This window comes from Eptesicus fuscus, chromosome 9, assembly GCF_027574615.1.
Source record: "Eptesicus fuscus isolate TK198812 chromosome 9, DD_ASM_mEF_20220401, whole genome shotgun sequence".
In the NCBI taxonomy this organism is placed as follows: domain Eukaryota; kingdom Metazoa; phylum Chordata; class Mammalia; order Chiroptera; family Vespertilionidae; genus Eptesicus; species Eptesicus fuscus.
The window spans coordinates 49,869,884-50,158,241 of NC_072481.1; the positions used below are offsets into that span (position 1 = coordinate 49,869,884).

At 39.2% G+C, this 288,358-nt stretch overlaps 5 protein-coding genes and 1 non-coding gene across 16 annotated transcripts in view; 4 read left to right on the plus strand and 2 right to left on the minus strand.

The window, feature by feature from the left end:
• Positions 1 to 36,546, plus strand: part of LRRC7 (leucine rich repeat containing 7) — a 478,750-nt gene extending 442,204 nt beyond the window's left edge. The window contains exons 25-27 of the mRNA XM_008139425.3: positions 3,538 to 3,630; positions 24,089 to 24,163; positions 36,309 to 36,546. Coding sequence (XP_008137647.3) covers positions 3,538 to 3,630; positions 24,089 to 24,163; positions 36,309 to 36,416 — 276 coding nt within the window. The 3' untranslated portion in view covers positions 36,417 to 36,546. The remainder of the gene's footprint in view (positions 1 to 3,537; positions 3,631 to 24,088; positions 24,164 to 36,308) is intronic.
• LOC114230814 (U6 spliceosomal RNA) lies at positions 16,217 to 16,323 on the plus strand. Its single transcript, XR_003616790.1, has one exon. It is a non-coding gene; the product is annotated as a U6 spliceosomal RNA (small nuclear RNA).
• A 22,174-nt stretch (positions 36,547 to 58,720) lies between the features above and the next one.
• On the minus strand, positions 58,721 to 116,883 carry LRRC40 (leucine rich repeat containing 40). The gene is made up of 15 exons (XM_008139426.3): positions 116,694 to 116,883; positions 112,516 to 112,697; positions 111,064 to 111,137; positions 108,478 to 108,607; positions 105,156 to 105,279; positions 97,891 to 98,033; positions 95,933 to 96,105; positions 93,124 to 93,211; positions 92,971 to 93,016; positions 81,276 to 81,384; positions 78,995 to 79,102; positions 74,115 to 74,225; positions 71,581 to 71,658; positions 62,871 to 63,056; positions 58,721 to 60,175 (listed from the first exon to the last, which is right to left on the minus strand). The coding sequence occupies exons 1-15, from the start codon at positions 116,842 to 116,844 to the stop codon at positions 60,070 to 60,072; spliced, it is 1,809 nt and encodes a 602-aa protein (XP_008137648.2). The 5' UTR covers positions 116,845 to 116,883; the 3' UTR covers positions 58,721 to 60,069.
• A 125-nt stretch (positions 116,884 to 117,008) lies between these two features.
• On the plus strand, positions 117,009 to 155,059 carry SRSF11 (serine and arginine rich splicing factor 11). 8 transcript variants are annotated; one of them, XM_054720960.1, is made up of 13 exons: positions 117,009 to 117,067; positions 128,556 to 128,772; positions 133,401 to 133,534; positions 137,319 to 137,428; positions 139,183 to 139,275; positions 141,321 to 141,370; positions 142,991 to 143,118; positions 144,728 to 144,809; positions 145,215 to 145,346; positions 149,579 to 149,668; positions 152,370 to 152,486; positions 153,421 to 153,580; positions 153,689 to 155,059. In XM_054720960.1, the coding sequence occupies exons 2-13, from the start codon at positions 128,573 to 128,575 to the stop codon at positions 153,881 to 153,883; spliced, it is 1,491 nt and encodes a 496-aa protein (XP_054576935.1). In that variant the 5' UTR covers positions 117,009 to 117,067; positions 128,556 to 128,572; the 3' UTR covers positions 153,884 to 155,059. The 8 variants fall into 8 exon arrangements, with proteins under 8 accessions (XP_054576935.1, XP_054576938.1, XP_054576934.1 ...); XM_054720963.1 differs by having other exon boundaries at positions 128,559 to 128,772; positions 153,686 to 155,059; XM_054720959.1 differs by having other exon boundaries at positions 117,011 to 117,067; positions 153,686 to 155,059.
• Positions 155,060 to 163,673: 8,614 nt separating this feature from the next.
• Positions 163,674 to 241,206, minus strand: ANKRD13C (ankyrin repeat domain 13C). Of its 2 annotated transcripts, XM_054720967.1 has the most exons (13): positions 240,416 to 241,205; positions 219,942 to 219,983; positions 208,800 to 208,904; positions 202,214 to 202,299; positions 201,011 to 201,056; positions 194,018 to 194,084; positions 189,566 to 189,710; positions 184,358 to 184,489; positions 180,113 to 180,274; positions 176,835 to 176,914; positions 175,820 to 175,918; positions 169,256 to 169,356; positions 163,674 to 165,809 (listed from the first exon to the last, which is right to left on the minus strand). In XM_054720967.1, exons 1-13 carry the CDS (start codon positions 240,864 to 240,866, stop codon positions 165,679 to 165,681), a joined length of 1,647 nt encoding a protein of 548 aa, XP_054576942.1. In that variant the 5' UTR covers positions 240,867 to 241,205; the 3' UTR covers positions 163,674 to 165,678. The 2 variants fall into 2 exon arrangements, with proteins under 2 accessions (XP_054576942.1, XP_054576943.1); XM_054720968.1 differs by lacking the exon at positions 175,820 to 175,918 and having other exon boundaries at positions 240,416 to 241,206.
• Positions 241,207 to 255,168: 13,962 nt separating this feature from the next.
• On the plus strand, positions 255,169 to 278,429 carry CTH (cystathionine gamma-lyase). 3 transcript variants are annotated; one of them, XM_054721251.1, is made up of 12 exons: positions 255,169 to 255,476; positions 258,282 to 258,363; positions 260,130 to 260,225; positions 260,690 to 260,799; positions 263,047 to 263,178; positions 267,348 to 267,405; positions 267,866 to 267,943; positions 269,060 to 269,212; positions 272,290 to 272,423; positions 273,983 to 274,035; positions 277,435 to 277,573; positions 277,850 to 278,429. In XM_054721251.1, the coding sequence occupies exons 1-12, from the start codon at positions 255,309 to 255,311 to the stop codon at positions 277,868 to 277,870; spliced, it is 1,224 nt and encodes a 407-aa protein (XP_054577226.1). In that variant the 5' UTR covers positions 255,169 to 255,308; the 3' UTR covers positions 277,871 to 278,429. The 3 variants fall into 3 exon arrangements, with proteins under 3 accessions (XP_054577226.1, XP_008137756.1, XP_054577227.1); XM_008139534.3 differs by having other exon boundaries at positions 272,302 to 272,423; XM_054721252.1 differs by lacking the exon at positions 258,282 to 258,363 and having other exon boundaries at positions 255,335 to 255,476.
• The last annotated feature ends 9,929 nt before the right edge of the window (positions 278,430 to 288,358 follow it).

A 288,358-nucleotide genomic window follows, 5' to 3' on the forward strand; every position in this document is an offset into this window, starting at 1 on the left:
CAATATACCCAAGGGTAGTCTAGCTTCAGATAAGAATTTATGGTTGTCACATTTATAAAATCACAGTGTCATCTTTATTATTTCTAATATTAAAAAATATATTGAGGCAGTTCTTCATCTACTTGGCACATGTGAAATTTATTTCCTTTAGATTTTTAGTGCCTTCTAGATTGACAATAATATAAAATGGATATAGTCACTACCTTGCAGGAGAAGGACTAGGAAGTATTCGCAACAATTTACTTTATAAATAAATATGTTGCATATGTTTCCTTTCAGGTTTTTTAGTGGCCTGGGGAAATATACCTTCTATATATTACATTGTGCAATATAAAATTTTTGTATCAGAAAGAAATAACCTAAATCTTAAATAATTTAATTAGAAATGCACAGAAATATGGGAAAACACAAAGATAATATATTTAAATCATGTAAGTTCCGTTCTTCTCATTTCTAATCTATATACTAGTAATAAAAGCTTAAGCGACCGTTATGGCGGAATGACCAGAACAACTGGTCGCTATGATGTGCACTGACCACCAGGGGGCAGATGCTCAATGCAAGAGCTGCCCCCTGGTGGTCAGTGCGCTCAGCCAGAAGCCAGGTTCCTGGCTGGCGAGCACAGCTGCCATGGCCGGAGCCTCTCCAGACTCCGTGGCAGCACTACTGAGAGGTGGCAGCAGGTGCAGCGGGCCAGAATGAGCGTGAGCGGCATGGCACCTGGCCCCTATTCGGGCTCCTCCCTGGCCACCTGCCACTTGGTGCACTGCTACATCCTCCAAGGGGTCCGGGACTGCAAGAGGGATGTCCGACTGCCGGCTAAGGCCTGATCCCAATGCCGTTCTCTGTAGAAGGCAGTCAGTCTGAACAACTCAGTGACTCAGGGAAGTGCAGGGAAACAGAGCCTGCCTCCGCACTTGACTCACCCACTCGATGGTGTCCACAGGACAGACCGTGATGGCCCAGCCCGTGCACGTGCAGCAGCTACTGAAGCTCAAGTGCATGCAGCTGCAGAAGGCCATCCAGCCACAAGCCGGCAGTCGGACATCCCCCGAGGTGTCCCGGACTACAAGAGGGCACAGGCCAGGCTGAGGGACCCGCCCCCCCCCCCGCCCCCCCACAAATTTCATGCACCAGGCCTGTAGTTAACCAATAACAACCCAAAAAGGACTACAAGGTAAACTGGTATATTGAATAAAGCTAAAATATTCCTTGGAGCTGCATCAAGTTATGATATGTTCATATTCACAGACTGTGAGCCTTATAAATACAAAACTGTTATAAACTGTATTTTCTATCACAGCATGATAACCAGTTTTAAGAAATCTAGCTCAATTCAAGGAAAAGTTGTAATTAAACATATCTTTAAAATAAAAATCTTGGAGAGTACTTCTGGCAATTGCAGTTTCTCATAATTTAGAAACTATTCATTACTGAATCTACCATAAAAGTTACATTAGCAGATAGTTTTTGCCTTTGTGTTGCAAGTGAACTGTGTAATACTTAAATGTTCTACTCATTATTATGAAATATGATAGTGAATTCAGAGTAGTTCCATTAAATGGCCAAGCCTAATTGACCTAGCTTCTAAAGACTCACAATATGCTGATTAAGTCAGGACTAAGGCTCAAATTTGTCTTGAACCATCTAAGAGTTAGCGATTAAAGATACCTCAAAAATAAAAATATAGAGAGCATCTGGGGCATTTGCATTTGCCCATAAGCAAATTAATAGGCTATGCAAGATTGCTGGGGAAAACATGAAGCTACTTAAGAAAGTAAACATTTCCAATCATCTTTAAGAAAGAGTTTTCTTAACAGTATGGAGTTTCCTCAAAAAGTTAAAAATGGAACTCCCATTTGACCCAGTAATCCCACTTCTAGGACTATATCCCAAGAAACCAGAAACACCAATCAGAAAGGACATATGCACCCCTATGTTCATAGCAGCACAATTTACCATAGCTAACATTTGGAAACAGCCTAGGTGCCCATCAGCAGATGAGTAGATTAAAAAACTGTGGTACATCTACACAATGGAATACTACACTGCTATAAAAAAGAAGGAACTTTTACCATTTGCAACAGCATGGATGGAACTGGAGCATTATGCTAAGCGAAATAAGCCAGTCAGAGAAAGATAAATATCACATGACCTCACTCATAATGATCAACATAAACTGATGAACAAAAATAGATCCAGAGACAAGGGGCAGGGGATGGGGGGAGGTAGAGATCAACCAAAGGACTTGTGTGCACGCATATTAGCATAACCAATGAACACAGACACTGGGGCGGTGGGGGCTTGCCCTCTGGGGTGGGAGTGGCTGGGGGGGTCAATCGGGGGGGAAAAGGAGACACATGTAATACTTTAAACAAACAAACAAACAAATAAATAAAGAAGTTTTCTTTCTTTACCCAACCAAAGTTTATGCTAACTCTGGGTTCTGTCTTTCAGTCATCTGGGGGCCCCCATCACATTACACATAGAAAACTAGCATTTTCACTACAGACCACACACACATCCCCAACCCACGATCAGCAAGAATTCCTAAGTTTGTTATACAGTAGTTTTTCTAGATCATTCCTGGTACTCATTTCCCTCCAATAGAATTCTTGATCTACATTCTTTGTATCAATTCTTATCGTGACTATCATTCTTACTATAGTCTTATCTCAAGGTGGACCTGCTCCCAACGCCATCATTTGCCCATAGCTCTATAAAGCACAAGGATCTTGTGTTTAACAGACCGTCATTGATGGTTTTGGATTGGGGAAGGTAATATAGCACAGAATACTAAACTATTAGCCCTCCAGTCCTAAATATTTCTTGACTATTCCTGTCACAAATTGTTTCTTCATATTCTTGACCTCTTTCTTTTTCAGTGTTCTCTTCCTCCAAGACCCCTAACTGCTTTGCCAGAAACTGCTGCTAAATCTAAAACTCTTTTTACTGAGTATTTCATTTTTCCTTTGTTTAACCCAAACTCAAGTTATGGCCAAAAGTTTTCCCCTTTCTCAAGCTAAAAGTCCCGCTGTTTCTAAACAAAGGAATTCTCTACCAAGGAGATGAATTGTACGACTCACCTAGGAAGTAGTAGCAACTTATTTAAAGAGCCATATTTTCCCCTAACTCTACATTTGCAAATTTTCTTTTACTTATTTATACATCCTTTCAAATTAGTTAGAATATGTGTGCATTTAAATTAGATAATTTAAATAATTCACAATCTTTTTGTTATAAGGCTTTTAACTTTTAAATCTGCTAATCAAAATTTAGTCTTGCACACAGTAATGAATAAATACTTACTAATATCTGCTTGCCAGGTAATTTCAAGCTAGTTTCATGTATAACTGATGCCTATAGAAGCACTAAATACTATTTTGTCAGAGTTGATACTGTCTTATGTGCCAAGTTAACATAAACTATCACTGAGAACTTAAGTGAAATGTGAATTTTTCCTACTGGGATGCAGTTATTTGAAGATATTTGGTTTTTATATGCATTTGATTACCTTTTTATATCTTTTTTACATAGTTTTGTGTGAGAATAGAAAAGAATCCTGGCCTTGGATTTAGCATCAGTGGTGGAATTAGCGGACAAGGAAATCCATTTAAACCTTCTGACAAGGTAAGAAGTGAATTTCTTATGGACAATTTTAATTAGAAAAACAGTCTTTTACTGCAGAAAAAAAAAAAAGGTTGGAACAAATGTTAAGATTTTTACTGTGCTTTAATAAGCTGGCTGACTATAAAGCCAATTAGAAACATTTTCAGTCCTGGGAAAAAGTATTCACTGCAGTGCTTGACAAATCCTAAGAATAAAAATAAATAAATTTAAGCATTCTCTTTGAAAGGAAACTTGTTTTGCCTTTTGTTTTGTTCACAATTGTATATATTTATAAAGAAAGTTATTCATGCAATTTCTAATAAGTTGTGTCCAAATGTTTATTTGTAGACCACTTATTTAGGAAGATGTTTTCTTGTAAGAACAGAATAATTAAATTATGATTCAATGCCAGGGCCAGTTGACTGACATCTCTTTAATTCATCATGTTTGTAAAGTATTTCACTAATAGAATCATAGAACTTTAAACCACAAAAAATAAAAATTCTGTGAGAAAATCAAAATTAGCCATGGCCGAGGAATCTGGTCCTCCTTTGGTGCTTACCCCTGTTTGTCAAACCATAGGTAAAGTTTGGCTACCACCCCCAATTATAACCTCAATCATTGCCTGAACATCTGACATGCAGCCCATGCTCACATCTGGCCTGTCTGATCCCATGGTGGACCACCTGACTTTTTATTTTAAAATGTTTATCCTAAGCCACATAACCTGTCCTGCTACCATCATCGTTTAATACTCTCAGCTTTGAATCAATTAGTAATTATAATTTGATGATAATTGAAACTATTTGCTTTTGACCTAATCAAATTTAATTGCATTAAGTGGCATGAGAAAACTTTAGGGTGATGAAGAAAGCCAGAAATTAGATATGAATACAACCTCCACAGCTCTCTATCTACTTATAAGTTGCAACCTAGTGCAGATCCTTTCTACTCACCATTAAAAAAAAAAAATAACCCACACATCAATTTCTGATCATAAGACCTGCTTCTGAAAAATCTCTGATGTCCTTACTCTGGAAGTTTCTGTAGCCTTAAACAGGGCCCTTAATCCCTTATTTTCCTCCACTTCTTCCCAATCTTGCTTCCTACCATTCTTTTTTAAATATTTTTTAACTGATTTCAGGGAGGAAGATGAGAGGAAGAGAGAGACAGAAACATCTATGATGAGAGAGAATCATTGATTGGCTGCCTCCTGCACGCCCCTCAATGGGGATCGAGTCTGCAACCCAGGCATATGCCCTGACCAGGAATCAAACCATCACCTCCTGGTTTATGGGTCAATGCTCAACTACTGAGCCACACTGGCCCAGCCCTACCATTCTTTCTGTCCTTCTTCCTTTCCTTTCTGGAGGGAAAAAAAGAGAGGGAGGAAGAGGTTGAACCAAAAGGAAGACACTATACACATTAGAATGGAAGAGACTGGAAGGAAATCCTCAGTGGCCATAAATGGGAGCTCCTTTGTTCAGCTGGTTGGAGCAGCTATTCTATATAATAAAAGGCTAATATGCAAACTGTCCCCTTGATGGGGAGTTTGACCGGGAGCTCAACCAGAGGGTGGGGTTAGCCGGCCAACTGCCCATGGCCCCTCCCCCAAGCTGTCCCCTGTAGTCCCTCCCCCTGGCCGGCCCCACCCCCAATCAGCCCCTCCCACCCCAATCAGGGGTGGGGCCTGCTGGCCAACTGTTTGGGGCCCCTCTCCCCAGCCAGCTCCACCTCCATTCGACCCTCCACACACCAATCAGAGGTGGGACTGGCCAGCCCGGCCTGATCAGCCCCAATCGGGGTGGGCTAGCCAGACCTTACCCATGCATGAATTCGTGCACTGGGCCTCTAGTCTATCCTATATAATAAAAGGATAATATGAAAATTGACCCTAATGGCGGAACAACCAAACAACCAGTCGCTATCATGCACACTGACCACCAGGGAGCAGATGCTCAACGCAGGAGCTGCCCCCTGGTGGTCAGTGCACTCCCACAAGTGGGAATGTTGCTCAGCCAGAAGCCAGGCTGACAGCTGCGAGCACAGCAGTAGTGGTGGGAGCCTCTCCCGCCTCCTCGGCAGCACTAAGGATGTCCCACAGAGAGCTGGCCTAAGCCATCAGTTGGTCATCCCCCAAGAGCTCCCAGGCTGCCAAAGAGATGTCTGACTGCCAGCTTAGGCCCGATCCCTCGGGGAGTGGGCCTAAGCCGGCAGGTGGACATCCCCCGAGGGGTTCTGGACTGTGAGAGGGTGCAGACCGGGCTGAGGGGACCCCCCCGCCCCCAGTGCATGAATTTTCATGCACTGGGCCTCTAGTATATATATATAAAAAAGCCTAAGCGACCAAACAACTGAATGACCAGTGGGCCAGTTGCTATGACGCACACTGACCACCAGGGGATAGATGCTCAACGCACAGGATTGGGCTCCCTCTTGTATGGATCGGGCCTGCAGAGTTCGGGCTCCCTCCTGTCTGGATTGGGCCTGCGGGGATCAGGCTCTCTCCTGTCTGGATTGGGCCTGCAGGATTGGGCCAAAACCAGCTATCCAACATCCCCTGGTCCTGGATTGTGAGAGGGCGCAGGCCAGGCCGAGGGATCCCACCGGTGCACAAATCCATGCACTGGGCCTCTAGTTTATGTATAAGAATGTGTATGAGGCAGCCCTATATATTTAGGGAAATATCAGTTATAAAAGTCTGTGCATGAGCATTTTTATTTTTAAATGCTGTTGAGGAAAACCATCCACTTGATAGATTTTAAATATTCATGGTTTAGTAGGACCACTTGTTTACTGAATTTTAACAAATTATTAATATACCTTAAAGGGGGTGGATAGGGTCTAGGAGAAAGAGGAAAAAAGGGAGAATGGGAGATATCTGTAATACTATCAACAATAAAAATATTTTTTAAAATATATACATCTTAAGATAAAAAATATGAAAGTTCAAAATTATTAGAAACATATGACAGTATTTTTAAAAGCCTCAAATAATTCTATCTTGCCGAAACCGGTTTGGCTCAGTGGATAGAGCGTCGGCCTGCGGACTCAAGGGTCCCGGGTTCGATTCCAGTCAAGGGCATGTACCTTGGTTGCGGGCACATCCCCAGTAGGGGGTGTGCAAGAGGCAGCTGATCGATGTTTCTCTCTCATCGATGTTTCTAACTCTCTATCCCTCTCTCTTCCTCTCTGTAAAAAAATCAATAAAATATATTTAAAAAAAAAAAAAAAAATTCTATCTTTCTCTTCTTAACCCCTCCTTCGATCTTTGGTTTTACATGTCCTCCATAAGTTCTTTCAATGAAAAGTTAATAACCTTATCATTCTGAAGATAGTTGAAATTCAAAAGACATGTTTTTCTCTTCCTTTCACACCAGCATAAACATCTTTTCACTACAGTATTAGAAGTCACAAGGTAATAAATATTTTTAAATTAAGGGTGAACAGATTGCTAAATTGTCAAGAGGTCTAAATGCTATTCCTTTTCTACTGTTACTTTCAACTGAAGGAGATAGTAGATGTGAGGCTTTCAAATAACCACCTGTAATTCTTCCACTCTGAGGAATCTGAACACTTTATAACTATTACTTTAATCTCTCATTTGTAACATTTTGATGGCTCTAGTGAGACAGAACTATTTCAATCATTTTATAATTTGCTCTTTTAGTTAAATGTAACAGATATAGAGTTGAATTGTATAATGTGTCCATTGAAATATTTTCCCTCAAAAGCACTTTGCTTTTCCTGATTACTCTCTAAAACACTTCACAGTCTGAAAAGTGAATCTCTATTATTTCAAAATTGGTAATTAAAAGTTCAAACCAATGAAGACTCTCAAAACTGCTCTTAATTTATTGACTACTGTGGTGTCATGCCAAACACATAGTAGATACTTACTTAAAAGTGTTCAGAGGATTGCCCTGGCCAGTGTGGTTCAGTTGGCTCAATTCCCCGTCAGGGCAAATACCTGGATTGAGGGTTTGATCCCCGGTCAAGGTGGAGGCAAATAATCAATGTCTCTCTCACACATTGATTTTTCTTTCTCTCCCTCTCCCTTACTCTCTCTCTCTCTAAAATTAGTAGAAACATTTAAAAAAAAAAAGAATGTACCAAGCAGTAAGAAAATGAACTTCAAAAATACCTCTCTGAAAAAAAAACTTTTTTTTTTCAGGAGTTGGCTATTTTACAACTGGGGATGAGAGAAGCAAATTAAACAGATGTTTAAATTCAACAGATACTACCTGGGTTGGAGGTGGATCCTTTGTAAGAAGTCCCAGTCATGCAAAAGCTTAAATTTAATATGAGCCATACTCCCTTCCAATAAACAAGTCATGGATTAGAAATATCCTCAGAAGCAATTATGTTATTTTACTTACTGTTCATGAATGTTTGAATGTTTTGTAATGCCACTCAAAATTCTAAGTATCCATGATATCTGAATTTCTTAGAGACATTAGGACTTTCTCTACTAATGTAGCCAAATAGATTTGTTCCATTTTCTACATTATGATGGATGGAAACCACTGTTTCAGCCAAATGCCAATGGTCATTGTGAGATAGCACACAAATGACTACCCGGCATACAGCCAAATAAGGAAAGCATGAAGTTGTCATCCCGAAAGGCGGGGAGTGTGGGACTACAGCAAACGTGAGCTGTGTTGTTCGGTCTGGCAGAAGTCCCAATTTATATTCTGTGGTAGCATTAAGATTCTTGCAGAAAAACCTTTGGGACATCCCAAAAGTTAACTGAGGCTTTAGGGAGAATTCAGGGTTAAGACTATACGGGCACTGTTTTGAGCCAGACTGAGAGCTTAGAACAGCATCTGATCTTGCAAACCTAACTTCTCTTAAAGAACTCAAAGTAGTACTAGTCAATTATTGTCTCCTCTGGTTAAATGGATGAAGCACAATTAGTCCTGTGGTTCATATCATTGTCAAAACAATGTTTAGTAGTTGAACAACCCAATTCAATCATCATGGAATTCATTATTTTGACTTGGAAAGAGAAAACTGATTAAAACTAGCCCTCCCTAATGCTTGCCTCTGCCCTCCCACTAAAGTGGATGGAAGCCATGGTCAGGTTCATTATTATGGAGAAGCATTGCTGTCGAGATAGCAAGCTACTAAAGAGTGGTGAAAGATTTTGATCCAACAAATATGATATTAGCAATAAAAGTAATAAAAATAATAATCTTTTATTAAGTGTCTACTGTATTAGGTTCTTCATATAAATGAAGTTATCTGATCTTCATAGCAACTTGTGTTAGTTGAGTGTTATTATTCCCCCTTTTTCTGAGGCCCAGAGGGGTTAATTAAGTTGTGCAAGATCATTTAGCTGATCTGTGGCAGACAAGATTTGAACCCAAATTGATCTGACTCCAAATCCTTTTGTCTTAATAAGCACTATGATGCAAATGCCACTTAACAGAAGAACCACATGACAAATTTACACCCTATTGAGTTGAGACTAACGTGATATCCTAATATTAAAAGTATTACAGAATCCTCTAATTAGTGGTAGTCTAGATATTTGCTTCAACAAGTCCTTGGAAGTCAGCATGTATTCTCTAGGTAATTGGAAGCATACTGTACACAGTGGATTGCTAAGGAATTATAAAACTTTTGGAATAAGGTATCATTACAGTGGTGATTATGCCAATGGAACAAATCACAATAATATTTGCTGTATTTAAATGTTCATAAAATAATAGTTCATGATTGCAAAATGCCAGTAACTTACCAATACAATTTTCATGTTGTATTGGTTAATTGGAAGCTGTTAGAAACAACATAAAGCAGCTCAAGACTCTGCAAATTAATAAATTTTTAATGAGGTATTCACATAGTTCTTCATTCAGGGACTGATAGCCCTCCTTGCCTCATTTGAGGAGGTAGGACTATGCTCCTAGAGTTTAGATATATTAAAGAAAACTCAAAGCCCCCCCCCCCGCCCCCCGCTTCCTCCATATACTCTAAATGTATAGCACTGAACAGTTCATGAACAGTTATCTAGTCATAGGATCAAAGTGAAAGCTATATTATGGATATCCTGAAACACTTGACAGCAGGAAATATATATACTTGGGCATTGGGGTCAAAGAATCACTTATTCTCCAGTGTGATCATAAACACTCATACCCAGAAGATGCTTAGAGAGCCAACCTGTACTTCCACTGATTTGGGCAATCTACATATAGATGCAGAAATAATAGAAGAAACAAATTCAGGCTCCTTTTTAGGTCTTAATTTGCCTATGGTACAAGTAAAATTCCAAGCCAAGGAAGAATCCTGGAGGCATGGCAAACATAAAATATAATCACCAATAAACCAGTAAGTAAATATTCTGGAATATCTTATTCAACATAACTTCTAAAAGAGTGAATCCAGATGCCAAAAAGGCCAGCAAAGGATTTAAGTCCCTGTTCTTTACATCCGACCCCTAAAAAAAAAATAGGATATTTTTCTGTGTCTCCAGAAATGCATATTTCATCAAATAAAATTATGTTATAATTTTACTAGAGGCCTGGTACACGGAATTCGTGCACAGGGGAGGTGGGGGTCCCTCAGCTCAGCCTGCATCCTCTCACAATCCGGGACCCCTCGGGGGATGTTGGGCCTAAACTGGCAGTCAGACATCCCTTTCAAAATCTGGAACGCTGCATGCACCAGTGACCATACTTTTCATACAGGTGAAAGGCAGCTACATTTTTTTGCCCTGATTATAAAAAGTAGTGCATACCATGACCCTTCTGAGGCAATAGTACCATTTTCCCTATCTTATGGGTGGAAAAACTGAAGCAGAGAGAAGTTAAGTAATTGGCTTTGTCACACAGTTATAAGTGTCAGAATCAGGGCTGAGCAAAAAATGTGCAAGCCAGAGTCCATGCATGTCATCACTGCATCATCCTGTTTTTTTCAGTGTTAGAGTAGCCTTGCCAGGTTTTACTTTTTAAATCTAAGAGACTATTCCCAATATAGGGTAGGGTCCCTAGGCCTGGCCAGCGATCAGGGCCATCTGTGGGGCAACTGGCAGATGGGGAAATTGGGGACCCCGCTGGCACCCACATTGACTGGTGTTCTGATGCCACCTGCTGGCTGACCCCTGCCCCCTGGTGGTCAGTGTGCATCATAGCAACTGGTTGTTCTGCCAATCATTCCGCTGTTCGGTCACTTTGCATTTTAGGGTTTTATTATATAGAATAATTATGTTAAGAAGAGAAGAAGGATTAGAAGTACAAAATCAAAGCATTTATTTGATACCTTTATTTGGGGATAGCAATGCCCAGAGGCATCCTTGGCAGTGGCAAGTTCGAAAATGCACAAGAATAATTTTCCAGGTTTGTTCAGACTCATGACATTGGATGAATCATAAACAAAAGGTTGCAAAAGATATTCTTATGAAAATAGACATACCATATGTCTATTTCCTGTCATGTATTCTCCATGGGTATAAAAATCAAGATTAGCAAACACTTTTATCTAGAACTCTACACATGATTTATATTTACTACATAAATATTAAACTCCATAAAACACATTTTCTTCATTTTGTGCCACTATTAGACAAATATGATTTATTTTATATATGTGTGTATATAGACATATATAAATTCATTTTATGATATGTTATACGTCTGCCCCATCCTTAATTCTACTTCAAGTGATTACATAATACAACGTAATTTGTAGAGCCTATTCTTTATACGAAAGTAACATTCAGGATCAAGGGATAAATATAATACTGTTTATATACTGCATTTTGGACTAAATTTAGGAAGGGACTGAAGTTGATGTTTTTTGATATGTAAAACTGAATTTTTTAAAATAAATATCAAGAAAAATAATTTTACAACACAATTGATTATTTCAGCTGCATCTTAATTGCATTGCAATTTGAGGTTCACAATACCACTTAGTTGTTTGAGGACAGTAAAAGTGAGATTTTTAAAAAATAAAAACTGTTTTTTTGCCTATTCTGTCTTTGCCTTATATGTTGAGAAAAAACATCCTGAGTCTTCTCTTCAGAAACATTGAGAGAAATGTAGTCTTCACAGTCTCCTCTTAATAGGATTCTTACAGGAAGCTTTTTTAAAAGTCATGGCAGTGGGCGTTAGCCCAGCAGTCACGAACCAGTGGTCCTCGGACCACTGGTGGTCCGTGAGGTCCAAAAGGTTGGTGACCACTGGTTTAAGGAAACCTTTGGAGCAGCAATTGCCAACCTGTAGTCCAATGACTACTGGTGGTCTGTGAGTTCTAAAAAGTTGGTGACCGCTGCTTTAACCAATTGGAAATGGTGGTGTCTAGACATTATAATATAAAGAAGACATGGATTTCAGCTTATGAAAGAATATAATAAAATACAACAACACAGTCGTGGTTCTTTAGGATAATATCACTGGGGCATTCATATGAAAAAATAAGGTGATTAAAAAATACCATTTTAAAAACCATTTACTGGGACATTTTCATTCAGCAATCTATATATATAAAAGCCTAAGCAACTGGCCAACCAGCCGATAGCTATGACACATACTAACCACCAGGGGGGCAGATGTTCAACACAGGAGCGGAAACCACAGGCATGGAAACATGGAACAGACTGATGAATCTCAGAGGGAAGTGGGGAGGGTGTGAAGAGATTAACCAAAGATCTTATATGCATACTAGAGTCCTGGTACATGGATTCATGAACCAGTGGGGTCCCTCGGCCTGCCCTGCGGGGATCAGGCCAAAACCGGCTCTCCAACATCCCCTGAGGGGTCCCAGATTGCAAAAGGGAACAGGCCAGGCCAAGGGACCCCACCAGTACATGAATCCGTGCACCGGGCCTCTAGTATATTTAGAAAATCACTATCATTGAAATTGCTATCACTTTGTGATAATTTGTAACAATTAGTAAAATATTTTTCAATAAAATTACAGCCCAAGACATAGCTCTCTATAATAGTTAATTGCTGGAGTTATATAATTATCTGTGTTCTGTTTGCTGTGTCAGCTTAGCCATTTAGCATGGAACAAAATAAGCAAAACAAGCAGACAGAAAATAGCATGTAGGGGGCTTGCAGGAGACAGCCCATCAATGATTCTCTCTCATCGTTGATGCTTCTCTCTCTCTTTCCCTCTCCCTTCCTCTCTGAAATCAATAAAAAATATATTTATTTAAAAAAAAGAAAAGAAGTAATAGCTGCTAGCTGTCTGCCTGTGGCAATAATTTTTAACTTTTTTAATTTACCCAGATAACATTTAAGATGTATCTCAACAATATATATGTAATAGCAATACCATCCACTTTTTTCCCATTCTGCCCCCAAAGTTGTTCTGTTAGGGGAGGGGGGAAATGCATTTTATCTCCTGACTCTGGCTTCCAAAAATCACTGGTAGGCAAGATATTTCTACTAGGCAAGATGATATACTGCAGAGCTTTACTTTTTATAGTTTGTATTTGTCTAAAGTTAGTTTCCCTAAATGGGGATTTTGTGTGTGAGTGTGTGCAAGTGGTTAACTGAAATGGCTGTCCATTGAAATCTCTAAGGGACTGAGGGAAGTAAGATAGGAGAGAGGAAGAAACTAAGCCAAGATGTAGGTTAAGTGGAAGCTTGATCATACAGGGTGCTCTTGAGCATGATGGTACTACAGCATCTTCTCACGTTTTGTACCCTGATATCAATCAGCCATTGGCTGCAAGCCACTCCCAGCCAGGAGGGTGCAACCTGCCAAGCATTTCCCAACAAGGAGACTCCAGGCTGAGGGTAATTTTCAAGAGAAGTGTCCGATGTGAGCTGTGGGCAGCACCTGCAAGATGAGAGCACCAGTCTGATAAAGGGAATCTGGCAGGTCACCAAAAGTGTCCGTAACAGTATTATCAAAACAATAGATTTTTTTCCATTTTTCAGACTAAATTACTTTAGTACCAGAGATTCTGATTTGCTTCTATCTATAAGAAGTACTGCCCTTGAGCCTGAGAGCTTTCAACAATGGCATGAAACAGAGGGATCACCAAAGCAAAGGATGCTTCAGTGAGACTATGTTAGAATTTTTTTTGTAATGAGACCCATTTAAATCTGCGTTTAGCCCTAGCTGGTTTGGCTCAGTGAATAGAGTGTCGGCCCTCAGACTGAAGGGTTCCAGTTTCGATTCTGGTCAAGGGCATGTACTTCAGTTTCAGGCTCAATCCCCAGCCCTGGTCGAGGCTTGTACAGGAGGCAACCAATCCATGTGTCTCTCTCACATCAATGTTTCTCTCTTTCTGTCTCTCCCCCACCATTCCACTCTCTCTAAAAACCAATGGGAAAATATCCTTGGGTGAGGATTTAATTAATAAATAAATAAATTGGCTTTTAAATCCTTGTAATTTTTCTGATTAAATTTTTTTCTTTAAAAAAAAAAAAAAAGACTGCTATATTCTATAGAGTACAAGTCTCTCTAAGAGATAGTAATCACTAACTGAACCAAATCCTTTGTTCTTTTTTAACTAAAGGAAATTATTTTAAAAACTAAAGGCCCGGTGCATGAAATTTGTGCACTCGGGGGGGGGGGGGGGCGTCCCTCAGCCCAGCCTGTACCCTCTCGCAGTCTGAGAGCCCTCAGGAGATGTCCAACTGCCAGCTTAGGCCCATTCCCCATAGGGAGTGGGCCTAAGTTGGCAGTCGGACATCCTTAGTGCAGCTGCAGAGGCAGGAGAGGCTCCCGCCACCTCCGCTGCACTCACCAGCCATGAGCCCGGCTTCTGGCTGAGCGGCACTTCCCCTGTGGGAACGCACTGACCACCAAGGGGCAGCTCCTGCATTGAGTGTCTGCCCCGTGGTCAGTGCATGTCATAGTGACCAGTCATTCACTGTCGGGCCGAAACCGGCTCCCCGACATCCCCCCAGGGATCCTAGATTGTGAGAGGGCACAGGCCAGGCTGAGGGACCCCACTGGTGCATGATCCGGGCTGGGGAGGGACGTGGGATGTTGGCCAGCTGGGGAGGGACCACAGGAGGGCCCCAGGGTGTGCCTGGTCTGTCTCGCTCAGTCCCGATTGGTCAGACCCCAGCAGCAAGCTAACCTACCTGTCGGACCATCTGCCCCCTGATGGTCAGTGCACATCATAACAACTGGTCAACTGTTGACTGCCTGCCCCCTGGTGGTCAGTGCACGTCATAGCGAGCAGTTGAGCAGCCTTAGCATATCATTAGCATATTATGCTTTGATTGGATGATCAGACACTTAGCATATTAGGCTTTAATTATATAGGACTAGAGGCCCGATGCATGAAATTCATGCATGGGAGGGTCCCTTCAGCCCAGCCTGCACCCTCTCCAATCTGGGACCCCTCTGGGGATGTCCCACTGCCGGTTTAGGCCAAATCCCAGGCCAGCAGTTGGATATCCCTCTCACAATCCTGGACCACTGACTCCTAATCACTCACCTGCCTGCCTGCCTGGTCGCCCCTAACTGCCCCCTCTCTGCTGGCCTGGTTGCTCCTAACTGCCCCCCTCCAGCCTGGTCACCCCTTACTGTTCCCCCTGCTGGCCTGGTCACCCCCAACTGCCCCTCTCTGCCAGCCTGGTTGCCCCTAACTGCCCCCCCTGCCAGCCTGGCCACTCCCAAATGACCCCCTGCTGGCCTGGTCACCCCAACTGTCCCACCTGCTGGGCTGGTCAACCCTCACGGCCCCCCCCCACTGGCCTGGTTGCCCCACGCAGTCTGCTGTTCAGTTGTTTAATCATCCCTCACTAACGCCCCTGCCAGCCTGGTCAACCCTCATGGCCCCCCCCACCGGCCTGGTCGCTCCACGCAGCCTGCTTGTTCAGTCATTTGGTCATCCCTCACTAACCCCCCTGCTGACCTGTCATAGGCAGCCATCTTGTGAGGGTTAATTTGTATATTACCTCTTTATTATATAAGATTAGACATTTATCAGAAGGAGCAGGGGAGTTTGGAGTGAACACCCTTCGATGAAAAAAACAAAAGCAACATAAAAACTGATAGGAGGAATCTAAGACAAGTAAAAAAGAAATCCAAGTAGCTGCAAAACACTTTTCTTGTGTCATTTTTCTCTTTTGGGTGTGTAAAGAAATCATGAGAACTCTTAAATTCTGTAAATTCAAACTTAAAACCCTCCCTGGTATCATTTGAATAAGTTGAGGAAGAGGCACAATCAGATGAGAATAGATTTCAAGGAAAGACTTGGACACCAAGTTTACCTGAAGGTCCTAGAACTATGCTGCGAAGTTACACTAGTAGATTACAATTTAAAATGAGTTATTGTTTTAAAAAAAAAGCATATACACACAAACACATATATATATAAAGATAAGGTTTATGCCTAGTGGTGTATAGGGTAGATAGTCAGATTATATGTATATAAAGATAAGTCCAAAGTTAGATTAAACAGTAAGTAAATAATAACTGTTTAGGATTATTGTATAAGGTACAATATGTTAGCCATTAAATAAAACCATATTAAATCTAAAATAATCTTAATTTGACTGAATATAGTTTACAACAAAACAAACTGAACTACTAGGCAAAATAGAGACAGACTCATAAATAGAGAGCAGACAGCTTGGGAGGGGGGAGGCTGGCAGGGTGGAGAGATTGAGCAAAAAAGCAAAAGAGAGTGCTCGCTTCGGCAGCACATATACTAAAATTGGAACGATACAGAGAAGATTAGCATGGCCCCTGCGTAAGGATGACACGCAAATTCGTGAAGTGTTCCATATTTAAAAAATAAAAAAATCAAAAGAGAGAACTCATGGACATGGACATGGACAACAGTGGGATGATTTCGGGGATGGAGGAGTAGGGGTGGAGGTGGTAGAGGGCATAGAGGGGATAAAGGTGATGGAAAAATTAAGTTAAATTAAAAAATTAAAAAAACTATTTTTCACTTTAAAACCTTATTTTAGCACAAGTGTCAAAAAAAGGTTTTACTGAATTTTTCAATTCATTATTTTTAAATGGTGCAAATAGTGTCAAAAAATTATACAATAGAAAGAGCTTTGAGGAAGCCTAAAGGGTGATAATCAAAAAGCTGATTACTGATACTATTTTAGGAATAGCTAGGGAGGAGAAGCCACCTACAGTTACCCACTCCTGTTTTTAATGGTTTCTACTATTTTAGGTTGTATGTGAAGTTGAGGAGGACAGTTATTAGGGGCTCTGACAGAATCAGAAAACTGTATAAAACTCAGCAATCCAAATATTCCCCACCCGTTGATGTCTCATATTAAACATAGGCTTTAAAGAATATTTCTTTTATTTTTTTCAAAGGCAAAAAATCTGGAAATACAGTTTGTGAAGAAGTGTGATCATTTACTTTTAAAAGATAATATAAAAATCAAATGAAAGAAACTTTTTTTAAAACTCAAGAATTTCACCAAGAAATAAACAGAAAGCAATAGACAGACATCCCAGAGATGGTTAACTGTTAGATCATAATTGGATTACTGGAGCTACTAATAAAACAAATTATAAAGTAACCAAAGTCAAACACAATTTTAACTTTTACCTTCAAATTCCCCTAAAGATAACAACCCATGATGATCAGCCTCAAACTACAAAAAAAAAAAAAAATCTATTACTCAAATTCTCATTTTAACAGGAATCTCAGATAAAGGGGAATAAATTGCTTACTTTTCTAATGCTTTTCACAAATCAAAAGAATAGTATCTTTAAAAAATAATTATCTTTTCCCTAGTAAATAAACCTTTGCAATGACCTAAAAGTATGGTGCAAGTCTAGAGAGCAAACAACATGTATTTCTTCTGTTAGGATTATCTGCATTATATTGCCACTAAGATATTTGTAATCACATAGTAATTTGTATGGGTTTTATTCTTCTTCTTATTGCTCCAATGCATTATTAATAAATATCTTATCAATGCAACCAAGTATTTTGATATTTACGTTACTTAAAAATGTGTGAGAATTTGGAATTCCTTTAAACATCTATGCATAAGATTTTTGTGAAATGTTTAGAGGACTTTGGTCAGCCTGAGAATTTTTATTTGCATCTCTATCTTTTGGGGCTCAAATTTGCTTGGTTTCTAAAGCAATTCTCCTTTGTGTTCATCTGTTATGAAGCTTACATTTCACTGTTTTGTCAGCTAAAGTTCAGTCATATGTCGAAGCAGCACATTCAGCTGCCAATGGCCCTATTTATTTCTCCCCATTTTCCTTCCTTCTTTCTCTCCCTCCCTCCCCTGCCCCAGTCTTTTAGTTTTTAATGGCCCTAGGACACATCTCTTCTGCATATAAATTCCTCAGTTTTTCCCGTGGCAAATTGTTCTAAGCCTACGATTTGACACTCAGCAATTAATCTTAAATTATTTTGTCATCACACTTTTGATCCATGGATCAGAAAACTATTAATAATACCTTTATCCTTGATGTGTAGAGTCTCCTAATAATCACAAGGACTAAGTAAATAGTCTTTTGTGTATATGTGGTGCTACTTGTATAAACCACAACATATTTTCATATTAACTTTACTTGATTCATGAAAAAAATATATTTTTTGCCACATTTTTGGCAAAAAAAGTTTCCCCTCAGAAACAACTGTGTCTGTGGTTTGTTATTTTCGTGAGTCAGTTTTTCTTCCAGAAACACTTGGAACTTTCATAATTATATGAAAGCATGAAAATACTATATAATATTTAACCAATGTGTTTTGAACAATAATTGTAATAGTATGCAATTTTTTACTCTGGTCAGTTGTTCAGTGGTTACAGCGTTGGCCACAGACTGAAGGGTCTTGGGTTCGATTTTGGACAAGGGCACTTACCTCGTTTGCAGGCTCTATCCCAGCCCTGGTCGGGGTGCATGCACGAGGCAACCAATGATGTGTCTCTCTCACATTGATGTTTCTCTATCTCTCCCCCTCCTTTCCACTCTTTCTAAAAATAAATGAAAAAAATATCCTCGGGTGAGGATTAACAACAACAAAAAACAAGGTATACCATTTTCACTTGAGATATGGCCTTCCTCGAAACCAATTTCTTAGCATCAGCTAAAGCCAAGATTTTTCAGAATTTTAAAGAAAAGCATATTTCATAAACTGCAGTTGCAGTTCCCTTAAGACAAGTTCTATTTTGGTATCTCCATTTACAGTAGCTGAGACTGTCACAGTCATTCACCTTCATCATTAAAAAGCCATATAAAGTTTCTCCTCTAAAGTTCGCATGTTAAATGTTGGCCTTGTAGACTCACTTTCTGAGCACTTGAAAGTTGACGTGCAGCGGTGTATAGGCTAGGAAACCAGTAAGACAAGGTCAGACCTTAACACCCTGAAAAACCTCTCACATGCACCCTTTTTCAAAATAACTTGTGAAAAGTAAAACTTTGTAAAACTGCATTGCCGGTACCTTTGGAAAAACCATTTATGACTTGCATGAAGACTAGCTTAAAAATGGGGAAGAAATATGACATGGCATTAGGTCATGCCTATTCGTAGCATTCAGCCAGCCCTCTCTAGATTAACTTTGGTTCCATGGGTCTCTGTCTGGCTCAAGCACAGCCAGATGTTGGTGTCTGAGGAGAGAGCACAGACTTCCAGACTGAGGAAGAACTGCAGCGCTGGTCCTGTTGCTCTGCTGTGAGATGCTGTGAGAGGGGGTGCTGAGGGAAAACCTAGAGTTGTCAAGCCACTGAGGAACCTGAGTGCTGGTCCTGAGGTACAAGACACTAGAAAAACACACTCTGTGATACCCTAGGCCGTGGTCAGCAAACTGCGGCTCGCGAGCCACATGCGGCTCTTTGGCCCCTTGAGTGTGGCTCTTCCACAAAATACCATGGCCTGGGCGAGTCTATTTTGAAGAAGTGGCGTTAGAAGAAGTTTAAGTTTAAAAAATTTGGCTCTCAAAAGAAATTTCAATCGTTGTACTGTTGATATTTGGCTCTGTTGACTAATGAGTTTGCCGACCACTGGCCTAGGGGCTTAATCACAAGGAACAACAACAGCCTATAATTATTGGAATCGAGAGTCTAAGCCATTAATTAGATTCTAGAAGCCATTACTAAAAAGAGCTGATGCTCCTGCCCTGGCCGGTGTGGCTCAGTTTGTTGAGCATCGTCCCATGCATCAAAATGTCCCCGGTAGATTCCCAGTCAGGGCACAGGCCCTGTTGCAGTCTGGATCCTCCTATGGGGAATCATGCAGAAGGCAGGTGGTCGATGTTGATGTTTCTCTCTCATCAATGTCTCTCTCTCTCTCTCTCTCTCTCTCTCTCTCTATCTCTCCCTCTCCCTCTCCCTTCTTCTCTCTCTAAAAATCAATAAAAACATATTTTTTTTTAAATGTGGTGGATTGAATTCCAGGTCAAAGCACATGCTCTGATTGCAGACTCAATTGCCAATAGGGGGCAGCAGGAGGAAGCCGATCAATGATTCTCTCTCATCACTGATGTTTCAATCTCTCTCTCCCTCTTCCTTCTTCTCTGAAATCAATAAAAATATTTTTTTTAAAAAAAAAAGAGAGAGAGCTGATGCTCCTGACTTGGAGCTACCAAAGGAGGTAGCCCTGAAAATTACCAGGAACCTGCAGAAAGCCCTCTAGTTGGAGTCACTACCCCTGAGAGTCAGCACTAGAAAATCAAGATGAGCTAGGAGAGGAGGAACTTATCGCCCTCTTCACACCCCCTTTCCTAAATAAGAGATGCAAATCCTCTCATCTGTTGTTAGTGCAAGGGGACAATAACAAACATTGGGCTTTCAATGTTCTCCAGCTTGAGAGCAAAGAGAAATTTCCTGGCAATAAACATGGTGTAGCTGGAGACTCATACACTCTCAATGTGGGCTTTGCTGGATAAAAGACCTTGGATTATAGTTCAAACTCCAGACTCCCAATATTATAATAATATTTATTGACCCTACCTTAAGTGCTAGCCACTGTTCTAAGTATTTCGTATATATTCAATCTAATGAGTGAGACATACCATTATTATACCCATTTTACTAATGGGGGGTACACAAAAGTTAATTAACTTGCCAAAGGTCACCTATTTATAAATGATGAACATAGACAGTCTGACTGCAGAGTTATGCTCTTATCTGCTTCTTATACTATGTGGCAGGAAGAAAAAAATCCCTACCCCCAAAGATGTCTCCCACTACAGCCACTATTAATGTTTAAGAGTCTACCTTTGCAGATATTTTCCCACACAAAAATACATATAAACATATTTCAGCCAGCATACAGGGTGGGGCAAAGATAGGTTTACAGTTGTTTGTATGGAAAACAACAAAGAATAAACTTTCATATACTCACAACTGTAAATCTCTTTTGCCCCACCCTGTAGTATCATCCCCCACATAGTGATTTACACTGCTTGTTTCACTGAGCATCTAGAACTTCATTTTTAATGACCACATATTATTCTATTATTTGGATTTATCATCACTTATTTCATCAATCCCCTGTTATTAGACATTTACGTGTGGTTTGTAACTTTATTGTTATAAATACTACTATGATGAACATATTATAAATGTATGTTGCATATTTGTCCAGTTATTTCCTCAAGGTAAGTTCTAGAAGTTGAATTAATAGATTTAAAGTTATGTAGTTTTCTAGGAGTTTTTATGCCAATCTGTAGTTTCATCTTAAACTAGAGGCCTGGTGCATGAAATACCTGCATGGGTGGGGTCCCTAGGCCTGGCCAGTGATCAGGGCTGATCAGGTTCCCCGCCTCCCTACCTCCTTCTTCCCTCACTGCCCGCATCCACCACCACCCACCCCCAGTTCCCCATCCCAGCCTGGAGGCCCAGCCCCAATCAGGTGATCAAGGCCTGCTGGCCAGGGGGAGGGACCAGGAGCTTGGCCAGCAGGCCCCATCGGCGATTGGGGCCTGTGGGCTGGGGGCAGCTCCTGCATTGAGTGACTGCACCCTGGTGTCAGTGCATGTCATAGTGACTGGTCATTCCATTGTAATGGTCACTTAGGCTTTTATATATATAGATATTAAGGAAAAGAGATTAAAATCAGAAAGATAAAAATCATTTGAAAGCCTTAAATGAGTACATTTCCTAAAGATCTGAAATCCTAAATGAAGACACATGTAGAAGTTTGTTAAATCATTTACATACACACATACTCAACTGCAATGGGTTTAAGTGAGAGTCATTAGGTTTATGGATCAGCAAATGAGATGATTTTCTAAATAATAGGCAAGGATATTAAAATATCATTTTCTATTTGATTAATAGTTCTTAAGAATTTAAAAAACAACAACAGTTATATTGAGGTCTAATTCACATGCCATAAAGTTCATTCTTTTGAAGTATACAATTAAGTGGTTTTTAGCATATTCAAAGAATTGTACAACCATTACTGCTATCTGTTTTCAGAACATTTTTATTACTCAACAAAAACTCTGTACACCTTGTCACTCCCAAGTCCCCTGCTCCCCAGCCCTTGGAAAACTCAAATCACCTTTCCTTTTCTATGCATCTGCCTATTCTTAACATTTCATATAAGTGGAATCATAATAAGTGGCCTTTAGTGACCAGCTTCTCTCACTTAGCATGTTTCTGAGATTTATCCATATTGCCAGAACATCCTTCCTTTCTACTGACAAATAATATTCCACTGAATAGGTGTATAGCAAGCATGTCAAATTCAAAGGCTAACTTGGGCCAAATAAACAAGGTTTAAGTTTATGTGGGCCGCAAAAAAAACAAAAGCTTCCATTTTCATAGAAACTTAGGTTTGTTTCAATAGAGACATGCTGAATACAAAGGGCTGAAATAAATGAGTAATTGTGTTAGCATAAAATATTAGAACATTTTAATAAAAAATTAATATTTTTCTTGAACATTAACTTACCAGACACTGAATAACTGCACAAATTAATAAGCATGATGCAAATAAACCTATTTTTCTTGTTCTTCAAAAGCGAAATATTTCCAGTTGCACACAACAAACAAGTCAGTCCAAGACTAACGATGTGGCAATTGGCTGCTAAAATATTCGCTGCCAGTATTAGTGGAGAGAAACAGTGCGCCTGCACATAAAACATGTAAGGCAAATGAATGCAACACGATTATAGTAATCAGTCATTAGCGAAGTTGTAGTTCATTATTAATAATTGTGTATAACAGGATATTGTGAAAATTAAGTTATGAAATTTTTATTAAAATGTTTCTTGCAACCGTTATATTGGCTGGGCCGCAAAAATATTCGCTGTGGTTCGCAAGTTTGACTTGCTTGATGTATACCTTTTGTTTGTCCATTCATCAGTTCATTCTTCAGAACTTGTCACTATCGTGCTTAAAATACTTCAGTAGCTCCCCACACTGATAAAGGTCCATCTTCATCTGGCTCCAATGTGCTTTGTAGCTTGATTCTCTCCCACGCTCCCAACCCCATGCACTGGCACCCTTCCACCATGCCAGTCATAATAGAACTATTTGCAGTTTCTTGAATGTAACAGGCACTTTATCCTTCGTGGTATCCCTGCAATCTGGAATACCCTTCCTCCCCTTATCCTTGTGGATGCATTTTATTTGTCCTCCATGATTCAGCTGCCAAGTATGTCCTCCTTTCAGAAGCCCCAACACACTAAGGATAAGTTAGGTGTAACGTCTTTGATAATTTATTGTACTTCTGTCACAACACTTGCACTGTTTTGTAATTGGTGGTTTTCTTGACTTTTCCTCCACTATATTGTGAGCTCACTGAAAGCAAAACTATATTCTGTACATCTCTATAATACTAGCAATCAGTCAAGGCCTAGCATGTGAATGTTTTTGTTTTATATATATGATCAAAAAATTTAATTTGATAACCCATGGACACAAACAATAGTGTGGTGAAGGCCTGAGGTGGGGGATGGGGGCAGGCTAGAAGGGGTAAAAGACGAGACATAATGTAATACTTTCAGCAATAAAGATTTTTTTAAATGTTAATTTGACTTTTTTATAAACTAAATTAATATAGAAGTTTTGTAACTATGTAAACATACACTTTATATTTTATATGCATGTTGAAGTTTTCTTATGTTTAATTTGTTCATATGTATTTTATATTTAATAATCTCAATAACATACAAAGTAACATTCATTAAGATAAGCCAGTACTTATATATAATAGTAGTAAGGTTTTTGAAGTGCACATTGAATTTACAATATATCAAATGTGAGACATTTCCAATGCAGAATAACTCAAGACAATTTTAGCTGTACAAAATATGGTTAGTACCATATTTCAAATGATTTGAGAAAGAAATTAAGAATGTGCAATGAAATTAATTTATAACTCAAAAGCACACTTTAAAAACAAAATGAACATCTTTTGTGCAAGTAAAGATGTTGTTTTTCCTAAAGTTGACTTGGGGAGTGGTGACTTACTTAAAATACTGCAATAATCTTTGAAGTTTACATGTATAAACTGTTTTTAATATTTTTTCACTGTATTTTATATGAATGAGAAGTTTTTTTAGTAGACCTAGTTCTTGATCATAGAATCCTAACCTCTGTTACTTCTGACTTATAGGGTATCTTTGTTACTAGGGTTCAGCCTGATGGACCAGCATCCAACCTGCTGCAGCCAGGCGATAAGATCCTTCAGGTAAGACAGACAAAAAGCAATGCATTAAAATGCCAACATTGAAACAAATATGTAACCCTGTTATTAAGTTTACTGTCTTGAATTACATGATTCAAGTCATTGAATTAAATGACTCCTTAGATTTCTTATTTTCCTTTATTGTTTTGGGTTGAGAGATAGGTCAGAAGCCAATTTAGTCTGATAGAATCCTATATCCAAGTACCCAACACCTGGTAGCTGTTCTGCACACTTTTGTTCCATGAATGATTTTGTTCAGTAATGTAAGAAAGTTGATACATAATCTCTGCATAGTTATCAATTTATATGTTAAGAGAAATGAAGTACCCAAATAGGATATGTATGTGACTTTAGATGAGGGAGATCTTCAGATGGTCCATACTTAATTTCTTAACAGTAAACTTACTGAGTCTGTGAAACATATGGTTACTATTTGAATCTGTGAAACACATGGTTTTATCTCTCTACTCTCCCTACTCAACTGGATGAGTAGGGAGAGTTGAGAGTGGCTGTATATAAGGTGACTTTTTAAAATTTATTGTGTGATGGAAAAAGATGCTCTAACTTAAAGCTCTGCATATCACAAAAGGGTCAGTCCAGTAAACACTTAAGTAAATGCTTGATATAACCTCATCCATTTTGCTTTATTTGCCCTTCTTCCCATATACAAGGTGCTTAATCATTTCCTACATCACATGGAAAGGCTCTTAAGTATCATCTATTTAAGATTCGGGCTTTTTACTTATGACCCCAGAAATTTTCTGCTATATAACTACATGGAATTATTTGACATTGCAGATATTTGACCATTTGGAACAATTATGAAATAGTTCAACATAATTTCCTGAAGACTTAGGGACACTGTAAAGACAGGTTATGTGCCGAAACCGGTTTGGCTCAGTGGATAGAGCATCGGCCTGCGGACTGAAGGATCCCAGGTTCGATTCCGGTCAAGGGCACGTACCTTGGTTGCGGGCACATCCCCTGTAGGAGGTATGCAGGAGGCAGCTGATCGATGTTTCTCTCTCATCGATGTTTCTAACTCTCTCTTCCTCTCTGTAAAAAATCAATAAAATATATTTTAAAATAAAAAGACAGGTTATGTGAGAAAGGAACCTTCTAGTCATACTGGCTTTGCAAACACAGTTGCAAAAATGCAAAGGCCCCACTCAACTCAGCTCTGAGGAATCTTCTGTCTTCTCGTTACTGACCTCTCTCAGAAGGCCCTACAAAAGGAAAACCCCTATATAACCCTGTGTGTGTGCAATTGCCTGGACATTTTATTCTCGGAAATACTTTTAACTATCAAGATTATGAAAAGTCAATTTTTCAAAAGTGAAATTTCTGTAAAGACTAAGGGCTGCTCCAACCTGCAGCAGTCTCGCGGCAGAGATGCCGTCCAGCAGGGCCAAGTTTATTCCAGGCAGGCGGAGGAGCAGACCAGAAGTTGGTCTTTTGAGCTGAAACATGGAAAGCAAAAAGATACATACAATATTCTAAAAATTTTCTTTACTGCTTTATCCTGAAAGTTCTATACTTTTGGGTCTCCTAACTAGACCATTAATCTTCAGCATTTTATATCATGTCCATGGGACTCGCATTCATTATGTGCAAAGTGAACTATGACTGAAATATCTGATGTCCCTCCAGCTCAAAAACTTAACTGTTTAATAATTTTATCACTTTCCATGAAAAATGGCCACGAATAAACTAACAACATAACTCTATAACACTCGGTGAACGCTGCTGTTTGTCTAGCAGAGGAAATGGCTAGTTTTCTTCTCTATTGAATCTCAGAGAAATAATTTTGAATCTTAGAGGCTAAAAAAAATGTTGGCTGGTGAACCTCAGATCTCTGACCAATTAGAGTAGCTTTCTTTTATTTTTAATTTTTTAATATATTTTTATTGAATTCAGAGAGAGGAGGGAAGAGGGAGTGACAAATAAAAACATCAATGATGAGAAAGAATCACTGATCGGCTGCCTCCTGCAAGCCCCTTATTGGGGATTGATCCCGCAACCCAGGCATGTGCCCTGACCAGGAATCCAACTGTGACTTCCTGGTTCATAGGTTGATGCTGAACCACTGAGCCACACCAGCCAGGCTAGAGTAGCTTTCAATAGCTTGAGACAAGTTGGGGAATTGCCTTCATCCATGACAAGTAGCAAAAGAAATAATTTTCTCTCCAAATTCAGAAAAAGAATATATACAAATGGAAATAAATATGTTATATTTACCTATAAATACAGATAGAGACAGAGCTAGATAGAGACACAGAGTCAGAGATAGAGTCAGAGATAGAGATAGAGATAGAGATAGAGACAGAGATAGAGATAGAGACAGAGATACTGCAGAAGGGAAATGAGAATTAAGTTAGTGTCTAGCTGTAGGGTTAGAATCCACTTTTATGGCTATAAAATTCTAGAAGAGCTATATGTGTGGACATGGAAGTTAAGTACTTCTAGTCCCTAAGCAGTATACAACCACAGCAAAGTGGTCAGAGGAATGCAGTCCTAAAGCAAGAAGTAGGAAGGAATTATTAGCCAAATCAGTTGAAAGCCAAAAATACTGCAGAAGACCTGCATCAGGATGTCTCTTCTCTTCACAAATGACTATCGAGGATGTAAGATTTTTATTTTTGCTATAGAACTCATTTGCATCTAGTACAATAAATTCAAATTCCATTCAGTCAAAGAAAAATGCACATAGACCTTAATTCAAATAAAGTACTACAGTTAGAGTTTCAGTCATACCAGTTGAAAAGCACAAGTGGCCAATTATACTTTCTGAAAGAAATAAGAATGACTAATTCTAAACTGAAATAAATGTCAAAATCAGCTGCTAAGAGGAAGAGTTATATTTTTTCTATTCATAATATTACTAGAGGCCCGATGCATGAAATTCATCCAGGTAGGAGCCCTCAGCATGGCCTGTTCCCTCTCACAATCTGGGACCCCTCGCTTGCTCCTTACCACCCACCTGCTCGCTCCTTTCCACTTGGCCTTAGCACTGCCACAGAGGCGGGAGAGGCTCCCACCACCGCCACTGTGCTCTCCAGCAGTGAGCCCAGCTTCTAGCTGAACAGCACTCCCACTGTGGGAGCACAATGACCACCAGGGGGCAGCTCCTGCATTGAGCATCTGCCCCCAGGTGGTCAGTGTGCATCATAGTGACCGGTTGTTCTGGTCATTCCGCCGTAATGGTTGCTCGGCTTTTATTATATAGATTGGCTCTTAGTTTAAAGAACACTGGAAAAGAATGGGTATATATCAGTGAGTTATCTGTCATTTACAAAATCGTAGAACATGTCCTCACGGGAGCAAATTTATTTACAAGCTTTAATGACAATGTACAACCTGGAAAATTAAGGTAAAAGAGGGGGGGGGGGAAAGCAATGAATGAGCCCCCTTAGTGAGTTTTGTCTAACCCGATAGCAAATAACAGAAGAGATATGAATAGCAAAATAGATAGACCTTTCCCAAATCTCCCCTAAACTCATTACTTATTAAATAGGAGTTATCTCTCTTTATATAACTCTTTTTACCCATTAATTTCTTCTTATTCTACTCTGATTTTATGAGAAAGTTACTTAAATTACATGAATATATGTGCCTTAAGGGACAGTGTTAGTTAAAACATTGTGGGTTAATAAAACATATTCACATGATTTTTCTGTCATTTTACTATTCATCTTCCCAGAATAGACCCTATAAGTAATGAGCATATTCAAATGACTTCCTGTGGTAAGTGAGTCATGTTGCTTTAAGACAGCATGGCAAAAGGAAAGAGCACTGTGCTAGGAGAGTTGACCCTTATAGCCTCACTTTCTGTGCAGTTGAATTATAGAAGAGTGAGAGAGAACAAGTGAAAGCACTTAGGTCATAAAAAATGTTATTAGGCCCAGCTGGCATGGCTCAGTGGTTGAGGGTCGATCTATGAACTAGGAGGTCATGGTCCAATTCCCAGTCAGGGCACGTGCCTAGGTTGTGGTATTGATCCCTAATGGGGGGGCATGCTGGAGGCACCGATCAATGATTCTCATCACTGATGTTTCTATCTCTCACTCACTCTCCCTTCCTCTCTGAAATCAATAAAAATATATATTTTTTAAATAAATAAATAAAAGTTCTCCTCCCAAAAGCTATAAAAAGTAAAGGGTGAGAAATTTTTGTTATGGTTAAAATGAAGTGTGACACCCTTAAAGAATAAACTTAAGATATTTGGGAATGTCACTAAAGCATTCCCCAACAAGGCCAAATAAGTTAACACTTTTCTATATTTGATCTTATTTGCTGGTTAAAAGTTAAAAATAACAGAAAGGTTGGGAGGCAAGTGTGTAAGGGGACCCTGGCATGTGGGGGTGAGGGGTGTGCAGGGATCATTTGACTCTTAGTGTTCAGAGAAATTATTGCCTATCCTATCTAATAAAAGAGTAATATGCAACTTGACCATCACTCCAACACAAGATGGCTGCCCCCATGTGGTCAAAGATGGCTGCCCCCATGTGGACACAAGATGGCTGCCACAAGATGGCCAGCAGGGGAGGGCAGTTTGGGAAGGACCAGGCCTGCAAGGGAGGGCAGTTGGCGGTGATCAGACCAGCAGGGGAGGGCAGTTGGGAGGAACCAGACCTGCAAGGGAGGGCAGTTGGGGGCGATCAAGTCTGCAGGGGAGGGCAGTTCGGGGTGACCAGGCTGGCAGAGGAGGGAAGTTGCGGGCCACCGGGCCTGCAGGGGAGGGAAGTTGGGGGGGGGACCAGGCCAGCAGGGGAGGGCAGTTAGAGTGACCAGGCCTTCAGGGGAGGGCAGTTAGGGGTGACCAAACCTTCAGGGGAGGGCAGTTAGGGGCAATCAGGCTGGCAGGGGAGCAGTCAGGCATCAATCAGGCTGGTAGGGGAGTGGTTAGGGGTGATCAGGCTGGCAGGCAGAAGCGGTTAGGGGCAATCAGGAAGGCAGGCAGGCGAGCAGTTGGAAGCCAGCAGTCCTGGATTGTGAGAGGGATGTCCGACTGACTGTTTAGGACCAATCCTACCGGGATCGGGCTTAAACAGGCAGTCGGACATCCCTCGAGGGGTTCCAGATTGTAGAGGGTGCAGGCTGGGCTGAAGGACACACACCCCCGTGCATGAATTTCATGCACCGGGCCTCTAGTAATGATATAATACATTTGAGGAGCAGGATTTTTTAAAAATACAGTTCCATTAGAAGACAACCAAAAATAAGTTTAAATAATGTATATGATTTTATATGCCAGAGTTTCACTGCATATCTTTATTATTTCATTTTATTCTAATCTATAAAGTTCAGCATGGATTACTTTTTTTAAAAATTGAGAAATATGGAACTTTTTGCAAATCAAAACAATAACATGGATATTAAGTAAAACATGAAAATCGATAAAAACAAATTAGGTTCATTAGGCTGGCTCTAACTTCCATAATTTGGCTGAAATTAAAATAATATTAATTAAATACCTATTTGATCTCATTTATATCATGCAACAAACCTGCAAGATATATATTGTTGGCAGAGGTTAAATAACTTATTTGAACTTCTTCAATTACAAATGCCTGATGCTACTGTAGCAAATTTTACTGATGGCATCATAGTCGTCACATTTTCTATTTATTTATTTATTTGGAAAATATACACTGAATGTCCACGTGAACAATGTAATGGGGGCTGTAACAAAGTCCCTGCCTCTACACAGCCTAGTCCAGAAGGTAGACAAGCCCAAAATTACACAGAGCAGAAAACGAAGGAGGAAGAGAGAGAAAGAGCTGACTATCAAACATTTAATGAAATGAACTCCTACTCTGTCTTCTTTTAAGACCTCACTTTTCACCAAAACAGACAGCAATCTGGCTACAAAGAGCCCTCTGAAAATGAGACGCTGATTTTTACAGTTATTCTTTTCTTGGCAGAAGTAAAAGGAATAAAGTGTAGCTCTTCAGAAAATGGCTTTGCAAACCAAGGTAGGGAATTCATTTCTTAGAGATGTTCAGTCAACACGTTTGATAAGAAGAAAGTAGATATTCTAAAATCAGAACAGATAACCAAGTAAATATCTTTATTTATTATCAGTTCTATATCTGCATTACTACATAAATAATTCGCAGTCTTCAGTTGAGTCTCTTCTAACTTGTCTTTTTTAGCCTGAATTCATAAAACATTCAAGCCACAGTACATGTGTGCACTTAAGACAGAAGAAAAATTCTTATCTGTGTTTTATTCTATGAAGATTTTTAATGCTACAGTAAAAGCCACTAAAGACTTCAAACTTTCTCATTTTTAAAAAGTGCACTATAAAAAGTGCAATATAAATTTTTCATGTGAACGCTCTAAGACTTTAAGTCCGGTAGTTCAGATATCTTATAGAAAGTAAAAAAATTTAATGACTTGCATAAAATCATTGTAGTATTGATTATGCAGTACACTCAGCCCTAAATATATCCTAATATTTAAGGAGAATATTCTAACAGATTAAAATTCTGAAGTGGGAATTAATTCCAGGTAGTTAATGTGAAACATAATTATCTAAGATTCCCACTGTTTCTGATAATGCCAGGCTGTCAGGATTTGACAACATGAAAGCTTGCCCTGATAGCTCTGTATTTTCAGTTGTTCCTCATCTCAAGAGCTTTAGGCATACGAAGTGCAAGTTTGTAATGCATTAATGTATATCTAACGTACAAAATACATGTGCACTGGCCCTTTAAATGTTTGTCCCTTGAGTGTGAGTTTAAATCAAACAAAAATCACATGTCCATGTGTCTAATCTAGTCTATGTATCTTTTTTGGATTCTAAAAAGAGTCATGCTGTTCTTATTGGATAACCTCACCAACGCTGTAGCCAAGCTTTCTCAGAGACTCATTTTTAAGTTTGGAACTTTGAATAATAAGGATACGGCAGAATTCCTAGGAGAGTTACAGCATCATCTGGACTCTGGAGAATATCTGCAGTATAAATAAAACTCCATAATTTATTCACTTAACAAAACATTTACCAGAAGGAAATCAAAGATAAATCCAGGAAGGACCAGGAGGATGCAATCCAGAAACAAGTGTGTTTTACAGGAAACTGGAGCTGTAATTGCAAAGTTCCACTTTTTGTTGGAATAATAAATATTATTTTCATTAACCCCTAATCTTTTCATGTCTAAATCATGGAAAAGAGTGATTAAAAAGGCATGTGTGGCACAGATGTCAAGTGGAATTAAAATAAGGAAAGACATCTTCTATAAATAACAAAGATCATAGTAAAATAATCCTTTACATTTTCAAACCAGCTAAAGCCAGAAACCCATTAATTACATGTTCTCAAAGGATAACATTCTCAGAATATATTTTCTTTCCTGGATTGTTTTCTTATTAAGTTCATCTTGACTTAATAAGCTATTCATTTCTTTCTCATTGTTCATTACTTGCAATTTCCTTAAAATTGCACACATTCTATTATACTCTATGGTAGACTGTGTTTACATAAAACATATATGTAGTTAAATGTGGCAATATATTTTAAAATTTTATTAATTTAGCATGTATTCCTCAACTCATTTTTTGCATTTATATATATATATATATATATATATATATTCAAAATATCAAATGGCCCTAGGCTGTTTGGCTCAGTGGATAGAGCATCAGCCTATGGACTGAAGGATCCTGTGTTCAATTCTGGTCAAGAGCATGTACCTCGGTTGCAGGTTCCTCCCTGGCCCAGGCCCTGGTTGAGGCTCGTGCAGGAAGCAACCAATCGATGTGTTTCTCTCACATCGATATTTCTCTCTGTCTTTTTCTCTCTTCCACTTTCTCTATAAATAAATGGAAAAATAGCCTCAAGTGAGGATTTTTAAAAATAATAATAAAAATATAAAATGCATAAATGTGAAATATATGCATTTTTTTCAAAGCATCATTGAACATATACTCTGCAGTTAATATTGCCTAGTACCAGCCTTTATTTCTTCAGCTCTTCTATTCACACACATGAAACAACAACAAAACCTTACTGGCTGAAATATTGTGATTCTTCTGGTCTCCATATTAATTGGAAAAGCCCTGTACAGATGCAGTGACATGATTATTTGATTCCCTGTGTGAACTGCTGGAGATGTAAGCCAGATAGCCATATTCACTTCAACAAACAATATAAATTCACTTTCTCTGAATGGAAAATGGTTCCCTGGAACTGAGATTATCTTCTTCCATTCAAACCCCTCTTCAAACTTCCTCTGTCATTGCCCGCCTTGGCCTGAGGCCTAACATAATGTTCCATAGCAAGAGATAGTGAATTCATATTAAAAAGGAATTTATTTAATGAACCTAATGCATTTGCTACAACCTCACAACACTCAGTGAAACAAATTGTGTCAAGAGGAAAGATCGTTGACCTCTGCGATGTAAGTTCCCACGAAGCCATTAGCTGTGTGAGCTTGGATCTTTCACGTAACCTCTCTGATCTTTACATTTTCCTCTTTTTAAAAAGTTAGGCTTAACTAAACAAAGAAACAAAAGTTCTTCCCCCTGGCATTTTGTCCTTCTGTTCTCAAGGTTTAATGAAAATCATATTTCTCAATTTCAGGAAAGGAATAGTGAAGTAACATTAATAGTAGAAGCTAACATTTATTGATTGAGCAGGTATAGGGTGTCCTGTGCATTTGACATATATTAATTCATTTGATATTTAATAACTTTCCAGAATGACACGCCTTCTGATCTCCCAGACTCCTTCTGTTATTTTGAAGCCATTCCCAGGCAGTCGCTAGTTGTGGTCTTTGAAGCCGGCCTCTTGAGGTTCACCAAAGCTCTGGTTTAGATCCAAAACATTTAGGGGGACTGGAATTACAGATAGAGTCCTAATGTTTGTTTGACTCGGTGATCTAATTTATCAGTCCGCTTATTTCTTCTGGGAAATCAGTTCTCTGCTTGTGTTTCCAATTCTCATTTGTACTTATATAGCATGAAAACTGAAAGCTGAGGCTTTAATTTTATATTAAAAGCTAAGTTATACAGAGGGCCTCCCTAGCCTTGACTCGGAAACTGAACTGTGGTTCTGAACGTCTTGAAGCCTGATTCACTGGAAACAGACCCGGATTCAAGGCCAGAGTTAGCCTGGCTATGTCTTTTCCCTGTTCTTTCCTCTGTGCTGCACAAAGTTAGGCTTAATTGGGGCCACTAGCAAGTACTTGATTCTCTAGGATTTCCTGCGATCTTATGAGCCCTCTACCATACTCCCCTTCAGGATGACTCTCCCCTGCTCTCCTCCTGCCTGCATTTCTTGGGAACCAGGTTTCCTGCTCCCTCCCCTCAGTGCCTTGGTCCCTCTACGAATCCCCATCCTTTAGGACCTGTGTCACCTTTCCCTCCCTCATTGCAGACGGACTTTCCAGGATGCCCAGGTCCACAGACAGCAAACACTAGCTTTCAGTTCTGCTCTACCTGTTCAAAGCTGCCTGCAGGCCATATCCTGCTCCCCTAGTCAGATTTCCCTTCACTCACATGCTCCCTTTAAACTTATTTTCTGATCAATCCCTCAGCCTTTCATGTGGGTAATACCAAGCTGCAATACAACCTTACCTCTTTGCTAATGCTGCCACTCTGACCTCCTTCCTGAATTCCAATCTCTTCTTTCTAAACAATGATCAACATTTCCATTGCATGCATCCCCCGCACCACAAACTCCATTGTCTTCCCAACTAAGCTTTGCTGTTCCACCAGGGTGTCCATTTTCTGTTAAGGCCATCACGATTTGATTCCTGTTTGTTTCTTATTCCTTTGTTTGATCAGCTGCCAAAATTTATAGATTCTACCCTAAAAGCTTTCTCTTTTTTAATCTATTTCCTCTCAAGTCTCCTGGCACTGCTCCAGCAGATATTCTACTTTTGAGAAAGAAGGCTCAAAAATGGCTCCAAAAACTCAATTAAGCTAGAGTAAAAACTGTGAGAATAAGAAATTCTGCATTTCTGTAGATTCTAATTTAGGACTAAATATTATTTCCACTATTATTTTTTAAATAAGTTCAATTAAACCTGATAGGAATCTAAATTACGGCCTTGCAACCACTGTAATTATGTTAGGAGGCTCTATAGTAATAATTTTAAGGAGAAAAATGTTCATTATTTTATCATAATCAATGAAATGTCAGTTCAAATTACTGAAAGCAATAGTAGTCTTATTATTTCAGTGATGTATTGAGAGAAATAATAATAAAAACCATGGGGTTGGAAGGTATTGGCAAGCAAACTGGTCTATGGACATAATCCCCACTCCAACTCTCACCTCTCTCCCTGGCTCTCTCATGCTCTCAGTCTCTCTATCCAGAAAGGTCTGTTTAAATGTTTTACATATTGGGCTTTCTCTCTTCCTTTGGAAGAAAAGATCTATGAGTTAACCTTACCTACACATTAGCTTATTTTTATGGTTGCTTCTTATGCTAAAGTTGTCTAAATTCATAGGTATTTTTATTTTTTAATTCTCACAAAAATGATTACGTACATGAATCAACTCTTCTCCCTGCATGGACTGTTGCAGAATTCACTTGAAATGGCCAACCATTCTGCCCATGGCTGAAGAAATTTGGGCTGTAGACACACACAAAAATTCTTCTCAGCTACTATTACCTGCCACAGAAACAGCCAGTGCCAACTCTGATAGCATTAAGTAAATGTTATTAAATAATATACAGAGAGAGAAAGAGAGAGATTCTTTAATTTAAAATAAATGTGTACATATTTTTCCATGAGTTTACGTTTTTGTTTCCCAGTATTTTCCTTGTTCAGAGATGTACTATGGTTTTTTAAAAAATCAATATTTTAGGGCCTTCTTTATCATGTCATTAACCAACCAATTTTAATGAACTAGTGATAAATTAAGCAGACAACTTTCACCTAAGTTATAAAGATTACACAGTATTCCTAGAGGTGTGCTGCTGTTTTAAATTCAAAAAACCCAAAGGTGTGAAATACCTTAAATGAGTGGTTATTTGAAATTAAATTAATCATATTTTAAGGAAGCATAAAAATGTAGAATCACAAATGCAATGGGTGCCCCAAATTAGTGTCAGTCAACTGAAAATTGGAAAAAAAAACAACCAATTAATGGCTTATTCCTTGCACTTTGCCAAGCAGCCAATCGGGCTGGCTCTTCCAGATCGGCTGAGTCTCAGACTGCAGGAGAACATTACATAGCTATCAGTCATTCAGTCTCCACGTTTCCGTAAGGTTGTCTCTTATTTTGGCCTTCATGACAGCAAAGCTTTATGGGATCCATTTCTCTCTCTATTAATAATAAAATTAATTCCAATCAAGAAAATCTGCAATTTAATGTAGAGGAAAACCAAAGACCCCTGAGCACTCACTACAGAGAAACACATCCATTTTGTGAAATAAATATCGAACAATAGCACGTTTGAATCCTGAAAATGTAACCTTAAGCCAGTTGTGCTTAAAATGAATTTTGATTGCATAGACTGAGGCTTCGTGACTAGAAGAATGGTGGGCATGTCCACGGTCACTAACGCCAGTGTGCCTTATTCCTAAGGGACAGATCTCTTAGCAATCTGGATGGGATTGAGAACCACTGTTGTAGAGCCTGGATATACCTGCATTTAACAATGGGGGGAGTAAAAATGATCTCTTTAATATAAAAATGTACCAGCTAAGAACTTTCAAGTGAGTCAAAATAAGGTTTGTCATGTTCTGCATGACTGAAATATTTGCCCATGCAGATGCGTTTGTATGAGTGATTTATAACAAGAAGGCAGCGGTCCTGTGGGCACTTCAGAACCATCTCAACTAAGTTCCTGAAAAAACAAAACAAATCAGAACAACAAAACTGAACTCGTGCCGTAGTTCAAGAATGTCTGTTCTTCACCGGTGCGTTTCTGCAATTGGCACGGTGGCTAAGACTATACTGGGCCGGTCCTAGGTAGAACATGCTAGGTACTTGAAAAACATTTGTTGAATTAATAGAACTGAAGCTGGGTGGAATTAATTAGTTGTTTCCACAATTGCAATTCTATTGTGAATTTTTAAACTGATAACTTTTGGTTGCTCAATACTCCCTTGACTCTTATGATTGGAAACTGTGATAAAGTGATAAACAACTATCTTGCATTGATTGCCCTGTTTTATTTGCATATTTACAGGCAAATGGACATAGTTTTGTACATATGGAACATGAAAAAGCTGTATTGCTACTGAAGAGTTTCCAGAACACAGTAGACCTAGTTATTCAACGTGAGCTTACTGTCTGAATATTTTTTATAAATAGTGAAGATAACGTCTAGCCAGACCTAATGTTCAAAAATAAATTTATACATAGAGACAAATTTTGCCAATTGCTGGACCAATGGCAAACATTAGTGCCAAATGTATAATACTATATGTTAGCACTGATCATCCTTACAAATGTTAACTATATAAATATGATGTTCATGTAGTTATGTATTAGTTTTAATTATCAGCCTCTGGCTGTGCATTGGTGCAGTTTTTTTTTTGTTGTTGTTGTTGGTTTGTTTATTTGTTTTTAACCAAATAAGTTTCTTCTCAAAGTGGATTTCATATGATTTCGGAAGCACGGAAGCACACACAAGCTCTTTACAAATTCTGCTCTCCATCAGAAACACTGCCTCAATGTTGTATCTGCCTTTATATAGAAAATACAAATATGAAGAATTGTAATTCCCATAAAATATTTCTAGCACAAGGTGTATGTTGGCATATACACAAAAAAAAGAATATAGAGCAAAACAATATTTTCATAAACTAAACATCTCGGATTGAGAAAGAAAATATATCTTAAAATAAGACTTTACTATATTGACTCTTTTTCAATAAAAATTACATGATAATGCCTTATGAAAGTAACTGTACATATGGTATAAAGTGTTTATATTTGGTTCCATATTCATTTGCTAAATTCTCATAAAACAGAGTGAAATATTTCATAAATTAGCCATTTATCTCTGGGACCTGAATAAAACTAGGACGAACTAATTTATTCGATGCCTTTAGCTAATTACAGAACTTGCAGAATTAAAACACAGACTAAAGGTCATTATAGGTAAATCTTTTCACCACAAATTTAAGCAGTGGATGATGGGTGGCAGGAAAGGTATTGCTTTATTTCTTTCAAGTTTATATTGATTATAAACTGTAGCCCTTGTGATTTCTTTACTTGTAAATGTGGAATTTATTTGTGTGTTGCTTTCTCTAATTTGCTACTTTTAAATACTTTGAAATGAGTTTTGGGGGTTGATAAAATTTATCATTAAGAAAGACTGCTGTTAGAAAGTTAATGTGGGAGATTTAAAAACTTTGGTATTTAAATATGAAACTTCAAATATAATTTCTCAGAGCAATAGTCTACCTGTAGTATTCATTTTGATGCCTGTTTTTGTGGGCAGAAATAGAGAATATACTTTTGTTTCAAAAAAGTTTCAAAGTATATAAAATCCTGAATTTTGTCTCACTGGAGAAAAAGAAAGCATAGTTCATATGGACTTAGTTATTTTTACATTAGAACTGTTTTCCTCAATAAAAAATAAATTCATTTTCTAATCCTTTAAACACATTTCTTTTATATATTTATCATTAATTTGATTAAAATATTAATTTGGAATTTTAGAATAATTTCCCAAAGTTGATTGTATGAATTCTCTCTCATATTTCCATATAACTCTTTTTAATATATATAATAAATTTACTTTACACACTAGTATTTCAAGTCCTCTATTAGGATTTTCACAGTAGTATCCCATATTGATGTCACTGAAGCTCTGAGAATAATATTTGTAAGTTAAATGTTTTATGGGGACATTGAAAATATTGTATTTTTGTAGGGTCTATTAAAATGAATGTCACTTATTAGAAGTATAATGGTATTTTTTGGCAGTAGAATTTGTCACTTAAAGGCAAATGATACTTCACTTTATAGATGATGCACTAATTTTGATGTTGCTTTATGTCAGGGTGACATTATACCATGATTTTATAGAGTTTGACATTTAACAAATGATTAAATGATTGACCTATTTAATATGTTTCCCAGAAGTAACTTTTAAATGCATTTTAATATACTTACAGTTTCTGATGAGAAATGTTTTTCAGAGCCTAATTTTCTTTGTCAAAAACTTGCACCAAGCCACCTTATCCAGCTGCTGTTAGAGGATAATCATCATTAATCAAGATAGAGGCCCTCACTGGCCTCAGGAGATCACTTAAAGAAAAAACAAACGCAAGGGTGTAGTTTGGTGGCAATGAAGCAGCTCAAACCATCCCGTCAGTTTTGTTGAATCTTTTATGGCAGAGGTGGGAGAAGAGCCAGACATAGGCCCTCCCAAGTCTTTTTCCCTAGGTCAGGTCTCCACACCAGCCCCAGGCTTCAGGAGGTGCTTCTAAGGCACAAAGCTGAGAGGACCACGATCCTAGCAAACCCTCTGCCCCTCCTGATGTGACCGCAGTGTCTTGGCTGATGCTCTGCAGTTCAGGAAGGAGGGAAAGAGGAGAGGGAGCCCAGACCAACTGGAAAAGAACTCCGATTCCAAAGCACCTCATGGTTAATTGCACTGCCGTGCTGCAGACCGAGAAAAGGCAGGTAATGATGAAAAGAGGCATCGTTTTAGGTCCGTGGTCGGCAAACTGCGGCTCGCGAGCCACATGCGGCTCTTAGGCCCCTTGAGTGTGGCTCTTCCACAAAATACCACGGCCTGGGCGAGTCTATTTTGAAGAAGTGACGTTAGAAGAAGTTTAAGTTTAAGAAATTTGGCTCTCAAAAGAAATTTCAATCTTGTACTGTTGATATTTGGCTCTGTTGACTAATGAGTTTGCCCACCACTGTTTAAGGTTGACTGAATAAAAAACCACTAAGCACTTAAGGGCAGGGGAGAGGGGGAGCTAATTGATTCCACAGGTGACCAAATAATACATTGATTTTTTTTCGTATTGGCTTTTTTCAGAATAACTGGTTTTGCTGCCTGAAATAAGAATCTGGTTTACGTTCATGAAAACCAAAACCAAATATATATATATAGTTAAAGATGTGCCTTTAAAAAAGGAAAAATCAGCAACAAGAAAGGGGTGGCATTGGTGATGGCTCCAAGAGACTCTACCTCTTGGTCTTTGATTTTTATTGGAATCTTCCTGCTGAGGAAGCTGTCTATATCTGATGGACCAATCTGTAAGACACAATGGAGGGGAATGAGAAAGATCAGAGGTGAGAAGAACAAGCACTGAGAATTATTAGTAGAAGTGCTGCAGATTTTGCAAGCCAAATAGGCGTTACTGGATGGTTTTTAAAACTATTCATATGGCTTCTAATACATTGTTGCAAAAGCTGTCTTGCCATAATTCGAACCTTCCAAACAACACATGTCCCCTAAACAAACATAATAATTTCAAAATGTAAGTGTGCTTTTGAGAAGGAATCATCAAATCTTTGCATCATGCTATTTTACTGCTAAAACCTAAAAAATATATGTGGCCCAGTTCATTAGAACTGTGATTGTGTAGCCATCAGACAATTCCGGTTGTTTCTGGGCCTGACCTGGGAGTACCACCGTGGACAGTAGTTTTAAAGAGGGGGTGACAAATCTTGTTTTCATTAAAAATAAAAATTATTTTTAATCTCGAAGATGATTACACACATATCACTAATATATTTGCTTATTTAAACTAGGTCTGAAATATCTTTTACCTGAAGAACTAAAAAGAGAATATTCAGAGGGAGAAAAAAAACACTAGAGAAATTAGATTGATTGATTGATTGATTGCTGCAAAAACTTTGTTTCATTTGGTCCAATGCATGGGAGAGAGCTTCAGGGTGGTTAAAAGAATGGCTAGTAGTTTCAGGGAGAGGTTCAGGCAAAAGCCAGACACCAGAGGGATGCAGAGGGACCCCTCAAAGGCCTCTGGGCTCCAAAGGCTCCTAGTCATGCTTGAGGATGAGCCTTTCGAAGAGATACTCGCCCAGCCCAGCCTGGGGGCCGGCAGCCTGTGGAGGTGAGTCAGGTGTCGCCCATCATATATATATATGTATGTATTTTATTGATTTCAGAGAGGAAAGGAGAGGGAGAGAGAGATAGAAACATCAATGATGAGAGAGTCATCCATCCGCTGCCTCCTGTACACTCCCTACTGGGGATCAGGCCCACAATCCAGGCATGTGCCCTGACTGGGAATCGAACCTGGGACCCTGCAGTCTGCAGGCCAATGCGCCATCCACTGAGCCAAACTGGCCAGGGCTTGCCCATCTTCTTCATGAGTTTCACCTCCTCATCCAGGAAGTGGTTCTCCCGGAAGTCACAGAGATTAAGGTCTGTGCGGGTGGAACCCAGGGCCTGCAGCTCCACAGGGGCCTGGTTCAGGTTCCTCTCCAAGGCCAGGGCGGCTTCATGGCGTCCTGAGTCCCATCCCACTCACCTTGGGGAGGCTCAGCACGTCCAGGAAGAGAATGTGGCCATGGCGGGCGTTTTGCATCTTTAAGAGATGCTCAGCGCCCTCGCACTTCTTCTCCCCCAACTCGCGGAAGAAGTGGCCCCCGCCCTCGAGAGCCACATCCTCAGGGTCGAAATAGAAGCCCAGAGAGAGGTAGGTGTGGGGGGCCCGCAGAGGCAGGTTGGCCAGCTGGGTGACCGCAGCCTCCACCTCGGTGGGATAATTCTGACAAGTTTGGGAGCTCATGGTTGTTCGGCAATGAGAGTTAAGGTGTGTTGGCTGGTCCTGGAGGTGGTTCTGAAGGTGGTGACTGGATAAGATGCAGGAGAGTGGCCGGAGGTTGGAAGAAGGGGTGTCCCTGGGTCTGTTCCATCCACTGTTGAAGCAAGAGACAGATCCGGGACCACCCAGGGCACTGTCAGAAATTAGATTTATATATTCAAATATTAAGTGAAAATTATCTGAATTGACCAAAATGATTAATGAGGGAAGCCAGAAAAACATTTTACTTCTAAAGATAAAATGTATTTAGTATCCCCACCACAATATAAAGCTTAAAAAGACATAGTGTTTGCCAACTCATCTTTCCATTGGCTGTTAATGCTGTCTTCAGTCAATCTCTGCCCTCATTGGCACACAGATCAAGATGTCTATTCCGATGAATACACTCTTATCCTGAGGTGACAGTACAGCATCACCAGATAAAAAAGCCAAGTTAGGATAGGACTACACCCTAAAGGTCTTTCTTTGGCATTTTGATTCAGAAAACCTGTTTCACGGATTCCTGATATACTGACCAAACAGCAGGTTTATTGAAACACTGGGTCAGTAAAAGTTATGCAGGTAATTAAATCCAATAAGTTAAGAAGATGGGTCCTTTACTAGCATCAAGAAAAACAGGGTTGAGGTTCCAACAGAGTTTCAATCGCAGAAATACCAGATCTCTCTGAGGCTCAATAAAATGTTCAAACACTGGGTTGGTGATGTGTTTGATGGTTCTAGTTATCTGATCATTCAAGAATTAGTGGGAAATCTTCATATTTGAGATCACGGGCATGTACTTTTCTCCTTTGCAATATAACTGCCTTTTATTAAGAAAAGCAACCTGCGTTGGCCCAGAATATTTCCCCAATCTCAGCAAGACCATCCCCCAAGTATACGTCATAGCAAGAAAACAGAGAGCGGGCGTGGGAAAATAGACAGGCACTATTGGAAGCATGTGGGTTCATGTTATAGGAGATCCTAGGTGTCAGCTCTCCTATGCATCTTTTGAGCTCCATTTGGTCTAAACTATTCAGGGAATGTATTTTCCAGAACACCCCACTATACAAAAGTAAGGCAGATGCAACCAAGTTCTCTAGTTATATGCTGAACCTTCTGGGGCATTTCTGCCTCTCGTGTGTAAAACTGACCTCTCTTCATTGCTGCTGGTGGGGCTGTAGGTCATCCCTCCAACTCCGGTGATGTTCCACAGGCCGAGAGTGGCTGCTTCTATCCTGCTGACACAGGATAAGAGGCCCCCTTAGAGTCCCACCTGTTCCGAGACCCATGAGTAACATCAGATGATGGTTCCACCTTCCAGTTTGGCAAAGACGTTCTTGGGTGATCCTGGAACCTGGAAGAGTACCATTAGCCAAGGCAGAGTGCGTGTCATGTCTCTGACAACAGCAAACAAAGCTTGTGCGCAAGGGTGAGGGCGGCAACGCCTTAACAGAACTTTGTTTCCACTTCCGGTTTTAAAATGTTGCCCTTTACCTTCCCAAAGACCTTCTCTTAGTCTCCTCCTGCCTGATTGGTATTGGGACAGGTTCCATTCTTGCTCCACTTGGACACTGTCTGCAACAGAATGGCTTGGGAAAACTTTCCTGGTTGAGGGTATACATTGCACAACTTCTGCTTTGGAGGATTCAGAGATTTCTGATAAATGAAGGGAAAAGTCCACTCTTTAAGATTTGGTTAAAAAAAAAATTAAAATCGAGGAATATTGAACCCCTAGGCTTTTAACTACATGAGAGCAGTTCTATGAGAATTAAGAGGGGAAATAATTCACTGGTTCCAACTTTAGAAGCATTCACTTCACCTGGTGTTTACCCAGTTGGATTCGGCTGTCGGGCAGTCAGCTCACGCTGTGAAAACCCAGTGGTCACTAACTGGGCTGCAAGGCGGGCACAGATGAGAAGGATCAGTTGCACCAGTACTTCTCCACATAATCCTGCCTGCAAAACACGTGTGGTGTTGGTTTGGTTTTGTTTGGGGATTTTTTTTTTTTTGGCCTGATTTTGTTAATAGAAGCACGTCAAACAGTGGAAGGTTCTAAAATTCGTGCAATGTTTATGTAGAAAGCACTGAAATCCTGCGACCCTAATGAGTCTGGGGTTGGAACCAATGTAAGCCTGACCCAAAGACAAAACCATGGATCAAATTTCCATAGGTGTGATTTTCAAACCTAGCATAATTTTTTCCTCTCCTAAAAATAACATTCCTTAAGCTAGCATCATTTTCAATGTATGTAGGAATGGGTATTAAGGGGAAAAAATTAAATGAATCAACCTATCTTTCTCTAGTTTTGAAAGTACATTTTTTTCTTAAAACTATCACTGTTGTATTATATGTAATTATATTATCTGTGCCGGCTTTTTCCTTCTTTACAATAACGTGATGAGTAAGCAGCCTACAGTCAGGCATCGCTATTCCTAGAGTAAAATATCTTAGTACAGAGACTTTTACTTTCATCAGCAACTGCATATTTCCTCCACAGGAAAGCAATTACCATAGCTGAGCCTCAGATGCATAAGGTATGTCATTCATAAATTCAAAACAGCTGGGGATATTTTATTGAAGAATATAACAAAAACATTAAATGTGAAGTTTATAAATATTTGTTGAGCATCAACTATATACCAGGCACTTCAAGGGATATTACATGGTCTCCTCTGCTCAGAATCTCATAATCAAGTAGAAAGATGAGAAAATTTCCAGATCAGAGATGGTACAAGACATGTGGTGAGTCCCTGTGTCCCAGGCCCCCACTCATGTGTTGCAAAAGGAAGCAGCCTCTTTAATCAAATCTCTTTTTGGGTAGAGCATGGGTGTTCCATTTGAAGGTACAGATAAGTCTCCCTACCGGGTCTTATGGCCTTTGGGAGGCCATTATGATTGTTTGCTGGGATTTGGGCAACATCTGGTAGGCTAGTGGATACTTTTACTGGGCGAGGTAAATAGCAGCCAGACTCCCTTGAATCTCTGGAAGAGAATTCTGTCAGTTTGTCTTAAAGAAAAGAGAATATAATGAAGATGTCCCTTGCCCTGGCCCAGCACCAGTCTTTATGCCCCTGACATGATGGGGAAAAGAGATAGAAATCAGCACTTTAAAAGGCCTGGGGTGCTTGACTGGAGGGATTCATCTATACTGAGGGTTCCTATAGGGTTTCTCCTGTGACCAAGGCCTCTTGTAGACTATCAGGGCAGATGGGAGTCCACAAGATCCAATATTAGAATGACGTACTCAGAGATGAAAGAGTTGAATAGTCATTGAGGCGGTTGCATTTCATGTTGATTTGCTTCGCTTCTTTCCGTGGGGTGAAGAACATTTTCACTGCATGCCGTTCAGCCCATCCCATGAAAATACTGTTGGCATGAGGTTGGTCTCACATATCCACATATCATTGACCTCTGTTTCGTCTTCCAAGGAAAGTTTGATCCTCTGAACATGGGAATTGCTTGGGTGTTGTTGTTTTTCCCTTCACTCTATGCACACTCTGTTTTAGAGACCTGGAAATCCTTACCTTCCCCTGAGTACGCCCTGTGCTTTTCAACCTCAGCCTCTGCCCATGCAGGTCCCCCACTGGAATGTCTTCCTTTCCCCCTTCCCACTATAAACTATCAAAACTATATGCAGCCTTCAGGGCCCAGCTTGAACATCACCGCCATGAAACTAAGAAAGAGAACTTTCTTCCAGTTAAGATTAAGGGACCTGTTAGGCTCTTTGTGCTGTTTCAGCTGTTGTGTTTCATTTCCCTTTAATGTGTCCTAAGGACCTTAACACTATCCAAAACATTTTAATAAGTGTCTTTCATTCATTTAATTGAAGCACATCGTATCTATCCTTCTGATTTGCTTGGGTTTTATTTCTCTTCTTAGAAGTCATGTGTCTATATGTCAGCAGAGAAAAGAACGTGTGAGGTTGAACTGACAGAGCCATGGTTTTGGTCTTGCCAGGGTCTTAGAGATAACCAGCCCTGCTCCCTCATTTTACCAGAGGCCCAAGGTCTAGACAGGTGAAGTGACTCTGGGAACTCGGGAAACACAAGTAGATGGTTCAATCTGGTTTGAGACTCATTTTTAATGTTCTTCTACTTGTACTTTGTGACTTAGTAGATTCCTTTACCCAGACTATTGTTTAAAATTTGGAGGTGTGGGGAACAGTAAAGGAGTAGGGATAGGGATAGGGATAGGGATAGGGATAGGGATAGGGATAGGGATAGGGATATGGATATGGATATGGATAGGGATAGGGAAAGGTAGTTGGGAAGAGGGAGTCCCCAACCCTATTTTAGCTCTAAAATGAATATAGCTGCTGCTTTGCGCTGCCTGTTCTAGAAAAATGAAAAATCTGAGCACAGGCCTTTGGCCATAGTTCAGCATGACAATGTTTACACATTGCATTTTGGCATCATTTCATGGACAGATTCCACCTCCTGCATCCCTAAAGTGAAACTGTCATATACTCCAGCCAAAATTCTCAGGCCACTGCAAAAGCTATAGAATTAAAATGATTATTTAGATAAACCACGGAAAATCTGGGTTATCTTGATAAAAACCACATGCCCCCTCCCAAACTTTTATAGAGGTCAGAATCTGGCCTGTTGATTTCCAAGTTGAAAGAACACTACTTATACTGCCATAAGCATTGGCTTCATTAAATACCTCCCTTGTAAGGGAGGGGGGAAAGGGAATCCTTGAAAAGAAAAAATGTCTAAGTGGGGAGAGCACTAGGTTGGTAAGCTCCTAATCTCAGTTCCTATATTACCACATAGGATCTTGATTTTCTTGCAGATAAAGCATTTCTTCCTTAGCATTCTCTCAAAAATATTTCCCATATTTTTCTATTCATGTTTCATAGCAAGTTGATTACAGAAATCAATGAAATATTCCCCAACAAATCCATTTTTCATATGCTATTTTGCTTATACCAATAATACAAATTACTTCATCTGCTTCTGTCTTTTAATGTCTTTGTATGAAGAGACTTTGTAATTTTGGCTTCTTTTCATGAAACTTCCATTATCATTTTCTTTTACAGTTATGGTGCCTATAGCTCTCCAGAGGCCTACACTTTGGTCCTATAGCCCAGTGTCTATATATTTATATGAGGAAAAGAATGTCAATGTCTGTTTGAACAGAAATGAAGTGAAAATGAAAAGTAAAATATTAATTGAAAGGGAAACATTATTTTAGTGTAGTAAAGGGGCAAAGTATTTTAGAATAGTAAGAGTACTTTTTTTCTTTTTTTTGTTGTTTTTAAGAGTACTTTTAATTTTTTTAAGAACTAGTGGCCCGGTGCACAGATTCGTGCACATTGAAAGGAAATTAGTTAGAAGGTGGCCGGTGGGGCAGGACTGGATGAGATAGACCAGACACGCCCTGGAGCCAACCTCCCACGGTCCCTCCCCAGCCGGCCACACCTGGGGCAGCACCATGCCTCCAAGGGCATCTGCAGTCACCACAGCTTGGCAGTAAACCAGATTTAGGGCCCACAGTGCCCCAGCAACAACATAACCCATGGCCAAAGGTGGAATAGCATGGCCCCGCAAGGAATCGGACTCCCTCCTCTCTGGTTCTGGGGTGCATCACCCAAAAACCACTGCTGTCAAGTCACTGCAGCTCGGCAGCTCCTGTGTTGAGTGTCTGCCCCCTGGTGGTCAGTGCGCATCATACCTACCGGCCGGTGGAATAGTCAGATGGTTGGATGGTTGCTTAGCCTTTTATATATAGAGATATTTTAGGATCATGAATAATAGACATGAGGACTGGAGGAAGGAGAGAAGGTAATAAGTAATTAATGGAGTAAGAATGAGAAAGCCATCAGAAAAGACATAAAAGACAGATAAAGTGGAACAGAGGGAAATCAGACTCTCCCTCTCCCTTCCTCTCTGAAATCAATAAAAAATATGTATTTTTTAAAAAACAGTATAGTGTGGATAAAAGTTCTGTGGGGAAATGAGAAAAATCATGGTTCTATCATAAGACCAAAAAGGACCTTGAGGAGATCTGATTCATCTGTCTACCTTCAGGGAAGAATTAATGCTATTTTTAAATACCTCCAGAGATGCTATCACTCCCCCTCACTAAAACATTCTTATAAAGCAACAAACCATATGTCTTATCCCAATAAGACCCTCTGTTTAAATTACTGGGTTCAAGTCGGACAAATACAGTCTTCTTGTAGATTTAGGAAGATGTCCGCAGTTAGGAAGAGGCGCCACTAGATGGCGACCTTATAGCTATATTTTATACCCGAGTCTTGGCAATTCTCTAGCTTGGTTGACCACACTCTGGACAGCCCATTTTTATACCTGTTGTACTAATGTAGCTGTTAAGAAATATATTAACACCCCTTTCCATATTCTAGTGAGAGAATTCATTTGAAGCAATGCTCTAAATTTGAACACTATAAGAAGAAATATTTAAGAGCTGTTAGCTTACTTTAAGCAGGTTTTTTTTTTTAATCTCAGAGAGTGAGAGAGATAAACATCAATGATGAGAGAGATTTTTTATTTTGTTTTTTTAATATATTTTTATTGACTTCAGAGAGGGAGAGATAGGTAGAAATATCAGTGATGAGAGAATCATTGATCGGCTGCCTCCTGCATGCCCCACATCAGGGATGGAGCCCGCAGGCAGGCATGTGCCCTGACGAGGAATCAAACTGTGACCTTCCAGTTCATAGGTCGATGCTCAACCACTGAGCCACACCGGCCTGGCAGCAGTTTCTATACTTTGTTTATTAAACCTCTCAGGTTGTGTATCAACCACTCCCAGAACTCAATCATAGAAAGAATCTGCTCTCTCTCTAAGCCTCAGGTGAATATGTGCTTTAAAGTTTGTTGTTCCTAATTGTTCAGTTTAATTATTACACCTGCCAATTTAATAGTTCTCCAACATTCTTGTGCTTTCCAAATATTTTGGGCCTATCTGCCACTGTTTTAACTAAGCTTCCTTCACATATGTTCATTCCAAAATAAGATATTTGCTTCAACTTATTTAAAATATATATTTTAAACGAGCTCTCCAAAATTTAAACATCAGGAATTAAAGTTTGCTTAGCAAAGCCTTCCTAATATTCTAAAACTAGTCCAATCTGAAAATGTCTGTATAGCTTTATTTCTAGGTGAGATCTGGCAGTAACTAGGCATCCAGTATAAACTACTAATTTTTCATTTTATATATGTGTACAAGAAAGTACCACAATATTATAATCAGATTTTACCTTATTATAAAGTACAGAGGAATGTACTTCAAAATACAGTCTGTGCCATAAAGTGATCATCAGATCCAAGGGGCAGTTTGCAGCCCCTTCTCAGTAAGAACGCCTGGGCGTGGGAGGCACAGAGAGAGCCTCTGGCAGCTTTGGTGACGTGGCCTCAAGCTGTTTTGATTCTTAGATATTTGGAACTTCCGGGCCACTAATAACTGGGTTATTCATTTAAAAGCCGAACGTTTCTGTTTACTTCTTCTAAGCTAATTATATCCTCACCCTCACGGCTTCCTTCAGCCAGCACCCTTGTTTGGGCCTCGCCTTTGCAGATTCCATCAAAGCCCTACTTATCTGAAGGTTTCTGGTGCTTCTCTGCCAACCCCTTAATCTGTTTTTCTTCCAACCCCCAGCAAAAGCAGAGAGAACAAGGCGTTCTTTCCCCAAGTCTTTGCGAAACTATTGAAATCCTCTGGCCTTTTCCTCCAGAGGAAACAGTTTCCTTCAGGCCACCTGATCCCCAGCCACTAGCACGGTGTGGGCTTTCTTAGTTCAACCTTCTTTGGTGGTTGTTTTCTAACGTCTTTATGACCTCAAACTGGCGATGTTAGTGCACAGTCTTGGGTTTGCCTAACAAGTGCACTTCCTCTCTTTTCAGGGGAGGTAAATGTCTCCTGAACAACAACAAAAAAAAATTAATTTATTGTTAAAAGTATTTCAGATGTTTCCCTTTTACTCCCCCATTGACACCCTCCACCCTGCACCCACCCCTCCCAGGCCTTCACCACACTATTGTCTGTGTCCATGGGTTACGCATATAAATTCCCCAGTTAATCTCTCCTCACCCACTCACACCCCCACCTTCCCGCTGAGATTCCAGGCTGTTCCATGCTTCTGTGTCTCTGGATCTATTTTGTTCGTTTAGAGTCCACATATGAGATCATGTGATACTTACCTTTCTGTGGCCGGCTTATGTCACTGAGCAGAATGAACAAGTCGAAACTGTATGCAATGTGGCCACACGTTTTAAAGCGGGTGCAGCAGGGGTCCACCGCCCTTCCGTTCTTTTGAACACGGCTCTTGGCTCTTTCATTTGCCTGGTTTCCTGTTTCATCTTTTTTTGCATCCCTTCTCAAACTTCCATTAGCTTTTCGTCATAGGCTTCGCTGTAGAATCTGGAACTAAGCATTAGAAGGGAAATTAGGAAGAATTTGTACTGATACTGATTTTAAAAAACTGGCTTGAAAGCTATTTATAGACTCCCATTGTGTTTTTGTTTTGTTGCTGCTGGTGGCATCTCTAGGTTTTCGGTATCAACTATTACCTAAAGTATTTTTTAAATTTTTTTGTAATAGAGAGAATGTTAATTTTGTGTTCCTGGGAGCAATCTATAGGACAGTACTTCCTGCCCAGCCGCTAGCATAGGCCCCTAAGTGCTGAGCTATTGATTCCCTAAGAGCACGGGGGCTTGTGGCTTATTGCTTTCACTTGGGGCCGGAAGAGGCCTTGTCTGTTTTACCCACCCGTACCCCATTATGCAGAACAAATATGATCATTTTCTCCCTGTGCCATAATGCAAAGAGGTTGGGAAGCTCTGCTTTTAGGTACAACGAAGGAAGATCACCAACGTTGGGTGGGAGAGTGGGGCCCTCAGCAGCTGAGGGAAGAGAAGCAAGTAGTGAGAAACTGTTACTTAAAATGCCTGGAGCTCTTTGAAGCACTCTGCACTCCTCCCCACTCCCACCAGGATGCTGAGTGTGCACCTGTCACCTCCCTGCAGAGTAGGAAGTGAGTGACAGTCGTACTCGAGACTCCACTTACTTTCCTTGGTGCCCGTTAGCCAGAATGCACCTGGAAAAGAAGAGGTAGTAGGTACTGGGCGTGTATGATCTCCAAATTTGATTTTTCCTCTACATTATCATTATACAAACTGTTCCTGACTTAAAATACTTGTCTTTCCTTGTCTTCCTTTTGTTTGTTTTAAACTATCCATCTTTGGTAACCAGTCCTTGAACATAACTCTTCAGCCATACTGTGGTGTCGTTCAACTTAACAATAAGTGTTTTGAACTTGTTAGAATCACAGTCTCATTAAGATCAAACAGATTCTCTAGCAAGTCATCATTCTGATGTTCATTTTATTTTTTTGCTTGTGATACATAGTTTATAAAACCATGAATGTTGCTATCAAGATCTATATTTATGACCATTTCCTAGAGAAATTCTAACTCAATGCTCTCTCTCTCTCTCTCTCTCTCTCTCTCTCTCTCTCTCTCTCTCTCTCTCTCTCACACACACACACACACACACACACACACACACACAATTGGGAACTTGTTTTTTATGTTTCACATATTTACCAAAAATAATCATTAGTAATGTGGCCTAGAGACATAAATCTTCATAAACTACTCAATGGTAAGGGACAATGTCTTCTTTTCTTTTTAAAAATATATTGTTGTTGATTTCAGAGAGAGGAAGGGAGAGGGAAAGTGAGATAGAAACAATGATGAGAGAAAATCATTGGCCAGCTTCCTCCTCTATGCCCCCCAACCGGGGATGGAGCCTGCAACCCAGGCGTGTGCCCTGACCGGGAATGGAACCATGACCTCCTGGTTCATAGGCTGACCCTCAACCATTGAGCCATGCCAGCTGAGCTTTTCTTTTCTTTTTTCTTAACTTTCCATAATATCTCCAGCATGTTCACCTACACCTCCCACAACGATACATACTCATAGAGTATTCATTGTTGTAAGTTTGGATAGACCCAACTATCCAAAGAGGTATTTAAGTAATTCTCTCCTAAGTCTTCCTCTGCATCATCCTAAGATTTGCCTTCTAGACATCTATGTGTTTATTCTTAAAAACACATATATCAGTGACTAGAACAATTCATTTCTTTTTCTTGCTGTACATGCTATTTAATCAACAAATGTTAATGAACAAAGGATTTTGAGGGCCGTTAGAAATATAAATATAAAAAGCCATGGTCCCTCCCCTTAAGAAACACAGTCTCATAGCGGGATAGACATATAAGAAGTCTAATAAATGCTACTGTGCAGGGACAAAATAGGAGGGAAGAATAGAGAACAGAACCGTATTACTTTCTCTCCGTCTAATAAAACGGCAAGTGCTTCCTTTCAGCTTTATTGTTTTATGATGTGGATGAGGAATCTTTTCTATTCCCTCAGGAAGGTAGGCTCCCATTTCTCTTATGTGTTCTTTTCTAGAAAGTCTCAGGTGACAGTGAGAATGTAAATAACTGCAGTCTCATCTTGAATGAACCATATCAGGGAGCCGTAGTCACTTCGTTAGTTAAGTTCTCAGTTTCCACTGAAATTGGACTTTGTCCTTCCAAGCGGTCGCCTCTTCAGAGTCAAAGTCAGAGGGGTAGCAGGAGTCAAGGGCAACTCCTCCCTCCCGGAGGGAGGGCCCTGAGACTGGATGACAAAGGTTACTCTTCCCCTTGAACACAGTTTCTCTTAAAATCTCCGCTTTAAAACAATTCGTATTTGTTTTAAACATCTAAGAAAAATGTGCATGGTTCTGGTGGGTTTGCATGTTCTAAATACTCATCATGCACATACATGCAAGGAAAAGGTGGCACTCTTTCCTGTTAGCAAACACCCCACCATTCGGGGGATGCTTCGTGTTTTAAGAACAGAATAGGACCCATTAGAATTTAGTAAGAAGTGCAACTTGAACAGCACCTATGACCAAATTTCCTAGGAAGTGAAAAACGAAAGAGTGCCCAGAACATAGACAAGTCTCAGCCGTGTCAGATGGACAGCTGGAATAGCATGTGATCCAGCCCCCAGACCCCCTCGAAGGGCCTCCAACGCTGAGGATTTGAGCTGCCCTGGCAATGGAGCTAAGCACTGAGAACTGGCAGCCATCTAAATTCCCACAAGTTACTCTGACGGAAGAGTCTCCTCAGAGATAACATTGGCAAAAGGAATGGCAGATAGGTTTTTATAGTGAACAAATCCAGGGATTGTGTTTGCTCTTAGAGGTTAAAATTGAGGATTTCCTAAATAGTGGATTCAAAATTATATGAGTTCAACCGTGGTCTGGAAAATTGGCTGCCATTTGGTGAGGAAGTGGTGGGTTGTACCTTGGAGCAATTGTGTCTTCGTGCATCAACTTCGAAAGTGTGTTTATTAAAACTATATGTAGCAGATTGTGTAGCATGCTTACACTTGAACAAGAGATTGTGCTTCTTAAATACTTAATCACAGGGCTCCTGACCTTAAAGTACTACTCTGGTCATATTGCTGGAGATAAAGAGTGAAAAACACCCACTATCTATGTACAGTTGTTCAATGGCCAACATTAAAAAGCCATCTTTTTCCCCCCCACAATTAAATTGAACTATTTGCTTATTTAACACATCATCTTAATCCAGAAATATAAGCCATGGAGTGTGATGCCCTTGTTTTCTTGTTTTGGGTGTGTGTGTTTTTTTAATTTTAAAAAATTGCATATACTTAAAGTATACATAGACATAGTAAAATGATTATTATAGTCAAGCTAGTTAATGTCTCATCTCACAGGTTTGCCGTGTGTGTGTGTGTGTGTGTGTGTGTGTGTGTGTGTGTGTGTGTTGAGAGCATCTGAAATCTATCCTTTTGGCAAATTTCCAGTGTTCAATACAATATTATTAACCAGTCATCACGCTGTCCATTCGATCTGCAGACTTATTCATCAGATGCCCATGAGATAGACACAATCGTTTTACAGATAAGTCAGCTTTTTTTTTTTTCTTTCAAATACTTGTGGTTGAAAGCAATGCATGTCCTAATATTGGCAAGATTGGTTCTTTTGCAGACTAATTGGTTCTTTTATCATACTCACCTGTATGATAAACTAAAGAAAACTATGAACAAATATGTAAAAGTCAGTAACCATTTAAGGAACATATAGCAGGGAATCATTTATACAACCTCAAAGAAAATAAGGAGAAAAGGTCAAGTTGGTTAAAAAATTTGGAGTCGAATTTAAATTCTCAAGACGTTATGTGCTTTATTACAACATGTTTTTATCTTCTTGTCTGAAGAATGAGCAGATGTGGTAAAACTATTAAATACAGTAGTGTCAGGTGGCCTTTCAGCCTGGAGGAGCTCAAGCGTGTCCAATGAATGATTTACCAGTGAGAGAACCAGTACCAAGTCACAGAAATCTTCATTTAATCCGGACCAGGCAGTCCTCCACGCCTCTGCTGCCTGATTTTAGAGACCATATCAGAAATGAACAAAGGAACTCTCTTACTTATCATGTCAACTCCAAAGGTAGAGCGGTTTGTGAAGACCCTCTTAGAGTCTATTTGCCTGTCTCAGAAAGAGATCTGCTTACCTGTTAAGAGTAACGCCGTGCTTTGTGTAGCTTTCAAGACTAGTCCTGCATCAGGTTATTCTCATGCTTCCTACCTGCAAAAACCTGCCCTAGAAGTCTCAAATTCTGAAATTCACTGGAATACTGATGAAGAAATTATTTTAGCATAAGCAAAATCACTGTACTCAGATCTGTTTATCAAGTTTGCCTTCAAACTCTGCAAGTGGGAGAAAATTCAGACTTTATTGGATTTTAGGACTCTGTAAGCTCTCTTGGGAAAACAGAAATTCATGGGCTTTGGGCATTTCAAGAACTTATTGTTGAGATGGTCAAAGGAATTCTGACAAATAGAACAGCCAGTCATTAGTGAGCTAGAAATGAGCATGTGTGGTGAAACCTGTGTCCAGTGGACCTAGCACTGCACAAAGGGCAAGTCTTATTTAGACCATTTATAGTTAGATGTATCCTAAAGACAACTCTCTAACAATGGCTTGCCTCCTACTTCCTGGGTGCTGTTGTTTCCAGTCTTTAATTTCTGTGTGTGGGGAGGGTGGGGAGGGTGAAAAGGGTATCACTACTACTTGAAAATTAGATCAAAGGAAGGGTCGAAGCAGGTCATCTACAGTGTGACCTTCCCTTATCTCCTCAGGGCAATTGCATTTCAATGTGGACCAAAGGCTGAAGTCATAGGAATGAGGCATTAATCATAGGATCTCAGAAAACAGCTTTTGGGGAAGCTTAGGGGACAGGACAGATGTGGTCTCCCCTGAGCCTCTGAACGTACAATGCGTAACGTAGGTCGACTTTCTCAGACTGGGCTGAAACCAAGCCCTTGTTATAGATTGTCCTGGAATCCTGGAGTCTGGTTTGTTAGAATGACAGAGGGGTGTCCACAGGGAGGACTTGTATCAGGTGAAGTGGGATTATTTCCTTAATGAAAAACTAAATTCTAGGTCACTGCAATAGCTGCCTTGTTGGGGCAGGGGATGGCTGCAGATTTAGAAGTGGTATTTTTTGTTTTAATACTTAGGAAGATGTTTTAAGCAATAATAGATTAGATGTGCAATACTTTTGTCAAGTAGTGTGTGCTGGCCCTGGAAGGGTGAGAATTACAGCAGGCTTCGGTCTATCAAGGGAAGATGGATATGCCTTTCAAAGGGCACCTTTGGACCGCATGGCGAATTTACCCTTTGAACTGGTGTTCAGCCTTCCCAGGAATGGAACTGGATTTTATAGAGTTCCCCTTATCCAACCTACTGCATGCTTACTGCTTCCTCTCTGTATCCCTCACATCTCAGCTGCCAGGACCAGCGACCGGCAAGTCATTTTATTCATTGTCATTTGTCTGGTCACATGAGGAACGTCCTGTTCTTTAAATCCCAAATGTTCAAATTGCCGTGTAGAAACCAACTCCCTATCAATTTTCTCCACATTTAATCCTCAGCTTCTTGTCATATTTTCATTTTTCTGCATTGGTTCCCATGGTAACTAGTCTGTTGGCAGAGAAAGTGTGACTCTGCTTTTAGCCTTCTGCACATTACAGAATCCTTCTCGTGATCCTCAGGCAAGTGTCATTACAAAAAGGCAAAAGAGACTAGTTCACTAGGCTAATGCCTTTAATCTCTCACCCTACCGAGTGCATTTACCACCGTATCCCCAAACCAGCCCCACTGACCCAAAAGACAGCATTCAAAGATACTGTCCGGAATCCCTATTGGTACAACTATTCACTTACAAATGCAAGGATTGAATCTTTTGGTTCAGGATTCCTCTTCCAGGTATCAGTGACTTAATTGACATAAATGCATAATCAATGCAATGTCCCAGCTGACAATGGCCAGTTGGGGGCAGTGTGGAGCAACTCACACTCATTTTCCTATAAACTACTCCCAGATTGCATCTGGGATGGATGCAGCCCAGGGAATAAGTATGTCCTGAATCGAGCCTTAAAGTGTCCAATGATAACACAGTGGGGACAAATAAACAGATTTCCTCCTACTGAGTAGTTAAGTGGCACATGAGGGGAAGCCAAGGAGTCATCACAGAGAACTCAGCTACTGAGATGAGGAAGAGCTAACAAAGATGTAGAGGAGTAGAAAGGACATTGTAACTGGTGGTTGGATGTGATCAAGGGTGCTTCATTCAGTTGAGAGAATTCAGGGTTCAAGTATGGAAAAGGTCAGAAACCTACTGAAAGCTGAGGAAATTGTGCATAGAGAAAAGGGATTTTTTTTTTTTAAGAGATAACTATCTGCAGAAAGGGAGCCTACACATAAGAGAATAGCTTCATGCAGACTTTGGCCCAACTCTGTCTACAATATAATTTTCCAAGTAATGTTTTCCTTCAAAATATATATTTTGTTTTGAATTTTAGAGTTCTATTTTGGTTTGGAATTGTTATATGCCTAGCAACCCCAAATCTCCTATGTCCTCAATATTTAGAAAAAAGTAAAAACTGTTCATCGGAAATTAAACAGTTCTCATATTTAAATATGCTTTTATTTTTTGGAAAAGTTAATGAATTCAAGGGAATGAACATAGATGTTAGAAATTAAAATGGGGATATCAGTTATAGTTAAGAAAATTATCAAATGTAAATTATTCCTTTTTTGTTAGGTCTTATAAAATATGATACTTAAGCACATTGAAGTTTTAGTTAGCTAATTATATTGTACAAAGATATTTTTGGCCCTTTAAATGTTATTTTCCTACATTAAGAGATTTCTTATATTAAAAACTTTTTATTGTGACTCAGGTTTTGTGTCTCTGCAGAGACACACGTACATAGGTGTTTTTCTTTGTGCATTTGTTTTGCACAGGTAGTGAGGTTAAATAATGCCCAAGTATTCAGGTCAAGTAATCTTTATGATAGCTAAATTAAGGAAAGCATTTGATGGACAAAAGAAATCACATTATATTTCTTTGTATCTTTCCATCCCTCTTCCCCTTCCCAGCACTCTACTAAAGAACCTCTCTTAGTCAGGAAATCTTACGTAATTTTTTGAAAGTCTATAGGAAAACCAAGATGAAACTCTCAGGCAGATAGAACACAAAGCAGTTCTCATATTTGTTGGGATGGTAATTTATTTTCACAATGTGGTGCTGAAATAAATTTTATTTTCAATATTTGTAGAGTCTTTCCACTCAGAGGAGCCTTATTGGTCTTGAATGTGGAAAAGGCACCCGTTCAGGGCTGTAATGAATGTCGTATGCTAAGTTTTACTCTAGGAAATTTGGTTTTAGCTTTGATGACACCTAGTGTCAATGGAATGCAATAAATGTTTTAATACTGCTTTATAATGTTTGGGCATTTTCCTTTAACATCCTCAACTACATTTTTCTCCTGGAAAAGCCTTATTATTTTCTGTTTGGAATGAAGAGAAAAATAATTGATAGATAAACCAGATATTTTTGTCCCAAGAGCTAATCAAGTTTCTCTTTGTACTCAGTGTACAGAAGAGACTAAAGGAAGCTTAACATGGCATTGTCTTCATATGAAGAATAAATTTTTTCCTACTTGAAATTCAGAGGCAAATTTATTCAATTCTATTTGTAAATTTCAAAGACCATCTCAAATAACCTTGCAAAAGTAGTTTGCAAGTACTTTAATTTTTCCCATTTTATAGCCATGCAATGGTACCCCTCCCCACCCCCCCCCACCCCCAGTTGTATAACAGTAAACCATAATATGAACTATGGTCTCTTTCTATTCAGAGAAGAAATATTAACAGCAGCAATTCTAAACAAAGATAGTGATAGGTTTTTAATTCAAAGAATTGTAAGTAAAAGGGTTTTAGGGTGTCTGAATTTGTTTATGTAGCCGTGAAAAATATTCTTTCATTCCTAAACTATTTGATAATTGATTACTTTTGACCTTAGTTATTTTGGGGGCATAATCTTTTTATTACTATATAAGTAAGTATTAATTCCACCTCCTTATAGTAGTATTTTTCCATATGCTAAACACATGTACACACACAAATTTTCATTTGAGGTCATATAATTCGGGTAGTGAAATATTTCACTCTTCTGTAAGTTTAAGAAAAATTCCTACACAGTGATGCAACATTAGGCCAGTACTTCAGCAAAATTAAGACAATCTCTAGACTCATATTCTTTTTGACAACTGACTTCACTACCATATGTGCAGTGCAACAGTGACATCTTAAGGCCAAGTAACTGGAGATCCTTTAGCCAGAGAAAGACCTTGAATTGGGATTTGTTTTCACAGAAATTCCATTGTATTATCAAGTAGTTTTCAAGTTTATAATTTTCAGTTGATAGATCTTTATAAGTGCTTCTTTATTTATGACTTCTTTTGCAGTCTTTGTGAACATTTTAACATGCACTAGTAAATACTAACATTTTACATAAACATATTGTATATTAATGCATGCATTTCACTGCATAGTTTATTGACATTCCCCTTGTAAAGCTTTTATGGAAGAAACAAGCCACAGCAGTATAGCAAAAGAGGCTTAATCTTTATAAATTGGGGCCTTTTCTGTCTCTTTGCTAGCCTAGGTGGCTGTATACAAATTCGAGTGGGAGGGGGCAGGAAACACCTCTTAACATTTAAGGTTTTTTACATGGGTGAACTCTAGCCAATTCAAAACTAATTGCTTACTTTAATAAAAAACTTTACCATTTTATAAAAAAATAAATCACAACATGTTTATTTGAAATGGCTGTATTGTAATTAATATTTTGAGATAATTGTGATTTTGAGCTTAAATTATATATAAAAATTGTCATTTTTGTATGTGTTAAAAGAACTACAGTACCACAATTAACAGTACTTTTTAGTTGAACTACAGATTGATGTAAATAAAACTGAATGAAGACATTTACTACTTTATTAACATAGACTGTGAATGTACTTAATGGGGTTTTTTTTTTTTTGCAGTGTGAGACCATAACAACCTTGAAAACTGCTTTCATTTTATGTGCAAATAAGTCCTATGAATCTATATTTTAAATTTACTGAATCAGTGAAATTACCTGGTCAGTTAATTTGCAAATGCAAGCTGTATTCTGCAGTTTTATTTTATGTATTGACACTAATCGGCAAAGGTGTACAATGTGATTAGAATGCATTTTGAAGATGCTTTCTGTACAGATAAAATTACAGGGACTAAAATAATGCTGTGCAGTGTATAGCAGAGCCATTTTTCGGCTTTGGTGTACTCAACTTTTTCAGTATTTAAAAAGTGTTTTGAATAACATAAAAGTCTCCTTATTGTATAAATAATAAAATGTCACCTTATTGTAAAGTGTCTTTTGTTTAATGTCAAAGCAGATTTTTCTTATTCAACCAAAGTTATAGTATGAAAAAAGCATGTTTATTTTAAACCAAAAACACAAACATTGTAATTAACATTTGAAAATGTAACTTTTATTATGAACATGTACTATTTATCTTTAGTAGCAACTGACTTTTTCATATAAGCATGCCTTGATCATACAAAAGCTATCTATCTATCTACCTACTTACCTACCTACCTATCTATCCACCCATCTATCTATGTAAGTTAATATACATTCTATTGATTGACTATTTAATGGAATCATATGGTAAGTTTTATAATGACTGATCAGCCTAGCCTACTTCTGATATTTCTGATGTAAATAAAAATGTTTATATTTGATATTTATTAAATGAAGTTCACCTATAACAACTTCCCTTTTAGAAAATTACTGCCTGATTACAAGTTTAATCTTATGAAGATTACAAGCAAATTTTAAAATTAAGGCCCTGGGAAAAAAATATACAAGTCTGGATTAGAACGCACCAACAGAATAGATGTATACAAATACTTGATTAGTAAGTATTTAAACAAAGCACATTTCAAGATTTCTATGCAGTATACATTATTGGTAATGTCCTGTTTCTAATATCTATAGAATAAAATAAGGTCTTCTATATTAAAAAAAAGAAAAAGTACTTTTAAACTGCTAACACTCTGAAGGAAAAATATGCAGATCCAATCTCTTTAAATTTCTTGCATCTAGAAGTACCAGATAATTTTATGGAAGCTTAATACTAAAACATCATTTTAAAAAACCTTGTCAACTTTTAAATTCAAAATGGTGAGAGTAATTATAACAACACTTACTATTTTCTCCAACTATAACTATATATCTTGTGTAGCATTTCTGTGACATGATTTCCTAAAACATGGGGAAAAGGCTAAAGACATTTCAACTAGATTAAAACAAAAACAATACAGTGCATGTTAATGTAAAACTTATATTAAGACCAACCACATCACAAAAGTCCTATCAGTAATGAAGTCTTATTTTTAAATGTCAAAGAACAACATTGAATAAAATTCAAGTCAATTTTATATTAAACGAAAGAAACTGGATGGTCATACTCAAGTCAATTGGTCACATGATATGTAACAAAAACAGAAATGGGGGAAAAACCAACTTCTACAAAAACACTTTGTCATTATAAAAATATTAAACTTCATTAAATAAAAATTCACTTTTGAAGAAACTGTTTTCTGTTATAATGGGATGAAAATGAGTAGGATAAATCTTATGCAAAACACCCAGAACACTGTTCTCACCGTTACAAATGTACACAACACCTTAGAAAAACATTCGTTATCAATGTAAGAATTCTAAGAATTAGCATGACCAAGATTATAAAACAACTCCAATTTATGTAGGAATTCGGTCTCTCAAATATTCCAGAATAGCGGCTGTTCCTTTCATTAATATGGCTGCTCGCGGAACACGGAATGGATTTCCATCTAGTAGTAATGTTCTAAGCAAAAGAGAGAAATAAGAACTTTAACACTGTCCATTTGGGAAGCTTTTCTTCTAATTTCATTTATAATATTATAAATAAGATTTGTGTAGTTTTTTTTTATTTGTCTCTTTCAAATCTAACCATTTAAACAGTTGGAATTATAACTACAACAATAACCAAGACAACATTAACATTACTTACGTGAAAGGTACTCTGCTAAGTAATTTAAATTCACTGACTCACTCAGTTATCTTAACCTATAATGTAGGCCCCATTAATATTCCTCTTTTAGAGATAAGGAAATACAAGTTCAGGGAGGTAAGAAAGACTTGTCCAAGATCCTACAGCTATTATAGAGAGGAGTTGTCATCCGAACCATCATTTAATCCATCCTTTTCTCAATCTTATAATGACCACATACTAAAAGGTTTAATTATACAGGGTATATTTACAGTTGTGAGTACGTGAAACACATTTTATTCCTGTATTATTATTATTAACTAGTGGCCTGTTGCAGGAAGATTCCTGCAATAGGGCTTCCTGCTGCAGTCGCTGCCCCACCTGCTTTCCTCCCTTCTCCCCCGCCCCCCTGCTTTCCTTCCCTCTCCCCCCCGCCCCGCCTGTTTTCCTCCCTTCTCCCCGCCCTCCCTGCTTCCCTTCCTTCTCCGTCACCCCGCTTGCTCGCTTCTCCGCAGTTTCGCTCCCTTCTGCAGGCTTGGCTTCTTTCTACACTGTCTTGATATGCAAATTAACCGCCATATTGGGATAATTTGCATACTCGCCCTGATTGGCTGGTGGGCGTGGCTTGGGCGTAGCAAAGGTGCTGTCAATTTGCATATTACTCTTTTATTAGGTAGGATTATTGCATTACTTTCCCTATAAACAACTTTAAAACTACTTTTGCTCCACCCTGTATTCACACAAGTATAGAATGAGCATACAAGTACTCTGTCTAAAACATAACCAAAATATCCCCCTCCGCCCTGGGAAACATTGACACGTCTGCCCTCTCCCCCGCTTGATCAGATACACACATAAAAATCTATTTACATGTTCTTAAATGAGGTTCCAATTTAAGATTTAATGGCTTGTTAATTGGATTCTTTAATAATTAATGAAATACCTTAACTTATGAGATAAAGAAACTTTTATATTAATTTTCAATAACTTGAGTGTTTGTGTAAACAAAAGTCAAAGGAATCACACCACACTATATACACAAGATCTAAATTAAATCTTCAAATACTTCTATGTGCCTTGGGAATTCTTTTAAAGACTGACTTTCTTAATTTATAGAAAAATAAGTTAATTACAGCCAATCCTCAGTATTTGCTAATTTGCCTACTCACTAAAACTTATTTGCAACCCAAAAATCAATGCAGCTGACACTCTGAAAGCCATTTTTTGACACACATAGAACAGCAAAAAATTTGAGATATTGGATGGGCACGTTCTCCGCTGAAGTTGAGCATGTGACACTGCCTTCTTCTTTCAGCTCTCATTCTGTAAACAAGTGTCCTATCCCTGGTCTATTTCATGTGGCATCTTTTTTCATTTTTGTCCTTATTCACTGTTTAAAGTGGCCTGCAAGTGTAGTGCTAAAGTACTCTCTAGTTTTCTTAAAAGAAGGCTGCCATGTGCCTTAGAGAAAAAATACATATTAAGTAAGCTTTATTCAGGCAGGTATTATAGAGCTGTTTGGACATAGTTCAATGTTAATAAATTAACAATATTAAATAAGGTGTCTTAATACAAACACATTAAAAAAGGGGTAATGTACTGATTGAAAATGTCATGACCAGAGGCTCAAAAGAACCTACCTCTTGTACTTCCCCAAGGAGTAACAGTTCAGGATTCGCTAATTTGGTATTTACAGAGACTTTATAGAATACAACTACTACAGGAAGGAGAATCAACTGTACGTGCCTCCTATAATGCACTAATAAGGGCTACCAGAGCAGATGCCAGCGCTGCCCGAGCAAAGTAAAATATGTCAAACCATCATGTGCAGTTTTCAATAATTATATTACTTCTGACACATACTGCTTCACTACTTAGCTTTCTGTTGACATCTCCAACTCCCTGTATAGTCACTTAACAAGCATTATTGGGTGCTTTCTATGTTCCAGGCACTGGAACAACTCTTTTCTAAAGGAGGACAAAGAAATGGTATAAATGAGTCTAAACAAAGCAGGATAGAAAATTAGAGAAGTGACTAATTCTGCCTGGAGAATAAGGAAGGTTTTAAAATATGATATTTAGGTCGATTATTGATAAAAGCAGGGTAAAAGCATTGAAGACTAAGGTGACAGCGAACACAGAGAGTGAGGAAGACCATTTGAAATAAATGGTGATAATCTGTACTCAGATTTTGAAAAACCCCATATGCACAGCTAAATTTACTCCCCTGACATTTTACACATTCGTTTCAGGTTATACTGAGTGATGAGAAAAGTATCACTAGAAACAATCAATTACTTTATCTACACATATATAATACCACATAAACAAAGCTTAAAAATAAATTTGGTAAAATCTGGAAAACAGAATTGGGATTCTGGGTTTGCTGCCTATTATTTTTAACAGGACATTACAATTTTATTTCAACTTCCCTGGTAGAGTACTGTAACAGAACAAACAAACAAAAAACCCGGACACTTCAACAAAGCAATCAAATAAATGGAAAATCTTAGTAGAATGAAGTAGTTACCTTAAGTTCACACAATTACCGAGCTCTGGTGGAATTTGTAGGAGGTCATTATTTTGAAGGTCCAATGTGACCAGATTCTCCATTATCTTCAATTTTTCAGGGTTCACAGATCCAACCTGATTATTACTAATTAAAATTGTTTCAAGTGTGGAGATGCGATACAGAACTTCAGGTAGTATTTTGAACCTATTTAAAGATAAACAGCACACCTAAATATATTGGAATCAGAGGCAAAATCATTCCTTCAAACAACGATCTTAAGTTTCATATCTTGAGATAAAGTTTTCTTTAGTGTAAGTTATTTATATTTGGTTCAAGTCCTATGTTCGAATTTACCCAGAAAATAAAGAAAATGAACTAATTTTGGAAACCTTGAAATATATGTTAAGTGGAGAGATTTGGAACAGTTTCTTTTATTGTATAAAATCCAACAAAAGTTTAGAGTAAACTCTCCAATGTTTTCCTCTTCACATTCAGGAGACAAGGAAATCTTCCTGAGATTCTTTACATAAAATGTCTCTGTGTAGGTATTCTTCCTTAGTTCACTTTTATTATGAAACAGAATCACTGCCAATATTAAGTAAGAATTTAAGGTTCCTATTTTGCTTTGACTGAAGTTTCAAAAATGAGTGCATTTTTGGTTCTTGAAAAGATGACAAACTAGCATAGGCTGTCAGCTTCCTCTTCCAAAGCAAGGCTGAAGATGCCACAAAAGAGTTAAGAAAACTAATGGCTCTCAGAACAATTAATACAAAATCCTCGAATGTCTCTTGGAGGACAGAGGCTAGGATAGTGTGAGGCAAACTGCATCTCATAAAATGGACTAGAAAAGATAAGGATGGGCTGTAGAACTTTACCGCTGTGGCCTTTCACTTCCCTCCATTGCCCTTCCTTTGCTGCCTCGATATAAAAAAAATGCAATAGTAAAGGGTAAACTCAAGGCAGCTCTGTATTTCCAGAGGACTAGGAGTCAATACCTAAGAGTACAGACCAACCAAACTACCTCCAAGTAGTCCCTCCTCTTCTTCTTTCCCACCAACCCATGAAAAGGCATGGCTCACATGCAAAAAGACAAGTTGTACCCTTACCTCTCATCATATACAAAAATTAACTCTAAATGGATTAAAGACCTAAATGTAAGGGCTAAGACTATAAAATTCTAAAGAAAACAGGGATTAAGTTTTTATGACCTTAGATTTGACAATGGATTCTTAGATATAACACCAAAAGCACAAACAACAAAAGGTAAATAAACGACCTCACCAAAATTAAAACTTTTGTGCTTCAAAGGACACCATCAGGAAAATGAAAAAATAACCCACAAAATAGAAGAAAATATTGTAAGTCATATATCCAATAAGGGATTTGTATCTAAAATATATAAAGAACACTTACAACTCAATAATAAAAAGAAAACCCAACTGACAATTGGAGAAAAGATCTGAATAGGCAGGTCTATAAAGAATATATACAGCCCTAGCCGGCGTGGCTCAGTGGATAGAGCATCGGCCTGCGGACTGAAGGGTCCCGGGTTCGATTCCGGCCAGGGGCACATGCCTGGGTTACGGGCTCGGTCCCCAGTGGGGGGCGTGCAGGAGGCAGCTGATCGATGATTCTCTCTCATCATTGATGTTTCTATCTCTCTCTCTCCTTCTCCCTTCCTCTCTGAAATCAATAAAGAAATATGTTAAAAAAAAAAGAATATATACAAACTAGAGGCCCGGTGCACGAATTCATGCACCAATGGGGTCCGTTGGCCTGGCCTGTGGGATCAAGCCAAAACCGGCTCTCCGACATCCCCCAAGGGGTCCTGGATTATGAGAGGGCGCAGGGCAGGCCAAGGGACCCCACTGGTGCATGATTGGGACTGGGGAGGGACACGGGAGATTAGCCAGCCGGGTAAGGACCGCAGGAGGGCTCCAAGGTGTGTCTGGCCCGTCTCGCTCAGTCCTGATCAGCCGGACCCCAGCAGCAAGTTAACCTACCGGTCGGAGCGTATACCCCCTGGTGGTCAGTGCAAGTCATAGCGACTGGTCGACCGGTCAACTGTCTGCCTCCTGGTGGTCAGTGCATGTCATAGCAATCAGTTGAGTGGCCTTAGCATATCATTAGCATATTACGCTTTGATTGGTTAAACAGATGACTGGACAACCGGACACTTAGCATATTAGGCTTTTATTATATAGGATAATCGATAAGGACATGAAAAGATGATTGGCATCATTAGAAATCATAGAAATGTGAATCAAAACTTCAATAAGATACCACTTTAGCCCAGCCAATGTAGCTCAGTGGTTGAGCATTGAGCTATGAACCAGAAGGTCACAGTTCAATTCTGGGTCTGGGCACATGCTTGGATTTCAGGCTTGATCCCCAGTGGGGGGTGTGTAGGAAGCAGCTGATTAAGATTCTCTCTCATCATTGATGCTTCTATCTCTCTGTCCCTTTCCCTTTCTCTCTGAAATCAATAAATATATTTTTAAAAAAGTCAAATAATATTAGATAGCTAAAATAAAAAAAATCAAATAAGAATTGGTAGAGATGGGGAGAAATCAGAGGATGTGGAGAAATCATACATTGCTGGTGGGACTGTAAATGGTGCTGCCACCTTGGAAGAGTCTGGCAGTTCCTCCAACAGTTAAGCACAGAGTTACAATATAACCCAGCAATTCTACTCCCAAGTATATACGCAAGAGAAGTGAAAAGATATGTCCATTCAAAAGCTTGTTCATAGATGTCTACAGCATCATTAACAATAAGAACCAAAAAGTTGAAAACAATGCAAATATCCATCAACTGATGGGTAAATAAAATGTGGTACATCCATATAAAAAATGTTACTCTACAATAAAAATAAATGAATTACCAATGCATGCTACAATTTGAATGAATCTTGAAGACATTATGCTATGGGAAACAAAGCAGTCACAGAAGACCACATATAGTTCTATTTATATAAAATGTCTGGAATAGACAAATCTAAACACAGAAAGTAGATTAATTGTTGCTTAGTACTGAGAAGGGGCACAAGGGGATATAAGAGGGTGGCAGCTAAAGTGTACAAGAGTTTCTTCTTAAGGCAATAAAAATATTGGTTGTAATGATGGTGTCCATATCTGTGAATATACTATAAATCAATAATTGCACACTTTAAAGGGAAAAAAAATGGCATGGCTCAACTGTTAACACAGAAGTTAGGGTTAACTTATGCCACTTCGCCAAAGACATTACTTGACAATGCAACAGATAACAGACAATTCAAGAGAGAAATGATAATTCAATTCACAAATAAAAATTAAGAGATCTGAGAAGTGCATACATTTTATCCTACCTAATAAAAGAGTAATATGCAAATTGACCCTAACTCCGCTATACCCACAAGCCATGCCCACCAGCCACGCCCACCAGCCAATCAGGATCAAATATGCAAATAAACCCAACCAAGATGGCTACAGCCACAGAGAGCAGGAGGGAGGCTTGGGTTTCCCCAGTAACAAAGGAAGCCAAGCTTTCCTCCTGCCGTTGCCGGACTAAGCCTCCACTCAAGGCTACAAAGTTTCAATTATAGAAGGTAAACAAATCCAAATAGAAATGGAGGCAGCCACTGAGCTGGAAAGAGCAGGAGGCAAGGGTTGCCCCCGGCAATGGAGGAAGCAAAGCTTCTGCAGCCCTGGCTGGCCTAGGCCTCCGCTCAAGGCTACAAAGTTTCAATTATAGAAGATACACAAACCCCAAAAGAAATGGCTGCCAGTCACGGAGCGAGCAGCAGGCTTGGCTCTGCTCCAGGCAACAAAGTTTCAATTGTAGAAGGTAAATAAATTCCAGATACCAGGGCCTCCGCTTGGGTTGCCAGGGGGCATGGCTGGCCTGCAAACCACCACAGGCCCTTCATCCAGGCCGCCCCACACCCCAAGGGAACCCCCACCCTGATCTGCGACACCCTTCAGGGCAAACCAGCTGGCACCCACCCATGCACCAGGCCTCTATCCTATCTAATAAAAGAGTAATATGCAGACTGACAATCACTCCAACACACAAGATGGCTGCCCCCATGTGGCCAAAGATCCTGCCCCCATGTGGACACAAGATGGCTGGCACAAGATGGCCAGCAGGGGAGGGACCAGGCCTGCAAGGGAGGGCAGTTGGGGGCAATCAAGCCTGCAGGTGAGGGCAGTTAGGGGCGACCAGGCCAGCAGAGGAGGGAAGTTGGGGGTGACTGGGCCTGCAGGGAAGGGCAGTTGGGTGGGACCCAGGCCTGCAGGGGAGAGCAGTTGGGGGGGACCAGGCCTGCAGGAGAGGCCAGTTAGGGGTGACCAGGCCTTCAGGGGAGGGCAGTTAGGGGCAAACACGCTGGCAGGGGAGCAGTTAGGCATCAATCAGGCTGGCAGAGGAGTGGTTAAGGGGGTGATCAGGCTGGCAGGCAGAAGCAGTTAGGGACAATCAGGAAGGCAAGCAGGCGAGCAGTTGGAAGCCAGCAGTCCTGGATTGTGAGAGGGATGTCCAACTGCCCGTTTAGGCCCGATCCCAGCAGGATCGGGCCCAAACGGGCAGTCAGACATCCCTTGACGGGTCCCAGATTGGAGAGGTTGCAGGCTGGCCTGAGGGACACCCCCCCCCTCGTGCACGAATTTTGTGCACTGGGCCTCTAGTTTTAAAATAATGACAACAGTAGTATAACTTACCCATGAGAAAGCAAAAATAATGGAGCAGACAGAATAAAAATTTAAACAGGCAGAATTTTAACATCACTATGTCAATGAAGAAGAATAATAGTATGAAACTTATATACTTAATAGAGGCCTGGTGCACGAATTTGTGCATAGGTGGGGTCTGGCCGGCCCGCCCCAATAGGGGTGGATCAGGCTGGGCCAGCTGGGGGGAGGGGACGCATCCCCTATAGGGGGGAGTCGGGGGGCAGATCAGGGGCGGGGCTGGCCGGAGGTAGGGGCTGCAGACAGTTGGCGGGCTGGCCCCACCCCATGGTCGAACTCCTGGTGGAAGGGACAATTTGCATATTAGCCTTTTATTATATAAGATTATCAGGATTGAATGAATATATTTGAAGACCTTCAGATAGTAGCTGAAATATAGTAAATGTTAGCTATTAATATTTAAATTAAATTGTTACCAAAATTAACTTTCATCATAGAAAGCAATATGATGTTGTTAAGAGCCCAACTTCTGAAGTCAAACCACCTGGTTTCATATGCCAGCTCTATCAATTACTATCTCTGTGAATGTTAGGTGAGTTAGCCCCTAATCCTCATTTTTTTTTTTAAAAAAAAGAATTACATGTGTCCTTATCCCCACATTGGCCCTCCTCACCCCCCAACTAATGCCCTCACCCCTCTGGTGTCTGTGTCCATTGGTTAGGCTTATATGCATGCATACAAGTCCTTTGGTTGATCTCTTCCCCTTTCCCCCACCTTCCCCTACCTTCCCTCTGAGGTTTGACAAACTGAACGATGCTTCTCTGTCTCTGGATCTGTTTTTGTTCATCAGTTTATGTTGTTCATTGTATTCCACAAATGAGTGAGATCATGTGATATTTATCTTTCTGTGACTGGCTTATTCTGCTTAGCATAATGCTCTCCAGTTCCATCCATGCTGATGCAAATGGTGAGAATTTCTTCTTTTTTACCGCAGTGTAGTATTCCATTGTGTAGATGTACCACAGTTTTTTAATCCACTCATCTGCTGATGGGCATTTAGGCTGTTTCCAAATCTTAGCTATGGTGAATTATGCTGCTATGAACATAGGGGTGCATATATCCTTTCTGATTGGTGTTTCTAGTTTCTTGGGATATATTCCTAGGCCTGGGATCACTGAGTCAAATGGGAGTTCCATTTTTAGTTTTTTGAGGAAAGTCCATACTGTTTTTCACAGTGGCTGCACATCTGCATTCCCACCAGCAGTGCACGAGGGTTACCTTTTCTCCGCATCCTCACCAGCACTTGTCATTTGTTGATTTGATGATAGCCATTCTGACAGGTGTGAGATGGTACCACATTGTCATTCTGATTTGCATCTCTTGGATGATTAGTGACTTTGAGCATGTTTTCATATGTCTCTTAGCCTTATGTCCTCTTTTGAAAAGTATCTATTTAGATCTGTTGCCCATTTTTTGATTGGGTTGTTTATCTTCCTTTTGTTAAGTTGTATGAGTTCCCTGTAAATGCTGGAGATTAAACCCTTACCAGTGATAACATTGGCAAATATGTTCTCCCACGCAGTGGGCTTTCTTGTTGTTTTGTTGAGGGTCTATTTTGCTGTACAGAAGCTTTTTATTTTGATGTGGTCCCATTTGTTTATTTTCTCTTTAGTTTCCATTGCCCTAGGAGCTGTATCAGTGGAGATATTACTTTGGCATATGTCTGAGATTTTGCTGCCTGTGGAGTCCTCTAATATTTTTATGTTTTCCCGTCTTATGTTTAAGTCCTTTATCCATTTTGAGTTTATTTTTGTGTATGGTGTAAGTTGGTGGTCTAGTTTCATTTTTTTTGCATGTATCTGTCCAATTTTCTCAACACCATTTACTGAAAAGACCATCTTAAATCCATTGTATGTTCTTGTCTCCTTTGTCAAATATTAATTGAGCATAGTGGTTTGGGTCGATTTCTGGGTTCTCTATTCTATTCCATTGATCTATATGTCTGTTCATGTGCCAGTATTAGGCAGTTTTGAGAACAGTGTTTTTGTAATATAGCTTGATATCTGGTATTGAGATCCTACCTACTTTGTTCTTCTTTCTCAGGATTGCTGAGCTATTTGGGGTCTTTTTTTATTCCAGATGAATTTTTGGAGAGTTCATTCTAGGTCTGTGAAATATGCCATTGGTATTTTATTGGGGAGTGTATTGAATCTACACTCCAGATTGCTTTGGGTAGTATGGACATTTTAATGATGTTGATTCTACCAATCCATGAACACGGTATGTTCTTCCATCTGTTTATGTCTTCTTCTATCTCTTTTTTCAGTGTTCTGTAGTTTTCCAAGTACAGGTCTTTTACCTCCTTAGTTAAGTTTATTCCTAGGTATCTTAATTTTTTTGGTGCGATGGTAAATGGGATTGCTTTTTTAGTCTCTCTTTCTGTAAGTTCACTACTGATGTATAAAAATGCCATAGATTTCTTGGCGTTAATTTTGTATCCTGCTACATTGCCGAATTCATTTATTAAGTCTAATAATTTTTGATGGAGTCTTTAGGGTTTTCTATGTACAGTATCATGTCATTTGCAAATAATGACAGTTTTACATCTTCTTTTTAATTTGGATACCTTTCATTTCTTCTTCTTGTCTAATTGCCATGGCTAGCACTTCCAGAACTATGTTGAACAGGAGTGGTGAAAGTGGGCATCCCTGTCTCGTTCCTGTTCTTAGGTGAAATGGTTTTAGTTTTTGCCCACTGAGTATGATGTTGGCTGTGGGTTTGTCATATAAGGCTTTTATTATGTTGAGGTATGATCTCTCTATTCCCATATATCCTCAATTTTTTAAATGCACATAATAACAGAACCTACCACGTCAGCCTTTTGTGAGAATTAAAAGAGAATTACACGTAAAAATATTTAGTCCAGTGTCAGAAGATAATAAGCTCCCAATAAGTATTAGCTATCCTATATAATAAAAGCTTAATATGCTAAGTGTCCGGTCGTCCGGTCATCCATTCAGCCAATCAAAGTGTAATACTGCTCACTATGACGTGTACTGACCACCAGAAGCAGTCGACTGGTCGACCAGTCACTATGATGTGCACTGACCACCAGGGGGCAGATAGTTGACTGGTTGACCAGTCGCTATGACGTGCAATGACCACCAGGGGGCAGACGCTCTGACCAAGTAGGTTAGCTTGCTGCTGGGGTCCGGCTGATCAGGACTGAGCAAGATGGGCTAAACACATCCTGGAGCCCTCCCACGGTCCCTCCCCAGCTGGCCAACCTCCCGTGCCCCTCCCCTGCCCCGATCGTGCACCGGTGGGGTCCCTTGGCCTGGCCTGCACTCTCTCGCAATCCGGGACCCCTCAGGGGATGTCAGAGAGTTGGTTTCAGCCCAATCCTGTAGGCCAGGCCGAGGGACCCTTCTGTTGCACAAATTCATGCACTGTGCCTCTAGTTCTTAATAATTAGCAGTAGTTTTAAAGAATTAAATCTAATTTTCATTCGGGATAAAAAGCTCTTGAAGAGTTTTTACTGCTTACATGCCCAACTTCATTTGTTACCTCCACTCCTTTAGCTCCATACATTATGGTCAGAGCCATATTAAACTGCTTGAAGTGCCCCAAACACAGCATGTTCTCATATCTGTGTGCCTTCGCACATGCTACTTGCTCTACCTGGGGTACCTTACCCCTGTGTATCTGGCAAATGTCTGCCTATTTTTTCCTAAATCTCAGTTTCAATGCTACTCCTTTATCTTCAGGTAATCTCAGGAAACACCTTTGTCTGTGCACAATGCTTCCATTATAGCAATTATAATTATTAAAATGATTAAAAGGAACAAAAATCTACTACATATCAGTGGTGAAAATTCTAAGAAAGCAACAACACTTTAAATTCTAAGTAGAACTAAGTGAAAATAAACCTGGATATTTAAATGAAGTAAAAATATAGGGCCTTTTTTGTTTGCTCTTTTAGTTGTATTCTCTGATTAAACCTACAAATTTTCCATAGAATAATCGTTAGTCACATATTTGTCTGTTCTGTCTCTTACCTATTAAAGGAAAGATTGATTGTCTGTAGTCTTATCAACGATTCCATTTCTTCAGGCAAAGAATTTAAAAAATTGTTTCTAAATTAGGAAGAAAAAGATGATTTACAAAACAATTTTGTTCAGCTTCAATTTATAATTAAAGTATTGATCACACACAAAAAATACACAGCTCTGCTTATCAATGTTCGATCTGATCTGCTTAAGACTGAGTCCTGAGAATGCTAAATCAGTGGCTACCTCAAGTATTTGATTACTGATTTGATTACAACTTCTAATACCAATATGCATCCCATTAATAATATAATCAACTCTTTAACAATTGATTTAACAGGACAAACACTGTTAACTAACCCCTTATCTCCTTCAAACTGAGTTCAGCAATACTTCTCCGGATCAGGGCCCTTTAGATCATGCCTGTAAATACCACATTCTTTGATACTACAGATATTTGATTGGTGTTAATACACAGATATCTTGCATACAGACATGAAATTCTACTGAAAATTTTTTTTAATATTATATTAAAAAATTGACACAGGAAATTAGAGAGATTCTACAAATTTAGAAATGTGGAACTTTCTACTACATAGGTATTATACAAGTCCATTTCTACTCTAAGTTTAGAATTTTAAATTGCACAGTGCATTTTTTTTTTTTTTTTTTTTAGATCTTATGATGAACCATGGCAGAAAACAGAATCTCATTTACTGCTGGAAGGATCTGGAAACAATGTTAGATGGAAGGTTAACAAAAAGGTAGGATTATAGCCGAAACCGGTTTGGCTCAGTGGATAGAGCGTCAGCCTGCGGACTCAAGGGTCCCAGGTTCGATTCCGGTCAAGGGCATGTACCTTGGTTGCGGGCACATCCCCAGTAGGGGGTGTGCAAGAGGCAGCTGATCGATGTTTCTCTCTCATCGATGTTTCTAACTCACTATCCCTCTCTCTTCCTCTCTCTGTAAAAAATCAATAAAATATATTTAAAAAAAAAAAAGGTAGGATTATAGAGGTTATATACCTAAAATAGAAAATATCTGTGAAAAAATTATATCCAACCTGATGGCTACATATTGCAATTGAATAATTTCCTCTAAATTATTTCTTTACATTCAGAAGTCAAGCGTAATAGTTACAGTTCAACCTATGTTTTTTTTCTTTCCTCCAGTTATTGTCTTTATTAAGTTGTAATGAATATAACCTACTGCTCATTTCTATCCTTTTCCCAGAAAGTCTTATACCTACTGATATTAGACATAAAAGCATATTTTAGTCACTTAATTAGAAACCTCCGGATATGGTTACAGAAAAAGGCATTCATACATACACACACCACTGAAGAATGGACAAAAAGAAATAAATACAACAGCAATGTGGACATGAATTCACCCTCTTTACTCTGTTAATACTGAACTAAGATATGATTTACACTGTTTTGCAAATGCTGCCACCTGAAAATAGAAACTAATCTACATTTAGTAGGAGCAGAGTAAAGTAGATTTGCTTTCATCCCATAAGTAAAAAACAGATATAACTTAATTTATTGTTATTTGACTAATGTTTGAGCAGAACAAGAAGAGCTAGATTTAAACTAAAAAACACTCCTAGTAACAATATATGAGCAGTAGGAAGCCTAGGTAGTAGACATATAGTTTTAAAGCTCATGCAAATAAATGGTTATCTAACCCAGAGACATATATTATTACCTTCAGAGAACTGTGATACTTCTGATCCTGTCATGTCAACTTTGAACATAATTAAATTAAACTTCCTACTACATCTGCAGAACCTTAGTTTCTTTTCTTTTCGTTGCCACTGGAAATTATTCAATTGCAATAGTGTTCCTTTTCATTATTTCTGGCATGTATGTGTAATATAATATTTTGGAACCAAATAGTTTCTTTTTAAGAGAAGCCATGCTAGCCCTAGCTGGTTTGGTTCAGTGGATACAGCATCAGCCTGCAGACTAAAGGGTCCCCAGTTCGATTCCAGTCAAGGGCACATGCCCAGGTTGTGGGTTGATCCCTAGTAGAGGGCGTGCAGGAAGCAGATGGTCAATGATTCTCTCTCATCACTGATGTGTCTATCTCTCTCTTCTTTTCTCTTCCTCTGTGAAATCAATAAAAATACATTTTTTTAAAAAGAGAGAGAAAGAGAGAGAGAAGCCATGCCAGCTACCTGGTATGCCAGTATAGGAGTGACAGTTTAATGTTATTTACTTCCAGAAAAGAAACCATGTGAAGCAAACACTTTCCACATGTTATTTGTAATTTTGCACACATAAAAAAATGTGTTAATATTTTCCAATATCTAAAATAATTTTGTCATGTAACCTAACTTGTAAATTGCCTACCAATGACAGATAACTGATTAAAATATTTCCTAAATGCTATATTTTAGAGTTATCCTAAAATATTATTAATAAACTAAAGACCAATTTCCAGACTTACTTAGGAAAATATGAGGGACAGGGCAAAAGTTAGGCAAAACTCAAAGACAAGTTATAATGGAAAAAGCGAAGAATAGTATCAATACATACCTGAGATCTAAAAAACTCAATTTCTGAAGCATACATAATTCCAAAGATATAAAGGAAAGCTTATTAAAACCGAGATTGACATCAGAAACCATTTCCTTCAGTTCTATAATCCTGAAACAAAAATAATTTTTAAATGTTAGCACTCAAACTATAAGAAGACCATAGAGGGGAAAAAAAAATCCTGTATTATTTCTGCTAATTAAGCTGTAAATTTTACTTTCCTCACAAAAATTTTAATCAGCTTGCATGTGTAACTGATAAAAATCGTTTTTAAAAACAGCCTTAATATTATCTGTCCCGGAATTTCTACTTATCCTTAAATGTACGATGAAGTTTAACAGACCCTTTATTTTATATTTAAACCAATTATGGACAAAGAAAAAAAGTCAAATCTAGGCAATTTGGTAATGATTTTAATCCATAAAATAAATAGTTAGCCACATATTCTATAACACAGTTTTCTTTTTAGAGTGCATTATATAACACCATCTGGGTACCTCAAAATGTTTTTTAAGTATTATATGTCCACATTTTATAAGTATAGTATAGTATTTGTTATCCTATCTTTACATTTAATCATGACTGCAAGAAAAGTTAATTCCTAGGTTTGATAAGTGTCACTACTAAGCAACTTAAGTCAAAGACTTAAAAAGGAAGAACTGAACATTTCTAAGTAAACCTAATCAAGCTAAGTAGTTTAAAAGTATGCTATTAATCTATATATATAAAAGTCTAAGCAAATGTCCTACTGTCCGACCAGCCAGTAGCTATGATGCGCACTGACTACCAGGGGGCAGACGCTCAATGCAGAAGCAGAAACCACAGGCATGGAAACATGGAACAGACTGATGACTCTCAGAGGGAAGCGGAGAGGGGGGAAGAGGGGAAGAGATTAACCAAGATTTTTATATGCATACTAGAGGCCTGGTGCACGGATTGGTGCATCGGTGGGGTCCCTCAACCTGGCCTGTGGGGGTCGGGCTAAACCCGGCTCTCTGACATCCCCTGAGGAGTCCCGGATTGCGAGAGGGCATAGGCCAGGTCCATTGGTGCATAAATCTGTGCACTTGGGCCTCTAGTTTAACTATAAAAACATGAAATGCTATATATGGTTAGCCAAGAAATGAATTAAACTATTGACTATAAATCATTTTTGTCTATATTAGCAAGAAAAAAAGAATATCAAATACTGTGCTAAAGAAGATACAATGAAAGATACAATGAGTTTGGATATTTATAGATAGCCATACTCTTTGATTTAATAAGTCATCTAGAAATCTGGCCCAAAGAAATATTTTATTTATTGCTATAATCTTTATAATATATAAATTTTTCTATATTTAATCTCTATTGTTGAAAATATAACATATATCCCCTTTTCCCTCCCCAATGACCCCCTCTACCCTGCACCTACCCACCCCCATGAGGACTAATGCACTATATTCTGTGTCCATGGGTTATGCATATATGCATATAAACTTTCGTTAATATCCTCATGCCGCCCCTGGATATATGAAAATATAACATATATCCCCTTTTCCTTCCCTCAATGACCCCCTCTACCCTGCACCTACCCACCCCCATGAGGACTAATGCACTATATTCTGTGTCCATGGGTTATGTATATATGCATATAAACTTTCGTTAATATCCTCATGCCGCCCCTTCCACTCCCCACTTTCCCTCTGATATTTGTCAGTTCATTCCATGCTTCCATGTCTATGGATCTATGTTGTTCTTAATCCTCACCCAAAGGTATTTTTCCATTGACTTTTAAAGAAAGTGGAAGGGAGGGGGAGAGACAGAGAGAAACACTGATAGATTGGCTGCCTCCTGCATGTGCTCCAACCCAGGTTGGGATCGAGATTGAAACCCAGGTACATGCCCTTGAATGGAACTGAACCCGCACCTTCAGTCCTCGGGCTAAGCGAGGTTCTATCCACTGAGCCAAAATGGCTAGGACTCTGCATTTATTTTTATTTTATTTTTTTAATGTATTTTTATTGATTTCAGAGAGGAAGGGAAAGGTAGAGAGAGATAGAAATATCAATGATGAGAGAGAATCATTTACTGGCTGCTTCCTACACGACCCCTACTGGACTGGAATCGAACCTGGGACCTTTCAGTCGCAGGCCAATGCTCTATCCGCTGAGCCAAACTGGCTAGGGCTGGATCTATTTTTAAAGTACTGTTTACAACATAGTGAATTATTTAGAAAAAATAAATCAGTCAAGATACAAATTGTAATCTATAATAATAAAAACGTAATATGCTAATTAGACCAGATGTCCTTCTGGACGTCCTTCCAGACTACCTTCCGGAAGAAGCCGCAGTGGCGGGGTCCAAGGCAGAGGCGGCCGCCACGGCAGGCAGGGGCCGAGGCAGAGGCCCCTGGCCGCTGTGGCAGGGGGCGGGGGCCCGAGGCCGCCACTGTGGCAGTGGGGGCCAAGCCACTTGCACAAATTTCGTGTATTGGGCCCCTCGTATAATTATAAATGGGGAATAGCTTGAAATAAAATATGCCAGTTAATAAATCAGTGATGGAACTATTAGCAATCTCTCCCTTCATTTAGTATAAAATTTTATGAATAAATATTATTTTTACAATCAGATAATAATATGGTGAAAACTGTAACATGTGAAATAAAAATTTAAGAAAGAGAGAAAGTGGTTCAGAAACTCTCTGCAGCAAGGTATGTCTTCACTGTATTTCTTCTTTGGCCTTCTAAACAGTGAAAATTATCTTACCTAATAAAAGAGAAACATGCAAATTAACCATCACTCTGCTACACCCACAGCCAATCAGAGTGAGTATGCAAATTAACCCAACAAAGATGGAGGTTAATTTGCATATGCAGGCGCAGAGAGGGCCGGGAGGGGCGATGCCTCCTATGAGGGGAAGGGGGGCAGAGGGAACTACTGGAGCCGTGCTCCACACAGAAGCAAGGACTTGCCAGCTCCTGGGCGGCTAGGAGTGAAGCCAGGGGAAGAAAGACCTATTTTTGCACAAATATCGTGCAACGGGCCTCTAGTGATAAAATAACTGTGGTAACAGAATAACATTGTTTTGCATAACCAGATTGTGAGATAAAATAAGGAAATAAGCAATAAGGTAAAGTCTTTTAACTCCTTTCATCATTTTCCCCAATTAGCTTGTTTGAACCAGGATCCCCAAGACAATCTTATCCTATCTGACAGCAAATATCAATGCTTAACTACTCTATCAAATATCTTCTGAGCCCTTAAAGTAAGAGAGAATGAGGAAATGAACTAAATCTCCCTTTGCAGTGGAAACTCTTAGTTATCATCTTTCAAGATTTACAATCCCAAACTATGCTCTGTAAAGTAAGTTATAGTTTGTTGGACTTTTTAAAAATTTTAAAAATAGAAAATAATTTTTTTTTGCAATCAGATGCAAGTCATTCTATTTTCCAAATACATAACTTTTTCTTCTTTTTTAAAAAGTTCTTAAGTACTTGCTACATGCTAGGCACTGGCTAAATGCTTTATGTGGATTATGCCATTTGATTCTTATAAATAGCTATTAATGTCTATATATATAAAAGCCTAATATGTGCCCCAACCGGTTTGGCTCAATGGATAGAGTGTCGGCCTGCGGACTCAAGGGTCCCAGGTTCGATTCAAGGGCATGTACCTTGGTTGCAGGCACATACCCAGTAGGGAGTGTGCAGGAGGCAGCTGATGTTTCTCTCTCATCGATGTTTCTAACTCTCTATCCCTCTCCCTTCCTCTCTGTAAAAAAAAAAAAAAAAAAAAAAAAATCAATAAAAAATATTTTTTAAAAAGCCTAATATGCTAAGTGTCTGACTGTTCGACCAGTTGCTATGATACGCACTGACCACCAGGGGGCAGACGCTCTGACCGGTAGGTTCGCTTGCTGCTAAGGTCCGGCCGATCAGGACTGGGCGAGATGGGCTAGACATGCCCTGGAGCCCTCTGAGGTCCCCCCCAACCCCTATCATGCACCAATGGGGTCCCTCAGCCTGGTCTATGCCCTCTCGCAATCCTGGACCCCTCGGGAGATGTCGGAGAGCCGGTTTTGGCCCAATCCCCGCAGGCCAGGCTGAGGGACCCGTGGTGCATGAATCCGCGCACCAGGCCTCTAGTAGGTAATAATAAATTATTATCTCTACTTCACAGGTGAGAAAACTACCAGTAAGAGCAGCTAGTTAACCTGTCCAAAGCCACACAGCTGGTAGATCTGGGATATAGATATAAGCAATCAACTATATTGTCCCAGTTCTTTAACATTGCCCAATCCTGCCTCCCATACTGTTGTCTTAATTGCAAAGTTATCTGTCACCTTTCTTTGGGTATACAGTTAATTGCAAGAGAACATTCATTTGTAAAAGTTCAACGTTAAACTAATTTTTTCTCAAAACCTAAAATTCTGCTATAATTTACATCAAAAATGATGTTTTAAACAAAATATAATGAGAAAGACTTCTAATATTTGGAAGTAAGGAATCCTTTTCTGGGAGAAAAATATTAACAGGATTCAGTCGATTTTATTTTTGCTATCAGTGGAAAAATTCAGTGGATTGGCAATCCACTAATATAAAGCCCCAAATGAAAATTCCTATTAATCTACATGAACCTGGCTTTGGATAGTCTCTTAAAACTTCCTCATGTATTTTTCATTATGTGGGAAAAAGTAATTTAATACTTTTAATAATTCTGATATCTAGTCTCCAAGTTTAAAAAGTAAAAAAAGAAACAAAGTTTTAGGGAAAAATCTACATATATACACCTCTCATAACAAACAGTAAAAGTATCTCAGGAAAAAATATTTTTGCAACAAAGATGAAACAAAGAATGAGTAAAAACTTAATAGAAATGGCATCATGAACAGTTCTTACCTTTTTGGAATTTCACATAGCTGATTCTTACTGAAGTTAATAGAAGTGATAATATTGCTTTTTACTGCATCAAACACTTCATCAGGAATCAAGGTTGTTTGTTTATCACTAAATGAAAAATGTTTAACTTTGAGAAGTCCAGAAAAAATATGATTATTACTTTTCACTTTTAAAGAACTTTGAAGATTTTATAAGACAATTTTTTAAGGTAGTTGATAATTTAGTTCTGTAAAGAATGCCACAAAAACCTGCCAACCCACAAAATGTTAACTGTCAGGAATTCAGACAACATACTGTGTCATAACACAATGTACCTTCTGAGCATTCATATACTCAATGTTAATAAAAATAGAGATATATCTTCAGAGTCTAATGTCTAGAAGTCATACAGTAAATAGCTAGTAATTCAGTAAATGGATTCCTCTACCTCAGAGTAGAACTAAATCTGTAATTTTAAAAACTGTTTTTGCCCCTTTTTAAAAATCCCTTAATACAGGCTGTCAACTTTCTTTAGGTATATATTTAACTGCAAGATAAGAGTCATTCTTAAATGTTCAATATTGTACTAAACCAGTGTTCTCATAACCTAAACCGATTTATCTCTCCTTTAGCATGTGACAAGGTAGACAGGGTAGTGGCCTTAGAATAAACAATTCCTGGTTCTACCATTAAGGAGCTTTATCATTCACCTTCCCTAAACCTCAGTTTTTTTAAATTAGAATATAAAGAGTTATTAATTGTTATTTATGCCAGATCTTTTACAAATGTAAATATAAATTTCCTTTCCAATAAAATTAAATTTTTCAGTAAGATTTTTAATAAAATGTAAGTTTAATCTTAAATGAAACTATAGACTGCTGACATTTAACCATTTGTTGATGTTATAATTAGCCATTATCTTTATGTTCTTCTTTTACAATTTTTAATGCTTAATACATCATCCACTTAAAAGCATCCTCGATAGCATATCCACTGAATGACTGTATGTACAAGAAAGCAATATAATGTGTACAGTATGGGAGAACTGTGTAAGAAAGTTATTGTAATACAGATAGGAAAAAAGACAGCCTAAATTTCATACATATTATGCCTTCTACTTTTTCTGCTAAGGGCCCCATTTTCTGCTGGGCAGATGTAGCATTTTTATCTTTTCAATCAGCAATGCTCAAGTCATCAGAAACTGATTTATTGTAATCAAACTTTGAAGATTCATGCTATTTTTAAAAATTTAGTTGAAGGCATTTATAACTTAAAATTGGGAATTAATTTATATCTTAAATGGTATACTCTTCCAATTAAAGTCTCTGAGGAAAACAAATTACAATAAATTCAGAATCTGAGTAATCTAAGATGTGTAGTCGTAAGTGTTGTATTTATTATGCTTTTGTGATATGTGTGTCTTTAAAAAGTAGGAGTGATTATCTCAAATAAAACTGTATTACTATTACTGTATAGATGTATTTTGGAGGATACTGACTACTGAGAAGGTGGTTCCTATTGACACATTGAGGAAAAGAGGCAAGATATTGAAGCTGGCTGTGTAGATGAATTGGTGTAATTCTGTATTTTCATTACGTTACCGAGCCAATCATTGCAAGAGCTTTGATAGTATTGGTTATTTTTATCATTGTTGCTTCAGTACTGATAGAACATTTGACAACCACTCCCAAACTTTGCATAAGTTATCTTCATTCTCCAATTGAATGCACTTCCATATATACAAAAAATTTTAAGCTTTGTCTCAGTTTACATACCAACATTGTAACTGTTTCAGATTGAATATATGTGCTACCAGAGCACATTGTTACTATGACATTATTTTACTCTCATTCAGATATATTAACACAATACAACCTCTCAAGCTTTGCCTGCTTGGGGTGTTCATTAACTAAATTACATTTATTTCTAATTTACCAACATAAACACACCTCCCTCCCCCTCTCCCCTACCTTATACCAGTATAAAAATCCTCTCTAGATGCTGGAGTCAGAAAATTTTATTACTAACCAATACTGTCACCCTTTTATTTTTCATAATACCAAAAGGTTCTTTATTATAAACATTTTACTATCAATAACCATTGATTCATCTCTAGCATAATACATATAAACCACCTAAGAAAAGGGCATTTAAGTTTATTGAACTTTTAATATGCTTCTATCTCATCACTGCTTTTACAATTGCTATTATTCTAAGTCAAGCATACTAATGCAGTTTTTCAAAAGATTTATTTCTGAAAATTTCCTATGTTTTGTTACGTTTAAAAAAATGAATTACATACCTATAGTCTAATATTTTTAATGTGATGATGGCATGTACATTGACTCTTGATTCACTTGGTAGTGTCATGGCAGTCTCAATAACAGAGTCACTTTGGCTAGGTCCATCATCTGGGAGAGGAAATGTTATATGAAATCAATATATACAGTATAAAGTCATTTTTGAAAATTAAGAAAATACATAAAATTATATATATGATTTCTTTATGTAATTGGTGAGAATATCTTAGTCGTATGCTTTATCTCCAATAACTCAAATCTGAGTTTGAATTTAATATTTAATTAATAGAAAATAAAGTTACTATAATATGGCTTCAAAATCTATTAATAAATCTACCGTAAGAAAACTCAAAAGTAGGAAAGAACCTTTAAGAATAACTAAGATGGCCCTAACCGGTTTGGCTCAGTGGATAGAGTGTCAGCCTGCGGACTATAAGGTCCCAGGTTCGATTCCAGTCAAGGGCATGTACCTTGGTTGCGGGCACATCCCCAGTAGGAGGTGTGCAGGAGGCAGCTGATAGATGTTTCTCTCTCATCAATGTTTCTAACTCTCTATCCTTCTCCCTTCCTCTCTGTAAAAAAATAAAAAAAAAATCAATAATATATATATATTTTTTAAAAAGAATAACTAAAATGTCTCAGAAGAATCTTTCCTCTTAAGCAAAATAATATAGTCCATTAGAAGAAATATATTAAAAACAACAGCAAAAAAAAATTATTTCCCACAAATGTCTACCAATCTTTTCATTTTAGAATACAATGAAGCTGATTATCCTCAATCATTTAAAATCTGGCAATTTGTCTAATCCAGGAAACTTTTAATCTATTACTTACATTAAGATTTTTTTTAGCAAATGTAAGACTATTTTCTTGCTTTCTTCTTTTTTTTTAAAAAATTGATTTAAGAGAAGGAGGGAGAGGGAGAGATAGAAACATCAATGATGAGAGAGTATCATTGATCAGCTGCCTCCTGCACACCCTACACTGGGGATCAAGCCTGCAACCCAGGCATGTGACCTGACTGGGAATTGAACCATGACCTCCTGGTTCACAGGTTGATGCTCAACTACTGAGCTGGGCTATTTTCAATAAATATTTCCTAACATGTCTGTGTACTCACACATTCACATACAAATCACCCCTCTCACTAATCTCCAGAGACATTTAACACTGCCTTGGCAATATTTCCAAAACTGATCTACAAATTCGGTGCAATCCTCTAACAGAATCCCAGCTGAGTTCTTTGTAGAAATTAAGTTGATTGTAAAATTCGTATGGAATTGCAAGAAACCCAGAAGAACCAAAACAAGCCTGAGAAAAAGAATAAAGTAGGAGGACTTACATTTCCTGATTACAAAACTTACTACAAAGCAATGGTAATCAAGACAGTGTGGTCCTGGCACAGAACAGACATGGAGATCAGTGGAATAAAAATGAGAGGCCAGAATGCACCCTACATTTACGGTCAACTAATTTTCAACAAGGAAGGAAAGATCTTATTGAAAAGAATAGCCTTTCCAACAAATGATACAGGGAAACTGGATAGCCACATGCAAAAAAAAAAAAAAAAAAAGAAAAGAAAGAAAAGAAAAAGAAATTGAACCCATGTCACACCACATTTTAAAAATTATTCAATATAGATCAAAGACATAAATGTAAGAGCATTCCCTGTGGAGCCACCCACCTTGTGCTCTGGTAGAGGAAGGCTAGAGTGGACTGGAGCTGTGTGAGCAAAACCCAGGATTGGAGACTCGGGGGTTAGAGCTCAGAAGGCAGATACCCCCAGATTCCTGTGCTGAGTCATTTCCTGGTGCATCTTTCCCACACAGACATTTGCCTTGCCTGGGGGGAAGACAGTTGACCCTCCCTATTGGAAAACACCTTGCCCTGAGGCCACTTAAGAGATTAAAAATAACAATTAGCCTCCAGGCAGAAGCAACTGCCCCACCCTGCTGACAAAAATTCTCGTCACACCCTATGATGACTGCCTGGGACCATTCAAGTCAGAATCTGTAGGCAAAGGCAGTCTCTGGAGGCTTTGAGTCTTTGCCTGATCTAACTAGCCATAAAGCGTTTGACACTGTCCTGCACTAAAGATTGAGAGGCGTAGAGGATATACCTAATACATAGTCACAAACTCAGACAGACAGCCAAAATAAGGATATAAAGAAAAATCCCCAAATGAAAGAACAAGAGAATTCTTCAGAAGAAGAGATGAATGAAGCATAAATGTAAGAGCAAAATTACAAAACTTAGAAGAAAATATAGTGGCAAATCTTAATAAAATAAGATTCTGCAAAGGATTTTTAAATATGAAACCAAAAGCATAAGCAAATAAAGAGAAAACAGATAAAATAACTTCATCAAAATTCAAAAAGACTTTTGTGTTTCGAAGGACATCAAGAAAATGAAAAGACAACACATACAGAGCTAGAAAATATTTGCAAATCAGATATCTGACAAGATACTTATAACCAGACTAGAGGCCCAGTGCACAGGTTCGTGCACTGGTGGGACCCCTCAGTCTGGCCTGCACCCTCTCACAATCCGGGACCCCTTGGGGGATGTAGTAGTGTGCGAAGCGGCAGATGGCTAGGGAGGAGCCCGAGCCCGGACTGGGCGCCATGCTGCTCCTGCTCATCCTGGCCCCACTGCGCCTGCTGCCGCTGCCACATGGTAGCACTGCTGTGGAGGCAGGAGAGGCTCACACTGCCACAGCTGCACTTACCAGCTGTGAGCCTGGTGTCTGCCGCTCCTCAGTCAGCTGAGTGGCGCTCTCACTGTGGGAGCATACTGACCACCAGGGGGCAGCTCTTGGGTTGAGCATCTGCCCCCTTGGTGGTCAGTGAGCATCATAGTTATTGGTCAACTGGTCATTCAGTCACTTAGGCTTTTATATATATGGATTATATAAAAAACTAATACAATTTAATAATAAAAAGATAAATAATCTAATTAAAAACTGGGCTAAGGATCTGAATAGATGTTTCTCCAAAAATGTATAATGGCCAATAAGTACATGAAAAGGTACTCAAATCATTAGTAATCAGGGAAATGCAAATCAAATCTACAGTGAGATACTTCACACCCACTAGGATGTCTAGAATCTGAAAGTCAGAAAAAAAAGTGTGTTGGTGATGATGTGGAAGAATCAAAACCCTCATACAATGTTGATGAGAATAAAAAATGGTGTGACTTTTTTGTAAAATAGTTTGGCAGTTCTTCAAATGACTAAACATAAAGTTACCATATGACCCTGAAATTCTACCTGGATATAAACACAAGAGAAATGAAAACATATGTTTACAATAAAACTTCTAAATATGTAAATTTAAAAGAATAGAAGTCATACAATATCTGCTTTTAGATATTTAAACTAGAAATCTGTAGCACAAAGACAACTGGAAAATTCCAAATTATGTGGAGATTAAACAACACATTTCTAAATAACACATGGTTCAAAGAAGAAATCTAAAGAGAAATTTTTAAATATTTGAACGACTTGAAAATGAAAATACAACTTAACAAAATTTGTTGGATGAAGTGAAAGGAGTGGTTAGAGGTAAATTTACAGCACTGAATGCATATACTAGAAAATATAGATCCAAAATCAATAATCTAAATTTCCACCTTAGGAAATTAAAAAAAGAGCAAATTAAATCCAAAATAAAGATAGACTAAGAATTCAAGCAGAAATTTTAAAAATTGAAAACAGAAAATCAATAGAGAAAAATCAATGAAAACAAAAGCTGGTTCTTTGAAAGGATCAATAAAATTGATATGCCTCTAAGCCAGACTAACTAAGAAAGGAAGAGACAGGACACTAATTACTAATATCAGAAATGAAAGATGGGACATCACTACAGATCTTATGGACATGAAATGAATAATCCCACCTAATAAAAAGGTAATATGCAAATTGACCATACCATCGACACGCCCACAAGCCAATCAGAGCAAGTATGCAAATTAACCCAACCAAGATGGCTACAGCCACAGAGAGCAAGGTTTCCCAGGTAACAGAGCAAGCCAAGCTTTCCTCGAGCTGTTGCAGGCCTAAGCCTCCACTCAAGCTACAAAGTTTCAATTATAGAAGGTAAACAAATTCAAACAGAAATGGCGGCAGAATGGAGCTTGAGAGAGTAAGCCAGGGTTGCCAACGGCAACAGGGGAAGCAAAGCTTTCTGCACACCCTGGCTGGGCCCAGCCTCCACTTAAGGCTACAAAATTTCAATTATAGAAGGTGAATTAACTGCCACAGAAATGGTTGCCAGCCTCGGAGGGAGCAGCAGGCTTGGCTCCGCTCCAGGCTACGAAGTTTCAATTGTAGAAGGAAAATAAATTCCAGATACCAGGGCCTCCGCTTGGGTTGCCAGGGGGCATGTCTGGCCTGCAAACCACCACAGGCCCCTCGCTCAGGCCGCCCCACACCCCAAGAGAACCCCCATCCTGATCCGGGACACCCTTCAGGGCAAACCAGCTGGCCCCCCACCTGTGGACCAGGCCTCTATCCTATCTAATAAAAGAGTAATATGCAGATTGACTATCACTCCAACACACAATGTCTGCCCCCATGTGGTCAAAGATCCTGCCCCCATGTGGACACAAGATGGTCACTACAAGATGGCCAGCAGGAGAAGGCAGTTGGGAGGCACCCGGCCTGCAAGGGAGGGCAGTTGAGAGGGACCAGGCCTGCAAGGGAGGGCAGTTGAGAGGGATCAGGCTTGCAAGGGAGGGCAGTTGGAGGTGATCAACCCTGCAGGAGAGGGCAGTTAGGGGTGACCAGGCCGGCAGAGGAGGGAAGTTGGGGGCAAACAGGCTGGCAGGGGAGCAGTTAAGCATCAACCAGGCTGGCAGCGGAGTGGTTAGGGGGTGATCAGGCTGGCAGGCAGAAGCGGTTAGGGGCAATCAGGAAGGCAGGCAGGCAAGCAGTTGGGAGCCAGCAGTCCTGGATTGTGAGAGGGATGTCCGACTACCCGTTTAGTCGGACACCCCTCCAGGGGTCCCAGATTGGAGAGGGTACAGGCTGGGCTGAGGGACAATCCCCCTCTGTGCATGAATTTTGTGCACCGGGCTTCTAGTAAAGGAATAATAAGAACAACTCTATACCCACAAATTTGATAATCTGGATAAAATAGACCAATACCTTAAAAGATACAGTCTGCTAAACTCACACAGAAAGATACAGAAAACCCAAAGGCCATATCTAGTAAAGAAACTGAATCAATAATAATCTTCCAAAACAGAAAGCACCAGGTCTAGATAGGTTCAGTGGTAAATTCTATCAAACATTTAAGGAAGAAATTATACCAATTCCAGAGGATAGAAGCAGAGGGAATACTTCATAACTCATTTTATGAGGCCATCATTACCCTAATAACTGACAAAGATATTATACGAAAACTAGAAAGCAATATCTCCCATAAACATACATGCAAAAAGTCATCAACACAATACTAGTGTGGCTGCTAAAAAATATTAATATTTTTCCTCCCACTTTCTAAGTTCTTCTAGTTGGACCAAAAATCAAATTATCACACAGAGTAATAGCAGAAAATCAAAGTTTTAATACATGCTCATGGGGAAATCACATAGGCATGAAAATTCAAAAGACAGTAAAGGTAACATTGTATATATAAGACATTTTGGACAAAGAAGAAAAGTGGAGTCTAACAGAGTCTTAGATTTCAAAAGTGAGAATGGGTGATTTACAGGAGCTAAGGGAGAACACAGAACATAGAAGGAAAATTTTTGCTAGACAACTCAGAAACAATGGGACACAGGATGTATTTAGCAAACACACTTGGAGTCTTCCTAACTAATGCTAGCGTAAAGCTTCTTAAGGTGATTAAGCCAGGCTCTCTTTCTAAAGCAGGTTTCTTTGAATCTCTTGGGCAGGAAAGGGAAGAGAGTCAAAGCCTACTCTGAGTCTTGTTTCTGAAAATCAATATTCCAAAAAGGCAACTTCAGGATGGCAAAACGTTGGTTCCCTTCACTAGCAAATCAAATCTAAAAAAGCATTTAAAAAATTATACACCACAACCAAGTGGAATTTGATGCAGGTATGCAAGGCTAGTTCAAGGTTCAAAAATCAATTAATGTAATCCTTCACATAAGCAGGCTAAAAAATAAAAATGACATGACCATACTGTTATTGTCATAATTAGCTAGTTATGAATACTAATAATAGGAAGAGAGCAAAGGTGAGGCAAGACATTATAAGCATGGTCATCTAGGCAGCTTCACCAGGAAGCCATGGGTCCATTCTCTGCAGAACACTGGAGGAAGAGATCCAACAAAGGGGGAGAAGGATGCATGTATAGTGAAGTCGGGGTGACGTAGGGAAGCTACTTGCCTATCAGTCTAGCCTGGGAAACAATGGATTGGTTAGGGGCATGGACCTAAATGCAAGCTCGTGAAAATTTGGGACTACATAATTCCCAAAGAGTTCCCACTCTCTTGTTCTGCTCTTGTGCTCTGACATTCTTGCTCCGTGACCTGCACTCACCCTGTGTGCTTGCCTGTTCTCTCTCTATAGCCATGTGGCCTTAGAAGCCACATGGCCCATGGCATGTGGACTACACACACAATGGAGTACAGCTGGGAACACAAGCTAAGCTGGCCAGATGCTGGACTGGACTGTGCTTTGATATGGAGCAGAGACTGTGAGCAGTGGCCTTAATTCCAGCCCCGTTGAAGACAAGATTGGACTTTTTTCATGGCAAGACAGAAGGAAATGATACATTGGGAACCCAGGAGCTTAATTCCATGGAAATAAAGATCACTCATCCTCCCTGCGAGTCTCAGGAAATTCCTTTCCTTGTGACATCCCAAGAACTCCACTTCCACCAGTAACAGATGGGGACACAGATGGCACCCCACCGATAACAATAGCAACAGATGCATAAAAAAACATTTGACAAAATCCAACACTCATTCATGATTTTTACAAAAACAACACACTCAGCAAACTAGGAATAGAGGATGAAGGGGACCAAAGTCTTGCCACCTTGAAGCTTCCTTTTAGAATGTTGATTTTAAGCTGTTTTGCTCCTGCTTTCCTGCATTCGCCCACACACAATGGACTAATGGACTATAGCTAGCTTGATGTTATACTAGGCCCAGGTGCAACACAGAATAGAAACTCTGGATTTTGACTCTGCTTCTAACTTTACTGAAACCCCAGCTATACTTTTCTATGACTGGACTAAGGGAAATGGGATGTGACAAATCCAGGGATGTGATTCCATGAAACTAAAGCTTTCTACCATTAAAAAAAGAAACAAAAGACTCAGGGGGGATAAAACCTTTGACCCCTTTCTTGCCCAAGAGATTCAGATAAAAAAAAAAAAACCTGCTTCAGGAAGGAAATCTTATGATGTTTGCCTTAGCCCAATTTGAAATAAGTATGGTAAATAGAAAGGCTTCAGGTAGGGGTCTGAAAACTAGATACCCCGTGTCACACTGTTTCTGAGTTGCATAGCAAGGATTTACCTGCCATGTGTTCTACTCTTCCTCGACTACCTATAAATCACGCACCTTCATTTCTGAAATCTAATATCTTGTTCCTTCCCTTTTCTCCTTTATCTAAAATGTCTTATGTACCCAATATTATCTCACTGTTTATGGAATTTTCATATTTATGTGAGTTCCCCATACACATGTACTAAAATTTTATTTTCTCCTGTTAATCCTGTCTCTAAATTTATTAGCCCAGCTAGAAAAAGTTAGAAGGAAGAAAAGTATTACTTTTTTAGTTTCCACAAGAGGAACTTTCTCAACTTGATAAAAACTATGTACAAAAACCCTACAGGGTAACATCAAACTTAAGGTGAAAATCTCAAAGCTATCCCCTTACAATTAGGTACAAGGCATGGATATCCCCTCTCACCACTCCTTTTCAACACTGTACTGTCCCTGCTAAAGCAATCATGCAAGAAAAGGAAATAAAGTTATAGAGACTGGGAAGGAAGACATAAAACTGTCTTTGTTCACAGATGACACAATCATGTAGGTAGAAGACATGAAAGAATTGGAAAAAACCCTCCTGAACCTAAGTAAGTGATTACAGAAGGTTAAGGATACCTGGTTAATATGGAAAAGTAAATTGCTTTTCTCTATATCTATATTAACAATGAACAAGTAGAATTTGAAATTAAAAACACAATGTGATTTACATTAGCCTCTGTCAAAATAAAATACTTTTGTATAAATCTAACAAAATATGTACAAGAACAAACTGAGGAAAACTACAAAACGCTGATAAATGAAATCAAAGAAGAATAAGAGATATCCCATGTTCATAGATTGAAGACCAAATATTGTCAAGATCAATTCTTCCCTACTTGATCTATAGATTCACACAATTACAATAAAAATCTTAGCAAGTTATTTTGCCAATACGGACAAACTGATCCTAAAGTTTATATGGAAAGGCAAAAGACCAGAATAGCCAACAATCTATTGAAGGAGAAGAAAAAGTTGAAGGACTGACACTATCCAACTTTGAGACTTATTATAAAGCTACTGTAATAGAGACAAAAGAACAGGAGAGCCCATATGTAGAATTCTATTAATATAGTCAACTGATGTTTGACAAATGAGCAAAGGCAATATAATGTAGCAAAGGTCATGTTTTCCTCATATAGTACCAAATCAACAAGGCATCTACAAGCAAAAAAATACTGCTTTATTCATAACTGCCAAAACTTGGAATCAAACAAGATATCCTTCAGCAAATTAATAGATAAACTGAGGATATCCAGACAATGAAATATTATTTAGCATTAAGAAGAAATGAGCAATCAAGGTATAAAACATATATTGAGAATGCTTAAATGCATAGCACTAAGTGAAAGAGGCCAATTTAAAAGATTACAAACTGTATGATTCCAATTATATGACATTTTGGAAAGGGAAAAACTATGGAGACAAGAAAAAGATCAGTTGTTGCCAGGGATGGAGAGGCAGATCATAGAGAATTTTTACAGAAGTGAAAATATTTTATACCAGAGGCCTGGTGCATGAAAATTTGTGCACTCGGGGGTGTCCTTCAGCTCAGCCTGCACCCTCTCACAGTTTGGAAGCCCTTGGGGGGTGTCCGACTGACACCTTAAGCTGCAGTTGGACATCCTTAGTGCTGCCACAGAGGTGGGAGAGGCTCCCGCCACTGCCGCTGCGCTCGCCAGCCTTCAGCCCAGCTTATGGCTGAGCAGCACTCCCTCTGTGGAAACGCACTGACCACCAGGGGGCAGCTCCACTGCTGTCGCTGGTCAACACTGCCCCCTGATCGCGGTCTCCTCTGCCCACTGGCACCCGCCTTGGCTGGCCTGGCGCCACCCGCTCACTGGCCCCGCCCCCTGCCCACCTATCATTCCATTTGGTTGATTTGCATATTAGGCTTTTATTAAGTAGGATGATATTACAATGATGGTACACCAGCAAGAGTGAACCATAAGATAACTATGGACTTGGGGTGATTATGATGTATCAATTTAGGTTCATCCTTGGTTAAAAAAAGTAAATTTCTTTTAAAGTACCATTCAGGTAAGAGATATTGATAAGGGGGGAGACTATGCATATGGGGGTCAAAGGATATATGGGATATTTCTGTACCTTTCTCTCAATTTTGTTGTAAACCTTAAACTATTCTTTTTTTTAAATATATATTCCATTGACCTTTCCACAGAGAGGAAGGGAGAGGGACAGAGAGCCAGAAACATCTATGAGAGAGAAACATCGATCAGCTGCCTCCTGCACACCCCCCACTGGGGACGTGCCCGCAACCAAGGTACATGCCCTTGACCGGAATCAAACCTGGGACCACTCGGTCCACAGGCCGATAATCTATCCACTGAGCCAAACCAGCCAGGGCCTTAAACTATTCTTTAAAAAAATTAAGTCTTAAGCCAGCCGGTGTGTCTCAGTGTTTGAGCATTGACCTATGAACCAGGAGGTCACGGTTAGATTCCAGGTTAGAGCACATGCCCGGGTTGCGGACTTAATCCCCAGTAGGGGGCGTGCAGGAGGCAGTCGACTAATGATTCTCTCTCATCATTGATGTTTCTATCTCTCTCTCCCTCTCCCTTCTTCTCTGAAATCAATAAAAAAAAAATATATTAAAAAAATTAAGTCTTAAAAAAAATTCTGATTATTCTGAAATGACTTGGTTCATATCAGAATAAATAAATTTTTCTGGAAGAGAAAGCATAACTGGAGAAGAAAGGAAACTCTTTGGCAGGAAATAAGTCTTAGAATATGATTTTAATAATTTGTTTAAAGGGCAAGGCAGAAAATGGAATATACTGAAGTATACGATTATTTATATAACATATACTCACTAGCCATATGGTGCTAGGCTAAGTTGTGCAGAGTTTTGAGCTAAATTAACAGCTGCTATATTTAGCCAATAAGTTTTGGAGTGGTTTAGTGGTATCTGCAGCAATATACTCATACAACTGATGTTTTTGTTTAAATCTTAATGCTCTAATGTATGCCACAATGACATACACTAAATAAAAATTTGGAATATATCACAATTTTAGTGAAGCATTAAGAATTAAATTTATAGTATCATTTTCTCCTTTGTTCGTGCTAAATAAACATACCCTGAAAAATGTGTTTTGTATTTATTTGTTGTCAGAACTTAGCTAAGGCAAAAGATATTCAAATACTTGCTAATATAGTTCCTAGTCAATATACCCATATATATTATTATATATTATATATTAGAGGCCCAGTGCACGAAATTCATGCACGGGGGGTTTGAGGGGGTTTGTGTCCCTCAGCCCCGCCTGCACCCTCTCGTAATCCAGGACCACTCAGGTAGGCCTAGCCAGTGATAAGGGCCTATCGGGGCTTTCCTTCCCCTGGCTGCCAGCAGCTGGCCCAGCCCCCGCCGCTGCCACTGCTTGCCATTTGTGCAGCGCTGCCTTCCCCTCTCCCGCCACAGGTCGCCTCCCTCTGCTGGTGACAGGTGTGGGGTGCAATCACTTGCTTGGCCTGGGACTCCCACTGCGGGGCGATCAATCGCCACACAGAGGGAGGTCCCGCCCTCCCACTGCAGTGCTGCCAGTTGGGTAGCCTGGGCGTCCCTCTTTGGGGCAATTGATCGTTGAGCCCCCCATCAATTGACCCACAGAGGGTGGTCTGGGCCTCCCTCTGAGGGGCGATAATAGGGAAATGGGTCCCCTGACCAATCGCATTGCACCCGCCTTGGCTGGCCTGGCGCCAGTATGTGTCATAGTGTGGTCGTCTGGAAGGTCATCCGGATGGTTGGTCTTGCTGTTCGGTCATTCGGTCAATTTGCATATTATGCTTTTATTGTTATAGATTATACCATGTATATAAAACCCATACATTATACTACATAAATAAGCATTCATATGAATATGTGTATATAGATAGATAGATATAGATAAAACCCATATATTATACGATAGAAGTTTTTGCTTTGTTACATTTTCTAATTGGCACACTGTAACACACAAATCAACAGATTAAAGACAGAACATTATTATTGCAGATTTAAGGATATTTTTATAACTTCAACATACTTATGGCCTATATGGATTGATTATTGCAACCACACCTGGCAGTAACCATTCCCTCTAATTATTTATACCCCAAATACTGTACTATTAGTACTTTACTACATTTCATATCATCCTTCTAATACAGAAGAAAATTGAAAAGTACCTTTAATCTTGCTTCGTAGATATTTTAAGACTTCTTGGGTTCCTTTCTGAAAAGGTGGAAAGGCACATATTCACTAAGACATCTTAAAAGTTTTATACATCAACACATATGTATAAATTTCAAATTTAAAAACTGATTTCCAAATATGCTTACATTTATAATTTCTCTTCGAATGGTTCTCATAGGATTTCCTTCTAGTGCTAAGAATTTCAAATGAAGTTTTCCCAATGAATAGGGCAAACTACAAAAGATTAAACTGATTTCAGTGAAAACATTAAGGGTAAGAATAATTCAACCAAATAGTTGATTATAAAACTAACAATATATAAGTAAGTGTCAAAGAAAACCCAAGTAATATAGACCTAGAATATTTCCCTTTGAGGTAGCTGTACACGTAAAAGAAAAAACAGACTTGTTTGAAATTATCATATTGTGATTGCTAAAAAAGAAATGTGAGCTATAAAACATTCACTAAATTGTATCCAGTGCTAAAAGTAAATGGTCAAAATATGAATTTGACTGAATCAGTGATTCAAAATAGTTATCCTCACTGATACTAAATATTTTGATTCTGCCCTTAAAGCAAATAAATTTCTTTTTAAATAGAAAAAGACAAAAAGAAAAAAATTAATTTTAATAGCCCAATTCATATTTTCACTCAATAAGAAAAGTCATTTTTATCTTTGTCACACAAAAAGATAACCTGTTGAGATTGGATATCCAATCTCAAAACTAAGCAACTACAATTAAATAAATAGGCATTGGTGTAGGATATCAAGATTATTGCCCTTAAAGAATTCTCAGGGGAAAAGATACATATGCACTTAACCAAAATATTATAAATTGAAATTATCTTATGTTGGTGGTGAGCATTTAAATTAGTACAACCACTCTGAAAAGCAGAGTCTTACACTTACCATACAACTAAGCAATCCCACTCCTACAGATTTACCCAGGAGAAATGAAAATAATGTCCTTACAGAGACTTTTACATGAATGTTCACAATAGCCAATACACTGAAAATAATTCAAATGCCCATCAACTAACTAGTGAAGAGAAGAATAAATTGTGGTATAGCTATATAATGGATTAACACTCCATTATAATGAATATGAACTGCTGATACACACAATCACATGAATGAATCACAAAAGCCATACATTGCTCTCTCTCTCTCTCAATATCCAGAGCTCTGGAAAAAAGAGGAACATATATATCATAAATATTTCTACCAACCACTTTATTTATTTAATATTATGTATCATAGTTTTTGTTTTAAATATTTGCTTTCCATTGCTTTTTTGCAGTAGCCAAAATAAAACTGCCATGAGGAAAAACTTACATATCAATATCTATGAGGCAAGAGATTATTTAATTCACTAGTTGTACAGTAAGCACTTTAAGGGATATCTAGGCCACTTATTAATTCTGTCATAAGTAGAAGTGAAAAGTGTTGCTTTCCAAACATTCAAATCTATGGCCAATGTACATATGGCTGTATGTACACTGTGAAAACAACTTTGATTTTTTGAAACACTCATTAAAATATACACAGAGAAGAAAATCTGCCTTGCCTAACCTTTCACCTTCTATAAGCAGCAAAACTTGTTTTTGACATCCAAACACAAAACCTCAGACATCTAACTGGTATATGATTCCAGGTAAGTCTGAGTCATATTTTTGTATCTGTAGAAATAATTCTATCTCTAAATACAATAGGGGCAAAAGTAGGTTTACAGATGTTCAAATGGAAAATAATGCAGTAATTATTAAATAATAATACAAGAATAAACTATGTTTCATGTACTCACAACTAACTATAACCATATTATAGATTTATAACATTTTATGATTCTTTGCTCACTACCCCCCTCCTCCCCATCTCCAACACATGATGTCAATAGAGTGAACTGGAAATCTACAAAGCTGTCAATACAGTGAATTGGATAGAGTAGAAAGTGCTCCTTAATGCTAAACATTATTAGATTGATCTAATAGAGTTTACTTAGATTTCCCACCTACAAAACCACTCTTATCCAAAGTATCTTACCCATTATCACCAATTTATTTTCTAATAAGTTACAATAAATTTGGTTCTTTTCTTAAATCTTTCAATAGCTCTCCACCTCTTAACTAATGAAAACTGACACTTCACAGGTATTTCATGAACCTCTTCCACATGGCCTCGACTTATCTCTTAAGTCCTAAATTCTCATAATCTGCCTACTTGCATCCTATTCACCAGTTCAATTTGACTCTTTACTGTTCTCTGAATACATCCCTATAATTTTCTGAACTTTCCAAGCTTTGTTTATATAGTTTCCTCCAGCCAAGTGATTCATTCTACCAGCTTACATGTGCACTTGAAAATCGTGATCATCCTTTAAAGGTCACATGGTGGGACTAGAATAAAGCAAGACCATGAAAGTGAGTACATTCTTAAATTTGTGCTCTAGTCTAGACAATTAACTTGCTTCACCCTAGTCCCAGTCCTAAAGATCATCTAAAAATATTACTACTTCCACAAAGTCTACCCTGATACCTCTCAATAACTTGTAATTCCTATAGCTCCTTCAAGCCCCCAAGCACTTTATATCTCTCCCATGGCTTTACAGTCATTTAACAAGTTCAACAAATATTTACTAGGCATCTGCTATATATCCAGACACTGATCTAGAAGTTAGAGCAGTGAACAAAACAGATAAAAATGCAGCCTTCTGAGAGTTTACATTCTAGTAGGTCAGAGTAGCTTGTAGATGAATCTCATTCTATTAGCATATTAAGCTTGCTGTAAAGGACAAAATCTAATTACTCTTTGTAGGTCTGTAGCTGATACCTGAACAGAAAATATTTATTTAATTTAGAAAAAAAATTTTTTATGTACTTTTTAAAAATATTTTAACTTATGAATTATAACCAAATACAAATATGATTTCTTATTCACTTGATATTTAAACTTACCTGCTAATATCATTGTTGCTTAGGTCAAGCCTTTCCAATGATTGTAGTAGTGTAATTTCATCTGGAACAGATTTTAACTTGTTATCCCGGAGGTCTAGCACAAGGATAGAATTCAGATGCTTAAGATGTTCTGCCCCTAACATTTCAATTTGGTTTTCACCTAAATGTAATTCCTACAAAACCAAAGATCAATCATGTATATTTCTGTAATCAATGTTATACTACATAATGAAAATAAAATTGAAATCTTAATTTCAAATCATTGAAAAGCACATAGAAAAATCGTAACTTCCTAACCAATGAAGTGCTTAAATTTTCAATTACATTTAAGCTATCTTACAGCTAAAGAAAAATGACAATAAGAAAATTTTCAAAATTCTTCTAGTAATTTACAAATAATTAAAGGTCTAACCTGGTACAAAGTTCAAAGTTTACAAAACCAAAGAGGAGAAATGATTTAATAGTTACATTTATAGAATAAAAATACAAATCCAAGAACTATATTGATGAAAGATTGAAGTTTTTTGTGTATTTTTTGAGGGGGAGAACGGGAAGGGAAGGAGGAGGGAAGGGGGAGGGTGGGGAGGGGAGAGGGAGCAACACCACATCAATTGGCTGCCTCCTGAACATGCCTCGACTTGGGCCAGGGAACATGGCCAGGGAATGCCCTGCAACGCAGGTACATGCCCTGGACTGGTAATTGAACCCGAGACCCTGTGGTACATGGACCAATGCTCCACCCACTGAAGAACAGTGGCCAGGGCAAAAGATTAAAGTTTTAAAACAAATCAGTATAAGTTAAAAAGTTATTTATCTTGTTATGTTTGTTATTCTACACTTTCAATGATAATTATTATATGATTTCTCATTAACAGTATCTTTTAACACTGTTAGCATCATGTATTAAGAGAATTATTTTTAACACTAATGCATAAAAAGTATACATAAAAGGAAGCAAAGCATGGCAAATTTAGAATATAATGTTAACCCTTTGCACTCGCTTGCTTTTTTCTAGATTCCTTTATTCTTTTTTTTTTTAAATATATTTTATTGATTTTTTACAGAGAGGAAGAGAGAGGGAGAGTTAGAAACATCGATGAGAGAGAAACATCGATCAGCTGCCTCTTGCACACCCCCTACTGGGGATGTGCCCGCAACCAAGGTACATACCCTTGACTGGAATCAAACCTGGGACTCTTGAGTCCACAGGCCGACGCTCTATCCACTGAGCCAAATCGGTTTCGGTTCGATTCCTTTATTCTAATGCTAACCGTGTCGAGTCACACTCGACATCCGAGTGCAAAAGGTTAATGCTAAATACTTATAAGCAAAAGTAATTAATTTTAGACAGATCTGATTATGATCAGCTAAACGTGAGAGGTGGCAACTTACAGAAAAAGGTACATATACTGGTATTCCAGTTCTCCTACAATATGGTCCCAACTTACCATGTTAGCCTCATCATCTACTACTTCTCCAAGTATAAACTAATCATCAGGTAAAATGAACAAATTTCTATTTTTAAGTTATTTCTTTTTAAAAATATATACATTACTAATACCATAAATGCATTTAGCCACATTAAAATTCCAAAAACTGCCGAAACCAGTTTGGCTCAGTGGATAGAGAGCGTCAGCCTGCGGACTGAAAGGTCCCAGGTTCGATTCCGGTCAAGGGCACGTACGTTGGTTGCGGGAGCATCCCCAGTGGGAGGCGTGCAGGAGGCAGCTGATCGATGTTTCTCTCTCTGTTTCTGACTCTCTGTCTCTCTCCGTTCCTCTCTGTGAAAAATCAATAAAATATATTAAAAAAAATTAAAATTCCAAAAACTATTAACATACGAAAACGTAGCACTTACAACTAACACATATTTCCAATGTAAAGCAAGATTAAAAATTTCATTTTCATAAATAACTTTTGAAAAATATATAGTTACACAATAATCAACTAAATAGTACCTTTAGTAATTTACATGAAGGAAATTCTGGTAAAAAACGTAATTTATTCCTCCGCAAATAAAGCAATTCTAGTGATTCCATGCCAGCCAATTCAGAAGGTATAGATTCCAACAGATTTGAATTACAATCCAAATGCTTTAATCCTGTAATACATATTTAGCAAAAAATTATTTTAATAGAGAAAAAATATTGGTCTATAATTTTATGTACATTCAAAAAATGTATATGGAATCATGAGAACTTATGTATCTGTGCTGTTGTATACTTTTATAATAATCAAGAATCCTAGAATGCCACTTAATTAAATAAACATGAACTAAGATTTTTTTCACTTAATTATAAGAGAATTGCTAATAAAATTAACCCTTTGCACTTGCTTGCTTTTCTTCTCGATTCCTTTATTCTAATGCTAACCGTGTCGAGTCACACTCGACATCCGAGTGCAAAAGGTTAATGTTTTATAATAGTCCATGTCATCATTACAACATTTTTAAAAACTTTGGTACTCTGTTAAAAGTACTCTAAAATGTTCACGGTGGGGCAAAAGTAGGTTTACAGTTGTTCCTATACAAAATAATACAATAATTCTATATAATAAAGAGGTAATATGAAAATTGACCATCACTCCAACACACAAGATGGCTGCCTCCATGTGGACACAAGATGGTAGCCACATGATGGCTGGCAGGGGAGGGCTGTTGTGGGCGATCAGGCCAGCAGGGGAGGGCAGTTGGGAGGTACCAGGCCTGAAAGGGAGGACAGTTTGGGGCAATCAGGCCTGCAGGGGAAGGCAGTTAGGGGTGCCTGGGCCAGCAGAGGAGGGCAGTTGGGGCAACCAGGCTTTCAGGGGAGAACAGTAGGGGGGGGACCCAGGCCTGCAGGGGAGGGCAGTTGGGGGGGGACCAGCCCTGCAGGGGAGGGCAGTTGGGGAGAACCAGGTCTGCAGGGGAGGACAGTTAGGGGCAACCAGGCCTGCAGGGGAGGGCAGTTGGGGCAACCAGGCCAGCAGGGGAGGGCAGTTAGGGGCGACCAGGCTGGAAAGGGAGGGCAGTTAGGGGCAATCGGGCCTGCAGGGGAGCAGTTAGGCATCAATCAGGCTGGCAGGGGAGTAGTTAGGGGGTGATCAGGCTGGAAGGCAAAAGCGGTTAGGGGCAATCAGGCAGGCAGGCAGGCAAGCAGTTGGGAGCCAGCAGACCTAGATTGTGAGAGGGATCCCAGATTGGAGAGGGTGCAGGCTCGGCGGAGGGACACACACCCCTGTGTACGAATTTCATGCACCGGACCTCTAGTAAATAATATAAGAATAAACTATTTTGCATACTCACAACTCTAAACCTCTTTTGCCCCATTCTGTTTAAATTATACATTATGAGATTATTTTCCTCCATAGTTATATATCTTTAAAAAGAAACAGCTTAAGATAGATATATAATGATGCATGCATACTATATGTATAAATGGATATCAGTAGCTTAGAAATATCAGTATTTAAAATAGGGAAATTGACTATCAAAAAGCCTTGGATTTTTATGTATTCCCTCTTATTCTTCTTCCATACATACTGCCTCTGTCTCTTTTCCATCCTTTCTTCTTCTATTTTTTTTTTTTTTAAGTACACGCTTTCTCTCACATCTTAGCTAACTAACACTCTTGAAAAGAATTTCTTACTTGCAACATCTCTCTTACCTCCTGGGTCTTTCTTTCTTAAAAAACAGAACAGAAAACAAAACTGAAAAAAGTAAAGGTTTTCTTTCACTTAAAACTCCAAAATGCAGTTTTCTCCCTAAGCCAGTGGTCGGCAAACCGCGGCTCGCGAGCCACATGTGGCTCTTTGGCCCCTTGATTGTGGCTCTTCCACAAAATACCACGTGTGGGCCTGCACGTACAATGCGATTGAAACTTCGTGGCCCATGCACAGAAGTTGGTTTTCGGCCTGGATGCGTCTATTTTGAAGAAGTGGCGTTAGAACACTCAAGGGGCCAAAGAGCCACATGTGGCTCGCGAGCCGCGGTTTGCCGACCACTGCCCTAATCCATAATACAGATTCTTCCACTTATAATAGCCACAATTTTCCATAATTCATTCTCAACCCTCTAGTTTGAATAAGCTATATACATTTTACAACATTTTTTCCTGTACTGTAAGCCTGTCAATCCTATCTAATAAAAGAGTAATATGCAAATTGACCATCACACAAGATGGCTGCCCCAAGATGGCCACCACAAGATGGCCAGGGGAGGGCAGTTGGGAGGGACCAGGCCTGCAAGGGAGGGCAGTTGGGGGCAATCAAGCCTGCAGGGGAGGGCAGTTGGGGTGACCAGGCAAGCAGAGGAGGGAAGTTGGGGGCAACCGGGACTGCAGGGGAGGGCAGTTGGGGGGGGGACCCAGGCCTGAAGGGGAGAGCAGTTGGGGCTGACCAGGCCTGCAGGGGAGGGCAGTTAGGGGTGACCAGGCCTGCACGGGAGGGCAGTTAGGGGCAATGAGGCTGGCAGGGGAGCCGTTAGGCATCAATCAGGTTGGCAGGGGAGTGGTTAGGGAGCGATCAGGCTGGCAGGCAGAAGCAGTTAGGGGCAATCAAGAAGGCAGGCAGGCGAGCAGTTGGGAGCCAGCAGTACAGGATTGTGAGAGGGACGTCCGACTGCCCATTTAGGCCTGATCCTAAACAGGCAGTCGGACATCCCTCGAGGGGTCCCAGATTGTAGAGGGTGCAGGCTGGGCTGAGGGACACACACCCCCGTGCACGAATTTCGTGCATTGGGCCTCTTGTTTTAAAATAATTCAAGACTGAGTTGTTACAATACCTTAGACTGCAGTCTTCTAGTGATTAAGAAGCTAATTGCTTTAAATAAATGTAATAGTACTACTTTCAACTAATCCTCCTATCTAATAAAGCAGGAATATGCTAATTGACCATCACCCACTCACTAAGATGGCGGCGCCCACAGCCAATAAGGAAGGAATATGCTAATCAACTGCCACACCCTCAAATATGGCGGCACCCACAGCCACAAGATGGTGGCGCCGAGTCCCCTCAACCCTCCAGCCACCCAGGGCTGGCCCAAAGGAGACCAAACGACTGAACAAGCAGGCTTTGCGGGGCAACCAGGCCGGCAGGGGGGTTAGTGAGGGATGATCAAACACCTGAACAAGCAGGCTGCATGGGGCGATCAGGCCAGCGGGGGGGGAGAGAGGCAGTTGGTGGCGACCTGGCCGGCAGCGGGGGGCAGTTATGGGGAATCAGGCTGGCAGGGGGGGCAGTTCGGGGCAATCAGGGAGGCAGGAAGGTGAGCGATTAGGAGCCAGCAGTCCAGGATTGTGAGAGGGATGTCTGACTGCCAGTCTAGACAGGCAGTCAGACATCTCCCAAGGGGTTCAGGATTGGAGAGGGTGCAGGCTGGGCTGAGGGGACGCCACCATGCATGAATTTCATGCACCGGGCCTCTAGTAATATAATAATACATTATTTAGCTAGAGCATTAAGAAAAATGTCACAATCTCATCCACCCCAAATCCAGTAACTTCTATAAACAAAAGTGTGTTTGAAAGTTAGAGCTGTAGTTTTCACAACTGCTTGCATCTTAAAAGCCCTGATTGAGAATACAAGCAGTATGTAGTTGAAAGAGTAGTGGGGATGATAGAGTAAAAGGACTCAATCCCTTGCTCTACAATTTACAATATAATTTGTAGTCTAGGTTTATGAATCTTTAAAATGTAAATGATATGCACATGCAGTAAATGGTAAAACTTTGTATGTAAAAGCATTTTGAGTTTTTTGAAAATCATATAAATGTTAGATATTGTTCTTAGGATCCAGCCATTAACCTTTTGCACTCAGATGTCGAGTGTGACTCGACACAGTTAGCATTAGAATAAAGGAATCAAGAAAAAAGCAATCGAGTGCAAAGGGTTAATAGTGAAATAACTACTAAATGTCCTAATAATGACAGCTTTAAAGTACTGCTGTTGTGACTGAAGTACAGAAAGCATCTGATCATTAATTATACAGTACTAGAGGCCCAATGCATGAAATTCGTGCAAGCTCATCCCTCGCAGCCACAGCAGCCTGCCTCGGCCTTCACAGCCCCGGCTTTGTCCGGAAGGTAGTCCGGAAGGTTGTCCGGAAGATCGTTCAGCTGTCTGGTCTAATTAGCATATTATGCTTTTATTATTATTAACTAGAGGCCCAGTGCACGAAATTAGTGCACGGGGGGAGGGGGGGTGTCCCTCAGACCAGCCTGCACCCTCTACAATCTGTGATCCCTCTCACAATCCAGAACTGCTGGCTCCCAGCCACTCCATGCCTACCTTCCTGATTGCCCCTAACCACTTCTGCCTGCCAGCCTGATCAACCCCTAAACACTCCCCTGCCAGCCTGATTGCCCCTAACTCCCCTCCCTTGCAGGCCTGGTCCCTCCCCTGCTGGCCTGATCGCCCACAACTGCCCTCCCTTGTAGGCCTGGTCCCTCCCAACTGCCCTCCCCTGCTGGCCATCTTGTGGCGGCCATCTTGTGTCCACATGGGGCAGCCATCTTGTGTGTTGGAGTGACAGTCAATTTGCATATTACTTTTATTAGATAGGATAGAGGCCTGGTGCACGGGTGGGGGCCGGCTGGTTTTCCCTGAAGGGTGTCCTGGATCAGGGTGGAGGTTCCCTTGGGACATGGGGCGGCCTGGGTGAGGGGCCTGTGGTGGTTTTCAGGATGGCCACACCCCCCGGCGACCCAAGCGGAGGCCCTGGTATCTGGGATTTATTTATCTTCTATAATTGAAATTTTGTAGCCTTGAGCAGAGGCCAGGGCAGGCCAGGGCTACGGGAAGCTTGGCTTCCTCCATCGCTGGGGGGCAACTCAAGCCTCCTGCTTTCTCCAGCTCCATGGCTGCTGCCATTTTTGTTGGCATTTATTTATCTTCTATAATTGAAACTTTGTAGCCTTGAGAAAAGGCCAGGGCCGGCCAGAGCAGGTGGGAAACCCAAACTTCCTGCTCGCTCTGTGGCCGCAACCATCTTGGTTGGTTTAATTTGCATACTCGCTCCAGATTGGCTGGTGGGCATGGCTTGTGGGCGTAGCGGAGGTACAGTCAATTTGTATGTTTTTCTTTTATTAGTGTAGATATTAGAAAAATTGCTGTACATTCATCTGTTACTGTATCTCAAGATATTTCCACTCAATTTACAAAAAAATGTTTCTTATATACTCACTGCAGATACCATATTTTATGTTTAACTCTACTTCCTAATACCTTTATTGGGAAATGGCAACGACAAGCAGTCTTAACTGATAGTATCACAAGTAAAGGCTCCCCTAAAATGTCAATTTGATTTATGCAGACTTAATTTATGAATTCCTATTATAAATGACAATTAACTATTAAAGTAAAATATACAATTTTACAAATTCACCTCCAAATGATCTGTAATCAACTATACAAAATCATTTTTTACTTCCTTTACAAAACAAGGGTTAAAAAACGAAGAAGGCTTACATATGATTAGCAGAATAGACTAGATAAGGTAAATAGTATACAGCTGATACACACTGTGGTCATCAACCAAGAAATAACAGTTTGCCTTTAAACAAAAAAAAGCTGTTTAATGATTTTGGACTCTAATTCAAGAATTCTATTATTAAGTATAGTTATTTAAAAGGTACTTAAAATGTACCTTAAGTATTTTTATCCCTTAATATTTATCTAATAAAAGAGAAACATGCAAATTGACCCTACCTCTGCTACACCAACAAGCCACGCCCACCAGCCAATCAGGAGCAAGTATGCAAATTAACCCAACAAATATGGCAGCGGCCATGGAGCTGGAGCCAGCCAGAGGCTTGGGTTGCCCCTGGCGATGGAGGAAGCCAAGCCTCCCGCCCTGGCCTCCCCTCAAGGCTACAAAGTTTCAATTATAGAAGATAAATAAATCCCAACAAAAATGGCGGCAACCATGGAGCTGGAGCTGAGCAGGAGGCTTGGGTTGCCCCTGGTGATGGAGGAAGCCAAGCTTCCTGCCCTGGCCTTCCCTGGCCTCCGCTCAAGGCTACAAAGTTTCAATTATAGAAGATAAATCCCAGATACCAGGGCCTCCACTTGGGTTGCCGGGGGGTGTGGCTGGCCTGCAAACTACCACAGGCCCCTCGCCCAGGCCTCCCCATGCTCCAAGGGAACCCCCACCTTGATCCAGGACACCCTTCAGGGCAAACCAGCCGGCCCCCACCCGTGTACCAGGCCTCTATACTATCTAATAAAAGAGTAATATGCAAATTGACCATTACTCCAACACACAAGATGGCTGCCCCCATGTGGTCAAAGATGGCTGCCCCCATGTGGACACAAGATGGCCGCCACAAGATGGCCAGCAGGGGAGGGCAGTTGTGACCAGGCCGGCAGAGGAGGGAAGTTGGGGGCGACTGGGCCTGCAGGGGAGGGAAGTTGGGGGGGAACCAGGCCTGCAGGGGAGAGCAGTTGGGGGGGACCAGGCCTGCTGGAGAGGGCAGTTAGGCATCAATCAGGCTGGCAGGGGAGCAGTTAGGCATCAATCAGGCTAGCAGGGGAGTGGTTGGGGGTGATCAGGCTGGCATGCAGAAGCGGTTAGGGGCAATCAGGAAGGCAGGCAGGCAAGCAGTTGGGAGCTAGCAGTCCAGGATTGTGAGAGGGATCCCGGATTGGAGAGGGTGCAGGCTGGGCTGAGGGACACACCCCTCCGTGCACGAATTTCATGCACCAGGCCTCTAGTTAGTTCTATAATACTTTCAATATGATGGCTCAGTGGAAAACTGTAATAGAAGCACTAAATTTTAACTTTTTTAAAAAAAAGGATTCATAATTTAGGCAAAACTAGACTATCTCTTGTCATTATTAATTTGAACCACAAGGAAGCCACAGCGATGACATAACCATATGTTATAGATAGGAACACCTATGAGAAGGGAATAACCTCTTAGTGAATATTGAATGAAAGAATGAAAATATAGCACAGCTCAAAACCTTAATCAATTACTCAAATATAAAATTTTATCACAATTTATCATCATATTTTCTTTTCCTTTTTTTTTTTTTTTTTGATATGCCAAAGTATCTTTTTGGTGTTGTTGAGGAAGTTAATATATAATAATGGCCTGGAGAAAATCTGACTAGTTGCTATTGTTTGCATTTACCACCATAAAATCTATTATTTTACTTTTCTGCAAGTATCTGTATTAAAATTTATTTTGATAAAAGTAAGTTTCACCAACTTCAAATATTATGTATTTTTTAAAACTGAGATTTACTTTTCATTCCACTTATTTCTGCTGGTAAATTCTTCAGTTGATTACTGGAAAGATTGAGTCGCACCAGACTGGATAGAGAAGAAAAACTAGCAGGAACAGTTTTAAGACAATTATTTGAAAGATCCTTTAAAAAGAGAAAGACAGAATGAATGAATGAACAATAAAAATAAATAAATTATCCCTAAAGGGTATTCCAGAATTATGCAAGGATTGAAACATTATTTAAATATATATATATAAATATATAAATGTATATATATATATATATACATATATATATATATATACATACATGCATATATATATATACACACACACACACACACATACACACATATATATATTTCTACTTTTTAACTCTCCTTCACTGACAGTTTCACAAATCATCATTCATTACCTCAATATTCTGTGGGCCCACTACATACCCAATAATGTAGCAGAGAGAAATCAGAATAAATTCTGACTTCAGAAACAGTTTATAAAAAGTAAGTCATGCTCTACTATGTATCCTATTTTCAATACAAAAAATCCACTTGTTTATCAAATATTATTGACTGCCTGTGATAAATAGGGCAAACTATGGGTAAACTGTAATACGAAATGAAATATAACTTTGTAAGAAAGAAATATTCTTGGGGGGAAAAAAGGAAACTAAAGCTGAAAATATGGCCATTTTAATTTTCGATGAAAAAATATTCCCTCTTGATATTCTGCTGACCTCACTAAGTCTGCTTTGACTAAGTCTAAAAATCCACTACACTACTACAGTATTCATTCATTCAAGCTTGCCTAATTAATCTTTATACCACAATGTTTCTTTTAGTCATTGTTTCTTTTTTACCTTTAAACAGTTACACAAGAACTTGCTTTTTGAAGCTCCCTTTAAAAGACAATGTTATAAAACAAATAATTCTTCTTATGATATTTGAATTCTGTGTAAGTACTCCATTAGCTATCACGAAACTGTTAGGTAGGGCCAATAGTAACAATGAATAGAAAAAAATAACTTAAAGGAAATGCTCTCTGAAGACTTTCAATTGGTCTAAAATTAAACAATTGTATTCTGTAACTTTAAATAAATCAAGAAGATACAAAAAGGTAAAAATGCTAGATCAGCATTTTTTAAAATACTGTTGTAAACAATAGAAAATAACATATCATCGTAATCTATAACATACAACATAATAATCTACAACTCCAATACTCTAAATTCTAAGAATTTACAGATTACTAATAAATAAATATTGTATAATATTAAAAGTTACTGACACTAAATGCAATGTAGTATTCTGGATTGGATCCTGGAACAGAAAGAAGAACATTAGTGGAAAAACTGGAAAAATCTTAATAAAAGATGTAGTTTAGTAGTAATGTTGTACCAATATTAATTTCTTACTTTTTACAAATGTCCTATGGTTATGTATTATGCTAACATTAAGGAAATCTGGGTGAAGGGAATACAGGAACTCTACTCTCTTTATATTTCTACTAGTGGCCCAGTGCACAGATTCATGCACATTGAAAGGAAATTAATTAGAAGAAAGATTCGTGCAGTAATTACGCTGCTGCAAAACATTACATGTCAAAATAGTATATATAGTATTATAAAATTAAAACACGCATGCGATTGGCATCAGCGAGAGCTTTATATGTATCGAGCATGCCCGAGTCAACGTTTATTTTTAAACCGCTAGTACACGTCTTATGTACCAGATAGTCGGTCGGATGGACGGTCTAACCTTTTATATATATAGATAAATCTAAAATTATTCCAAATCAAAAGCTTAAAATAAAAGTTCCTACTAAAGCAAATATATTAATTTTTCACAAATTCATTTTAAATAACTCAAATCAACAAATTACTAAAAATGTTAAACATTTAATTATTGTAGTTAATAATTAAATTAGATCTAAAATTTAACTAATGTCTAAATAGATATTTATACTGCCAATTCTTCAGTAAATATTTATCAAGTACCATTATACAAAGTTGGTTTTTACCTAAGAAATATTACCAGTGTAAATTATTACAGATGCTTATACTTTTAATGTTTTAATATATTGTTGCTCACATTATGATTTATTTGATACTGAATCCTTAACACAATTCTCACTGAAACATCCTTTCATTATGCTACCTGTAATCCAGGAACCTATTCAAAGAAATAACTGGAAATCGCTGTAGTTTATCAGGTTTTTTTTCTGCTATAGACTCTTAAAAAAAAATTCAATTGCTCCCTTTTTCCATTAAATTCCTAAGAAAATCCCTCCTTTGCCATTCACTTTATCTACCTAACTTTCCAAACCTTATTTCCAATCTAACAAGATTGACAGAGATACTGAAGGAATGGTTGAAGAGAGTGTGTATTTTGATTTCAAACACTAGAGATAATGGGATATATCAAGAAGGATGTTTTTACAGAAAAAGAAGTAATTTTCACTTAAGAAATAAACTTTGAGGCTAAAATGACATAAATTAGTTTTCCAAACATGTAAGAGGGAAAATATAATACTACATTACTATGTGGAGTAGAGATTATTAGAACATCTAATCTAATATAGCTAAAGTCTTTCTGATGGGATACCTTACAGTGGAATGTTATTCCTTCAGTGGTAAAGTGGGGGGGAAAATATACTTTGGAGTCAAACTGGCTTATATTAAAATCCTGAATTCCTTACTTATTAGTTGAATGACTTCCAATAAGTTGCTTCTTTTTATAAGCCTAGTTTCTTATCTATAGTAGGGGATAAAACTATCTACCTTGCCATATGTAAAGCACAAAACAAAGTGCCCATTGTTTCTATAATACTTAGTAATATGATTAAAATAATATTTCTATTGCTTTACAGTTTTCTCTTCTTATTAAGATGTGACAGAGATGTAATAAAAATTTTGCCAGATTATGTTGCCATTTTGAAAAATAGAGCAAAAAGGCAGGCCTTAAGGGATTACCTGGGTAATCAGAGGACAGGAAGGCTATAAGGTCTATAAAGGAGGAAGTGGAATGGGTATAGAAAAGGGAATTGGTATATGCTCTAATTTGTTAAGCTATAAAAGCCTCTGAATAACAAAGTGATTCTCATCACCCCTTTCCCAAATTCTATTCCTAAATTAAAACTAAGGAGATTTCATAAGAAAACAATTAAAACAAATTTACAATTACTAATTTAACGATCTAACCGAAATGCATACTTTCTGGTAACCTAATCATATAATCAGTTGCCCATTTCCTCATGATTTTAATCATACATAAAGATTCTCAGCCTAATGAAAAATGTGATCATTCCCAAATTATACAAAAATTGGAAAATCACAACTTACCAAATCTTCTAAATTGAACAGTTGTTCAAATCCCTCTGGTATAGAAGTTAGTTCATTATGCTGGAGATACAGGCCCTTCAGGTTTCTGAGATTTGTAATTTCTTCAGGGAGTATCTTCAGTTTGTTATGGCTATTAATAAAATAAATGCTGAATCATCAGCTGACAACTTATTAAATATTTATAAAGGTTTTTTTATGCTGACCAACTACATGGACTCATTAAAAACATGAAATATGTTTACTAATATTAAAGTTACCAAGCTTCATATCCTAAAATAATCAAATTGAGGGTTTCAATGGAAAACAACAAAGAAATAAAAGATTTTTAACCAAATAATTTGTGAACTTGATTGCTGCCTTATAATCAACTCTTAATTTTACATATAGTGTGAAAGGATACACTGGATTCTTACAATTTTATATTGCACCTGAGTTTCAGAATTTTTACAAAGATGTGCACACACACACTACAATGCAGCACATCTTATATGGGGGTTATGTTTTAAAGTTATCACCCAAGACAAAAATAGCTGTTTCTATCTGAGGACCTGGCATGTCCATTTGAATGTAATATAAAACTCCACTCTTCTTTGTACCTAGTTTTAACATTCAGCTCAGTCCTTCTATAGAGATATTTAGCTTACTGGTTTAAGAGAAGTCCCAAGTCACAGAGGATGACACACTCCCGGATAATTAAGAGATGTTGTTCCCAGATTTACCTCAACTATTCACTTGGGAATTCCACTCTCTTTTCATGCCACATACAATTATTCAACAGATAATGGAGAAACGTATAATAGGGTAACTAACAATAACCTTAAGTTATATTAAAATAGAACTAGTTGAAATAAAAATGCCAAAAGATGTGTTCTAAAATAAGAACCACTAAAAATTGTCAAAAACTGGTTACTACTGTTGGTTATATAATCAAAATCTTTATATATTTGATGGGGATCTAGTTGAGCAGAGTAATTCTAGCTATATACTTCCTCCATTTCTTTTAATCATTTATTTCCTCCATCCTAATGTTCATACTCGGAAGCTAAAAGTAAAGCCACATGCACTCTATTCTCCCTCACCTCTTCCTCTCAACCCAACCTAGTCTTGCTTTTGCAAGCCACACCCATGCCTTGACTTGTAAGGGGAAGTTCTAATATAGTTCTAAACAATTAGCACCTTTTTTGTGTACAGATAATTTTGTTGATTTATGGTGATTTTAAGGTTTTCACCAGATGAGGACTGTTGTTTGAGGTACTGTTTTTCCTCAAAACAGTTAATATAACTTCAGAAAACTGGCACTTGGCTATACTATGTTAGTCAGATCTGTAACAATATCTATTTTATAAATCATAGTTTGCAAACTATGTTTTGAATACTTATACCTTTTTGTTTTTTTCTCCTAAATGAAATCTTCCCTAATCCATTTTCTCCTAATATGTGTGTAGATATGTGTGTGTGTATATAAGGTAGTTGGTTATTCTTTCTTGAAAGTCTGGATGTGCAATGAAGAGCCTTGGCCGCCTGGCCCCCCAGACATCTATCAATGAGAACCAGAAGCATATCCACAAAACCCTAGGAGTCCCCAGAAAACATTAATAACCACTAATATCAAAACCATCAAATTTTTCATCATTAATAAAAGAACTGTTTTCAGTTTATTCCTATTGCTTAACACTTAGATATTTTTATATCAAAATAACTTAAAACTTCAGATATCAACAAAGAGGTTTTCTAAAATAACCACATAAAATTGTTTCATAAAACAAATTTTTTAATTCTCACCAGAAGATATGTTTTATTGATTTTTAGAGAAAGAAGAAAGGAGAGAGACAGAGAGAGAGGGAGAGAGAAACATCTATCGGTTGCCTCCCACAAGCCCCAGAAGGGATTGAACCCAAAACCTAGTAATGTGCCCTGACCAGGAATTGAACCCCCAACCTTTTTGGTGTACAGGATGACATGCCAAAAAACTGAGCCACCAAGCCAGGGCAAAACAAAAGTATTTTTTAAAAATCAACTGGCCTTGAATCTGTAAAACCAGAAAGTATGTAGACAATTCTAAAACAAAGAATAAAAATAACCTGAGAATTAAAACACATTCTTATTCTGCTTTAACCACTTTCTAAGGTAATAAAAAAAATACTTTAAAGTGTTAGAAAAAACATTTTTTAAATATATCTTTATTGATTTCAGAGAGGAAGGGAGAGGGAGAAACAGCAATAATGAGAATCACCAATTGGCTGCCTCCTGTACGCCTCCTACGGGGGATCGAGCCCAAAACCCAGGCATATGTCCTTGACCTGAATTGAACCTGGGACCATTCAGTCAGCAGGCCAACGTTCTATCCACTGAGCCAAGCTGGCTAGGGCTAGAAAAAACATTTTAAAGAATATCAGGTAGAGAGCGCTGGTGGCGGGGGGGGGGGGGGGGGAGGCAGAGAGGGGATTGAGCAAAAAAGAAAAGAAAGAGAGAGAACTCATGGACATGGACAACAGTGTAGTGATTGCATGGGGGTGTTGGAAGAGGGCATAGAGGATGGAAAAATAAAGTATAAGTATTCTTTTAAAAAATAAGTTTAAATTTTACCTGACATTAAGTTTCTGAAGATTTTCTAATTCTCTTATAGCAGAAGGAAGGGATGTCAGCTGATTGTCATGTATCTAAAAGTTATTAAGAGAGTCAATATCTTAATCTTATAATTAACCACATATTAGCTTTGTCATTGTACAAAATTCTTCAACAATAATCCCGTTCTTCTAATTCAATAGCATCGAGTTGAGTATTGGAAATTTGTTCTGTGTATAGAAGAGGAAAAGGAGTTTGAAATTGATCAAACTGCTGTTCAGATATCATGAAGTTACATCATCACTATTAAATATAACAATTAAAAATAAACTTCACCTGAGTGGAATTTCAATCTCAAATGAGAGATGGGAGGGTTAGAAACTAACAATAGTCCTCAGATGACAAGACTTATGTCAACATACATAAAATAAATGAGAAGTGGGTGAGGGACTTCTCTCATGGTTTCAAAGAATTGTATTGTTTTCAAGGTACCAGGAACCTAAGCCAATCCATTCATTTTACAAATAAAAAAACCCAAAAACTAGAAATCTGACTAGATCCAACTTTTCATGTATGAATTGGAAGATAGTCGATGTTCCTAAGTTAAGGACATCAGAAGTGTGTAGATTGTGAAATAAACTATTCACGCTTTATCACATGACATGGCAACTAGAGACTAAAACATAGTCCCTAAATAAACACACAAAAATTTAAGTTCAATAATTGAAGTCAATGTTGAAAGTTATATAAAAAAATTTAATCTTAAGTGCAGTTGATCCTTAAACAACATGGGTTTGAATTGTACGGTTTCACGTATACACAGATTTTTTTCAAGTACTGTAAATGTATTTTCTCTTCCTTATGATTTTCTTAATAACATTTTCTTTTCTCTGGCTTAATTTATATGGTATGTAATACATATAACGTGATCAACATATGTTAATCTACTGTTTACGTTATCGGTAAGGATTCTGGTCAACAGTAGGCTATTAGTAATTAAGGTTCTGGGGAGTCAAAAGTCATACATGGATTTTCAACTGTGCAGAGCCTGGAGTCCCTAATCCCTGCATTTTTCAAGAGTCAACTGTATTTGTTTTAATGTCCAGAATAATAATATTGAAAACTATAGCAATAGAAAAATATGAGTAGCAGCAACCACTTGTTAAATACCAATTCTGTTTGTAAAACAATGTTTACAATTAGGTAGTAGTATCAGTCCTAGTTTACAGATGTGGAAAATGAGACACAAAGAGGTAACTTTCCCAAGTTTACACAGCTATCAAGTGGCAGAGCCAAAATTTGAAGCGTGATGTTCTGACTCTACACTCCTAACCATTATGTTATGTCTAATGATAATTTGTTATTCTTCCTTGTGTTTTACCAAGTGAAATGGGTTTTCTGCTCATCAAAGCCTAAATTTAGAATTAAGAGTCTCTTTACCTAATGACCCATATTTATAATCAGTCAACTTACATCAAGAACAGTGAGTGCAGGTAGGAGTCGGAGGTCATCTGTGAGTGACTGAAGTTTATTGTTGGATATTATTAATTTGGTCAAATCAGTCTGTTCCCACCATCGCTCAGTAGCACTGAATGAAAGATTCTGATTAGCTTCCTCAGGGATATCCACATTTATTCTCCAGACACACTGAGGCACTATTTCCAACACAACCAGACCCAAAAAGAAGGACATAAAACAAGTAGTTAGATTCTAAGTGACATACTTTTATAACTGCTATTCAGTTTACCTACTGAAAAGCAATTGCTGAAACATTTAAATAAAAGAAAAAAATACTTCAAATAAGTCAAATAACAATGACTTGTAACTAGGTTAGAGTAAAAGTTGATTTTATTAAAAAACAATATGTGAGCCCTAACCAGTTTGGCTCAGTGGATAGAGTGTCGACCTGTGGACTGAAGGGTCCCAGGTTCGATTCCGGTCAAGGGCATGTACCTTGGTTGCGAGCACATCCCCAGTGGGGGGGGGGGTGTGCAGGAGGCAGCTGATTGATGTTTCTCTCTCATTGATGTTTCTAACTCTCTATCCTTCTCCCTTCCTTTCTGTAAAAGAATCAATAAAATGTATTCTTTTAAAAAACAGCAATATGATATGTATTTTACCTATTACACCTCACTTTTATCTTTATTCAACTATATTTACTATACATGCAATCTACATAGCACCTAATGGGGAGAAAGAAGGGATTCTACCATTAAGCTAACAGAGTAACAGAAGGCATGAAAATCAATATTTATAAGGTAATGTTATCAATTTCATAACAGAAGTGTGTATTAAGTCTGAGAAAGCATTGGTATTAACAATAATAGCTAAAAATAATAATAATAGATAAGATGTACAAATAACAGGCAATTTTCTAACATACTAACTCATTTAAACCTCATAACAACTCTGTGAGGTAGGTGCTAATACTCTTCTAGTTTCATAGATGAGAAAAATGGGACACAGAGATAATTAGAATTTACCCAGCATTATACAGCTAGTAAACACCAGAGATGGGATTTAAACCTTGGCAAAGCTATATAGTCTTGCCTCTCAGTGAGTTGGAAGGTATACCTGATTTTGGTAGCTGCTAATTTATCTGACATATTCAACAGAAATGATAACATATGTCCACACAAAGACTGGACTTGAAAGTTCATGGCAATTTTATTCATAATAGCCCCAAACTAGAAAAAACTCAAATGTCTTTCAATAAGTGAATGGATGATTACCTATCTAAAAAAGCCGAAGTGACTGGTTGACCGTTCGACCAGTAGCTATGATAGGCAGTGACCACCAGGGGGCAGACACTCAACGCAGGAGCTGCCCCCTGGTGGTCAGTGTGCTCCCACAGCGAGAGTGCCGCTCAGCTGACCAACGGGCGCCAGATGCTGGGCTCATGGCTGGCGAGCGCAGCTGTGGCGGCACGAGCCTCTCCTGCGGACACTCCCCCTGCACGCCCCTCCCCCATCCGGACCGGGACCGGGAACCACATCGGGCCTGACTGGGAGCAATCCTGTGGCCACTTATCAGTCATGGGCACGCCGGTATCACCCTAAGACAGGTGCACAGAGACCACAGTGGAGCGGCAGTGAGCTTACTGAGCAGTGGTGTAAGCACAGCAGGGCCAGAATGAGCAGGAGTGGCGCCCGGGCCCGGCTCAGGCTCCTCCCGGGCTGCCTGCCACTTTGCACAATACTACATCCCTCGGGGGATGTAGGACTGCTGGTTTCTTTAGCTGATCCCGGGAGGCCAGGCCAAGGGACCCCACCGGTGCACGATCAGTGCACAGATTTGTGCACCGGGCCTCTATTTTAAAAATAAAAAGGATGAGTCTCAAAAAACAAAATAAACAAAACAAAAAAAAAACAGTATACTAAGCAAAAGAAGCCTAAAACAAAAAATTCAGAAATGTAAAATTCCATTTAAATGAAATTCTGGAAGAGGCTAACCTCTATTTGTGTGGAGCACTGGGTTAGATTGACAGCAAAGGGGCATAAGAGAACTGTCAAGTGTTGGAAATGTTCTATAACTTGATTGTGGTAGTAGTTACACAATTATACATCTGCCAAAACTCATCGAACTATACACTTAAAATGGGTGCACACACTGTTTGTAAATTATACCCCAATAACATTAACTTGAAATAAAAAAAGATGCCAATTTTTAAAATCCAGATAATGTAATATATGAAAGTAACCTTATGCGTCTGTGTGTGTGTATTAAACAAATATCCACATATACGCGTGTGTATATATGAAGGAGAAAAAACTTGGAGTATAATAACAAAAATTTATTATTTAACAAATGCAATCCTATATAATCCTATAAAATAAAAGCCTAATATGCAAATTGTCCCCTTGGGTGGTCATTCGACGGGGAGACAGGGAGTTCAACCACTCGCTATGACGTGTGCTAACCACCAGAGGGCAGCGTGGAACATGGTGGGCATCAGCAACGCACTGCGACCTCTTGCTGGCTACCTGGGGGTGGGGGTGACGGGGACAGAGGTGCGGTGAGACGCGGGGTGTCCACCGAGCTCACTCTCACTCCCCCTGCTACCCTTCCACTGGACTCCAGGGCTCGCGTGCCGGGGAAGCCCCTGCGCTCAGGTGCCGGGTGCCCGCAAGGAGCCTACCCCACACCCACGCAGCCTTTTCTGGGTGAGCCGGGCCACAGCCACCGGGACTACAGGGGCCAGTTGGGCTCCCCACGGGTTCGCGCAGGAGCCGGTCTGCGAGGCTGTCTGGGAGAGAGCGCGCTGCCCGCCCAGCTTCCGTGTGGTACCGCTGGGCCCAGAGGCCCATGCTGTACCCCGGCCCATGGCGTCTGGCTGAGCTCACCACATCTCTGTGTGGGGACTCGGGTGCCACGACACAGAGGGGGACACACGGGGGCCCCGGGGGTCCAGAGGTCAGCTGGGACCTGCCCTTTCATGCCAGACGCTCGTGCTTCGATCATCGCCCAGGCCTAGGGACCGCACCAGTGCATGAATTTCGTGCACCAGGCCTCTGGTTCTTAATAAATAAATTTGAATAAAGCTCATGTTAAAGTGCTTATGTGACTATGAATTGTTCTAAGTGTCACTTTGCTTCCTGGGTACCTACCTAGTACAACATCTGGAAGAAACACAGAGAGTATACAATTAAATAAGTATGTGGCACTCCCCATTGCCTCTCTGACCTGGGACCTCTGAACAGAGTCTTACAGGAAGCAAAGGAGTGAGCCTGTCAGGTATAAAGGAAATATTTTCAAGCTTTGGGAAAACCAAGTGTATATGCATGTCGTTTTAAAATACTTATATTCCCATAGATTAAAAGCTTTGTCAGGTAGAGCAGAGATTTTATGTCATATACCCTTTCATTCATTCAGCAGGATTTCTTGGTCTACTCTACACATGCATGGCATACACAAAAAAGCAATCATTAGAAGGAAAATGTAAAGTTTTAATACCAGATAGCCTAAAACCTGACTATAATTAGAGGAAAACATTACGGGAAGGATGATATATTGTCTCACTCCCCACTTCCCACTACCTTCCAGATAGTCAGAAGAGCATCTGGCTATTTATTATTCACTCATGGTATCCAAATTTGTACTTGAGCTTTTATCAGGTTTCTCAGGATGGCCCCAAATTCACTCTGTATGGCATCTATCCTGACCCGCAACTTGGGAAATATGCTCATTACTCCTTGTATTTTAGGACTGCTGAGGTGCACAAAGGAAAGTGCCTTGTCAGGGAACAGTGGCATTCAGAAAGTTCACAAAGGAGCTGATAGTGTACAGAATTTTAGATCAAATTAAAATGAGGGAAATGAGGGCCAAAGAAACAAAGTATTTGCCCATCATTTGATAGCTAATTTAGTCACACATTAGGTTGTTGATCTCATAGACTGTGGGAATCCCGGAAGGCGCCCCGTTTAAATTTTGGCCCATTCCCATCAGGGTCCATTCCTGAAGAGAAAGTCGGAACCGAACCGGGCTGACCGAGCCAATGAGAGTGTGATGAGTAGTACCTCAATTAAAGCCAGGGGGGGTCCGGGCCAGAAGCGTGAGGCAAAGGTGGCCAAAGCCAAGCCAGAGGAAAGGGAGGTTGCCTGGAACAAGGGCTTTCTGACAGGACGCAGATCGGGTCGCACCCTGGACCTTACCTTCACTGAGGTTCCGCCCGGACAGGTTTAACTGGCCGCTCTTCCTCGCCGCCTTTAACAGCCCCTGGGGTACCGAGGCACCGCCGTCTCTCCTTTCAGCTCGGAAACCCGCTCGGGGATCCCGCTCCGCGACTCCTTTCAGGCGCGACATGTTTCAACCCCCCGAGTCCAGAAGCCGGGAGCCCTACGCGTGACGCTAAAAGGCGGCGCCGCCTTCGGCCCCGCCCTCCCGGGCGCGCGCGCTCCGTGCGCGGGGCCTTCGCTCTTCGGCGGCGCGGCCGAGATGACGTCACTGTCCGTGACTGGAGCTGGAGGACAGAGGAGCCCTTCCCGTTGCCGGTGCCAGCCTGGTCTCTTGGAAGTACTTCGCTCAAGTAAGTGTGTTTAAGCGGCTGAGGAAGGACTTGAGGAGTGATTGTGTGCAATATTACCGCGATGCCATCCTCCTCATCTGTGCCCCCGCCGTGGCCAGGGTGGCGGGAAAAAAATAACCTTTTCTGCTTCCTCCTTCTGGCCTGAACTGAACGTGGGCCTTGACTAAAACTTGAGACCTGGGCGCGGTCTGCAGCCTCGCTGGACCCTAGCCTGCGTTGGGCGCGCTGCTGGCGGTGGCGCCAGATCTCCGCCCGGCGTAGAAAATAAAGCTGATTTCTGTTCTTCCGGACTATACTCCGATTCCTAGGATTGGTGTACCTGGCCTGTCGTTGTATGGAGTTCATAGCCCAGCATAGGAAGTAGTGTGAGATGGAAGTGTTTGGCAACAGGGAAAAGAGTGGGGGGAAAGCTTAATAAATGTTTTCCAGGGAATCAAGTGGAGGCACAAGCTTTACTATAGCGAAAACAGCTTGGACTTTGGAAGCCCAGAGATACGAGTTCGAATCCCAGCTGCTTCTGTATCTTACAAGCGATGTGGCTTTAGGCAATTTACTTTACCTCTTTTAAAGCTCACTTTTTAAAACTTAATTTAGAAATAATAATTTGTATCTCGTTTGATTTTTAAAATAAGTGAAGCTATCGTTTTAAATATTGAGCGCTTAGTGAAGAAAGGGACTCCAATCCAGAATAGAAAGGGATTTTTTAAAAAATATTTTTATTGATTGCAGAGAGGAAGGGAGAGGGAGAGAGAGAGAGAAACATCAAAGATGAGAGAGAATCGATGGTCGGCGGCCGCCTGCACGCCGTCCCTAGGGATCGAGCCCGCCACCCGGGCATGTGCCCTGACCAGGAATCAAACCATGAGCTCCAGGTTCTTAATAGGTCGTCGCTCAGCCACGCCTGCCGGGCAAAGGACAATTTTGTTCAGTTAAGTCGGTTTTCCTGGAAAGTTAGTTTCTGTCTGAAATGTACAACTTTATTAATTAAACAAATAAGTAAGACCTTTAGACTTTTATTTTGCCTGAAGTGGTTTTGTTTTTAAAAGCATGTACCGGGAAATGTCCTCCTAAGCCCCCATCAGCTCGGCGGGAGATCGGTGGGATATTTGAAAGGTGGAATGACAAAATCTGCAGCACAAACAGTTTTGCCTGAGTCCTGGTTCTTGCTACTTCTCATATTCAGTTTTTAACTCCCTCTCGCTTTTTTCTTTTTAGTTCTGTAGAGTCCTGTACACTAACAGTGAACAGCAGAAAAGTACCAGTAGTTATACTACCAAGCAAGAGAAGAGTGGGTTTTGCCCATCCAATGTGGCACAGTGGTTTGAGTGTGGACCCATGAACTCAGGAGGTTGTGGGTTCAATTCAGGTCAGAGCACGTGCCCAGGTTGTGGGCTTGACCCCCAATAGGGGGCCTGCAGGAGTCAGGCTTGATGTCACTCTCATCATGGCTATTTTGCTCTCTCTTATACCTCTCTTTATAAAATAAATTTTTTTTAAATGGGTTTTAAAGCAAGAACCATAGCAGATTATGCAAGGTCACTAATGAGATCTCCCTTCCCTCCCGTTTGTCTTGACAATTTGATTATAGCCACATTATTAATATTAAGCCTTTACTAAGTGCCAGGTTCAGTGCTAATAATACCTCTTTTTGCTATCTCTTATTTAGTACAATGACCAATTTTGCAGATGAAGAAATTTATGCTAAAAGTGATTAAGAAATTGACCCAAGATCACAAGTTTCTATAAGTTCTGCAGCCTGGAATTTGAACCTACATCTCTTTCCTAAACCTTTCTTGTTAATCATTATTATTTGGCTAGTGGCTTTTATTTCATCATTTTCAACTTGCTTTTTAGTCTGGACCCATTTTAAGGAACCCTTCAAATATGTTTTAGGAGACATTTATTTATTAGAGAAAACCCTTTTTCTCTTTTGTAGGATTTAACCTACCTTTAAAGGATGAATTGCTCATGTATCAAATTTTACAATAGCCACCCCTCCCCCTACAATAAGTTCTTCAACATTGCTTTAAATAACATGCAAGGTATAATTTGTTCATTTATTGTGCTTCTACCTGAAGTTAAATATTTCATTATTGGTGTTTAATTTGCTCTGATCGGGGATTGAACCGCAACCTTGGCTTATCTGGATGACACTCTAACCAACTGAGCTACCCTGCCAGAGCACATTGTTGCATTTTGTTTAAGAGAAGCACAGCCTATTTAATGGAAAAGTACTTGTGAAAAATCCAAGTGACTTACATTTTTAGTAAACAACTATAGATACAAAGTGACATGTAAAAATTGTAGTAGTATGTATTCACAGTACCACTAGTATTGTATCTGTGAAGCAAGTGCAAATGGGTGAAAATTATTTCCTCGCGCAATTTGGAAAATTACATGTTCTATCAATTTAGGGAGAATGCATTGCAAATTTTTAAAAACTCAGCCCTTTTTCAACATGAACATATTTGTTGAAAAATATTCATAAGTTAAAGTACTTGTTTTTTTAAAAAAAACGGATTATTAAAATAATATGAGTATCTGCTTTACAGGGGCTGGAGACTCCTGCATAGCTACCTTTTGCAACAAAATTTGTCCAGCTATAACTTACTCATTTTTTTTAAAGTAATGGGAGGTTTCACTCTTCTAACTTATTTGCTAAATTAAAAAAAGAAAGTGAAGAAACCAAAAATATATTGAGCCTAAGAATTACATTGGCTGAAAAAAATGTTTTGTTTCATAAGGGAAAATAAGACTATTATCAAAGTAAGAGTAGCTTATCTCCGCCATTAAAATTTAATGACATTTTCAAACATGGCTGGGTTACTCTTATGAACATTACTACATTTGTTTTCCATTCAGCTCCATAACTGCCAACTTTTAAAAGTAGCAAAAAATGCTGTATTATTTCTTTGAAAGCTTATATATTTTGCATTTGTAATCATCGTTTCAAATGTGGCTTTGATTTGTATTTTGTTGCTATTGGAGTTGGTTGTGGCAATTTTTATTTTTTTATGGAGACAGTGCATTTTATTTTAGGTTATTCATTTGTGTATTTTTTGTTTCCAGTGCTTCTCTTTCTTGTTTTTGAGTCATAAAGTAGTGATCTTACTCTAGGAGGTTTAATATTTGATTCAAATGTTGAGTGATATAATTCTCTCTACTTCCAACACAAAAGAATTTTAGTCCACCAGCTTTAGGAAAATATTTCCACTTTCCTTTTATAAAAAGATTTTTACATGCTAGTGTTTTTCACATGAATAAAAGTGGAAGAACTACTTTAAAATATTTTTCTTTTAATTCTAATTACTTTCAGTTTTCTTTTTTTGTTTGTTTGTTTCTATTGAAAAAAAAACAAGCTAAAATCAGGGTGGTTGTGAAGCACTCTTATGTCATTAAATAAAAACATTATGGTATCATTTATTGTTTTTTCTCAAATCAGCTGAAAATGTTTCCCATTATTCCAGTGATTCTTACTCCTAAACTTAATAGCCGTTTTCTTGCTCATTTTTCAAGATTAATTTGTTCTGTGACCTAAAGTCTTAATTTTAATATTAATTATATAGGTTTTATGAGTTTGTTCGCTTTAAAATGGTAAAGTAATACAGAGAGAAAATTAGGGCACCAAACCCTAGAAGGTACTTCAGAGTAGCATTTTGTCTTTGTTTTAAACACATACAAACCCACTACCAAATAAATCTGTTTAAAAATTAGTTTAATTAAAATCCACTAAATTAGAATTTGACTTTATATCATCCCCTGCCAATAGCTTTGTGCTATTGGATTCAGCTTGCAACCTCATTTGCTCAGTACTTCTGAAAGAGTGCCATTGCCCCCCTGGAGTGGCTCAGTTGGTTGAGCATTGTCCCATGAACTGAAAGGTCACCATTGGATTCCTGGTCAGGGCACATGCCTGGATTTTGGGCTCAATCCCCAGTAAGGATTGTGCAGGAGGCAACGGATCATGTTTCTCTCTCACATCGACATTTCTCTCTCTTTCTCTCTCTCTCTCTCTCTCTCTCTCTCTCTCTCTCTCTCTCTCTCTCTCTCTCCTCTTCCTCCGTCCCTCCCTCTCTTCCTCCCTCCCCCCTCTTTTCCTCTAAAAAATAAATCAATAAAAACATTTTTTTTAAGTGACATAAATGATTATACAAGGCATGTATTGTTCTATATGAGGAAAGCTCCTCAACTGTCTTACGAAGACAAGCTATGGTCCCTGAGATTATTTTTAGTGTCAACTTAAGTTGATAAGGATGGGAAATGTGGATAATTTGATAGCTATTGATAATCACAATCAGATTTTTATTTAAAAAACTGATACTCAAATTTTGAGTTGGAATATTTATACTCACAAATACAACTGATATAAATTCCAGTTTAACCAATTTTTTCTACATCAATTTTTCTTAATCCTTTAAAATATCACAATTAAATTTGAAAGATACCGTCTTTGGCGTGTTGAAATACTAGTGAACATTTAAATACTTGGCCTACAATGCAAATCTGCGAACCCAGCAAATCTGTGAGCCCAGCTTTACTCTTCATATTTCAAAAGATATGTGTTTTGCACTCATCACCAAATTTATCTACAGTTAATATAGCTTTGACTTTTTTCATTTTAGAGATGCTAACCTTTTTGCTTTCCTTTTAACTTCTCATTTCCTAGGAAGTGACTTTTCCACTATCTCTTCCCTCCTTCAAAATAATTATTTGATCAATGTCTCCACATGCTTTAGACTTCAGTTGGAGCAAATTGTGGCTTGAAACTAACTTCATAGTTTCAAGTGACAAGGGTGGCAAAGAGAGGAAAGAAGCATTATAGCTTTTAGCATTCGTGCATGTCAGGAATTCATATTGTTTCATATACTTAGTAATATTTTCCTTTTTTTTTTTAATCTGTGCTTTTGGTTATTTCCTAGTCTATTGCTCTGACCCATGTCACAGTACTTTTATTTAAGACTAGAGGCCCAGTGGACGAAATTCATGCAGGGGGGCGGGGACAAGGGAGGGTCCCCTCAGCCCCGCCTGCACCTTCTCACAATCTGGTACCCCTCAGACATCTCTCTCACAATCTGGGACCGCTGGCCCCTAACCACTCGCCTGCCTGCCTCATCGCCCCTAATCACTCTGCCTGCCTCCCTCATCGCCCCAACTACTCTGCCTGCCTGCCTCATCGCCCCTAACCATTCTGCCTGCCTGCCTCATCGCCCCTAACCACTCTGCCTGCCTGCCTCATCGCCCCTAACCACTCTGCCTGCCTGCCTCATCACCCCTAACTGCTTACCTGCCTGTCTGATTGCCCCTAACTGTTCACCTGCCTGCCTGATCGCTCCTAACTGCCTCTGCCTCTACCCCCACTGCAGCGGCTTCATCCAGAAGGTCTTTCGACTGCCCGGTCTAATTAGCATATAATAATTTTATTAGTATAGATTAGTGAAACATATCTATAGTTGTGTCTTTTGAAAATAAGAATAATACTCTTGCTCTGAAAATGTAGAAAGTAATTGAATCCTTCCTAGAAAGAGTTTTCCATAAAACATTTGTGTTTTGTCATCCATCTATCTATGCATGCAACTAATTGGTAAAATGCTGCTTTAGGATCAAAATGAATATGAAAACTTGAAATCTGTTGGTGTCATGTTTCTGTTACAACAGTTTCTTGAAGGAGAGAGGGCATATAAGAATAGTGTATTTCATGTTCACTACCACTTAACAGTCTGCAAAGTATTTTCACAGTTGACAATAATTCACTAAGTAAGACAAAAGTATTATTGTTATTATTCATTCATTGAAAAGATGAGATAGTTGAACACATTTTCCTGTAATGGTACATACCATTTGTTGAGTGCCTGTGTGCTGGGCACTGTGGTAGGTGCTTCATATCCATAATATTTCAAATCTGGGAAACTTTATCATTTCGCACATAAGGGAATTGGAGCTCACATAGCTAATTATAGGCAGTAGTTATAGTAGCTGACAACATGCATAGGAGAGTGAAATGGGAGACTTATACTTTGTTACACTCACATAGATATGCACTATTTAACATTTTGCATTTATTACTTTATAATAAATTTTTACTATGCCACAAAAAGAAACCATGTTAAAATGTGGGATCTAAAATAAGAAACTTCTGTATATATGTTCACTCTTCTGATTCATATTTTTCATATGAATGATAAAGTAGCATTAGTCCAAGGTACTATCCTAAAGGAATGGTATAAAATGGAACCCAGTGGAGGTAACCTATCACTTGTAGAGTAGTTAATGTTTAGCTTTACTAATCATTTGCATTAGTAGTCTCACTTCAACCTCACAACAACCCAGTGAGGTAAGCATTATTTCAGAGAAGGAAATTGAACCATAAAGTAATGAACCAGAGGTCACAATTAACCTAATTGGTGATAGATTCCATCAGTCTATTCTCTGTATCTGTGAGTCTATTTCTGTGTTGTTGTGTTGTTTTTTTCAAGTTGTGTTTAGACCATGACTACGGTATGTTGTTGTATTTTAATCCTTTATCTAGAAGTGTTAACTATTCTTTGGGGTTTTTTTGTTTGTTTTTTAATATATATTTTTATTGATTTCAGAGAGGAAGGGCGAGGGAGAGATAGAAACACCAATGATGAGAGAGAATCATTGATTAGCTGCCTTCTGCAGGCCTCCTACTAGGGATTGAGCCCACAACCCCCAGGCATGTGCCCTTGACTGGAATAGAACCTGGAACCCTTTAGTCTACAGGCCAACACTGTATCCACTGAGCCAAACCACTAGGCAATTTCTGTTGGGGATTTTTTTGTTGTTCGTTTATATTGTTCTTTATGTTCCACATATAAGTGAAATCATATGGTATTTCTCTTTCTCTGACTGACTTATTTCATTTAGCATAATACCTTCTACATCAATCCATGCTGTTGCAAATGGTGATTTTGTTCTTTTTAATGTGTAGGCCTACATTCTTAATGACTTGTAGTGCCTTTATATGTTGCGAGGATTAACAGGCATTTTAAAAGCATTCAGTTAATATACATTCGCTTGTTACTGAGTTGAATATACTTTTGTTTTTTACCAGTTTTATAAGACTCTAGAAATAATTTTCTTTCATGAAGAGAAACTACATTTTATAGCATAAGGGGGAAAAGGAGTTCAAATGGTGCAAATGTTTAATTCCTTGGTTCGGAAAAAGTATTTAATGTTAAAATGCTTGAAATGTTAAAACACTTAAAGATACATATAACACTGGATTTTTTTTTTTTAAGATTTTTTTAAGATTGTGAAGCCTTTTGTCAATTGAGACTCCAAACGAATCTCACATAGCATAGAGTAATCAGTACCTGGAGTTTCCCCATCCAAATATTTCTGTTTACCCCATTCAGACAAAAAGTCAAATATCTGGCTCTAGTCAAATATCTGGCTCTAGTCAGTTTGGCTCAGTGGATAGCACTTCGGCCCACGGACTGAAGGGTCATGGGTTTGGTTCCAGTAAAGGGCCTGTACCTTGGTTGTAGGCTTGATCCCCAGCCCCCATCAGGGCACATGTGGGAGGCAACCAATCGATGTCTCTCTCTCTCATTGATGTTTCTCTCTTTCTCTCCCCATCTTCCAATCTCTCTAAAAATCAATGGAAAAATATCCTCTGATGAGGAATAACAACAACAAAAAAGCCAAATATCTGTACAAATAAATTGACTGATTTTCCAAGCATGAGCATTATAGCTGAGAATACTGTGCATATGGATATAGCAGTATCTTAATGCTCAAACTACTTTTTTTCTTTATGTTAATCATAAAAATAAAGCTTTGAAAAATGGGCACATACAGATTTTTGCCTATAATTTTAAAGTGCTCACAGACCCTGTGCTGTCAATTTTAAAATGTAGGTCTAGAATCCCTACTGTTATTAAGTTGAACAACTTCTTCTGGAAGGTTGTTACACTGTCCGGTCTAATTAGCATATTAGCTCTTTATTATATAGGATAACTGAATTATAGCACTGTGTAAGTTTATCGTGTACAGCATAAAGGTTTGACTTGAAATGATTAAATAAGTTTAGTTAACAGCCATCTCATATAGAAATAACGAAAAAGAGTTTTTTCATTGTGATGAGAACTCTTGGGATCTACTTTTTTAATAATTTTCATACATACCACACAGCAGTGTTAAGTAATGTCATCATGTTGTATACTATATCCCTAGTACTTATTTTATATCTGGAAGTTTGTACCTGTCAACTACCTTCTTCCACACTTTCTGGTAATTACTAATCCTATCTCTTTTTCTATGAGTTATTTTGTTTGTTTGTTTTAGATTCTATTGTGATGTCATGTAGTATTTGTCTTTCTTTGTCTGACATAATTCATTTAGCATAATGCCCCAAGGTCCATCCGTTTTTTTGCAAATGACAGGATTTACTTTTTTATTGCTGAATAATATTTGCGTGTGTGTGTGTGTGTGTGTGTGTGTGTGTGTACATTCATCCATGGACACTTGGCTGTTTCCATGTCTGAGCTATTATAAACAATGCTGCTGTGAACATGGGGTGCAGATATTTCTTCAAACATAGTGTTTCATTTCCTTTGGATATATTCCCAGAAGTGGGATTGTTGGGTTATATGGCAATTCTATTTTGAATTTTTTGAGGAGCCTGCATATTATTTCCCATAGTGTCTATACCAATTTACATTCCCACCAGTAGTACACAAGGGTTCCTCTTTCTCCACATCCTCACCAGCATATATCACGGGTCTTTTTGGTGCTAGCCATTCCAACAGGCATAAGGCAATACCTCATTGTGGTTTTGATTTGTATTTCCCTAAAGATTAGGGATGCTGGGGATCTTTATGTGTACCTATTGGCTATTCATATATCTTCTTTAGACAAATGTCTATTCAGATCCTTTGCCTGTTTTTAATTGGATTACTATATATTTTTTTCCTGTTAGATGACTTCCCTATATATTTTAGATATTAACTTCTTTTCAGATATATAGTTTTTGCAGATATCTTTTCCCATTCCATAGGTTGTCTTTTCATTTTGGTGATGGTTTCCTTTGCTGTGCAGAAGCTTTTTAGTTTGATGTAGTCCCATGTGTTTATTTTTATTTTATTGTTTGTGCTTTTGGTGTCCCATCAAAAAAATCATTGCCAAGTCCAATATCAAGGGGCTTTTTTCCTACGTTCTTTCTAGGAGTTTTATGGTTGCAGGTCTTTAATCCATTTTGAGTTACTTTTTGTGAGTAGTGTAATATAGGAGTCTAGTTTCATTCTTTCATATATGAGATCTTTTTAAAAAATATTTTTTTATTGATTTCAGAGAGGGAGAGAAACATCAATGATGAGAAAGAATCATTGATTGACTGCCATCCAACAGGTCTCCTACTGGGGATCGAGCCCACAAACCAGGCATGTGTCCTGACCTGGAATGGAACCATGACCAACTGATTCATAGTTTGACACTCAACCACTGAGGCATACCGGCTGGGCATGATACACAAATTATTTTTATCAAACTCTTAAGAATCCGTAGTTGGCAGTTAAATATGTCATTTTCAAAATGATAAATTACATTTTTATATTTAGAGATACACATTTGTGACTGACATAGATTTAGTTGTAATTTGTAATTTTGCTGAGGCTTACATTCACCAACCCATCCTGTTTTGTATAAGAGCTAGTAGAAATAACTTAGCTAGTAAGTAAACTAGGCCAGCTGGCTCTACATCAAATCTCAATAACTTTATGTTCTGATCTCTCACAAATTATACTCTTGACTGCATTATTTCATACAGGTATTTACTAATGGAAATATTCCATAAAGCCTCAGGTGTTAACCTTCAAAAATATTCAGGATCAGGTAAATTATTTAACAGCTAGGGGCCCAGTGCATGAATTCGTGCACCTTGAAAGGAACTGTGGGCTGCGAGGCTGCTGTGGGCACAGGGACAGGTCTCAGCCCATTCTCCGTGCCCTGCCCGACCCCTCCCTCCGCCGCGTGGGAGCAATGAATTTTCAGTAATCGCCAGAGGCTTGCCCCAATGACAGTGATGGGCACCCTGCCTTGGTCTGGTGCCCCACTCACTTGCTCCACCATCCCACCATACGCAGCGCCTGCCATGTTCTGCGCTCTGGCTCCTGCTGCCGATGCCCGCCATGTTCTGCACGTGCCTCCTGGTGGTCAGTGCACTTCATAGCAACTGGTTGTTTGGTTCCACCATTCGGTCTAGGATATAGACCTTTTATTATATAGGATTGTCATAGAATAAATGGCTCTTTAGTAAGGCATGTGTTCAACATATGTATTAGGTATTGACTGTGTGACAGACATTGTGCTAGGTTCTAAATTGACCCAGAAAATTCACAGCTTTGCTGGGGGGCAGAGCGGTGCATGTCAATATAACAAGGTAAAGGTATCCCTTGTTAAGCAGAGAAGAGGAAGGCCTAACTGCTTGCAGAAGTTGTGGCAGTGAGGGAAGAAAACCCTACGAAAGATGGCAGTTAGATAAAATGAGGGAGGTCATTAATAACTTGTATAAAGACACAAGTTATTTTAAGCATATGAAATATGCTTGCCCCTAACTGTTGAAATGAAATATTTTGTCAGGTTTGGGGAACTTCTAGTCATTAAATAACACTAGATGAAAGGAAAATAATTTAGATGTGGTTTAAAAATTATGCAAGGATCCTTTTATAGTCAAAAGCTTCAAAAATTATTAAACAAAAATATGCATGTAGAAGTTTTTTCTGTAGTTTTAAGATCTTATACTTAAATATATTTAGGTACAGCACAATGTGCTCTTAAATAGTCAACCTGGTGAAATAAAATTAGCTTATAAAGCACTAATAAGTGTAGCATTAAAATACATATTTTGAAGGTTTACTGACCAAGCAAATTATAACAATTTAATGTTACCAAGATGCAGAAAATTTTATATTGGTGGAAAGGAAAATCTTGGTAGGTAGGGTGGACATTTCATTAGTTAACTCCACAGATCTGTAGTTGAAATATCTGTATATAGAAATATCGTGGGCATTTTTTAACAAGAATAGTTACTAAAGTGTGCATATTTATTTTGCAGGGGGGGTGAATATTGCCTTTAAAAAATTCCACTTTTCTTTTTAAAAAAGGAGGGGGGAGCGGAACGAAAAGAGATGACGTCTTTCAGTAGACCACGGAGCCTCTCGCGACCTCCTGGCTGCGAGCGAGGCTTGCTGCGCCTGCGCGGGGCGGAGCCGACGGTGACGCCCGTGCGCCGCAGGGCATTGTGGGGAAGTGGGGCCCGAATTGAGGTGGTTAGAGGCGAGGCCGTTTGTTTTCTCGTGGGCTCGAACTCGCGCGCTCTTCCCTCCCCCCGGCGAGCGGTGGGGCGGAGAAACGGCGGCGAAGGCAGCAGCAGCGGCTGTAACAGTGGACACCCTCCCGTCTCCTCTCCGGCAAACGGTTCCTCTTTCCCTTCCCTCTCACTGTTTGTTGTGTGTTTGATGTGTTAAAGCAGGAGCGAGCAGCGCCATGAGCAACACTACCGTCGTCCCCAGCACTGCGGGCCCGGGCCCCAGCGGCGGGCCGGGTGGCGGAGGCGGCGGCGGCGGCGGCGGAGGCACCGAGGTAATCCAGGTGACTAATGTCTCCCCGAGCGCTAGCTCTGAGCAGATGCGGACCCTCTTCGGTTTCCTAGGCAAGATCGACGAACTGCGCCTCTTCCCGCCGGAGTGAGTATCGTCCACCATCACCGTTTTTGCTAACTCCTCCCAGCCCGGGCCTAACCACACCATTTCCTAGGCCTTGCCGATGCTCCGTGGGCCGGGTAGCTTTAGTTGAGCTGGCTTTGCATTACTTAGGAAAGAACCTGCATATTGGGCCTACTGCAGAAGCAGGGCCAGGGTTTGGGGGATTAGGAGTCACTGGCTCTTAATCTCAAACCCCCGCCCCCTTAAAATTGTGCCAACAGCGTCGTTCTTTGAGCAATTAATGCATGATAACTGCATTTTATGTGTTTTGGTTAATTTTTTTAAGTTGTTTCTTTGAGTTCTTTGGAAAGTAACAGAATTGCCCATTCCTGTATAAATTTATTATTGAACTTTGTAGGTGGTCGTTCACTTATTGCTAGGAATTGCTGTTCCGGGATTCTGGCCCACTGAATACATACAGAGTTAATCTATTAATACTCTTTCACAGCAGTAAATTCCGTGAACCTGAGTACATACTTTTAATGACAAAAAAATGGGTTATAGCTGAAAGCTAGAGTTTTCCTTTATTTAAATAACATATATAGTTATGTTTTACAGTTCTAAGTTTTTAATTTAGAGTGTGTGGCTTTTTTTTTAATCCTGTTGTCTCACATTATTTTTATTGCAAAAGTATTAGATGAGTGGATTGTAAAGAAAAGTAAAGAAGCTATGACGCTAGATATGATGTAATAATTATTAAACATTTGGAATAAAAGAGTCTGCACTCTTTCGGAAGGGTGAAAATTCAAATGTTACTTTCAGTATATTCTCCCATCCCACTTAGTTTTATGATTTCACTTAAGTTCTAAACAGGAAATAGGAATCTGCTGTTTTGTTGGATGTGATAAATCATTACTCTATGTACTCTGTACACCAAAATAATACAAGTTGACCATACTGTGGTATTTGTTAGGTGTTACCATATTTCATCACTTTCTATTTAAAATATTTTCAGGTCCTTAGTGTTTTCAAATTGTTGTATTTTTAATATTTAGGGGAATATACATGAGAGAGATTTTAGAATTATTTGCATGAAGTGTACAGTTCCAGGAACAGGTATTTGTAGTAATCTTGAGTAGAAACTCAATTTGCTTTGGTAATGAAGGACAAATAGCATTCATAATATGAACATACAGAAATAGATGTTTTCCTGTTACTCAGTTTTTCTCACAACATATTCCTCAAGTTGTTAGTAAAATTAATAAGCAGTAAATGGCAGAAAATGAGTGACACATTTGATTATGTTCAAAGTATTTGAGATACTGGATTTATTTACAAAATAATTATTTCCAGTCCCACAAGTTATTAAGAATTTTGTTAATAGTTGCTGACCTTGGTTTTATTTATTTTGAAGATGCTCTTTTTATGATTCATTTATTAAAAAGATGACAAAGGGAGGTGTAAGCAGCTTTCTGGTTTATCTTTTACCCATTCCATGGTCAGTATCTTAGATGGAGTCTCTTTGACTCCCTCATAATGTGTTCCCACATACAGACTGTTTTCTGAAAATGTACAGTTACAATGTAGTAAATGCTATATTATCTTAGTGGCTTCCCTAAATTGAATAGTACTTATGTAGTTGTCTACTTTTGTTGCTAATCTTACATCCCAATAGCTCATCTGACCTGCACAATTTGGAAATATTTGATAGACAATTTCTTTAAGCTTGCTACAGTTTTCAGTAGTTTCCTGGTGACGATGTGCTATGGAGTCTTAGTAGTAATCCAAAAGGGTTCATTATGTCAAAACTTTGCTCTTAGAATCTGCTTAATTGGCTCATATTACATAAAATTATGACTGTTATAAACACATTTGCACATGGTATGTGTGTTTTTGTTTATTTTTTAGGGTGTACATCCCCCTCCACCCAGAGGCATTCATATCTACCTGGAACTCTTTTCTCCTAGATATGACCATGACATGTTTATTGCCTTTTGTTGCTCAGATGCCACCTAATCTGTTTCCTGATCACCCTGTATAAAAATACAGCACACCTGCTTCGTCTTTATTCAATTTAACTGCTTTGCTTTTCTCTATGGCACCAATCATCAACAGGTTACATTTAATTCTCCCTCTTCTAGAATATGAGGCCATTGGTTGGGGTCATCAATAATTTGGGAGATTGGGAGTTGGCATGTTTTAAAGTACACATATGACTGAGCCTCTGCCTATTCGGGGAGAGAGGGGGGACCTTGGGATCTGAATCATGCCAAACATTTCAGTGGCAACCTCCCCAAGAAGGATTCTCCCTTTGTTTTATTCTTGAATCCATCTACTTCCTTGTTCTTTTAAGCCAAAAATTTCTGGCTTATAATTTCACCCAGTGATAAAATTGCCTATCTTCACAACAGATATTCTAACCCTCTCTTCACTATGATAGCCCTATAGCCATTGAAAGTATCTGTCATTGTTCCTCCCATTTATTCTCTTTTTTAAAAAAATGGTTACTATAATTCTAGTTCCTAAAATGCATGTTGGCAATTAAATAGCTCGTATGCTAGATGCTTTCTAATTTTATCTTACTCTGCTCTTATAAATCTAGAGGGGGAATGTACTTAGCCGTATTTCACAGATGAGTGAACTGTAATTCATATAGGTAGTTTTTTATACCCAAGCCACTCTACCAGTGATAAACCCTGTATTGAAACTTCAGTGTTGTGATTGTCCTTTATAACTTGATCATGATTTTTTTGGTTTAGCCTAGCAACTTGTGAGTGGAATCACTCTTTTACACATAGTAGGTATTCTTCATATGTTTGGTTTTAGTGGGATTTCATAATGGAAAATATAACTGGAATGTTGATAGGGCAATGATCCCAGCAAAGCATATATATGTCAAAAGTATGCAGTAACTAAAGGCTACTGTAACACTGTAGTTAACTTAAATTCATTATATAAGTATTTCAATGACCAAAAACAGATACTTTAATCATCATATAAGTAACTTACATGTTACTTTACCTTTAAAAAAAATTAAGGTAAACTAAGTTCTCTTCCTTATCTAACTATAGCATTTAAAGAGCTCTTTAATTTAATGGTTAAAAATACGGATATCAGAAAAGAAATACAAATTGCTATATATAGCTTTAGTACTAAAACTGCTGGAATTGTATTCTTTCTACTACTCTGGATGTAACATTATTAAATTTTCCACCAGTGGTCCTTCACATTAAAAAAAAACAGTATGTCTACATTAAAAAACATTGTAGCCTTTCAAAAACATTTAGCAGTAAGCTTCTATGACAAGGTGGCTTAAATTCTATGTGAATGGATATATTGTCAGCTTTGCTTTAAACTTAGATTAGAATCTATACTTAGTATCTAAGGGCAATGCCTTTCATAAACTTGCAAATTCTAACAGGTTTGAATTCTCGGGTTATACAGCTTTATGTTAGTCTTTGTTTTAAGTAATGAGTTTTTATTTTCACATTAGTGCACAAATTGGGGGGGGGCAGTCAGCAAATACTTATCTCTGCAATACCTATCTTAACCATATCTGATGTAAATGTTTTTGTGTACACTTGGAAATCTAGTTTATTAAGATTAACAATAAGCCTCATTCTAATATTCAAAGATACTACAGGATTTTCCTTTTCATTGAGTCTTAAAATGTAATTGGCTTACTATAATAAAGCAGAGGTTCTTTACCCTGGGTGCATATAAAAATTGTCAGAATTAAAATAAAGAAGGAGGAAACACTTAGTACTTCATAAGAAATTTAATTGCTGTGGAGTAGAGAGCCAGGGTATTTTTTTCTCCACAGAAGATTCTAATGTATGATCAGGATGATGTGATTACTGCTGCCTTAGGGCATTGGTTTTAAAATAACTTTTGGTTTGGGATTAGGGAGCAACTTCTGCCCATATTTAATCTTTCCCTTTCATAGAAAGTTTTGTGGCAGAAATTTGAACCACCCTATATTTAAAACAAAACAAAATCTGCACTCTTTAATTTATCTTACCTTATAGTCTGCCATAACTTGTACATTAGCACTTATTTTTGTTTTATCTAAGAAAGCAATTTGCTGAGGGGAGTGACTCCTTTGCTTATTGAACTTTCCCATACTAGGAAATACTAAAGGCTGGAGTACTGTCACTTAAAATTTTCTCTCTCTCTGATACTATAGATCAAAGAGGACAGGGCATTTTATTAAGTAGGCAGGAAAAGAAAACTCGATTGTCAAATAGATACACTTTCCACAATATTCTTTTGTTCATGAATTGGCAAATTCTGTATATTTTTTGCTCTGAAAAGTTTTCTAAGCCAAGACTACTTTCTACCTGTATTTAAAAATAACTGGTATTGGTATTATTTTACTTCAAGTGTTGACATTTTTGTGGTCTGCTCAACCTCTGACACTTGAGTTTCAAACTGTTTTTAACTTGGTAAACTATAAAGTTAAACAATGATTGCACACGTGCAATTTGCTCTACATGAGTTTAGTGGATAGTTCTTTATGTGGGATGTCATTTTTTTAAACTAATATATGTGCAATTACTAATATATACCTATTTTGCTTATAAAATGCAGGAGTGGGTTTATGACTCATACATAAATGTTTTAGTTGGTATTCTTTTCCTCTACTTTTATGCAATTTGTTTGTTTTTCAGTGATTCACCTTTGCCAGTCTCATCCCGTGTCTGCTTTGTTAAATTCCATGATCCAGACTCAGCAGTTGTGGCACAGCATCTGACAAACACTGTATTCGTTGACAGAGCATTGATAGTCGTACCATATGCAGAAGGTTTGTGCTTTGTTTACCTACCTATGTGGGCATCCAATGATGACCATCTACCTCAGTATAGTTTTAGAGTGAGTGTTAGTAGCATGTTAAAAATCTAAGCTATTAACAATTTGAAACCCTTGTTATACTGTGGTCCATATTTTTACTTAAGATTTTAATTCTAAAAATTAGAAATCGGATCTGTTTTTATAAGATATTTAACCATTCCATTATTTTAAAACATTTTTAAGTTCTTTAAAACCATGTCCCTAATTGTAATTCCTTAAGATCCATTTACTTAGTTAATGTAACATTGAGTTTTATGAAAAAGTCCTGAAGGTGAATGGTTCATTCCATGCACATTTACACAGGGACCTTCAAATAAATGCATGATGTTATTTCTGTTTTGAGTAAAGGACTGGGCTTTATTTTTTTAGTGCTTCCTCACTGACAACTTTACAAAAAGATCCCATATTGAATTCCAGTATACCAAGGGTTGCAATGATTTTGGTTTGTATGAATATTCAAGATTTTCTATAGCCTAGGTGCCAGATGGGCACTGGGTGTTTTGTTTTTATTGCCAGATTTTCTTGTTCATTCTTGCTATATTTTCTAGAATATCTCTAAATAATAAATTCTTCTCTCTGTTATTTGTGTGTGTGATTTTTGTAGTGGAGAAGGCAAATGCAAAACTCTTCCTGATGACTGAAAAACAGTGGGTCCTCTGCAGCTACAGGGGATTCTAGACATTAACTAAAGGCCAGCAAGCACTCAAGTCCCCCAAGTGTTTTCCTGGTGTAACCATTTGTTAACTACATTTTCTTTTCTTTTTACATTTTAGGCGGTTAAAGTAACTTGATAGAAATAATGAGCAGGGTTTTGGGATCTTAAAAAAGCCACTGTGACAAGACAGCACTATTTTAATTCCATTTTGTAAATTTTCTAAGCCATATTTTATAATTAGTTTGTTCCCAATGTACTGCTACTTTATTTGCTTTTTTGTTATCTATAAATTTTGATCAAAGAAATAACTGAAATATAAAATTATTGGATTTTAATTAAGTTAATTATGGGGTTTTAAGTTAATTTACAGCATTAAGTTATTTCTGACCAGGATTTAATGCTTTCCCCTTTCCTTAATGTACTGGTCAGTGGAAACAGAATCTTGATTGTTTACTTTAGATGCTATCTCAGATCCTTGAGTACCAATGTGAACATTTACACCATACCTTGTAAAAGTTGTGAAATGTCTAGTCCTTAAAACTTAAACAAATTGCCTCTGGTTTTCTAAAGAAATTAAGTTGCATTCATAGATGGGGTAAAGGCATCTATATAATAGTACATCTATCACTATGCTATTAAAGTGTGTGGACCAATTTAAAGGTTTTAAAATATATATGCTGATAAACATTTGATTTAGTGTGTTTTGATTAAGCAATTCTTTTTATATCAGTTTGCCTGTTGTAGGATAAGACTTACCACCAAAAGAAAATTTACAGAATTCAAATTTAGAAAAAGTAAAATATAGATGATAGTTTTTGGAACAAGGGTCAAATCATGTGAGTAATGTGCAAAACATTAGCCTTTAAATTTAAGGAATTCTTATTGGCTAAGTTTTATATCATAGTTCCCAAGCCCTGGACATAATACAGTATATCATCGTATAATTGGCTTTTATTAATACTTTTAGACTCTGGTAATTTTTCTGAATCTGTTTCAAAAGTGAAATATTTAGGAGTGTGTAGAATTACCAAGATACTTAGTTCTGGAATCTATTTTTAGTGTATTTAATAATGGTATGGTATGCTGTATTAATGTTATCTCCACTAAATAACTGATGTACTCAATCCCTTTGTCACCACTCACCTAGTTTTAGCTTTGACACTTTGGTGTTGCTTCTTGATCATGTTTTAGAACAATAGACACAAAGTATACGGTAAGGAATAGTCTTAATTGGTAAAACTGAGGTAGCTGGATTTGGAAGGAACTCTTAATAGTAATGGATTTGGGGGTTATTTAGGTTCCTTGGTTAATGTTTGTTTCTTTTGTCTGTTTCTTTTTCTTTCATTTCTACACATTCATGCAGTATTTCATGGTTCTATCAAAGCAGCAGTAAAAAAAATACTCTTGACGCATGAAAATTAACTGGTGAGGGGCCTCATTGCTATTTTTAAATTGTAGTTTTATTTTTAAATAGTCTTTTTTTAATCAGAGGATCAGATGCATGACTTTTTTTTTTAATGGATGCAGATCTTCTATCAGGTGTCTCACAATAAATTCAAGAGGATTGTAGTTTGCCAGAAATGTTGCAAATGCACTAATTTGAATAAGATGTTGATATTTAATATTATCCTCTTGAGACATAATTTTGCATGCAAGATTATCCCAATAATCTTTGTAGGTTTGTTAATATTGATGCATTAATGCCCTATATCTAAATGATCTTCTCCCTTCCCCCCCTCCATAACTCTGGGTATCTAAATTGATGACAGCTCTGACACAAGCAAGATAACAGTGCTGTGTAGTATACATTTGTTTATATTATCGGCACTTCTCAGTATAGGTGGAAGGAACCATTACCTTTATTTAACAGTGGTTTTTCTTTTTTGTTGTTGTGTTTTACAGTTCTTTTCCCTGGTTCAGCCTGAACTATATACCAGGCCCTGCTGAAAATACCACCCAACAGTTTTCTTCTGCAGCTTATCCAGTTTCTCTTAAGTGCCCTGTACATATTGTATGTTTTATGATGAGATGCAGTTTCTTAATATGTATTACAGAAATACTACTGGTATTTGCAAATATATAGTTTAATTGTATTATTGAACTCTCATTTTGGGGGCTTGGGCACATTAACAGATTAATCCATCTGTATAGGGCTTTTGCTGTTGGATAGAATTTAAATTGTGTACATAAATATTTGTCTTAGGACCCTTAGATGTTATCTGAATACACAGATTAGGCTTTAAAAACAGATATACATGTTGTTTTCGACTTTAGGAGTTTGCTTAAGTTAGCTTTTGAACTCACACTGTATAGCAGCATTTTTTGGTATGGCTAGCATGGCACATGCTGGAATATAAAGCATTTTACTGTACAGGTAAGGAATGTGCCATGTTGTTTTACCCATTCTCTCTCTCTCTCTCTCTCTTTCTACTCCCCCACACACATCCAGTGTGTATTCAGAGACCTTCAGAAACATTCATTTTCATGAGTCAGCAAAAGCCCTACACTTGATTCCAACAGAATATTTCCTTTACATACTTTCCTTCTCTGAATTTTTACAAAATTTGTATGGTAGGTGTAAAAGAAAATCATAGTAACTGTACCATATTATTAACCCCTAAATCAAACTTTTTTTGTCTTGTGTATCTTGATTTTTCTGTGTGCTTTATAGTGAAGCAGCCGACACGAGTCGTTGTTCATAAAACAGCTTTTGAAAGTTGAGAGCACACCCCTGGAGAACCGACTGTGCTTGCTTACGTTTGGTTCATGACTTAAAAATCGAGTACAGGTGATGAAATCTTGGCAGTGTTAACAAAAAAGTAGTGTGTATTGTGCTATTTTTTTTTACTCTAGAAACTTAACCATTTGTAGAGAAAAAAGGAAACAAATTTTCACACATTGAAGTTTCATTCTGACATAAAATTAATGATAAATAATAATAGAAATCAAGCTTTATATTTTAGCGAACATAAGTACTTTCAACAAACTCAGGTGGTGTTTCAGGGAGACATTTTCTGGGTGTTTTTGTGTGTTTTCTGTCTTGCAAAAGGGTGTGTTCTAATGCAAGGATGTTTCTCTGCAGGAGTTATTCCTGATGAGACTAAGGCTTTGTCTCTGTTGGCACCAGCTAATGCAGTGGCAGGTCTTCTGCCTGGTGGTGGACTCCTGCCTACTCCTAACCCACTTACCCAGGTATTAGTTTTTTAAGTATTGTAATTCTATTTCACAGAATGATATCGTGTTATATTAAAGGCTATTGCAATCATAAATCCTAAAGAGAATTCTTAGAAGTTTGCATTTTAAGAATATCTGTTATATTGGTTTTGCCACTGACTCAAAATAACTCAGTAATATGAAAAAAATTTCGTGGAGCATAAGACTTCTGTTGAACAAACTTAATATGTTTGCTTTGACCAGGAAAGAAAATAAAGGTGAATTTCAGACTTCTTTGCCAATGCTTTCTGATCTTTTGCTCTTACCTGGGTCTTTTAATTAAGTTGATGTCTTGAAATAAAAATGTATTTGTGGATATATATTTGATATGGGAAATAAAATATTCAAGTTGGAGGAAAATTTACTTGGCAATATAAAAAGCATATCAGTAGGCAAAAGGTTCTTTAAATGTTATGTATTGAAACAACTCAGAAAGACTAACTGGTCAGTGGTTTCACAGATAAAGCAAATGATAGAGCCTCAACTAGAACTTTATAACAGCATTCCTTTTATTAAATCATTTTCCCTGTCTAAATAGTTTAGTTAACTGTTAAGTGAACTATATGGTATTATAGAAGGAGAATGAGATCAGGAATTCCCAGCTTTTATGAGTATGACTTTGATTGTCACATATAAAATGTGGACCTGAGAAATTTGTAGACACCTTTGATGTATAAAATTGTGAAAAAGCTGAAATAGCTTATGTAATAGTATTAACACAGTTTAATTGTACTTACTAAATAGTTAAATCACAGAAAATTTGGAAACTTATATTTATTAAAAATGAATTGAAGCTAGGAGAACTTTTATAGAGGTCAACTGCCTGCAAAGCTATAGGATTTTGTGTGGTTTGTATCTTAAATTATTAATCAGAATTATATTGGAAAGGAGACACAATCACACAGTAATTTGAACCGTGAGAGTTTAGTATAAGGAATTAGTAACTTGTAACTGGACCTTACTAAGGGAACTCTAAGAATACGTAAGTTGCAGATATAGGAAGCAACCGTTACTTTTAGGGCTGAGGAAGAAAGAATACAAGGGGGAAAAACACATTTAGATGAGAGGGCTTTGCAACCCTCCGGGCATAAGATTAAGATCTCCTTGGAAAGGGGTGGGTACTAGAGAAGTTTCCCAGCATGCCACAGAACTTGTTAGGTAGCTGCCCAAGAAGATGGCTCTGAAACTTTCTGAGAGGTGAAGGCCACTGGGTATTTCATATGGTGCTACAGTAACAGTCAAAAAGGGGACATAGGAACCAGGAAGAGAAATCCATTTCACAATGTCATTCCAGTTCTTTATTCCCCAATAGATAAAGCTTTTAAGATTCTATCTGCCAATGGGGAAATGCTGCCTTAAATATCACAAAACAGGGCAAAGAACTGGATTTGGAGCTAAGAAACAAATATTTATGATTGGCACAAGAATATATTGACTTTTTCCCCCTAAATTCTGATTGTAGGGATAAATGTGCTATAATGACAGGTGGCAAATGAGGCCAGAGGTAGGCAAACTATGCCTATTTGTTTATTGTGTATGCCTGTTTTCAAGCTATAATGGTAAAGTCAAGTAGTTGTAACAGAGATCACATAGTCTGTGGACTTAAACTTAGTTCTTTGCCCTTTAGAGGAGAAAATAAGGTGATGACCTCCCTCCTCCCCCCCACCCCAACACACACACACTATAAGGAACAGAAATGAAATTTTAGATAAATAAAATTTGTAATTTCACAGATTGGCGCTGTTCCATTGGCTGCTTTGGGAGCTCCTACTCTTGATCCTGCCCTTGCTGCACTTGGGCTTCCTGGAGCAAACTTGAACTCTCAGGTATAATTTAATACCCTTCAACTTTGAGCTCATTCTTATAATTAAATACTTTATTTTACTTATAACTACTGGGCATTTCAAAAGCGGACGATAACTAATTGCTATGGTGTAGTTTTTTTTTCTCATATAGTCTTGTTAAAAGGTCACTGCATTATTAGCCTATTAACCTATTAAAGAATTTTACTTTATATATTTTATTTTATTTCATTTCATTTTATTTTTTTAGTCCTCATCCAAGGATTTTTTGTTGTTATTGACTTTTAGAGAGAGAGAAACATCACTCACTTGCCTCTTTTGCACACCCTAATCAGGCATCCAGCCTGCAACCTAGGTTATGTGCCCTCACCAGAAATTAATTGAACCTGCAACTTTTTTTGGTATACACAATAATACTCCAACCAATTAAGCCACCTGGCCAGGCAAAAATTTTTCATTTTATATAGTTCAAAGTAGAGAGTAGTTTCACAGAAATTGAACACATCCTCAATATATTATGGGATCTTTTTTTTTTTTTTTTTTTTTTTTTTTTTTTTTTTTTTGTCATTAGCTCACTTGGAAATTCTGTTTTCTCTCATTGTGATTTGAACTTTTTTGGATATCCTTTGTGGAAATATTTTGATTTATTATATTGGCCAAGTACTTTGAGTTGTGTTTTACATGTTTCTTTTAAGCGTTACTTTCCCTCATAAAGTCTTAAATAAGCAGAAGGTAATCCTGTATAATAAAAGTGTAGTATGCAAATTGTCCCCTCCACCTGAGTTCTTCCCAGAGTTCAACCAGGGGGTGGGGCTGGCCGGGGGAAGAGAGGGAGGCCCTGGCCAGCAGCTACTGCAGGCAGCCGGGGGAAGGGAGGAAAGCCCTCGCCAGCAGCCACTAGGGACCCTATCAGTGCATGAATTTTGTGCACTAGGCCTCTAGTTGTTCTATAAAAACTAGATGGTTCAGTTTTATAATCTTCCCTAGAGGCCCGGTGCACGGATTCATGCACCAGTGTAGTCCCCTTAGCCTGGCCTGCAGGATTGGGCCAAAACCAGTTCTCCCAACATCCCCTGAGGAGTCCCAGATTGTGAGAAGGCACAGGCCAGGCCCAGGGAGGGATATGGGAGGTTGGTCACCCGGGGAGGGGCCGCGGGAGGGCTCCAGAGCATGTCTGGCCTGTCTCGCTCAGTCCCAATCAGCCGGACCCCAGCAACAAGCTAACCTACCGGTCATAGCATCTGCTCCCTGGTGGTCAGTGCACATTATAGTGAGCGGTTGAGCACCCTTAGCATATCATTAGCATATTACACTTTGATTGGTTGAACGACCAACTGGACAACCGGACACTTAGCATATTAGGCTTTTATTATGCTCCGACCGGTCCCTCCCCAGCTGGCCAACCTCCCGTGTCCCTCCCTGGCTGCGATAGTGCACCAGTTGGGTCCCTCTCGTAATCTGGGACCCCTCGGGAGACCTGATTTTGATCCAGCAGCAGAACAACCGGTCGTTATGACACGCACTGACCACCAGGGGACAGATGCTCAATGCAGGAGCTGCCCCCTGGTGGTCAAGTGTGCTCCCACAGGGGGAATTCCACTCGGCCAGAAGCTGGCGAGCGCAGCAGTGGTGGCGGGAGCCTCTCCCACCTCCATGTCAGTCAGATATCCCCTGAGGGCTCCCGGATTGTGAGAGGGTGCAGGCCAGGCTGAGGGGACACTCCCTTCCCACCCACCCACCCCAACCCCACCCCCAGTGTACAAATTCCATGCACCAGGCCTCTAATATAGGATATTTAACTTGGATAAAGCACTTTTGAGTATCCAATCAATACTATGGTCACTAATGTCACCTGTTTTTTGTTTTATTTTTTCAATGTGACTACTAGAAAACCTACTATGACATTTGGCTGGCATTGTAATTTTGTTGGTCATTGATGTGCCTGGTATGTTACTTTTTGTAGGTTTGCCAGGATCTCCTAGGACATTTCAACATCCTAAAAAAATAAAAGGAAATCGTTATTGCTTTACGTATTCTCACTGTTGTTATATTTTGGTTTTTTTTTTTAGTCTCTTGCTGCAGATCAGCTGCTGAAGCTTATGAGTACTGTTGATCCCAAGTAAGGATTTTTTTTCTGTGTTTCCATTGATGATATGCATATAGTATTGAATGTCTAGACAACAGTTATTTTTTGATAAGCTAAAAAGAAAGTTGTCTCAAGGCATGTAATATGTAATTCAGTTTTCTAGAAACAGGGAGAAAAATCCAGTGGTGAGTCCATCTATAAGAGGATTTTGGCCCTAACTGGTTTGGCTCAGTGGATAGAGCATTGGCCTGCAGAATCAGGGGTCCCAGGTTCGATTCTGATCAGGGGCATGTACCTTGGTTGTGACCACATGCCCAGTGGGGAGTGTGCGGGAGGCAGCTGATTGATGTTTCTAGCTCTCTGTCCCTCTCCCTTCCTCTCTGTAAAAAAAGCAATAGAATATATTTTTTTTAAAAAAAGAAAAAAAGAGGATTTGTCTTAGTGTAATTTGGAGTTTTTTTAAATAATTGTAAATAACTTATACCAAAATAATGGGAAAAGAGCTAAACATTATTTTTAATTCATTCATTTAAAATATATATTGAATACCTACTATAAAGTTGTATCTTTATAGCATTTATACACTAGTTTGGATGCGAGATGTTATTTAAAGCATGTGGATCCAACTAGATGAAGTACAGTGGTGCTATGGAAAGAACTTATTACAAGAACTTAGTTTGAAGATCAGAGAAGCTAAGCTCTAGGGGATGAATAGTAGTTGGGAGACAGAAATGAGGGAATCACAATCCTAGAGCCAAGGACTGGCATATATCACCATAATAATGGCCAACATCTTTTAGGTGCTTTGAAAAGTACTCTTCCTGCTGTCACTTTTCTATTTCCTACTTGGTATACATGTAACAAAGTCATAGTTACTTTCATTGGTAATTTGTTGGTATGTTAAATTTGAATTGAATGATTTTTCTCCTTGGTGGAAGTTACTATCAATAAGTGGAAGAGTATGGGAAAAGGGAAGATAGGATTATTTCGCTGTATTAGTTTGTGGGCTTTTTAAAAAAAAAAAAAAAACGAGAAAAAAATCCAAGCGGGTACTTGTCACCCAGCTTATAAAATGAAATATTAATAAAGTTGAAATTCCTTGCATACCCATTTTTATTTACATTTCCCACTCTTCCCACAAATGATTACTGTCCTAAATTTTGTGTCTAATTTTTTTCTCACATACATAAACCCTTAAAAGTGCATCTTTAGCCTTTCCGATCAGGAATTTCATGAGTAACTTTGGTATGCCATCAGCCTCTGCCCCATTTCTTCCACAAACTTAAAATGCTCTTCTCCAACAGAATTATGACGTAGAAAGTTTTTAGGTCATATGAAGAAAAGTTTCATTATTCAAAAATCTTTAGCATTAGCATATTTCCAGTACTAGCATTTCTCAAAATGTGTATGGAAATTTGATGAATTTATGTAGGCATTTTTCTTATTGCAGATATCCTGAGTCTTTAAAATGCAGGTGGCATTTAAATATTCAAAAGGGTACTTATACTATGTATGGTTTTACCAAAAAAATGGAATCCTCCCCTTTTTTCCCAAGGAATGGCTTACTAAAATGTTATATGAAACGTATGTTTATTTGAAATGCTATTGTGCATTTTAAAATATTTCCTATCTCAATTCTTGGTTCTGTTTCAGGTTGAATCATGTAGCTGCTGGTCTTGTTTCACCGAGTCTGAAATCAGATACTTCTAGTAAAGAAATAGAGGAAGCCATGAAGAGAGTACGAGAAGCACAGTCCCTAATATCTGCTGCCATAGAACCAGGTAAAATATGTTTATGCACTTATGTTGAATATTAAACTACATGATTGTTTGCAAATATGATTAGTGCATTAGTTTGAACATTTTTTGACTTAATACTCTAGTCATTTTTTAGTTTTTTCAAATTCTGATAAAAGATCAATTTTAGTAGAGTGATTTCATTAGGGGGCGGGGCGGGAGTTGGAGTTGACACCCAGACATACTTGGAAATATTTAGAGACACTTAGTTATTGTGCTGGTACCAAATGTATCTCGTGGGCAGAGGGTCAGGGATACTGCTAAACATCCTTCAGCATACAGGACAGGCACCACCCCTGCTTCAAATGATCCATTCCAAAATGTTAGTAGAACCTAGGATTATCTAATAATTGGTGTGATTTTTGTTTTGTTTTGTTTTTAATTTATAGTTTGGGATTGTTCTTTATCATTTATGGTTGTTATGTGGGGATAGCCCAATTGATTTTAGTCTTTTATTTGACCAAGAGATGATGCTTCTGATGATGCTGTTTGTTTAAAGAAAAGCAGACCTTATTTTTTTGCAGATTATCTTTTTGAGATGGAATGAATGGTTATCCTACTGTTGGCCTATGTTTTGATCTTTGGTTCCCCCATTAAATAATATTTTATTTTTCACTGTTATTTCTTAGTAAGTAGGAAGATTTTTTTAGTAGGTGTAGCATTTGGAAAATAAGTACAATAATGGATGAATTAATACTAAGTGCTTTATGTGTGTTATCTCATTTAACAAAATATTATCCCAAGGTGACATGTCAAATAGGAGCTGTAATTTTCAGTACACAACTGGATCGCTGACTCCAAAGCTAGAATACCATGCTGTAATTGTGTTCAGTGAAAACTCATAACCAAAATGACTAAAAGCGGTTTCTGGATGATTTTTTTCTCCAATGTTTTTTAAATTAATAATGACATTACAATAATTTGAATTCTATTAATAAAAGACTCTGAATGTGAAAGAGGACTCATTCTCACTGAGATGATTGTTCATAAGTGTAATGGCTTTATTTCTCTTATTATGTGTTATTTAAAAACTAGGAAATTGGACAAATCATTCCAGATCTATTTCCTCTACTTACACAATTGAACATTGGTGAGGAAGAGGAGAGACAGATTATGAGGCCATGGCTGTTTTGCTCAGTGGTTAGAATGTTTGTCCATGGACCAAAGGGTTAATGTATTAATCTCAGTGAAATGTAGTTAAATTTGGGAAAGTAATATCTAGGAGTGGAAAAGGGACTTCTTGTTTATAAACCTTTAAAGAATAAAGGGTGAAAAAGATAACTCTTTTCATAGATTATTTTATGGACAACACTTGACAGACTCCTGAGTCTAGAAAATGAAATTATTAATTTGGCTAGCCGAAAATCACAAGTCTAATTTGGATCTGTCAAAACCCTGGATAATTTCTGTCACTTCAATAAGCTTCAACATTTTTATTGTAAAATGATTACTTGTAACATTTAAGGAATTTATGTAAATGCTAAAAATTAAGATAAATTCTTACACAATTCCTAAATGGGATTACATTAATTCCTGAATGGGATTAATCTATTTGATGGTTTTAAAATCCAGATTTATTTTCTTACAAATCCAGATAAAAAAGAAGAAAAACGAAGGCACTCAAGGTCAAGATCACGCTCTAGGAGGAGGAGGACTCCTTCATCTTCCAGACACAGGTTAGATAGATTGCTTTTGTTATTCAATTGTACAAAGGTAAGTTCTATATGCCACATCCTTCTTAGTTTACTGACTCTTCACCTTGCAGCTACTGGTTAAACCGTCTCTAAGTAACCAATCCTGTTAGCAATGTGTGTAAATAAGTGTTCACACATGTAGAAATGGAGAAAAGGTATGGGCTAAAATAGATGATTGCTACTTTAAAACCCAAAAACATTCAGGGGTAGGAGGAAGGCAATGCAAATCATTCAGATTTTTTTTTTTCATGCTCTAGCAGTATTTTTAAGTTTGCTGTTGTAGTTTCAATGGACATAGGACTAGTTTGATAGGTTGAACAAATGGTATTCATATTTCTAAGGTAATAAAAATGTTTATTATATGATGTATTGGCTTTCTTTAATTAGGCGGTCAAGAAGCAGATCTAGAAGGAGGTCACATTCTAAGTCAAGGAGTAGGCGACGATCCAAAAGTCCCAGACGGAGAAGATCTCATTCCAGAGAGAGAGGTAGAAGGTCAAGGAGCACATCCAAAAACAGGTATAGTAGACTGTTAACATTGGGTAGGAAGACAAATTTTAGAGTTCCCAAGACCCCAAATACTGTGCTACTTAATGACAAAAGCGATGGTATTGGGAAATAGCAATAGAAGGGGGAGAAACTATTTAAAGTTTGGTGAGACTAGCATTTGTTTCTCTTGTTTCCTTTGTAAACTTCAGATTTCTATTTATAGCTGAAGATCTAGGTAAGATTGTTGTGTAGTAGAAATTTTTAGCTGTCCTACCACCTTCCTTTATTTCCTCCTATCCATTCAACCACCACTGTGGATGTAGTGCTACCAGCCATTCCTTGTGATATGCCAAAGAGTTTGACAGACAACCATGCTTTAATTCATGTTTACATATCTCATCATCGACACTTAAAAATATTTATTAATGCCTGGCCGCTGTGACTCAGTGGCTGAGCATTGACCTATGAACCAGGAGGTCAAGGTTCAACTCCTGGTCAGAACCCATGCGAGGTTGGGGGCTCAATCCACAATAGGGGTTGCAGGAGGCAGCCGAGAAACAATTCTCTCTCAGCATTGATGTTTCTATCTCTCCCTTTCTCTTCTTCTCTGAAATCAGTAAATATATGCTACATATTAAAATTGACTCTGTGCCATATTTAGAGAGTCTCTTATCCCATGATTTGGGACCAGTAGAGAACTGAAGTGAGGATTTATTAAAAAGCAAATATATTGCCCTGCCCGTATGGCTCAGTGATTCGGTGTTGATCCATGAACCAGGAGATTGTATTCCTGGTCAGGGCCCCTTTAGATTGCAGGTTTGATCCCCAGTGGGGTGCTTGCAGGAGGCAGCTGATTGATGATTCTCTCATCATTGATGTTTCTTTCTTTCCCTTTCCTTATCTCTCTGAAATCAATAAAAATATACAATTTTTTTAATAAAAGGCAAACATTTTGACTTAAATGTGTGTTCAATAATCAGTCTTTTTCATTTGAAGTGAAACTTTAAATTAGCATGCTAGTCTTGAGTAACATATACAAAATTATTTTCTTCTTAACCACCTTTAAAGTGGCAAGAGAATTCTGTCACTTGAAAAATGCCAATTTTTTTTTCTATGTATAGTTGTTACATATTGTTTCACAACACTTTTTTTAGCAACTGTCCATCTCTTTCTAAAATATTTGCCTTATTTTTCTAGAAGTAGTTCTTTATACTTCTTTGCCCATTTATGCATTTAATTCTGTAATTTTTAAAAATGACAGCAGGGGACCAACAAAATTTATTCTTCTAAACATATAACAACTGGGAACATAAATTCTGGGATAGTTTTGCTGACTGTTTGAGACTGTAACAAGGCTTTTAGTTGTGTTTTACAGGGTGGGTCATTTCTTAATTTAGTCAAACAAGCTTCCTCCCACATATACCCCGAAGGATCCTGGGTCCGATTCCAGTCAAGGGCACATACCTCGGTTGCAGGCTTGATACCTGGCCCTGGTCAGGGCATGTGTGGGAGGCAACCAAACAATGTGACTAGCATCTATGTTTCTCTCTCTCTGTATTCTCCCCTCCCTTCCACTCTCTAAAAATCAATGGAAAAATATCCTCTGGTGAGGATTAACAAAATAAAAATAACTTGAATAAAGAGAGGGAGTAACTGACGGAACAGAGTGACCAAGGAGGGGGGAATGGGAGAATCAGCTTAGAGCAACAAGAGACACTTTAATCTCTAAAATTATGGAATAGTTAAGAATAAATGTATATGTATGTTTATGGATGTAAGGGATTTCTCATTTAACAAATATATTATTGATCCCTTTGTCCATAGTCTTGGGGGAAATGGTGATTAAGGGGGGGGGGGGGTGTATTTCTGTAGCAAATCTCACGGGGAATACGTGTTCTCAGTTGATCTCAGGCAAGCTGTTAGCTTAGAAGCAAAGACCTTTGCCTGGTAGGAGACCTGTTGTCCAAGACTGTTTGTGATCAGATGCACACCTGCACAACACACACAATGTGGATGGGAGTGAGCCTCACATTCACCCATCCTGAGAGGAGATTCTTCCCACGAATGGGACAACAAAATTCAAGACCCAATTATAATAGGAAATCCCAAATTACACAAGGGGCATTCCTAGGCTCCCTCCTGCCCCCCAACTTAAGAGATCTGAGAGACTGCACCAATGAGTCCCACAAAACACTTACAACATAAGACCATCGCATAAAGACTGGAAGGCATAGCAATTTGATCTAATACATAGAAAAAATACAAAGGGACAGCAAAAATGGGGAGATAACACACAAATAAAAGGGGGAAACTCCAGAAAGAAAGCTAAGTGAAAAGGAGGCAAGCAATTTACCAGATACAGAGTTCAAAGTAATGGTTATAAAGATGATCAAGGGACTTAGGATTTCCAGAACTTAGAAATAAAACAGTATGAAACAGGAAATAGAAACCATAAATAAGAATCAGTTGGAAATGAAGATTAATATCTGACATAAAGAATACACTGGAAGGATTCAAAAGTAGATTAAGTGGGGCAGAAGATAGAATCAGTGACTTGAAATACAAGGTAGGAAAAAAACCAATTAGAGCAGCAAAAGGAAAAAACTGAAGATCAGGAGGATAGTTTAAGGAAACTTTGGGACACCGTGAAACAAAACATTTGTATCATAGGGATGCTAGAAGGAGAAGACTGAGCACAAGTAATAGAGAAACTGTTTTAAAGAAATAATAACAAAGCATCCTTTACAAAACATGCTCAGCCCTAACCGGTTTGGCTCAGTGGATAGAGCATCGGCCTGCGGACTGAAAGGTCCCAGGTTTGATTCTGATCAAGGGCATGTACCTTGGTTGCGGGCACATCCCCAGTAGGAGGTATGTAGGAGGCAGCTGATCGATGTTTCTAACTATCCTTCTCCCTCTCCTTCTCTGTACAAATTCAATAAAATATATATTTTTTAAACATGCTGCAGATTGTTTTAAATAAAAGTCAATTTATAACAATCTGTTAAAAGACTTAAAATTGGTATGGTTACAGTACCAATTGATTATGATGCAATATTTTTTCTAGTAGCACCAAGTAGTCCAGAATAGTTAGCAGCAGAAACAAAGGTAGAAAGTTGGCTAGGTCCATGCAAGAGGTTAGTTAACATGTGTGTGTGCTTTGGAAAAATACTAATAATTTTGATAGTGCATTTTAATGAGCTTTGGCCTGACATAGGACATAGAGCAATGGTGGATTGGGAAACAAATCACTTGAGAGAAAAAGGACTGTTGAAGAGCCTAGAGACAATTATTAAACTACTAGAGGCCCGGTGCACGAAATTCGTGCATGGGGGGAGGGGGTCCCTCAGCCCAGCCTGCACCCTCCAATCTGGGACTCCTCGAGGGATGTCCGACTGCCCGGTGGAATCGGGCCTAAACGGGCAGATGGACATCCCTCTCACAATTCAGGACTGCTGGCTCCCATCTGCTCGCCTGCCTGCCTTCCTGATTGCCCCTAACCGCTTCTGCCTGCCAGCCTGATCACCCCCTAACCACTCTCCTGCCAACCTGATTGATGCCTAACTTTTCTCCCCTGCCGGCCTGGTCCCCCCCAACTGCCCTCCCCTACCAAACCAGTCACCCCTAACTTCCCTCCCTGCCAGCCTCATCACCCCTAACTACTCTCCCCTGCTGGTCTTGTCCCCCCCCAACTCCCCTTCCCTGCAGGCCTTGTTGCCTCCAACTTCCCTCCTCTGCCAGCCTGGTCACCCCTAACTATTCTCCCCTGCAGGCCTGGGTCCCCCCCAACTGCCCTCCCCTGCAGGCCTGATTGCCCACAACTGCCCTCCCTTGCAGGCCTGGTCTCTCCCAACTGCCCTCCCCTGCTGGCCATTTTGTGGCAGCCATCTTTGACCACATGGGAGCAGCCATCTTGTGTGTGGGAGTGACAGTCAATTTGCTTATTACTCTTTTATTAGATAGGATTGGTGTTTGTGCCAATCAAGAAACTGGCCAACATCCTTTATCATTTTCTCACTATAGTCAATGCTCTCTATTGGAGAGAAGTTTTCTGTAGAATACCAGAAAAATAGGATTTTTTCTTAAAAATTTTTAATGACAAGTAATACCATTCAAATTATATTTCTATATACAGTATCAAAATAATGTTTATATTTTAAAAATGGGATTAGATCTCACTGTGCTTTTGTGTTTATTTTATTGTATAAGTTTTTACTAGCTGAAACTTATTAATGCATTCATAAATTATGTTCATTTATTAGAGACAAAAAGAAAGAAGACAAAGAAAAGAAACGTTCCAAAACACCACCAAAAAGTTACAGCACAGCCAGACGGTCCAGAAGTGCAAGCAGGTAAGGCATTATAAATTCTTGGCATTTCTTAAAACTCTTTGCAGGGATATCAATAGATTGTAAACATTGCATGTTTTCTAGTACATACAGGGGTGGGCAAAAGTAGGTTTACAGTTGTGAGTACAGAAAAGTTTATTTTCGTATTATTACTTACTGTGTTGTTTTCCATATGAACTATAAACCTTCTTTTGCTCACCTCTGTACATACTTTAGTGTTAACAAATTTTAGGGATAACTTGTGGAAAATAACCTAAAGTTGAATTTGGCAATGGTTTTCTAGATATGACATCAAAAGTACAAATAACAAAAGATAAATGTCAATTTTGGAGGTCATCAAAATTAAAAACTTTTGTGTTTCAAAGAATACTGTCAAAACTTAAAGACAACCCAGAGTGCTAGAAAGTAACTAATTATATATTTGAAAAGGGACTTGTAACTAGAATATATAAAGAACTGTTACAATTCAATTGTAGAAAAACAACCCAATTAAAAAATGGCCAAAAACTCTGAATTGACATTTCTCCAAAGAATATATGCAAGTGTCTAATAAACATGAAATGATATACATTAGTCTATCAGGGAAATGCAAATCAAAACCACACACAGTAGGATGGTTATTATGAAAAAAGACAGATGGTAACTAGTGTTGGCAAGTATGTGGAGAACCTGGGACTCTGTGTGTTGCTGGCATGAATATAAAATGGTGCATCTGCTTTGGAAAACAGTTGGTAATTCCTTAAAAAATCAAGAGTTTTGACACAGTATTTTCACTTCTAAGGATATACCCAAAAGAAGTGAAAATACTACATCCAAAACTTTGTACACTAATTTTCATAGCAGTATTATTTTTCATAATAACCAAAAAGTCAACCCAAATGTTCATTAACTAACGTGTGAACAAAATGGTATAGCTATACAATGAATTATCCAGCAATGATGTTCATTAACTAACGTGTGAACAAAATGGTATAGCTATACAATGAATTATCCAGCAATGAAAAGGAATAAAGTACTGATACATGTTACCATATGGATGAGACTAGACAACTTAGATGAAAGAAGTCAGTCACAAAGAACTGTAAATTGTAGGATTCCAAGGACAAGAAGTGTCCAGAATAGATAAACCTATAAAGACAAAAAGTAGATTAATGGTTGGGGTGTGATACCTAAAGGGGTTTCTTCTCAGGGTGAGGAGTATTTTCAGAAAAGGTTAAATACACCAGGACCCCCTGCAGGAACCAAAATCCAAGAAGCTCAAGTCCCTTATACAGGGTGTCCCCAAAAGATGTGTGCACACTTTTTTGAAAATGAAATGTATTTTATAAACACTGCCTTTATAATTATTCAAAATATGTGTATACATTTTGGGGGGACACTCCCTTTATTAAATGCCATAGAATAATGCATACAGTTAGCCCTCTGGCATCTTTGGATGTAAAACCTGCAGATACGGAGAGCCAACTATTTAAAACAGAAAATGAAACCAGGTGTAAGTATTTAAGAAAATGACAAACTAGGTCTTAGGGAAAGATGGGGTGTGCAGCATGTATTTTTCTTACTTTGCTAACTAGGTGGCTTTTTATTTCTTTTTGTTGTTGTTTTTGCTTTTTCCTTTATTTAAGTACTTATTCATAAGCACTTTACTCTGCTTAATGATTGGATCACCTTGATAATATTTTAATATTTGATGAATGAAAAGTTGTGTATAATGTTTCCAGGACTGTAGGGGAGAAAGGGGGGGGAGGTGCCACACAGGGCTGTAAAGGTAATATTTTGTCTGGTTGAGTTTTGTTGTTTTTTTTCTAAAGCTTTTATAGATGCTAGACAACTGAAATTATGGGGTTTTACTTTTATTTTGTGCCTAAATTGTAATCTCACAAGTCCTAATAACTTTTGAGAATAGTAACCAGCAGAATTTTTTTTTTTAAGCCACATTTTAAACCAGAGGTGGGGAACATCTCACCAAGAGCGAGGAAGGGACACAGAGAGAAAAACTATGTGAGAGCAGAACATTGATTGGCTGCCTCCTGCAACCACTCCCCCCAAACCAGGGATTGAGCCTGCAACCTGTGCATGTGCTCTGACCGGGAATCAAACCAGCAACCTTTTAGTGCACGGACGTTGCTCAACCAACTGTGCAACAGCAGGCTAATCTTTAAGTTGATAATTTTGTATGGCCCACAAATGATGTTGCAAATATCCAAATGGCCCTTGGCAGAAAAAAGGTTCCACACCCTGTTTTAAAGAGAGGGAAAAGGCTGTATTTCTTAAACAACGATTGCTCAAATCATTGTTGGGGGACATGGTTTGCTGGAGTATAGGGAATCAATTTGCTCCTATGTTAACATTAACTCTAGTTCTCTGAATTTTACCCAGTGAATTTAAAAGTAATTTTTTTATTACAACCTATGATCCTAATACCTCTTCTGGACACTGATATATGAATCAAAAACTGATTGTTAATCTTTCCTTGAGTTTAACAAATCTGATGTTATGATAATGTAATTTTTTTAAGAATTGCTGGAAATTAGGGTTTTCTTGAGAGCATTAAAGGAAAGGCATATAGTTTGGAAAAGAATTGTGATTTATTATTACTCATTTGATTCTTCAGCTCAAAACTGTATTTGAAAATGCTGTGAGTTCCTAATGGAGCTCCATCGTAGACATATCTGCTATGATGTGTCTGTATTTTAAAGTCTAGTTTGTACATTTGTGGTCCTAGAGAGAGACGACGTCGACGAAGCAGGAGTGGCACAAGATCTCCTAAAAAGCCCAGGTCTCCGAAAAGAAAATTGTCTCGCTCACCGTCCCCTAGGAGGTAAGAATGCTAATGATTTAGGTATACTCTTTCTAATTTTCAGAACTTTATTTCCCATAAAATGCTTATGAATGTGCTTTTATTTTTCTTTTATCACTTGAGACTGTTATAATAAACACTGTTAAGGATTGAGCATTTTATGCCTGTAACCAAATTAGTTTTCTTCTATTACTGAGCATGGCTTGTGTCCAATGTTTTGAAAATGGAGATTTGCTGTATTTTTTTAAAATATATTTTTATTGATTACAGATAAGAAGGGGGAGAGAGAGATATAGAAACATCAGTGATGTGAGAGAATCATTGATTAGCTGCCTCTTGCACACCGCACACTGAGGATTGAGCCTGCAACCCGGGCATACACCCTGACCAGGAATCGAACCTTGACCTCTCCTGTTTCATAGTTCGACACTCAACCCCTGTGCCACACTGGCTGGGCTAGTCTTTATTTTTTAAATTAATTCAGTAGAGAGAAACATCAGTTTGTGATTCCACTTATTTATGTATTCATTAGTTGCTTCTTGTATGTCCAGGGGTGGGAAACGTCCAGATGGCAGGGCCCACTAAATTCTGGTCTGGCCCTGCCAAGGCAGTAGGGGTGAGTTAATTAAATGTTTGACCAAATACAGCAGGCTAATTCTTAAGTTGATAATTTTATATGGCCCAGGAATTGATGTTATAAAAATGCAAATGGCCCTTGGCAGAAAAAAGGTTCCCCACCCCTGTTGTGCCCTGACAAGAGATCAAACCTGCAACCTTAGTGGTGTATCAGGACAATGCTCTAACCAACTGAGCTACCCGGCCAGGGCCCTGTATCCTCTTTATATCATGTGAACTTGGGTCAAGCTTAGCATCTAAACGAAGTTAAAACTTATTGCTATACTTATGGGTAAAAATTCTCAAGCGTATCCTTTAAAGCATCTTTTTTTTCTTTGAGAACATTTTACTGTTATCCTAGGCATAAAAAGGAGAAGAAGAAAGATAAAGACAAAGAAAGAGGCAGAGATGAACGAGAACGATCAACAAGCAAGAAGAAGAAAAGTAAAGATAAAGAAAAGGATCGAGAAAGAAAATCTGAGAGTGATAAAGATGTAAAAGTATGTTTACAAAACTAATTTATTTGGTATTTTAGGTGGTACTAGTACTTACAAGAAGTGATTTTTCTGTGAAGACATTTACTTGTATTATTCTCCTTGGCAAAGCAGGTTACACGGGATTATGATGAAGAGGAACAGGGGTATGACAGCGAGAAAGAGAAAAAAGAGGAGAAGAAACCAACAGAACCAGTTTCCCCCAAAACAAAAGAATGTTCTGTGGAAAAGGGAACTGGTGATCCCCTGAGAGAATCCAAAGTGAATGGTGATGATCATCATGAAGAAGACATGGATATGAGTGACTGAATATGGCCTCCATGAGAATCCACCTGTATACATGCATCAGTGTCATTCCTTTGTGTGATTTCTTCATGCTGTATTTGTTCATCTCAGACCTTAGATGTATACAGCTCTGAGCTATAAATGGTTATAAAGCTCCTGATATTGATATTATTTACATCCAAAAGTTTTTAGAAAATGCTATGTGGGTAACCAATTCTTGGTGTGGTGAAATCTGATTGGGAAACCAAGCAGCTTGACTATTCTGGCGCTGCTTCATAACAGTGAAAAGCTGCATGCATCTACAGCAGGCATGGGTTGTTTATGTTGTATAATCTCCTTTATTAAGTAAGTTCACTTATAGTATTTCTAGAATTTGATTCATTGCCGTAATAGAGCCATGTAGGGAATGCACTGATTGCATGTTAATTGTGGCAGGAATATCCTCATTGTCATTAAAATCTTCCAACATGATGGATCTACTTATGGTCTTGTTTGTTCACATGACAAATTAACATTCTTATAGATACATCTGGAAATAAGCATTTGAAATAGATAATCCTCTAAGCCTTGTGGCTGAAATTTTGTGGCTTTTGTTTAACTGAAAGGTTATATATGCACTAACCTTTTTTGATGGCTGCTTAGGCTTTAATTACAGAAACAAGATTTCAAATGAAACTGTCTTTGGCAGTGAGTAAATAGCATATTTTGAAGTAGAGTTGTATACTTTTTCATAAGGTGTTCGGGAATTTTTTTCCCTGAAATAATTTATTCCACACCTATATCATTGAAAGCTATCTGCCTATCCTGAGTCCATCTGTAAAAGAGTTATCTCGTCCTAATTTTCAATTTTTCACTTTCATTAATTTGTTTTAATCTAAGTGTTGGAAAAGGGGTAGTGCATTTTAAATTGACCATATGCTTTTAAAGTGAGACAAATGTACTTGATAATGTACTTTTTATTTGATCTCAAGTTGTATAAAACCAATAAATTTTTGTTACTCTTACTGCAGTAGTAATCTTATGCTCACAGTGATTCCATGTTAAATGCAAAGTAGTTTAGGCAACTGTTTTCTTAGTTACAGGAGTTTCCAGCTTCACTTTTGTGCAGTAAAAACAAAAGTAGGCTACAGTCTGTGCCATGTTGATGTACAGTTTCTGAAATTGTTTTACAAGACTTTGATAATAAAACCCTTAAACCTATGTTCATGTTCCTGTAAAACTGTATTTGTATTTATTTACAAGCTGTTGAATGTATGACATTTACCTCATTCATTTTACAAATCAAGTCCTTTCCCCTACAATCTACATATTTACTATACAATCCTATCACTGCAGTGATTAGTTACCATCAGAATTGTTAAAGTTGGTTTAATTTCTATCTAAAACAGTCTATTTCTTAGTGTAAATTTCTCATTTTGGGTGTAGGGATTGGGTTGAGTAAAACCGGGATAAACAAATGATCCCTCCTATATCTACTAAATTTATATTTTCAGTGAAATGTTTGCCTTTGCTGGAATGGTATAGCAACTCAATGGTATGTATCTACTGTACAATACTAAATATTATATTTATTCATTTATGAAATGAGTAGTGTTAGAGTGGCTGGGATTAAGGGGGAAATGAGACTTGGAAGTATAGCTCTTATCCAAGTCTGATAATTTTTTTAACTTTTAAAATTGAAATGCCATATAGAAAAGCAGCATTGTTTTTACAGTTTATAGTAAGTAACTTTTTAAAGATTTTATCAAAAGGAATTTTGTCTATAGTTAAGAAGTTCTGGTAATGGCCCTAATAGTCATTTTAAAACAGTTGAACACAAGTGACATTTACTTAAACCTACAAAAACTTTCTTGGTAATGGTTGAACCATATGACTGCCATTTTTGTAAATCAAAACAAGTAAAATATTGGCAGTTTCACCTGGTTAAACCTAGTATTAGTCTATTTCCTCACTTGTAATCTCTGAATACAAATACACTTAACTTTTCAAAAGGGATTAAGAAGTTTTGGGCTATAAAGTAGTGCCACTGACGTAAAATGCATTGAAGGGAACCCGTACCTAGGTTATTTTTCAGTGAACATTTTATGCACAATGATAGGGTTGCACAGGGACACAAGCCTTTAACACAGATAATCAGTTGGAATCAAGTGAATACTGCCTCCACACTTGAGTTCTGTTCTGTATTTAGTAGTAAATGATTAAAAAATAAAAGTGGTTTTGTTAGAAAAAATGTTTGTCCTATTTATTTGCTTAAATTCTTCAGGAGTGAATGAGAGGTAGTGGCTATATGAGTCTAGTCAAGAGTTTTGGTTTCATTTACAGCTGGAGAGACCTGTATCTTTTACTTGCAATTTCCTAATTGTGATACGAGATTGATAACCTGTCTTGCAATGTAGTTGATAATTGGGGGAGATGCAGGTTTGTGTTGCCTGGGTCAATAAATATTAGACACTTAGGGAAAGAACAAACGGCTTGTACTAGAACAGTGCAAACTAATTTTACTTCAAGTTGCATCTTACAACTGAGTAAAGTTTCTAGTGTGGGTATCACAGAAAATGTACAAACCAACTTTTCCTCTAGCAAACAATACCACTTTCTTCGGTGGAGTTCTAGATTAAGTGCCTCAGGGCCATCAATCAGTACTTAAGTTGTGTTTACTTTGGTTAAATATGGATGTTATGGAAACTACTGGGACTTGCATCCAGAATGTCTATTCCTAAGGCTTTATTAGCATAGGTCCTTTCTAAAGGAGACTAATTCTGGAGTTGTGGATTTATTAGTCTATTTTACTAGGTTTTAATTTTGTTGCCATTTTCATTGTATGTGAAATTTAGAAATTCTTTAGCAGCCCTAGCGGGTTTGGCTCGGATAAAGCATTGGAGTGTGGGGTTCGATTCTGATCAAGGGCACATGCCCCATTGCAGGCTCAATCTCCAGTAGCATGCAGAAGGCAGCCAATCAATGATTCTCTCTCATCATTGATGTTTCTATCCTCCTCCCTCTCTGAGAGCAATAAAAATATATATTTTTTAAAATTCTTACCCTAACCGGTTTGGCTCTGGATAGAGCATCCGCCTGCCGACTCAAGGGTCCCAGGTTTGATTCAGGTCAAGGGCATGTGCCTTGGTTGAGGGCACATACCCAGTAGGGAGTGTGCAGGAGGCAGCTGATCTATGTTTCTTTTTTTTATGAATGAATATATATATATTTTTTTTTAATTGATTTTTTACAGAGAGAAAGGGGGAGAGAGAGCTAGAAACATCGAGAGACAGCCGCCTCCTGCACACCCCCCACTGGGGATGTGCCTGCAACCAAGATGCATGCCCTTGACCGGAATCGAACCCGGGACCTCGCAGTCCGCAGGCCGACGCTCTATCCACTGAGCCAAACCGGCTTTGGCTGATCTATGTTTCTCATCGATGTTTCTGACTCTCCCTCTCCTTTTCTCCCTGTAAAAAATAAATAAAATATATATTAAAAAATTTTCTTTAGCAAAATACATGTGAACCATACTAAATTCATCTGTGGGAACATTCTTAAGAGTACACTTACTACTTTTAAAATATATATACTTATTAGTAACAATATAAGAATTCACAGAATAATGAACATATTTTATGTATTTTTATTCATTTCAGAGAGGGAAAGACAGAAATATCAATGATAATCATTGGTCAGCTTCCTCCTGCACACCCCCTACTGGGGATCGAGCCCACAACCTGGGCATGTGCCCTGAATGGGAATCAAACCTTGATCTCCTGGTTCATAGGTCGATGCTCAACCACTGAATCACACCAGCCAGGCCAAACATTTTTTAAATGATGTCCTTACAAACATAATTAGGAAACGTGCTCTCCTTCCCTGGAGCATGCCCATGCCTTTCCCATCTCCCTCCTCTTCCCTGCCCCACACACTTTACCATTAGCTTCCTCACTTCCAAGTTCTATGGGCTTTTCTTTACCTCCATAACTTGTTTCCTAAGCCCACTTATAGAAATTTTCCTACCTGTGATTTACCAAATAAATGTTCTCATTCTTTTCAAAATGTCACTTTGTAAAGGTTATTTCTCCAGTGCACAGTCAGTAAATTAGTGATACTAAAATTAGTAACGTGTTTTTTTTTTAAAAAAGCTAGTTAGCTAAATAAAGTATGATGATTTGTGCATAAGAAATTGAAGGTTGATGAACCTCTAGCCAGGCTCACCAAGAAGCAGAGAGGACCCAAATAAAATCAGAAATGAAAGAGGTGAAATAACAACAGATCCTGCCGAAATACAAAGGATTGTTAAAAAAATACTACAAACAACTCTATTCCAACAAACTGGACAACTGGAGGAAATGGACATATTCCTAGAAAAATATAACCTTCCAAAACTCAATCAGGAAGAATCTAAACAGCTCAATAACCCAGTAACTATGGAAGAAATTGAAGCAGACATCAAAAAGCTTCCAGCAAACAAAAGCCCGGGACCAGATGGCTTCACAGGAGAGTTTTACCAAACATTCAAGGAAGAACTAAAACCTATCCTCCTCAGACTATTCCAAAAAATTCAAGAGGAAGGAACACTTCCAAGCTCCTCCTATGAAGCCAGCATCACCCTAATACCAAAACCAGATAAAGACAACACAATGAAAGAATTACAGGACAATATCCCTCATGAACATAGATGCCAAAATCCTCAACAAAATTCTAGCAAATCGGATCCAGCAGTACATCAGAAAGATCATACACCATGACCAAGTAGGATTTATCCCAGGAATGCAAGGATGGTACGATATCCGCAAATCAATAAACGTGATACATCACATAAATTGTGTGATAAAAATCACATAGTCATATCAATTGATGCATAAAAAGCATTTGACAAAATCCAACACCCTTTCTTTATAAAAAACTCTCAACAAGGTGGGAATAGAAGGATCATACCTCAACATAATAAAAGCTATATATGATAAACCCACAGCTAACAGCATACTCAATGAGCAAAAACTAAAACCATTTCCCCTAAGAACAGGAACAAGACAAGGATACCCGCTCTCACCACTCCTGTTCGATATAGTACTGGAAGTGCTAGCCATAGTGATCAGACAAGAAGAAATAAAAGGCATACAAATTGGAAAAGAAGAAATAAAGCTGTCCTTAGTTGCAGATGACATGATATTGTACATAAAAAACCCAAAAGACTCCATCAAAAAACTAACAGACTTAATAAATGAATTCGGCAATGTAGCGGGATACAAAATTAAGGCTAAGAAATCTATGGCATTTCTATACACCAATAGTGAACTTACAGAAAGAGAGACTAAAAAAGCAATCCCATTTACCATCACACCAAAAAAAATTAAGATACCTAGGAATAAACTTAACCAAGGAGGTGAAAGACCTATACGCAGAAAACTACAGGACACTGAAAAAAAGAGATAGAGGAAGACGTAAACAGATGGAAGAACATACCATGTTCATGGATTGGTAGAATTAACATTAAAATGTCCATACTATCCAAAGCAATCTATAGATTCAATGCACTCCCCATTAAAATATCAATGGCATATTTCACAGACGTAGAAAGAACTCTCCAAAAATTCATCTGGAATAAAAAAGACCCCAAATAGCCACAGCAATCCTGAGAAAAGAATAAGGGAGGAGGGATCTCAATACCAGATTTCAAGCTCTATTACAACGCCACTGTTCTCAAAATAGCCTGGTATTGGCATAAGAACAGACATATAGATCAATGGAATAGAATAGAGAATCCAGATATCGACCCAAACCACTATGCTCAATTAATATTTGACAAAGGAGGCATGAACATACAATGGAGTCAAGACAGTCTCTTCAATAAATGGTGTGGGGAAAATTGGACAGATACATGCAAAAAAATGAAACTAGATCACCAACTTTTTTGTGATCAAAAACCATCAGAAACACCAATCAGAAACACCAACCATACACAAAAATAAACTCAAAATGGATACAGGACTTAAACATAAGCTGGGAAACCATAAAAATACTAGAGGAATCCATAGGCAGCAAGATCTCAGACATATGCCGAAAGAAATTATTCACTGATACTGCCCCTAGGCCAGTGGTTGGCAAACTCATTAGTCAACAGAGCCAAATATCAACAGTACAATGATTGAAATTTCTTTTGAGAGCCAAATTTTTTAAACTTAAAGTTCTTCTAATGCCACTTCTTCAAAATAGACTCGCCCAGGCCATGGTATTTTGTGGAAGAGCCACACTCAAGGGGCCAAAGAGCCACATGTGGCTCGCGAGCCACGGTTTGCTGACCACTGCCCTAGGGCAATGGAAGCTAAAGAGAAAATAAACAAATGGGACTACATCAAAATAAAAAGCTTTTTTACAGCAAAAGAAACCATCAACAAAACAACAAAAAGCCCACTGTATGGGAGAACATATTTGCAAATGTTATCACTGATAAAGGTTTAATCAACATCTACAGGCAGCTTATACAACTTAATAAAAGGAAGATAAATGATCCAATAAAAAAATGGGCAACGGACCTAAATAGAATCTTTTTGAAAGAAGACAGAAGGAAGGCCAAGAGACACATGAAAACATGCTCAAAGTCACTAATTATCCGAGAGATGCAAATCAAAACGACAATGCGGTACCATCTCACACCTGTCGGAAATGGCTATCATCAACAAAGCAACAAACAAATGTTGGCGAGGATGCGGAGAAAAAGGAACCCTCAGTGCACTGCTGGTGGGAATGCAGACTGGTGCAGCCACTGTGGAGAACAGTATGGAGTTTCCTCAAAAAACTGAAAATGGAACTCCCATTTGACCCAGTAATGCCACTCCTAGGAATATATCCTAAGAAACTAGAAACACCAATCAGAAAGGATATACGCACCCCTAAGTTCATAGCAGCACAATTTACAATAGCTAAGATTTGGAAACAGCCTAGGTGCCCGTCAGCAGATGACTAAATCAGAAAACTATGGTACATCTACACAATAGAATACTATGCTGCCATAAAAAAGAAGGAATTCTTACCATTTGCAGCAACCCGGATGGAACTGGAGAACATTATGCTAAGTGAAATAAGCCAGTCAATGAAAGAAAAATACCACATGATCTCACTCATTTGTAGATAATAAAAAACATTATAAACTGATGAACAAAAAGATAGAGAGGCAGTAAAGCATCAAACAGACTGTCAAACTACAGCGGGAAGGTTAGGGAAAGGTGGGGAGATAAGAGATCAACCGAAGGACTTGTATGCATGCATATAAGAATAACCAACGGATGCAAAACACTGGGTGGTGAGGGCATGTATGGGAGTGGGGTGGGCGGGGGCAATGGTAAGATATGTACACATATAATACCTTAATTTTAAAAAATGAAAAAAAAATGTTGGGGGAAAAAAAATTGAAGGTTAACGGTTACAAAAATGAAATGTTAAAATTTGCTTACTTAACCCCTTGCACTCGCTTGCTTTTTTCTCGATTCCTTTATTCTAATGCTAACCGTGTCGAGTCACACTCGACATCCGAGTGCTAAAGATTAAATATTGTTTTAGAAGACAAGCATGTAGATTTAACATTTTTTTTTTTACCAGTCAGCATTCTAAGGAGAACAAAAAGATTTGTTACAGGGATTTGACCTTAATTATGGGAGCTGGTTAACCAGTTTCAAATCTGTTTATGGGCTTTGTATGATGCTGGCCGTTGAAGCCTGCAGGAAGTTGAGAAGGGAAGATGGATAATTAGAGGGAAGAGTAAGTTAGAACCACAAGCACAAGCTGGAACCCATAAGAATGGGCTAAAACTCATGTCTCATTGCTTCTGACCTGGGTGGCATGGCAGAAGCCAGGATTCTGCATCATGAAGCTAAACACACATATCTGGCCCATAAGTCTGAGAAGCTGAAGGAGGAGAAGGTAAAGTAACTGCAGGCCCCGCTCTACCTCATCCCAAAGGGGCCAGCAGATAAGCTACAAAATTTCTGCTTCACTTCTGCTCTCCAAAACTCTTACACCACCCATTTTCATTAAAGCATCCCAGCCAGTCATTGTCAGCCTTTAGTGACCAAGAATGCTATGGGAGGTACAGGTAAGTAAGTGGTGGGGGGTTTTTGTTGTTTTTTATTACACAACATTTTTTACTTTAGGCAAGTTATTTTCATCTGCAAAACGATCAAATTCAGAAATGCTTGCCAAGTACCCTTCTTTAAAATCCTTAGATTTTGCTTAGGTATTTGCAGGTGCTGTGGCAAAAGTGAAATTGTAACTGTATCATAGGTGCCATTATGAATAAAAGTACTATACTGAAATAAGATTATAATTTTAGAAGTTCATCACTAGATAGTACTGTAAAGATCAAAAATGCAAAAATACTTGAGATGACATATTTAGATGACAATCTAAGATACTACTGCCCCAGATTTCTGACATAAAATGCTTTGCAAAAGTAGTTTTTGCTAATTCATACTACATAACCGATAGGCTTTTACCAAGTTTAATTTTGCATTTCACAAGTAGTGTAATATCTCCTCTGTCCTTTTGTCTCTTGGGCAAGTTTCACTGTCATTTGTCTGAAAGTTTACAGTTTCCAAATATAAAAACTTCGGTAAGGATGCGTTTTCTTAATTTTAGAAAACATGCTTAAGATACCTCTTGCTGGAGTTAACAGCAGAGGCATATTGTGTTCCATACTAATCAAAAATTATCTCACTCAATTTTAAAGGCAGGACTTCAAAAATAAATAAATAAAAATAAAGACAGGACTTCAAATTCACCTAGTGTTCAAATTCACCTAGTGTTCTACTGCAACTTTCTTACTCATGCTATCTATATATATAAAAGCCTAATGTGCAAATTGTCAGGAGACCAGAAGTTTGATTGCTCACTATGATGTACGCTGACCACCAGGGGGCGGCGAGGAATGAAGGAAGGCCCCAGCCAGCAGCTGGAAGGTCAAGATTGGCCCTAATCACCGGCCAGGCCTAGGGACCCTACCTGTGCAAGAATTTCATGCACCAGGCCTCTAGTTTGCAAATAAAAGGAACATAAATGAGCAAAAGGAAGCAATCCTTAGATCAATATGAAAACATTTAGTCCAGACCTTTTTTGTCCCCTTGAAGCAGGATCAATTCTGTAGACATAGTGAAAAATAAGAAGGGGTCACTAAAGATCATTATTTACTACCCTCCTGCAAGGTGTGAATTATAAACTGTACATGAATAACAATATAAAAACTCATTTCTATTAGTGTGAGTGGGGTTCAATAACAATTCAAAGCAGAAACAAAATTGTTTTTCAGCTTTTGTCAGCTATTAGCTTCTCTGAAATGTGTTAATTTCCAGACCATCATATGTTCCTAGGTTCACAATAATCAGAGCATCTGCTTTATGCTTCCTTTTTATGAAATCTGTCAATTCTCTATGAAGCAAATTCTCAGAAATTACTTTCTTTAAGACAAGAATCATACCTTCTTTTGATACTACACTGGTGGCAGGAATATTGAGGTCTTCAAAATAGCTATTTAAGGTGACCATTTCATAGGCCCCCAAGTTTTAATTTTCTTCAATCACAAATAGAAGACAGAATTTTATGGACCTACACTACAAAATCTAGATTTTCATGTGAGATTATTAAAATATATGGTGTTTTGATTTAGTTACTTGAAACACAGAATATAGCTTCATTCATTAACTGGATTAAAAGGCACATTTTGAAAAGTTTAATGTGAAAAGTTTATTTGCATTAATAACTCCTTGTTTTCACCATTATAAGATACTGACATTTGCTTATCCTATATGATCAAATAAAAGACATTTGGAATGGATCATCTTTTCTACTAACCTTTATGAAAGAAAAAGTTGAGTTAAAAACAAAATCCAAGTGCAAAAGTTTTCAGTAGTCTTCCTACCTCCAGTGTACCCCAGCAAAATATTCACAGCTTTTAGGAAATTGGTAAGTTCCAAGTTGCAATTTTCCATGTTTTCCCCCCACTATATTGTCTGTACTTGTGAAAAATCTATAGTATAGTCCTGAAAATATAACATTCCCAAAGAGAAAGGAAGCCTAAAAGCAACAGTGATAACTACCATTCAGTGTCTCAAACCTCACAAATTACTGACAAGGTAATTCAATTTCTAAGTCACTTGATCTATAAGGATTCCCAAAATAACTGGGTTCAACTTGTATTTAATAAACCTAGTCTGGGTTTCCAACTCTTTCCACAAAATTCAACAGACCCACATCAGGTAGTAATTGGCCTTTGAATTTTTAACTATGATTATTTTTCTTTATTATAAAATGTATTTAATAAAATGTCAACATATTCAATTATGTTATCAGCATGAAAGATGCAGCTTTAAAGATGTTTATTAAAAAATTTTTCTTATGATTGATGCTTTGGATTTGTAAATAATCATCTTTTCAATAAAGGTTTTTAAACTCATTCAAATTATTTAAAATTCTTGAAAATATTTAAATTACTGGTCACTCTAAAAAAACCTGACAGATGCATTCTCACACATTTATCAGGATACATTTAAAAAGCATTTCTTTAGCTAATTTCTTAAATACAACATAACATATTATGTCTGTTATACCTTATTCTCCCTAATTTATTTTCATTCTTGGACCATCAAACCATCTTGGAATAAACAGGAAAAATTTTAAGTGCGAAAATGAGTAATGCATGATTTTTTAACACTTTGAAGATAATTAAAACCAATAAATATTTTCTTGTGACTTAAAAAAATAAACAGTAGGAATTATCAATCTTGTGTACATTTTTGGAATTTAACTTATAACAAATATATTCTGTTAGCATATAAAATGTTTTTACCTTACTTTGAAAGCATTAAATATGTAGGGAGTCCAAAATGTGAGTTGTTTAAAACTGACATGAACACTAAAAACAAACAAAATAATCAGAATGATGTGCAGTTATTAGGAAGCAAGTTTAAAATTTTGGAATATTTTTAAAGTGCTGAGATTTGGAAGAGGACTATCCTTAAGCATGCTAGTTATATCCTATTATGAACACAAAAAAGGCTTTAAAACTCAAGTTTAGAAAAAAAATAGAGGTTCTATGAAAGGAAGATTAGTAACAAACATTTACCATTGAAGAAAGAATTCAGGTAAAAACAAATAGCACCACAATGAATTGCACTAAGGTGCTAAAGGAGGTACCTTATTCCCTGCAGAGTGAATGCTCCTTCTGAAATGTATTGCAACATATAAACGCAATTGTTTAATGGTTACCATTTGGTTCATTCATCTACAGAAAACTGCATTCCTTTCTAGTTCATCATATTGAACAAACATTCAAATTACTGAACTATACATAAAGTTACATAGTTTACATTTTATGAAAACAAAGTTGGAAGGAATATTTATAAATGTCACCTTGAATATAAGATGACAACTGTAAAGGGCTTCATATCTCTTAAGACATTTAATTTATGTTACTGGTCCAGGAGTGTTTTAGATATAACTATAGATATAGATATAGATATATATGCATATATATTTCAACAAGAAGTGTAAAAATTTTTAAAAACAAATCACAGCACTCATAGCTGTTTTACATAAGAAGTACTTAGGGTCATTAAGGTGTCAAACTATTACACTATAATATGTATATATTTAAAAAGACTGAAAATGGCACATCAGGAAACTTATTAGCGACCCATTTCATTATGTCATATCACTGATGTGTCAGTTCCACGAAATTCCCTTTTCTTCACTGAAAGAGTCTGTCCCTCCTCTTTCACCTCCCTGTGGGGTTCTCTGCATCCTCTTGCTTTCCTTGGTGAGATGGAGTCATGCTTGCGTCATTAGAGATCAGGAAAACGGCTCGGGTCTTCCTTGTAGTCGTCAGGTATAGTAAAGATGGAGCCGTCAAACTCATCATATCGGAACTCCTGAAAAGTCACAGTGGCTGTGATCGTAGGAAACACAGGTATATCTAGAGAGAATAGTCAATGATAATACTGTAAAATGAAATGTTAATCTACTTATCTATATATATAAAAGCCTAAGCGACCATTACGAACAGTCGCTATGATGCGCACTGACCACCAGGGGGCAGACGCTCAATGCAGGAGCTTCCACTGATGGTCAGTGCACTTCTACAGCCAACCTCCTCTGGCTGGCCAGCCAACCTCTCACGGTTCCTCCCCCCCACCCCCAAGCCGGCCAGCCAACCTCCCGCAGTTCCCCCTCTCCTGCGGTCCCTCCCACCGGCCGGCCAGCCAACCAACCTCCCACGGTCCCTCCCCCCCCCGTCCCCCGGACTGGGCGAGAAGGCCCTGATCAGCCCCAATCACCGGCCAGGCCGAGGGACCCCAACCATACACGAATTCGTACACAGAGCCTCTAGTAGACTAAAAATACTATTAGAGATATCCAGATTCCTTAAACTAAAAAAAGAAACATTATTCAAGCACCAGTCCAATCCGACCTAATATATGTTTATTATGAGTATGATGTTTTGGGGAAGGATTTAGTTATTGGTTATGTGAGAATAAACAATCTTTTCTGTCAAAGAAGAAAGTTTTGGCAGCTGCCATTTTGGCTCCCGTGAGGGGCTGCCATTTTGAAACAGCAAAGGTCAACCCCTTCCTTTAAATTAGCCAATCGCGCAAGAGTGTGAGCCTAAGCTCTTCCAATCAAGAATGAGGAACAGATGATGTGTGCCAGGCATGAGAGCCCGAGCAGACCGCCACCCAGTGTGCATGTGCTCCCAGACCATGTGAATGCGCACCCTCCTGCAGGAATAGAGATATGTGCCTTGCTGCCTGGCTCCTGAGTGTGCTTTGTGTTTTACCAGGACCCCTGATTTTGGGGGCTCGCCTTATATCTAACAGAAGAGAAAGACACAGAAGAATTAAAAAACTCAAGTTTCAATTGTTTCCCAATCTTACATATAATGCCAGATTCCACCAATCTTGTTTTTTCCCCCTTCAGGTAAAGGGACAGCTAGCTATATTTGTAATTTTTGCAATCTGATATCCTGTCTCCAAATTATAGTATATATATATTATTCAGACTCTTAGCTAATTTATTTTGATCCTAAAACAAAATACATGAGCCCTAGCCAGTGTTCATCAGTGGTTAGCAATTGTTGGCCCACAGACTGAAAGGTCGTGGGTTCAATTCCCAGTCAAGGGCATGTACCTGGGTTACAGGTTAGATCCCAGGCCCTGGTCGGGGCATCTGAGGGAGACAACCAATCATTGCATCTCTCTAACATTGGTGTCTCTCTCCCTTCCTACTCTCTAAAAAGCAATGGAAAAAAACATCCTTGGGTGAGGATTAACAAAACAAACAAACAAAAAACTTAATTAAACATAATTAACATAAAGATTACCTAAAGAACTCAACGTAAGGATTACACAGTTTCCAGTTATTTCTGAGGGGAAAATCATTCACTTGTGCCTACTATGTGCAGATGCTGTTCTATCTAATCCCAGGCATCAGCAAAGTAAAGCCCATTGCCTGGCCTCTTTTTGTAAGGCTTGTGAGCTAAAAAACGATTTTCTATTTTTAAATGGTTAAAAATAAACAGAAAGTAAAAATATTTGTGCTGATAAAATTACATGAAATTCAAACTTCAGTGCCAATGAAGTTTTTTTGGAACATAGGATGATATTCATTTACGTTCTATGGCTGCTTTCGTTCTCTAACAAGTTGGGCAGTTGTGATAGAAACTATATGTATAGCCCAAAAAGCCTAAATATTTACTATCTTTCAGAGAAAGTTTTATTTATTGAATATGCAACTGTACATAAGTGAAAAACATGATGCATTTACAGAGATTACATTCCGGTTGGGAGACAGAGATAGCAGAGTAGTAACATGTTTTGGCTTAAGTTTTAGAACATGAAATGTAGCATTACAAGAGTAAAAGGGGAGTAGCCAGAGACGCTAGCAGAAAACCAAAACAGAATGCTATCAAAGAAGTCAGAGGAAATTTGAAGAAAAACTATCATTCATTGGGACAAGACAAGGACTCCACAAAAATAGTTAAATCTTGGAGAGATTTTAAAAGAGCAACAGAAAAGTATCCACTACATTTAACATAATAATATGAATATCAATAATAAGCAGAGTAAAGAGTGGTTTCAGTAATATTGAATGAAGCAAGATAAGTAGATCTGAGGAATTATATCAAGATTATATTCACTATTTGTTTATTTTTCTCTCCCACTAGAATGTAAACACCTAGAGGGCAGGAACTTTTACTGTCTCTCACCCTAGAAAAGCATCGGGCAAGTAACAAACACTGATTAAACATTTGATGTCTGAATTGATGGATGGTACTGAAGACTCTCCTGAACAAAGCCTAAAGTCAGTAGAGAAGGTAGTTAAACTTCTCCTGATGCTTAAATTAATGCTAAACCCAAGCCTAAATTCCTAGAGAAACTTTCTAAGTCTCTTGTTCCCAGTTTTCTGATGTAGTTAAGAAGATAAATATGAGATTTTACTGTTCTTAAAGATTATTAAGATAAAATTAAGTTTAAATATTTGAAAATAACCCTAGCCGGTTTGGCTCAGTGGATAGGGCATCGGCCCGTGGACTGAAGGGTCCTGGGTTTGATTCCAGTAAAGGGCGCATGCCTCAGTTGCAGGCTCCATCCCGGGCCCGGTCAGGGCATGTGCTGGAAGCAACCAATCGATGTCTCTCCTACATCGATGTTTCTCTCTGTCTTCCCCCTCCCTTCCATTCTCTCTAAGAATAATCAATGGAAAAATATCCTTGGGTGAGGATTACCAAAAAATAAATATTTGAAAATAGAATGTATGATTATTAGTGTATCTGTAAATAGTGACTCCAGAAACATCCCCACTGTTCAGAAACTCAGTCTTCCTATTTCACTTTAAACACATTATCAAAGTACATCATAAGTTCACCCACACCCTCTTGTAAGAAATATTTGGATATCCCATATATTTAATTTAAATGAAGTAGAATTAAGCCCAACCAGCATGACTCAGTGATTGAGCATCAACCTACAAATCAGGAGGTCACAGTTCAATTCCCGGTCAAGGTATTTAACAGGTTGCAGACTCAAATCCCAGTGTGGGGCATGCAGGAGGCAGCCGATCAATGATTCTCTCTCATCATTGATGTTTCTAGCTCTCTCTCTCCCTCTCCCGTCCTCTCTAAAACCAACAAAAATATATTTTTTATAAAAAGAAAAGAAAGAAACCTAATAGAATTAGAACTACCATCAGGCATTTTATATATTTGACAAAGGATAACTATCAAAGCATGTAATTACATAAAAACTTTAAAAATTTTTAGCAAAACTTAGAAACCCATTTTCCTTCAAAGCATATTTTTACTAAATGTTAGTAAACAATACCACATTTCTAGTAGACAGAAATTATAAGCAATTTTTCTCTTACCTAGTTTTACAGGAAAGCCTGGAGGAAGCTTCATTTGAACAAATTCTCTAAGTTTGTTAAAGTGCTTGAAGGGAGCTATCACTTCCAAAACATTCAATATTCTGAGAAACGAAAAAAGAAAAAAAGTTTTCAATTTTAAAATGGATTTCTTTGTGTCCTTATGTTGTTTTATAACCACAAGCTTCAAACTTAAGGATGAGGAAATGATACCTCCTTCCTCTTGAATATTTTGTTTTTATTATTCTTTTTACCGTGCCAGAGTTTATAACTTTTACATGTTACAGTGCAAGCATAATTTCCAGTTGTTTGATTTTAGGTCCATACATAAATGGATTCAAGGCTTCTTCTTCCTGAAGTTTATACATTCCTGAATTCTTTAAATCGCTTCACTACTTAGGTGTTTAAATCCCACTGCTAATTTTTTGTGTGTGAAGTGTTTTTACTAGTATGTGCTTAGTATCCCTTCATTTCTTGCAAATTTGATAAATTAGTGTTATTTTTTGCATACTTAAAGGAAATTTGGCTGGCATAGCATTTCAGTTTATAATTCTTCCCCTCTGAACTACAATTTCATAATGTCTCTTAGCATTCAGTATTGCACTAGTCATTATACTGAAGCTTCTTCCTTTCATGTTTTTGGTTTGATGGATTTTACTTTTTAATTGAATCTTTATTGTTGAAAGTATTACATATGTCCCTTTTTTCCCCCATTGACCCCTTCTAGCCCACTCCTGCCCCCCACCCCAGGCCTTCAGCACCCTACTGTCTATGTCCACTGGTTATGCATATATGCATACAAATTCTTTGGTTGATCTCTGCCACCCACCCACCCTTCCCCACCTTTCCTCTAAGATTTATGGCTTTTATTTTCAAGTAGTTTTATTTTTCTTTCAAAAAGGGCCCATGGCTGCTATATTTCTTGAATTCTTCTGTCTTTTTAAATTGCCTTTATATTTAAATGACATCTTAGCTAGATATATTATCAGATCACACTTCCTTTGCTTCAGAAATGCTAAGATGTGAAAAAATGTAAGGCCAGCCTGTATTTTAGCCTCTTTCTGCCTGAATGCCATTAGACTTCAGAGAGAGGGGAAGGAGAGGAAGAGACAGAAACATCAACATAAAAGAGACCATCGAATGGCTGCTTCCTGCACGACCCATACTGGGGATCGAGCCCACAACCCGGGTATGTCCCCTGACCAAGAATCGAACTGGCAACATTTTGGTGCACCAGATGCTCAACCAACCGAGCCACACCAGCTAGGGCCATTAAACTTCTTTATTAAAGTCCAAGTCAAACAGTTTCATCAGGATAATTATTGTTACTAATCTAATAATCATTCTTTTATCAAATTTCCTTGGACCCTAATGTTATACTACAGATCTAGTTTTCCACGGTGATGAAGCAAGCGTTCCGCCAGGCCGCTCACGCTGCCCGCTCTCAACGGCCACCCCCCTGGGACTGGGGACTCCAGCAAGGCTGAGAGGACTGGGCCCTGCCATCTTGTGGCTATGGGCACCACCATCTTTGTGATGGAGTGATGGTTAATTTGCATATTACCCTTTTATTAGATAGGATGGTATTTTGGTTACATTTTGGAAGGTCTCTATATCAGTGGAACACTAAGAATACTTGTGTTGACCCATCTCTGTCTCCCATAAATATTACTTCTCTAATTACTTTAACCTATTCTTTTACTGCATTCACTATGAGCTAACAAAATTAAATTTTTTTGCCACATCTATTCTGTTCATTATTGTTTCTAAAGTATCTGCTTTGCAATAGTGATATTTAGTGCTTAATTTATTTCATTAGCATTACAATATTCTTTTGATTTCATTCTATTGACATCTCATCTAAAGTGATCTAGGTTATTCATTTCATTGTTTTAATGGTTTTCTATAGCATTTACAAAAAATTTTCTTTCTTTGACCTATGTTTTATTCTAGAATGGATTATTTGTCTGGCTTTTATATGTTATGTTCCTTTTCAACGTTTTTTTCAGAGGACATTGTTACAAATGCCACATTTATAAGTTCTAATATACCCATTTTTTCACATATTAACATCTCTGAAATTGGGATAACTCCTAAAGCTGATAATATCCTATAATTAACCACATTTTTCTTCTTAATTAGAATATAAAACTGATACATATTTTTATTTGCATCTCTCTGATGATCAGTGACTTTGAGCATATTTTCATATGTCTCTTGGCCATCTCTAGGTCCTTTGCCCATTTTTTAATTGGATTGTTTATCTTCCTTTTGTTGAGTTGTATGTATAGTTTATGTTTTGGAAATTAACCCCTTTTCTGATATATCATTGGGGAGTATGTTCTCCCATACAGTGAGTTCCATTTGCATTTTGAGGATAGTTTATTTTGCTGTGCAGAAGCTTTTTAGTTTGAATGCAGAATGGTGTGCCCACTATGGAAACCGTATGGCATTTCCTTGAAAAATAAAAGTGGAATTGCTGTTGAACCCAGCAATCCCACTTCTGGGAATATATCCTAAGAATCAGAAAACATCAGAAAGAGTATTTGCACCCCTGTGTTCTTAACAGCGTTATTTATTTACAATAGCTAAGATCTGGAAACAGCTCAAGTGCCCATCAATAGATGAGTGGATAGAAAAGCTGTGGTACATTTATACAATAGAACACTACCCAGCTATAAAAAAAGGATCTCTTATCCTTTGAGACAGCAAATATGGACCTGGAGATTATTATGCTAAACAAAATAAGTCGGTCAGAGAAAGACAAGTATCACATGATCTCACTCATATGTGGAATCTAATGAACAAAATAAACTGACAAACAAAAAAGGTCCAGAGACATGAAAGCGTGCATCAGACTGAGAGACCTCAGAGGGTAGGGGTAAGGGGTAGCAGAAAGAGATTAACTAAGTAACTTATATGAATACTAGTGATCCGGTGCACAGATTCGTGCACATTGAAATGAAATTAATTAGAAGGTGGCCAGTGAGGCAGGAGTGGACAGGATTGGGCTAGATGGGCCACACATGCTCTGGAGCCAACCTCCCGTGGTCCCTCCCCGGCTGGCCGCAGCTGGGGCGGTAGCACACCTTGAAGGGCATCTGCGGAGTGAGCGGGGTCCCTCCAGCAGGTGGGGTCCCTCAGCCTGGCCTATGGGGATCAGGCCAAAACTGGCTCTCCGACATCCTCCCAGTGGTTCCGGATTGTGAGAGGGTGGTTCTCAGGTGACACACCCTGAAATCAGGTTCCCTCCTCTCTGGTTCCAGATGTGTCACCCGAGAACTGCAGCTGCCAAGTCACTGCAGCTCAGCAGCTCCTGCACTGAGCGTCTGCCCCCTGGTGGTCATTGTGCGTCATAGCTACCGGTCAGATGGTCAAACGGTCGGACGGTCGCTTAGGCTTTTACATATATACTAGAGGCCCAGTGCACAAATTTGTGCACAAGTGGGGTCCGGCCAGTCTGGCCCCAATTGGGGCAGACTGGGACTGGGCTGGTCGAGAGGAGGAGATGGTGGGAAGCTGGCTGGCCGGCCAGTCCTGACCGGGGCCCAATCAGGGCTGGGCCAGCTGAGGGGAGGGGCCACAGGTGATTGGCCAGTGGGCCCCACACCCAATTGGGGTTGGGGGGCTGATTGAGGGAAGGGGCTGTGGGCAGTGGGCCAGTTGGTCCCTCCCTGTGGTCCCCGTGGGTGGGTGATGCTGATCGGGGGCCAGCAGCCTGGGGGAGGGGCCACGGGTGGTTGGCTGGCCAGCCCTGTCCCTGATTGAGGTGGGGGGCTGATCTGGGGTGGGGCTGTGTGGGGGGGCAGAGCTGTAGGAGGTTGGCCAGATGGCCCCATCCCCTATTGGGGTGGGGGTGGCAATCAGGGGCGGGGCCAGCTGGGAGAGGGGCTGCAGGCTGATTAGGGTGATGGGGGCCCATAGGGGTTGGGGCCGGCGGGGGGGAGAACTGTGGGATGTTGGTCAGCCGGCCCTGCCCCCTATTGGGGTGGAGTGTGATTAGGGGCGGGGCGGCTGGGGAGAGGGGCCGCAGGAGGTTGGCGGCCTGGGCCCCCTATTGGTGTGGGGGGTGCAATCAGTGGCAGGGCCGGCCGGGGGGAGGGGCTGCAGGCCTATCATGGTAGGGCAGGCAGATCAGGGGTGGGGCTGGCCAGGGGGAAGGGCGGGGGGGGGTGTCTGGCCAGCAGCCTGCCCCTGATCAAACTCTCCCACCCGGATCAAAGGTGGGCTGGCCAGCCCCACCCCATTTGGGCCAGTTTGCTGGCCATAGTGGGTGTCATAGTGACCGGTTGTACCAGTCATTCCGGCATTATGATCGCTGGCTTTTTATATAGATAGATATGCATAGCCCATGGACACAAACTATAGTGCAGTGAAGGCAGGAGCCAGGCTGAGGGGGGTGAAGCAGGGGTGGGGATGATATGGGGGACAATTATAATACTCTCAAACAATATAAATAAATTTTAAAAAAGTAAAAAAATATAATAAATTTTAAATTAAAAATATTGGTGCATCTTTTAGACAGCTGGGTCCAATATCCTATCTAATAAAGAGGGAATATGCTAATTGGCCATCACGCCCTCACAAAGATGGCGGCACCCACAGCCAGTAAGGAGGGAAAATGCTAATTGATTGCCATGCCCTCAAAAATGGCGGCGCCCAGTCCCCTCAGTCCCGCTGGGACGGCAGGCATGTGGCACAGCCGGACCCACCTCCAGGCCGGTCCAGCTGCTCCACGCACCTGCCTCCGGAGTCCCCCAGTCCCCTCAGTGCCCCCGCCGCCCAGGGCCGCCCGAGGCTCAGGTAACCAGGGCCGGCCGAGGCTTAAGCTGCCAGCAGGGGCAGCTGCAGAGGTGTGATGGGGGCGTCGCCTTCCCCTGATCGCCGGGTCACCTCCTGCCCGAGGGCTCCCGGACTGTGAGAGGGGCAGGCCGGGCTAAGGGACGCCCCCATCCAGTGTATGAATTTTCATGCACCGGGCTTCTAGTATGATAATAATACAGATATGTATGTATGAATAACTCCCTTCCCATATTCTATTTATCTCCATCGCTGATCTATAGCTTGAGGGCTGTATAGCACATTCTATCTTCTTTTCTCAAGTTAGGCTATTGGGGGGTATGAGACATATATAGACTGTAGAAAAATGTAGGTCTTGCTCTATTCTATGATGATTTCTTTTACTGTATTAGGCCAGAGTGATAGGGGAAGGAATTATGAAAGGAAAATAGCCTAAGGCTTCAGTCTGCTAACTGAATTTTTTAAAAAGATCTATAGTCTTTAATTGATTCATGAATCAGACAACATCCCACCCAGCACCTTAAAGAGTACTCTAAATTTTTTTATGAGCATCTGCTGAGTACAGTTTGAGAGATGTCTATTGCAGTATCTTACCTAATAATAGACAAACATGTAAACTGACCATGCCTCTGCTACGCCACCAGCCAATCAGGAGTGATATGCAAATTCACCCAACAAATATGGCGGTTAATTTGCATACACAGGCGCCGAGTGACAGGGACAGGCGGGATGCTTGTGTCGTCGCCATGGCAATGACGCAGGCATTCTGCCCCACCTCCGGTCTCTCAGGGCCTCTGGACAGCGTGGGAAGGCGGAGCTGGAGTGGAAAGAGGCGGCTCCCGGAACGGAAAGAGGCGGCTCCGGGGCGTGAGCAGAAAGAGGCTGGGCCGGAGTAGAAAGGCAGTGACGGCAGCCAGGGAAAGAAAAACCCATTCTAACACGAATCTTTGTGAATCAGGCTTCTAGTTGTTTATAACAGTGACAAACTACAATCAAAATATTTATCAGCAGGGGAATGATAAAACAAATGACAATAAATCAATACTGCAAAATAACAAGAAGAGAAAGAGACACTAAAAAGTAATTACTCTAAGAATTGCAAGATACATTCACTTTTTAAATGAAAAAAGAACTCACAGAACAAAATGTAGACTATGCCATTTTTATAAAAATGCAAAAACATAGACAATCCTAGATAAAAATATAGCAGTTATCATCTATTAACAATTACTAAGATGAAAGTAAACTATCATTTTTATTCTATAAACTCCATCCTGTTAGATTATTAAATAAAACGTATGTATTGCCCTAGCCAGTTTAGTTAGTGGATAGACCATCGACCTGTAGACTGAAGGGTCCCAGGTTCGATTCCGGTCAAGGGCACTTGCCTGGGTTGAGGGCTCAATCCCTAGTAGGGGGTGTGCAGGAGGCAGCTAATCGATGATTCTCTCTCATCATTAATGTTTCTATTCTCCCTCTCCCTCTCTGAAATTAATAAAAATACATTTTTTAAAAATACAAAACAAAAATGTATGTATTTATGTATTATTTTTATAATAAAAAAACTATACAAACATTTATCTGATTAAAATAATAAAAATATTACTATTTTGTGAACTAAAAAATTTAGAGAAGGGTGCACACACTATCAAAGCAATGACTATTTACTTTTGCATGTCAAAGGCCTCAAATGAACCACTCAGATACAAATATTATTACAGTCTTTAGGGTTTAGTAGCTTCTTTGTATAGGTAGTAACTAACTTACGACTGAATTCCCAAGGGAAATTCCTGGCTCATGGCTATTGTGGCTTTAAATGTTTTCTTATTCTCTTTGCACACCAGTTCTCTACCAAGATGAGGAGCTCTAAAATAGAAAAATATATGTATTAGTAAACTTTTTCCATGTCTTATCATCTTCTTAAGAAGAATCTGTCCTTTTCCAATGACACTTACTAATATTTCAAATTTTCTTACTCTGAGCATAGAAATAAATTAAAATTCTGATAAAAGAAAATGAGACATGTATAAGAAATAAGACAAGGATAACAAAGTATAAAAGTTCAGAAAAATGATCAAATCTCACATTGATATAATTTAATAAGCACTTTTAGGAACAAAGCAAACCACACAAAAACTGTATCACTTGTGTATCTTTAAAATCACTTATTCAACTCAATCTCTGTTATTGTCTACAGTTCTCAGCATGATCAATAAGAAATGATGTGAAGAATAAAGAATTCTACATTCACTACAGAATACTGTACAATGGAAACATTTTGGAAAAGTTAGAAAAGTATAATAAACCTTTCAATACAAAAAATAATAATCATTGCAACTTCTTCCTAAAAATGAGGGTAGGCAATATTTAATTCTCTGCCAAAGAAAAATACTATTTTCTGTGAAGGATTATACTTTACATGGCCGGCCAGAAAAATAACTTATTTATTGATTCATTCAAAATAGTTGTCTTACATCATTTTTTTACTCAACAAATATTTGCTGAATACAAAATATGTGCTAGGTACTCCAGGAAGTATTAGTAATAAAATATTAAGTAAATTTCTTATGTAAGGATGGTGAGAAATAGCCTGGAATAGGCTAACACACAGAAATAATGATCAGAGATGGAGGAGCTTGAAAAAACAAAAAGTAGAGAAATAGTGAATGGCCTTCCTTATACATTGGTCATCCATCTCTGGTCATTATTTCTGTTTTTACAAATTATTCTGTTTAAAAACCAAAGAATCCAAAATAAACAAAATGAAAGAAAAAACACTTACTTTCCATTTTCAGCAGATATATATTCTTCCCATGTAATAGTGTTCTGAGGAGGAGGGGTAAGGGACTGTCTTCGAACCGGCTGCCAAAAAAAAAGAAAGAAAGAAAGAAAGAAAGAGGCAGAGGGACAGGGAGAGAGAAAAAGACAAACACACAGAGTGAAAGACAGACAGAGAGGGAGACACAGAGGAAGGGAGGGGGAAAATGACATTTTTAAAAATATAAAATAAAGCTATTTTAAGCTACTTATTTTAAATAAAATAAGCTATTTAAACTACTAAACTGTTTAATCTCTTCAATATAATTCTTTAAGAGTTTACTTCCAAGATAGTTCCATGGTGATTTAAGCTCTATCAATTTTTTTCTAAATCTCAAATAAGAAGAGAAGTTACCAAAGTAATAAAATCCATTCAATTCAATGTTTTAATAATCTAAAATGTTCTTGGCATTATGCTAAAAAGTGAATATGAAGTATAAAAACTAACCATGACTTCAAGGAGTTTAGAATTCAAAGAAAAATCCATATATGAACAGTTAATCAGAAATACAAAATATATTATTAAACACCAAATGAGCTTACAAAAAAATTGAATAGTACAGGAGCTAGAAAAAAGAGCAATCTTCTATGGATAATAAATTCAGATTAGGGGATTGGGGCTCAGATTGTATGAAAGTCAAACACAGACCACTTATTTGATCAACACTGATAAAAGGTCATGTCCGATTTTAAAACTTACTCCTATGTCTGTTAAATATGCATTTGGGTCACTATAGAGAAGCAATATACTTAGAGCCAAGAACTGATCTTTGCTACTTCTAACTCTGTTGACTTCAGAGAGATTAATTTCTTTAAACCTCATTTTCCTTTCTACAAAGTGGAGCAATGACACTCATCTCATTAAATAACTGTAATAATTAAAAGAGATGAAAATACTTTTAACAAGGCCAAAGTTATTTTGGCGCCCTGGGCATTCCCTTCACACCATCTTCCACTGGAGTCTCTGAGCCCTGGAGGACAAGTCTATGTTCTATTCATCTTTGTTATCAACAGGACAACTATAACAATATGTTATAATAAAAGTTATGTGAATGTGGAAAAAAAACAAACTCCAATGTTTTAAACCAACATAAATAAAAAAGAAAACTCACTGAGGTGCATATGAAATCACTTTTTAACTTGTAGAAGCTGAATTTAAATTTATGGCACTTAATTCAGATTAGGCCACTAGAGAATCCTTTGTTATTCGCCAATAAAATGTTTTGTTATAATAATCACTAAAGTACATACATTTGAGTAACTAACCTGTGTTTATGTGACTTGCAAGTTGACGTAACACATAGTGATTTTCACACTCAATTCATTTTTATATTACCAGTTGTGACCAAATGGCCATTAATTTCAATACTGGTATATATGTTTTTTAAAACTTTATTAAGATTTTAAATACAATTCCCCATTACAATGGAATTGTCTCTTGAATTTGATAGGTTCCTCCCTTTATTCTTTTGACCACCTATTTTTTAACTGTGCATGTTAATTTATATGTACATTTCCTGAAAGCTTATTATTTCGGTTTAAAAGAACTGTATTCCCAGAACTATCTATGAAACGCATACAAGTATTTCTTTTCTCCTTTAATGCCCACTGTGGAATATAATTAAACTGGTATCAATTCCAAGCTGCTTTCCCTGTGTTTGTAAATTCTGTGTGTGGGAGGGGAAAAAAACAAGAGCTATTTTTATCATTTTTATAATTAAATACCAATTCTGTTTTGATGTTCTTTCATCCTGCACCATGCCAGATTCAAACAAATCAAATTATATGTATAGATGAATATAATAGAATTAATATTGTCTTTAAATTTCTTCTATTTATAACTGAACTCCAAAAGGATTCTCAAATATAATTAATCAGTTCTTCCCTATCAAAAGTCCAACACCATACTAATCAAAATCCCAGCAATTGTTTTATCTTTCATAGAAATTGACAAGTTGATTTAAATATTCATCAAAAACTGTAAAGTTCAAGGGGCTATGATTCACATAGAAAGTGTTTTATTTCTGCTCAGAAGTCAAAACCTTGATTATTTAACTTAATTCGTATTACTTTGTTCTATTATGTGGCCATCTGAAATTAAACTATATCTTAATTTCAATGTGTAAAACTATAACTTATTAAAATGCCATCTGCAGACCCCTTTAACAATTCAAGTACATCAAATTACAAAGAAAATTAAGTTGTATGCTGCAGTTTTAAATACAGATAAATCAGACAATCAGAGACAATCGGCAAATGGTCCATAAAATACTATTCTACATAGTTTTTCCCCCCATATATTCATCCCAAAATGGTTTGCTGCCAAAGTTAAACAAAAGTAGCAATAAACACCACAACAAAATTATTTAAAATAACTAAATAAAATGTAAATCACAATATAAGTCCAAAGAAATGGCCTTTTTGTCTGGTCAACAATGGGTGAGAGAAGCAGTTCCAAAATTGAGCTCAGCATTTTCTCTCTCAATTTATTTCTATTTCCTGAGCATATCATGTCCTGCATCTCCTACTTATCAAGATATCAGTAAATACCAGGTGGGCTTCTGAAAAATGAAGTCTGGTAAAGCTCAACTCTATCCCAAAGCCAAAAGAAACCTAAGGAGTAGAGAGAGGATCTGGTGGGAAGGAAATAGATCACACTAAACTAGCACAATCACAATTTTAACATTGAATGGGGATTCTCAAACATTTTACATCCTGTACTTATTTAATTGAACTACATGGTTGATTCACTCAATACATGCACTTTGTGAATGTTAAAATACTTTCCTGGTACACATGCACGCGAACACACACACGCACACACACACACACACACACACAGTATTACCATGACTTAGTTGGAACCTGGCATACTATGGGAAGTTATAGGCTAGAAATGATTTTATAAAGTAAGTGGACCTTTACTTCGGCCTTCAAAGCAGTCGATGATTTCAATTAATGAAATAGGAAAAAGAATATATGCAAAGGAACATGGATTAAAAATTAATACTGGGTTTCATGCTTATAAAATGATTTAATCTATTTGTTAGTGAAGTCTCAGAGACCAAGAACAGACTCACACACACAAAAATATCACTAAAGGCAATATAAAAAAACCCAAAAGCTGTATTGTATATAGTAAACAAAACCCACGAGTGTACTTATATAAACTCACTAAATGCCAGGAATAAAGTCTATCCCCTCTCTCCTTAGAAAATTATAAATTAGAAGTGAAAATTATACCTCAAAATTTTGTTCCATTATGTTTCCACCTTTACTGAGACTCTCCATAATGGCCTTATTTCGAAGAATATCTTCTTCACTGAGATGTTCTCTTCTTTTTCTTGATTCTAAAACAAGTCCATTCACCAAGTAAAAGTCTGCCAAAAAGTTTCCTACTCTTTCCTAAAACAAAATCAAATATTTCAACATAATAAAAAGATTACGTTTGCAACAAGAAACTTTCAAAGTAACATACTTATACATGTTTTTCCATAAATATGTAACATTAAGGCATACATAAATAGTCCTTTGGTACTTGAAATTATTGAATTATCTTATACATTCTATTAAGCTAAAAAATATATTAAAATAGAAGCCCGGTGCACGAGATTTGTGCACTTGGGGGGTGGGGAAGGGGTTCCCCTCAGACCAGCCTGAGCCCTCTCGCAGTCCAGGAGCTCCCGGGGGATGTCCGATTGACAGCTTAGGATATCCTTAGCGCTGCTGTGGAGGGGTCAGAGGCTCCTGCCACTGCTGCTGTGCTTGCCAGGCCAGCCATGAGCCCAGCTTCTAGCTGAGCGCACTGACCACCAGGGGGCAGCTCCTGCGTTGAGCGTCTGCCCCCTGGTGGTCAGTAAGCATCATGGCGACCGGTCATTCCACCGTTCAGTGGATTTGCATATTAGCCTTTTATTATATAGGATTACACATTTCAAATTTGTAAAGAAAAATTTAAAACACGCCTATGTATGGCAGTTAATCTGAAAATGAGTTAAATTTAAATAAAAATACCACATAGTATTCCTTTAGAATCTACTCCCAAGTAGCACAAAGCTATCTGAAAACTTTATTTAGTTAAAGTCAAACATCATAAGTATCAAGGAGGGGTCAGGGATAATTACTGTTCCCATTTTATAGATAGAAAAGAAAGTGGAATAAAAAGAAATAGTCTAAGTCACATAGAAATCTCTAGGACAACTAGAATTAATTACCTGTTCCAATACTCTATTCTCTAACAGGATCAAACCTCAAGTTACATTTGCTTACTATTTTCAACAAAGAGAGAGCAACAGAGCAGTCCAGCTCACCAATACAACTGTTTACATTAGAAATGGTAAACAAGAGGTATAAGGGACATCAAGAAGAGAGTTGTTATTTCCTTCAACATCACACATTACCCTTTTAACTCAGACCCAAGAGGAGGTCAGAGTTTCAAATGTTTTACTTCAAAAAACATGATGGAAAGCAAGCTTCCTAGTTCCACCTGCATGCAAATCACTTGGTCTCCTTCTTACTACTGTTTTCTGGCATTCCAAAACTATGTGTTTAGAGTTGTTTCCATGTCCACCTTGCTTTTGGTGGCTCTTTTACCAGTCACCGAAAGCAAAGCATTCTGCACTTGTTTCTACCTACAAAATGGGAACTATAAGCATTACTGACTCCCTCCTTACCTGTCAAAGATTTAAGAAGATCACCTAGACGCTGTTCAAGAGCTTTGAGCTGCTTAGCAGTAGCACTAGATGAATAGCAGCTTCAATTTTTATCTTCTCTTGAAGTGATCCTTCTAATGCTGTCCAGAAGAACAGAGTACAAAGAAATAAGACTTAAGCCAACAAATGGATTGCAGTATAGGAGCTCACAACTGGGAATCCTATATGCTATTTGTTGCCAAATAAGCTTAGAGAGGAAAGCTGATGAGCCTATATCTACAGTGAGGATTTTTTTCTGTGGTTGTGAGATACTCAGGTGATAATTATCAGTTTTTGAAATCTCATAATAAAAAGTATTTATTAAAAGTAAACCATCAGAACAGTAAAAATTTTAAGTGAATAGTCTCTATAATTCAGCCATTTTATTTCTTGCTATCTTTAACAGACACTGCAAAGGAATGTAAAAGAATGCAACATCATTCATAATGGCAGAAAACTGGACAAAATGTGTGTCCACTCATTTAAATGTCCAAAAAAAAAAGAGCCTGGGTAAATAAACTACATAGGATTATGAAATACTATGCATTTGTTAAAAAGAATGAAGCAGCACTACTAATAAGAAAAAGCACCTAAGACATACTAAAGAGAAAAAAAAAGTTGCAAAAAATAGGTATAACACTTTATGAAAAATAAGTATCAACAACTAAAGCTACAGATTACTGTAAATACATATTTATGGAAAGCATATAAAAAGGTCTGAAGGATATATAAATGGATAACCTTCTGCAAGGTGCTCTGGGATTGTGAGTAGTAGCCAAGGGGTACATTTAACTTTGTATGTAAGGTTGTGTGGTGGTTAATTTTACACCAATTTGGCAAGACTATGGTGCTCAATCTTTTGATCAAATACCAGTCTAGATGTTTCAGTGAAGGTATTTTTTAGAAGTGATTAACACTTAAATCAGTAGACTTGGAATATAGCAAATTACCCTCCATAATGTAGGTAGGCCTCATCCAATCAATTGCAGGCCTTAAGAGCAAAGCCTATTTCCCAAAGGAAAAGCAATTCTGTCTCAAGACTACAACATAGAAACCCTGCCTGAGATTCCAGCCTGCAGATTTCAGAATCAAGACCATACCAATTGTTTCCTGAATTTCCAGCCTGCTGCACTGCTCTACAGATTTCAGACTTGCCAGTTCCTACATTCACATGAGCCAATTCCTTAAAATAAATCAGTCTCTCCCTACCTCCCCGCTTTCTCTCTCTCTAAATATCTACTTATACATCTACTAGAGGCCCAAGGCACGAAATTCGTGCAAGAGTAGGCCTTCCTTCCCCCAGCTGCCGGCACTGGCTTCCCTCTGGCACCCAGATCTCGGGTGCTGGAGGGAAAACTGGGTCCCAGGTGCCAGAGGGAGGCCGGTGCTGGCAGCTGGGGAAGGAAGGCCTACTCTTGCATGAATTTCGTGCATCGGGCCTCTAGTGTAATATAAGATGAAAATAATTTTTAAAAGCAGTAAGTATGGCCCTTAGCTGATCTGATTACTTATTCTTTTTTCTTTTTTTTAAATTATTTTATTGATTTTTTACAGGGAGGAAGGGAAAGAGATACAGTTAGAAACATCGATGAGAGAGAAACATCGATCAGCTGCCTCCTGCACACCTCTTACTGGGGATCTGGGGATGTGCCCACAACCAAGGTACATGCCCTTGACTAGAATCGAACCTGGGACCTTTCAGTCCGCAGGTGGATGCTCTATCCACTGAGCCAAACCAGTTAGGGCTGATTACTTATTCTTGACTTTAAAATTTTATGAAGTGCTTCTTCATGTGTTTAATTTAAAAAATATCTGAGAGCCCTAGCTGGTTTGGCTCAGTAGATAGGGTGTTGGCCTGCGGATCGAAGGGTCCCGGGTTCAATTATGGTCAAGGCCACATGCCAGGGTTGTGGGCTTGACCCCCAGTGGGGGGCATGCAGGAGGCAGCCAATCAATGATTCTCTCTCATCATTGATGTTTCTCTCTCTCGCTCCCTCTCCCTTCCTGAAATAAAAATAAATAAAGTATGAGAATATTTCAAACATCTTTTAAAAAACTTTTTCTTTATTGATTGCTTTAGAGAATGAAAGGAAGGGGGAGGGGGAGAGAAAGAAACATCAATTGTTGTTCCACTAACTTCTGCATTCACCGGTTCCTTCTGGTATATGCTTGGACCGGGGATCAAACCTGCAACCTTGTTGCATCAGGATGATACTCTAACCAACTGAGCTACCCGGCTAGGGCTTGAGCATTCTTACATAACCTCTTCTTGACAGATGAAATGGTAATTACGGGAAAATTTACAATTCACTAAAGAGAAACCTTCAGTGAAATTTAATTTAATGACAGTATTATAAAAATGTAAGCATACTTCATTTTAGTCATATATATGGAATACTGAGAAAAGAATATTAGATAAGTAAATAGTTTAGAAGTCTAAGAGTAGAAAGAAAAAATATCCAGGGAAATGAATTCAAAAGTGTATCCCTCTTTGTGGTCTTCCTAAGGAATAAAGCATTAGAAATATAATGGAACCATGTGAGGACAAGACAGCTGACAAAAAGAATCTTTCCCAGCATGGAATTCAATGGGCTAAACTTTCTCTCATGGCTTCTCTAAGAATATGTTCCAATTCTGTAACCAACCATTATAATTCCCTATGTGGTCGCAAAGTGGAGAGAATAAACTATTTGAAGACAATTCAGTAAGCTACTTCTTCTTGCATTTCCATCACCTCATTTTGGCCACATTAAATACTAAACATCTTTAAAGTTGAAAAATCTAGATTTGTACATACTGTTTTATCTTCCCGAAAAAGCCATCCTGTTTGGGCACGTGTGAAAGAAATTGATTTGGTTGATAGAGTTGCAGAGTAAATATCACTACTCATTAAAATGTCAACCTCCTCTTCTGTTTCCATCTCTGATTCCTGGGGTGGGGGTAAAAGTTAAATATTAGAACCTAGGTTTTCAAAAGTTATTAGCATGACATATGAAAATAAAATGTTATGAATTTCTAAAAAGGAAACAAATTCTAAAAAATGTGAAATGCTACTTATTCTAAAACAATTACAGAATTTTAAACTACATATATCTAAGTAAGTTAGAATTATGACTTATGAATCTATAAACACAGGATACATGAAATACAGTACTCTTACACTGTTATAGATAATGTAGTTGAAACAATACTAGGTTACCCATTACAGAAACATACAGTATGTAGGGCAATTTTAAAAGATTACTTAAAGAATTAAGTTGACAGGTGTGAGACAAAATGTCCATATGAAGGTTTCATTTTCTTTCAACATAGATGAATCTTACTTTAGTTCTTTTTAATCTAAAGACCCACCGCTATCATTTGAGCCTCTCTTTCTCAATAGTTCTTAAGTGTAAGGAAAAAAAAGGGGTGGGGGGGTCAGAAGGGAGGGAAGGAAGAAAGAAAAGCAGTCCAGAAGGGACCTGCTCTGTATTTCTTGGGGGGGAAAAAAAATCCATTCATATCAACCTATGACTTCTAAACTTGATAAGTAGCCTTACTTCAGGTTTTATTCTCTGCATATTCTCCAGTGTTGGCACATAATACGTGATCAATAATTATTTTTTAAATGAGAAAAAAAAGAAAGCTTTGTGCTTGCTTCAGGAACAGAAAATTAAGAAATCAGGTACAGAAGGGTAAGTGAGCAGGTATAAGATGAGATTCTATCTTTACAGGCCAAGAGAGAGTCACTGATACTTAGGACCAAAGAGTCTTAAGTAGGAAAAAAAAAAGGAGAAAGGCAGAACCTAGAGAGCTCACTGGAGAATAAGAACTGTGCACGAAGTTTACAATGGCTGGAGGCTTGATTTCCCACACCTCCTTATTTCTATACTAGAGGCCCGATGCACGAAATTCGTGCAAAGGGCTTGGCCCTTGCAGCCGTGGCGGCTTGCCTCAGCCCTCACAGCCCCAGCTTCGTCTGGAAGGTCATCCAGAAGGACGTCCAGAAGGTCATTCGGCTGTCCAGTCTAATTAGCATATTACACTTTTATTATTATAGATAGATTATCAAGAGGCCCATTTTCTATTTTTCACCACTGAACTTTCACCCAGATATAGTCCACTTCTTAATCTGTCGTCTATAGAAAAAACAGCAATACCTTGGGACTGGGATAGTACCATTTCCTTCACCCTTACAAGTGAGGAATGGAAACTCTTGACATTAATACTAAGGTACAAATGTATTTCTGGTAACCCAAACTAATTCAGAACACAATTTTCTAAAGAAAATTTTGGGCTGACATAGGTTATACAGAACTGTCAGACATTATCTTTCAAATATATTACAATCAATTAGGATTCTGTGTATTAGCTTGAGAATAACAGTACATATAAGACTGTGAAGAAATTTGCCTTGCGTTTCAAACACCCTATTTTTAAAGAAACTTTTAGAACATAACTCTTCTATAAATCATAGACTGATCATCACATCATTGAAAAAAGCCCTATTAGTGCCGAAACCGGTTTGGCTCAGTGGATAGAGCGTCAGCCTGCGGATTGAAGGGTCCCAGGTTCAATTCCGGTCAAGGGCATGTACCTTGGTCACGGGCACATCCCCAGTAGGAGGTGCGCAGGAGGCAGCTGATTGATGTTTCTAGCTCTCTATCCCTCTCCCTTCCTCTCTGTAAAAAATCAATAAGATATATTTAAAAAAAAAAAAAAGAAAAAGAAAAAAGCCCTATTAGTTACAACCATTCAACAAACATTTGTTGAACAGGTATTACTTATATATGCACATTAGAATAAACAAGTATTTCCTTCTTAAGGATTATTGTTCAAAACCCAGCTTATCTGTAATTTTTAGGCATAAAATACACACATATACATACCTTAAATACCAGTCCTTTGGTGACTTCATCAATACTATAATATCAGCTAATGTTTATACTACTAGCCTTAATTTTTAGTTTCCCTTTCAGTACCATATTTCCACTTACCTCTGCCTAGTTAGCTATGCCATTCTCATTTAATATGCAATAGGTCAAATTATTTATTAAATATCTGAATCTATAAGAAAGGTCAGCAAACTATGGCCAGCAGGCCAAATCCAATCCACTACATTTTTCATAAAGTTTTATGGGAATATACCTATAATCATTCATGTACATAATATCTCTGGCTGCTTTTATACTAATCACAGCAGAGTTGAGTAGTTGTGACAGAGACCATATGGCATGCAAATATATCTAAATATCTAAAATATGTATTATCTGTACCTTTACAGAAAGGTTCCCAAACTCTGGCCTAGAATGTACTGATGCTGTATTAGGTACCAGAGACTACAACTAAATGAACCCCATAACCTTGAGAAGCTTAACCCCACAAAGGAAGAAAGCCACATAAACAAATAGCAGAAGAGGGTCTTTGATACCATATTCAGTGAAAGCATAAAGAAAACAATGGTCACCTGGCAGGGGAGGAAGTGACACTAAGTAGTGCCCCTTAGGTATGAGGGTGCAAGAAGAAGGACATTCCAGGAAGTGGAAACAATGTGAACAATAAAATGAATGCTAAATAGCCTGGCATGTCTAAAAAATTGCAAAGAGATAAGTACTACTGTATCTAAGACAGCAAAGTAATATAAAGGCTGGAAAAGCCGGGTCACAGAAGGAACCATGTCATGCTAAGGAATGTGGATTTCACTCTTTAGGAATAGGAAACTTTAAAATGTCTTTAAAGAAGGCAGGTTTCATAATTTGTTTTCAATGTTCAATCTATCTCCAATATGTGAGATAATTTAGAAGCAGAACAGAAGGGGGCCAGGAAATCATTTATAAGACTTGTGATAGTCCAGTTGAAAGAAAATATGTCAAAAATAACTCCCAGTTATCTGGATGAATAGAAAAATGATGTCATTCACCAAAAGAAGGAAAATTGGGGGGGGGGGGGGGAGGCAGGTTTGGAGGGAAAATAATGAGTTTAGCTTTAGACAAACTAAATTTTGAAGTTATCTTAGAGACATACATAATATCCCATTTGAGTAGATAGGTCTCCACTCAGAAGATTTATCTGGGATCCAATATATACTTTGTGAGAATAGAAGAGATTATTCTGCCAGTTTATAAAAATGAGAACCACATCAGAGGCAAATCAAGATTAAAGAGGTGAGTAGGGAACAGGGAAAGGAGAATAAGATGGAGAGAAAAGAACAACAGACTAAGGTCAATTCATACGGAAATGAAAATTTTAAGAACTGAGTTATCAATAATAGCAAATACTTCAGAGAAGTCTAATAAAGAGAAAGTTGAAACAAGTGTGCTGGTTTTAGAAATGGACTCAAAATGAGCATTATCCAAAACCCCAAACGTATTTCCTTTTCCAAATAACCCAATTTTATCAGTGGAAAGCGTCATTCCACTCCTCAAGACAGAATCACTACACTCACCCTTAAATCTTTCCAATTCTTAATTCACTCAATCTATTAGCAAGTCCTATTATTTCATTCTTGGAAATGTAAGTCATAATTTCTTTCTTAATTATTCACTACACCATCCTAGTTAAGAACCTCGTCACCTCTCAACTGTATAACAATAACTTCCCTGCCTCCAATCTCTTCCTTTTCCAATCCATTCTGCATATCAGCTATGTGATCTTGAAGATGTCATTTAATATCTGTAAGCCTCAATTTTCTCATGTGTAAAATGAAGATAATAGAAGTATTTACTTTGATAGGTTAAAAATTTAATGATAAATACTTTTTAATTAAAGGACTTAAATAATAGTTCCAATATGCTAGCAATTAATGCTTAATATACTATATATAATAGTAATAGATATACACTATTAATAAAGATCCACTATCCATAGCACCTAGAAGTGTCTAGCATTTACTAGGTCCTTGATAAATGTTTAAGAAAGGAAGGGAGGGAAAGTGAAAGAAATACATAAGATTAATTCACTTAAATTACTTGTAGATCATATCAATAATTTAAGAATCTATGACTCTGTTACTAACTACAGCAAATCCTAAGTTATCTTTCTGGCTTTTAAGACCTGCCATAAACCATGTTCACATACTCATAAGAGAAAACTTTACTCTACTCAGATCTCTTTTCTGTTTCCCCAAAAGACCATTCTTATTCCCACTTCCCTCACTTTACTCACCCTGTGCTCCACAAGGAATACCTTCTCCTCTTCCAATCTAAATCTTCATTGCTCAGTGCCAGTTAAGACACTACTTTTCAATAGTACACATACAAGGTAACTAAGATCTCATCAACAGATATGGTAGTAGGAAGTTCTAATCTAAGAGATGTTGAGGAAGGAACTATAAGATGTGGTGAATGACAATATGCGGAAATGAAGTGGGGAAAAATAACAACAAAATTTAAAAAGTGACGAAACAAAATGTTGACTAAGAAAATTTTGTAGTACTATCAATGACAGAGATACTAGAAAAGCTTTGTCTTTCCAGCATCTCTAAAAGCAGGGAAAGGGGAATTCATGGAATAAAGGATGAGGATAATGGTGCATATAGTTTTCAATGCTGGTTGGGTAGGCAATAACAACATGGATTTCTGATGTGATGAAAGGAAGATAATTTTGTACTTTAAGAAGAAAATGATAAAAGAAAGGCAGACAAAGAGTGAGGAAAAATAAGAGTACAGAGAATCAAAGTACAGATACAGAGATAGGGATGGTCAGTAACATTTTAAAAGAAGCTAAGGTTGTAAGATAATAAATGGTGAAAGGGGCAGCACAGGTTCAACAAATGAGAACTAAGAGAAAATGAAGTTCACATAACTAGCAGATCATCGGTGAATTATGAGCAAACAGACGCACTGGTTTGGTCAAGATGAAAACCAGATGATAACATATAAAATAAAATAAAACTAAAAAACTAGTAGTAAGAAAATAAAAGCTTTAGGATCAATCCCAATTATACCTCAAGCCCTCTGAAACAATTAGGCTGACACTTGGTTCCATACAAAGTCATTTTTTAAAAACCATTTAGAAGAATGCTCACCTCATGGTGTATTCGCTGATAAACTTTTTGTTCATTGTCTAATACTACAAAAGATTCAGAGGGTGCTGCATCCCCATTGAAAATGAAGCTTAAATCCCCTCGTTGGCACTTCATGTCAGTAAAGTCTATGAGAGTAGTGTCAAGCCTGTGAAAGATATGTAGATGAGAAATTCTGACAAATAAATTTCAATAACAGTCCATAATTAAACCAAACTTTTTCCTTCTAAACTCAAACCAAGATGCTAATACCATATTGCAAAGTTAAATTTAGAGAGAAAAAAACTAAATTTAAAATATCTTATTTAAAAAAACACACCAAAAGAATATTTAAATATATTCCATTTTACTTGTATTTCATTTTTCTGAATATATACTCTAATAAAGATTGTTTCCCCATTGCTGAAATATTGTGCCTTTGTTCCCTACCATTTCCCTTACTGTAACAACTTCATAAAAATAACAACTTCAGGACAGAAAAAGAAAGCAGACCTAACATTCTGATTCCTTTAAGACCATGTTACTGACTCAGCAGAGCAATTAAGAGGGTTGTAAAAGCAATGGATGTACCACATTCTTAGCATTTTGCTCTACATCTATGCCTTATCCCTAACTATCAGGTACCAAAACTTGCTTCATCCTTCCACTTGGTAACCCACTTAACTTATTCCAAAATCTTTTAGCCTTTCTGTTTGACTTCCCAGATTCAATTAGCATTCTCTTTTCCAACATCTCCACAGCTTGAAAATCTTATGGATCATTCCCATGTCAAAAGCTCATAGATTCACTTCAGTGTATTTATTGTGCTCTTTGGTAACCAAGACCTGACACAGTCTACCCCAATGAGTTGGTCTCAAATTTCACAAATCACTACTTGCTGAAATTAGAGAGAATACTGGAATGGAAAAGTTCCCAAGTACCCTAAAGTCCTTCAATCTTTGAAGACTTTATAGATCACATCAGGACCTCTCTGACTAGCTGCTCAAAACACAGTCCTTAATCTAAGAAATGGGTTGACACATTTGTTACATGATGGTGATCATGCCCAAGGAAACATCTTGGCTACTGAGTTCTAATGCAATTATAAGAATTCATTATTTTGTAGGCTTTTCAGTTTTCACCCTGGACAAGGCAAAGTGAATGGGCATTCTTGGTTTCCCTACACAAAAAGGCTGAGAAATGAAACATCTCACACACTGCATCAAAAGAATAACTCGGGTTATTTTTAAAAGTAAAAGTGAGCCCTGGCTGGTGTGACTCGGTTGGGTGTCATCCTTGCATCGAGGTCACTGGACTGATTCCCGGTCAGGGCACATGCCCAGGTTGTGGGCTCAATCCCCAGTATGGGGTGTGCAGGAGGCAGCAGATCAATGTTTCTCTCCCTCTCGCTCTCAAATCAATAAAAAACTTTTTTTTAAAAAAAGTGAAAGTGGTCCTATTAATAATTTTACCAGGGAACAGGGATGAACCAGACCAAACAGGAAAAGTTTGATTGCAAGGAGCTCTTTTCTGAGCCATATAAAATACACATATTCCCTCAGAATGAAATCAAGAAGCAATAAAAAAAGCAAGTCACCAACTCCTGTAGGGATGAACCCTGTCTGCTGCTTTATAACTGAATTCTGGCTTCTGGTCTGCTGCCAGTGGCCTGCTATTGCACTACTAGTGCTTGTACTGCTAAACATGTCATGTTGTTGCTTGTACATATGGCATAAGAGAAAATAATGCTAGTTGAAGGGTTATCCCTCCCCTTTATAAGGTGTAGACTACTGATAGTATCAAAAAGAGACAGATCAATTTATGTAAGTGCCCTATTTGGACTCTAAGCTTCAGCTACCAGGAAACTCTATCCCCTACATAAAAAAAAAAAAAAACTTTTTAAAAAGGGTAGGTGGCCAGAACAGTCTCTGTCTCCATTCCATTCTTGCCCATCCTGGATGAGAGTGGTAGTGAGTTGCAAGGGGTAAGGGTAAAAATAGTGAGAAAAGAGATACAAAGAGAGGCAGAGACAGATTTACATGGTGATATTTAAGCTCCTAGATGTAGTCACACCTAAGATCAGTAACAGTCAATTTTTATTTCATCTGTACTTTTATAATTTGCAATTGAAATAAGACTATCTAATACATCTCCTGCAATATCCCTGACATATTATATTGCCTAGTAAATATCACACATGCCTCATGATAAAATTTATATTTTAATGTATTTACTCCTTTGCTTTAAGCCTATGAACCTAAATATTAATTTTTGATATGTAATGGCATGAAGAACAAAAAATTCTTTATATAAATGCAAAGATTTAAACAGAAAATACTTTCTGAGATAAAAACTTGAAAAATGCCAAATAGCACTGAAAAAGGAAATAGAGCCTTCTCTCGAGACAGGAAAAGCATGAAATGGGGCAAAGTTTGCAATGATCATTTCAGTCAGTGGGTACAGATCACCTCAAATTATTAAAATTAAGTGAAAATGTTTTAGTATTCACAACAATAAAGCTGCTCACACTTTCCTATTTCTACTAAAGTATTTCATCTCTCCTTGACACAAAAGAAGATATTTTACATGATAAGATGCCTGTTATGAGGTATGAGTAAACTTTAAAGATTTCTTTGATATAGTTAAAATTCAGCTTCATTTGAAGTGATGTTTTAAAAAACTAAGTCTTTTGAAATTTAAATTTGAAAGTTTTTATTTAATGTTAACATATTTTTTAGAAGCTAATTCTTGTCATATATGCAAAAAAACTTTGCCAAACTTCCTAAAATCCAGCCTTTCCATTAATGTGGTAAACTTTGTTTAGAAATGAGAGCTTTAGAACCTATCACATTTCTCCTTCATCCTCAGCTGCTGGTAAGCCCTAGGTCTGAGTGTCTTACTACATTAAAGTAGCTTCCTCTTATCCTACATTTCTATAACAATGATTCTCCCTCAGGCTCCTATTCTCATGTCTCCATTTTAACCATTTTGTGGTTTTATTATCTATATTTATTATATAATATTCATAATAAAATTTACTGCCAAAAGTCATATATGTAAATGTGATATAATTTTTTTAAAGAGAAAGTGCCTCCTTTTTTTTTTGCTATTTCTAAAAATCAAACAAATCTAAAACTAACCTTTTTTTTAAGTATAGCACATGGAAGAAAATACTATTCTCCCAAATTATCTACTACCTTTGGCAAGTGCCTATATTAAACATTTTTAAATTGATGAATCATTTTTTATGAATCCATAATATACTATTAACAATGGGCTACTGAATTAAACCTACATCATTATCAAATCCTTTCCTAGTTTCTCTTGTATATTCTTCTGTAATTTCCAAGGTTTCTATAATTACCATGAACTTAATGTGCATGAGCACTTTAATAATTAGAAACTTCAGAAGAGGTTATTTTTTAAAAAAACAAAAATCCAGAAACTTCTACTTTAATCTAATTCTACTGCTTGAAAATAATTACCCTAGAACTTACTTCCAACTAAAGGTTATCTCTTCCACTAGAATTCAACATATTACATAATGAATTTTATACAGTTGGTTTTTTTAAATTTCTGCCTTGTGACATGGTAGGAACTGACAGGAAGTTGGAGGTCCTGGCTCAGATACTAATTTGCAAAGTGCTCCTGTAAAAATCACTTCACTTTCTCATCTATAAAACAAACAGTTTACATGAAATAATATTTTAAGACATTTCCAGTTCTAATCACTTACATATCCAAATTAATATTCTGGATATGTATAAAGATATATATGTAATATTATATATATGTATATATAATTTATAAATATACTAATATACATGTATATACATAAGTTGGCATATTCACTAGCATTATATATAACTTCCATATACTTAATTTACAAATATACCTACATTAATATAAAGCTAAAGATATAAGGAATGATAAAAGTAAAATTCTGAAATGAGTAAAATAAATGTTTTCCACAGGATCCAATCATCAATCTTAAGTTTTAAAAGGAAACAGAAGAATATTAAATTTAGTCTTAAAGAGTTCACTAGAATAGATAAATGATTGAACAGATGAATGGATTCATGGATGGGTACATTGGGAACAGAAGGGTATAAGAGTAGGGAAAGAAGGACAAGAGTTAGGTCTTCTACTTATGTGTCCCTTATTCCTTAAAAAGCCAGGATCAAGGAGATGACCATCTTAAATCTTCTTAGTATTACATCATGTTCTTCACTGTTTGCCTTCTAGATATTCTGTAGTTGAATAAGAATAATACCTTTGTTTTAGTCAAGAGTTGATACCTTTGGTTATCTGTATATAGTATGTCTCAAATGAGATAAAATGTTGTGACTTTATTACAGCATGTTTAAGTTATAAAATACTACATCCTAATGTAAGCTATTACTACAGGGGCGGGGGGAAAGCTTCCTCTAAATCTCAATTTTCTATTACTCAGGAAAAAAAATCAAATCACCTTACCTGATATTGATACCTTGTTTATATATTTTACATGCATCGGAAGGCAGAATTCGGGAAAGTAAAGGCACTGTATTTTTTAAAAAGAAGAGGTAAAAATTAATTAGAAGAATAATGTGAACATTTTAGGAATTAATCAAAATTATAATAATTTCTTTTAAAATAGTATTTTCCCACTTAAAGTAATATGTAAAGCAATTTTGAGCAAATTCAAGTATCTATTATTTAATTGTATTTGCTGTTTGGTTCACCACTTTCCCCACCACCACCCCTGCCCACCACCAGTAGCAGAGTTGATAAAATGTTCCTCATGGTTACATATTGTAGGATATTATTATAGACGAGAAAACTATGCCCTTTGGTAACTAAACCCTCCTGAATGGGTAACTGGATGGACCTGAATCCTATTTGATCCTTTAAATATAATGTGATTAAATAGTAGAAAATAGCCCAGCTGGTGTGGCTCAGTGGTTGAACAATGACCTATAAACCATAAGGTCACAGTTTGACGCTCTGTCAGGGAACATGCCTGGGTTGCAGGCTCAATCCCCAGTGGGATGCGTGCAGGAGGCAGCCAATCAATGATTCACTTTCATCACTGATATTTCTATCTTTCTCCCTCTCCCTTCCTCTCTGAAATCAATAAAAATAAATTTTAAAATAAATAAATAAATCCTATATAATAAAAAGCATAATATGCAAATCAACCAAATGGCGGAAAGACTGGTGGGCGGGGTGGCAGGACTGGTGAGCAGGTGTCTCCAGGCCAGCCAAGGTGCATGCCAGTGGGCAGAGGGAGGGGATGGCAATGGGGTGGGAGTGAGGGTGGCGGCAGCAGTGGTGGGGTGATTCGGGGCGGGGCCGGCCACTCACCATCCCCGGGTCGCTTCCCACAGAGGGCGGCCACTGGCAGCAGTGGTGCAATGGGGGGCGGGGCCAGCCGTTCGCCACCTGTGCCGTCCCGATTGCCTGCCAGTCACCTCTCACAGAGGGAGGCCAGACTGCAGCTTAGGCCCGCTCCCCATCAGTTGGATATTCCCTGAGGGCTCCCGGACTGCTAGAGGGCACAGGCTGGGCTGAGGGACCCCCCTCCGAGTGCACGAATTTTCATGCACCGGGCTTCTAGTAGGTAGGTAGGTAGGTAGGTAGATAGATAGATAGATAGATAGATAGATAGATAGATAGATGAAAGTAATGTGTATAACAGAAAAAGTCATTTTTAAATCTAAATAATTGAATTTGAGTTTGAATCCCATATGTGACCTTGGTTACTTAAGCACACAGAACCTCAGTTTCAAAATCTATAAAATGGAATCATACTGTATTTATAGATGTCTATATTCCATGTTGCTCACATTCATATCACAGCTATCTTTTGATAGCTTTTTATTAGTTATTATCTGCCATACTTTGGGGAAATAGGAGTTATTGTATGGATGAATAAATCTGTGTAACAGGTTATAATAAACTACCACATACCAATAAAGAAAAAAATGTGAAGGTAAAAATTCCTGAAAGTAATATCATATCAGATGTGTATGTGAGTGTGTGTGCATGTATAATATATAGACAGATAGATAGATAGCTTACACATATATGTGTGTGTATATATATATACTAGAGGCCCGGTGCACGAAATTCGTGCACGGCGGGGATGGGGGCGGGGGGGGTAGTGTTGTCCCTCAGCCCAGCCTGCAGTCTCTCCAATCTGGGACCCTTCAAGGGACCTTCATTTTTTCCTTCAAGGGTGTGATGGAAAAACCCTAGATCACCTTCTTGGATTCTTATAACCCAAATTACCAAGAACACTGCAAGTGGTGGCCTACAGGGAGCTTAGCCAATGAGTTGTCAGAAAAGGTATTTACTCTCAGACTGGTTTGGCTCAGTGGATAGACCGTGGGCCTGCAGACTAAAGGGTCCCAGGTTTGATTCCTGTTAAGGGCATGTACCTTGGTTGGAGGCATATCCCCAGTCGGGAGTGTGCAGAAGGCAGCTAATGGATGTTTCTCTCTCATTGATATTTCCGACTGTCTATCCCTCTCCCCTCTTCTCTGTAAAAAAAAAAAAAATCAATAAAAAAATTTTTTAAAAAAGGTGTATCCTCTGTAGCTCATGCAGCCCCTGGGTTGTGTCCACTGGGCTAGGGGCATGTCCCTGCCACCCGGTGGTGGCTGCCGGGGTCTCCGCACACCCCAGAGGCCAGCAGCCATCCCCCTGTGGAGGGTGCTAGGCTGGGGGCGTGGACACAAACCGCCACTTGGTGCTGGAGCTTGGAAAGCCTCTGGGGCAGGGCGGGAACATCCCCGTCTCCAAACGCCCCAAGGCCAGCAGCCAGCCTGACCATGGGCCTCAGGCTCGGGGCATGCGGGGACCCTGGGCGGCACGCAGCAGTGGCCACCAGGGTCTCGGCACAACCCAGAGGCCAGCAGCTAGCCCCCCGATCCTGGGCGCCTGGCTGGGGGCGTGGCCCCAAACCGTCGTTTCGGACGGGAGCCTTTGCAAGCTGCTGGGGGCAGGGCAGGAACGCAGGGATGTTCCTGCCCCGCCAGGTGGCTTAGCACCTACACCCATAGGCTTCAAGTGGCCAGGGGGCGTTCTGGGACCCCTGCCACTCAGGACCTAAGCACGGGCCTACAGGCTAGGAGCGGCCTGGGTCCGGAGTATGTTTCCTGGACCCAGGCCGCTCAGTGCCCGCATATGCAAATTAACCGCCATCTTGGTGGTTCTGATTGGCTGTGGGCATAGCGAAGGTGCGGTCAATTTGCATGTTTCTCTTTTATAAGGTAGGATGTATATGTGTGTGTGTGTGTGTGTGTGTGTGTGTGTGTGTGTGTGTGTATGTATGTATATATGTATATATATATTTGAGAGAGAGAGAGGAAGGGAGAGGGATAGAGCTAGAAACATGGATGAGAAACATCATGATGGGCTGCCTCTTGCACACCCCCTACTGGGGATCAAGCCCACAACCCAGGCATGTGCCCTGAATGGGAATCGAACCCTGACCTCTTGGTTCCTGGATCGACACTGAACCACTGAGCCACACCAGCCGGGGTACAGGTATATTTTTTTAAATTCAGTGTTTAAAATGGGTGCTAAGTCAACCTGTGTTAGAAACAAAAACTTCAGAGAAAATTAAAGACTAGTTTTTTAGTTAGCTTTTTCAGAAGTATCAATATTTTCTAAACACTAAAGGTACACTTAATATATCAATGTCTTTTTAAAATCATGAGAGGTTACTGAATCTAAAATGATTTCCAGAAATGAAGACTGTTTTCTAGACATTTTACTATACAAAAATAAGAAAAGTTTACTGCCCAAAGAGAATGGAATACCAACTAACAGTTAGCCTAGTCAAAGTATATAAGAAATCATTTTCTGATTAAAAAATAAAATCCCTTATATGAAACAACAGAAGTTGAGAAAAGCAATAGTAGCATAAATTTATGTAAATGGCCAAAGCTCTTCTTTCATGCTCATTAATTGAGATCCAGTTTTCCTGTCAAGTATTTGATGTAGCATGAACAAAATGATCAGAAGATAGCATTCGAAATTAATTTAACCTAATCTACTACATCTTTTGAAATAGTATGGAAACCTACAAAAACAAAATTTAGAAAAATCAGAAGAGGCAGAAATGAATGCAAAGAGAAAATAAAACGCTTAGAAGTAATTTTTCATAGGCACAATTTCAAGTATTATTTCATAAATAAATCTCAAGAAAATAATCTAACGCAGAAAATAAGAAAGTCACTTAAATATAAAACAAGAAAAATGATGGAATATACTTGTAGTGATTGAAAATAATGATAATGTATCTGAAGAGCATTTAAAGATATTAAATATGTTTATGTAAAATAAAAAATCAGGATATGAAAAAAGCTTGGGGATTTGGGAGAGTGGCAAAAAAGCTACAAAACAAAAGGAAAGAGGGAATAGTATCAACAAAAAAGATTTCTCCTATGAAATGAATTCTAAAAATAGAGCAATTTATATTTTCCCAATTCTGTGATGATTTTTTCCATTCCCATGTAAACTGAACAATTAAACTCTGTATTTTAAGTTAGCTCAGTATAATATGAGAGTCTAACATGCCATTCCAAAGGTAGCATAATTCACTGAACTGAAAAATGAAGAGTCTCTAAATTTAAATTTTGGTTTTGCTATCACTTACTTCCTGATTTTAATTAGCATCTCTAAGCCTAATGTTTTTCATTCATAATAGGCAAATAACAACCCCAAATATATAGGGTAGAATGGATATTCTGTAGATAATGAGATAAAGAAACTTTTTAAATTATCAGTTTTTCTGTTGAAACATGTTATATGCATAATCCTAATTTTAAAGTAGTGATTATGATACTGTAAATTATTTAACATTTTACAATATATACAGGGCTTCCTTCAAAAACATAATTACATTTCATTCACAACAAAACAAAAATTTGCAAAAGATGGGGCAATTATTATCCCCACTTTAACCAAGTCTGAGGCTATTTTCAGCCAAACACTGAATATGACAGCATAGGAAACAGTAGAGTTTGCATGCTCCACTTCCTCTAAATTAAACTTAATCCTGGGATCTCAATATTTCTTAGATTCCCCCTTACTTCTGGGTTGCCTTTTACTTTTTTTTAGGGGTTTTGACAAGGAGAAGAAACATGCCTAAACTCTAGAATAAAATTTGATAACTGAATCTAATAATAAAAATGATCCAGTGTTTTTAAATCCAAAGTGTCTAAGCTAAATCTAGCCAATGAGTTTTAGTTTTAGAATTACATATGACATCTAACCATCAGGAGCTAGGTTTGACACAAAATCAGAAAAATCCTTTATCAGCAATGAACAGATGTGCTGACTTTTTTGTGTCAAAGTCAAGTTCTCAAAAAAAATGATACTTTAAACAAGTACCTCAGGGGTTGCATCATGAACTTGATTATGCAACATTGATAATGTGTTTGTAACTATAGATGTATGTACACTTTCAGGAGTGATTACATCCACTTTTATTTCTTCATATAATTGAACTGTCACTTTCAAAATATTTTAAAACATTTTGCACAGCAAGATAAATGGACTATTTTAGAATTTAAACCACTAATATTACTAAGAGAATCAGTTAAAGAACACTATACTCAAGGGACACCCTTAGTTTAAGATCACCAAGGAAGATGGGCTCTCAATAAAATGATTAAAAAACAGTGAAAAAAATGTATTTTGACTTTAGACCAATTTGACTTGGAGCTCTTTTATTATTCAAAGCCATTACAAACCTCTTTTCCTCTCAGTGGTCTAGTACACCAGGGCTTCTGAATGATATATAAAGCATAAAGGCAAGGTAGGCCTATCAGAATAACAAAATCATGTGTGATTTTGATGAAGCCAAAACTAGCCCGATCAGGTAGAGTTGTAACAATTTTGAAAAGAACTAATTTTATTTAGTAATTAAAACTTTACATTTAGAGATTTAAAACATTAGGAAAACCTTAATCATCCATGCTGTAAAGTATTATGCAGCTGTTAAAATAAATGAAGTACTTTCTCATGAACTAATATGGTAGGATGCCTGTGATATATTAAATAAAAATGACAAATTGCATAATCATACAAGTAGTATAATTCCCATTAAAAAAAGAATGCTCAGGCCCAGCTGGTGTGGCTCAGTGGTTGCGCATTGACCTATGAACCAGGAGGTCACGGTTCCATTTAGGTTGGGGTACATGCCCAGGTTGTGGGTTGCATACCCAGTGGAGGGTGTGCAGGAAGCCACCAATCAATAATTCTTTCTCATCATTGATATTTCTATCTCTCTCTCCCTCTCCCTTCTCTCTGAAATCAATAAAAATATATTTAAAAAAAAGAACGCTAAGCATATATTTGTGTGCCCACACTCACACATTTGTAAACATTAAAAAAAGACTTTGAAGCATTAGTATGAAACGTTAACAGTGATTTCCACATTTGTCAATATCTGATTTACTTTTATAATTATTTTATGATTTATTTTTACAATTATTTTGGGGGTATCATAGAGCATTCATATATCTTTATATCATAAAATTAATTCAGATGCTTTAAAAAATCTAAGTTCATATATATACATTACATTTGTTTAAAATTTTTAAACAAAATTTAGTTGTTTTGGCAGTTGTTTAGTTAGTAAAGGTCACTAGGAACAAGCTTCCTATTTAAACAAAGGGGCAAAGAAAAACTTACTAAGGTAAAATAAATGACTGCAAAATATCTTGGAATTAAAATCTTTCATAAATAATAGAAACAGTGTGCAACCAAACAGTATGTTCAGACAGTGGCTATAGCCCTAGCCATCTGGCTCAGTGGACAGAGCATCAGCCTGCAGACTGAAGGGTCCCAATTCCAGTCAAGGGAACAAGCCGGATTGTGGGTTTGATCCCCAGTACGGGGCGTGCAGGAGGCAGCCAATAAATGATTCTCTCTCATCATTGATGTTTCAGTCTCTCTCTTCCTCTCCCTTTCTGTCTGAAATCAATCAAAATATATTTAAAATGGAAAAAGACAGTAGCCAAAAAGTATATAGGAAAAGTGGCAAAAATGATTGAAAGTTGATAAAATATCCAAAATCAAATGTTAACCAAATTCTGCACATTCAGGGATCCAAGTACTATATCAAACTTCCTTTAATTCAGTAATCTAATAATCTCATAATTGTACTCTCTTCCTCTGAACATTCCTTAAAGTACTTAATATGTAAACCTGCATTTCATTGTTTAAAAATGTAAGACATTTTTAATCTTAAAGTAAAAATTATAAAACTTGCTAATCAGGTTGAGATAACGAAATACCACTTCAGTGCTTTACAAACAACCACTTCAGTTTATTACATCCAACATAATGGAAAATATTAATTATCCTGGGGCAAGTATCAAATTTGTTATGTTAACAAATATATACAATAGTTTTTACATTTGCAATTCTGCATGTGTACATACTTTATAGTAAAATATAGCACACTCTTACCCCAGCTTTGAAAATCCCAGTGAAGTTCTAGATAAAAGTCACCTAGCTAGAAAATGAAATATGAATAAGTACTGAATGCATGCACCTTAGTTAATAGCTGTTATTATCTATTTAACATTTTGCTTTTTAAAAATCTGTTATCATTTAAGGTCTATAGACAAAAATAGAAAATTTCAAAGCTTAGAGAAAAAGAAAATGTCCATTATTTAAAATAAAACATTACAATAGCACACATTTATCTACAAAGGAAAATATGCACCACTATAAATTTTATAACATTTTAATTACATAGGAAAATATCTGAAACTGATAGACATTTACATTTGCATAAATAGTCCTTTTCTCAGCATAACTAAAATAACAGTAAGTACTATTGTAAAAATAGTTAATAACTTCAGAAGTTATAAAAAATGATTTCCAAAATGATTATTTATATAGCCTCATAATGGTCTAAAAAAAACAACCCATTGCAATAGAAACTTTTATCTCTGCAAAGTAATAACACAAAGGTTTATTAAATCTGAAATAATATGTTACCATATGAGAACTATAGAGCAAAACTTTATTTCACAAATTAAAAACTAAACACCCAAAGACTGTAACTGTTAAAGAAACTATTTATAATCAAATATTCTAAAAAAAAAAAAATTGTATCTTCAGAGCTCAAAAAAAAAAAAAAGGCATACCTAAGAAAAGACATAATCGTCATCTTTCTTCCACAATTCTTTTAGGCATCAAAAATCCAGAAGAAAATATCAGAAAATAAGCCTCTCTTTCTGTGCGAGCACCCCCAGCTCTTACCATCAAGAGAAGGACACAAAAAGAACTATGTAAGGAAAATTCGAACTGCTCCTGCTAGGAGCAGGGGCTGCAGCTCTTAGAAATCTCCTAATCCCAAGGACAAAGAAAAATTATTGCCATTAACTATGACCCAGCTCTTTTTTCTTAGAGCTCTCATCTAAGAAAGCAATAATTCTTTATTTACTTTCCTAGTTCAAAGTGAATGGTGCTTCCCATAAGAGTACATTTTTACATCATAATCAGAGTATTGTGTTATGTTATTATTGTTTAACTAAAGCAGGATTTTTACCATTTCTTGACCCTTAATAATTAGTGAGAAATTAGACTGTATTTTAAAAAATGCTTAAAATCACACTTACAATTATTCTTTGAATACAAAATCAGCAAAGAAATATAGCCTACCTCTTTCAGGGCTTTTAATAATCGAGGTCGTTTTTCTTCAACACTTTCCCTGGATTGCTGTTTAAGCTTCCTTAAAAGAGCAGTAACTAAAATTTAAATTTAAAATTTTTTTTAATTTAAAATAGATTTCACCATACTAAAAAATATTATTTCACAAATAAAATTTTATTTCACTGACTTTTATACAGATATATTGAGAGATATAGTTAGTAAATAAGTTTAGTAAGGCTATTATTATTCACACTAATTTTCCTAGTTTTAAATTATCTGTATGAATTTACCTGACTGAGCCAAGATTTACCAATCTCAATCAGATAATGCAATGTCCTGTTGTAATACTGATCTAAACGATCTCAAAGTTAGCAGATCTCAAAAATCAAAAATCCCATTGGATACCACTTTTCTAAAAACATAAGTATCTACAACTGTTTCCAGGTACTGTATATCTGTTCTAATTTTCAGTAGAGATTGTATTTTCACATAATACTAATACAGAAAAAAATACAGAAATGAATCCTATTCTATCTTTAACAATAACTTCTGAATCTAATAAAACCTGAAGACCTCCTTAGTATTTTCTCAATAGTTAAGAGATTCAAATGTAAACACTGCATTAAAGTGCAAACCCCAGCATTACTACTTATTAGCTGTGTATAAATTTGGACAAGTTATAAAATTTTCCCAAACTTGTTTCTTTTTTTTCATTTGTCAAATAAGAATAAAATAAAATCTACTATATAGTTACTGTTAAGCCTCAATATAAATTGCTTATTACTGTGCCTATAATTAAGTAAATATGATTTTTATCTATTAGAATGATGATCTAAGGTTGACTAGCAAAAATCAGTTAATCGCGAACATTTACTTAAATAAGGGAAAACACTAGACTTAAGTGAATTAAGGCTACCAAAATAAGAAGGAAAAATGTAAATCGAGATTAAAAAATATATACATCAATACGTGATTTCTCCTCCTAGTCCTGACATATTTTTTCATATACATATACAGATATACTAAAAGCCCGGTGCATGAAAATTCATGCACTGGAGCGGGGGATCCCTCAGCCCGGCCTGCCCCCTCTCACAGTCCGGGAGCCCTCAGGGGCGGGAGGCAACCCAGCGATCAGGGGAAGATGACACCCCCATCACACCTCTGCTACTGCCACTGCTGGCAGCGCAAGCCTCGTCCGGGTCTGGTTACCTGAGCCTTGGGCGGCCCTGGGCGGTTGGGCAGCTGCCATCCGAGGCTTGCCTGGGCCTCGGGCCGGCCCTGGGTGGCTGGGGGGCTGAGGGGACTGAGGGACTCCAGAGGCAGGTGCACAGAGCGGCCGGACCCGCCTAGGGGCAGGCCTGGCTGTGCCACATGCCTGCCACCCCATCAGGGCTGAGGGGACTGGGCGCCGCCATCTTGTGGCTGTGGGCGCTTCCATCTTTGAGGGCATGGCAGTCAATTAGCACATTCCCTCCTTATTGGCTGTGGGTGCTGCCATCTTTGTGATGGTGTGACAGTCAATTAGCATATTCCCTCTTTATTAGATAAGCTATGTAAAAATACTATTATTTCCATTTTACAATATGCAGTCTTATAAACTATTTCAAGCCTATGTGGAATACACACAAAAACAGAAGGTTAAAAAAAGAGAAGGTCCTAGCTGGTTTGGCGCAGCAGATGGAAGCATTGGCCCGCAGACTGAAGGGTCCTGGGTTTGATTCTGGTCAAGGGCATGTGCCTTGGTTGCAGGCTTTTCCCAGCTCTGGTCAGGAGCCTGTGGGAGTCAACCAATCAAAGTGTCTTTCTAACATGGATGTTTCTCTCTCTCTCTCTCTCTCTATCTATCTATCTATCTATCTATCTATCTCCCTCCCTTCCACTCTCTAAAAAACAATGGAAAAATATCCTCGGGTGAGGATTTAAAAAAAAAAAAACAACACAAAAAAAACTGAAAGAAACAGAAAGAAGAATGACAGTGAAAGACTGAACCAGATTTGTTTTGTCCACATAGGCCAAATTAGGAAAAGGCCAAGGAAGAATTCTGAAGAAGAGTAAAATTTATTCTTATTTTTAACCATAGATCTAACAATAATTCCAATATATTTTAAAAAGCCAAAAAGCAAAGAATAATGTTTAAATTACTAAAGATCTTAAAGACCAGTAAAAGAGGCTGAGACCTAGAAGCCAAAGAACATGAGACCTTATTTCATTTATAAACTAGCTGTGTTACATATATTTTTAACACAGTGAAAAACTCAAAAGCAAAAATAAACAAACAAACTAGCTCTGTGACCTAGGTCAATAATTCCCAAATACAAGTCTACATTTCAGTGACCAATTGTTCAAGTTTCCAGTGATATGCAGCAAAATGAAAAAATTGGAAACTAGGATGGTTTTAATTTATAAGTTACATATTATTTAATTCAAGAACTATTCTTGCTACTATTTTTGGCTTTAAAAATGTCTTTTTCTTAATAAAATGATCCCAGAAGAAGGCAGTTATCTTTTTTAAATATATTTTTATTGATTTCAGAGAAGAAGGAAGAGGGGGAGAGAGAGAGAGAGACATCAATGATGAGAGAGAATCATTGATCACCTGCCTCCTGCACGCCCCCTACTTGGGATCGAGCCCGCAAACCTGGCATGTGCCCTTGACCAGGAATCGAACCTTGACCTCCTGGTTCATAGGTCACTCAACCACTGAGCCACGCAGGCTGGGTGAAGTTATCTTTTTTTTATTTTTTAAAGTTCTTATACACTAAAATAAAAATGTTAGCTATTCTGCATGAATCCTCAAATAAATTTTTTCTGGTCTGTGAAATCCAAATAATTGGGAACCAATGACCTAGATCAGTGGTCGGCAAACTCATTAAGTCAACAGAGCCAAATATCACAGTACAACGATTGAAATTTCTTTTGAGAGCCAAATTTTTTAAACTTAAACTTCTTCTAATGCCACTTCTTCAAAATAGAATCACCCAGGCCATGGTATTTTGTGGAAGAGCCACACTCAAGGGGCCAAAGAGCTGTATGTGACTCGCGAGCCGCAGTTTGCTGACCACGGACCTAGATAATCATTAAGATTCTATACAGATTCAAATTTGTATGAATCTGGTTAACCTTCATGTTTGTTATAATTTAACTCTAATATCAGAGATGCATTTACCCAAATGTAGTAGCTTTTCTTCCTCACTATAAGCTCAAATATTTTAATAAATCTTTATTCAACCTCTCTTGCCTTCAAATTGAAATGGGCCTCTGTTGAATGTAAAAAATAAAAAGAATTCAATTCCTAGCCTGAAAAGGTATCTTCTTAATGTACTAGTAAAGCAGAAGCCATATTTTTTCATCAACTGAACATATTGCAACTGACTGAAGGCATTCAATAAATAATACAAAATGTTGTAAAAATTACCAAACATTATTAAAAAGGTAGTAACAATACTATATATCACAGTAATATATGCAAAAAGAGATTCTTGTTCTATGAGACTTCAAATTAAAAAGAAAATCACATCAACTCAAACTTTCTTATGGAAGCAGAAACATTCAGGATGCAATTATACAAAATTACCACTATGTTTTTGGGGTTTCAGTATTTGCACTTCCATATTTTAAAAGTCATACTCAAATGGTAATAGATAGAATTCATACTCAAATAAAATTAGCTTTAGAGGACTTAAATGGTATTAGATAAATTCATACTCAAATGAATTCATACTCCAATAAACTACAATTTAACTTTCTCTTGCCTTCTTCTCCCAGTATTTTTCAAGTTTTCCATTTATTGTTCCTAAAGCTTCTAGAACTATGCTCTATTGCTCCAAGTATTACTTAAATCTGTACCTTCTGCCTTCCACTTCCCTCTACACTCCAGTCTAATTATTTCCCACTTCTTACTTGGAGAGTTCTTCCTGGGTATGCCACACATAACTCAAACTCACCAAGCTTAACACCTAATTATTTAAATCCCATATTGCTCTTCCTTCTATATTCTATACATTAATTAATCAATGAGTTCACCATTAATACATGATAGAGATCTTGGAATTACTCATAATCCTTCTATCACTACCCAGGATATAATCAACCATTGTCAATTCTTTCATTTAATTATCTTTCTAATCTATCCCTTACTTCTCTAAACACAGTATCTCTTCTTTAAGACAAGATTGCCACATTTGATCTAAAGATTATTTTTCTAAAAATCTATTGTCTCCCACTCAATTAAAAAGTCTTAGGTTTTATCTAATAATCTCAAACCCTGCTTTGAAGTCTTCTGGGGCTCCTTGCTGGCTCCATCCCCAGTTGGGGGCATGCAGGAGGCAGCCAATAAATGATTCTCTCATCATTGATCTCTCTCTCCCTCTGCCTTCCTCTCTGAAATCAATAAAAATATTTTTTAAAATATCACTGTACAGAAATCACTTTTATAACATCCTTAACTACAATGTGCCTCAATTTTTACATTAAAATTTATTACTATATATCCAATAACTTATTTTCTTTTTTTTAAATATATTTTATTGATTTTTTACAGAGAAGAAGGGAGAAGGATAGAGAGTTAGAAACACTGATGAGAGAGAAACATCAATCAGCTGCCTCCTCCTGCACACCTCCTACTGGGGATGTGCCCACAACCAAGGTACATGCCCTTGACCGGAATCAAACCTGGGACCTTTCAGTCCGCAGGCCGACGCTCTATCCAATGAGCCAAACTGGTTAGGTTCAATAATTTATTTTCTTAGAAAACTCTGTTTACTGGCCTTCCCCATAGATTATGAATTACTAAAGAGTAGAAACCATGTCTTGATTCTCTACATCTTACTATATACACATGCGTTATAGTAAGGACTCAATAAATATTCACTAATGCTAAATAAGAGAATCCTTGAAAGTCACTTAAGTCTCAAGGTGGGTCAGAAATCCAGGAGCCCACCTGGTTTCCTTTCCACTCTGCTAATCGTTTAGAAATATCAGAACCCTTTCTGGGTAACTCAGTTGGTTAGAGTGTCATCCTGATACACCAAGGTGTGGGTTTAATCCCCAGTCAAGGCACATACAAGAATCAACCAATTAATGCATAAATAAGTAGAACAACAAATCGATTTCTTTCTCCCTTCCTCTCTCTCTAAAAAAAAAAAAAAAATCAATGAAAAAATTTTAAAATATATCAGAGAAAGTTTATTCAGACCAACTGCTACAATTTTTAATTTATTCTCACTTTCTTAGAGCTGTATATTTTTATCTTTTCCCTAAAATAATTCTAGGGTTAGTACAGTTTCTTGCTCTCATAAGGGTCTCCTGATGTTTGTCCAGAAAGGACAACTTACAATGAATAACTTACATATACATATACATATACATACTAGTATAGTTGTTAAAATATCACAATTTTATCTCATATTAAATCTTAAGCCCAAATCTAACTTCATCATTAAAAGTTGTCCAAGGTGTTCAGAAACTCCACAAATATAATATGTGGATTACTTATAAAGCTAAAACATAAGAAAAAAACCATAAGAGACCAAAACTTAGCATCAAAAATAAAATTAAAACCAAGTAACAACTCAGGAGTGTCCAATGTTATGCTTTTTTTTTTTAAGTAAAACTACTAAATTTTTTTATAGTTCCTTCTACAAAGCTAGACTGAAGTGATTATTTTCAGCCTCAAAGTATAAAAGATAGTATCGCCATTCAATATTACCATTCAAAATTTTATAAAATTTTCAACTATTGAGATGTGTTTGACAAAAATAAGACATGTATATGAAACTCAAAAGAAAAAAGAAAAAATAGGCGTAGGAGGAGGGAGAGTGGTATAACTGAACAGTATATAAATTGTGAAAAATATATCTGTCATTTTTTGGAAATTCTCTAAAGACTAAAACAGACACACTTGTTCCTTGATTTTAGTAATTAAAGCAGATAGATAACTGATATTAATGCACCGATTATTTTCAATTCAAACTAATCTTCAAAAAATTAAGCAGTTGTCAGAAAGGACAATCAAGTCTCAATGTTTTTATTTTTATTTTTTCTCAATGTTTTTAAAAAGTCCTTCAATCTAAATTCTATAAAGCCATGGCCAGAGTTTCCCAATGGTTAGAACATCAGCCCCTGCATTGAAGGGTCTTGGGTTCAATTCCCGGTCAAGAGCACATACCTCACTTGCAGGTAAAATCCCTGCCCTGGTTGGGGTGTGTGCAGGAGGCAACCAATTGATGTGTCTCTCTCACATCGATGTTCCTCTCTCTCCTTTATTTCTCTCTTTCTCCCCCTTCCCTTCTACTCTCTGAAAATCAATGGAAAAAAAATATCCTCAGGTGAAGATTAAAAAATTAAAAAATGATATAAAGAAACAACGAAGAATAGGGCAGAATGCTGTAAAAAGAGAAAAAAACATACTTTTAAACATAATTCCTCAATTATTTTTATGTATCATCCAATGTTCAAGTTCCTAATAATCCATATATAAGCTTATAAATAACTACACACTTTTCAGAGCATGAAATGTTATGCTAAATGAAAAATATTTCAAATGCATCACTTCATATTTTTAGACTATATAACAACAGTAATTTATATTGCTTACTCATCTGTCTATCTCCATAGCTGATGGCTTCCGCCAGTGGGCTCCATCCCTGAGCATTTTTCACTTTTACTGGAGCATTGTGAGCCAAAAGTAAATGGGCACATTCTGAAACATAAAGTGGTAATAATATCAAACATCATGTAATTTTTAGAAGCTCAATATAAAACTCATGTAAAAATTCAAGAAACCAAATTAATAGAAAACAAATCTATAAAATATATACTGCACAATGGATAATTAAATATTTAATTCCTATGTATCACCCAGTCAGTGTGCCTCAGTGATTGAGCATCAACCTGTGAACCAGGAGGTCACAGTTCCATTTCTGGTCAGGGTACATGGCCAGGTTGTGGGTTCAATCCCCAGTGGGGAGAGTGCAGGAGGCAGCCATTCAATGATTCTCTTATCATTGATATTTCTATCTCTCTCTCCCTCTCATTTCCTCTTTGAAATCAATAAAAATATTTTTTAAAATAATAATAATTTCTATGTATCTTAACCAGGTTATTTCAGATCCTCAGATTCACGAAGTATCCATTCTAAAAATAAATTGGATCTCTCTGCAATGGAAGAATTATGTTTCTTAATAATTGTTCTCAAGAGTATTTTGAAAATGTTTTCTACTCTGAAAGATAACCCAAGAACCTCAAGAGTAATTTACATCAAACAAAAAAGATTGTAATATCAAATGAAAAGCTCATTATTTATTTCAACTCTTAAACAAGTGAACAAACTTAGTGGCATTAATAGTAAGATACTGTGTATCCCAAAGTGATACCATAAAATAAAGTTCATAGAGCTCCCTGGGCCCCTTCCCAGAGCCCCAGTGCCCCTTCTCCTGGCTCCTCATCTGCCCAAACCCTCTCAACTTCCCAGGCCCCTCTCCATACCCAAAAGAAAAAAGAAAAGAAAAAAAAAAAGTTCATCATCACCTATGCAGCATGCTTCCCAGAAATGTTTAACCTGAATCTAATTAAGCCTCTATAGTTCATTTTCAATTTACAGGAGAGACTGAAAACAAAAAAAAGTTAAATAATATCCTGAGAAAATATCAGGTAAATCCGAGATGGGGGGACATTCTACAAATTAGCTTGGGCAAGACTTCTAACAGGTACACGGGAGGAAGAAAAAGCTGGGCAAATTTTTCTAGATTAAGATAAAGAGACATATCAACCAAATGCAATGAGTAAGCCTTGAATGTATCTTTGTTTGATATAAAACATCTATAAAAGACATTTTTCAACTGAAAAAAAATCAAATCTGAATTAGATATCAGATATTACAATAATATTAATTTTCTTAGGTGTGATAACAAGATCATGGCTATGAAGGAAAATGACTTAGAGATGCATGCTAAAGTAGTTGGTGGTAAAATGTTATTATGTCTACATCTAATTTTTAAATGGTATAGCAACAGTAATACATATAAACTGCTAAGATAAAGATAATGTGAATATGATAAAATATTAACAATTACTGAACCTAGATGGAGATTATTTCAATGTTCATTGTGATAATCTTTCACATATATTTGAAAGTTTTCATAATAAACTGTTAAAAAAAGGAATGTAAAAATGATTTTAAAGGAATAAATTTAAGCTATCTCAATGTGGAATATCCATTGTACTGCTAAATGAAAATGCAGAACTATATTATGATCCCAATTTTTAAAAAGGAATAACTAAAAAATTACATACATGAATATGTGTTTAGACACATACACACATATCTACACTAATAAAAGAGAAACATGCAAATTGACTGTACCTCCACTATGCCCACAAGCCAATCAGGAGCGAGTATGCAAATTAACTCAATCAAGATGGCTGCAGCCACAGAGTGAGCAGGAGGCTTGGGTTTCCCCAGCAACGGAGGAAGCCAAGCTTCCAATCCGCTCTGGCTGGCCCTGGCCTCCGCTGAAGGCTACAAAGTTTCAATTATAGAAGATAAATAAATCCCAACAAAAATGGCAGCAGCCACGGAGCTAGAGAGAGCAGGAGGCTTGTGTTGCCCCCGGTGATGGAGGAAGCCAAGCTTCCCATAGCCGTGGCTTGCCCTGGCCTCCGCTCAAGGCTACAAAGTTTCAATTATAGAAGATAAATAAATCCCAGATACCAGGGCCTCCACTTGGGTCGCCAAGGGGCATGGCCGGCCTGCAAACCACCATAGGCTCCTCACCCAGGCCGCCCCACGCCCCAAGGGAACCCCTACACTGATCCAGGACACCCTTCAGGGCAAACCAGCCAGCCCCCACCCATGTACCAGGCCTCTATCATATCTAATAAAAGAATAATATGCAAATTGACCATCACTCCAACACAAAAGATGACTGCCCTCATGTGGACACAAAATGGCCGCCATAAGATGGCCAGCAGAGGAGGGCAGTTGGGAGGGACCAGGCCTGCAAGGGAGGGCAGTTGGGGGCAATCAAGCCTGCAGGGGAGGAAAGTTAGGGGTGACCAGGCCAGGAGAGGAGGGAAGTTGAGGACAACCGGGCCTGCAGGGAAGGGCAGTTAGGGGGGACCCAGGCCTGCAGGGGAGGGCAGTTAGGGGCAATCAGGCTGGCAGGGGAGCAGTTAGGCATCAATCAGGCTGATAGGTGAGTGGTTAGGGGATGATCAGGCTAGCAGACAGAAGCAGTTAGGGGCAAACAGGAAGGCAGGCAGGTGAGCAGTTGGGAGCCAGTAATCCTGGATTGTCAGAGGGGTCCCAGATAGGAGAGGGTGCAAGCTGGGCTGAGGGACACACACCCCCGTGCACAAATTTCATGCACCGGGCCTCTAGTTTTTATATAATTTGTATATAATAGTAAGCATGGAAAAAAGTATAGAATAATATCCAGCAGGTTAACATGGCTCACCATGTTAATTGGGAGGAGGGGGTTAGTAAAAAGAGAAAATGATAGACTAGATAAAAAGAATTTTTAAAAATAAATCCTATATAATAAAGAACTAATATGCAAATGGTTGTCCCGCCCTCATGTCCTGGCGACAGGGCTGGGGGACCTGAGGCCACAACCCCCGCCCCAGGGCCATGGGACCTGAGGCTGTGCTCCCCGCCCGGCAGGGCTTTACTAGGGACCTGAGGCTACACTCTCCCCCCGCCCCCCCCCCCGCCTGGCAGGGCTTGACGGGGGACCTGAGGCCACGCCCCCCCCGCCCCGGTGCTGAGCCAGGGGACTGGAGTCCACGTGACCTGAGGCTGCAATGGGGTACCTGAGGCCATGACCCCCACCCGGTGGGGCTTGACAGGGGACCTGAGGCTGCACCCCCTGCTGGTGGGGTTTAACGGGGGTGGGGCTGGCCGGGTCTGGGTCTCGCGCGATTTTGAGGCACGTGTGGGTGGGCGAGGACTTGACTCTGGGTCCCGCAGTGTGCCCCAGACTCTGACAGAAGGGAGATTTTCATATACATTTTACTTATTTTCTTTCATCTCTGACACTTCTATTATAGAGAAGGGGCAAATAGCAATATTAAAATATTTCCTTTAACCTTTTGCACTAGGATGACTCGACATGGTTAGCATCGGTAGCAGCTCTTTTTATACTCTTTCAATGTATCAATAATTTGAAATATAAAAAAATCCAAATAAATAAGTTTGTATGAAAAGAAACTCCAGTTTTTTATTCTACTGCCACACTTTGTAAAATCTGGAGTATTTAAAAAATTAAATCCCGAGTAGAATAAAGGAATCGAGAAAAAAGCAAGCAAGTGCAAAGGGTTAATTAATTCCCTTTTAATGTGCACGAATTTCATGCACCAGGCCACTATTAAATAAATAAAATGGACCCTCTCCTCAAGAAACCTAACATAGGGTTTTATATAAATGTGTATATGTATGCACATACAAAGAAGTTAGGGAAACACAAACATCAATAGATATCTACAGACTAGTAAAAGTATTTCATGATAAACATTTGAGTGAAAAGAAAAGCATGGCAAAGTACTGTATGTAGTGATTTAACTTCAGAAAAAGTAAACTATGCCTCTGTGTTATAAGTAGGAAGGTGTGCAAGGACATACATTAGGTTATTAATGTTAACAACATCAGAAAACAAGTAGGAGATATGTTTTTATACAAGTTGGGGGGCAAAAGTAGGTTTACAGTTGTTTGTATGGAAAAAGACATGCAGGTTATGATTATTACAATAGCTTTATTGACTTCTGTGTTTCACATGCTCACAACTATAAATCAACTTTTGCCCACCCCTGTACATCTTTGTTCTGTATTATTTCAAATGTTTCAATAAGCATGTATTAATAACTTAAAAATCATTAAAGAAAAAATTTTTAACTTAAAAATAATAATAAGCAAGATGCACAACAGTGTCTAAAGCAAATATCCCAATTGTGTAAACTAAGGTATAGGATTAGTATGATTTATATGTTATATACCTATATCAACTATGTTTTCTAATATACCACAGAACTGCTGAATTGGTGCCCTTTACTCACCAAGAATAACTCAACTGACATAGAAATGAGCAACTAAGGAAAAGTCATATAACCATAGATATGCCAATGATCTATGACATTCTCATACATTAAAAAAAAAAAAAAGAATCAGTCAAATGCCTTCTCTCTGTATTTTAAAAATGATAATAAGAAAACAAGGTAGTTATCAACCAGGCACAAAGGCTTAAAGAGTACATGAATGTGGCACAAAGAAGTTAAAACTTAAGTAATGTGGACAAAATGAAATCATGAGAAACAGTAATCACATATAAATAAGCAAAAACTATAAAGGTGATAAAATATAAAGAGAGTAGATGGGATAAGTAGGACAGTTGGAAACAAAACAAACATCCAGAGAGACCATTATGAAAGTTAGAATAATCCTAGAATTATCTCGGGGGAAATTTTTAAATTGCATATCCAAAAAAGACTGAGAATGAATTAAAAGTTGCAGCAACGGGCCTGAAGAATACATCTCTGATATCTAACAAAAAGTATAAGAATTAAAGATTAGTTTTCTATTTCATCTCCTGAAGATTCCTTAAATCTTCCTTAAGTATAATCCATTTTAATTAAAATCCATAGTTCAAAATCTTTCCTGCCAACATGGCCAACATGATCAATGGACCCAGAAATTCAGAAAAATCAGACTTCAACGGTGAAAAAATAAGGTTTTTCAGTTCGTTAAGATGAGCGAGAGAAATAAATAAAAGTGTAAAAGTCATATGATCGTCCTCTCTTTAACTCAATCAATAAATATAATTTGAATGAACTAGGAATTTATACTGTGCTTACAAAGAAGTATACAAACAGAAAGTGCCCCTCAACAAAGAAATCACAAAAGGTACAGTATATCTCTAAAGAAGAAGATAAAGAGAACAGAATTAAGTACAAGGTAGATGTTTTAACTTCTATTACACATTTTTTTTGACTCTTGTACAACCAAATATCAAAAAATATTAAAGGCCATAATTTTTTTAAAAAGTAAAAAAAAAAAAAAAGAGTATAAAAGTGGAAAAATAGCCCTAGCCAGTTTGGCTCAATGGATAGAGTGTCAGCCTGCAGAATGAGGGGTCCCAGGCTCGATTTGGACTCAATTCTGGTCAAGGGTATGTACCTCGGTTGCAGGCTCCCAACCCTAGGTTCGGGGCATGTGGGAGACAACCAATCGATGTGTCTCTTTCACATCAGTATTTCTCTCTATCTCTCCCTCTCCCTTTTACTCTCTCTAAAAATTGATGGAAAAAATATCCTTGGGTGAGGATTAAAAAACAAAGGGTGGAAAAATATAAATGGACAAATGTAAATTCGTCAGCATATTACTGAAAAGGACTCAGAACGAGCAAATACCAACATTATTTGCAGATCTTGACTCATCAGTTTCCCAAAATACCTTTCACAGAATTCTAGTGTCTCAAGATACTTAGGAAAAAGAGCAAACATCAAATAACTATAAGGAACAATGACTCCAAACCAACACTTTCCCCAACAACCCAGAGAGTCACAATGCATACCAAAGTTCTAAGAAGGTCCATAATAAAGAAAACTGCTTAATACTTATTAATCCACTATCTTCCAAACTGATAAGACCTGGAGACACTATTTTCCTCAAAATACTTACAATATCCCAGTAAACCAATGTTCTCTGAAATACAGTTTGTACAGGCTGATATAAACCTATGATGAAGCATAACAATACCTCCACCTAACATTAGAACACTTAGACCTGGGATGGTAAATATGCTTCATCTCACATTCCAATTCTGGTAAATCCATACTTAGTATTAAAGTACGAAATTTAGAACAGTAATCAGTCTTGGCATCTAATTAACTATGTCTGCCATGAAAACTGGAGGAAGACATGATATTAGCTAACTTTGATATAGATCGTATGTTTTTTTAATGGTTCTCAGGGAGTGTCAGGAGCCAAGAGTTGGTCAAAGGATTAACTCTGACCTTCAGTAAGTTACTGAAACTAGGCCCACTTCCTCTTGCCTGAGGACAAAGCATTCCTTCTGTAGCCGCCCTTCAACTGCCACACCCTTTATCTATAGTTACGACTTTAGCCGATTATCTAGGTCAGCCCCCACCCCTCCTAGGCATCCACCCTTCTAGAAATCACATATAAAGAACGCTGTAAAAAATAAAATTTCGAGGCTTGATCAGAAACCCCTTTGTCTTGCCCCCATTCTTTGCGTCCCTTGTCTGTCTCTCATTCTCTTAGGTGCGCCGCCTCGGTACCCCCGTTAGAAGACCCCGCTGGCCGGGGCAAATGAGATCAAGGCAGTTCAGAATAATAGGAATCTAAGCTCTAGAGCCTGATACTCCATATTCAATAAAATTCTGCAACTTTACTCTGGAAAAGTTGCTTAACTTCTCAGAGCTAAGTTTTTTTTAATCTGTAAAATGGGGATAATAATAGTATCTTCCTCATATGGTTCTTATGTTAAACAAGTAAATATGTGTAAAGCACTAAATGGTAAATGGTGAACATATTGTAAATGGTGAACATATTTGTTATTTTTTAAGTTCTGTTCCAATACCCTTTGGAAAAAAGTGCAAGTGTTTATTGGTCAAATTTAGCCAACTACATCTGATACATGTTTACCAATGTTGCTATACTAGAGATGACTCTCATGGCCTTCCCTACCCACATACCTGCTAAACATTCTTCCTTGTATTTCTGATTCCCTCTCCCACCCCCAACTCTCATCCCAATCTAGGTAGATGGAGCTGATTTCACAAAAGTAAATACGTATCCCAATTATAAGTCACTAGAGGCCCAGTATATGAAAATTCATGCACTGGAGGGAGGGTCTCTCAGCCTGGCCTGCCCCCTCTCACAGTCCGGGAGCCCTCAGGGGCAGGTGGTGATCCGGCGATCAGGAGAAGGCGACGCCCCCATCACACCTCTGCTGCTGCCATTGCCGGCAGCACAAGCCTCAGCCGGCCATGGTTACCTGAGCCTCGGGTGGCCCTGGGTGGCTGGACAGCCACCATCTGAGGCTTGCCTGTGCCTCGGGCTGGCCCTGGGCAGCCGCCATCCAAGGCTTGCCTGCACCTTGGGTGTCGGCCGGGCAGCTGCCATCTGAGGCTTGCCTGCGCCTCGGGCCGGCCCTGGGCGGCTGGGCAGCCGGCAGCCAAGGCTTGCCTATGCCTCAGGCTGGCCCTGGGCAGCTGCCATTCGAGGCTTGCCTGTACCTCGGGCCGGCCCTGGGAGGCTGGGGGGCTGAGAGGACTGGGAGACTCCAGAGACAGGCACCCTGATGGGGCTGAGGGGACTGGGTGCCACCATCTTGTGGCTGTGGGCACTGCTATCTTTGAGGGCATGGCAGTCAATTAGCACATTCCTTCCTTATTGGCTGTGGGCACCACCATCTTTGAGGGCATAGTGGTCAGTTAGCATATTCCCTCTTTATTAGATAGGATGAGCATGCCAGTCATTCATCACTGTGGCTTGGCTTGAGACGAATAAAACCCATCAAACATTTTGCTCACAAATTCAGGTACCTAAGAAACTAAACTAAAAAAAAAAAGAAAAGAAAAAAGAAACTAAACTATTTAGTGGTGAACACTGAAACCAGAAAGTCATGATTATTTTGTATTCTAGAACAGTTATTTTAGGTCATGTTCAATTTCCGTAAACATTGAAAAATAAATCAGGAAAACAGAGATTATACACACACACACACACACACACACACACTTATATATACATACACATACACATCTACACTAATAAAAGAGAAACATGCAAATTAACCATCACTCCGCTACACCCACCAGCCAATCAGGAGGGAATATGCAAATTAGGAGAAAGATGGCAGCGCTCAAGGTGCGGAGTGGCCGGGTGGGACAGGACGCCTGCTATGAGAGGGAGGGCGGAGGGCGAAGGCAACTACAGGAGCGGCACTCTGGCCACAGCGAAGATGAAGACTGCAGACTCTGCCCGGAGTCTGCACCGAAGACGAAGATGGCAGACTGGGTCCCAGGTGCCAGAGGAAAACCGGTGCTGGAAGCCAAGGGAAGGAAGGCCTATTGCACAAATCTCTTCGTGCAACAGGCCTCTAGTATATGTATATATCAGCATATACTAGGTATACCACAAGAAAAAGGCCGATGACAAATAGATGGATGGATGAAGGAAGAGAGGTAAGGAGGGAGGGAGAAAGGAAAGAAGGTAAGAAGGAAGGAAGGAGAATGAATGATCCCTCAAACTGTCTTGGTAATGCTTTTCCTGAGATGTAGCCAGTCCTCATATTTGAGTTTCTAAAATATGTAGCCTCTTCATGAATCTTTTTACTTAGAAGTTATTCAAGTTAGTCTGTTACTTCCAGGAAGAAAAAAAAGCAGCATAACTAAATAAAAAAATAAAGATTTGAGTCACCAATTTATACCAATTTAAAATCAAAATAAAGTTACCCTGCATATCATATGCTTCATTGAAGCATATGAACTTAAAAAACAAACTAGCAAAAGAATTGTGTGTGGTTTTTTTTCAACAAAGCAAGTTCTAGTAATACCCCTGGGATTAGCACCTATTGAGATCAAATGTTTATACCAACTACATTACACTATCCTACATAATAAAAGAGTAATACGCAAATTGACTTTCACTCCAACACACAAGATGGCGGCCCCCATGTGGTCAAAGATGGCTTCCCCCATGTGGACACAAGATGGCCAGCAGGGGAGGGCAGTTGGGAGGGACCAGACCTGCAAGGGAAGTCAGTTGTGGGCAATCAGACCAGCAGGGGAGGGCAGTTGGGAGGGACCAGGCCTGCAAGGGAGGGCAGTTGGGGGCGATCAAGCCTGCAGGGGAGAGCAGTTAGGGGTGACCAGGATGGCAGAGGAGGGAAGTTGGGGGCGACCAGGCCTGCAGAGAAGAGCACTTGGGGGGGGGGACCCAGGCCGGCAGAGGAGGGCTGTTGGGGGGGACCAGGCCTGCAGGGGAGGGCAGTTGGGGGGAACCAGGCCTGCAAGGGAGGGCAGTTGTGCGTGATCAGGCCAGCAGGGGAGGGTAGTTGGGAGGGACCAGGCCTGCAAGCGAGAGCAGTTGGGGGCGATCAAGCCTGCAGGGGAGGGCAGTTAGGGGTGACCAGGCCGGCAGAGGAGGGAAGTTGGGGGCGACCGGGCCTGCAGGGAAAGTCAGTTGGGGGAAACCCATGCCTGCAAGGGAGGGCAGTTGGGGGGGACCAGGCCTGCAGGGGAGGCCAGTTAGGGGCAATGAGGCTGGCAGAGGAGCAGTTAGGCATCAATCAGGCTGGCAGGGGAGTGGTTAGGGGGTGATCAGGCTGGCAGGCAGAAGCGGTTAGGGGCAATCAAGGAAGGCAGGCAGGCGAGCAGTTGGGAGCCAGAAGTCCTGGACTGTGAGAGGGATGTTCTACCGGGATCAGGCCTAAACGGGCAGTTGGACATCCCTCAAGGGGTCTCAGATTGGAGAGGGTGCAGGCTGGGCTGAGGGAAACACACACACCCCGTGCACAAATTTCGTGCACCGGGCCTCTAGTATATATATAAAGAGCCAGCGACCAGAACGCCATAACGACCATAATGACCATATCAACCAGTCGCTATGACACCCACTGCAACCAGTGAACCAGCCTGATCAGGGGTGGGGCCGGCCAGTCAACCTCCTGCAGCCCCTCCCCACCCTGCCCCACCCCAGATCGGCAACCCCCACCACGATCAGGGGAAGGGCTGGCCAGCCAACTGCCTGCAGCCCCTCCCCCTGGTCAGCCCCCAATGGGCCCCCACCACCCCATTCCCATGGCCTCTCCCCCGAGCCAGCTCTGCCCCCGATTGGCCCCTCCACTCCAATCAGGGGCAGGGCCGGCTGGCCAACCATCCATGGCCCCTCCTCCAGGCTACTGACCCCCGAATGGCCCCCCAACCAATTAGCCTATGGCCCCTCCCCTCCAGCCAATTCCGCCCCTGATCAGCCCCCCATCCCATTTGGGGGCAGGGCCTGCCAACCAATTGCCCACGACCCCTCCCCCCCCCCCCCCCCCGCCAGCCCAGCCCTGATCAGGCTCCATTTGGGGCAGGCCGGCAGGCCAACCTCCTGCCATCTCCTCCTCCTGACAGGCCCAGCCGGACCCCACCCATGCATGAATTCATGCACTGGGCCTCTAGTATAACAATAACAGTTATTCATAATGATACACCTAGATCAGAAAAAAATCTTAAAAATTAATAAGCCTGTTTAAAAAAAAGAATGAGTATATTTAAAGCAGATCTTTTAAATCACCTGTTTACACGTTGTTTTCTTAATTAAAAAATAAATAAGCATTAAATTTTTACAATCATATACAAAAGGTTAGACTTAGGAGTTTTTAATATAAAAGTCCACATTAAAGATTATAAAACTCTTTGAATATTAAAGGTATTACAATAATGAATAAACCTTAATATATGAAAGTAAGAGTCTCCTGAAATTATAAACACTTGCTTGACAAAATAACCAAGTAAGAACAAAAGCACATAATTTCATAAGGCATAAAGGTTAATATAAGATTTCCACTATGGGAAAATATTTATTTTTCATATACTGAATCCTAAGCTCAATTAGCAAATAAAATAATCAGGTTAATTTTTTAAATCTAAAAAGACAAAATTCACATGGAAAATTTAAAACTGACTATACATTAGTGAAGTTAAACATAAAAAAAAGAAAATATTTACTAACCTTTATTTCCTAACATCACAGCAAGATGTAAAGGAGTGTTTCCTAAAATAAAATAAAAAGTTAAATTAGTATAAAAACATAAGTGTGTATTTAAAAGTAGTTTCATCTCCTTCACAAATTTCCTGACAGATTTTAAGCAAAGTAAATGTGATTGCAAATGATCTTGTTTATATGGCAAATTCCAAGTCAGAAGATGCTAAGGTTTCCAAACATAATACAGCCAACTCCTCTTCCATTTGCCAACCCACCCCCACCTCTCTCCAAAAAATACCCATTTGCTTTAGGGATTTCTTCTCTAAATAGAGTAAGAGCTTCCTTTGCTGCTAATTTATCTGTCATATTATTCTTTGCTCATTCAGCAAACAACTTAAATACTTACTATAAACTCATTCTTGGAGATAAATATCAATAAGATCCAATCCCATCCTCAAGTTGTCAAAATTCTATTAGAAACTAATATGAAAGTAAATCATTGTTATATTATTTAGTAGAATAGAAGGGAGTGTAACATGATAATGAAACACAGGGCAGAGCACCTAATTTTGCCTGTGCAGAGAGACTTAAATATTCAAGATAGACCACAGTGAAAAAAGTCTTGAAGAAGGGATTAGAAATTTGTAGGAAAAGAAAGCAACACTGACTAGTCTTCCATTCAAATGCAAGAACAGTTTTGGGAAATACACAAAAAAGTTTATAATTAGTGTGAGTAAAGAGCTTGTAGGAGAACAGCAAATAATGAAATGGGAAATAATAGCAAAAGACAAATCAATGAGAACCTGTAGGCTATGCTATATCCTAGAGTTGATGTTATAGAATGACTAATTTAATTTCAAAATGATTTCCCAAATCATACAGCCTAAAAACTTCTTGATTATAGAAGAAATCAAAACTATAGTAACATCTAATCTAATAATAGACAAATATGCAAATTGACCGCACCTTCGCCACACCTAAGCCACACCCACCAGCCAAGCCACGCCCACCAGCCAATCAGGACGAGTATGCAAATTACCCCAACAAAGATGGCAGCTACTTTGCATATCAAGACAGCGTCAAAAGAAGCCAAGAGCTGCAGAAGGGAGTAAAGCTTCGAAGAAGCAAGCAAGCCGGGAGAGGGGGGGAGGAGAAGGGAGGAGCAAAGTCAGGGCCGGGGCGTGAAGGGAAAAGCAGGCGGGCTGGAGGAGAAGGCGGGGCGGGTGACAAGGACAGAGTGGAGGCGGGGCCGGGGGCGAACGGAAAAGCAGGCAGGCTAGAGGAGAAGGCGGGGCGGGTGACAAGGGCGGAGCGGAGGCGGGGCCGGAGGCGAACGGAAAAGCAGGCGGGCTGGCAGAGAAGGCGGGCTGGGGGACAAGGGAGGAGCGAAGTCAGGGCCGGGGCAAACGGAAAAGCAGGCGGGCTGGAGGAGAAGGCGGGGCGGGCGACAAGGGCGGAGGGGAGGCGGGGTAGAGTGCAGCAGGAAATCCTATTGCAGGATTTTTCCTGCAACGGGAACGCTAGTTTTAAAATAAAGTTACTAATTAAAGTTTATGTGTATTAACTTTCAGATATTAGCATTTTTATAGAAGTTGCTACATGAACAATTTTTTTTCTATTAAAACTACACATGATTGAAGAAATCATGTACAGGATAAAAAAAACTTGATTACATTTTCTAAGAAATCTGCATATGATCTACCTTAATCTCATAGCTAAACAAAACCTGCCAAGATAACTAAAATACACACACACACACACATACACACACACACACACACACACACACACACACACACACACACCTCTCTTGCTCAATAAAGTCAGAAGAAAATGGCAAAGAGAGCAAGATTGTATTTCATGTAAAATTTACCAGGCACAAATAAATTCACTAAATTTAAATTGTATCTATAAGAAATTTTACCAAAAAACAAGCTGGGTTATAGTAAATATCTTCATCTTAGTCATTAGAAACAAAAAAATTTATTTTTAATGGCAGACTTTGGAATACAATTCACATTATGGTTTTCTAGGAATAGCCTTACAAAGTACAAACTTTTATGACATCTAGAAATCCTACCTAATAAAATGGTAATATGTAAATTACCATCACTCCGCTATGCCCACGACTGGGCCAGAAGGAGGCGCAGGGGGCGGGACTCGGGGTGGCCGGGGTAGCCGATTGGGCCAGCGGGACGCTGAGCTCGCGTCGCCAGCGGTGGCACGAGCTCAGCATCTGCACCATGGCTGTGCTGCGGCAAGGAAGGAGCCTCTGGGGCAGTGAGCTCACATCCCGCCGCGGACCATCAAAAGCGGGGGAGCTGGGTGCCTGTCCGCTCCAGCACCAGGCCTTTCAGAAGCCTCCGCTGAGCCAGAGGCTTCTGAAAGGCCTGGTGCACCAGCGGACAGGCACCCAGCTCCCCCACGATCGAAAGCGAAAGTGTGTAGGGGACCCTACACGTGCATGATTCAATCATGCACTGGGCCTCTAGTAGCCTTATAAAGCAGATCTTTTAAATCACCTTGTCTACACGTTGTTTTCTTAAATAAAAACATAAACAAGCACATAAAAGTGATTAGGCAATATACTCCCCAATTTTCACACCTCAGAACTTAACCTAGTTGAATAGAGAAACCACTATAACTGTTAATAAGCAAACATTGAAGCATGTCCCAGAAAAGACATGACTACCAAAAGTCACTGGTATAAGCTATTTTCCAAAGACAAACTTCAATCCCTCCAAGATGTGGCATGATACCCTTTAGGGTGAGCTAGCTATCTTTTCAAAATGCTATGTCATAATGTTAGAAATATTTATATGAGTAAGAATAAAAACAAGTCCAATGAAAAAGTGTTCTGTGGCCCAGGACAGGCCACATGCTCAGGTTTCAGGCTTGATCCCTAGTAAGTAAGGGGCATGCAGGAGGCAGCTAACTGATGTTTTACTCTCATCAATGTTTCTCTCTCCTTTCCTATCTAAAAATCAATTAAATGAGATCTAAAAGATAAGTAGAAACTAAGAAATCAAAGAATGAAAAGAAAAGCATTCCAGAGGCCAGAGTAACCTGGAATACTCAAGGAACTGAAAGAAAACAAGACCAGAACATAGACAAAAAGAAGATTTTTGTACAAGATAATATAAGAGAAGTAGGCAACAGCCAAATCCACACAGAGCTCTGTAACTATGATAAGAAATATGAACATACTTTTAAGTGGAGAAGACATTAAAGGATCTTGAGCAGGGACATGACCTGATACAAATAAATTTTAAGATTATATTTGTTACCATATAGAGGATAGAACAGAGGAAAGACATAGGGAAACTAGTTATAAGTCTGGTGCAGTATTCCAGGGAAAAGATAATAAAAATTGGTTGGTCTCAAGTGGTGGCAATGGAGACAGAAAATAGACTGATTTAAAATAACTTGTTGCCCTAGCTGGCTTGGCTCAGTGGACAGAGCATCGGCCTGCGGATTGAAGGGTCCTGGGTTTGATTCCGGCCAAGGGCACATGCCTGGGTTTCGGGCTCGATCCCCAGTAGGGGGCATGCAGGAGGCAGCTAATCAATGATTCTCTCTCATCACTGATGTTTCTATATCTCTCTCTCCTTCTCCCTTCCTCTCTGAAATCAATAAAGAAATATATTTAAAAAAAAACAAATAAATTAAATGAAATAACTTGTTGATTGATGTGTATGGGTAGGAGAATGGGGTGAGAAAAAGAATAATCCCAATGACTGGAGTTTAAGCAACTGGATAGTTAATGTGATTTACTAAAAGACTGCATGGCCAGGTGTGAGGTGAAAATGATAACTCCATTTTGTACAAGTATATTTTAATATATCCATGAGATTCCCAAGTAGAAAAATTACAAAACCTGGAACTCCAAGAAGTCTAGAGGTCAAATATACAAATTTCTGAATATTCATTTTTGTCCTACTTGTAGAAAAGGCAGTAACAGTTACCTTTCTTCATTTCTCTATCTTAAAGGAAAAATAAATAAATAACATGCTCTAAATGGTAACTGGAAAAGAAAATAACACCAGTTACTGCCCAGGAGGGTAACTGGGTAGCTAAAGAAAGATGTACCTAGATAATTACTCCGTTTCCTTGAACCACCCAAGAACATCTAGATATAAAGTTAAAAATTTAAATATCTACTGAAGTTACAAATGGAACTTCTCATTTCAAATCCAAATCAATCACATTTCCAAAATATTCATGAACCAGAAATGACTGAGTTCAATAACCCAATCTCTCTCAATTTACAGTTAAGAACATAATCAGAAATCCATACTACAATTAAGGATGCCAAATATCACGCTGTGATTTCAATATTTTAAATGAAAATGATCATCAACATCATCTTCACCTAGCCAACCAACACCGCCATTTACATTACTGACCAAATGTATCATGAAATAAGGGCTCAAATGTTCTAGTCACCTTCATTTATTATTCCGTTTTTAAGTCCTCTATCTGCTGCTTAAGCTAGTTACACAAAGAAAATCAAACTTAAAATAACCTTCTCTGTGAAGTTTTCACAATTAAATTTTTAAATCTGAAATTGGATGCCTTGGTTCTAACTTGGTAAACAAAACTGAACTGTTTTATCAAATGAGTAAAACACTCCAGTAACATTAAGACTATTATAGTATGAAAGTATGCAAATTATTAACTAAACTAGAGGCCCGGTGCACGAAATTCATGCACCAGGTGGGTGGGGGGGTGTCCTACAGCCCAGCCTGCACCCTCTCCAATCTGGGACCCCTCGAGGGATCAATCCAGAACTGCTGGCTCCCAACCACTTGCCATCAATCCAGAACTGCTGGCTCCCAACCACTTGCCTGCCTGCCTGCCTGATTGCCCCTAACCACTTCTGCCTGCCAGCCTGATCACCCCCTAACCACTCCCCTGCCAGCCTGATTGATGCCTAACTGCCCTCCCCTGTCGGCCTGGTCGCCCCTGTCCTCCCCTGCTGGCCTGGTCACCCCTAACTGCCCTCCCCTGCTGGCCCGGTCACCCCCAACTGCCCTTCCTTGCATGCCTGGTCCCTCCCAACTGCCCTCCCCTGCAGGCCTGGCCCCTCCCAACTGCCCTCCCCTGCTGGCCTGATCACCCACAACTGCCGGCCATCCTGTGGCAGCCATCTTGTGTCCACATGGGGGCGTTCATCTTGTGTGTTGGAGTGATGGTCAATTTGCATATTACCTCTTTATTAGATAGGATGGCTAGCATTTCTGGCTCATCTTACATTATAATAGAGTAACATGAAAATTGACCGCACCTCCGCTATGCCCATGATTGGACCTGCGAGAGGCAGGGGGCGGGACTCCGGGTGCCTATATGGCCGTTGAGAAAACCAAGATGGCGGCCGCCAAATCCTCTTAGTTCCCCGGGTCCTGGGGAGCGATGGCAACCCTAGAGGGGCGTGGTAGGGAAAAGCCAGAAGCCTCCCTGGGTCCCCGGCTGGATTGAGATGGGGGGGCGTGGCCGGGCACGGCCAGCACCCTCCCCGGGGTCCAGGGCAGCATCGCGACCCGGGGGGGCATGGCCGGGCACGGCCAGCAGCCTCCCCGGGGTCCCGGGACCCATCGCGACCCGGGGGGGCATGGCCTGGCACGGCCAACAGCCTCCCCGGGGTCCAGGGCTGCATCGCGACCCGGGGGGGCGTGGCCGGGCACGGCCAGCAGCCTCCCGGGGGTCCCGGGACCCATCGCGACCCGGGGGGGCGTGGCCGGGCACGGCCAGCAGCCTCCCGCGGGTCCTGGGCTGCATCGAGACCCGGGGGGGCGTGGCCGGGCACGGCCAGCAGCCTCCCTGGGGTCCCGGGACCCATCGCGACCCGGGGGGGCATGGCCGGGCACGGCCAACAGCCTCCCCGGGGTCCAGGGCTGCATCGCCACCCAGGGGGGCGTGGCCGGGCACGGCCAGCAGCCTCCCCGGGGTCCAGGGCTGCATCGAGACCCGGGGGGGCGTGGCCGGGCACGGCCAGCAGCCTCCCCGGGGTCCCGGGACCCATCGCGACCCGGGGGGGCGGGGCCGGGCACGGCCAGCAGCCTCCCCGGGGTCCCGGGACCCATCGCGACCCGCGGGGGCATGGCCGGGCACGGCCAACAGCCTCCCCGGGGTCCAGGGCTGCGTCGCGACCCGGGGGGGCGTGGCCGGGCACGGCCAGCAGCCTCCCGGGGGTCCCGGGACCCATCGCGACCCGGGGGGGCATGGCCGGGCACGGCCAACAGCCTCCCCGGGGTCCAGGGCTGCATCGCCACCCGGGGGGGCGTGGCCGGGCACGGCCAGCAGCCTCCCCGGGGTCCAGGGCTGCATCGAGACCCGGGGGAGCGTGGCCGGGCACGGCCAGCAGCCTCCCCGGGGTCCCGGGACCCATCGCGACCCGGGGGGGCGTGGCCGGGCACGGCCAGCAACCTCCCCGGGGTCCCGGGACCCATCGCGACCCGGGGGGGCATGGCCGGGCACGGCCAACAGCCTCCCCGGGGTTCAGGGCTGCATCGCGACCCGGGGGGGGCGTGGCCGGGCACGGCCAGCAGCCTCCCGCGGGTCCTGGGCTGCATCGAGACCCGGGGGGGCGTGGCCGGGCACGGCCAGCAGCCTCCCCGGGGTCCAGGGCTGCATCGCGACCCGGGGGGGCGTGGCCGGGCACGGCCAGCAGCCTCCCGCGGGTCCTGGGCTGCATCGAGACCCGGGGGGGCGTGGCCGGGCACGGCCAGCAGCCTCCCCGAGGTCCAGGGCTGCATCGAGACCCGGGGGGGCGTGGCCGGGCACGGCCAGCAGCCTCCCCGGGGTCCCGGGACCCATCGCGACCCGGGGGGGGGGCATGGCCGGGCAAGGCCAGCAGCCTCCCGCGGGTCCTGGGCTGCATCGAGACCCGGGGGGGCGTGGCCGGTCACGGCCAGCAGCCTCCCCGGGGTCCCGGGACCCATCTCGACCCGGGGGGGCGTGGCCGGGCACGGCCCGCAGCCTCCCCGGGGTCCCGGGACCCATCGCGACCGGGGGGGCATGGCCGGGCACGGCCAACAGCCTCCCCGGGGTCCAGGGCTGCGTCGCGACCCGGGGGGGCGTGGCCGGGCACGGCCAGCAGCCTCCCGGGGGTCCCGGGACCCATCGCGACCCGGGAGGGCATGGCCGGGCACGGCCAACAGCCTCCCCGGGGTCCAGGGCTGCATCGCCACCGGGGGGGCGTGGCCGGGCACGGCCAGCAGCCTCCCCGGGGTCCAGGGCTGCATCGCGACCCGGGGGGGCGTGGCCGGGCATGGCCAGCAGCCTCCGGGGGTCCCGGGACCCATCGTGACCCGGGTGGGCGTGGCCAGGCACAGCCAGCAGCCTCCCCGGGGTCCAGGGCTGCATCGTGACCCGGGGGGGCGTGGCCGGGCACGGCCAGCAGCCTCCCGGGGCCGGGTCCCCGGCGATCGCCACCCTCACCCTAAATGGCTGGTGCTGAGAGGGATCAATGGGGCCAATGGAAGGAGCAGGTGGTAGTTGACCACGGAGGCCATCTGCAGCAGCTGGATGCAGAGTTGGGGTCCACGTTCTCCAGGTTGGCCTCCATGGGGCCCGTGTCGCACCCATTGTAGCCGAGTGGGCATGCTGGCATAGTAGCCCCAGCATGAGGCCAGCTTCCCAAGCCAGGCTGCAGAGGGAGGGAGGGCCTCTGGGCTGGGAGCACTCCCCGACCCCAGTGGACAGGGCACAGAGCAAGCAGCAAAGAGCTACTAGGGGTGGTGGGTGTGGTGGCCTGGCTTCCAAGAGGCTGGCTTCAGCTGCTGTGGCCTGCGCTGAGGTGGCTGGTGGTGGGGGCAACTGCATGGGCGCATCCGAGGCTGGGGCACTGGGAGACGTGGGACTGCAGCCCAGAAAGCGAGGCTCAGGAGGACCTGGTCACCGACCCCGGGCATTGAAGCCGCCTCCTACAAGATGGATCCTAGCCTAGGTGTGTGGGAAGCAGGTTCAGGAACCTCTCCCTTTGCGGCGCCAGAGCCCAGGCCTGCCAGCGCCCCAGAGGAGACCCCCACCAGGATCGGGGGCTTGACCGGTCTCTAAACCAGGGTGGCCATTAGCCCAGGCCTGCCAGCACCCCAGAGGAGACCCCCAACAGGATCGGGGGCGTGACCGGCCTCCAAACCGCCAGTGACCCTAACCCAGGCCTGCCAGCGCCCCAGAGGAGATCCCCACCAGGATCGGGGGCGTGACCAGCCTCTAAACCGCCCTCAGCCCTAGACCAGGCCTGCCAGCACCCCAGAGGAGACCCCTGCCAGGATTGGGGTCATGGCCAGCCTTCAAACTGTGGCGGCCCCTAGCCCAAGGAGGCCTCCTGGCCGAGGACGCCTGAGTCTGTTCTTGACCTAGGGCCGGGCTCTCCCCGCAAGGGACTCAGAAGCCACCAGAGTCTAACTGCCAGTCTCTGGGAGTGCATCCACTGTCCACCAAAAAGTAGGGCCATCAAACCATTCAGTCGCAGTGCAGGCACAGGTCCGTGGCTGACGGGGTGGAGGCCAGACCAAAACAAAACAGCAGAAACACCCTGCCCACCTGGGCAGGTACTGCTGTAGTCCACGTGGCCTGGGCAGTGTAGAAAGCGCTACCTTCTCCCAGGTCCTGTGCTGGCACTGCCGCCTCGCTCACCCTCAAGCCCCCCTGAGTCCTGACAGCAAAGTGTGTGGGGCATTCTGCAGGAGTTGTACCGTTCTGAGTGCTTTTGCCCAAAGACACACTTTGGGATGAATTCAGAGCCACATCTCATTTCCCATGAGACTGGAAGAACCATGTGAAAGGATTTTGACAAAAGCTTTCCACATCTCTGTTTATTCTTTTGAATCCATAAAATGACCTTAAAAAAAGCATCCGGGCCACCTAAGAAAGAATGCACTTTCTGGCCAGAGCATGCAGGATTCTTTTGCCCAACAGGTTAAAGGGAGCAGAGCTGGCCCAGTGGGAATGGCCCTGGTGCCCTATGAGGAGACCGGGGGAATGGGGTTGCCGAAATTCCATAAGCCTCTTGCCACCTTCTCCTTTGCAAACCACACCATCCAGATCCACCAGGAGTGGAGGCAACTGGGAATCACAGCCGTGATTTGGGACATGGTGAGCAAATCTTGAGGGGCCTCTGAAAACATCTGCAACTGATTATAAGACTGGTCTTTATTTAAAAAGAAATAAAAGAACAGCTTTGTTGAGATATAACCCATATACTGTACATGTCACCTAAAGTGTACAATGAACTGGTTTTTTAAAGTAAATTCAGAGTGGTACAACCATCACCATGCTCAATTTTTAAATATCTTCATGACCCATCCCCTCCAAAAAAAACTTCTACCCATTGGAATCACTTTCCTGATCATCTTCCCCAAAATAGATTGCACTTTAAAGGTGGGTAAAGGAAAGTTGAGGGAAGTTAAAACACTGCACAAAGGATATTGTAAGATGACAAAGCCCAAAGTGAAGATGATGTGTTTTCTTTAAAAAAATATATATTTTTAAAATTTCAGAAAGGGAGAGGGAGAGAGAGATAGAAACATCAATGATAAGAATCACTGATCAGCCGAAACCGGTTTGGCTCAGTGGATAGAGCGTCGGTCTGCGGACTGGAAGGTCCCAGGTTCGATTCCGGTTAAGGGCATGTACATTGGTTGCTGGCACATATCCCGGTGGGGGGTGTGCAGGAAGCAGCTGGTCGATGTTTCTCTCTCATCGATGTTTCTAGCTCTCTATCCCTCTCCCTTCCTCTCTGTGAAAAATCAATAAAATATATTTTAAAAAAAAAAAGAATCACTGATCAGCTGCCGCCCCAGGCCCCCTACTGGGGATTGAGCCCGAAACCCAGGCATGTGTGCCCCTGATCAGAATCAAACCTGGACTCTTCAGTCCACAGGCCGATGCTCTCTCCATTAAGCCAAACTGACCAGGGCCATGTGTTTTCTTCAAGTTCTGCGTGGTTGTAATGGTCCCCAAATCTATACTAATAAAAGGGTAATATGCTAATTAGAGTGGTTGTCTTCCGGACATCTTTCCAGACAAAGCCGCAGTGGCTACAAAGGCCAAGGCTCAGGCAGCCATAACCAGCTGCAGTGGCAGCAGCATTGGGGTTATGGGGGTGGTGCCTCCAGAGGGAGGCCAGACTGGGGGCCAAGGCACAGGCAGTTTGGGGTGATCAGGCTGATAGGGGAGTGCAAGGTAGGGGCAATCAGGCTGGCAGGAGATCAAGGTAGGGGCGAGCAGGCAGGCAGGCAGTGGGGTTAGGGACAATCAGGCAGGCAGGCAGGTGAGTGGTTAGGAGCCAGTGGTTCCGGATTGTGAGAGGGATGTCCAACTGCTGGAAGTTGGACATCCCCTGAGGGGTCCCAGATTGCAGAGGGTGCAGATTGGGCTGAGGGGCACATCCCCTCACCCCCCCAGTGCACGAATTTCGTGCACCGGGCCTCTAGTCTATTATATTTGCCCAGTGCAATGCTATATACTTTATATACGTTATCTTATTTAATTTGCTCCATACCCTGTGAGACAAATATTACTTAACAGGTAAGAAAAATAAAGCTAATAACAGTTAAGCAATTTTCTAAAATTATGTATCTAGAAATTGTGGGAGTCATGACATTAAGATCCTTATTCCTTTTACTACACTAACAGTTTTAAAACATTTTGGTCGCTAGACCCTTTTTTTTCTAGACCCTTTTATACTCTTAACCCTTTGCACTCGCTTGCTTTTTTCTCAAGCTGCTACCGATGCTAACCGTGTCAAGTCACACTCGACATCAGAGTGCAAAAGGTTAAGAATTATTGAAGATGCCAAAAGTCTTTTAGAAATCTATCAATTTTTACCATATTAGAAATTAAATTTAACATTTTACATTTTTATTTATTAATTTTAAAAGGACAATAAACCCATTATGTTTGTATAATTTTTTTCTGAAAAAGTAATCACATTTTTCAAAACAAATAAAAAATGAACGAATAGATCTTTTACTGATGCATGATTTTTGATCATCTGAAAAATATTGTTGACCGAGTTACACAGATCTTCTAAATGTTAACTCATTTCACTATACAAAATCAAAAAAATTCACATTTGGTAATATCACCAATCTGAGTAGTACAGTCTTTAAATATCAGGAAACTATCAAACTTAGAGTGAAACTTTTTCCAAATACTAATTTTCATTTCAAAGTTTGATTTTTTTTCCACTGGCAATACTGTCAATTGTTTTCCTCGAAGTCACAGGCTCACTTCATTCAATTTCCAGAATATGTATGCCAAATATCCAAATTGGAATAACCATGGTTTGTAAACTGTCTTTTTTTTTTCCAAGTAAAAATGGGGTTCCATGACAAAAGTTAGTGGCTTAAAACTCAAAAAACTGCAGAACTGTTTTCTCCTATTTTCTCTTCGGTATGCAGAACAACATCATGCATAATCCATATTATGTCAAAAAAATATAAAAAAGATATGTACTTGAGATTAAGACAATAAAATGAATCATTTCTACTTCATCAAAGACATTAAGAAAAATGGCTTTTTAAATTAAAACTGCAAGTACATGGCAGTGAATAATACAATGTCTACTGGCAGTTTGGTGCCTTGATTCATGTTAAGGTTCCAAATATTTATTCACCACTGCTTTTATACCATGAGCAAAAATGTCAGCACAGTGAGAAAGGCAAGCTATGACTGTGTATTATTACAAAAATTGTTTTGACTTGATGTGCCCCCTATCTAGGAAGCAAAGCAGGAAATTACAAGTACTAGAACCAACATAGCTCTAGCTTCTACAGACACTTTCAAGTCCCATCCAAGCAAGCAATAAGGGAGAATTTTTGTATTTTCTCTCATAAATGGTACTATACTATATACTCATAGATGAGCATATTACATCCAACCCATTTTCAACTCCTCCCTTCTCAATATTTCCATAGCTACCCTTCCTTATTAAAATAGCATGATAAATTGACCCTTGTGTCCACTAGATTTTGCTTCAGAGAGCAGCCAGAGTGAGCCTTTTAAAATCAATGTTACTCCTCTGTTCAAAATCCTCAAATTGCTTCCTATGTTGCTCAGATAAAAGCCCAAATCTTTAACAATGGTCTACAAAAGTTCCTCCCTGTTACCACTCTACCCCTTGTCCCAACCACACTGGTCTTCCTATTCCTTAAACAGGGTACTTTCTTTGCATTTGCCTGAAACTCTGTTCTGCCAGATATGTGCTCTTTCTTTAGATAACTGCCTAAATTTATTTTATCATTGATGTCTTCTAGGAACCTGACTTCAATGAAATAATTACTACCTCCCCTCATCCTCTCTACACGCTTCATCCTGCTTTATTTTACTCTATATTTATCATTACCATATATGTATTGGTTTGTCAATTAATTATTTACCTTTCCCTTTTAAAATGTAAGCAGGAGACCAGGAACTTTGTTTAGTTCACTGCTGTAAACCAGACCTAAAACACTGTTTATCACACATTGTGAGCTCATTATACATCTGTTACATGAAGTAATAAATGAACAAAGAGAAGAAAAATAATGATCAAGAACCATTTGCATAGTGTTAAAATCGGTTTTTACTCTCCAAAAAACATTTCGCCCCCAGACAAAGCAGGTCTCCACAAGAAAGCCAACCCAACATTATATAAACATGAGAGGATATGCAAGATTTCACATATGCTTTTATAAAATTCAGTCCAGTGATGAGTAAGAGAAAGCATGCATTAACATGCCTGATAGATATCTACCACCAAGAATCTAAATGCACCAGTAGCAAACTACAGATGACTTACAGGAGTCAAATGAATCTAACCTCATAGCAGACTGACAGGCAGTATAAATCCAAGTATCAGATAAAATATCAAGTGAAGTCTAAATCTCAAAAACTTAACCCAGAGGGGAGCAACCAAGATGGCAGCATAGGTAAACACCTAAACTGCTGCCTCACACAACAATTTCAAAACTACAACTAAAAAACAAAACGTCTTATCACCCAGAACCACGGGAAAGCTGGCTGAGTGGAAGTTCTACACCAGAAGGAAAGAGAAAAGAGCATTGAGACGTGCACAAGCGCTAAAAAGCTGAGGTACGGAGGCACACGAATCGGGCTGGCAGCGGGTTCTGGGTGCACTGCTTCTTTCAACCCGAAGGGAGATAAGCTCCCAATTACTCTGAACTCCAGTTTCTGGGGAGACGCTGGGGACCCAAACTCCTACGGGCAGAAGCTGGACTGTCTGCCATCGGGTCAGAAAGTATGGGTGGCTTGCTTAGAGAGCTGTGCGCAGGAATCATTGTTTACTGCGCTGGGGCACGAGATGAGGGGACTTGGAAACTCGGAGACGCAGAGACGGCTAACTGGCAGCCATCGCTGTTTGCCACGCCCTAGCCTAGTGACTCCCTGAGACCCCGCCCCGCACAATCTACAAACCTACTCAAGCTCCAAGCAGCAGCTTTTGCATATGAATGGCCTGCCCTATCGCAGCTTAACCTAACAAACTGCAGCTCTGGTCAGACAGCTCCAAAACCTCCAAACCCCAAGCAAAGAGGAGAAAACTGTAGTTCTCGCTGTAGCTCCTGCTGGGTGGCCTCAGACAGTAGCTGACCTGCACCTCATTGGAGATCCAGGAGCCAGTGTACCTAGGGGTCAGTGTAAGACGACACCAGATTTCAACTCCTCACATCCATAAGTGACACATTCAAGAGGCAGACTCAGTGAGCACCAAAGCCCCACTGAAACAAGTCCTGCCCCATAAGGGTGTCTCCAGTGCAGCAGTTCTTTCATTAATGACACAGCGGGTCCTCACAGCCAAGTGGCCTGGAGGTCAATTCCTCCCAGCGTACCAACAGCAATCAAGGCTTATCTACACCAAGACTTAGCACTCAGCCCACAAAGGGGTACACCAAGAGCATCGACCTCAGGTGATTGGGGAGGCTGAGCCACTGGCCCCTATAGATCACCTATCACACAAAACCACTCCATCAACACAGGGAAGCAGCCAACATACGGAGACAGAGAAACATGTCACAAATGAAAGAAATGGAGGAAAGCAAACTACTGGACATAGAGTTCAAAACCACATTTATAAGGTTACTCAAGAATCTTCTAAAAACCGCCGAGAAACTTGATGCGACTTCCGAGGAGCTTAGTGAGACCTTCAAGGACCTTAATGAGAATGCCAAAAAAATGGAAAAGGACCAGTCAGAAATTAAGCATACACTGTCTGAAATAAAGAATATACAGAAATTCAACTGTAGATCAAAGGACCCCAAGAATCAAACCAAAGATCTGAAATATGAGGAAACAAAAAACACCCAACCAGAAAAACAAAAAGAAAAAATAATCCAAAAATATAAAGATAGTGTAAGGAGCCTCTGGGACAACTTAAGGGTACCAACATCCGAATTGTTGGTGTGCCAGAAGAAGAGAGAAAGCAAAATATTGAAAACCTATTGGAAGAAATAATGACAGAAGACTTTCCCTACCTGGTGAAAGAAATAGACTTACAAGTCCAGGAAGCATAGAGAACCCCAAACAAGAGGAATCCAATGAGGATCACACCAAGACACATCATAATTAAAATGCCAAGGGCAAACGACAAAGAGAGAATCTTGAAAGCAGCAAGAGAAAGACAGTTAGTTACCTACAAGGGAGTACCCATACGACTGTCAGCTGATTTCTCAACAGAAACTATGCAGGCCAGAAGGGAGTGGCAAGAAATATTCAAAGTGATGAACAGCAAGAACCTACAACCAAGATTACTCTACCCAGCAAGGCTATCATTCAGAATTGAGGGTTATATAAAGAGCTTCACAGATAAGAAAAAGCTAAAGGAGTTCATCACCACCAAACCAGGATTATATGAAATGCTAAAGGGTATTCTTTAAGAAGAGGAAGAAGAAAAGGTAAAGATAAAAATTATGAACAACAAAATGACAACAAATACATACCTACCAACAAGTGAATCTAAAAATCAAGTGAATAAAAAATCTGAAGAACAGAATGGACTGGTGAATATAATAGAATCAGGGACATAGAAAGGGAGTGGACTGACAATTCTCAGGGGGAAAGGGGTGTGAGGGGTGCAGGAAGAGATTGGACAAAAATCTTACACCTATGGATGAAGACAGTGGTGGGAGGTAAGGGCATGGGGTGGGGTGGGGAATCAGATGGAGGGGAGCTAAGGGGGGGAGAGGGGGAAGAGGAACACCTGTAATAATCTGAAAAATAAAGATTTATTTAAAATAAAAAACTTAACCCATGGACAGTCCTATTCTGTTGGAGATGCACATGGGGGAAGAGGTGAAAGATGGAAAGTCATATTCACATAGTCATTAAGATCAACTGGCCCTAGCTGGTTTGGCTCAGTGGTTAAGTTAAAGTGTCGGCCTATAGACTGAAGGGTTCAAGGGCACATTCCTCAGTTGCAGGCTCAATCCCCAGCCCTGGTCGGGTGTGTGCAGGAGGCAACTAATCTATGTTCCTCTCTCCCATTAATGTTTCTCTCTGTGTGTCTTTCCCCCTCCTTTCCACTCTCTCTAGAAATCAATGGAAAAATAGCCTCGAGTGAGGATTAACAAACAAACAAAAAAATGATCAACTGAATCAACCCAATAGATGAGCAGAGTTACAGGTTTCACCACCATATCACCCTTGTCCCCAGCAACAGTATATAACACTTGAATGGATTATCTTGGGCCTCCAGAACCATTCTAAGGGAAAACAAGGTCTGCCTTTCAAAAACAAAGTTCAGAAAAGACTACAAAACGCGAGGAGAGCCCTAGCTGGTTTGACTCAGTGGATAGAGCATTAGATCCAAAAATCATTGGCAAATGCCTGGGTTGCGGGCTCGATCTCCAGTAGGGGGCATGCAGGAAGTAGCTGATCAATGATTCTCTCTCATCATTGATGTTTCTCTCTCTCTCTCTCCCTCTCTCTCTTCCTCTCAGAAATCAATAAAAATATTTTTAAAGAAAACAAAAACACGAGAACAGATATACAACTACCAGTGTTCTTTTTTAAAGATGTGCCATCATTATAATCCTCCTGGCTAAAATTGTTCACTTGAGGCTTAGTTCAAGACATTTTTTTTTTTTTTGCCGTGCAGTTTAGCTTTATAGTCATTTCTTCTCATATAGACATATTATGCATTATTCTCTTGCATCACCTATCATAAAGATTTTAGTGGCAAAATAATATCACAAGGGAATTTAAAGATTTCTAGAGAATAAATCAGAACTGAAAAAAAAACTTACAAACACCAAACAGATTATCCTATTGCCTCAATTCTCAAACATACATTTTTAATCTTTCAAAATTAAAATGTTTCAAAATCCCTTATTGAAGACATCTGATTGAAGACATCAATCCCTGTTATATCCCTATATACCAGGCAGAGATATAACACATGTTAATTATTTCCTTATCACTTCAATGAGTTACCTGCATTTAGAAACACTCTAAATTGAATTTTAACTTAAATTTGAAATCTACAATCACTTCAAGATTACACTACAACTCAGTAAAAATAAAAATTAACTGTATATAGAGGATGGCTTGTCACATGCCAGGCAATGTAATTAAAGGCAGTAGAAACTGCCAAATCTCTCAGAATAGATCAGAAATTGTTCACAATCTAGAAAAGACTGGTGTGAGCAATTTACATATCAATGACTTTCATCTTTCTGACACCTAAAAGCTTCTGACTAATGGCCAAGAGAAGGTGCTTAACTTCTAAGGATATGTAAGTAAATTAAGAAAAATAAATAAAATTACATGTTTAACAAATAGGAAGTGCACTCAAAATCAAGAAAGTCTTCGAGATCCAAAAAGCAGCAGCCATATAGGTTGCGTGGTGTAAAAAAAAAAAAGTCTTCGATATGCTTCACAAACATTCTTAATTCTAAAGGTGAAGAGGTAAAAACATGATGGTTTGTTTAACTACCATTAGCTAAAAGTGATTCAGGAAAATCTTAATAGTAAATGTAAAAAAAAAGCTTATTTATACTTAAACTTTAATTCTATGCTAAAGAGAAAAGATAGAACAAATATATAAAGTTTAATAAATCTGTGTACATGTAATGTAATGGATCTTTTTATCCACTCCAAAAACAGTTGTTACTAAACATACAATGAGTCACAATCGCTTGGTATATTTGAACATGGTATATACATGATTTAACTTAAATTTCAAGAGATTTGTTTGGATCCAAATACAGTAGACCTCAAAATAATTGATGGCACCCTAACTGGTTTGGCTCAGTGGATAGAGCGTCGGCCTGCGGACTGAAAGGTCCCAGGGTCAATTCCAGTAAAGGGCATGTACCTTGGTTGCAGGCACATCCCCAGTAGGAGGTGTGCAAGATGCAGCTGATCGATGTTTCTCTCTCATTGATGTTTCTAGCTCTCTATCCCTCTCCCTTCCTCTCTGTAAAAAAATCAATAAAATATATGAAAATAATAATAATAATTATTATTGATGGCTCAAAAAAAGCAATTCATATTCAACCAACATTTTACCACAAAAGAAAAAGCTCTATTTTTCCTTGTTTCTATTCAATTCAACAATAAAGAAGGAAGAATTTAAAAACCAGAGTTTCACTGAAAGAAGATGTTTAAGATTTTCACTTATTTAACACACACTTAGTATGTACTATGTTTCAGGGACCATTCTAAGAACTTTATAAATGATGTTATATGAAGAATGGATACAGAAGTTAGGAATGTTTACCTGAAGATAAGGAGAACATTATAGCTCTTGTCAAATATCTAAATGACTATCAAGTGAACCAGGTAGCCCATTTAAATAAAAAAAGATACAGAACAAGCCAGAGATTTGGGCTCTGTGAAAAACTATGAGAGCTCTCCAGTGGAAAAATCTCTCTACAAGTCTACTATAACCACTAAATGGGAAAATATATATTAAAGCACTTGGCTATAAACTGTCACATACACATTAGAATTAACTTCTTTGCAATATAGTGGGTCCTGATCAACAGAAATATTTACAAAGAGGTTGATCATGGGCTTTGGAGTTCACTTCTCATTTTTGCAACTTATCCTAAGTATGCAACTTTAGAAAACCTTCCTTTAAAATAAGGATAAAACCATCTGCTTTGCAAAGTAATTGTGAGAATTAAATCTGGTAATGTGTATAAACACTCAGTACAGTGCTGAAACACTCAATAAATTGTATCTATGATGATGACCACTATCACAATGTTGTGGAAGGAATCTCTACAGTGAATATAAAACTATGTGATATGGTGTGGTATGATTGTATGGCTCTGCTATGCACTGGTATGAGTATATGATTCTGCTATGCACTTATCATGTTACAACAATCCAAATATAATACATAGCTTGTTTCTGTTTGGGTGACATAAAAAGCATTTATCTTTTGTAATGTGAAAGGAAAAATATTCTAAAAATCTAAATAAAGTATCCAGGTTACTAAAAACGAAGCGTATAAATAACAAAGTATAATGGGGAAATAATGCAGCTACAGAGAAAAAAAGGATTAAACAAGTAGCACATTAAATACAAACTACTCTTCCTAGGAAACTCTACTGCAGGACATGAGAATACATATTGAAGGGGAAAAAACAATTACACTTTCCACAGGTATGTGAGCCACTGGTTACATTCATCAGAAATATCAACAAAATAATGGTAGCTAAATACAACGCAAACCTTTGGTATATCAAGGCAATTTAAAAAGTGAATTTCAGTGGGCTAAGGACAAGAACTTAGGAGTATTTAGTATTCCCATTACTTTGAACAGAATTTGTAGTTTAACAAACCAACTTCTAAAGGTTGCATTATAGAATATGGAAGCCTAATAATTCTGCAATTCAGTACTATTTGTGATCAATCAAGAAAATCAGTTCTAACATACCATACTGCCCTACTTAGCCATATTCATCTAGCTCTTATTTGAAAAGGAATTAACTCTCAGAAGGAATCTTTTATGTTTTCAGGGATCTTTCTTTCAACGACAATGACCATAAAGTAAAACGTAGCTACTATGAAGACCAAATATGAGAAACCTCTTAATAATTGACTAATAACCAGAAACTACAACATTTTTCCCAATAAACATTCTTTCCAAAAAAGTTAAAATATAATTACCATCAACAAACAAAATTATACTTGTTGCAACAATAGTAAAATAAATAAATGTAGGAATGAAAAACTGGGTGCAGTTTTCAGGAACTTTTGGGGGTATTTGATTTATGATAAATGACAAGTAGTGGTATTATTATAATATCACTAAATTCAGAATAGAAGAGCAATTGTTAGAAAATTATACAACCAACAGAAATCTTACTTCACCTCAATTTCTGCCCTAATTTTAGATAAGAAGCCTGAGAGTCCAATGGAATTAAGGGAGCTTATTCCACAGGCAAGTATTTCATCAATGTGTTATATTATTTTGAGCACAGAGTTCAGTGTGTTCTAACTGAATGTATGCAATAGTCATGGTCAGTTAAAAACAAAGCTATCAACATTATTTGCCAACTACCCAGTTTAAATGGCCTATGAAATGTTGAAAATATCAATGTTTCATTCGTTTTCATTAATTTACTGTTGACTAGAGGTCAACTCAATCACATTGTTTTTAGAACTAAAGAAAAAAAGAATAAAAAAATCAGCTGATGAGTTAAGGTAAGGCAAAAAGTAGAAATAAAGTCCTTGAATAACAAATGATTCTACGTTCTGTCATATAGGCTGTGATGAAGTTACTATGAAAAACCACAGTACTATTTTTAGTCACAGTCATCAAGACGAAATATTAATATTAGCAATTGCCTATCTAAAACAAGCAAAAAATTCAAAACTCCACTCCAACAAAATGTTACCTACTCAGAAGTCACTTTACTTACTCTACGTATCAGATGTCAACAAATTTAAACTGTGTGGCTTTCAAAAATCAAAGCACTTTTCCATCTTAAATGCAAAAATCAGACACTTTGTATCAAATTTTCCTAAAAGCATTAAAAACAACAACAACAGAGAAACCACCACCTGGCAGGTACCAATCACAACCAGTTGCAATCAAGTTGGCATCCGTACCTAGGTGATGAAGGTAGGTGGGCAATATCTGAATCCAACATCAAGACCCCCAAGGTGGGGGAGATGAAAGAAAAGAAACATTAACTCCATAAACGAAGGAAGAAAGCCAGGACGGATGAGAGGCACCCTAAAATGTCTTATCATCAACAATCAACACACACCGAAGGCCTGTCTCAAAAGGCAAACAACACGGCTCCTGGCAGGAAACTTTGAAGTGGGCAAAGGAGGAAACATTCCTTCGCACCCACAAGAACCGATCCCCGGACCGCTGGGCAGGCTATTACTGAACCCGTCAGGATTTACGGGCATCTGGCCCGGGTGGCGAGCCAAGGCGAGAAGGGTCTGCGGGAGGAGAGCCTAGGGTGGCAGAGGCCCGGGGAGGCACACCCTGGGCTCGGGGAGGGAGAAGGTGAAGGGGCGAGCGCACTCCTCACCGTGATTATCTTTCTGCCCGATATTGTGCGTGCGGATGAGAGAGGACAGCCTCCTCACGTCCCCCTTGAAGACGCACTCGTGCACGGGGTAGTGTGCGGGGGAGATGCCTCCGTCCGCGGCCACAGCGACGGGGTGGGTGCCCGTTAGAAGAGTCTGGGACGGGGAGGCGGTGGTTACGGAGGAATTATGCAGCGGCAGAGCCGGCGCGCCGGGAGCCGTGGAGGAGGCCGGGGCCGTCTTCAGCGGGAGCCGGTGGTGATGGTTACTGAAGATCTTGTGACAGGCTTTGCCGCCCTTGCCGCCGCCGCCGCCGCCGCCGCCGACCCTGCCTCCGGTGAAGGTGCCGCCGAGGGCAGCCGCCGCTTCCTCATCCCCAGGCTCCAGCAGGTCCCCCTCTTCTTTGCTCGGCTTGTGGTCCCTCCGCAGTGAGCGGATCTTCTCTCCGGTCATCGCCGCCAGGGGCAGAGAGGAGGTCCGGGGGCCTCGCCGCCGGCGGCGGAGTCGGCGCTGCGGCGGCACGAGGCGCTCAGAGCGGTGGCCGGGAGCCGCCGGCGCAGCAGGAACTCGCCGAGAGCCCCCGCGCCCCGGACGGACGCATCTCCCGCGGGAAGAGGAGCCGGCCCTCGGCTGGGTACGACGGGACGCGCGCTCGCTGGGGGGAGCTAGTGCTCAGGGACCCACGACACCACGATCCCGGCCCCCGTCGCGGCCAATGCCACCGCGGTCTCAGCCCGAAAAACAGGGCACGGCCATCTTCCTCTGGCTTCTCTCGCGAGAGCTCCCCCGGGAAAGGGGCGGGGGGGCAGAACGGGTGGAGAGAAAGGAAACACCGCGACAGGTGAGCGGCGTGCTCCCGCCCCCGCGCTGTCTGTTGCCGGAGGGCGGCGGGGCGGCGGCACCTGCTGGGGCGCCGCGTTTCTGCCTCGAGCTGGACTTTCCGAATTAGAAGACCCGTCGCTCCCTGTGGCCGCACTTCTCGCGGAGGTTCTGCTGCATCTTGTCAACCAGGACGTAAACCCTCCGACCTCCAGGCTTCCCGCGGAGTGCGGGCTGACGCCCCTGCACACAGGATGTGATGTCATGGAGATGCACAGGACACTCATTCACTAAACATTTACTAAGCATCTACTGCGTGCCGTGCACTGAGCTAGTACATTTCTCAAATGCCACCCCTGGCGGGAAGGAGCTCGGTAGAGGAAGGAAGATAGTCAAGCAAATTGGGTTCGGTCTTGAACTGCACGAGGAATGAAGCGGATGCGGGGAGTTAGGTTGCACACACACACACACGCCCAAAGAAGCAGCACATTGTAGAGTTGGAGTGTCAGAAAAGTCACTATAGAAGAGGTTAGGGGCTGACCTTGGAAAACAGGCCATTCAGCAGAAGGGGAGAGGTAGGTCACTCAAATATTTGTTGATGAATCAATTTCGGGCAGGCGTCAGAGTCTAAGTGCGGATAGTGGAGGCTGGAGATTGGCAAATATAATTGTGTAACTGGTATCACTGGACTAGTTCATGACCAATCTCGGCTCAGCGTAAAATTCTAAAAGAACTTAAAGTCTGACATCCATAAAGCCTGACAAAATGACAATCTATGGGCACTGGAGTGGAGGGAAGTTAGCAAAATGTCCTAAAGATCTTACCCGTTTCTCTCTCCAAAGTCTCACTTACTCTGACAACTGCTTCTCTCAAATCTCTTTCCTTAATTTTTATCACCACCTCCCCCCTACTATCCCTCCCCGCTCTCACCCCGGACACCCCCCCCCCAAAAAAAAAAACAAAAACTAAAATAAACCTCTGTGGGAACTAGCCTCTCTTACTCCTCCCCCAACACTCAGGTTTACACCTCCCATCTTCTTTCAAATCTATTCAAATCAATCTCTTTCTTCCCTTCTTCCTTTTTTTATTTATTTTTTTTTAATTTTGGTGGGGGGAATGGATGTTGTTCCAATTATGTTTAAGCATTACCCAATCAGCACCTCAAAGAATCCTACTCAGAAAGCAAGAGAGATTGAACACATTCATATATACAAGAACATTTGGTTCTTCCACAATAGCCAATACTTATTGTTAACTCTAAACCAGGCAGTATGTTTGGCACTTTATGTATTATCTCCTTGTGATAAGTATCATTTTTAATCTTCATTTGACAGTTGAAAAAACTTGTCCAATGTCTCAATGCTAGAATGCAACACAGTCAAGTATGATTCCAGAGCTGGAGAAATAAGAAAGGGTCAGATCATGTAGGACTCCCTATGTCATCTTAAATGTTTAGACTTTATCCTAAAAGAAATGGATAGCCTTTTAGGGATGTTAAACAGGGGAGTAGCATGATGAGTTTTGCCTTTTAGAAAAGCCACTCACTCATACTTTAGAAAAGTATGTATTCAGAATAGATTACAAGGGGCTTCTCTAGAAAGAGGGAAACAGAAGAATGCATAAATAAAAAATAATAATGCGTTAATATCTATAATAATAAAGGGGTAATATGCTAGTTAGACTGGATGTCCTTCCGGACAAAGCTGGGGCCGGAAGAAAGCCAGTCCGGGTCCAGGATGCCAGAGGGAAGCCGGTGCTGGCAGCCAGGGAAAGGAAGGCCTACTCCTGCATGAATTTCATGCATTGGGCCTCTAGTTTGAATATAAAAGTCTAGACAATATATACATCACACAGGGTGAACAGTGAGTATTTCTGGAAGACGGAATTGTTAAATCACATATTCCCTGCATTGCTTGAATTTCTTTTTATAAAGAGAAAGTATTACATTTTATTAATTAGAAATATAATAAAATTTTGAAGAAGCATGAAGTAATTCAGGTAATGAGAGATTTTGAGAGCATGAACCAAGTTGTCTATCTACCATTATTTCCATAAAGTATCACTGAATCCAGAATTTAAAAGTACCTTATTAGTGGCTGCCCCTCATGGACAGGTGTGGAAACTACTAAGGGGCCTCCCAATAAAATTAAACACTATAGACATCAAAAATATATTCAGCCCTTTTAAGAGTTCCACAATATAAAAGGGAAATAATATAGAAATGTAAGATTGTAATACATTGTGAAAAATACAAAAATTGAAATTAAACTATATGAGATTGTGATACAATATAGAAGATAGAATTATTTTTTTAATATATTTTATTGATTTTTTACAGAGAGGAAGGGAGAGGGCTAGAGAGCTAGAAACATCGATGAGAGATAAACATCAATCAGCTGCCTCCTGCACACCTCCTACCGGGGATGTGCCCGCAACAAAGGTACATGATGCCCTTGACTGGAATCGAACCTGGGATCCCTCAGTCCGCAGGCTGATGCTCTATCCACTGAGCCAAACCGGTTAGGGGAAGAGAGAATTATTCATTATATCTGGAGGAAATGAAAGTCAAGTGATCAGGAAATCTTTCAGAAGGTAATGTTCAGGCTATGTTTTAAAGAATATATAGGAGCTGGCTAATTGGGCAAGGGGAAAAGATATTATAGGTAATAATAGCTATCACTTATTGAGAGCTCTCCATGTGTCAGGCATTGTGCCAAGCAAGTTTCAGTAACTATTTGATTTAATCCCCACAACAAGTCTTTGGGGTACTTACTGTCCCCATTTTACAGCTGAGGCACAGAAAGTGACCATTCAGCTGATGAATAGAGGTAAAGAGAATAGGGTATATAAATATAGCATGATATTAAGAATCATTGGAGTACAGTATGTGGCAGGAAAAGTGATGGTAAATAAGACAAAAAAGAAAAAAAGAAAAGCTGGGCTAGATTACAAATAGCAACCATATATGTTAGTGGGAGGAGGAACAAACTTTCCTCTCCCTTCAAGGTTCTTCTGGCCGCCCTAAAAAGACAGGAGACAGATTAGCAAGAGAAAATAACCATACGTAATACCTACATATGTATGGGAACTTCGCATACAAGAGTCAGAGACCCCCGCAGCCATGAGAGTTTCAGAGACAGAAAGGGTGATTAAAGTACAAAAGACATCCTGAGCTAGGGATGAAGTAAGGTTCCTTGAGGCTTCAAAGGATCATTGCAGGATGGTAAGAAAATTTGACTTCTAGTAAAAAGAAGTTTGCCTTGCCCTATAGATAGATCAAAAGAAGTTGTCTCTAATGGGCAAGGTCTCTAATTTAAGTTCTCCTATGTAATTAAGGGAGATGGCAGAAGTTTCTCTTGAGCCTGAAGTTAAAGTTGCCTTTAGCTCCAGACATTCTGCTTACCACAGAGGCACATCTTGACCTGACTCATTCTGGACCCCCACCCTAGGCAATATAGAGTTTTCAAAGGATTTTAAACATAGTAAACACAGGAGCACATTTAATCACCATAATGTACAATCAACCCATATCTTAAAGATATGAGATTTTGCCAGTCTTTTCAGCTTCACTTCCTACCACAATGTGAAATTCATTCTTTATCCTAACCAGTGCAATCTGCTGACAGTCCCTGACCTTTTCTCATGCCTCCTCCATACCTTTGAACATGCTGTTCCATATGTCCCAAACTCACTTCTATTTCATTCACCCAGATACCTCCTTCAGTCTGTCTAAAATGTGTTCAAATTTTATCTCTCTTAACACCAGGTATTTTTTAAAACTTGGTATAGAATTCAGGGATCCAGGAAATTACATCAAACTAAACCTCTAAATAAAAATTCAGCACATCCTATTATAAATGTAGGCCACAAACCACATAGTATTAGCAATACCTATGCTTTTGCAACCAGAAGAAACCACAGGTATTTCCGTATCACATTATAGTTGCTGCAGATAACCCAAAATATCATTCACATTCATTGCTACCTCAAAATTATGTTAATAATTATGCCCACCACTAGATCTTGTTGTTCAATGAGTTAATCAAGAAGCACATATATTACTAAGTCACAAATTTGTTTTTTAAAAAAATATTTCAATAGCTTTTAAATACACTGTTTCCTTTGTTAATCCAAAGTATTGTATGCATTTAAAAACATTGTTCTGAAAATGGATCCCTAGGCTTCACCATACTGCCAGAGAGATCCAAACAAAAGTTGGTAACTCCTTCTTAGGAGTCCTGAATGACACCTGCCCTTCCCTGTCCTTCTCTCCGATCCAACACCCCATCATTCTGAGTAAGGTGCCCCTCCTTTGCCTTCTTTCTCATTTCCCATTTAACTTTTGCATCCCTCTTTGATATTCTTGTCTGCTTCCCTAACTAGTCCTTTGAGCTCTTTAAGTATTGGAACTATGTTTATCACTGCTGTATGCTCAGTGCCTTGCAGATAGTGACATAGTGCTTAATACTAATAATAAACAGTCATAGAATTAATCAAACATTAGAACATAAAACCCCAAAGTATCTGCAATATACCAAGATACTTTGGGTCTATATTGTCTAGACTTTTATATTCAAACTAGTCTTAACTATAAACTAAGACACAAGATCCTAAATAAATTTAGGTAATCCCAATCTGACTACACTGAAGTTGACTACTACTCTCTTGGATGCTTGTGTAAGGCCCAAGAGGAGGTATATAATTTTGGATTTTTTTTCATTTACCAACAAGAGTAAATTCATTTGAAACTGGCCTAAATTAAGGGGATTTATTGACTTCTATAACAGAAACGTGAAGAGATATGTTTTCAAGGGTGACCGCCTCCAAACCACATGTGTCTCCGTGACTCTCAGGGAGCCTCCCCGTTTCGAGTGTCCCCTGAAGGCCATCTTCCCTCAGGGACACAGCCGGCCGCCAGCAGGAACAGGGGCCACGTGCGACCTCCGTCTGATCCGGAAGGAGGACCAGTGACCACACAACTCAGTTGCTTGACACGGATAAGAGGACCCTCTCCAAACCTTGTGTCCAGGACAGTGTGGATTGGCTCAGGCCTAGGATGGCTAAACAAATTCCTGTGACAGAGTTTACCTTGATCAGCTTTGCCCAGTGAGCACCCATTTCTGAGTGGGGTGGTGTGGGGCCAAGCCATCCAAACTGCAAAATGATTTCATGATGAGAATGAGGGTGATGGGGAAACAAACACAAGAGAAGTCAGGAGAAGTACTGCACCCAGAGACCTAAAATGAAATTTCACTTGGTAAAAAACAAACAAAAACACATTATCACAGTGTCTTAGACTCAACATGATTAAATATGTTGTATTTTCAATTATATTAATGTGTAATGAATAAATAACTTCACTGTCAAGCAATATATTTACTTTTTACCCAAATGTTACCAATATAGAATTCAATCCAACAACTCAACTATGTAACTCAATTATTGAATTTACTGGTCCTATAGACTGCGCTTATTAACTTCCCTCCTGGAGTAAGAATCCAAATAATGATCTATTTGCCTTGAATAGCCAAAAGAAGTCCCTTCTGATAAGTGTGTCTTTCAACTTTTTCTAATGAGGATTTTGTTAATTGCCTTACTATTCACTAATACCCAATAACAACTAGAGGGTTAAGCCTGGTTTTAACAATGAATATTTCTGAATTTTAGCAGAAATATTTGTATCTAATTAGCTTTAAAGAAGCAAAGCACCTATTCTCCACCCTAGTGTCTTCATGTAATAAAAGTGATAGTATCACAGTATAAAATATAGAATGTACTATACAAAATAATAAAATCTCACTGATTACATTTTATAAATGTGTCACTGGACCTAAAATTAAGATTGGTAGTTACTAATCTTACTCCTCCTAAATTGTATTCTGATATATTCCTAATGTAAATATTAGAGCAAGTTTAGTCTCCATATTTTTTTCTTCTTCCCTGAAGGTTTGTATTTCATATTTTCACAATAATCTAGAATATGATTTCCTACCCTCCATATTGGTTGAGCCAGGCCTTGGAGAATAGAAGGAGGATAGATGATTCAGCTGCCTGCCTAATGAAATTATCACCTTGAGCATCCACTGACAACACTACTACCAGTACACTGACAAATGAAAATAACAAATCATGTAAATCAATACCTTCTTTACACCTTTTACATCCTTCTCCCTTCGTCTCAATGTTTTTCTGTTTCCCCTAAATCTGCACACTTCTTTTCTCAGAGGCAATGCTGGTCACTTTCCTTTTACTATTTTTGATCAGTGATTATTATAGATTTAGTCAGATTTTTAATAAGCAAGCAGAGAAAATCAGAGAGACAGAGGTTGCCAAGGAAACCCAGAACCAATAGCAGTGGAAGTACCAGAAGGAAGCAATTCCTCTGAGACAGAAGAAACACAGACTTAGGGCGAGAGAAGGAGGGAGGGAAGGTGCCAGGAGCGGAGTGAGAGCACAGGTCAATATGAGATGAAAGGGAAAAAATAAAGTGCAACATTTACAGAAGAAATTATTTTTAGATCACCAACAGAGGCTCGGGACAAAATATACAACACAGAGATGAATGGGTTTTTCAGTGAAAGAAGAGGTTAAAACACAATAGGTAGATATGTAAGAGATTAAATGGAATGGATGGATAAGGGTCAGTACTCAACATGTGCAATATGGAACTTAATCTCCATCAGCAACCCCAGTGGCCAAACTTGTATATCACTTTCATTATTCTTAACTCCTCCCTGTCCCTTGGCCTCACATTCAGTTGCCAAATCTTGACCTTTCTAACTCTGATATAGCTCTAAGATTATCTCTCTATTTTGCATTGGCCATATTTGAGTTCAGGCTACTATCGCTTGGAAGAGTCTTCAAACTGTTGTGTCTCTGTCTCCCATTTCCCATTCATGCATGCAGTTCATATGTCGATGCTCAACCACCGAGCCACACTCGCCAGGCTCAAATTGTACTTCTTAATCCCTTCACCTTTTTCACTCAGCCCTCAAACCCTCTCCCATTTGGCAACCCTCAGCAGATTAAACGGTTTTTCATATAAGTATGTCCCAAATATTATATGAGACAATATTGCAAGTATTGCAAATATCCATTCAATACTTGTGACATACTTATACTAAAAAAAAATATTGTTTGTTTGTTATCTGAAATTTATATTTAATTGGTAATCTTGTATTTTATCTGGCAGCCTTATTTATCCTACAATCATTTGTGTTATTTAGAATTAATATAGCTAAAGTATAAAATCAAATGTCCTGGCTTCTTAGCATTTTCTTACTCTCATTAATAGAAGAAAATGAAGATACTGGGAAATAGTTGAGGCTGGAGCAGTTGGCACAGGGAAAAACAGTATGTGGAACACGTATCATGAGGATGCCATCTTTACTCCAATTGCACTCTCTTTATTTATTTCCACTTCTCAAATTTTCCATTTCCAGCTCTCAGGTAATTCTTATCTTCACATTCTACTTTTTTAATTTCCAAAATACTATTACCTGGGTCATTCTGAGGCAATATCAAGATTAGAAAAATAAGTCAAGCGATCATATGATTATTGAGGGCCCCCTATTGCTGAAATCTAAACCACTGTGGTTCCAAGACTGTTACGAACATTTGGCTCAGGGAAAGCAAAACAGCTATTGTTTGAAGCAAGCTGGCAGACAGTCAAGATCCTTCTATACTGTCACTCACTATAATGGATTTACTGTAGTCTGTAAGCTGGTCCTCAGTCTGACAAATAAAGAAATCTAATTTTGTCAGCTCTCTGAGAGTGAGTCCATTTTCCAGGGATGGATTTAAGAAAGCCAAGGATAAAAGACTAATATATCAGAATTCCAATCTGAAATGAATGATCAAGTGGACTAGAATTAGTCATCAGCCCACCTCCCTGCAGACAAACTGCATAAAAGCCAAATAAGCAGAAGGCTGCTTGGTGAGCATGGAATCAGAATGAGACCAGTCAGTTATTTGATTCTAATGTTTAGTGACGTTGTGTTTTGAGAGCCTGATGTGCCCTGTTCCACAGGAGCACAATTTCTGTCTGTGAGGCAGATGGAGACTCATAAGACCTGAGGAGCACCAGCCCCTCCTCACAACACACCGTGCTGGATGGCCAGGGCCAACTTATGCCTCTGTGACTCCTTTTTCTTTGCGTTCCTGGATCATTCACACCCCTCGATCCCCAATTTTATATGCATTTACTTGTTACTTTTTTCTTCAGATATATTAAAACAATCCATGTTATTGTGATGTCTGAACCAAGAAGTTATTATGCTTCTTTATGACTTTGCACAAATCTACTCAGATTCATTATGTGATCATTTCAAATTTTAACTTTCAAATAACTGCTTATTTCCCTTATTTTAACATGTTGGGCAGTATTCTGTGGTATCTATATACTGGTATCGTAATCTAAAAAGCAATGTTTCATCTCAGGAAGTAGGAATTAGGATTATTACTAATGAATGAAATCTACCAATTAAATATTTGTTATATTTTTTAAAAGATCCTTCTGGCCCTAGCCGGTTTGGCTCAGTGGGTAGAGCGTCGGCCTGCGGACTGAAAGGTCCCAGGTTCGATTCCGGTCAAGGGCATGTACCTTGGTTGCAGGCACATCCCCAGTAGGGGGTGTACAGGAGGCAGCTGATCGATGTTTCTCTCTCATCGATGTTTCTAACTTTCTATCCCTCTCCCTTCCTCTCTGTAAAAAAAAAAAAAAAAAAAAAGATCCTTCTACATGTGTGCCCATGCACATGCACAGGGATCGAACCTATGTGACCTGACCAGGAATCGAACCCCCAAGCTTTGGGTGTACAGGATGACGTCAGCTCCAACCAACGGACCCACCCAGACAGGGCTGAAAAATTTTTTTAATATCGATTATTTGCTCTGATGTTTTAAACTTTTAAAGTCTTCAACATAAGAAAATAGTTGCACACATCCTATATAATAAAAGCCTAATATGCAAATTGTCCCCTCAGGCGGTTGTTTGACCGCTTGCTATGACGTATGCTGACCACCAGAGGGCGATGTGGAACATGGCCGGCGGGGGGGGGGGGTGGGGCTGCAACCTCTTGTCGGCTACCTGGGGGCGGGGGTGACGGGAACAGAGGTGTGGTGAGAATGCAGGGTGTCTGCTGAGCTCACTCTCACTCCCCCTGCTACCCTCCCCCGGATGCCAGGGCTTGTGTGCCAGGGAAGCCCCCACGCTCAGGTACCGGGTGCCCGTGAGGAGCCCGCCCTGCACCAGCGTGGCCTCTTCCGGGTGAGCCAGGCCGCAGCCGCCAGTACCACAGGGACCGGTCAGGCTCCCCATGGGTTTGTGCAAGGCCGGCCAGAAAAGAGTGTGCTACCCGCCTGGCTTCTGTGTGGCACCAGTGGGTGGCCCAGAGGCCCACACTGAGCTCTGGCCTGTGGTACTCACCCCATCTCTGTCCGTACTCACCCCATCTCTGTGTGGGGACTCAGGCTCCATGACTCAGGCAAAGGGGGGCACACAACTCAGAGGTCAGCTGGGACCAGCCCATCCATGCTAGATGCTCACGCTTTGATCGCTGGCCAGGCCTAGGGACTGCACCCATTCACAAATCTCATGCACCAGGCCTCTAGTTTATCTAATAATAAAACACAATTCAAAAAGTAATAATTGGTCTTTGTCATTTCTAGTAATAAATCCTGCCTTTTTAAAAATCATAGTATAAATTATATTTTTACTAGAGGTCCGGTGCATGAAATTCATGCATGGGCCGGGGGGGGGGGGGGGCGTTCCTCAGTCCAGCCTGCACCCTCTCCAATCTGGGACCTCTCGGGGGATGTCCGACTGCCTCTCGCAATCTGGGACCAATGGTTCCTAACCACTAGCCTGCTTGCCTGCCTGATCGCCCCTAACCCCTCTGCCTGCCTGCCTGATCGCCCCTAACCACCTCTGCCTGCCTGCCTGATCGCCCCTAACTGCCTCTGCCTTGCCCTACTCCCAGGACCCAGGATTCCCTCCTCCAGCCGGTCGCAGGCACCTGGGACCCGGGCTTCCCTCCCTCTGGCTGGCCATAGGCACCCAGGACCCGGGCTGGCTTCGTCCGGGCCAGCTGCAGCTGCAGGGGACCATGGGCGGCAGCTTCGCCCAGGCCGCAACCGCAGGTGCTGGTGCCCAGGACCACGGGGCAGGCGGCTTGTCCCTTTCCTGGGCCGCAGGTACAGGCGCAGCTGCGGGCACCCCGGACTGCGGGGCAGGCGGCTTGTCCCTCTCCCGGGCTGCAGCCTGGCTGGTCCCCATTCCTCTCTCATGAGCTCATTTGTGCCTGGCTTCCCCATTCCTCTCTCCCCAGTGTTGAGTGTCTGAGCCGTTGTTATGGAGTGACATCATGAGGGTGTGATGACCATTTGCATATTAGCTCTATTATATAGGATGCAATACACAGGATTGCCTTAACACCTAGAAGTTCTTAAACAATATTATCAAATAATCATATAAATCTCAAATGCAGCAAAAATTAACAATATTTTTTCTCATTTAAGACATTTTATGTCACTTTTTTTAAAGATATTTTTTATTGATATTTTACAGAGAGGAAGGGGAAGGGATAGAGAGTCAGAAACATCTATGAGAGAGAAACATTGATGAGCTCCCTCCTGCATGCTCCCAATTGGGGGTCGAGCCTGAAAACAAGGTACATGCCCTTGACCAGAATCAAACCCGAGACCCTTCAGTCCGAGGCCCGACACTCTATCCACTGAGCCAAACCAGTCAGGGCTTATGTCACTTTTTAAAGACTTTTTAAAGAGAAGTTTTAAGTTCACCACAAAATTAAGAGGACGGTATAGAGATTTCCCTTATTTCTCCTGACCCCACACAGGCATAGCCTCCCCCATGATCAACATCATTCATCTGCTACAACTGGTGAACCTGCATTGACAGATTACATTTACCCAAATTTCACAGTTTACATTAGGTTTACTCTTGCTGTTTTACATTCTATGGGTTTGGACAAAGGTATGACATCTACCCATTATTATAGCACCATACAGACTATTTTCACTGCTCTAAAATTTTTCTTTGTTCTACTTCAATTATAATACTCTTTTTACTCACTCAAATACATACTGTTCATTAAGCACTGAAGACTAACAAAATGTATTTCTTACACACATACTTTTAATTTTACTTATTTATTTTGCAATCCTCACTAACATCAGCGTGACAGAAAAACATCAATTGGTTGCCTCCCATACTCACCAAAAATGGGGGCGGGGATTGGACCTGCAACTCAGATATGTGCCTTTGACCGGGAATCGAACTCATGACTGGTGCACAAGCTGATGCTCTAACCATTTAGCAACACTGACCAGGTCTCTTACATACATTATCAACAACATATTCTTCAATTCAAAGTGTAATCAATCAGAAAAGTGAAATATATTGCTATTAAGTCAGTGATTCTAATTTATTGTGCCTTAAGACTGGCTGTTCAAAGAAACAGGGATTTATAGTTAACCAATTACACAGTTAACCAATTACCAGGTCAATATAACCAATGGGGTTATATTTTGAGCAATCCAAAGGAAGAATTACTTCTATTATCATAGGAACTGAGAAATTACAAGACTGGTGTTCATAATAGCCATTCATTAGTTGCTTGCTACACAACAGACATTATACTAGACCCTTTACTTCCATCTCCATAGTGAATCTCTGACTGTACATCTCAATCTGTGGTAAAGAAGCAGCTTTGTTTTTATTTACAATCTGATACTTTTGTATAACACAATGAAAAAAAATAGTTAGAAAAATGAAAAATTTAACTGTCATAAAATTATATTAGAGTCAAAACACAAAAAATTACTCTGTCAATTTTTTATAGAAGTTCCTATTTCTAGTAATACATGCCCATGGTATAAGACTTGAACATGAAAGCAAATAAAACATAAAATTACTTTTCTACTGTAGGTTCATGGTCTCTACTATCACAGGAATTTTTATGCATATTAATCCATATATATCTGTCTGAAATGAATGCAACATGGTGCTGTATCTATTCTCAAAAAAGTGGATGAATAACATATACATTGCTTCCACATTGCTTTGAATCTAGGAAATTAGAGATCACAACATGCTAGCTCAAATAAATCTTTTCCTGCTTCTCGGTCATTCTGCAGACTGACTGACCTGTCTCCTATAGATGGGTATACTTAAGCTATTTTCCATTCTCTTGCTATTAAAAAAAAAATGGCAAAAATAGGTATAAAGAACATCCTTGCTCACCTTTACTTACATGTAGGAATACATCTGAAGGATAAATCCCTACAAGTAAAATGGCTGAGTCCTAGATATCCTTGATACATAATATTAAGCTACCATCTAATAAGGTTCCTCAATTTATGAGAGTAAAACAGGCTTAGTGTAGAGTATTTATAGTGGTGCCATATTTTAAAGAATCCTTGATTACAATAACACTAAATAAAACATCCATATTTATGCAACTCAGTTTGTCCACAAATATTAGGAGGTAAACTAATTAGGAGTGTTTTAGACCTTCCTGGTACCTAAGCATCACATCAGATAAACATGCCCATGTACAGTTATACATAACTCTTGAGATAAGTTGAGAGCTGTTTATTTTGGATTCTCCTCTTTCTTAATTGGCTTAAGCAAGTTCCAAATCTGTAGCTAAGACTTTGCAGGAACAGAAATATTCCTAAACTCCCAAGTCCTAGAAAATAGTCACAGTAGTAAACAGGACAAGTCTATTTAAAACAAGAAGATTTTAGGGAACAAGAAGATTTTTGTAGTTTGTTTTAAAGGAGTGATCCTTGTGAGAGAGTAGGTCTCTGGGAGCGGGTGAGTGGTAAACAATGCCATGGGACTGTTGCCTTTTTCCTACGAGAATGTTGCTGTCAATTATGGGACAACGAAAGCATTTTTTTGCTAAGGATTTGAGGCTCCAATAAGTTGTTTAAAGCCAGACTCATCTTTTTTCACTCGGAAGAGTTTTTCTGGGTACTTCAATAGCTGTTAGGAGGCTGCCAGAGTTCTGCTTGGAGACCCTCACTGCAATCGCTTGCTATCACTTAAGAAAGATATGACCTTCTTAGAGCAACGGCCTGCAGACTCAAGGGTCCCAGGTTCGATTCCGGTCAAGGGCATGTACCTTGGTTGCGGGCACATCCCCAGTAGGGGTGTGCAGGAGGCAGCTGGTCGATGTTTCTCTCTCATCGATGTTTCTAGCTCTCTATCCCTCTCCCTTCCTCTCTGTAAAAAAATCAATAAAATATATTAAAAAAAAAAAAAGATATGACCTTCACTCCTGTTTCAATCATGGCAAGTACTGGGTCATTACGGAATTTATTTAGAGTACCTTAAAAGGCAGCTGCCTTCGGATAATGAGAATCCAAGCTACACACGTGGCAGCTTGGACCGCGTTTTTTTGTAAGGAATCTCCACTTTGTCGCTTGCGTCCGTCCGCACCACCCTCAGGACAAAGGGTGCTGGGGGCGGGGAGGAGGGAGGGCGGAAGGTCGAGGGCAAAGGGCTGCAGAGAGAGGAGGCTATTTAAGTGGCCTGTTTACAGGTTACTTGGTTTCAACACCAAACCAGTCTTTTTCCAAGTCTCCCGCGCACCTCTGGCCCGAGGTCATACAAACCGCCCGGGTATCTCGCAGGAACTAGCAAGGCAGCTTCCTCCGGAGCCCGGACTCGGAAATTGCGCCCGCGGGGCCAAGCACCACGTGGAAACTCAGACTCTGCAAACCACCGCCTGAACCGGGAAGGCCGGGCCCGGCGACGCTCCAGGCAACGCCTCCACTGCCAACCAATGAGGAGCGGGGACCGCGTCGGGGTTTTCGCTCATTGGGTGGTGCTGGCTCCGCCCCCCGGGCAGTGCAAACCCTCCCAGGCTACTTAAGTCTCCGCCACCCCAGGGTTGCCGAGTCGGGCTTTTGTGTGCGGGCTGCTGGTCCCTGGCTTTCTATTCGCTCCCTTGTGCCTGGTTCTTCTCGGGCTCTCTCAAGCCCTCCCGCACCAGCTTCCCAGTTTTATCTTCCTCGCTCTTTTCCTCTCTCCTTCCTTCGCAGCTCAACATGCAGAAAAAAGACGTCTCCCCACACGGTTTCCTGCCTCACTTCCAGCACTTCGCCACGCAGGCCATCCATGTGGGCCAGGAACCGGAGCAATGGAGCTCTCGGGCTGTAGTGACCCCCATCTCCATGTCCACCACGTTCAAGCAGGGGGCTCCCGGCAAGCACTCGGTGAGCTGGGTCTGGCTGGGGCGGTCCAGGGCTGGGCGGGAAAAGAGAGGTGGCTTGCAAGTTTAAAAGGCACCCAAGTAATTTATAAAATGACTTATACATCTGGAAGGCAGCCGGGAAGGATGTTTGCTACACCTGTAATCCTCCTTGCAATAAAGGTTTGTATTGGATGGTCCAGTGATCACATTTCTTTTGATAAGCAAGACTAGAAGGAACAGTTTGTCCAACTTGCCATCTAGATTTGGCCTTCAATTCATGTGATTCTGGTAAATGTGCAGTTCAATACTGAGGATCATAACTTCCTTGAATTACTTTTAGCAGCAACAATTATAAAGATATAATGAGTCGACTAAAAAAAAAAATTAAGGGTTTTATAACTCAGAATCAAGATCATTTCCAGTAGCTGTATTCAATTGTTAATAGTTATTGAGTAACTTACTATATGCTAGATACATAATTACATGTGTTATGTGTATTGCATGTATTGTTTCAGGTAATTCTGACAACTGCCATAGCCTGAACTAAGTTCTCATTTTTCTCATTAAAAACAACAACAACAACAACAACAACAACAACCTGAGATTAGGGACAAATAACTAGTCCAAGGCCACAGGGCTAATAAGTTGTGGAGCTGGAATTCCAGCCCTGTTCTGGAACCCCACTTTTAGGCATTCGGCTACATTGTGCTCTACTCCAATAATGCTAGCAATAATGTAACTCATTGCATCATTTAAGCAGTGTGGTTTAGTGATTAAAAGCATAAATCATGTTGTCAGAGGACCTAGGTTTGGATTCTGACACCACCTCTTCTGATCTGGGTGACCTTGAGCAAAGTTACTTAACATATTCAAGCCTCAGGTTAATTCTGCATAAGTGGGTTAATAGTACCTACCACATAAGTTGTTGATGTGTAGGTTAAGCTATATGGTACATTATAATTGCTCAGTAGTTTGGTATTTCATGATGCTCACATTTACACTTTTTTCATTGGATCCTCAAAACAATCAGATCAGGGGGCAGGACAGATATTATACACTTTTTAGAGAAAAGGAACTTACCCAGAGTCATGGATAAGTGACATGTAAGGTTTATGAGAGCGGCCTCTTTGTTAACCACGTAGCCTTTTCCCTTTTGGTAGAATACTTGATGGGTCTTGGAGTACTTAAAAGTTTCTGAGGTTCAGAAAAAAGTTAGTTAAATGAACTTGGCAGGTCCTACACCTTGATTAAACTTCAAAAACCTCTTTACTGTGTTATGCTATAGTAAGTTGAAGAAAATTCTTTTAGATTTAACCCTTTGCTTTGTCAGGTAGAATTCTAAGGACATTTCTACAATTGGCTTAGGATACTTCTAGCTACTGTATTTTGGAATCAGTATGTGTACACAACCTGTCTTCCAGCATGTGGTTTGTGCCTGATGCAGAGTTTTTGTGAAAGTGTGGCTGCCAGAGCTTCTTCACAAAAGTTAACCATGTAGCTATGATATTAATAATTAAACGTTTTCAGAGAGCCAGCAGGGATGGTAAAATCCACAAACTCCACTTTATACGTTTAAAAAATCAGTTAAGGGCCTAAAGAGAATTTGAGGGGCTGAATGAGAAGCATCTAATTCTTCAGTTCCATTTGGAAAGCTATTGAATGGGTGAGGGGGTAGGAAATGCTTCGAAAATAGGCTTCTCCTCCCCCCCCCCCCCAAAAGTTAAATCTCTGCAGTGAATATTTATAGAAACATGGGGTACCTTTCTGTGGCAATTACCACATGAATACAAAGTTTTCTATCTGGAAAGTACAGCTGCAGGTCACATCAATTAGGTGATGGTGGGAAGAGATGAGAGTAGCTGGAGTCCTATAAAATAATGTCTATACCGTTTGTCAAAAACAAGGAAACAAAGCAACAAAACAATTTAAAATATATATTTATAACTAATACTGGGAGCTCCTGAATCAGAAACAAAGGTGTAAAGAGTGGTTGTCTTTATGTGCTATAGGAGGAGGGTTTTGGGGGGAGAGGGGGTAGGAAATTATAGGACTTTCATTTAAATCCCGGGTTTGAATTCTGGTTGTGACACTCCCTATAATATTTGGCTTTACTTTCCTCAAAGCAGAGCACAAGGATTAAATAAAATGACTGGATGAACACATTTAGTATGGTGCCATACACATAAAATAATACAAAACTTTAAAACGTATTGTGTGGAGCTGCTTTGCCAAGAATTACTCTCCCTTTTTTGAATCACTTTTGTAGAGCCAGGATCTGATCCTTGAACATTTGTAGAATCTGTTCATAGCTTCCTGTTGGAAGCTAAACAGAACTTGCATCATTCTCTTCTTAGGAAATGAAATACATGTTAGAAATAGGTTTACTCTTAGCTTAGGTGATTCCCTCTTCTTGATGTCCCCAGGTTAATGGGCAAAGGTAAGTCTAACATCATAATAATGCTAATAATACAATCAGTTTTCTAGTAGTTGGCACGGAGAGGACTTCTATATTACCTCACTTTATCACCACAGCAATTTCATGAACTAGATGCCTGCAGTTCATTCCCATTTATGGATATCGAGATCGACTGTGGGGAATGATAAGTAATTTGCCTGCTGGCATGTAGCTCATAAGTGGTAGGTACAGAATTCTAATCCAGTTTGGCTGACTTCAGAGCCTCTTCGTACCACTACCCTGTTACCCTTTCTATGGCAAGACATGCCATAAATAAATAAAACTTTATTACAGTAGGAGGAACTCACAGTTGTGGAGTTGTCTAGTTATGACGGTGGTCATGAACTTAGATTTCTGACTTCTTTTCTTCAGGGTTTCGAATATAGCCGTTCTGGAAACCCCACCAGGAATTGCTTGGAGAAAGCAGTGGCAGCACTGGATGGGGCCAAGTACAGTAAGTGATTTCCCATCCCACGTTTGTGCGGTCTGGAGTCTATTCTTACGTGCACAGAGAAGATCACAGAAGCACAGAGTGTAGAACTGGGATGAAATAAGGATTAGCTAGTTCAACACCGTTATTTTACTGAAACATTGAATTTTTTTACCCAAGGTCCCACAGCTGGTAGACTGTGCATATATATGATTATTAGGTAAGCATAAACATGAATCGAGACAAAATGGCAGAATTTTCCGTTTGGTATTCATGTAGATACTCTTTATCTGAAGCTGTCAATATAAATAGATAAAAATTAACTAAGTTTTATAAGACTACCTAAGAGAATATAAGCTTTCTTATATTCTGGTTCATTCACCTGATTTCCTGTGCCTGCGAATAGCAGCATGTGCACTAGCAGGCACCACTGATAATGTGCTCTCAGAGATTAGAAATTAGCTCTTGAATCCTGTGTTTATTTTCATAAGGGAGTGGATTGCTACTAAGTATCTTTGTGTTATTTATGCACATGATGCTAAATGAGGGGAAAATAGTGAATCAATACAAAAGTCTTAGGAGTTTTCTCACAGCAAGAGTGTGGGAATGAGGAAGAATAATGTGAATTATTGGATTTGTTTGGGATTTTGGGGAGGGGGTTGGTTTTATTTTGGATGAAATTAAACACAAAACTGCTGAAATTTAGTACTGTGTGGGGAGCATTATTTTCTGCAGGAAATAAAGACTGAGTGTTGTTTTTTTTTTAAGACTGAGTGTTTTTGTCAAACACTTTTCAAGTGGGATCCAGAAAACATGGTTGTTTTTAACTGCACTTTGAAGTTTAGCCATCTATATGAATTGTTGCAGTAGAAAACTGCAATCCTAACCTACACTTTTCTGAGGAGATTTTTTCTTTTTTGAAAAGTTAATTGGATTGTCCCTTCTACCAGTCACAGGTGATTTTTTTTTTTTTAATCATCAAGATGATCTATTGATATTTTGTCAGGATATTTTCTTTTATAGTGTTGAATGTGCACAATGCCAGTTATTTTTTATTTTACTATGTTTGTTCAACATAAGATCATATTTGTCTAAGCGAGATTTACATTAAAAAAATTAAAGTAAAATTTATTAAATTTATCAGACAGGTCTCAGGTGTGATTTTGAGTTTTGTTAAATTTGCTCAGTTATACTAGTACCGTGGTCGGCAAATGGCAGCTCATGAGCCACATGCGGCTCTTTGGTCCCTTGAGTGTGGCTCTTCCACGAAATACCACGGCCTGGGCGAGTCTATTTTGAAGAAGTGGCGTTAGAAGAAGTTTAAGTTTAAAAAATTTGGCTCTCAAAAGAAATTTCAATCGTTGTACTGTTGATATTTGGCTCTGTTGACTAATGAGTTTGCTGACCACTGTGTATATCCCTATAGTTAATGAATCATAGCTTCGCTCTATTCCTCAAGTTTGAAATTTCTTTAGAGCGTGATATTTTCAATCTGTAATTTAATTGGCAATTGGCCTTTTATCTCAGAATTCTATAAAAGAAATTATTTCCTTGAAGTGTTTCAGAGAAATGTTATCTACTTAAAGCAGATTTATATATTTTTAATTACATAGATATTTTATCTTTGAAATGAAAAGGGGTATTCTGTAATGATATTCATCATGGGCCTTCTCGAGACTCAGTGGTGATGACCGTCCTATCAGCAGAGAGGGACATGCCATTAATACTGTAGGTGTTTTTAACCTACTGGTCTGACTTTTTGGTTTACTCTGACTTGGTTTTTATTTTAGGTTTGGCCTTTGCTTCAGGTTTAGCAGCCACTATGACTATCACCCATCTCTTAAAATCAGGAGACCAAATTATTTGTATGGATGATGTATATGGAGGTAGGTGATCTCTTGCATTCGTGTTGTGTCAACTGGTATTTAAAGATAATAAAGTGGGTCCTGAATTATATTAACAATGTTGCCAAGATTGGTTCACTTACTTTAGATTTGAGTACTAGGAAGAAATTGTCTAAAAAGACACTGATGTTTTGGAGAGCATGCTCCTTAATGTTTGAAGAATAGAGATTGTGTGTTTTGAGAAACATTTTCTACTTCATGCCACTTGGTGTGGATACCAAGTATGTTTTTTTTGACTCTCTAGCTTAAAAAAAAAAAAAATCCAAGCCTTATATTCTTTACAATACACAATAGCCAAATTGTTTAACCAAAGTAGAATTGCTCTTAGTTGTATTTTTCTTGGCAATTGATGCTTCCTTATGTTTTTAAAGTGATTATACAGATAAGGAATGAACATTTCTTAATACAATGTCCTTTCCATTTTATCTGATTCTCTTCTGCTTCAGGTACAAACAGGTACTTCAGGCGGGTAGCATCTGAATTTGGATTAAAGATTTCTTTTGTTGATTGTTCCAAAATTAAATTACTAGAGGAGGCCATTACACCAGAAACCAAGGTAATTCAGTTTTGTTTTCATCATTTTTGTTTACGAGGGGACATAAATCTGAATAACAAATTTTATTAGAAGCCATTGGAAGCCATCAACAAGAATAAGATAAGTCTGGTGTCTCCTAGGTATTACAGCAGGGGTCCTCAAACTTTTTAACAGGGGGCCAGTTCACTGTCCCTCACACCGTTGGAGGGCCGGACTATAGCTTAAAAAAAACTATGAACAAATTCCTATGCACACTGCACATATCTTATTTTGAAGTAAAAAAACAAAACGGCAAAAACACCCGCATGTGGCCCGCGGGCCGTAGTTTGAGGACGCCTGTATTACAGCATAATGATTAGGTACATAAATTATGAAGTGGGATCCAAATTCTAATTCTGTATCATAGTTGTTATATTATTTAACTAAATTATTTAACTAAAGTCTCAATTTCTTCATTTGCAAAATGGGGATAATTGTACCTGCTTTATAGAAAGTTTGTTGTGTGAATTAAATGAGATAAGGCTTATGAAATGCTTAGCACAATTCCCAGAACATGATAAGTATTAAAAAATTTGTTAGCAAAAGCACACAATTATTAACTGCATTACCAAGCTAGTATTGGTAGCAGAAGTCATCACAGAAATTGGGTTACAGAAAAGGAAGCTTGTCAAGCCCCCCAAATTCTAAGCAAAGTGGCTTTTTAAGGGTTCTAAGGGATACTTCGGCAGAATAATAGAAGTAGAGAATGGGCCACTAGCAATCTTTAGCCTCCATCCTAGGAAGCTTGTATGCCACCGGAAGGTGTTTTGTGCTGAAGTGAATGGCATATGTGCTATTCTTTCTTGGGACCTCATTTAAATTCTGCATGGGTAAAAGAAGGACCAGTGTCTTTTATAAGTCAACCCCTTCCAACTTTTTGTTACTGATTAAAAGGTTTGAATTGTACCCAAGTTTATGTTGCAGTGAATGCTAAAAAATGAAACTATTTTCTCACACAAATACTTTGAAGATAACACCAGCGTGAACTTTGAGTGATTAAGGTTTATTTTCAAAGGAAAAATTTTTTTTAATCTTGCTTGGGAGAAAAGATACTTATTAAAATAGCTAGTCTGAGTCTTTTTAAGGAAAGAAAGCAAATTGTGAGTATATTAATTCTTGTCAACAGAACTTTGTACTGTCTCTTTACTGACTTGAATCAATACATTACCCCCTCTGCCCCCGAAATATTTGCCTCATCATTTGAAGTAGATTTTTTTGCAGGTAAACCTACTTTGTATTTATTTGCTTATTTTTACTTTCATTTTTATAATGAGTGGAATAATACATTCTAACTAGGGAATAATTTTTATAGATTCTTTAAAATCAATTCTCATAGAATATATATTACTTAATTACCTTATCTTTCTTATGATAAAACTCAAGAGTTTTTATCCATTTACATAAGTAATAAAAAAAGAAATGTTAACTCTTAAAAAGAAATCAGTAGATAATGTCATTCAATACAGCGGCACCTTGTTTAACAAATAGAATTTTTTTCTTTGGTCTTAAATAACTATCAGGCATCAACTGTGTACCTGAATTGTACTAGATTTTGGAATATACAGATATGTATATGATATGGTCTCTTTCTTAAGTGAACTTGTCAGAGCTGTGTGGTCCCCACAGAGCTGTAGCCCGGTTTTCTGGTGTGTGTGTGTGTGTGTGTGTGTGTGTGTGTGTGTGTGTGTGTTTTGCTTTCTTCTCACTCTAAAACCTATGCTCTTCAAGTCCTGGGTTCTTAATTTATAATTTCTAGTGCATCTGGAATTATTGACATTAAGGATTTTTTTTTTTTTTTTATCATAGAGCTAGTTCTCTTTAATGAAAATTCTAGGATGTAACTTTAGGCAATCTATGTTATCCTTAAGAACAAAATTTCCGGACACTGAATTATGTCTTTGGAATACATCCCCTTTTTTAAATAATTACAATAATTACCTTGAGTACTTTTCTGCTTGTATGTATATTATCTCATTTGATTTTTACAACAACTCTTATCAGGTAATTATTATCAGGCCCATGATACAGATGAAGAATTTGAGGGGTACAAAGAGCAAGTTACTTAGCTGTGACCTCTCAGAAATTGATGAGGGCTAGGATTCAGATTTGAACCTTTCAACTTCATCATCCAGGCTCTTCTGCTATAGCCTCCCAGATGGTTAAAATATACGGGATGTATGTCTGTACAGCGTTTTTGATAAACTGTTGTCATTTACTGAATTGTTTTAGCTTGTTTGGATTGAAACCCCCACAAACCCTCGCTTGAAGATGATTGACATCGAAGCCTGTGCACATACTGTCCATAAACATGGAGACATCATTCTGGTCGTGGATAACACTTTCATGTCGGCATATTTCCAGGTAAATGCAAATAAATGTTTTGGTTTGATTAGTGGACTAGAGGGACACCTGTAATTGGGTTGAAAAGATACTAACTAATGGTAGAAAAGGCCCAACTATAATAATTTGTCTAATCAATGACTGTGAGTTTGAAAATTATTTTAATGTAAACAAGGCCTTTCTTTCCTCAGGTTAATATCTTGTATATGGGACTTGGTGTGTTTTAAATGATGTCTTAATTAGCTTTTAGGTTTTTATAGGATGTGTAAACTCTCCAAAGATGTAACCTTATTTTATGATTGTATCTGTCAGGGCCTTGCACATAGTAGGGACTTGCATATTTATGTGCTGCTTACAAGTTAGTAACATTATTTTTCAGTCATCCCTAATACGTTTTTATTTGACCATCCTTCCAAATAAAAGGAAAAGAAAAGCTGTACTCGGTGACATCTCGATGTATGTCACGTATTAGTTCTTCATTTCTCTTCCTTCCTCCTAGCTTCTCTTCCCTTAGCACCCATAGATTATGCATATCCCTTTATGTCTTAACCTTATTTGTATTATGAATTTCTACTTTGTTTCACATTGTAGCTGTAAATATTTAGAGTGCTCCTTTTAAACCATCTTTTTTTTTTCCTACCTACCCACCCCTCTACATACATCTCCACCCCCAAACTTTCCCATTTATCCTTCATTTCTTTCCTTTTTTTTTTTTTCTTCCCAGATTCTTTTTTTCTGTTCCATTTGGCTCCTTTTGGTAGATCATCTTGGGATCTCTGTAATTGAGTAGTTGTCTGCCCCCCACCTCCACTCCTTTCTCCCTCTCTTTTCTCTAATTAACCTAACTTTGTTTCCTTTCCTTATTAGGAGTTACCTTCTCCCTGCTCTATCTTTTTTGCCTGCACCCTATAGTCCATTCTTATTACACTTCTGTAGTGCTTCTTTATTATGCAGAGTTCCAGAAACCCCAACTCCTTTTCTTCAGCTCTTCAATTAGGCACGTGTTTACAAGCTCAATTGTTCCCATTTCCCCCCTTCTATTCTGGGTCCCTGAAGTTGGGCCAAGCTTCTGCCTTCATGTGACTGGCTGACTCCCTGGAAATTTGCATAAGCCTGTTCTCCACTATCCTTCGTTTTATTCAGAAAGCATTACTATGCTTTTATTTTCCTTTCCTGAAACACTCTTCCCGGCTAAATTGCATTCAGATAGCTTCATGGGCCACCTACCTTCATGATATATGATGGTCCCTCAGTACCCAAAGGATTGGTCCCAAGAACGCCTGTAGATACCAAAATCCACAGATGCTCAAGCTCCTTATATAAAATGGCATAGTAGTTGTATATAACCCATGCATTTCCTCTTGTGTACTTCAGTTCATCTCTGGGTCACTTATAATACCTAATAATACTCTGTAAATCAACGAGGCATGTGGCCCGTCGGCCGCGAGTTTGACATGCTTGCTGTAAATGCTATATAAGTAGTTGTTACTACTGTTTTGCTTAGTGAATAATGACAAGGAAAAAAAGGCTGTGCATGTTCAGTCCAGACACAACCATTTTAGGCCTAACTACATAGTACCAGAGTCAGCAATGGTATAACTTTATTTTTCAAATGTTTTCCATCCATGGTTGGTTGAATCCATGGATACAGACGACGGATATAGAGGGTTGACTATATCTTTAGTTGTTTCCTTTAACATCTCGTAACAGAAAACCTACTAAGGCAGTCTGTTTCTAAGTGAAAATCTCCTGGCATTATCTATTTGTCACAGGTGATTTTCTTTCCTTTTTTTTTTTTTTTAAATATATATTTTTATTGAATTCGGAGAGAAGAAGGGAGAGGGAGAGATAGAAACATCAATGATGAGAGAGAATCATGGATCGGCTGCCTCCTGTACGCCCCCTACTGGGGATCGAGCCCGCAACCCTGGGCATGTGCCCTTGACCAGTAATCGAACCCGGGACCCTTGAGTCCACAGGCCGACGCTCTAACCACTGAGCAAACAGGCGAGGGCATCCCAGGTGATTTCATTCTTAGATTCTTTATCCCAATTCCTTACTCATCTACCACTTACACTAGTCCAGTTAATACAGCCTAGGAGTGATCTGGCTGAGTCACACTGAGTCCTGCATATTGTTTTAGCCTGGGCCTGTCCAGGTTACTCATCAGGCTTCGCCCTCTTTCTCCTATTACCGTCACTAATATAGTCCAGTTTTTCTACCTTCCTGAAGCCCATATCACATTGCTCATGACAGGGATGAAATGCTTCATTTCAATCTGGATGCATTCCAGTTGAATTAATCAATCACAGTGTTCCTAGGCAACCACATGTATTGATTCCACAAAGCAAATCCTCTGAAAAGGTCCTCTCACTGTTTTATCCTCATGAAAACTGAATACATTCTCTTTCTTGCCTGCCTTTTGTCTTCTGGATCTTCTGTAAGTCTCAGAAAAGACACAATGACAGATTTACTAGCATAAAGTTTCAGAGTAGAGCCCTTTGATGCAGGTAGTCCGGGTGGGAGTCCGGGCTCTACCAGTTTTTTTATCTGAGTGATCTATTTTACTAGTATTTCTCTTAGTCCTTTTTCCTCATTGGTACAATTAGAGTCATACAGTCCTTATTTTACTGAGTTAGGTGAAATATTTTGCACAGTGTTTCACTGGGTTACATAAAATGTTTAACATGATTCTTGGCACATGATGCAATCAAGAGATGTTAGTTACTGGATTTTTCTGTTGACCATAGAGTTTACAGAATGTTAGTCCTGGAGGAGACCTTAGACATTACCTAGTTTGAGAGATGAGCAAGCAGCTATGCAGACAGTGCTTAGAGCAGTATCTTACTTAAAACCTGATTATGAGGCCTGGCTGGGTAGGCAAGTAGGTTTGAGCATTGTCCCCTTACACCTAGGTGTTGTGGGTTCATTTCCTGGCCGAGGCCCATATGGGAGGCAGCCCATCAATGTTTCTCTCACATATTGATGTTTCTCTCTCTCTTAAAAAAAAAAAAAATAGTAAAAACATATCTTCGAGTGAGGATTAAAAAACACACACAAAACCTGTTTATGAAACATATATAGCCCCCAACATTAATACCTTCCAAAGTCTAAACAGCTAGTGAGGTTAAAACACACACACACACCACCACACACACACACACACACACACACACACACACACACACACACACACACACTCTCACTCTTCGTTTTAAAGAAAACATAAATGGAAAGATGTTGATAGTATATTGTTTAATGAATATGTTGATTATATCAAAGACATCTTAAGACTAGAGAATTAACTTGCAGGACAGGTGAGGGAAACAATCCAAACAAATGTGTTTTTCTTTTTTAAAGGTGACTGGGTGCAACCTTAGATTGCCTTGTCAGGGAAAGCAAACCTCTGAGGAAGTGACATTTATTAATTTGTTTGTTTATTTATTATTTTTAAAATATATTTTTATTGACTTCAGAGAGGAAAGAAGAGGGAGAGAGATAGAAACATCAATGCTGAGAGAGAATCATTGATCGGCTGCCTCCTGCACCCCCCACATCGGGGGATCGAGCCTGCAACCCAGGCATGTGTCCAGGCTGGGAATTGAACCATGACCTCCTGGTTCATAGGTCGATGCTCAACTGCTGAGCCACGCCGCTGGGTGCAAACAAGTTTCTTTATAAGTGATTTAAACTTGGCAAAACTAGTATAATAAAAGAGTAATTAAGAGTCAAGATCATGGCAAACCAAGTGAATAAGCACAGCATGTATTGTCAGGTTTTAATGATTAAAAATCCAAGAGATTACTTGCTGAATGTTTATGTCAGTTATCTTTTGTGTTTACTGAATCATAAGAATGTCAGCATTTCTGCTGTAAGTCATAAATTTAGGAGCCAGTCAGCAACTGCCCTAGAGAAACAGGTTCAGAGACCTGTGGGCCTGAGTTTACCTGCTATTTCTAAAAAAAAAAAAAAAAAATGTGCCTTTGGATTGACTATTGGGTCCAATTCTTTGTATTTTTATTTGGGGGAGGTAAGAAAGGGAACAATATCAGGGATCCTGGAAAATTTTAAGATGTATATATTTTTGAAAAGTTGGAATAGGAATGGTTGTTACAATAACAAATAGTCAAGTAGTGAAACATATTTTCAAGTGATCTCTTATTTAAAATAAAAACCTTTTTTCTTTTCAGCGACCTTTGGCTCTGGGAGCTGATATTTGTATGTATTCAGCAACAAAATATATGAATGGTAAGACATGCAGAATCTACACTTTGAAAGTTCTTTTCCATGAATCAATGAAAATAGTGTAGGGCTATTTTTGACACTTTTGATCCCTTTTCTTCCGCTGTTATTTAGGTTTTCTCTATGACTCCTGTAGCAAGTAAAAAAATTACACTTTGATTAAGTATAAGATTTCATTTATAACAGATCTAACTATGCTCATGATTTATGAGCAGAGAATTAAAATTTACTATAAAAGATTATACTTTCATCCTGCTTACAGCTTTAAAAAAAAACTTTTACTTTTTATATGATTTTTATTTTATTATTTTGAGTATGACTTTTGCTAATATAAAATAAAGTTTATTTAAACTTATTCTAGGAGGCTTTTTCCCAGATTTCTCTCAAGTGAAAGTCACATTTTAGAAATTATAAATTGAAGTAAAAACACGTTGTTTTTAACTTAACAGTGTTTGTTTTGTCTTAGGCCACAGCGATGTTGTAATGGGCTTAGTGTCTGTTAATTCTGAGAGCCTCCATGATAAGCTCCGATTCCTGCAGAATTGTGAGTATTAAAAAAAATCTGGATTATTTTATGGTCTCAGAGAGGCTACATTTAATCTTTGTATTTCCACTAAATGTTGTAAAGTTATAGCATTCTATTAATTTAGAAAGAAATCAGAAAAAAAATTGGGTATTTAGAGAAAGTAGAAAAATTGGGTTATAAAGATTTAGTTATAGCATAATGGGGCTTTACAGCATGACACACAGGATGAGTTGTGTTATTTTTCAAATCCATGTTAATTTTGATCAAATGTGGTTAAAGCTCAAGTGGATTTTTAGTTTTAAGACTTAATGGATATTTTTTCTTTTCTTTTCACACCAACATTTGGTATGATGGCTTTCTTATACTTTTTATATCTGAAATGGTGGTGAATTTTAAATAGCACATAAGATATAATCGTAATTTTCATCAGATGTCTGTCTGCATATCTCTTCCTGGTTAGATTGTTTAGTTATCCCAGGATAGATAGGAGTTATTTTTCAGAGACTTTGATTAATTATTACAGTTTGACAAACACGTAAGATACAAACATAATTAGGGATACAAATGCCCTTCTAGGAAGTACATCTTGAAATAACAAAAGGGGGCTCTGAGGAGGGAACTAAAACTTATTGCTTGATAAGTTTCATTTGTAAAAAGTCAGAGTGTGGTCCATATCCTAGAGGCATGTAAAGTCATAGGCTGCTTTAGACAAAAGCTAAATCGACTCACCGTGGAACATTCAGTAATAACAGGAGCTGAACTGCTTTTTTCTCTCTGTGTTGTAATACTTTTTCAAAGAAATAAAAGGCTCAGCTCTGTGCAGTATGCCATTTTATTAAGATCATAGAAAGGACTGTTTAGGGTCATATTCGAAAAGTTGCTGTGTTTGCACATAATTTTCAGGATATTCCTTTTCCCTCTCATTTTAAAGCCCATTCCTCTAAGCATAAATTATGCTCCATTCTCATGCTTCTGATTTGAGATATTAATTCCCCTTCCCCCCACCCCCTAAAACTCAAGCAATGGATTTTGTAGCTAGCTTCTCAGAGACACTATCATGAAAAAGAGGGGTCAGAAAATGTTGGGCGTTCCTACCAGCCTTCAACACTAACCCAGGATATGTTTATTTTGCAGCAATTGGGGCAGTCCCCTCTCCTTTTGACTGTTACCTCTGCAATCGAGGTCTGAAGACACTACAAGTCCGAATGCAGAAGCATTTTGAAAATGGAATGGCAGTTGCTCAGTTTCTGGAATCACATCCTCTGGTGGAAAAGGTTATTTATCCTGGTAGGTTAGTCTGATTTCTAAGCACATATTCTTGGGATTGTAAGGCTTATCCTAAGCATCCTGTGTATGTAACATTTATTTGTAAGTTAGGTGCTATCATATATTTTCATGTTGTTCATTAATTATTGAATGCTGCTGGGTGTCAGCTCTGTGGTGGTTCTGGTGGTAAAGAAGATAGACATGATCTATGGCCTTGTGTTGCCTAGTGGATGCTTGGATGTTAAGAAATTAGTCTTGCCCAGCCGGGGTGGCTCAGTGGTTGAGCGATGTCCTATGAACCAGGAGGTCATGGTTCGATTTCCCGGTCAGGGCACATCCCAGTCAGGGCACACTCAATCTCCAGTGTGGGGCATGTAGGAGGCAGCTGATGATCAATGATTCTCTCTCATCATTGATGTTTCTATCTATCTCTTCCTCTCCCTTCATCTCTGAAAAAAAAAAAAAAAACATTACAAAAAGAAATTAGTCATATGCATTAGAGCAGCAATTTTCAACCTTTTAAATCTCATGGCACATATAAACTAATTACTAAAATTCTGCAGAGCACCCAAAAAAAATATTCTACTTTTTGCCAATCTGACCAAAAAAAAAAAAAAGTACAATTTTGATTCATTTATACCGGACAGCTATTGTTGTTGTTATTTTTTTTTAAATTTAATATATTTTTATTGATTTAAGAGAGGAAGGGAGAAGGAGAAACATCAATGATGAGAGAGAATCATTGACCAGTTACCTCCTGCAAGCCCTCTACTGGGGATCAAGTCCCCAACATAGGCATGTGTCCAGACTGGGAATCAAACTGTGACCTCCTGGGTCATGGGTCGATGCTGGTCACTGAGCCACACTGGCTGGGCCATTAGCTCTAACTTTTTTCTGATTTAGGTTGGAACTTGATACATCTCTATTACTTACACCCATCAAAACCCCCTAAAGTTCTCTTCCTTTTTGAATTCCTTCACATCTAACAACCTGAAGAAATGCTCATGTGGACATACATGTTACTGTTTGAATCTATTTTGCCAATGGTTTGAATTGTGGTGGTCTTAAGTAAATAACTATTTTAAACTCTTAGAGGTATCTAGCCAGGTATTCTTAGGTGTACAGGAGAATTAAGTCTGATTTCTACCCTCAAAGAACTTTAATAAGCCAAGGCAAAAATACAAGGTGGGCAAAAGTAGGTTTATAGTCATGAGTACATGAAACACAGAATTTATTCTTGTATTATTATTTATTAATTATATTATTTTTCATAGAGTCACTGTAAACCTACTTTTGCCTCATCCTGTATCTATGCTAGTAAGTGCCCTATATGTACCCTACATAAAGAGGTGTACATTTTGAATGAAGGAAGGGAGAAATGTTTGGGGCTGTGAACTGAAGAATGGGTAGCATTTGTTAAAAAGGCTTGGACAAGGCATTTCAGGTTCATTCAGTAAATATTAATTGCCAACTACGGACCAAGCTATATACTAGCAACTGGAATCCAATTATCAACAAAAGAAAAGGATTTCTTATGGAACTGTTGGGAAGCCTGGAGACAGGCACCATGTGTGAGACTGGTGGGTCAGACTGGACCTGGGTTCAGCAACCTTGGTACTTGAGTTCAGGCTAGGAAAGAATTCAGAGCCAAGACTCAAACTATAAGAGAACATTTATTTAGAAGATTACAGAGGTAGAAGTAATTCATAGAAGAAATGGGCTGAAGAAACAAGTTATAGAGGCAAAGGAAGGGAGGGCCCTTGGAGCTTGGGGGTGAGGAAGTTAAAGGTGATGCGAGTTGGGAGGGGAAGGGAAAAGGCCTGGGCATGCTCCCGGTAGGAGAGCGAGCTGGGTCCTCTGTCTTAAGGGTGTTAAGGATGGAGATTTTAGGGGAAGATCTCAATAGAATATTCAGCAGCTCTGCAGGTGTGTCCTTTCAGGGTCAGGTTCTCCACTGATTGGCTGGTCAGCGCCAGGGCAGGGGGTCATTATCCAGTGCAGCCGGCCTTGAGGTCAACCTTGGTGTTGCTTGTCTGGTTTTGCTGTTTTTCTGGGCCGAGAGCTGACATACAGCTGAGGCCTAGATGTTATCTGTAGGGACTAAAGGTCAGGGGATCCAAACCGCTTGACCAGCGATATGCTAGGGAGGAAAGGTCATCCTGGGATGATGACCCACCCTGCAATTAATTTTTGCTCCCACCCCGGGCTTTCCGCCCTGGTGACCTTGTGTACCTGGCCCATCGTCCTTGCTCTGCTCATGTTTGTCTAACTGTCTATGACAGAACTAGGTTGGTGAATAAGACAAATATTAAGGAGGACAATACAGAAGGATGTAATTAACAAGGGGTAGGGCAGTCAGTGTAGAGAATGTTCCAGGCAGAGGTCCTAATGATAACCAGAACGGTGAGTGATTTAAGCAAAAGTGTGGAAAATGTATTACAAGCAGATTCAGACTCCCCTCACGGGGAGGGGGGTGCCCAATAATGGGCTGCCCCCCTCCAACCTTGTAGTCCAGGGGAATATATTTGCTACAAGCCTGCTTCTATATCAATCCGAGTCGTCACCTGATTGATTCCCTCAGTTGTTCTTGCCCAGCAACGGACCTGAACTTTCCCTGTTCCTACGTGTTCTTTCTCTGTCCCTGTGCTGAACTTTCCCTGTTTCTATACGTCAGTTCTATTGTTATAGGCCCTCCCCTGTTTTCCCATGCCTCCCGCTTTGAGTCCAGAAACATTTTATAATTTCTGCTTAGTTGGTTCCTGTGGTGAGGCTGCTCAAACTGCCGTGTCTGCCCCCGCCTATGTTCCACCTGCCCTTGCTTTCCACTGGACCCCTGTCCTATCTGTCTGTGTTTCAAATGAACCCTCTCGCTGAGATGAAAATGGAGTGTGGTACTTCTGGTGTAAAGAAAGCTGGTGTGGCGAGAGCAAAGAAAAGAAATAGAAAGGAAGCCAGAGAGAGAAAGACAGGGGCCACAACAAGCAGACAGCTGAGACCATCGGGTAAAGCTCAGGATTAGGCTTATTTGTAGTTTACTTGAGCAAACTGATTTTTTTTTTGGTTTTGTTTTGAAATTACTTGTTTGACTCTAAAATCAGACTTTATTCCAGGGCTGCCCTCTCATCCTCAGCATGAGCTGGCAAAGCGCCAGTGCACAGGTTGCCCGGGGATGATCACCTTTTATATTAAGGGCGTTCTTCAGCACGCTGAGGCTTTCCTCAAGAACCTGAAGGTAAGCTTTCAAAACAGGTTATTACATTCTAGAGGTAAGGCCTTCTTACGGCAGTTTATTATCTCTCACTTCCATCCAACTCAGATGGATGTTTTTGTACCTGCAGATCACACCCACAAACCTCTTTGTCATGAAATGCATCGGGTTAGAAAATGGCTTTGGTGTGGTAGCAGATATCTGAATATGTGTATTTATTTAGCTCTCCAGAGACTGCCATCAATTTTAGAGAGACAGGATGTTCTAGCGCATAGGTTTTCAAATTTATTTAAAAGTAAACCCCTTTTCCCAATGAAATATTATGTGAGACCTCAAAGTAAGGTGCTGTTAGTGCAATGGCCGAGCCTATGCTGGAACCCAGCCCAGGAGTGGCTTTCCACACCTGTGGCCTCCCAGGCTGCATCTGCCTGGAGTGAGGGAAGGGAGGCCTTTGTCTAATTGCACAGTGGCAGGAAGTTCTCAGGGGCCCACGGAGAGTCCTACATAACCACAAACTAAGCTTTCGTTGGTCAACCTCACGCAGTAGACTGAGTTTTAAATACTATCGGTATATAGAATAGGGTGCTACCAGATTTATCAAAGCCCTACTGGTCCATCTCTGAAATCAGAAAAATAGTAGTGTGTATTTAATTTAATGTGGCTGTGAGAGTAATTTTTAAAATATTTATAAAATTCTTTGCTACGATAACACTAAATACCAAAACTGATTTACTTTTTCTTCTATTCCAGGGGGGCAGTTTAATGGATGTATTAATTTAATAAGTGATACATACTAACAAATAAGTGCTTAAACATTTAGATATTTTTCTTTAAAGGATAACTGTAACCGGACAATCAACGGGTCCACACTGCCTGTCACTACTTGAGCCAATTAAGCAGAGAAAGGGTTGAATCATCCGCAAAAATCTGCCTCTGCGCCCCCCATAAACCAACTGCTTATATAGGGTAGGACCAGGATTACATGGGGAAGTAGGGATTACAGGAATGGGAAAGTAGGCAATGAGGGATGGGACTCCATTGTTTGGGCAACAAGGTTGTTAATCCTTCCATGATAATAGGCAGGTCTTGAATGAGAATGGACTACATTCCAAGGTTGACTGCCAGGTCCAAGGTTGACTCCCAGGTCCCAGGGGCCTTACAGCTCCCAGCCAGAGTAGACTGTCCTTTCTTTAACCAGAACAAGGCAATCATGGTTAACAGAGCATGATTAGTATTTCCCATAACCATAACTAGTCCCCAATATTCTTTGTGCCCCTAACATAACCACAGAGCTAGGTCTCAAATGTAGTAATTCTCATATTAATTAGGAAGGTATAGGAGATTCATCTTTATCAACTTTTAATGTTGTAAAAGTTTATACATAATATGTCAATTAATGAAATCATTGTTATGGATTCTATTCTCATTTTTTTCTCTGACTTTCTTGGCCAATTATCGTTTATTCATAATCATCACTATTTCCCATCCTCTGTCCCAGGGCCACTTAATTAAAAACATTTACTTGTAGATATTTGTATTTTTATTTTGGTGGAAGCTCTAAATTAATATTTTCTTTGCTATAGTTATTTACTCTGGCTGAGAGCTTGGGAGGATATGAGAGTCTTGCTGAGCTTCCGTAAGTATGTTTTTCTCTTTCATAGTATTTTAACTTTGATGTCAGTTTTAGTGATCATTTGATAAAGAAATATGATAAAACCAGAAATAATTCAAGATATTTAATGATCAGAAGAGCATGGTACTATTTAATCAGAATGGATTCTAACTCAATAGAATGGAGACTGATGAAATCTCATGGAGGCTACTTATCAGTGTTCTCTGGAATTTATCTCCACGCCTGTTCTGTCTGAAGGACATTCCAGCAGAGATTGTATGTTGGGCTTTCCGCCTTTGGCCCAGGACTTGTTCCATCCCACTCCGTCCTGGAAGGGAGATGGAGATTTTGTCCTGGAAGGGCTGATTTCAAGGCTTCTTGGGAAATGGGGAATGTGTCTCTGATGAAACACCTCCAACGCCTTGATTGTTAGGAGAGGGCCCAGCTAGCTACCATCAAATATCTAAGAAAAGATTTCAATCAAGGACATTGTAGAAAAGCAAGCAATGACTGCAGCAAAAACACGTAGGACAGTGAAACAAGGAAGGGCATAGGAGAAGCAACAGGAGAGCCTAGGTTGGGCTTCTTTGGCTCACTGGGAAGTCAGAGAAAAGGGGCCCTGGGGACAGGGTCAGGGGGTTAGCCTGGGACGAGCTGCTACTGCCCATTGCTCTCCTGGTTACAAGTCTCTTAGGGCCCCTTGGAGTTTAGGAGATAGGTGCCTCTGGGGGGAGGGGGAGGGAATGTAGCACCTTATTTTACAGACAAGGAAACAAAGTTTCAAAAAGTTTTGCTGATCCCTCAGATGTCACATGGGAATATGTTAGGAACTTAACTCTTGAGGCTTTGCAATGAGGGGAGGTAAAAGCAGCCTGGATCTGGAGTTGATGCCTATTCTACCAATTACTTAACCTTTAAGCTTCATTTTTTTTATCCATATAATGGGCTTAATATTTGAAATAATGATTGTCATTTATTGATTACCTGTCCCACCAAGCATTCCTGAATTATATCCTGACTTCATTGTATGTTACTATGACCATATGTTGTAATTATTGCGGTGGACAATCAACAACATTACCTAATAATTTTCAACTGCTTGTGTGTTTTAATTTCCATAAACATTTCTGGAATAACTATGTTCTGGAAGCATTGTACTGAGGGGGTATTAGAGATTACCAAAATTTGGGCACATTTTCTGCTCTCTCATTGTAGTTTACAGTTTCTGAGTAGAGTTAGGCAATTTCACAAAGTTAAAAAGAAGAAATGATGCCCCCCAAAATGATTCAAATAATTAAGATAACACTTAGAGGTTTTGTTAGTCTTTCAAGGAAATGCCTGTTGAGTCTGGATGGACAAGAGGGCACACTCAACATATGAAATTGGGTTATTTTTCATAGTAATGAAATGTGTATTACTTTAAGGCGAGTCTTAAACCTCTCCTGATTTGTTTAGGGATTTGGTTTAAAGTTGCTTGGCCCTCAGACGCTCCTGCTAGGCCATAACCCTGCTGCCTGTAGATGAGTGAATTTAGGTCAGAGCTTGCCTGTTCTATCACCCTCCTTCTGTGTCTCCCCACTTGGCTGCAACTAGTGCAGCATTGCAATAAGGGAGGGAGGGGAGAGAGGAAGCAGAGCCAGTGTGCACTGGGTTGGTCTCCCAGCCTGGAAACATGTATTAATTTTGTGACCTTAAAAAAATTGCTTATCCTCTCTCAACCACAGTTTTCTCCATTGTAAAATGTGGATAATATTGTGCCCCGCTCTTAGGGTTGTTGTGAGAACATGGGGGGGAAATAATGTCTCAGCTAATGCCTTGGTTCATATTAAGTGCTCAGTAAATGCTAACTACTCTTACAGATTATTTTTTTATCAGGCTTTTACTACATTACTATATTGCAAATACATCCCAGGTACATGTAAGTGCTTTTATATGTTCCTTCCACTAAGGACTGTGACACACTTTTGAGATCGATGGTATATCCAATTTTTATCCATTAAAATTAAGTTAATGCACATAAATGACCTAGAGTACCTGTTTTATGAGAAGCATACAACAGGTGGTAGCTACTATTATTTCAGATAAGGAAATGGACTCTGAGGACAGGTAAGTTTTACAAGCCCACACAGCCAGTATGTGGAGGGGCTGAGATTCATACCCACGTCTCTTGGTCTCAGAGGCCTAAGTTCTTATTTCTACCTGTGCACGCTCTGTTAAGGAATTAAGAGCCTGAAAAGGCAGAACATCTTAAGGAGGATGTTTACTGTAAAACTTAATTAGAGTAGTGAAAGAAGATATCCATTTCCTTTGACCATGACTGAGATTTTCTTTCCATGGGCCTGAAGTGAGGTAGGAGAAAGCAGCTTAGGCATTGATTTTACTGGCAGTGTTCGGGGAAAGGTTGAGTGTTGGTGGAAATGTGAGTATTAGAGTTCAGAAAGACTATAAGCCCCTCTGTGATATCTCAGCCCACAGAGATCTCCCTCCTCTGAACTCTGGCAGTCCTTGTTTTCATACGGATTTGTGTTGACTATTCTGTTTTGTGAATTGTCATAGTCTTTAGCTCCTGCTTTGTTATCTAGGGTAAAGAAAATATCTCATTCTTCTTAGTTTCCTAACTCTGACTGTAATGCCTAACCCATAGTAGGTGCTTTGCCTTTACACTGGGTTATGTGCCAGAATTCCTAATGCACGCTGGCTGTTCCTAGTGATCCTGGGTTGCCTTTTCCAGATCTGTCTCAGAAGGTCCAATTCTGGATTGATTCATTGATCCAGAAGAAATTAATTCTGATTGGCTCTTGGTCCCAGAGGCCTCTTGTAAGTTCAGCTGGTTGGACATGGCATATGATTTCTGGCCAAGGTCTCATTCAGGCAAGGTATTAAAATCTACACACTGGAGGCTGTGTCTTTCCCTGCTGTATGGGGTGCTTGACTGGCACCTTCAGTGTCTGGATTGAGTGTACCTTACTGATGCTATAAATTGATAAAAAAGAGTTTGGATTTCACTTAAGTGACTAGAAAAGATAATATTAACAATTCCATTTTTTTTTTGCCTATAAAAAATTATAAGCATATGAAGAATTTGATATTTAGAGTAGAAGAAATTAGAAGATAATTGCAATTTATGATTCAGAATATGCCTCCATTGATATAATATAGTGGTAAAAAATATGCTCACTCTGGGCCCGGCCGTTGTGGCTTAGTAGTTGAGCATTGACCTATGAACCAGGGGTGTTATGGTTCAATTCCCAGTCCAGGCACATGCCTGGGTTGCAGGCTCGATCCCCAGTAGGGGGCCGGGGGATGCTAGGAGGCAGCCGATCAATGTTTCTCTCTCATTGATGTTTCTATCTCTTTCTCCCTTCCTCTCTGAAATCAATAAAAATATACATTTTTTAAAAATTTGCTCATTCTTCCTTCCAGGGCAATTATGACCCATGCATCAGTGCCTAAGGACCACAGGGATGCCCTTGGAATTAGTGACACGCTGATTCGACTCTCTGTGGGCTTAGAGGATAAAGAAGACCTACTGGGAGATTTAGATCAAGCTTTGAAGGAAGCAGTAAGTTTTATTACTTTAGTGTTTGTGGGTGTGTGTGCATGAAAGTGGTGCTTAATCTTGGGGCTGGGGCTCAGATTTATAAAGAGAGGCCTTGCTATGAATGCTTAAAGGTTTTTCTCCTCTCTTCCTGCAATAAACAGGGTGTATAAATGTGCATAGAATGTAGTCGAAGTGCAGATTTAAAAGATGGTAATATTCAGAAAAGAGTCCTGAGGGGAGGTGAAGTCATTGCCAGCATATTTAATAACCTGTTTTTCTTGTGCACTGTTTTTACAGCACCGTCCAAATGCACGTTGAACCTAGCATACCAGAACTGATATTAGAAGTTGCTTCCTGAGAGATCAAATATTCTGAATGATCAAATGGACCATTAATGAACTTCTGTAGATTTTCAAGTGAAAATTTTAAGGCACCTCATTACCTTTCACACAACTGTAATCTTCCAGGGATCATCCCTGTTTTCCACAGTTTCCTCTTTCCCTTATTGTCATTGACAGGTCAATTCTGTTAACATCTTTTTGTTAATTTTGGCATACATTTGCCTTTGAAGGAGGTGAAATTTGTGTTGCTTTTTGGGATTATTCTCTTTTTTTTCATAGCTTAGGAATTATATTGATCATGTTTACAATAAAGTGATAATTCACTTTTGATGTTTTCTGAAGAACTTAAATTATTAAATGAATGTTTTTAAATCAAGTGTGATTTTTCATATCATTGAAAACAGCACTTAAAACAATGGTTTACACTTAATTACCATAAGCCAAAAATCACATGCCTGTAAAGTCTACTGTGAAATTCTACTGATTTAAGATGGTGTTTACTATTTAAAAAAAAATAAATCTAATTATTAAATCCATTCCATTGTGATGTTTCTGTATTATGTGGAATTAACTTGGATTCCTGAGCCCTATGAGTTCTTAGCTCTTATGTTAATTTTTACCAATTCAATTGTAGAACTATCATACCCAAATCGTAGTGTTTGCAGATTAGTTACAAATTCTACCCATAGAAGGTCAAAAGCCACTTTTATAGACAGAAATAATACTTTTTTAGATTTTTATCTGAAACAGTAGGTTTGTGAGGCTAAAGGAAGAAATGTGTAAAACAAAAAAAAAACAAACAAAAACACACACACACACACACACACACACACAAAAAAAAAAAAAGAAATGTGTAAAACAGAATCTTTTATAGTTGAAATGCATAACAAGTTATTGTCAATAAGTCATAAGTCAAATAATTAGATTTTTAAAATTATTTTTATGCTAAAAGCTTTCAGTCATTTATTTGCTACCGCCATTTGTTTCAGTGTTAAAAAAAAAAAAGCGTACAGTATTGAACTTGATTAATAATAGTGCTGCATAGGAGGGGAATTCATACTAACACACATTCTTATGTATTGCCCACATTCTGTATAGTCTGGAAATTCTGTCTATAGGCAGCAGCATTTGAGGCAGTTCATATCTCACTATGGTTTCTGGCAGGCCTGATTTCTTGCCTTCTCAGGACCTTAGGGCTGCGGAAATAAACAAAGACTCAGCCAAATAAGAAAAGCAAAGACTGTTTATTTATTCTGAGTTTGCAAGGGAGTCAGCTACTGTTACTTGTGTTTTGTCAAAGACTCAAAGGCAAGCAGAACATGAGGAATTGTAGAAATTTTTTAATATTGATACGGATGGATGAGAAACTAAAACTTCCATATTTAAAATTGTCAGATAGATAACATTAACTCACTGTTAGAAATAAAATAAGACTAAAAACACCAAAGCAGACAGGAGTGGAAAAGCTTTCGAGTGTACAAAAGGGAAGGCTTCAGATATGCCCTGATCCGGAGTTCTGCTGGCGTTTGGGAAGCTGTTGGCGAGCTAATTTGAAGTGGAACATCCTATGTGATTGGTCAGGGGTACACATTTGGCTTTCTCGAGTTTATCCTTATTCAAAAGCAGGGGCAAAAATTAGGGAAGCTGTCAATTATTAATCAAGCCCTGGCCATTTGGGGCTGATTGTTATAGAAGTGATTGTTTAGCTTCCTGGATTGTCACTAGAGATAGAAATAGATTTTCAGCAAGGCTGGCTTCCTGGGTTGTTGTTTGTAGATGTGTTTCCGGGAAACCCCTGGTTGGGCTCGGGCTGCCTGTCACTGTCCAATAACGAAGGCAGGGTTGAATCATATAAAGCATTTGTCGAGAAGGCCAGCCAACTAAGAAGACAGGGTGCTTACACACATTCAAATCCTGTCTTACAGCACGGTGCAGGGGACAGGGTTATAAAGGGGAAGGGGCAGGGTGATGCTGGGAACGGAATGCAGCTACATGCAGTCCTGGAGGTCCCCAGACATCAGCGATTGTCCTTAATCATCAGGCGATGAGATATTTTGACTGACTCCTGGTGGGTTGGTCTAACCATGCTTATCGGTTCTGCTTGCTGGATTCACAGCTGAGTCACCTCCCTAATCTCTTCGCACAGCCCTTGCAAAAGAAACTTAAAAACTTAACCTCCTATTCACATACGAGTATGTGTTCTAAGATTTAAAATAATATGATTATTTTTCAGATTAATTCAGGTGCTCTATCTTATCAGATTATAGGTACCCTATCAGATGTGGGAGTTAGTTTTCTGGGGAAGTTGCTGTAGATTGTGGGTCAAAGTTCTATATAAATTGTCTATCCATTGTCTATTTGTATATTCAGTCTCATAAGTAAGTAGCTACCATTCTGTTAGGGTTCTCCAGAGAAACAAAACCAATAGGATGTGTGTGTGTGGAATTGTTTTTCCTTTGGGAAATCTTAGGCTTTGCTCTTAAAGTCTTCAGTTGATTAGATGAGGCCAACCCACAATCTAGAGATTAATCTCCTTTACTCAAAGTTTACTGATTTAAATGTTAATCACATCTTAAAAAATGCCTTCACAGCAACATCTAGACTGGCGTTTGACCAAATAGTTAGGGTACCATAACCTAGCCAAGCTGACACATACAATTAACCATCCTGTTATAGGCACTGTTCCTTACTGCCTGAGAAGGCACCATTCTGTTTATTAGGACTTATGAAGTTTATCTGTAGCTTTTGGTTATGTTCAGGCAATATCTCTCTCCATTAGCATAGTTTATACCAGGATGATGATTCAGTGGTTAAACACTGTACCACCCACTCCTGCCCCGTTTATAGAACATCTGCCTTTGTAGAGGGGAATATAACTGGACAGCCATGCTCTGGTCATGTTAAATGAGGTCAGGGTTCCAGGATACTACTTTTACTGAGTTGCTTTATATAACACACTAGTGGCCCGGTACACAGATTTGTGCACATTGAAAGGAAATTAATTAGAAGAAAGATTCATGCATTAATTACATTACTGCAAAAAATTACATGTCAAAATCTTACCTTATAATAGACAAATATGCAAATTGACCGCACCTTCGCTACGCTCAAGCCACGCCCACCAACCACGCCCACCAGGAAACCGTTGCAGGGACGTTGGGGTGGCTTTCCCGGCCTTGAGCACCAGCGGGGAGCCTGCGCCGATCGCAGGAAACCACTGGGGGTCAGCTCCTGCGATCCTTAGCAGGGATGTTGGGTGCAGCCGAGCCCAAGGCCACCGCCCAGGGCCAAGCCCCAACCCTGAAAGAAGGCAGAAGGCGGTGGCCACAGCCAAGGCCTGGGTCCCCGGTGCCGGCAGAAAACTGGTGCAGGCAGCCAGGTGAATGAAGGTCTATTGCACGAATCTTCGTGCAAACGGGCTACTAGTAGTATATATAATATAGTATTATAAAATTGAAATACAAAATATTTTAATATTGCTATTTGCTCTTTCTCTATAATGGAAGTGTCAGATGAAAGGAAATTAGTAAAAGGTATATGAAAATATATAAATTGTTTAATAAATAAGCAATAACAAGATGATATAAAAACAACAAAGAAATGATATAAAAATAACAAAAACATGATATAAAAACAACATTGATGAAAACAATGATTGCTAAATTGATTAATAAATAACAACATGATATAACAACAACAAAGACATGATATAAAAACAACAAAAACATGATATAAAAACAACATTGATAGAAAAAGTGACTGGCCCTAACCGGTTTGGCTCAGTGGATAGAGCATCAGCCTGTGGACTGAAGGGTCCCAGGTTTGATTCCAGTTAAGGGCATATACCTCGGTTTCGGGCACATCCCCAGTAGATGTTTCTCTCTCATCAATGTTTCTAACTCTCTATCCCTCTCCCTCCCTCTCTGTAAAAAATCAATAAAATATATTGGAAAAAAAAAAACAATGACTGATAAATAAATGTTATTTTTAAACTAGAGGCCAGGTGCACAACATTTGTGCATTGGGGAAGGGAGAGAGATCCCTCAGCCTGGCCTGTGCCCTTTCGCAGTCCGGGAGCCCTTGAGAGATGTCCAACTGACAGCTTAGGCCACAGTCAGACCCTTAGTGCTGCCGCTGCAGAGGCAGGCCACTACACTCACCAGCCGTTAGCCTGACTTTTGGCTGAGCAGCGCTCCCCCTATGGGAGTGCACTGTCTACCAGGGGGCAGCTCCTGTGTTGAGCGTCTTCCCCCTCGTGGTCAGTGTGCATCATAGCAACTGGTCATTCTGCCGTTCGGTTGATTTGCATATTACCCTTTTATATATAGGAAGGATTACCAGTGCGCATCATATGTACCGGTCAGCCGATTGGACGTACAGTCGGTCACTTAGCCTTTTACTAGTATGCATATAGATTATTAAAAATTCCATTCTACCCTTGTGCTTACTACATTCATTGTTGAAATTCTGAGTGAAATTAATCTCACACCAAAGTCAGTGTGTACTATTTTAAGTAGATACACAGCATCATGTTTATTTTATAATTAGTAGCCCTGCGCACGAATCCATGCACCAGTAGCTCTCTGCAGGGCCTGGCTGCTCTGCGCCTGCTGCCCAGAGGCCCTTCTGTGGCCTGGGTAGAACGCTTGCCTCATCACCGTGGCGACGAAGCAAGCATTCCGCCAGGCTGCTCACACTGCCCGCTCTCAGGGGCCACCCACCCCCCGGGACTGGGGCACTCCAGCGGGGCTTAGAAGACTGGGCGCCGCCATCTTTGTGACGGAGTGATGGTTAATTTGCATATTACCCTTTTATTAGATAGGATGCTAGGTGACATTTAAGAGAAAACCTTATTATGGAGCCAGTAAAGTATAACAAGCTCATTTTGCTGGTGACTCAATTTACTCATGTATTTGTACCTGAGAGCTTATTCATGTTTTCTAGTTTTTGGGTATATACCCAAGAGAGGGATTGCTGGGTCATGTGGTAGCTCTATTCTTAATTTTTTGAGGAGTAACCACACTGTTTTCTATAGTGGCTGTACCAGTCTACATTCCCACCAGCAGTGAATGAGGGGTAAAGTGCCTTTAAAAAAATGTTTTTATTGATTTCAGAGAGGAATGGAAAGGGAGATAGAAACATCCATGATGAGAATCATTGATTGGCTTCCTCCTGCTCTCCCACTACTGGGGATTGAGCCCACAACCCTGGCATGTGCCCTTGACTGGAATCAAACTCGGGACCCTTCAGTCTGCAGACCGATGCTCTATCCACTGAGCCAAACCATCTAGGGCTGCAAAGTGCCTTTTACCATGTAAGGTCACATAATCATGGGTTCTGAAGATTAGTGAGAGGGTTAACTTGAAACGAAGGCAGATAGGGCAGGGGTCCCGGGGAAAACAAAGGCAGGTGGAACATAGGCAGGGGCAGACGAGGCAGTTTGAGCCAGCCTCACCACAGGAACCAATCAAGCAGAAATTATAAAATGTTTCTGGACTCAAAGCAGGAGGCATGGGAAAACAGGGGAGGGCCTGTAGTCAAAATATATAGGAACACATAGAAACAGGCAAAGTTCAAGTTCGTTGCTGGGCAAGAATAATTGAGGGAATCAATCAGGTGACGGCGCGGATAGATATAGAAGCAGGCTTGTAGTAAATATATACCCCTGGACTACAAGGCTTGAGGGGTGGGAGGCAGCCCATTATTGGGCACCCCCCTCCCCGTGAGGGGAGTCTGAATCTGCTTGTAATACATTTTCCACTCTTTACTTAAATCTTCTGGTCCGCGTAGCTCATTCTTTGGCGTCCAGAGACATGACCTGGGGAAAAAAACCCCTCGGCTCACTGTTCTGGATATCATCAGGACAAGAACATCTTTGGGGGGTGGTGGTGGGGTGGGTAGGCCTTAGTCTGCCTACCACAACCTTCCAATTTTATAGTTTTCTTATTTTATAGAAATTTATAATGAACAAAAACAAGACAGGAAATTTGGAAAGGCAGCACCTTGGTTTTCCGTGTTTAGACACGATTTTAAAAATAGCCAGTCTGAAGCTTGATATTTTAAACCTGGATGCCAGAAGCCAGATTTCTTAAATTCATGGAAGAAACGGGTACATATGGAGAAGAAAAACTAGAACTCTCAGATCTGGACATCCCTTTACTGCCCTATTTACCAATCTGCTAGAAAATGTATTATCAGAAATATCAAAGGGGAAAAGAATTGTTCTAAGCAGAGTTTTAATATAATTACAGCCACGTGCTGCTTTATGATGAGGATACATTCTGAGAAATATGTCATTAGGCTATTTCATCATGCAAACATCATAGAGTAGATTTACACAAACCTAGATGGTGCAGTCTCCTACACACCTAGGCTATACGGAGCCTATTGCTCCTAGACTACAACCTGGATAGCATGTCACTATGCAAAACAACACGAGATGAAATCAAGCACAAGAGAAAATGATGCAATCAGGAGATATTGGAAACACGGGATGTATGAGGTTGCTGCCCGCTATAACATGGTATGCTGCTTTACAGCAAACTTTTTATGTAAGTGGAAAGAGTATACTCTAAAATAATGATAGAAGGTATATTATAGTAAATACATAATCAGTAACATAATCATTTATTATCAAGTATTATGTACTGAACATAATTGTATGTCCTACACTTTTATACAACTGGCAGCGCAGTGGGTTTGCTTACACCAGCATCACCACAAACATGTGAGTAATGCGTTGTGTATGACATTACAGCATCACTAATTTTTCAGGTCATTATAATTTTACTAGAGGCCCGTTGCAGGAAGATTCCTGCAAGAATAGGGCTTCCTGCGGCCTTCTCTGCTGCCCCGCCTGCTTCCCTCCCTTCTCCGCAGCCCTACCTGCTTCCCTCCCTTTGCTGCCTCCCCGCTTGCTTCTCCGCAGCTTCGCTCCCTTCTGCAGCGCTTGGCTTCCTTCTACCCTGTCTTCAGTCTTCGCTCTGCGCCTGGATATGCAAATTAACCGCCATCTTGATTGGGTTATTTTGCATACTTGATCCTGATTGGCTGGTGGGCGTGGCTTGTGGGCGTAGCGGAGGTACAGTCAATTTGCATGTTTCTCTTTTATTAGATAGGATGGGACCACCATTGTATATGTGACCATCATTATGTTCTATAGTTCATCATTTATGAACTATAATTATTTTAACTTGTAACATTGTGAAGTATTCTTCACATTATTTGTCACACATTACCTCTGGAATACATCATTCTTTTTTTCGGATATAAAATAGGGTTATGAGTATGGACTTTGGAGCCATTTGGCTTGAATTTGAATCCTGGTTTTACTTCACTGTGTAACTAGGCAAATGACTTAATCTCTTCTCTGTTAATTACTTAATATCTTTTCTTTAAAATAGGGATAATAATGGCACCTACTTCCCGAGATTATTTGAACTGATAGAATACTTATAAGTGCTTAGCACAATGTCTGACATACACTAAACTCTTCCTACACAGTGACAGTTAGTACTAGAATTATATTGTTGCTTTAAAAATTTGACAGAAGAACTCCTTATTGAAAGATCACATGTTTTTGGTGTGTTTGGTGTTTTTGTTTTTTTTTTTTTGAGCACATGGTTTTGAGAAGAGACTTGAAAGTGATCACATTGCTAATTGCAGTGGCTCCATTTCCTGCCTTTATCTTGATCTCTAGTCTTGTTTCTGAGTCTCCACAAAGACTGTGTAAACAGCGACATTGGTGTCCTTTTCTTCTTCTAGTTTTAGGGAAAATCTATAGGAGGGAAGTGTATATTTTGTCTCTTCATGCCCCAAATCAGTTATAACTAAACTAGAGGCCCGGTGCACGAAATTCATGCACGGGGAAGTGGGGGTCCCCTCAGCCCAGCCTGCACCCTTTCACAATCCGGAATGCCTCTGGAGATGTCTGCCTGCCAGCTTAGGCCCGATCCCACATAAATCCCTGCGAGATCGGGCCTAAACTGGCAGTCAGACATCCCTCTTACAATCCGACACTGCTGGCTCCTAACTGCTCGCCTGCCTGCCTGATCACCCCTAACCACTCTGCCTGCCTGCCTGTCTGATCACCCCTAACCACTCTGCATGCCTGCCTGTCTGATCACCCCTAACCACTCTGCCTCGGCCCCCCCCCACCACCACAGCTTCATCCGGAAGGTCATCTGGAAGGACGTCTGGAATGATGTCTGGAAGGTCATTCAGCTGTCCGGTCTAATTAGCATATTATGCTTTTATTATTATAGATTTGACTACATTTTTGCTATTGCAAAAAGCTCTTCAAAATCCATTTCTCTTCTGATTTTTCACTTTTTCAAACTGGTAATGTTTTTGAAGTTGCTGGAAATTGTAATAATGTATTTTCCTGATTATATATTTTCAAAAATGCATCAATGCTCCTTGGTAAATCTTCAAGTAATTCTTTTATAAAAAAATATTTTCATTGACTTCAGAGAAGAAGGGAGAGGGAGAGGTAGAAACATTGATTGGCTGCTTCCTGCATGACCCTTCTTAGGGATCGAGGCTGAAACTCAGGCATGTGCTCGGACCAGGAATCAAACTGTGACCTCCTGGTTCATAGGTCAACGCTCAACCACTGAGTTCCACCAGCTGGGCAAAGTACTTCTACTTTAGTGCCCAGAGTTTCATTAATATATATTGTGTCAGAAACAGGAAACTACAATGAGCTCATAGGGGGTTGGGGTACTCCTTAACCAAATGCCCCTAATTTCAGAGAAAACAACTCACTGATGAGATATATTTCACTGAAATTCTCAGCAATCATATTCAACAAGATTATATTGTCAGAAGTTTGTGTCTAGATAAACATATCCTCCTCAATTGTCAAGAGAGATTACTTTAGGAACTTTTTTCTTTTTCCTTCTCCCTTGTTTTAATCATTCAGCCAGATAATTGATTTTAGGAGATAATATTTACTATATAAAAAGGGGAAAACCAAAGAACCTATAAAATGATAATATTCACAAAGTCAATTAAGTTGATTTATACAAAATAATTATAGCAAAGTTGCACAAATTTTCTCCAAAATGTCCAAGATGATTTGTAAATGCAAGATACTATATAAATGTCATACCTTTTAGCAGGGTACATACACTAATGACCAAAATCTAAATTGCATATTAGAACTACATGAGATCCTAGAAATCCTTTCAGATTTTATCATTTGCTCTTTAAAAATGCTTTACATTAAGGTAATGTGTATTGTTTTGAATCAAATGTTGTGTATTATATTTTGTTTTACAATCAGAAATTATTTCGTTTATCACAAAAAACCCAAGTGGTTTGTTACACAATAGCATTGTTGAGGGGCTGAATTAAGGTTGCACAAGTCACTGTTTTGTTCATTTTATTAGTTTATTCAATCTTATATAATGGCAGGATTCACCTGTTCATATAAGGGTCCCCCCATAAATTAGGATCTCATTTTAGTGAACTGAGAATTAGCACTGTCTTTTTAAGCATAACCAACGGACACAGACACTAGCAGGGGGGGTGAGAGCATGTGGGGGGAGGTGGCTGGTGAGAGGTCAGTGGGGAAAAAGGAGACATACGTAATACTATATGTAATACTTTAAACAATAAAGAATTTTAAAAATTAAAAAAAAAAATTGTCCCAAGGTCAGGGTTCATGTTGCTCCCCCCACCCCCACCTTATAGCTTTTACAGCACCTTAGGTAGTTCAATAACGTGGTGAGACCTAGTAAATATGCATTAATGAATAAATAAACAAATGAAAGGTTTTAAAAAAAACCTCTGTCATTTAATTGCAAATTGTACTTACTTAGGCTCTCGGATCACTGTTGAGTAGAATGCCAACACCACGGACAGCTCTTTGGGAAGCATTTAATTGCAATATCCTCTTTTCTCCCTGGCTGTCAGAATCAGGAACTTGATTCAAGTACTAGACATGAAGTGCTGGCCAGTGTACACACCCAGAGGGCTGGAGGTCGGAAGGGGACTATGAGACCTGTGAAAAGCTTGTGTGTACCACTCTGCAAATTGGAGATAATTACCTCTGACAGAGAAGGGCTTTAGAGTTGCTGTGTGAAGTTAATGAAAAACATTATGAAGCACCCACATGAAAGGGCTCTTTTCTTCATTCAGGCTGCTGCTCACAGCGGGGATGATTGCATGGGATCATTCATCATTCCATTATGAAATCTGATCGCGGAGTTTGTGTCATGCGCACATGTGTCTTCTTTCTAGGCTACCACATTTCACAGAATCCTCCTATCTAATAAAAGAGTAATATGCAAATTGACCATACCTCCACTACACTCACAAACCACGCCCACCAGCCAATCAGGACCAAGTATGCAAATTAACCCAACCAAGATGGCTGCAGCCATGGAGAGAGCAGGAGCCTTGGGTTTCCCTGGCAATGGAGGAAGCCAAGCTTTCCACACACCCTGGCAGGACCAGGCCT

What these genes read in the sequence shown, in the direction of transcription:
- CTH (XM_054721251.1), top strand. Translation starts at nt 255,309, where the DNA reads ATGCAGAAAAAAGACGTCTCCCCACACGGTTTCCTGCCTCACTTCCAG. An exon ending in ACTGGATGGGGCCAAGTACA is followed by an intron (nt 258,364 to 260,129) that starts GTAAGTGATTTC and finishes TTTTTATTTTAG; the next exon opens with GTTTGGCCTTTGCTTCAGGT. An exon ending in AGCAACAAAATATATGAATG is followed by an intron (nt 267,406 to 267,865) that starts GTAAGACATGCA and finishes GTTTTGTCTTAG; the next exon opens with GCCACAGCGATGTTGTAATG.
- LRRC40 (XM_008139426.3), bottom strand. Translation starts at nt 116,844, where the DNA reads ATGTCGCGCCTGAAAGGAGTCGCGGAGCGGGATCCCCGAGCGGGTTTC. An exon ending in TGTTCAATTTAGAAGATTTG is followed by an intron (nt 105,280 to 108,477) that starts GTAAGTTGTGAT and finishes CTCTTTTTAAAG; the next exon opens with GATCTTTCAAATAATTGTCT. An exon ending in ATCAATCTTTCCTTTAATAG is followed by an intron (nt 63,057 to 71,580) that starts GTAAGAGACAGA and finishes ATCTTTAAATAG; the next exon opens with GTTCAAAATACTACCTGAAG.
- ANKRD13C (XM_054720967.1), bottom strand. Translation starts at nt 240,866, where the DNA reads ATGACCGGAGAGAAGATCCGCTCACTGCGGAGGGACCACAAGCCGAGC. An exon ending in CTATGGAGATAGACAGATGA is followed by an intron (nt 202,300 to 208,799) that starts GTAAGCAATATA and finishes TTTAAATTTTAG; the next exon opens with TTACTGCTCTTTTAAGGAAG. An exon ending in ATCAGCGAATACACCATGAG is followed by an intron (nt 184,490 to 189,565) that starts GTGAGCATTCTT and finishes CCCCCACCCCAG; the next exon opens with GAATCAGAGATGGAAACAGA.
- SRSF11 (XM_054720963.1), top strand. Translation starts at nt 128,573, where the DNA reads ATGAGCAACACTACCGTCGTCCCCAGCACTGCGGGCCCGGGCCCCAGC. An exon ending in CTGCGCCTCTTCCCGCCGGA is followed by an intron (nt 128,773 to 133,400) that starts GTGAGTATCGTC and finishes TTTGTTTTTCAG; the next exon opens with TGATTCACCTTTGCCAGTCT. An exon ending in CGCTCACCGTCCCCTAGGAG is followed by an intron (nt 152,487 to 153,420) that starts GTAAGAATGCTA and finishes TTTTTCTTTGAG; the next exon opens with AACATTTTACTGTTATCCTA.